The sequence below is a fragment of the Equus asinus genome, chromosome 25 (genome assembly GCF_041296235.1).
Source record: "Equus asinus isolate D_3611 breed Donkey chromosome 25, EquAss-T2T_v2, whole genome shotgun sequence".
NCBI lineage: Eukaryota > Metazoa > Chordata > Mammalia > Perissodactyla > Equidae > Equus > Equus asinus.
The window spans coordinates 31,839,948-32,060,150 of record NC_091814.1 but is presented as its reverse complement, the minus strand read 5'-3'; the positions used below and the strand labels follow the sequence as shown (position 1 = coordinate 32,060,150).

Here is a 220,203-nt window from a genome sequence, read left to right as displayed (position 1 = left end):
ATCCGCCCAGTCGCTTCCAGGTCCCAAGACCACTAGCCCCAGGCTTAATAAGGTCTAGGCCAGAGTCTGGGAATTTTCTGAGCCCGGTTTAGAAGCGAGCGAGGGCGGTGGGGAACAGGATGGGCGGGGCTGGGCCGCTCGGGAACACAGAGTATCAGATTTCCCGCAACTTGCCAATCCGGAGCACGGGAGGGCGTGTCCACACCTGGGAGGCGTGGCCGGGCGGCGGAGGGGGCTGCGGCGTCCTGGGGCGAGGCGCTGACGTGAGCTCGGCACACCTGGGCCCGGCAGGTAAGGGCCGACGCGGGGCTGGGAGCGAAGCCCGCAGTCCCGACCTGCGCAGAGCCAGGTGTTGCTTGCCCAGCCGGTCGAGGAGCGCGGTGGCGACGGGTGATCTTAACTGGGGACTTGGTTCGGAGGGAAGTCCGCTTCTGGTAGCCGGATTGAGGAAAGGTGGGGACGCCAACTTCTGGAACCTCACTTGAGGGAGGCGGGACACGCCCGCTGGTGGAGAAGGGTCCGCTCCAGAGTTTGTGGGGTTAGGAAAGCTTGCTTGGGGACATCTGTTTGCTTGGGGATACACTCTGGGGCTGGGTGCCTGTCGCCCTGCTGCAGGTAGCTTTTGGGCGGTCCTGGTCCTGGAGCGTGGGGCCCCTCCCGACCCCGCACTTCTGTCGACTCCCTTTCCTTCCCTGCCCAAAGGGAATGTGCTGCTCTCGGCCCCTACCCACCCACCGTGGGATAGAGCTAAGGCGCCCCCACTCCTTCGGTCTTACCAGCTCGCTGGGCCGCGGACCCCTGTGTCCCAAAAAGGGGACTTCCCAGGCCCGCCGGGCCTTGGTCCCGGTGGGTGTTTTGGGACACTGAGGGTGGGGGCGGCCAGGAACTTTAGCCAGTTTGTTTGTTTTCTCTCCTTGAATGTGTTTAGCACAGTCAGGCCCCTCGCCCTGGGCCTGGGAGACACCCATGGACTTCCAGGTAGTCAAGCTAGGTGCTGGGGAGGGTGGCGCCGGGCGTGGTTGCTCTGGGGGTGAGGCTCTTTTCGCCTGAAGGGGCTGGAGGGCGGGTGTGGAGAAAAGAGGAAAGTGTCTCAGGACTTGACTGGAAGGGAGGTCCTGGGTGCCCTCTTTACAGGGAGCCTGCCTTGTGGTGAGGGAGCCATCCCTGCCCCCACCCTGCTCCTTGTGGATGTCAAAAGTGGAAGCCAGGGAAGGGAGAGGGAAAAGGCGCTTGAGTTAGGGGTTGGTGAAGGCTAGTGCTGACCCAGGAGAGCAGTTTAGGGTTAGATGTATGTATAATGCATGACAGCAGCACTCAATACCCTGCAGCTCCCTCTCACCAGCCCCCAACTTCGATCCAGCGGGGAGGAAGGGGGTGAGAATTATGGCTAGAGGCCCAGAATTTACCCCTAAGCAGGGTTAACCTACATGGAGGACAGACTGGAAACTTGGAGGATGGCATTTCAGTTCCCTCCAAGGAGGAAGGGAAAAAGCAGGACCACCACAAAGGCCTGTCTGCCAGAAATGGAGGATGTGCTTTACTCTGAGCAAAACCATTGACAACTGAATCTCGGCTTTAGGGTAGCAGTGCCCCTGGAAACTAGTCTAGGCAGGAGCTGCAGAGGTGGCAGTGGGAGTGTTGTAGAGGACCTGCTCGCTGGAATAGGGGTGTGAGAGAGGACAGTTAGTGCCTTGGGGAGGTTGAAAGTGTCCTTGCTCAATGCCCAGTGTAAGGGGAGTGGATGGGATAGCATCTTTGTTCTTTGGCTGCTTAAATACCTGTTGGAGACACAGGCCTTGATTTCGCTGATAACCAGAGCTGAGTTCGACCAGGCTAAGGTTGTTCTGTGGGCATTGGGATTTGGGTGGTAAGAAGGTTTTGAAAGAGAACTCTGATTTAGGTGTGCTTGAGGGTGGGTGTCGTGCAGTTTCTTCCCTAACCACTTCATTTGTCCTCCATGCTGCTGGGATCTTTGCGGATGTTTTGGTTTACTCTCTTAGTGTCTAGAAGAAAGGAGGGACTTGGAAGGCAGAGGGCAGTGGCAGGAAGCAGTTCGGCACTCTGACTCTGGAGTGTTGGTCTAGGCCTCAGATAAAGCACTTAACTTTTCTGTGCCTCAGTTAACCCAGCTGTAAAATAGAGATGATGATAATAACATTGCCAGATTATGAGGATGAAATCAGATACGTTTAGCAAAACTGCATGTAAAAACTATAAAGCCTATGTAGATACAAAGGGTTGTTGTTATCATGGTCTCATCAGCTGAAGGCCATCATCTTTTATCACCAAGAAATGTCATAGCTCCCTGTGGCTAAAAAAATACTCGTAGGGTTTTTTTTTTTTTTTACATTATAAATTGAAACATATCATTGTATGAAAATGTGAACCATATATAAAAGTATATAGGCAAGTATAAAATTCACCCATAATCCTATCACCAGGTAACCATTACGAATATCTTGTTGCAGCATTGGTATATTATTTCTTTCCCTTTTTAAATTCTGTGTATGTGCCTATGTACTCAAGTGCAGGTTACGTTACGAGATGGAGGTGCTGCTATACAGTCAATACTGTACGCTGCATTTCCCCCCTTTATATTGTAAATGTTTCCCAAAGTCCAATAAAAATTCTTCAGACGCCCCGTTGTTAATGGCCGCCTAATACTGCGGCCTGTGAATGTGTAATTAGCCATTTTCCTCTGTTATTTCGGTTGCTTCCCATTTTTCCCTCTCTGCCTGTTTTTGGAGTCTTCGTTACTGAGTGGCGGGGGCGAGGGGGAGATCTTGGCTTACTTTCAGAAGTTGGAGAGGGTTAGCAGTGATGGAGGTGGGGAGTGGAGGAGGTCAGGCTGGGGCGGGGTTGCTCTTGGGTAGTGCCATCTTGGGAGAACGCCAAGAGCCCAGGTCTCTAGATCCTAATCATCCATCTCTATGGGTGGCTGCTTCTCCTTCCCCATCACTATGTGCAGTTCCTTATATTGACCTGGTTGCTTTAATTTTTTTTTGTTGGGCTATGGATCAACTAGAATAAGCCGTTTTCTTCAAAGTCCACGATCCGTCAAAAGGTGAATTTCACGTGTCTGACAGGCCCAGACACAGGACTTAGCAGTAGAAATTCACGAAAGCCCCTCGCTAGGTTGATGGGTTTGCTGCTTATTTCCCTATTCTCTTCGTCCTCCCCTTGGCCCATCCCCCTTCCAGTATGCTAGGACTGAGGAGGAGAAGGTAGAACTCGCCCTTGGGACAATATGCATTCCCTCCTCCATATAAGGTAAACGTTCTCTGTGGTTTGGTGGTTTGACGTGCTGCCCTACAAAACAACCTAAACCAAGGCCAAGAGCGTGGGGGTGGGGGGTGCGCTTGAATGCTGCATGCCAACCTCACCTGCCCACTGTGAGCTGTGCTCCCAGGGGGAAGGTTTCAGTTGCAGGACTTGGTAATTGGGTCAGAAGGCTCAGGTGAGAGCAGGTCCTGCCTTGCTCTTAAAGTGCCAGAGGCTGAAGTGGGTTTGGGTTTTCCCATCTTTTGGGAATCCGGCTGGGGAAAGAAGAGGTGTTGGGGCCCACCCACTCAGTGAAGCTCCTCCGAGTGGGAGCCTTTGGCTGACTCAACTGGTTTGGTTTCTGAACCACCATCCAGGTGGGGATCTTTCTGGGTGTGAAAGTGACTTTATCATTCTTTCCTCCTAAGGCCATTGTGGGGCTTGAGCAGTTCCAATGTGGATTTCTTCAGGGAGTCTGATGAAAACATTGAGCTTTCGCGTTTAGTAACTAACATAGTGCTTGACACACAGTAGCGATGAACAAATATTTGTTGAAAGAATGCTATTTTGCTGGTGTCCCTTCTCACCTTAAGTAAAAACAAGAGATAAGAACACCAAAAAATCTAAACACAACATCTCAGGCAGACAATTCTCCAGTGACTAGTTTTTCCTTCAGGCACCCAATCTGGGCAGGCCTTTGTCTCCTGCTGTGAGTGCTGGCTGCTGCCTAATGTTACCTGCTATGCCCGTGTATTTTTATGAGGATCAATTGCAGACTTTACCCAGGCTGGCTCCTGCAACCAATCAGTTCACTCCAGCCTCTGTGGGGAGATAAACAGACCTAGGTGAGGAGGCTGTCCTAGCAGTAGAGGACATGTCTTATGGCTCTTTTTAGGACTCTAGGGCTAGGAACTGTGGTATTTAATTATTCTAGGGCTTCTGAGCTTTACTAGACTCAGTTGCAGCCAAGGGTTCTCAGAGCCTTTGTCTCCAGTGTTACCAGCCTTCTCCGAGACCCTGGATTGTCCTGTGGATAACCAGCTCAGACCCACTTTTCTTGGTACAGAATCTTTGGGTGGCCCAGAGAGAGGAAAGCTGACTGAAGGCCCAGCTGTTCAGATCCCTGTGGATATACTGCCTGCTCATCTATGTAAGTGAACACTTTGGAACCAAACTCACCCTTGGCCTACTTCTCTCACCAGGGTGGTGTCATTTCTTGCTAACATATTCCCATTTGCCTTTAGTTGTCTATATAAAGAAAGCGTGCTTCAAGTTCTTACCTGTATCCTTGCTGTTTCCGTAACTTTTTTTTCTTCTCTCTGCTGAGATGAGATTGAAAAGAGCAATTTCCCTTCTCTTCCAAAGCCCTTGGTACTTCAGGAAGGACTGTGTTCCAGCAGGGATGACATCATCTTTTTACTTTTCTGCTTCAGGATTTAAATAGAAGAAATGTGATCTACTTACATGATAACTCTGATTTGGCTAGAGCATGAAGTATAAATGGCTTTGGACTAGGAATCAAAAGAACCTTTTAACCTCTTCTTTTTTTTCCCCACCTGGCACAGTTTATTCCCATATTTAGTTTCTTTGCTGTAATCTAATGAAACTGTAGCTCTATCATACGGGAACAGTGGCTGGGAAAAGTTCCCAGCGGCTGGCCTAATTCTCCTGTTCTCCTCACTTCTCCTCCCTCCCCCCAACCCAGATCATGGCCCTCCACCCCCGCAGAGTTCGGCTGAAGCCCTGGCTGGTGGCCCAGGTGGATAGTGGCCTGTATCCTGGGCTCATCTGGCTACACAGGGACTCCAAACGCTTCCAGATTCCCTGGAAGCATGCCACCCGGCACAGCCCCCAACAAGAGGAGGAAAATACCATTTTCAAGGTAAAGGAATTCTTCACCATCTGACTTGAAATGTTTTCCAATTCTCTCAGACCTTTTTGGTTTTTTGTTCTGTTTTCTGTTTTGGCATGAGAAGTATACTCGATCCAAAATGCTGATGCAACTGAGAGAATGTTTATGATGGGGGTGCCCAAACTTAGCAGGCATAGTAATCTCTCTTGTGCTGGCATGTTTCTATAATGGTTGAGGCCATTTATTCTTCCCCATTGGTTGAAGGTACTCAACTCACATCCCAAAGGATCCCAGGTGTGGTTTGCTGAACTCTTGTAAGTGATTGTCTTGATGTGGTTCCAAAAGCTCCCAAGGGTCAGTGTCAACTCTTTCTCTTCATTCACTCCAGGCTCTTGCTGTGAAGAGAGGTGCTTGGGCCTGGGAATGGCTATCTAGACCAGGACGAAACCATGGAGTGTTAGCAGGCTCCTAAAATAGCCTGTTGGTTGGGTATAAAGGGCACTCCACAAGTGTTTCTTTTTATATTAAAATTGTTTTCCCTATTCATAACCACTGCTTAGAAATTAAAGGAGATTTAATTACCAGTTTTTATTCTATAAATACGTTTTCTTAAATAAAAAATAGCTTTCAGTTATTTTACTTAACTGAAAACAAGATTTAATCACATGGCATTGTGCAAAATGTAAGTGAAACCAAAACTTGACTTAAGACAGAAGTAGGTGGGAAGCTGGTTGCGGGAAGGGGTGTTGTGTGGTTTGTAACTCCGGAGCCTGGGCCTCTGCGCCAGACCAACTTCTCTGTGCTGCTCAGTCCTCCATCTCATGAAGAGCTTTAGTTCCTGCGCCCCCAAGACACAGAAGTGAGTTTATCCTTTTCTTCCCTGACTATAAGCTGGAAGTCAGAAGTGAAATCCAGTCCCTACCCTGGGCATCTCAAGATTGATGCCCCACGTTCTTGCTGAGTTTGGATCAGGAAAGGTGGGCTCACTCCTCAAAGGAGAGCCACCCTCGAGATGTTTCCCACTCAGCTCAGTTAAGTCAGGTGTAGAGACAAGAGGTGGAGAGAAAATTGGCCTCAGAGTACATAGAAAGAAAGTAAATGTACTTTTAATTTAAAAACTAAGTAATGATATAAAAGTGATAAGAGAAACATCTGAAAACCACCAATTATGGGAGTTGGCATTCAGTGGGGGATGAGCCTGTCTTGGGCCAGCTGGCCTCTTGTGTGGCCTTGGTCTGAAACAGGACTTGATGTTGAAGTGTTGGTGGTGGCTGGCCATGGGGAAGAGGCTGGTTCCTGAAAGCCCCACTCACCAGAGCGATCTGTTTGCTTAGGGCTTGAGGAAAAGCTGGCTGTGAGAAGCTGCTTTGTCGTATTTATATCTGTATATCCATTTGCAGAATGCTAAGGGAGGGCCTTGGAAGTCAGGAGAAGAGTGACGGTGCTCTCACAGATCCCAAGCTCTGACAGGCCTTTGGCAGGATATGCGGGGTGGGGGAAACAGCACTAGCCTTAAATGGGTGCCTGCTCCATAGCCTAAGTCCATTATCTCATTTAATTCTCAACAGCTCTGTAAGGGAGGTGTTACCTTATGATGTAGATGCAGAAACAGTCTTAGAGGAGCTAAGTAACTTGCCAAAAATCACATAGCCTATAAGTGGTGGGACCAGGATTCAAACCCAGGCCTATCTGCTCCCTTATTATCATGCTGCCCCTTCTGACAGGGAATTGGAAGACCTGGCTTCAAATCCTACTACCATCAATTGCATGTGTGGTTTTGGGCAAGTCACATAATCTCTTTGGGCTTTAGCTTCCCCTAGTAAAATGAGGATGAAAGCAGTCTTGCCTGCCTCATAGGACTGTTGTGAGAATTGAGCGAAATAATGAATGAAAAGGGACTTGTACCACAAAAATGCAGAAGTTATTTCCATTTAGGAAGACAAATAAGGACCTGCACAATGACCAGAATCTTTCAGAAGCAAGACTCAGAATGGCTTTGAACAAGTAATGTTTATAAATTACAATGATTGCCATGTCGTGGGTACTGTCCTCTGTGCCGCCTGACTCGGTCCTGGGTAAGGGCTGTGTGATAAGCAGAAAGGTGGGGCTGTGGTTCTGGGTTAGTCTGGTTGCTTTCCTTTGAAGGGCAGGGATTTAGGGAGCCACAGAAATTTGCAGACCTCTGCCAAAGTCAGCATAGCCGAAGCCGGCTGGGTGGGGCCAGAGTGGAGTGGGTGCAGAGGATCAAACAAAAGAAGGGAAAATGTGGCGAGGCAGCAGCCAGGTACTACTAAGTAACTGGAGATGTGCCTCTCAGATGCTAGGGACCAGTGAAGTTGACATCCCCTATAGGGGGTTAGATGGAATGAAGCCTGCTAAGCCACCTAGGGCAGCACAGCTTTGTCTAAGCTCTTCATTCCACACTGAAACAAATAGAGGAACCAAGTCTGAGAAGATGGTAAGAAGTGAATCTGAATTGGATGAGAAGGATTTAGATTAGCTATGGAAGAAACTTCCTCATGATTGTGAGGCTTTGCAGGGAGTGACTGAGGGAGATCAGAAATCTCAAAGAAGGGGCAGAAAAATTCCATTTCAGCTTGAGGAAGAAGTCTATGGTCAGGAGCAGAGGCAGGAGCAGAGGCACGTGATATGCCCTCTTGGCTTGAACAAGTTGGTGTCTGCTTCCTGATCTTGAGTACTCCATTAATGATATGCCCCCTTTTTGCATCAGAACATACATCACACTCTTGAAGAAAGCATAGAGGTCTGAGAATTTGTTAGCACTGAGGGAGAATGGATATCTGGTGAGCAGAGACAGAAGTGCCTGTTAGACCTGGAAGTCGGGCTGGGTTTCTACTCCCTCCTCTATTGCTGAGGACCTTGTCTACCATTGGAGCAGCCTGGGTTGTCCTTTTCCTCATTGGGGAAGCTACGTTGTTCCCCTTGTCTGGGAAAGCACCGTGAGTTTCCATAAGTGAAAACCAGAGAGGAGCATACAAAGTGGTTTTAGCCCATCCATCAGCCACTGATGTTTCCAGCAGAATGTTTCTAATCAAGTGGGAGTTTGACGAAATAGGGAAAGGAAGGGGGTCTGGGTTTATAAGGAGGTTTATATGAGGCCCTCAGCCAGTGGGGCAAGCTGAACCCTCAGAGTGTGCTTCCTATCGTCCTACAGGCTGTTACTCTTTTTTTATGCATCAGATTAAAGACTGAAGCGGGTAGGGAACAGCAAGGCCAAAATCTTTATATCATATGTCATTTCCCTTTCTCTTATTATTATATAAGTAACTCATGTCAAAAACAAGTAAGCCAAAAAAAAAAAATTTTTTTTACCCAAAATCATGCTATCCAGAGTTACCATTAGCATTTTGGTGTGTATTTTTTCCAGACTTTTCTTTATTTTCACCCCTTCATTATAGCCTTTGTAGTCTTGACAGGTGGTGCTGGTACCTCTTGAGATAAAGCTCCTCTTTTCAAAAGATTGTGTTTGCATATGGCTTAATTTCCCTCAGGCTCTGCCTTGCCTGGTCCTACAGGCAGTGTTTCCTGCTACAGTCTCTGTAAATTGGAGTTGGGATGATGGGGCCGTCAGACAAGGGTGTGTGTATATGTCCATCCATATGAGAGAGGGTGAGCACACTTTGCAGTTTCTGGGCAACAGCAGGCACTCACTGTAATTTCCTATTCCTCAGGCCTGGGCTGTGGAGACAGGGAAGTACCAGGAAGGGGTGGATGACCCTGACCCAGCTAAATGGAAGGCCCAGCTCCGTTGTGCTCTCAACAAGAGCAGGGAATTCAACCTGATGTACGATGGCACCAAGGAGGTGCCCATGAACCCAGTGAAGATATATCAAGTGTGTGATATCCCCCAGCCTCAGGGGTCGATCATTAACCCAGGTGAGGCCCCAGCTGCTCGGGAGAAGGTGGATGGTCTGTCAGGTTGTAGGCTGGACTCTTAAAGATAAGATAGTCGACTTGAAAATCGTTTGGCTTACAAAGACTGGTGAAACAAGTAAGCCTTCGCTAAGAAGGACCCAGAGAACAGAAGCTGTAGACTTGGCAAAATCATCTTGCTTACTTAGGGGAATAGTTACTAGCTTGATCGCTTAAAGCATTAGAAAGTGTAGAATTCTACTGTAAAAATTGCTTCGCTCAAGACTCAACACTGAGAGGAGAGGCCGGGTGGTTTAGAAGAAGGAGGAATTAAAACTTAGAGTGTTTGAGTTCTAAACCTGGCTCTTATCACTTCACTACTTGTGGAACATTGAATCAAGTTATTTGACCTCTTGAGCCTCAGTGTCTTCAACTGTAAAATCTGGGCTCTCATCTTTCCTATTTCAAAGGCTATTGTAAGATCAATTGACATGATATGTAAAAGCTATTAAGTTCTCTTTATAAAACGTTGGGTGGGTGATCATTTAGTTTGAAGGATACCTGTGCTAAGAGAATACCACCTGATCCTCCTAGTTACCCAGGGCTTAACAAGTACCAACTAAGAGCCGGATAATTTAGACTTGTCCTCCAGTGAATCCAGTGAGGCCTTGCCATGAGGGAAGCATCTCCTCACATTAAGCTTACAAGGAGAAAAGTTGGTGTCCTTGAGTCCTTGAAAGGGACGCTAATGTGTAGGAAGAGCTTTAGAGTGGGAATTAAGAGATTTCTAGGAGAAGAAAGTCAGGTCTGCAGCTCCTGGATAGGGGAGGTGAAGACAGCTTACATTAGGGCTCTGTAAGAGGAATTAGAACCAGAAGTTAATACACCCTGGGTTCCCACTCTGATTGGCTAGGGTGTTGAGGGTGCAAACTGCATCTGAGAGGCCTCTGTGCTAACAGTCCCCAGTTTGTATACTGGGACACCTAGAGGGATGACAGAGCAACCTGAGCAGCTCATGTGCAGGCTTGTGTGTTGGTTTCTCGGGTAGGATCCACTGGGTCTGCTCCTTGGGATGAAAAGGATAATGATGTGGATGAAGAAGATGAGGAAGATGAGCTTGATCAGTCACAGCACCATGTTCCCATCCAGGACACCTTCCCCTTCTTGAACATCAATGGTGAGTGGGAGCAGTGGGTATAGAAGGATGAGGAGTATGTAAGGGGCTTTGATCTTGCAACTGCTGACCCCTCAGCCACGACTGCACTGGGAGTAGTGACCAGGCCATGTGGCCAGGCTGCTGGTCTATTAGCAAGTAGGGGTCATAGGCAAGGGAATTCTGCTGGCCCAGTTATCCCAGTGGGGTGGCTTTTAGGCATAGAGAGCATCTTCTAAATCTTATGTGATAATTTAGAGAAATTAAAATTTAAATTCATTCTCAGTCCCACATACAGATACATTGGCTGTTATAAATTTTGCTGATTTCCTTCAGGCCACATGCAGACATCATTTTCATGAATTGTAGGCCAACTCTTCTGCTATTTCCCTTGGTATAAATTTATTGTGTCATTTTCTTAACAGAGCCTACTCTGCTAAGGCTGTATCATGGGAAACTTGTGGTTTCTATAGCTCTAAATACTCTGCTAGAATTTATCTGCAAGAGACTATTCTTTAATAACTTTTTGAAGTCAGTTTCCCAGGAAAAATGAGTTTAGAGGTTAGAAGGTCACTGTGGGCCAGAGCATGTCCTGAATCTCCCATTGTACATTCTGAGGATGCCCAAACCCAAGGTGAATGCTCTTCTGCAGCATCTTCACTTGACCTGCCACTGAAATGCTCCTAGTCAAATGACATGCATTCAGTTGAGCAACTTTTCACTTGCCCTTCTAGTTCTATCTGGTTGCTATTGGCCAAATGAGATACTTGTGCCACATAGAAAATTTTAGTATATCAAGATGATTCTTTAGGATTTTGGAGTACTCTACTCTAGTTGGTGCGCTCACCTTCGAGAATCAGGAAATGACATTTATCATCTGTCCAGTTGCCCTCCTTCACTTACCCTGCCATTTATGTCTTTGCAACTAAGTGATGAGTAAAGAAAAATACAGAGTTCTTTCAGGTCAATATTGCCACATGTTACATTCCCACTGAGTGAAATTTTAAGAATTAGACATCTGGAAATGTGGGATCCTTTCCCAAATCCTTGGCTGAATCATTCTGTTATTCTCACCTCTTGAAAGGATGCAGCCTATTTGCAGATCCTGATTTCCTGTTTCTGTTCATATTATTAAACCTAGTGTTGTGTGGCCTTATGTTATGGGCCACCATGGATCCTTTTTGGAAAGATGTGGGACATATATTAAAAACAAAAATGTGAAATAGGGTACATAGACTTAACCAGACTTATACACAGGGGTCAAAGAAACAACCTCTGTGATTTCAGAGCTGTTGCGGCAGAGAAAGAATTGTTGAAAAATAGATGCTTAAGATGTGAGGCCAGGAGGAGAGATCTGTAGACTTTGGAGCAAGTCAACTTTGACAATAGCAAGGAAATAGGATGGGTTTTTCACTCTTTTATTTTTATTTATTTATTTATTTACTTTTGGTGAGGAAGATTGGCCCTGAGCTAACATCTGTGCCAATCTCCCTCCACTCTGTATGTGGGACACTGCTACAGCATGGCTTGCCAATCAGTGTGTAGGTCTGTGTCTGAGATCCAAGCATGTGAACCCAACCACTGTGCCACTGGGTGGCCCCATTCACTCTCTTTTTTCAAAGCTTTAATTGGATACTTTTGAAGAAACAATACTCGAATGTGGTTTAAAATTCATAATGGTACAAAACAGTAATCAGTTGAAAAGTTTTCCTTCCATCCTGTCTCTGAACCTCCCAGTTGCTTCCCTGGAGGAAACAGATCGTTCCAGGTTCTTGAGTATCCTTCTAGATGTTTTATGCATGTAAAAGTATTTGTTTTTAATGAAATTTCTATACATTAACACTTACTTGAAGCTAATTAAGTAATTCACTTGAGTTCATTTTATGGAAGACAACTAGCTTCCATTTAATTGCTTGGCTCAAATTTTGCAACTGGGAACCTTTTATTCGTGCTCATTCTAATTTAACCCCAGAGAAAACTCACTCGTCTATCTGTTAATCTTCTGCAAATGCAGGTTTTTCAGAACTGGGAGTTTATGGGAAAACTAATATGATTAGGAAGCAGAAGCAGGGGAACCTTATTTCTTATTGTGTTAGTTGTGGGAATCTTGGATGGGTTGCCATGCTGAGTCATGGTCCAGTGTTTGACTAACATCTATTGACTCTGTTAGGTTTTAGAGCCTCAGACCAAGAGCTGTGCATATGTGGTGCCCCCACCTGCTCACCCACATCCTTCTGTTCTAGGTTCTCCCATGGCACCAGCCAGTGTGGGCAACTGCAGTGTGGGCAACTGCAGCCCTGAAGCAGTGTGGCCCAAAACTGAACCCCTGGAGATGGAAGTACCCCAGACACCTATACAGCCCTTCTATAGCTCTCCAGAGCTGTGGATCAGCTCTCTCCCAAGTAAGTGAGACTTGAACTTTCCAGCTGGGTCTTCAGCTCCTATTATAGTCACTTTCCTGCTCCACCTCCTGCTTCCATTTCTTTGTCACATATAGAAATGACCTGTCCTACAGGCGGCTTCCGTGTCTGGTTCCTGGCTGGCTGATGAGTCACCAGGCAAAAATAAAGAAACATTAGCCTATACCTACTTGCCCATGGGGATACTCTGATTGGTTGCAGCTCTAGGTTACTCATCTCTTGGGTGGGTGGAAGGCCTGGGTTTATCAGTTTGAGTAGGGGATTTGGGGACAAGGTCAGGTGTCAGAAAGGGAGGTTAATGGCTATGGATTTGGTCATGGAGGCTCTTGGATTTCGAGGGGCTTGAGGACCGAGAGAAAATCTCTTTCTGAATTGGGGACAAATTGATGTCAATGAAGAATCAATGTCATTGCCCCATCTCCCTTTCTTCCCATCTTCCCATACTACACATGGTGGGGGGTATGAGTGCTAGAATTTTGTCCAAGAGGCTAAAAGCTTTGATAAGACCTATAGGATTCAATGGAGACTTGCTGAGTGAAAATTTACTTTGCTATGAACTATGTTCTTTAATGATATATTATTAGAACAGGTCCACAGTATGTGCTCATGTGTGTAATTTTCAGAAAGATGATTTGATATTTCTTGTTCCTCTGGTTTCTTCAAACAGTGCTCCAAAAATGAGACATAAACGATATACCTTAGTTTTTAGCTTCTTTCAATGAATATTGATGTGAAGACTCAGCCAGTACGAAATGAGGAGAGCGGGACCCAGAAGTTTGCTTGGAGAAATTCTAGCCTTAGGGTGTGGTGATTGAGTAGAGATAGTATAGATAGACCTTGAACTGTTTGCTTCATGGCAGCCTTTTGAGTGAATGTTCCAGGGCTATGTTGATGTCTCCCTTTATTACAGGAAGGATAACTATGGCAGTAGCCTTCCTGAATGCTGGTTGAAAGGTGGCTTGATCTTGATGGAATTGCGTGAGTCTTAGGGATGGACAGGCAGAGGAACAGAGAAGGACTCTCACTATCTTCTCTCACTTGCAGTGACTGACCTGGACATCAAGTTTCAGTATCGTGGGAAGGAGTATGGGCAGACCATGACTGTGAGCAACCCTCAGGGCTGCCGGCTCTTCTATGGGGACCTAGGTCCCATGCCTGACCAGGAGGAGCTCTTTGGTCCCGTCAGCCTGGAGCAGGTCAAGTTCCCAGGTCCAGAGCATATCACCAATGAGAAGCAGAAGCTGTTCACCAGCAAGCTGCTAGATGTCATGGACAGAGGACTGATCCTGGAGGTCAGCGGTCACGCCATTTATGCCATCAGGCTGTGCCAGTGCAAGGTGTATTGGTCTGGGCCATGTGCCCCATCGCTTGTTGCCCCCAACCTGATTGAGAGACAAAAGAAGGTCAAACTATTCTGTCTGGAAACATTCCTTAGTGGTGAGTCTTTTTTCAGAAGGTTGATGGTGGGAACTGCTCCTTCGAAGTACGTCTTCCTCCTTTTCTGTCTTTGCAAAGATCTTAACCAAAAAACTTCTTGAAGTCAAGATGGAAGAGAACCTTGGTTCTGAAAAATGAAAGTGACCTGGGTAACAAAAAAAGTTGTTCTGCTCCGAAGCCATGTACTTGGAAGCCATTTTTAAGTTGGCTTTGACTCCTTTAGTGGCAGAAGAGGGAGACAGTCTTGTCATTACCCTTCACATGCTACCAGCTTATCCTTAACTTTGGAAAGTGACCTTGTTCATCATAATCAGCAACATATATACTTTTCCCATCTGGGAAATATCTGAGTGGTGAATTCAAGCAGACAGATTTAGGGAGAGCACTGAGATGTGAATTTTACAATGTGGTTTGAACCCCAAGTCTTGTTCAATGATGTCCAATAGAATCCTCTGAAAAGATGAAAATTTTCTATATTTGCGTTGTCTAGTATGGTAGCCACTAGCCACAGGTGGCTATTGAGCATGTAAATGTGACTAAGGAACTATTTAATTTTAATTAATTTAAATTTAATGGCCACGTGTTGTGGTTAGTGGCTACCATATTGGACAGCATAGACGATGATATTTACTGAGTGGATATGGAATAATTCAGTACACCAAACTTACTCTTCCACCTTCTGCAGATCTCATTGCCCACCAGAAAGGACAGATAGAGAAGCAGCCACCATTTGAGATCTACTTATGCTTTGGAGAAGAATGGCCAGATGGGAAACCCCTGGAAAGGAAACTCATCTTGGTTCAGGTGAGGAGATAAGGATGTGTCAGCGACTCTTTGCCTTTTTACCAGTGCTTTAGCCACTAGTTCTGGGGTTGAGCCATGAGTGAGGACCCATCAGCCTGTGTGGATTTTAATCCCATTAGATGGAGTAACAGACTCAAGCTTTGTGCACTCTTTACAGCAAGACCATGATGGAGAATATAAGCTCTTCAAGTGGGTGACTGATGTAATGGGGACCTTATCTTTCATTTTCATTTTCTTACTGACATTAGAATCTTCCTGAAACCTAACAGGATATGATCCTTTCTAGCTCTTTTAGAAAAACCCTTTGAGTTTCTTTTAAGAACCTAACCTTATGCTAGGAAATGGCAGCAAGACCACTGGGTTTGGCCCCTGGATTTGTGCAACGACAGGCAATAGATGAAATTTGGGTAAAAGTCTTGTAGAGTGAACCTTGGTAGAATTGTCCAGAAAGATGAAGGCATATCCTATATCTAGACATTAGAGTAGGGGGCTTCCCCAGGGCCTCAATCTTAATCTTGTGTCCTTCCCGCTGTTTAAAAATACCTTTTCTTCAGTGCATACCTGTGTGCTCTGTGTCCTGAACAGGTCATTCCAGTGGTGGCTCGGATGATCTACGAGATGTTTTCTGGCGATTTCACACGATCCTTTGACAGTGGCAGTGTCCGCCTGCAGATCTCAACTCCAGACATCAAAGATAACATTGTTGCCCAGCTGAAGCAACTGTACCGCATCCTCCAAACCCAGGAAAGCTGGCAGCCCATGCAGCCCACCCCCAGCATGCAGCTGCCCCCTGCCCTGCCGGCCCAGTAGTTGTCAATGCCGTCTTCCTTCTCTTTTTTTTTTTTTTACAGTATTGTACATATGGTTATTTTTTATTACTCAGATTTAACCAGCTTTAGGACCTCTCTTCCTTCTAACAATGTTAGTAGTCTGACTCTCCAAATATGCCTAGCTTTTAAAGTTGATTTAATTTATGGAGAAATCGCCCTTTGTACTTTCCCTTTTTTAAACCTCCCAACACTAGTCTAATGTAGTAGAAGGAGATTTGGCCTGGGAGTTTGGACACCAGGGTTCTAGCAGCAGCTTGGCTTCCAATAGTGTGACCTTGAGCCAAGTCATTTAACCTCTGGGCTTCAGATTCATCACTGTGAAGTGAAGGGGTTGGAATGATGCCCGAAATTGCATCCAGCTTTAAAACTCTGATTTGATGACTACATTCTACTTGTATAAGGCAAAACTGCCTGGAACAGAACCCTTCTGCATTGTTCTTGTACCACATTTTTTTCTTGGCTTTCATTAAAGTTCCCTCAAGCACTGATTTGTCCAGGATTGATCTCCGTTTGACCTGTTTTGCTAGTATAGTAAGTTGGCTCCCTGATGGGGGAAGTGAGAGGGAGGAGAGCTGGCTGGTTGCTTAGGAACCAAGCCAGATATCTAAATAGAAATAGGTGCCAAAGTCTGAAAGTCACCTGGCCTGTGGAGTAAAAGCTCATAAATTGAGCTTCTAATGGGAAGCTGTTGACATAGAAGGCCTAGGGATTCTGTAGAAGAATTGGCTGTCAGGTGTTTACCTTGCCACCACTCAGATAACCACTGTGTGTGTGTGGTAGATGAGGGTATATGACTCCGTAGTAGCCTTCAGAGAGGATAGAGCTCTCTTCTTATTTTCTTCTCTGAGGAAGACCTGAGAGTCAGCTGGGCATCTAAGATAAACACCTCTAAAAGGGACAGTTCTTCCTGGTTTGGAGACTTTTACAGTCTTCCTGTCATTTAGATTTTTTGCAGTTGGGACAAATGGGATATTGAGTGTGTTAAGGCCAAGGTAAGGAAGGGCTGGGCAGTGCTTTTCTGGAAAAGGCTCACCTAGTACAAACCTGCTTGTCTCCCTTCCTAGTGGAGGGTATGAACAATTAAGGTGAAGAGTGGTGTAGAACATTGCAGCTATAGCTGCTATGAACTGGTCTTCTCTATTAACTTTTGCTTGGTGCCTGACTCTTTTGCCCCCCCCCCCCCTTATTTTTTAAAGACGAAATTATACATAATTTAAACTCCAAGACCTAAATGGAAAACAAGATGCTGATCTCTGGTTGCAGGCCCCAATCCTCTTGAGAACTGATGCCTATTTGTGCCAGGCCATATTACGGAAGTGCATATCTAGTCTGATACCCTTAAACCAAACCACCTTCTACTTGCTACTGAGTTGGTCTAGTTTTTATTTCAAAAACTATAGCTCAGCTCAGTCACAGGCAGCAGTGGGACTTATTTATTTAGAATGCTTAAGCCATGGTTTTAGGGTCTTTAAGGGACCTGGTGGAATCTGCTGTTACTAAAGTATGACCAAGAGAAATCTGAGTAAAGGTCAGGTGCTCAGCTCTGAGCAGAAGTTGGGCTTTATAAACCAGAAAACATGCAAGGTATAGAAACTTGACGTTTTTTGGTCATTTTGTTGAGTGGGTGAAGTGAGGGATTTGGTTTTGATGTTTGGCTGTCTCTGTCTGTATCTGCATAGCTCAAAGTTAAAAAGAACCCACTGTAGATAAATTGGGAGGGCAACTGTTGGATCTGGGCTGGTCCCTCTCCCTTATTCTGTAAGATGCTAACAACCAGGCTGTCCATCTGGATGGGGGCCTAGATAATGGGAGCTGGCAAAGCGTGTTGAAAATAGCATTCTGAATGCCAAGAAGGATCAAACTTTTAGTATATGACTTTTAGTGAAAAGTTTATGAACACATTGCAGGAAGGGATGAGTGATTTTACGCGGTCTTAACTAGATAACAGTTTCTTGTTTTTTTAATCTTTCAGAACTCTGGGAGAGTGCATGCAGGGCTCTCCACTGATAGCCATCAGTGCTCCTTCTCTGGTTTTGATGGGTAGACACCAGGTGTCCTTTCTTGGAGACTCAGCCTGCTATCTCCTTTGGTGGCTACAACACTCACTCTCTTGGTGTCTTCTACTTCCTTGCCTTCACCTTGCTTAACTCTGGGAAGGGAGTTAGTTGGTGTCACTGGCTCTTCTTTTTCTTCTCTGTCCACCCCACCAAACTAGATTAGCTCAAAATTAAAAAGAAGCTACTGTAGGTAAATTGGGAGGGCAAGTGTTGGATATGGGCTGGTCCCTTCCCCACATAATTAAGTCCCTGGTTATATGTTCCCATAACACCCTATACTTCTTTCAGAATAATCAATTCTCTTGTAATTACTCAGCATCTGTGTCCTGTTTGACTACAAATTTGCTGAAGGTAGGGACTGTTTGTCTAGACTTTGCTTCCAGCTTTTAGTACAGTGTCTCTGGTACATAGTATGTTCTCAAATATTTTTTAGAATGAATGAGCTAAATAAGTCTTTCATTTTAGGGATTTATTGCTAACCACCCTGGGAAAATCAAATAAATAAATATGGGCAAGTATAAAATTAGTTTCTAGTCTCTGTTTCTCTCTCTGAGCTAAGAACCAACGTTAGACTGGAAGTCCCTACAAGCTGGTCCTCCTTCCAGGCTGGCCCCATCTTTACTCCACAGTTGTCTCCTTTCACAGTCTGAAGATATCACCAACATAGAGCCAGGAGTGAAACCTCCGGGGTAGCTGCCCACAGTTCCCTAAGCCTCTGCCCTGCCCATGTATCAGGAAATTTGGGCCATTTCCTTAGATATGAGTTTTCTCAAATTCTTTCCCTTCGTAGTCATATGGCTGGTAGTTAAAGACGTGTTAACCTTTCAGTGAAATAACGCTTGTTTGTCTCAGTGACCTGATTGAAAAGCCTTTGCATTTCTGCTTCTCATTTCTCATCTGAAGTCAGCACACTGAATTCCCAGAACTTGAGCTCCACGAAGATGGGGTTTTTGTTTTGCACGCTGCAATACTTCCAGCGCCTAGAAGCATGTCTAGCACACATTTGTTCAGAGTGCACACTCATGCCCTTCGCACTCTGCTTAGAGGTGACAAACCGCGGCCAGGACAGCACTTGTCCACCCACTTCCCTTCTGAGAATTCAGCCCCTCAAATTTAGGATTCAGGGAGGTCAAAGTCTACAAAAAAAGAAAACTTTGTAGCACCACCCGGAAGTGAGGACATTCTGCAAAACACATCGCTTGTCTTGAGATAAGTTTTGTCTGGAGGGGAAAGGGCACTCCTCTAGACACAAACGGTGTTTTTGCGCTGTGTACTCTGTCCTGACTTCCTGGTCAACTAGGACACCAGACTTAGTAACATACAGGCGCGGCAGGGTGACGACAGCGGCAGGCGCCGCCTTTCGTCCACTTCCGCCCCTCCGCGCTCCTACGCAAGCGGAGAGTGCCGGCGTCTGTCTGGCCGGAAGGGGCCGGGCCGCCGGCATCCACACTTCCGGCACGCGGCGGGGCGGCCTTGCCGGGGGTTCTAACGCGAGGCGCGCGAGCGGACTGTCTGACGTCACGGAGGGCGGCGGGGAGGGGGTTGTGTTGGGCATGCGCAATAGGCTGACTTCTCCGACCCGGAGCCGAGCGTGCGGGGTTTCCAGCGCTGCGGTGGAATGCTGGGGGTTCGCCGCTTTGCCGGCGGTGGGCAGGAATCTGGAAGGGGTTCCTGCGTCTGCCAACCTGCAGCGGAAGAAGAACGTACGTGTGTGAGAGAGGGACCTCAGCCTTATTTAACAAGTCACGATAATATGCTCAGGAGAGGGTGTGGGGACTGGGGTGACCCCATCTGCCGAGGGCCCGTGGGTGTCGGCCAGAAGCGGGAGGCGCTGTCAGCAGAAGTTAAGATACAGCCCTCCTGCAATTGTAACATTTCCTTTATTTACTTTTATGTCCCAGGGTAAGATGGTTATTAGTCCACATTCTAGTGTATATTAGTTTAATCAGATTGCTAGTCTTGCAACTGTGCTTGGCGGGGAGAGAAGAGGAAGTTGGCCGTGGAAAGAGTGTATTTGGAACCTGGAAGTCTGTCTCAGAAGGGCGGTTTTAGGTGGCGTGCTCTGAATTTTGCCAGAGACTGCCCTGCCTCTTTTCTGCTCCAAACTCCTTAAGTTTTGAATCAGAGAAAGTAAATTACAGCAGGTAAAATTAGAATAGAAGCCAGAGGATGTAAATCTAGCCGTAAGGCCGGAAAGACCATGAATTTGGGACTAAGGGAGACTAAGTCAACCACAGAAATCTGGTAGTGTTGGTGACCCTGTCTTGTCTGGGCTAGGTTAGCATTCCAAAGCAGGGGGAGGGTTGGAATGACGTTTGGAAGATGTAAGACTTAGGGGAAAGCTATTGGCAGCTTTCTTGGTTTGTCACTGGCTGGTGTTAGTAATTCCCTGCTACTGCTTTGTTTTTAGGCCCTTCCTCAATTCTCTGGAGCTCAGAGATGTGGCCCAGGGGAGTGGACTGTGGCTAGTTAAGGAGGCCATGCTTGATGTTGCTTCCAGGTCCCATGTCAACACCAAGTCCTCAGCTGCTGGTGGCAGCTGCTCAGCAGACCTTGGGCATGGGAAAGAAACGGAGTCCGCCGCGAGCTGCCTGCCTTCACCTAGCAGGAGAGGTGCTGGCTGTGGCCCGGGGATTGAAGCCAGCTCTGCTCTATGATTGCAACTGTGCAGGGGCATCAGAGCTCCAGAGCTATCTGGAGGAGCTGCTGGGCCTGGGCTTCCTGTCTCAGAGACTTCACATCCTTGAGATTGGAGAAAACAGCCTGATTGTCAGTCTTGAGCACGTATGTCAACACTTGGAGCAGGTGTTGCTTGGTACTATAGCCTTTGTGGATGTTTCCAGCTCCCAACCTCATCCTACTATCTGCTTCCTGGACCAGCTTCAAGACTTGAAGGCCCGCGTGGCTGAGATTATCATGCATTTGCAGGGGCTACAGAGGGAACCATCCCTGGCCGTCTCCTCCAGCAGGCTCTGTTCCTCAGATTGGAATCTCTGTACTGTGTTTGGGATCCTCCTGGGCTATCCCGTCTCCTATACCTTTCACCTGAACCAGGGAGATGACAACTGCTTAGCCCTGACCCCATTACGAGTGTTCACTGCCCGGATCTCATGGATGCTCGGTCAACCCCCAGTCTTGCTCTATTCCTTTAGTGTCCCAGAGAGCTTGTTCCCAGCCCTCAGGGACATTCTAAATACTTGGGAGAAGGACCTTAGAACTCGATGTAGGACTCAGAGTGACATTGCTGACCTCAGCATTTCCTCTGAGATAGTCACACTGCCGGCCGTGGCCCTCTGACTTTAACTCTTTTCCCATGTAGAAGTTACTGAAGAAATGATTAGCTTTAGGTCAGGGATGGTAAATAGGAGTCATCTCAAGTGGTAATTCTGAGCATCTTGAGAACATGAGGGAAGAATGCTGTAATTAGTTGGCCACATCTGCACTGGGCATGGGAATACATGGCAGTGGTGGTAGCATTGGTAGGACATATTTGCCGTTTCTATACTATGGAGTCCTCTTAGCTGAGTTGTCTGTTTTTCACTGGATAGGAGATAGAAGGAAAGAGGTTGTGGAGAAGAAGAAGGGTGGTGGAGGACAAGTAGCTCACCCTTGTGCTTAAATATACCTGCTGGATGTGGGTAGTGTCTGCTAGAAAGTAGAAGGACTGGGCTTCACTGAATTGGACTAGGGAGAGTAGACCAGGATGTTGAAGTGTCTTTTTTGTGATGTGATGTCATTCGGAAATAAACTGAGAGTTCTAAGGAAAAGAGACTGTCAGGTGAAGTTTGTTTATTTATTTTGCAGTAGGTTAAAAAAAAATAAAGTCAGAAATGTCAGTCGATTTGGGAAGATCCACACTTTAAAGTACCCAAACCTTATGAGTTTTTTATTGAGTTTCTTGCTTCCGTTTTCACCCATGGCAGCTGTCACAATTATTTAGATCATGATGCTGTCCTTGTTGGCCAGGAACACTGCCAGTGCTATAGCAATCATCATCATCAGCATGGGGAGCCATTGGCTGCATTGCCTCTGTGAGGAGGGAGAGGGAGAAAAGAGAAGGAGGCCGTGGTTGGTTGGAGAAGATATAGGCAGAAACAATCTTCCTTCTTCCCATTCTAGCCCAATGGAAAACCTTGGGTTGGTGGAGGAGAAAAAGCTTTTTACATCACCGTCTCTGACTTTGTCACCTCCCTTGGGGTAAAACCACTTTACCGGTGGTCACGGGCCCATAAGCCAGGATCACTGGCCCAGGGAAGCAGGGGGCCAGATACCTAAATACTGATTTGAATAATCAAGGCTGGAAAGTAACTCAGCAAAATTATATTATCCTCTGTTCATATTCCTCAGTACTTTGCTCTCCTCTCTCTGTCCTTGCCACCATGCTCACAGTAGGCTAAAAGAACACCATTTCCTACTTTAACTGATAGTAAGTCTTTCCCTTCAGGCTCAAGAGTTCCATGAAAATTAGGCTTGGATGCATGAGCCAGTGTTTCTTTCCATGGTTGCTATACTGTCAGTATAGTATAAACCAAGCTGAATGGGACAGGCTGGCCGCATGTCGGCAAGGGCTGATAATGTTTATCTGCAAGATTTGGCTAAAGGAGGAATTGCCCCATCATCACCCAGGGCTGTACAGGAGGAGAGACCCTCTTACTCTGCGAGGCTGCTGCTGGCTCTGGTTCAGTTCTTCTCGACAGTGCTGCAGCTTACGCAGGCAGGAGAGGTACTCGTCACTGAGGTTGTCTAACTCCGAATGCAGTTCTCTGCACTGCGGGGGAGAATACCACCAGGGTCATCACCACCAGTTCTGTCTGGGACAGAGCCCAGGGAGGGGAGAAGGCCCTGTGTCAGCTACCCCTTCATTCGTTTGGAATATTTCCCACCATCCTCCCCTCCCAGCCTTTCTTGGAGATTTCACTTTGCTTTTTGTATGTCTCACCTAGTTTGTCTGGAGTGTATTCATTTAAATGATTGCTTATAATGCACATTATAATGTATGTTATACATGTACGTGCTTTGATGTGACAGTGTATGTGCAAGAGCTTTGTAAATGAGGACACAAAAAATGAAGCTCTTATAGCACAAAAGACCTGGAAGTGATCTTAGTCCAAGTCTTTCCCAGGAGCTAGTTGCATGCAGATACTTCTGGGCATAGGTATGTTTGTGAATATGTCGGTAGGAAGAGTCTTGTTATTTAAAAGGCACTATATAAAGTTTTAAGATACTCAGTGTAGGACAAAGTTTGGGGAGTTAATATGTTTATTGAATGTGTTTGAGTTTAGATTGACTTTCCAAAAGGTAGCTATTTAAAACCTTGAAATAGGGGTCTGTATAAATAAGGAAGGGAAAAGATTGACAAGTTAACCCGAAAGCAGAGACATTTATGTGGGCAAATGAATAAGTGCGGGCGTCCAGTCGCAATTTAAATGTTGAAATCCCTGCTTTCTGGCTGCCTCCTGGCAGTTCCCCTGCCACTGTGGGATGAGCCCCTCACTATCTGAGGTCACCGTCTCACCTCCTTTTCCTTGGCCTGGAGCTGCAAAGTCTTCTTTTGCAGCTCGTCTCTGGAATCCCAGTCTTTCTCCTTCCCTGTACCCTCAGGCTCCGCTTCGTTACTGGAGGGCTTTGGACTCCACACAGGCAGAGCCTGATCTAAAAAAGCAGCCAGATTCTCAGTGATAGTGAGGCCCACACCTCTGAGGAAGGGCCCTGCCACTGAGAGAACCCCTAGGAATGAGGAAAAGGGAGGGGAGGGAACAAGAGAGGGCCTGTCCCTGGCTGGACTGCATGGAGAGGAATTCTCTGATCTTTAAAGAACTCCCCTGGGGACCCTGCTCAACCTGGACAGAGAGCTGGCATTTGAGCCCCTTTAGGGCAAGGTGGGCATCTTTTCTTTGTATCCCTAGTCCTCTCTAATGCCGGATACTTCTAGAGAACATTTATTAATCCAGTTTCTTTGGCTGTATGTCGTATCCTTTCTAGTTAGTTTGGTAGGTTTGCTAAATGCTTTGTTATAACCCTTTTTCCCTTCTGTCCTCATTTCAAAGTCTTGAGAATGGCAGTCATATCCTAGAATTCTTCTTTATATGGTTAAAGATGGTTTCTCAGCCACCTGGTAGTCTTAGCCTTGGTAAAGAGAGCACTGGACCAGGAGTCGGAAATTCTGAATTGTTGTCGTAGCTGTGTCCTTAGTTTGTATGACCACAGACCTTCATTTTCTTATCCATACTATGTGGGCATAATGATTTCTGCTTTATATTTTACCCAGTGATTGTGCTAAGAAAACAAAAGGCCATGTGTAGTGGATCAGTGAGGAGCGTTTGCCCCCTTCAGATGCATGATAGATTCTTCTTAGGACCCTAAGGCAGCAGATACTTAAGGGTTAAGAGTGAGGTGAGTGTTGCATGCAACATGGTTTAGACTTGGGGAGTTGGATGTGATTTGGAAAGCCAAGTGTAAAAATTGACATGAAATACTGAGTTCAAAATCAATTTATTGAAATGTTCAACACAAACATGTTTTCAGAGGGAGTAGAAATCCTTTTCACAGTTTATATACCTCTCAGGATAGGAAGCTAACTAGTTCAAGTGTTCTCAGAGCCACTGATCAGTCCTTTAAAAGCTCCCCCAGGTCCCTAACCTAACACAGTTCCAGAACTGGATGGGACTCCGAGAGGTCATGTAGTGCATCCCCCTGCCTCTAGCCAGCAAGGAAAGAGCACTATCTTAGAATTTGTGGAAGTAAATTTGCTGACCTTTCTTTGTTAAGAGTTTCTCCTGTTCTTGAAGCTGTAAGGATTGATTCTGAAGCAGACCTGTAGGGAAACACAAGGACCTTGTCTGTGCTGGCGTATTTATTGCAAAGAGTGTCTTTTCAGAACTTTGCTTAGAACCTTAATTATTAAAGATGTTCCCATCTGTTATAGGTTGAATTGTGGCCCCCCAAATTCATGTTAAAGTCCTAACTCCCAGCACTTCAGATTGTGACCTTTTTTGGAGAGAGGTTCTTTACAGAGATAATCAAGGTAAAATAGGACATTAGGGTGGACCCTAGTCTAATATGACTGGCGTCCTTTTAAGAAGGGGAAATTTGGACACAGACATGCATAGATGGAAGATGTGAAGAGGCATCGGGAGAAGATGGCCATCTCGAGGCCCAGGAGAGAGGCCAGGAACAGATCCTTCTCACAGATCCTCAGAAGGAAGCAACCCTGCCAACACTTTGATTTTTGGACATCTAGCCCTCAGAACTGTGAGAAAATAAATTTCTGTTTTTTAAGTCACCCAGTCTGTTGTACTTTGTTACGAATATACCATCCTTATGTCTCTTCCTACCATGTCTTTACCTTTGTCTCTTCTTAAATGTTGCCTTAGAAGAAACACTTTCCCAGATGACCTTGTATAAAATAGCAACTCTTTTCCCTTTAACCTGCTCTGTTTTTCTCCATAGCAGTTATTACTACCTAACACATATTTATTTGTTCATAGAAACTCCGTACTCCACTCTAGAGCTTACTTAGAATGTCAGCTTCATTAGGGAAGGAACCGTGTCAGTTCTGTTCATTATTGTATCCTCAGTGCCGGGTCTACAATGCCGGGCAGTTGGTAGGATCTCAATAAACATGTGTTGAGTAAATGAAGGCACGGTTGTGAAATGACTTCTCGCCCATTCAGCTTCTGCTCTGTAGGTTAAGGTGGTGGGCAACCAGCAGAGCCATTAATTGAATTGGCTTCTCTAGCTTTTCAGAAATTGCCTACTCTTCTGAAAAGCCCCTTTTCCTCTTGGCCCTTATATGTAGTTTTCAAGTGAACTGAGGCATATGTAGTGTGGGCTTATTTTCTGAACCATTCCCAGTGACAAAGGTTTATGTGACATATTTATGTACATAATAAGTTAGAATATATAGAATAAGAACAGCCTTAGAAAACCCAGCACTTGGAAATCTGCAATTCTGGGGGACATGCAGGTGGTTGTCATTGGCATGGAAGGAGAAAAGTAGAAAAGAAAAAAAAGAACAGAGGCTAATCTGTAACTTGTGAAGAGCTATGTAAATGACCTCACTTCCAAGAGGGTCTGAAAGTGCTCAGAGGAAATGCCGAAGACTGGGCCCCCGATCTCTACTCTGGATGCCTTTTGTGAGGCAGGAACTCCAGGAACCCCAAAAAGCCACCTGTGCTCCTTTCCGAATCTCGAAAAGAAACTTACTCTGCAACTGCTGTACTTTGGTCACCAGGGCGAGTTTCTCCTCCTCTGACCTCTTTAGTTGATCTGAAAATGAAATAATGCAAACCAAAATGGAAGAACCGACCTCAGACTTAATGAACTGGACACCTGAGATGGAAATCAGTCATAGGGGCTGTTTTGTGCATGCCCTCTGATAGGTGTCAGTGGAAGTTGCTCTTCCTTCTACTTGTCCCCAGTGCCTTGGATTTCATCTGCCTCAACCATGTCGGGTTGAATTAAGGGTTGTATTTGCACACATTTTGGTCCTGACAGAGGCTGTGACTGGGAAACCTTCACTCTGCTTTGTGTTTCAACTGACCTTGCCTTTTTCAAGTTAGAAATGTGGCCTTGACACCTGTGACTGATGAGGGAGCAGCTGTGATCTGGCCCAAAGGGATGGGCTGGAAAAGAGAGCTGATCCTACAAGATCCTTGCATGCATTGAAATTAATTAATTTTCAGCCTTGGATGATTAAAACAGCCCTGCCTTTCCCTCAAGGTAAAATGAAACCACAAAGCCAACCAAGCAAACAATGAAAGACTGAAGCCTTTCTCTCCACCCGGGTTTTTTCCTCTGGGCTCGCTCAGCCAGAGGCCTCCAGGGAGAGGGGTACCTTGTAGGTGTTGGGTGTCTGAGCTGCACAGGTCTCTGTCCCCCTGCAGGCATTCAATCTTGGCCTGCAGTTCCTGGTGCTCATTCTCCAAAAGTCGCAGAGCCTGGTTCATCTGTAAGTCTCTACTGTCTGCTCCCTGTGAGGAGGAGGAGCCGACACAAGCAGGTCAGTGCTGGGGTGGACGTTGGGGCACTTCCCATGGAAGAGGAAAATTGTAGAAAATTGTAGAGCTTTAGAAATAGAAGGAGTATTAGAGAAATAGAAAAATAGGGAAACTTTTTTTTTTTTTAATTCTTGCTCTACTTCTCACACTTATAACAAGGCTTTAGATTTTTGGTCGTCACAAGGACTCATTTGGGTAAATGCCCAGATTAAGGAACACCAAATCATCACTTGTCTAGATGTCTTCACTTTGTTTTTACTTTTCATTCTAATACTATCAGTTTTTTTTTTTTTTGGGTAAGGTCATTTTTCACAAAGAATTAAGATTAAAAAGAAAAAGACCATAACAGTTGCCTTGTAGGTGATGTGAGGAAGAGAACAGCAGAGGTTGAGATGTGGATGCGATGCAGTGGGCAGCTGGCTTCGTCCTTTGATAAGACTCACATACCCTGTCTCTTATCAAATGGGCTGTTCGGATCCCTGCTTCAGTAAAATTACAGACTTTTGAGGTGGGTTCTCAAAATTCCAAACCAAGTAAGTAAGCATTGTGCTAAGTGCTCTGCCCAGATTACCTCACTCATTCTTATAACAGTCCTATGATGTCGGCATTGTTATCCTCACTTTAGAAATGGGGAAACTGAGGCTTAGGAGGTTAGTTAACTTCTCCGAGGTAACACAGATGGGAAATGATGGAACCCTTGAGAACGCCAGGGTCTACTGTCATTGCTTTAAAAATACGTCAGCAGGATGTGTTAGTTAATACTCAACCTATAAGTAAATTAGTGACATTTTTTATGTGCCAGTAGTGGGCACTTCTGAACTGGATGCTCTACTGGGCTGGGGTGCAGAGAGTGGGTTGGGGTAAGACAGGAGGCTGATGAATGTTCCAGCCTGGCCTTTTGCGTTTGGAGGGTGACCTTCAAGTGAACACTTAGTTCATTTGCATGAGCAGTGCAGATATCCTTGCTAAACTCAAAATTAGATTTCAGAGCCAAAACAGAGTCTGGTACAAAGTGGGCAGTGAGTGAGGAACTGAAAGTCAGATGCTCTCAGCTGCCTTTGGGGCCCCAACTCAACAGTAGCTTCTCTTATCACTGCTGTCATTGCCCCCCTCCCATGACCCTGCCTCCTCTCCCTACTCTCTACCCCCAGGGCCTGGTACCTGCAGTTTGGACTGAAGGACATGGAGTTGGCTCTCCAGCTCTCTGTACTGGGTCCCCAGTGTCTTCCAGTCCTCCTTCAGAGCTTCGTATTGGCTCCTCCACTCTTCACACTTCTGCTCCGCCAGAGCCAGAGACCGCTGAGAGAGATCAGAGGAGAGGGTGGTGTCTTGGAGGTTCCATAAGAGTTGTGCAGCTGGCTCCTTTGTTGCCTAGAGCTGCCCAGGGGTTGCCAGCCCCAAGGATTCTGCAGCATCCCCCTACCTGCGTGCTCTGCAGTTGCTGCTCTGCACTCATTTTCTCCTCCAGCACTTTCTGCAGTGACTCCTTGGCCTTCTGCTCATAGCTGTTTTTCTGGTCTTCCATCTCCAGTAGCACCTTTTTCATTCCCCAAGGGGAGTATTTCTGTAAATGTGATGCAATTCAACAAATATACATTGAGCGTCTGTGTGTCAAAACCTGAGCTGGGATACAGAAATGAAAAGAATTTGGTCCTTGCCTCCAGGGCAGAGATAACAAGTAATCTGGTGGACCTTCTTCCAGGCTAGGGGTGGGCAGAGAGAGTCCTTCAGGTGATGTGAGAGGTGAGTGGGGATACTAAGCTGCCCTAGGAATGCTGGGCCTTCCGCAGGTACTTGAAATTCAGTATTTCCAATGGGAAATCGTCTTTCTAAGCCTGCTTCTTTCTCCTGGGCTTCCTCACTCTGACCAGCATCGTCACTCACCCAGTCTCCCAAGCCCTCAACCAGGCAGTCATCCTTGGCTTCTCTCTCACTTTCTCCCAGTAATCAGTTGGTCCTCAAGCTTTTCAAGTCAACCTCCTTAATAGCTTGTACCTGTCTCCTCTCTGTCCCTACTGCCACTTCCTAGTTCAGACTAATAATACCATTATATGGATCAATGTGACAGTTTCCCTGTCTTCAAGCCTTGCAGCTAGGGAGTTCTTTCTAAAGTGTAAATCTGATCACATCACTCCCTGCTTAAATCTCTCAGTGGAGTGGCTGGCCCTGTGGCTGAGAGGTTGAGTTCGAGTTCGTTCACTCCACTTTGGTGGCCCAAGGTTTTGCTGGTTCAAATCCTGGGTACGGACCTAGCACCACTCATCAGGCCATGCTGAGGTGGCATCCCACATAGCACAACCAGAAGGCTCTACAACTAGAATATACAACTATGTACTGGGGGGCTTTGGGGAGAAGAAGAAGAAGAAAAAGACTGACAACAGATGTTAGTTCAGGGCCAATCTTAAAACAATAAATGAATAAGATTAAAAATAAATAAAATAAAAAAAATAAATCTGTCAATGGATGCTCAGTGTCCTAAGGATCAGGTCCAAACTTGTTGGCATGGCTCCTACTTATAAGCCCAGACTTTCATTCCATGCTATCTCTACCCATGCTGAACTGCTTGCATGTTCCCTAAGCACTGTGCTTCTTGGCCTCTGCTGCTTCTGCCTAGAGCATCTTTACTCACCCTTTTCACCTGGTTAAATTCTACTCATGCTCAAGATTCAGCTCAAGAACCATGTAAATTCTGATAAATCTTGACTAACCATCCCATCCCTCAACTCTTTATGGATTAAGTAGCTTTTCTTAGTGTTCACTTAGTATCTCCTGCATGTTTCCCTCTCTCCAATCTCTTGACTCATCTGTCTCTCTATGGGCTTGTAAACTCCTTCAGGACAGAGAGTATTAAAAAAAAAAAATCTTTGTAGCCTCAGGGATCTGAGCAATCCCCCAGTAAACTAAATTAATGTTTTTAAATTAACACATTTTCATTTTTAGAATCCCTTCTGGCTTCAGGATCAAGAGAAACACACAAGAGCAGCTTTGCAAATTCACTAGGGGTCTTACCCTCCCCATGCCTTTCATCTTTATACCCTGTGATTTTGGAGAAGGCAGGAAGCTTTTACTGTCAATTCTAGATTACCCACTGGGTAAGCAGTAGTCTAGACAACACAAATTTAAGGATCAATATGGAATAATTTCCATTTAGCTTTGGAATCATCTGAAAATTTGCATTTAAATGTGAGTGGTCCTGTGTTCTTAGAACAGTCATTAGAAACCAGATACAGGAGTTATTGGTTGAGGTCATACATTAGTATGTCCCAGTTATTGGACTTAACCATGCTGGTCACTGGCCAGCTTTATCCCTCATTAAAAATAAATAGACTGACATACTGGATTATATGTTGGTCTCTTATGAGCTTAGTTGGCGTTATTTAGTTCATAAGAGTCTGACAAAGCAGCTCATACTGAAAATATGAAAATAAAAGCCGTGGATCAGTAAACCAATAGGCTATGTAAATTCTGTTCCCCTGAAAGACCCCACCCTTGCCAGGTCCACTTTATCTCCCTAACTTCAAATGCCTCACCTCAGTCTCTTATTTGACAACTCACCGCCTGTCAGAAATCCATCCTCAAATGTGAAAGCTGATTTCTTTCTATCTCTTGCAGAGATCGTTACTAGATAAAAGTTACCCATGGAATGAAAATCATTTTGCAAGGCTTCATTATAATATCCAACTCATCTGTTCAAAGATTGGACCTGTGAAGTTCTGTCTGGGTGGTATGATTTTTTACCAACCTCCAGGTATCCTCAAGGTTCCCCTGGAGCTGGCAAAGTGCTTGGTGCCAGGGTTCCTTCCCAGGGTGCAAAGGGAAGGACACCAGGAAAAAGGGAGAGGAGGATGGAAATAGTGTTGTGGTGAATTGGGGACCAAAGTGAAAATGGCAAAACCAGAACTTGGTGAGTAGGAATGGGTGCATCAATCTGTCAGGTGGCATTTCTAGGGAGTAGGATTGAGGTTCAAGCATCCTTTAATCAATGATTCTGGGTTATTTTAATTATAAATTACTTTAATTCTAGATTTCTTGGCTGGAAGTGTCCTCCAGAATGCTTACCTGGGTACAGGTATACAGCTGGTTTTCTAAGGATCTCAGTTTGCCTTTCAATTTGTCTTCATTAAGCTGGCCCTGGAGCAAATGGGATGAGTTAATGAGTTTGGGTCAAAATATAGCATGCAAAGAGTTTTGTTCTGAATTCCCAGCCTATTGCCTGGAACATCGTCTGTGCTCAAACAATGTTTGTGGAACTGAACTCTTTCAGGAGGTAGGGAGGAGAAAGGTGACAAAAGATGTTTGGGTAGGAGAGGATCTTTTCCTCTTTCTCTGGAATAGGAGAAGGAAGAATCAGTCTGGCCCTCTATGTCCTCTCTGTACCTTGAGGCTCTCTATCAAATGGCTCAGGGTATCACAGCAGGAGTCCATTTGAAGGAAAGCTTCTCAGCTCTCCTTTTCCTCCCTCATTACCTCTCTCCCCTGTCTGTCTAGGCACTTCTGTACTCCTCATCTCCTCTCAGTCTTGTGCATGGACCTTTACCTCTAAAGTATAGGCCAAGAAGACTAAAGGGGTCTCTTCTCCTAGGGGGCATATACATTCCCTCTCTTACCCCTGTTATAGGCTGAATTGTGTTCTCCCAACCCCCCCATTCATATATTGACATCCTAACCCCCAGTACCTCAGATAGGGTATTTAAAGAGGTAATTAAGTTAAAATGAGGTCATTAGTGTGGGCCCTAAGCCAGTATGACTGGTTTCCTTATAAGAAGAGGAGATTAGGACATCAGGATACACAGAGAAAAGACCACGTAAAGACACACAGAGAAGATGGCCACCAAGGAGAGGCCTCAGAAGAAACCAACCCTGTCAACACCTTGATCTCAGACTTCTAGCCTCCAGAATTGCGAGAAAATAAACTTCTGTTGGTTAAGCCACCTGGTCTGTGGTATTTTCTTACAGCAGCCTTAGCAAGCTAATACACTCCCCTTCTCGCCAAACATACACACACACACACACACACACACACACACACACACACACACAGGACTCAAGATGAGAAATTCTTTAGAAAAGAAAGAGATGGAGGAGAGATATTAAGGTAGTGTGTGGGTGGGGTAGGGGTGGGGGTAAGAGGACTTCGCAGAAAGCCATATTCTATTTATTCATAAATTGGGTCTGTCTAAAGGCATTTTGGACATTCCAAGAGGAATGCTAATGTCAAGGGTGAGGGTGGAGAAAGGCAGACAGGAAGGGTCATTATCTCTTTCTCAGTTTTTCAGTATTTCAGCTGAATAGGTAGCTAACCACTTCCTTGCTGCTTTGTTCATCCCTCCACCTGTAGACTTCCCCCTTTTTCTCAGGTAGGGGTTTTGATCTTCCAGCCCTGAGTTTGATCTAGGGATGTGTATCTGAGGGGGTAGGGGAGAGGGGAGGGTACCATGGATGGGAGCTGATTTCTCAGGAAAAGGCTGTAGATCTCTTTACTGGTAACTGGTATTCATATCCTTTTTCTGGCACCTTCTAACCAGGCCCTTTGGGACACTTATAAGGTCTGGAAATTACATTTCTGCTCAGGCCTGAGACGCCATGGCCCCGCTCAGTCAGGAGGCTTGGACGTTTCCAACCCTCATGAGGTTTCCGGTCTATAACGGCCTGGGGGCAGAGGAGGGGACTCAGTTTTGAGGTCTGTCTCTCTCCCTGAGTTTCAGGGCACCTGGGGGAGGCAGGAAGTGGTATCTCAAGGCTCCTGTTTTGATCTTGTTTGGCTGATTCTTCTCATCATGAGAGCCAGGGGGTGCCTCCACCCTTTCTGCTTCCTGTATTACTCAGCCAAGCCTTGCAAAAGCAAAAGGCTTTGCCAAAAATAATTTTTCCGAGTGCCTCCTGCTACTAATGTTTTCCATAATGTCTCGTGTGAGAGCTGAGACTCAGGGATTTGGCATTTACAGTAACCACAGGCTTTGGGTCAGATAAAAGAGATGGACAAAGACTTCCACTGTTCTGGGCTTTACAGTAACCGGTCAAAGGGCTGCATTCCCCTGAGTGGGCTGTTTATTGTCAATCCACAGGTCCTGAAATCAACTCCCTCCGCACCCCCACCTCCTGGTTCAGATTTCTTTCCAACTCTGCGCATTGTTTCCTCTGCCTAAACTCTTACTATGCAGAGTGCAATCAAACCCACTGAGTTTAAGGTTTATCTTGCTGTAGTTTGGAAAGAAAACAGACAAGCCCAAGGCAGTATTCTTACATTTCCCCAGTCTCCTACCCTTTTTGGGTAGCTCCTGTCTCCTTCCTTAGTATGGTTTTAATCCAATATTTTGCGTCTTCCAACTGTTTTTGTATTTTAGCTGCACCCCAGATTACTTTTCCATTCATCTTGCAATCGAAGACAATTCAGGATGGCCCCTTCAGTGGGGTTGAAGGACCACCCAAGTCTGGGACTGGAAAATATCTCGTCCCTAGTTCTGCCTTCCCAGACTACCCAAGGCAGGCAGGAAAATTTCAGCCAAGTTGTTGCAAATGGGGCATGTAGTTTCCTGGTCTGAGCCCCAGCTCTCCCCACATGAGGCCAGTGTACAGTATGGGGGAAGAAGCAGTTTTTACAGTCCTATTGTGGACTTTTTCGGGCAATCACACCCCAGGATCCCAGAGTTCAGAGAGCACAGTACCCTCCGTTGGAAAAGAGAGCAAAGGGGAGGCCATACACACCTGGTGCTGGTCTGAGGGCTTCGGCTCCTGCTTCTGCTTGGCTTTGCCCTGCCTCTGATCTGTTCTCCAGAAACACTACCACCTCACCACAAAAGCACCAGCCCACAGCTCCTCTCTGCTCTAGCAGAGGCTGCTTAGGGCTTGCAGCCAATCCCCCGCTGTGCTGTCATCTCAAGATCTCATTTCCACTTTGCAGAGCTTAAAACCCAAGTGTGCCCTGCTCCTGTCTTTGTATTACTTGATATCGAGAGCTCGAGTTCTCCGCTGCCTGAGTTGTTTCTGCTCTGAAGGTTGGATCCAGCTCAGGAGTCTCAGCAGCCCCAGGGCCTGCTGTATCCAGAAGGCCTAGAGTCAGTTTGGAGCTGGAGGCAATGGAGGGAGCTGATCCTTGGGGTTCTAGCAGAGTTTGCGGTGAGCTTCTCTGCATACGAAGTTAAAGATTCCAATCACAGAGGCGAAATGGAAAAAATAAAGGCCTGAACTGGGCTGAATGTCAGAGACCCAGTTCTGGCCACGTTCTTCCAATTACTTTTCCCAAACAACACAGACTGGGGCTGTGCTTCCATTGAAGTTGACGCATCCACGGGAGGGATAGAGGGTTGAATTGTCTTGTTTTGGGGGAAGCAAGATCTCTTAACTGAGAAATCTGAAACTATTTTTCTTAAAAACAGGAAGCTGGGGGTTGGTGGGGAGGAGGAAGAAAAGAAGGGTGAGTATTGGGAGGGGTGGGAAGAAGGGGGACAGAACCATGGCCAGAGGAACTTGTGCCGGAGTACAGAGGGAAACTGCCCCTCAGAGTCCACCGTGGCAATGGCTCTTAATACATCCTCCCCGTTCCCACCAAGCTTGCTCTGATTCAAACTCTGATAGTGTCTTACCTGGGATATTAGGAGTTTTCATCACCCCACCCCCACCCCTAGCAGGGGTGCTCATTCTTGTCAGAGAACCTTTTAAAACACAGATCTCATCACTCACTTTCAATTCAATTCCAGGCTATTGATTGAGCTTCTTCTGAGGATGCGCCAGACTGTAGGATTTTAACCCCAAATAAAGCATAGCTCTGTTGTTAGCCTGCTTACTGCCTGTAGCAGTGTTTCTCAAACTGGGGACAGCATGCGTTCTCATGGATCTGAGATACATACGTTTTTCATTTAAAAGAGAGTCCATACATTATTTAAGTTTGAGATACCCCGTTCAACAGAAAAAGTTTAAGCACCATAATTCAGAGACTTGTCTGAGGCCCTCCCTGATCTTATCTTTGGTACTTCTCTGACATGATCCCTTCATTTCAGCCACGCTCTGCTACACCCAATGCTTTGTTACACCTTGGCCTGTAATCATTTTGATTCCTTTACCTTAAACATTCTTTTCCTTTCTGCCTTTTTTCCCCCACCATCATTCCTATTTCTGTACTAGTAAACTCTTATTCATCCTTCAGGACCCAGTTAAAGCGGTCCCTGTCCTTTGGAGCCTACCCTACTCCAGCTCAGGCAGAATAATTGCTCCCTTCTCTTTTCCTTGCATCACTTTGTAGACACTGCTATTATACTTTCTCACACTGTATTGGAGTTAGTTATTACATGTCTCCCTCTTTCTGGCTGACATGTGGGCTCCTCAAGAGCAAGGGCCCTACTTCTTTTTGTCCCCATAGCACAGGGCCCAGCACACAGTTGGAACTGATCAAATGTCTGTGGAATAACCAAGTGAGATGATCTCAGTTTAGTTCAGCACCGGAAAACACCTGGCATGCACAGCTCTCTGTCCTAGGCTCCTTGGCCAATGGAAATGACTTCCTTAACAATTAGGAGCCCGGAACATAGACACTTGAATCCAGGGCCAATGACTGACGTGAGGAGGGAGGGAAGTCTCTTTCACATCACTGCAAACTTCTCAGTTTTGCTCCACGCCCTTCTGTTCTCTCCCTCTGTCTAGTACAAGCCATCTACGTGGCAGGGTTAGATGCTCATGGAGGCCTGTGAAGTTGTGCGTTCTCTCTTGCACCTGGCGCTTTATGCTCTGGTGGCACCAAACTGCTTGTCGCTCCCTGGAGTTACTAGTCTAGGGGTTTCATTGAGGAGTCCAAGAACCCCTGGGCAACCCTGAGACACCCTTTCAAGGGATCTGCAAGTTCTTCCTTTTTCCAACTACATATCTGTATGAGGCTACATTTCCCTCATATGCTTCAACCAAAACAATGTATTGGAGCATACTGAATGCAGAAGCAAATATAAGAATCTAGCCGTCAGGGCTGGCCTGGTGGCCGAGTGGTTAAGTTGGCGCGCTTCGCTTTGGCGGCCCGGGGTTTCGCTGGTTTGGATCCTGAGCGCAGACATGGCGCTGCTCATGAGGTGTCCCACATAGCACAGCCAGAAGGACCTACAACTAGAATATACAGCTATGTACTGGGGGGATTTGGGGAGAAAAAAGCAGGAAAAAAAAAAAAGAATCTAGCTGTCTTCTGTTTAGCCAGACATTAAAAAGATTTTCAAAAGTGTAAAACAATGCTACTCCCTCACTATTTTTTGAAAAATATACTTATTTTTCATAAAAATATGTAATTTAGGCTCACATGGAATGGACTGACTATGGTTATTTTAAAATGAACACGTATTTTAAGACGTTTAAATTTCTAATATGTAAATTATGATATGGTAAATATAAAAAGTTCTTTGGGGTTTTCAATAACTTTTTTTGAGAGTATAAAGGGATCCCGAGATGAAAAAGTTGGAGACCCATTGCACCAGACTGTATCATGCCTCTGGGTCTTTGTGCTTGTCCCCTGCCCAGAACACAGTTACTGCTTCCACATTTGCCAGGCAAATACTTACATAACTATAAACATTTCCCTGGCTCCCTCCTTCCCTGGAGTCATTCATTCTTTCTGGTGTTCTACTATATCCTGAAAACATTTCTTTTATTTCTCATATCTTGGCATTGTTTAGGCATCTGTCTCTGTTACAATACCATAAACCCCCAAAAACCTGTCTAATTAATCTCATTATTTCCAGTGCTCAGTACAGAAATCATGATCTATGAATATTTGTTGAAGGAATGGACCAAAATCAGAAGGTCTGAATTTCAGTTCCAGTTCTGCCTCTAACTAGCAGTGTGACTTTGGGCAACTCACTGGACCTCTCTGACACTCAGTTTCCTCATTGGCAAAATGAAAGAATGAGACTAGGTGACCTCTAAGGACCCGAACCATTCAGACATTCACATCTGGGCTGAGTAGTGGGTGCATGCTGGCTTGGAGTTAATATTGGTGTGAATCCCATACAAAAATAGTTGACGTTTACCACAGTCAGTAATATTAGCTGTATTGGGGTGTTCTTTGTTTCCTTCTAACAAATTAAAAATAGGAATTCTTCCCCCTTTTGGTTCTGGGTCTTCCCTGGGTATGTAGCACATTGGCCCTCAGTTGATGACCCTAGATTTAGCAGAACCCTGCCATATATTTACTGTGTTTTACTGTTTGATTTCTAGGACTTAGCACCATTCCCCATCACCTGCCTCTTCCCACCTCACTCTTCAGTAGTGAGAAAACCTCTTCTTTTGCTAGGATATGGAAAGAAGAATGAGATTGGCACACATAGAAGCCCATGAGCTTTGTTCAAAGATTGCATCCCCTTACCTTCCAAGAGCTATCAGAAGCCCGAATCAGGGTGGACAGTAGGTCTTGAAGAATCACCATTTTCTGTTTTAGAACCAGCTCCCTTTGTAGGGCCTCCTGGGGGGAAAAATGCAAGAGGGTAAGATTAACGTAGAAGAGGAGGGAGAAGATGGATGGAGGAGCCTAGGGGAGAGTTCACATGTTACTTACTTTGAGGTACTCGGAAAGCTGGATGATCTCCTAGAAAGAAAAAGGGCATTCAAGAAGACTCTAGGAGCAGGGGCCAGAGCCAGGGCTGGCTTGTGTTGAGTAAACCTTCTGCCTTGGCTCAGACAGAGTCCCTCCAGCCCCCCATGTCTGTGGTCAGTGCCCCCTTGCCATCTAGGAGAAAAGTGTTCCTCCATCCCAGCCTGAGTTTACCATGGAATTCCAGATGTCGGAGGAGGACATCTGGAGGAGCTTAGATACCATCTGATTCAACCTCTTCAAGGTGAGGGTTTTCTTACCTTATCTAAAACTGCAACTCCATAACTGGGAAGAGAAGAAACAAACACAGAAAGCAATGGTTCAGAGAAACAAGCACGTCAGGAGGCAGTGGGTTGATTCCTTCTCTGATCTCTTCTGAAGAGCCAGAAGGGTGGGAAAGGTCTTTCTCTTTCTTAATTAAGGTAGACATTGAAATTCATTGTGTTCCCTCTCCAGATACTTGGTGAGGGTACTCAAGTAAAAGCTTAGAAGAGAGGAATGGATGGGATGTGAGGGAGTCGGGGTGAGGAACATGAAAGGTACTCACTTGGTTTGTTGACTGGCATCATTCTTGATTGTTGGCTGTGTTTCTTCTGCCTTTGTCTGAGTGCCTGAGATGGAGGATGAGGTGACTCAGAACCCACGGGGAGGAGTGGCGGAAGTGGGGAGGGACAGGGACTCTCCCCTGCCAGGTAGCTGGGACTGCTGTGGCAGATTCTCTGTAGGCCCCAGTGAGGGAGGGGGGCTCTGCTCTTACCACGGTGGTATTTGGCTGGCTTCTTGACAGAAGAGTCCTGTGGTGGAAGGCCCCCAGCCTGAGAGGGGAGGTTGTCAGCCAGATCCCTCTGGACACCTGAGGGAGGATGATGCTGGGTTGGAAAGACCTCAGACCTGGTCCCTGCCACCTGGAAAGAAGTGGGAGATCTTGAAAGCCTAGAGCCTCTTAGAAAAAGATTCTCCAGCTGATTGCAGAAAGATGAACCAATGATCAAGTTTTAGGTCCAGAAAATCAAAGCAACCCATTCAAGCCTTCAAAGCTACAAGGTTATCCCTGCTCCTGCCCTCCCTTGTCCTGGCAGGTGGGAATGGCCCTCTTCAGGCCAGGCAAAGGGGGAGCTGGGCTTACCCCCAATTACTCGCTCCAGAACCCCTGTTCTGCCTTGTTTGGTCTCGGCCACTTGCACAGCCAGCGTGGTGATATGGACAGAGCTGAGTCAGGAGTGAGGGGTCTGCCTTTTCTAGGTCTCAGTCTCCTGTCTGTGTAATGAGTTGGAGAAGACGATCACCAAGGTCCCTTCCATCTTCTAGAGAGGCCTTCCTTCCCATTATTAACAGCTGGACTATCGCTGAGCTTTGTGTGAAGAGAAGGTAAAGTAGGGAGTTGTAGGGAGGCGTGCGGTAGTAGTTGTCACAATTTAACCTGCTCTTTTTTATATTTTCTTCTTACTGACTCAAAAATCCCATGCTTGTAACATAACACTTAAAGGCTAGGAAATATCCAATCATGTGGACTAACTCAGTCTCAATAGATAACTGATAGGCTCAGTTATCTATTCTTTAGTTAATTGTGTTTTCTGTTCTTTTTCTCCTTAAATTTTTCTTTCAACAAAAAGCATTCAGAAACCTTGCCTTAGAAAGCGCACAGTTGGTTTTATTTTACCAGTGGGCTCAAGGGTCATTTTTCTGAACAGCACCTCCTATTGTGGACAAAAATACACTAGTTAAGAAGCCCTGGCCGAGCAGCAACTCTGGGTAGGGTTCAATGCCAGGCACTTCCAGGGAATACAGCAGACCCATCCCTGCGGTCAACATGTGCACAACGTGGAACGGAAGACACAGATGGTTTGGCGGCTGAGGTCATTTCGACATGCCCTGATTTTTGCCAAGACTGCTCCTTCCCAGGCCAGACTAATGGGCCCTCTAAGAGTTACACAATCTTAGAGGATTTATAACCTCATAAGGACCACACAGGACAGAGGTGGCCTGAGAAGCCAGGGAAGGCTTCCTGGACCAGATGAGGGCCTTCGCTGAGTGAATTTAATAGCATTGGAACAGCCCAAGAGAAAAAGAGAAGGTGGCTTGGTGCAATAGCCTCACAGAAGAATAAAGGAGAGAAATGTGTGTGGGCACGTGTTTTGAGAGAGGGCATCAAGGGAATTGGCCTGCGTACCTGGCATCCAGTAAGCACTCAGTAAATATTTGTTAAATGATGGATAAATGAATGCTGTGGAAGATATGTATGGATTGCCTAAATTTGAACTGATACTAGGAATTAACTATGGAATTGTTTTTAACATTATTTTTTTCTCCTAAAAGGCAAGTACAAAACAAAAAATAGCTAAACAAACAAACAACACAACAACAGAAATCTCTGAATGAGTAAGTGGCTAAGAAAGACTTTAATATGGCTGAGGAAGAAGGGACTTCATTTAAGCCACTTTTTAGTGACTTTGAGCCCCCCATCCCCCTAGTATCCCTCCACCACATATGCAGAGCAGTGTCCCTCGACATGGCCCACCTGCTGTCTGGAGGAAGAGATCCTCTTGGCCCAAGACAAAGGTTCCTTGAGGTCAGTTGCCTGGCCTGTCCTCCTGGAGGGACCGTGCTCCCTGGCCTGGGAGCTCCGTGCCTTGCCTTCCTCCTCCACCTCCAGGTTCCTTCTTCTGAAGAACTGCTGTTGTCGAGCTCTCTGGAGCTGTTCTCTTTGCTGGGTCCTCAGCGCCTTCTCCACCTGGCGGCAAGTGGTCACGTTGGGGCGGCGGCGGCGGCCTTCACGGGTCTCCTGCCGGCGCTCACACTTGGCCTCGTAGCTCTCAGCCCGGCGGGCCAAGCCCGGGGAAGGCCTGGGGTCTGGGCTGATCATGATGACCTCTTGAACACCTGTTGTGCTTGGCGTCCAGTTCCTGGAATAGCTGCCTGGGTCTGCCAAATGCCAAGAGGGAGGAGAAGGGGAGGGGTCAGGAGACGGGCAGAAAAATGATGATCTCCATGGACAAAGGGGCAGAAATAGCACGGAGTCCCATACGTGTGGGTTGAAAACTGAGGAGGTGACAGTGTCAAACTGGGAGTCAGGACTCCTGGGTCCAGTCTCTATGCTAATTTCTGCTTTTCTCTAGCCTGTGTCTCCCCCTCTTTAAAGTAGAAAGGTCTTCCTGGCTGCCACTTCTTCCTTGACCAAACATCTTACTCTGCCTCTAAGTCAGAGGCAGAAGAGAAATAATTGATACAAATCATCATGAGCTTGTAACCTTTTGGATGGCAGAGATGTGTTCATTTTCCAGGGACTTCTAGAGAACAAGTTACTTGGCTTGCTGTTCCCCAATCTAAAAGAAAAGCCAGCATCTTTACTGCTTTCTTGGCCCGGGTTGTTACTAAAATAGGTAAACAACTCTTCCTAAGGCCTGGAGGGATAACCAGACCACCCAAGGTGTGGCCAGCACTGTGACTAGATCTCACTCCTTTCTTCTTAGCCCCTAGCAAGTGGCTTGTGAGCCTGGTCCGGGGCATGGTTCAGGAGAGAAATCCCATCCTAATTCCTCCCATCATAAAGTCCTGATGTTGGCCCATTGGCACCCCACTTCTGGCCTAGGACCGGGTTCTGACTCTTAGGTACAGATCGTCTCAAATCAGTATTGGCCAAGCACCTGCTGCATGCCCAGTGCTGGCCAAAATCCATTTCAGAGCTTCCAGTTCAATAACTCTCCTAGCTGAGGGTTCCATTTTTTGGAATCATCTCCCTGTCAGGACTAAGTATGGTGCCAAGTCTGCTTTCCTTAGCCCAGACACAAAATGTGCATTGAAACCAGCAACCACGTGGATCATACCTCAATGAGGTTATTACAAACAAAAGTGAAACAAACAAACAAAAACCAAACAAAAACAGTAATGGAAAGTCCTCAGGGAACCAGGCTTGGTGTCAAGGCCACACTTGCTGCCCCTTTACATGGCCTTACCTGCTACACACATAACCCCCAAACCCTAATCCCTTCTTCCTTCTCGGTGCCCTTCTTTCACTTTCCTACTCTCCCTTACCTACCTTCTGCAGATTTGTTTATTCTCCTACAACCCTCTGGTAGCTTGGCTGAGTTGGGGCTGGACTTGGCTGAGCTGGATCCTGAGCACCAGAAATTCTGTGCCCTGCTTCCACTGACCACTGGAGTCAGCCCAGTGACTCATGAAGGAAAAGGGACTCCCCATAACAGCTGCCACTTGTCCTCTCTGTCCCGCAACCTCACTACCCACCACCCTGGAAACCTAGTTCCTGGGGAGGTCAGAGAAGGGTATCTCAGCTTCACCAGCCAGCAGGCATTTGCCAGCTCTAGCCCCTTGGGTTTATTTAAGGCCAAACACACTCAACAGGTACCAACCTATCTGCACCTTCATTGGAACTTCACTGCCCATCCTGGCTCAGTCTGGAATTCTCTGCAGGATTCTTACTCTCTCTCTGATGGTACCACCCATTCCCTGGGCTCATGGGTGGGGCAGTCTCACTCCCTGAGAGGGGTCTTACATGGTCAAGCCCTGCATGCTCTCAATTGCCTGACTCTTGAGGTTTCCAGGGGCGTACTTTGGTTTCGGGCAGTGCTGATCCCAAGCAGAACGGTGAGGTTGTCAATGCTTGTCCTCTCATCCCATCCCTGGGTGGTTCTCCCCTTTCTTTAGGCCTTTCTCCTCACTCCTACTCTGTAGGGGTCCCCTAACTTCCCACCTGTTACTTTCTTTTTTCTTTTTTTCTTACAAACTGGGAAACATTAAGTTTGCGAAAAGTAGTATCAGCCATATAAAGCATATGCAAATCATTAAGAACAACACTTTGAACTGACATTTAACAAAAGATGCAAGGCAAACCATCAGCAAGTTCAACTATTTTAGAGTTCAACCTAAGGAGCCAGACCCGTGGTCAAATGGTTAAGTTCGAGTCTTCTGCTTTGGCGGCTCTGGGTTCACTGGTTTGGATCCTGGGCGTGGACCAAGAACTGCTCATCAAGTCATGCCATGGTGGCATCCCACACAGAAGAACTAGAATGACCAACAGCTAGGAAATACAACTATGTACTGGGGCTTTGGGGAGAAAAAAAAGAAAGAGGAAGATTGGCAATAGATGTCGGCTCAGGGCCGATCTTCTTCACCAAAAAAAAAAGGTGGGGGGAACTTCTTTCAAAAAGAAGAAAGTTCAACCTAACATGAAATCAATCCAATTTAAATTTACAACAGCAAAGGCATATTAATTACTCTCTCCAAAATTGACAAAGATAATTAAAATTATCATGTTCTATACTGATTAGGTTAGGATTAGTTAGATACTCAAAATTGTTGAAGTTGAGGTTTCATTTTGGTGTATCTTTTCTGGTAATAATTTGGCAGTTATTGCCAATTGTACATAAATCTCTGTACCTAAAAATCTCAGCAGACTCCTGGCATCCCTGGCGTTAAGATCTCTCAGCACCATAGTTAGGACTCCAGTGACTTCTAGCTCCACCGATGACATGTCCATGTTACGAGTCTGAGAAGTATTCTCTTAATCTGTCTGACTTACCTTACTTATCACAATACCACTGCTTTCTTTACTTAAAAACTTAGAAAAGGATCTGAGAGGCCCACCCACATTAAATTATAAATACTGGGTGGAGGGGACTCAGTATCACGTGCAGGTGAGCTCCATGTCCAGAATCTACCCTTGGGGTATCCAAGCCATAGCTCCTGGCTCTTCTGCCATAGATGGGGGAGGAGAGGGAGCCCTGGCTCTGGACTCAGAGTGTGCGGATACATGTCCTGGCTCTGTTACCTACTACCTATGTGCTTTCAAACAAGCTATTAAACATCTCTAAGCCTCAGTCTCCTCATCTCTAAAATGGGAAACTACCTCCCAAGGTTATGAGGATTAAAGAGAAAGTGCACATCCAGCATCTCGCACATGGCATACAATAAATGTTAGCTTTCTGTAATAACATATGTAAGCCATGATTATTATTACCCCTGTCCTGCTGATCCTGGATATTGAAGACTCGGTGCTGTAAGACGAAGGCCCCAGGCTAACCTAGCACTTCCAGGACTGAGAACGCTGCATCCTCCAATTCCCCCACCCCCTTTCTCTTTGAAGGGGTACTGTTTACCACATGGAGGGGATGCTGGCCCTGGGTTGAAATCATATTTACTGTTCTGGTTCATCTGACCTCTGGGTGTGGGCTACAAGGAGAAAGAACTTCTCTGTGGTCTGGACACAACCACCGTCTCCATTAGTCCCAGCAGAAAGGCAAAGAGACGGGAGTGAAGAATTGGTGTCCAGCCTGCCAGAATCCCACCATGGAAATGTGGGGCGTTAGGTCCCCACCCTGTTTGGCTCCAGGTAATCCTCAGGCTTTCTAGAGGAGGCAGATGCTCTGATTACGGAGAATCTTCCTGCCTTCCTGCCATGAAGAAGAAAGGCTTGTGGCGGAGGAGATGGACCCTGATAGAAGTTCTCTCGGGGCTCTCTACCAGGCTGTCTATACCAGTCCACTGAAACACGGCTGCCCTGCTTTGCTTCCTGAGAGGCAGACTTTGGGACTTATTACCCAAGTAGGGAGTTGGAGTAGAAATGGCTCCTTAGGAAAGGGAGCCGTCTCAGACCCCCAGACCCTCACACCTGGTAGGATTTGATGCGGCACAGCTGAGCGGAATCACACCCAGCACTCCGGGATGTCTTGACTTTCTGATTTGCTTAAACACAAGAAGCCACGTGGGATGGCTGACTGATGGGGATGGGCTATAGAAGAAAAAGGAACTGGTCCCTGTGTGGTTCAAAGAAAGGTCACTGGGCCGCTGCCCAGGCTTTCTGGCATCTGTGGGGTGCCCCTTGGCAGCACGAGAGAGCCCAACTGGAGCTCCGGGGTGAGGTAGGACTGGCTGGGGGAAGCTCTCCTCACTGCCTCAGGGAGAGATCGGAACACTACCCTTCACCTGACAGTGGTTTTTGTCACCTCTCCAAGACTCTGTTCCTACTTTCTGGCTGTGTTTGCAATGAATGGCTTCCTGCACAGGTCTGGGCTTTGGGATCTCGAGCTCTCAGTGTGAGCTGAGGAGAGAAAGACTTGTACAGTTGCTGGAAAGGCAGCTTCATGTTATGGCGTCCCTGCTTTGAAGCGAACTATGAAAGGTCATTTAATTTATGACTTGGTCATCGGGTAGCCTGAACTCTAAGTCATTTGACTCACCTCTAATCTGATCTAAGGGATGGAGGAGAGAGCAATGGAGGCTGAGCCCCGCGCCTTGGCTAGTGTCCCTGGAAACCAAAGCAGAACGCTGTCTTGGTTACCGAACCCCAAACACTCTTAAACTACACCATTCACTCCTGTGTCTCCCTGTTCAGCCCAGGGAAGCTTGGATGACAGAGTCTTATGCCCCACCCCAGAGTCAGAGATTCCAAACCTGGACATAAAAGCAATCCTCCTCAGTTACCTCGGGTCCCAGGCTCCAACCCAAGCAGCTCAGGAAAGCATTCCAGCTCCTGGGCAGATCTTGGCTCTGGTCTCAGATGGGGCAAGACGGCAGCTGAGTAAAGTTCAAGCTCTCAATTCATGGCTCTGGGCCCCCCTAGCATTTCCCTTCTTGGTACCGTCTTTTTTTTCCGCAGCAGCCTTGCTGAAACAGGAAACAGACAAAGCCACAATGCTTGCTCACCCTAGTTCCTCTCTCTTGCTCTCTGACATGGTCTGAGTGGGCCCCTGCACCCTTGAGGCCTCCAGGGCTGGGCTCAGGAGCTCCTCCCATCAGTGGGCACCCCAGCCACCCTTCCTCTTGTTATTGGATTGGTCTGAGCTTGTGAACAGTTTCAAGTCAAGATTCCTTTCCAGGAGTGGACAAGGATGGGCCTTGCAGTTTCTATGAGGGGAAAAATGCCTTTTTGACCTTGAAGAGTTGTGCCCTGTATAGATTTTCATCTGTGTCAGGTAGCTCTCTTTGTAAGAATTTTCTTTCCTTTAGTTACTTCTTCCCAATTCTGGTACTGTGAAGACTTTCTACTCTTCTAAGGTACCTGGTGTCTTTTTCAGAATTCTGGAGTGAGGCCAGCTCTGAATTTGCTCCTTTCTGAAGCAATGAGGGTGTGTGGTGGTGGTGGTGGTGTGAAAAGGTGGCCGGGGAACGAAGGGAGCAACAGCAGGCAGAATGTTATAAGAAAAAGTTTCCTAGTCAATTGGACTAGGAAATTTGGGGAAAAACTAAAAGGAACTGATCTGTGTGCATTAAAAGGAAACCATTACAAATGATGTTGTCAGGAAATTCCCAAGAAGTTCGGAATAAGATAGTGCAGAGAGAATTGGACTGGGGCAAGTTAACTGGGTAGCTTTGTAACCTTGTATCATTCATCTTGTCTGCATGGTGCACCGAATGTGGGGGTTAGATGATTTATATGGCTCCCATGAATTCTAAGACTTGACATATGTGAGGCTCGTAACGAGACTTTTAAATAGCTGTGGTAGGATAACATTTACTAACATGTGGGAGTATGTCACAATCTTCTTCATTGCTTGCTACTTCCCCCATTCTCTGAGGAGAAGAGGAAAAGCAGCAGGCAGGGAAAAGCACAGAGGACGGATTCTCAAGCCCTAGAGAGCACCGCGTCTGCACGGTGCACTGAATATGGTGGTTAGATGATTTATATGGCAAATGACATTCGCTCAGGAGGAAAGACAGTAGCCCGAGGTCCTGTCTCTGAAACTTGACATGTGGAGATGGGAATGAGTAGAAGACAGAGGGGTTGGGGAGCCCAAGACGGAGAATAAGAGCATTTTATTGGCTTTAGAAGACTAGGGAGAGGGTCCTGGAGTTTAGGGCACCAGAGCATAGGAGAGGACAGGAGATTATAACAGGAGTAACTATGGACCAACTATTTGGACTCGATTAAAAATTAAAAAAAAAATGTGTATGAAGATCAAAATCCCTTTTGGGGCTATTCATTCAGTGGGATACCACAACCACTTTAACTGGGGTTTGGAGAGGTTAACAATGTGCTGAAGACAACACAGCAAGTGGGGCTGGCCCAGTGGTGTGGTAGTTAAGTTCATGCACTCTGCTTCAGTGGCCTGGGGTTCACTGGTTCACATCCCGGGTGCTTGTCAAGCCATACTGTGGCAGGCATCCCACATATAAAGTGGAGGAAGGTGGGCACAGATTTTAGCTCAGGGCCAATCTTCCTCAGCAAAAAGAGGAGGATTGGCAGCAGATGTTAGCTCAGGGCTAATCTTCCTCAAAAAAAGAAAAAAAGATAACAGCAAGTGTTGGACCCAAGTTTGCTTGACATCAGAACCTGAGCTCTTAACACTATGTTCTGAGAACAATACAATTAATAAGGTTGTCATACTCATCTCTCTCTATATGAGAAAAAGACACACACACACACACACACACACAGAAAACTAAAAATAGAGACTATACCTTATTTTCAAATGCCCATGAAACATCAAAAAAATTGACTGTATTGATCACAAAGCAAACTCCAGCACATAAAAAAAAAGTTGATCTGTTGCAGTAGAATTCTCTAACCATAGTACAATAAAGTTATAAATAAATAACAAAAGTGGGAAGGAAACACTTAGACCTCTTGGAAAAAACATCCTCCTAGTTTACTCTTGAAATACAGAGGAAACCAAATCTACAATTAAGAACGCCTTGAAAACAATGCTAATGAGAATATTATGAACAAAATCTATGAGGTATGGCCAAGGCATGACCCAAGGAAAATTCATAGTCTTAAATATTTTCATTACTTAAATAAGGAAAATTAAAAATAAATTAGCTATTTATTTATTTTCAAATAAATTTCTAAAACATGGTCAGAAAAATCAAGGAAAGAGAGAGCAAAAAGAGAGTAAAAAGAAACAACAATATAATAAGTTAGAATTCAGAGCAGAATTGATAGATAAATTCAATTATCTATTGAATAACCAGAAGCTGGTTCTTGTGTCCATATGTGGGGAAAGATAGAAATATCAAGAGAAAACAAAATCAGTAAAATAAACTGCCAGCTAGCCAAATCAATTTAAAACAGAGAAAGCACATCTGTAAACATTTATGAATGGTACGTGGAAGTAGCCACCACACAGTGGACATGAAAATAATTTTACAGTCATTTGTGTAACTATGCTAACATTTTGAAAATCTGAATAAAGTGGATTTAAGAAAACTTCGATTTACCAAATTAGACTCAAGTAGAGATACACAGTCTAATCATCAGCCTGCCTCTATCTGAGGGTCCCATTCCTTTAGTATAGGCTAGTACAGAGGATTTAGATTAGCCCCTCTTGAGCTGGTCACGTGGCATTTACTGGCCAGCACTCTGTGGTTCTCACCACTTCCAGGTCCGCTGGGACCTCGACTCACTTTGTTGATGGTCACCTCGTGGAACATCAGGACATGGTCTCCTTGACAGATTCTGGGTCCTCTATGGGCTCCCGTGAGAAGTAAACACAGGATAAGCATCACTTTACTTTATAGCCCTGTTGCTTTACTCTTCACAAAATCACACAACTGTGTATGGGATTATCAGATTTTATTGTAGGGTTGGGTTAACTGAAGGGAATTCCAAATACAAAAGGAAAATATTTAAACTGTATGCTACTATCACTTAATATTCCATACTTCAAGAGAGAGCACTAAGAAGTTAAACCCTTTATGGGGCTCCCCACATGGGTGCTACTAGTTCTAATCGTGTTCCCCCTCCCACCCTCTTGGATGACTCCCCTATTCATCTTTTGGGAAATGGCAACATTGTCCATAAGAGTGGTTCTTGCCTTTGGGGTTGGCCCCATGGTATAGTGGTTAAGTTTGGCCTGCTCTGCTTCTGTGGCCTGGGGTTCACGGGTTCAGATCCTGGGCACGGACCTACACTGCTCATCAGCCATTCTGTAGTGGTGACCTACATATAAGGTGGAGGAGGATTGGCACAGATGTTAGCTCTGGGCTAATCTTCCCCAGAAAAAAACGAAAAAGAGTTGTTCTTCTCTTAGAATCCCCCACTACACTCCCTCCAACATTTTCTCAGCACTGCATTCCTTGAGTCTAAGTTACTCATTTTAGAACAACGCCACAGACACTGTCAACAGGATAGTCCGTGGTGGCCTTGTCACCCCAAGTTTTGCAGAAAGTGGCAGGAGCAGGTGGTGAGGGGAACATGGAACTCCAAGTCCTGCAGAGTGGCTCAGGGGAGCACACTGAAGCCTGCTCTTGTGCAAGTTCTCCCCAACCAGTGACTTGCAGACTCTTCTTTTTAGTCTTCCGAGTGTCTCCCTGGCAACTGTTTGATAAGATGTCCACACAAACATCCCAAGGACAAATATTCCTTCTTAGAGGTGACACAGTCTAAAGTCATCAGGAAGAAGATAACTATTTCCCTAACTCCTACATTTGCAAGGTTGCCTCGCTACAGTGGAGTTACGACTGTACATTTGGGGCAGGACAGAGTTCTGAGACCTTTTCTTCTCTTTGGTCACTTTGTGTCATCATTGTTGATAGAGGGCTTTTTACTGTAATGAAACCTCAAAGTTACGCTGTAAGAGATGATCAGTATTAGCAAGAGATTTGTCTGTTGTGTAGATGCTAAGAATCTGAAAGGCCTAACCCTAAGGCACAGCTAACAGTGGATCCATTCTTGAGGGTCCCAGCATTGAGAAAGACAAATTACTTTTCATCTTAGTCTCCTGAGAAGGATGGTCTTACCAGTTTTGACCTTGAAGGGTCTTGACAGCATGAAACTTCAGGCCTGAGGAGGGGCGGGGGAGGGGTGTGTGTGTGTGTATGTGTTATAGAACTGACAGACGGGAAAGAGTAAGGTAGACCAGAAAAAGGAGGGCTTCCCAGGCACCTGTCTCCATTTGGACCAAAAGGAAAAATCCTCAGAGTGACTTGGTTCTTCTCCTTTCATCTTCATTTCAGATTGTGTCCCCTTGGGCCTGCAAGAATATGAAATAAGACTTACTTCTCAGTCAAATATCATACTGACGTGTCCCCTAGGTATGCAATACCGCTGTCTAAACTTTAAAAATTCCTGGTTTTTAAGGATCAATTAAAGCACCATCCTCCTCTCTCCAGTGTGTGTGTGAGTTGTCCAATAAGAGAACTCTGAGAACTCTCAGTTATCACTAAAAACCACGTTATTTATTTAAAAAAGCATACTTCTGTAAATTACCCAGCTACCAAAAATCATTTCAAAAAAAATTAAAAATATGAAGCTTCCATTCACTAAAATATGCTTTCACTTACTTGATTTCTTTATTGTTTTTCCCTGACAGCCTAGGCAGTCAGAACCATTACCTTTGTCTTAAGCCCGGAATTCTGATAGCCCCAAGGATAGCGACTGTACTTGCTGACGCTCTAATCCCGCAACGCTTGCTCTCTAGAAAAATTAGCTTATTTGGTAGTGTTATCCTCTTTCTGAAACTGCCAATTTTCCTTCTTGGTTAAACTGTCATTTTTGCTACAGCCTCTGTTAAACTATCCTAACTATTTAACAGGTGGCCTCACATTGCAAACTGAAATATCCTCCAGAGCCTTTTCAATACATTTTACACATTTCTACGCTTACCCTTCCGCTCTGTTCTATGCTCAGCACAATCTGTGATCCGTAACAGAGGATATTTAACTCGATGCAGTAAAATTGAACCCGAACTGATCTCACCAACGTGCTGACACATTAGCTCACTGTCAGCCTGCTCTGCAGAGATCTTCAGGGGCTTGCTTTGAAGATTCAGAATGAAGGCAGATTGGTGGAGAAATGGGTCAGAAAGCATTCAGATTTTCTTTTATTTCTTTTGTTCATTTTTATAAAAATTATATGATACCATAAAAGAATTTTTAAAATAAAAAAAAATCTTAATCCTATCACCAAACACAAATTAGTTTCACATTGTTCACATTCCCTTCTAGTTTTTGTCCATATACACGTATCTTTTTCTCTGTCACATATTTTAAGTGTAGAGAATCTACAATTATGTGTTTGTTTTTCCACTTGGGACTATATTATACATATTTTTCATATTTTTATCTCTTTACCTTTTAGTGTTGTCATGATACTTCATAATGTTAATGTACCACAATCTGTTTAATAATTTCCTTATTATTGAACAGTAGCCATGTCTACCTAGCATTCCTCAGGATAATTATTAACACCGGTAAATACAATTTAATAGACAAATTAATAAGAAAAATGAATATGGTTTACAATAATTTCCTGTAATTGCAGTGATTAATTCAGAGTTGAGAGAACTTTCAATTTTGTAACAAGATTACTTTATATATCACATGTGACACTGCTTTCCATGGCTGTTGCTCACTCTGAAGCCTACAGCCTGAGTTGGAAGCCTGACTTCATTATTTACTACCTGTTTGAGTGTAGTAAATTATTGAACCTCTTTATATCTCAGTTTCCTCCTCCATAAAAAGGCTATAATGATAATCCCTACACTACAGGATTACTTTAGGATTACAAGACTTAACATTCACAAAGCACTCAATAAATGTTATCTGTCACTATTGTTTTAGCAACACCTGCAATTTGGAGCATCTGCCCTTGTGACTTATTAATGGTTGATGAGACAGATCTTCACTCAGACCTACAGTTGTAGGAATATGAATGAGTAGCTGCAGTGAATTTTTGTCTGATATAATTTTGTCTGATATAATTTCATAACTACATCCATAGGATAAAAAACATATAAAATCATCACTTCGAAAGATTAATAAATGTGGAACCTCTTCATCTGTAAGCATGGGCCCTCCAGGACCAGTTCAACTGACTCCCTCTTATCAACAGAGTAATTAAGAGTGGTTTTTCAGGAACTGAGACCCCTTGTCCAGTTCAGGCTGGTTGAGGCCACCAACCCCACAACTGGGCCTGCCCAAATTCTCGATAAGTGACCTTTTTGACATCAAGGAGCTAAAAACTCTAACCTCAGATCATGGTAACGCCACCATTTTCTGAACAGACGTCCTATGAAGAAGCGTGAAGCTTGACTACACTTGCACAGATCATAAATTGCCTCACCTCTAAGCATCTATTTCCACTCTTCACGCCACCTTGCCCCCTACCCTATAAATATCCCTGAGTCCCCATTTTCGGGGAGGCAGACCTGAGAGTGATGCTCCCACCTCCTCTCTTGGCTGCCTTTCTCTGCTGCAATCTCGTTATCTTGGTGGTTGGCTTTCTGGGCAATGGGGAAAAACGATCCTGCTTTGGTAACACATCCATGGAATGATGGCAAAAGTTAATATATGTAAGCTTGCAAACTCACTCAACTCAAGTCAACTGACCAAGTTCTTTTAAGAATATGTGTTACACTACCCTACATGAAGCAAAAATATTTAAGGGGCTTCACAGTGTCCACCCAAATAAGTGTCTTGTAGGCCATTTAACTTCTATTTTATATCAGATCAAACCAAACATATTCTGGAATAAATAATGGGAATCATAACAGCTTCTCCCTCCTGGGGCTGTTTTGAGGATTAAATGAATTAATATTCACACAGTAGAAGAGTGCCTCAGCATAGTAAGTACTATGGAAGTGTTTACTAATAAAATGAAGTAAAAAAATCATCCAAATGTGTTGATACCTTTTTAGTTTTTGCATGATGTGATCAATAATTTTATCCATATGGAGATTATACGGAGGAGTTAATTTTATTTACATGGAGATTTTTGTCATTTCTAATTTTTAGCTTTTACAGGCAGTGCTGCAAATGAGCAATTTCATGAATGCAGTGACGTGTTTTTCTTCTTTTAAAATATTTCCTTTAGGCTAAAATCCCAGGAGTGGATATGCTGGAGCAGTTTCGTGTAGAAGCAGTTTAGTTCTGATGAGACAGTTTTGCAGGAAGCGGGCAGGAAGGAATAGAGCTGGGGTTTAGGGCATAGCTGAAGATGGCGAGGTCAGGAGAGTTGCTGAGGGGTGGGGGGCTCTCCCGACAGCTTGAGGGCCCTGTGTTGCTGGGTGGTAGCAGAGGGGCAAAAATAGGGTGGTGTGGTGGAAAGAGGAATGGTTTGGAATCCTGCAAAATGAATTTTAAATCCATCTACACCTCTCTTTTGAAATGCAAAACTGTTTTGTCCCCATGAGTCTCCATTTTCTCTAAAGCCTTTCTCAGTATTGGGATCTATGAGTCCTTTATTTCTCAAACATTTATCATGTGCCACATACACTCATGCATCACTTAACAACCAGGATATGTTCCGAGAAATGCGTCGTTAGGTGATTTCTTCATCGCATGAACATCATAGAGCGTTTTTACACAAACCTAGATCGTATAGCCTTCTACACACCTAGGCTATATCATACTAATCTTATGGGACCAGTGTGGTACATGTCGTCCGTCGTTGACCAAAACGCCATTATGTGGCACATGACTATATAGGCAAAGATCTGTATTCAGTAGTAGGGATGCAACAATGAGTAAGATAACAGTAAGTACTTTCACATAGTTACATAACACAATTTTAAAGATTTTATTTTTTCCTTTTTCTCCCCAAAGCTCCCCAGTACATAGTTGTATATTCTTCGTCGTGGGTCCTTCTAACTGTGGCATGTGGGACGCTGCCCCAGAGCGGCTTGATGAGCAGTGCCATGTCCAGGCCCAGGATTCGAACCAAGGTAACACTGGGCCGCCTGCAGCGGAGCGCACAAACGTAACCACTCAGCCACGGGGCCAGCCCCACATAACACAATTTTAAATGTAAATTTAGGCTGTAGTGAACTCAAGTGATAGATAAATACAGAAAATTATAGAGGCACTGGATAGGGGTGAGAGAGCACCCATCCCAGCCTTGAGGGGTGGGCCCTGGTGGAAGGGAATAAACTTTTCCTAAAGTAGGTAATGGTTGAGCTGAGTCTTAAAGGATGCGCAGGAGTTAAGCAGACGATGAGGGGAGTGGAGTGCCTTCTGGGCAGAAGAGATGGCATGGGCAAAGACATGGTGGGAATAGGGTGACTTCACAGGACCAGCAGTTCTGTGTCCTTGAGGAATCAAAGACAGGACAGGTGGCGTGAGATGTGGCTGGGGAGGTAGCCAGAGTCCTTTAAAGAATTTGGGTTTTCTGGGTATCATTTTATGCCAGCCTCCACTGGAAGCCAAGAATCTTTTTTTTTTTTTTAAAGCTTGGCCCTGAGCTAACATCTGTTGCCAATCTTCCTGTTTTTTTTTCCTTCTCCCCAAAGCCCCCCACTACATAGTTTTATATTCTAGTTGTAGGTCCTTCTAGTTCTGCCATGTGTGACGCCGCCTCAGCATGGCTTGAGCAGTGCTAGGTCTGTGCCCAGGATCCGAACCAGTGAAACCCTGGGCCACCGAAGCAGAGCACACGAACTTAACCCTTGGCTACGGGGCCAGCCCCACAAGAATCTCTCTTGATCTCTTCATGCCTTATGCTGTCTTTGAGGCTCAGAGCACCTCGCTTTTGAGGTTGACCACTAGCTGTCGCTATTGAACAAATCTACCTCCCCACAGCTGAAAGCCAATGGTTTCTTAGCTGCTAGGGCCAGGCGGCCCTACCAGATGCCTGAGTCCTGCCCCACCTCCTCTAGGTCTGTTCATCCGCCCTAAGCAGTGACTCACAAGTAGGCACACTGGTGAGGAGGTGATGGTAGCCTTGGGGTAGAATTTGGGTTCACTGGGGGAAGAAATTGTGGTGTAGTGCAGTACACCACTACAGTCAGCCACTGGGTGGCGCTGCCTCCCACGCAGGTAAAGAGGGAGGCTGGTGAAACGGAAAAGGCTTTGGTTAGGACAGCCTTGCTCTTTGGTCTTGGCATGAGGTAGCTCTTTGTCCACTCAGGATGCCACAGGACTGTTCAAGGACAGTGTGAGGGAGGTCCTGAAGCCCACCAACCCGACAGTCCTGGACAGCCGGTCATGGCACAGAGAAACAGGCCGACACTGCTAGTTCTTGAATCCTTCAGGCCTCAGCCCTCACTGGTGTGGGTCTTTTAATCTGTCCCCAGTTTCCACCCTGGTTCCAGGTCATGCAACTTGCCAATGTGCCCTCCCCTGTGGCTTCCGTTTCCTTATCCTCCTTCCCAGACACTCCCATCTCCAAAGCCTCCCTAACTCAGCGGGTGTTCACCTGGCACTTTTCTATTTTTTAAGAATCCATTTTCCCCTTTCCTTTCTTCTATGGCATTACCTTTTTTTCTCGGTGTGTGTCTTCACCCTGTGTGTTCTGGATCTGTGCAGACTTAATTCTGCTTCTCCTGGCTTTTTTGCCTGTGGGCATTGAGGTTCTAAGTTCTGTTTTACCTTTTTTGAAAATTCTCTCTTTTCTCATCTGGCTTTTCTTTTCACATTTACCCTGTCCCCATCCATGTCCCCCCTTCTCCCGCCCTTTAAAAGTGAGAGAATTTAGACACGTTCCAAGTGTAACTAGCGGACTTCTAGGTCTAACACCTGGAGAACTCAGGTTAAGAATTGCTAACAGGGGGAGGATTTAGCATGAAAGGGATATCCTCACTTTCCTTGGCATTCTCCATGAACTGGTCACCCTCTGAGGTGGGAGGGAGATCCAGGGGTGCTGAGATGTTGACACTGGAGGCAGAGTTGCTGAAGACATTGTGAGACATCATGAGCACTGTATTGGGGTGGCCAATGTATTTTTCTTTTCCCTTAATATGGCAAATTAGTTTGGTTTGCATTCCTCCCTTGAGAAATTAAAGGATGCTTGTGGGACTTGATTAGCATATGTGTCCCAGTGCTCTGGGCTGGGCACTGATGAAGAAGGATGTGGGTTCTTGGCAGATTCCCCGGACAGCAGGCAATGCCAGAAGGGGTGATGAGTTCTACCCTACATGTAGCACCCTGAGTGGGAAATGGGAGCTCACCCTGAACCAAAGCAAGATTTGGCCTGTCACTCAGATCCCAAAGGATTGGTTTGGAGGACAAGATATACTGCCTTCTTTCTCTAACACAACTTTGAGCCAGGTCTCCAAAGGGGACATGTTGGAGGAACTACTGGGGTGTGAGGAAAAAATATTAGAATTTCTCTTTATTTTTTATCTTGTCTTTTTAAGATTTCTAATTTGCATATGTTTTATGCTAGTAAATATTGCATGCATATATTATATAAATAGTAACTATATAGCTATTAAAAATATACACGCCTAATGATTTTTTAATAATGAGTAAACTTTCGGAGACCGCTGTTCTGGAGAGTCTTTGAAGCTTGGCATGGACTCTAGGGGTGGATCTGAGATCCTGGCCCAGAGCTGTCTAGCCAAGCAGAAAGGCCCAGGCTGTGTGAATAGCCTCTGGTGAGGTGGAACTTAACTGTCCTTGGAAAGAGCTCTCCAGGAACAGCAGTTGGGATCACTGTCCCCTGTGCCAATGTGAGTCACTGTCTCCGAGGTCAACTCAGGCTCCCCGCTAATTGATATCTAGGGCCTTTCATTACATTCTTTACTAAGGGAAAGGAATCATAGTTTCTCACAGGGAAATTGGAAGAAGTGGGAGGCCTAGAATGTTCTTCAGCATGGGGGAAGCTGTGACCAATTAGGATCATGCAGATGGTCAGTGGGAGTGGATCCTGTCACCATGGTTAGGAGGCTGACATCTTAGGAATTGTGCTCTTCTGTTCTGGTTGTGTATCTCCTTATTTCTGTCGTGATTTATGTTTGTGACAAACACTTCTCGTGGCCTGAAAGAATCCCAGTTTTGTTTGGGGTGGGTGTGTGCTCAGCTGAAAACTTCATTTCTCAATCTCTCTTGAAGGGAGGGGTGGTCACAGGACATGACTCTAACCCATGGGATGTGAGCTGAAGTCCTGGATGGGGCTTTCTGGTTTGCCCTTTATCAGGGGTCAGATTCAGCTACTGTGCATCTTTGCCCTTCACATTTTTCTTTCTCTTGCCTGAAACACAGCTCGATGCTGAAAGTGGAGCAGCTATCTTGTGAACCCACAGAGACAAGGAGGAGGATGAATAGTTGGAAGACGGTAGGAACCTGGCTCCCTGAAGGCCCTGGTCTGCCCCTCCCAGAATTTTTATCATGAGAGGAAAGGAGATCTCTACTTGATTCAGCTGCTGTCTGTGGGTTATTCACTTACTCCTAGGGGAATGAGTGCTAGCAAACATGAATGTCATGACTGCAGAATTCGCTGACACTTTGGTCAAGGCTGTTGACTTCATGAGAGATGCTGATGCCCTCAGAGATGAACAGTGTAAGCATCCCCTGGCTTTGGGAGCCCTTGCTCCCCCTCCTTCCCCACCAATCGTAGAAACAAGCTTTCCTGTCATGTTCAAGTCCTTGGAGGAGGAGCGAGGCATTGAGCTGGGCCTTTAAGAATAGTTAATTCTATCAGGAATGTGGAAAGGGAAAGTCAGGGTGGTGTGCTGGAGCTGGCTATACAGATTTGAGAGAGCTGATGGGGCATCTCTCTTCTAATACACATTCAGTGATGTCAACCTGTGGTTTGAAATTGGCCATGGCGAGAGTATTTACCAGCAGGCATGGAAGCAGGCAAATTTTACAAATCAGGACTTTTTTCTTTTTCTAGAGAGCCAATTGTAAAACATTTACCAACACACCCTTGGAAAGACCAAAGGTTTAGTTTATTAACTACATAAATACTGTTCCATAGCTTCTCTTGCTTTCCCCATGCCATCCAATAAGTGACAAGTGAGCAGCATCAGGGAGCAGCTGATTTATACTGAACACAGGCTGAAGTCTTAATATGTCTTTGGGCCTAAGGAGAACTAAAAGTTAAAGGTGAAGGCAAAACTAATTTTAATCTGACTTTGGCTGTAAATTTGTCATCTAATCATGCTCGTGTCTCGGCATTCATCTCCTTTCCTCCTACTCAGCCTCCTGCCCCTGTCTGGTTGACAACCTGCAGGGCCTCTGTTCTTACAAACCTGGCTTCTTGCCCCGTTTGTGTCATCCACAGAAGCCCTTGAATCTGGGACTGGAACAACAGTTTATCACTTGCATTCAGACATCTCATGGTCTTCTCTGATTCAGCACCGAAGTGCCAGGCACATAGGGATACAGTGAATTAAGCAGACAAAACTCCTGCCTCATGGACCTGACATTCTAGTAGGGACGGTATTTTCCAAAGGTGGATACGCCAATATATATCCTATTCCACATGCTCCTCTTACGATGTGACGTGACACTTCTCTATCAAGAGGTGGGATCTCTATTCCTTCTCCTTGAAGTGGGGTGGTCTTCATAACTGCTTAGACCAACAGCATGTGGTTGGTCATAAAACACAACACAGTCTCCATCTGGCTCTGTCTCTTGTGGTGCAGTTAGGTCTCTCCTGCTCCTTTGCACTGAGCATAGCCTGGGAAGGCTGTCCTTCTAGGAAAAGTCCAACCATAGTCACAGTCTTCGACCCAGCTCCTTGTCCACGTGGCTGGCAGGCTCCATGGACTCCAATCTGTTCTGCTGCTCAGCCATTTAGGTTAAGAGGCAGGAAAAGGAAATTTCCTCTACGCTTCCAAGTCCATGTCTTGTGTTCCAGCATCACTTACCATGGAAACCCTACATTTGGGACTGTTGCTTCATGCTGGATATATTCCAGCTGTTCCTCCAGAACACTCTCCATTTTTTTCCATCTGCTCTGTGCATGAGGAAGCTGACCTGTATGGTTTATATCAACCTGCTCCCTTGCCCCTCTGTTCAGCTAGTAGGAAATACCAGCAAGAAATCAGAGGGAGGGAAGAGAGCGAGGCTGGGGTATTTATTCTCCCACATCCCTCCTTCACGATCCTTGGTGGGCTGGTTGCATCCCTTAACTGAATGTCAAAACTCCTGTCCTGTGGCATTCTCCAGTTCTTTCTGTCTCTGGGTTCTCATAACAGTTCTCTCTTGTCCCTCTGGTGGGTCTCGGGTTGGAAACAGCTGCAACTAGCAATGAGATACTACATTATCTCTTGTGATTGCCCTATAACCCTGCCCACACTTTTGTAAATAAACCCCTTTTTATTAAACTTTACTAAAATCATTCAATTTGCCATCTGTTACCTTTTGTGGACCTGACCAATATAGCGATTTGGTGGGTTGTTAATATAGCTGATGATTTATTTCCTATTTGGTTGTAGTCAGGTGATGCCCAGCGTGTGTTTGATAAATATTGTTGAATGAATGAATGACAAAATGTGTGAGTGGCAGGATTTGGACTCCAACCCCTTCTGTCTGAACTTCTAATGTACAGTGGAGCATTCACATGTAAAGTGTTGATGTTTGATCCACTCTGAGTGTAATCACTGGGCATAGGTTCTGTGGCTCAAGTTTCCAGGGACTGCCATTTCCGTGGGTTAGCCCTAGTGAGTTATACCCTGGTGTTCTCCTTCCCAAAGGAGCATAATAAATTAATATAAAGAGTATCTGAAATATACAAAATGGTAAAGACATCATGTCCACTAAGTGAAGAGCAGGGTGATTTCCTCAACTCAAGAAGAGACAAAAAGTTCGGACCACAAAATAAGAAATGAACATTGAAAAATTTCACTTGTGTAGGTTATGGTTTTAAAGGAACCATACTGAATGATCTGAAGTTATAGCTACCAGTTATGAATGTATAAAGTTTAGATGACCTTTATTATAATTAATATTGTATTAAGCATCGTAACACTATTATATATGAGGTAAATTTGATATAACTATCTTGTAATTATACCTATGGTCACTATCAATTTTACAACTGCAGATTCATGACATTCATTATAATTACATTTCCACTGTACAAGTGTTAGAGGAACTCCTTCAAATTGTGAGATGTGACACATGACTTGCAACTCTCTGGGGACACTCATTTATCTCTCTGGCGAGATGCCTTCATGGATGGAGCTCAGATAAATATCAGGCAGAACAGTCCCAAGCTCCCTCATCATGCCCAGCCCTAAGGAAGTGCCTGGTTGTTTATAAATTTATCCATATTGTAACTTCTTAAGGAGAGAAATTCCAGGATCCTCCTCCCTGGGTTTCGCAGCAGGAGAAAGGTCCAGACTGAGCTGCCATAATATACTTCCTCTTGGCGCAGAGCTCCCCCTTTGATGATCGCCAGGGCACATTCTTCCTTTGGAGATGCATTTGTGTCAAGTATCCCAGAAACTGCCTTCATGGCTGTCTCTGTAGAATGACAAGAGAAGAGTAGAGTTATTCAAGACTAGTAGAGTCTACGTGTTGGAAGGCCTACAGACACCAATAGCTTAGCGGTTAGGGGCTATTTGCTAGTGCTTGCTCTACAAAGCCCACAGGCCCAATCAGGAATATGTGGAGAGGACTGGTTATGTTTAGGGACTGTTGGGCAAAGAGAGGCTTCATGTTAGTACAGGCCTTGTACTCCTGGGTGATGGTTTTTTGGGGACAGCTAGAGGTGATTAGCTGAGAGATTTGAATCATGCTCTTCTCTTGGATGTTTTGGTTGGAGTAAGGGAATAATGTGGGGGAACAGAATGAGGATAGAAGTTATATGATGACCCCATAGCTAATGGGAGGTGTCACTGGGCAAAAACAGAGTGCTGTATGATAATGACTTACTGACTTGTAAAAGGAAGTGATGGACAAGTGCTCCCTTGTTAACACTAACCACTTTCATTTAGAAGGAAACTCTGTCGTTGCCTTTTCCTTCCAAATTTTCGTGTCCTTACACAGCTTTTCTCTCTCTCCTTCTTGTTTCACTGTGTGTCTCTGTCTTTTTCTCTCTCTCTCTTGTTCTGTAACTACTACTCAATTTGCTCCACTACTCTTTGAATAAAGTTTTCTTATCCTATCTGCCACATGTTTTAGATAATCTTGCATTTGGACTTACAGAAAAGTTGTAAAAATTGTGCAGCGTATTCCCTTATATCCTTCACCCTGCTTTCCCTAATCGTAACATCATACATAACCACTGGTACAATTATCAAGAACAGGTATGACAGAATTGGAACAATGCTACTAACTAAACTATAGACCTTATTTTTTCACTAATATCCTTTTATGTTCCAGGCTATTATCCAGGATTGCACTTAGTAGTAATTTCTTATTTTCCCTCCAATCTGTGACAGTTCTTCCATCTTTCCTTGGCTCTCATGGCCTTGACACTTTTGAAGAGTACTATCAATTGTTTTGTAGAATGTACCTCAGTTTGGGTTTGTCCATTGTTCTCTTATACTTGGAGTGAGGTTCTGCATTTTTGGCAAGAATACCATAAGAATGATGCTGTGTCCTCTCAGTGCATCCTATCAAAGGGTTCGTGATATAGGTATGTCTTATTACTGGTGATGTTATTGAGAAAAACAAACTTGTATTTGATCAGTCTCATATGTAATGGCCATTGAGTGTCCATGAGGACATAAGCTGTTCAGAATAGGGTTAGGTGATGAATGTGGTGTCACTCAGCATACTCGGTGATCAGAATGGAAGGAAAGGTCAGAGAGCAGTCAGAGTCTCCACCAGTGAGAGAAGTGCTTCATTAAATGAGGACTAGTGCTCTCACTGGTTTTTAGTGTTTTATATATGAGTCAGAGAATTCAGCACCTTCTTTACTCAAAATAATAAGGCAGACAGTCCATCTGCAGGCTGCTTATTCCAGTCTCTTGATCTTACCTGTGTTTATGAGGCCGAGGATGCAGAGAGTGATCGACACATTGACCTTGGTCACTGAATATTCTTCCCTGATGGAGGAGAAGAACCCATCCAGAGCAAACTTGCTTCCAGAATAGGGAGCAACAAGTGGATTAGCCATTTTCCCTAAATGATAAAGAAATGGATTAACAAGGTGACCATTTTCGGCTTTTGACACAGCTGATCTTTGCTTTATCTATAACAGGATTTTTAACCCCTGTGAGGTCCTTTTACCCTTTGAGTCAGTTTCTCTCTACTCCCTATAGAGATTATCATGCTGTGTTGAACTTCTGAAAGAAAAAAAATCATTAAGGTATCAAAGAAACTCCCGTTGAAGAGAGTTGGGTAGGGTGTGGGATGGGCTGCCGGAAAACCTTCATTGAAGAATTGGTTTGATTTTAGTAAGGGTGGTAAATAAGTGGGACTGCAAAATAGCCATGTAATCCCACATCTGCTATCTCTTCTACTTCTGACCCAAGAGAGCTGGGCATCCAAGGGTTTGGCAAGAGCTCTCTGCCAACACAGTGACCTATCATTGATTTACTTTCTACACAAGGGGAATGAAAACTCCTGTCTTTGCTTTTCTACCTAAAACTACCTTTCTTACTTTCGTCAGCCTGGTTAATTTTCAGCCCAGTTTTTGGGAGGACATGTAGACATATGCCTGATAGGATAACCTATTCTTTATACCATTTCCAAGAAGAGGGAGTAGAATTGGCCTGAGACCTTAGACTCTTGGCTGAGCATTGTGATAATAGCTACTTTAAAATCCTTATCTGCTAATTCCAAAATATGGGTCATTTTAGGATTGATCTCCATTGATTGCCTTTCTTCCTGAGTGTCAGTCACATTGTCTATCCTTGTATGTGCAGTAATTTTGCATTCTATTCTTGATATTGTGAATAAGACATTGTACAGTCTCTAGATTCTGTCAAATTCCTCCCAAGAGTATTGATTTTTATTTTTTTTAGGTGGGCAGTTAACTTGGCTGGAACTCTGTTTCTGTCTCTTGCAGTAGGCAATAGCTAAAATCTCTGTTTAATTATTTAACCTTAACTGGGCTTCTTGGTATCCACACTGCCGCTGAGTAGTTCAGGGAACAAATAGAGATTTGAAAAGAATCATATAGAATTTGGAGCTCCTCCACTGTGGCTCTTTCCTTTCCGGGATGTCCCTCTTCACTTTCTGGCTGCTGCAGAAACCCCACCCTCTTCCTTCTGGTTCTTCCGGGTAGAAAAGGTGGCAGGTTTCTACTGCCGATATGGCACTGATTGAGGTCTGCACTTAGGCATGAGCTATAAAATTGGGAAAGTCACCTAGTGTCATTTCATCCTTCCAACGGTCAACAATTCTTGAGTTTCTGTCTGCTTTTGCTTTTTCTCTCCAGTGCTTTCAATGGTTGTTTTCTATATTTTGTCCAAATTTTATCGTAACATTCTGCCATTATTGGAATTGGAACCTCAATAAGTTTTTAAATATAATGAAGTTGCATGCCAGATCAGTGGAGAAGGGATGGCTTATTCAATAAAGATGCTGGGAAAGTTAGCTAACTAATTGGAAAAAATTGTTAGTTCCTTATTTTATATCCTATGCCAAAAAAAAAAAAAAATTCTAGAAGGGAAACTATGGCCGGTGATGTTGTCTACCCAATACCAATTCCCCCTTTTTAATAATAGAATCTGATTTTGCTCAGGACAGCAACGTGTTCAGATAAAAATATTTACCCCCTCAAGATTCTTTTGCTCTTTTGGGTGGCCATGTGATCTACTTCTGGCCAATGAGAAATCTAACAAATGGGATCTCCAGGAAAGATATGGATTTCCTGATAAAATTGATGGATTCAGGTGACACACAGCTCTGACATTTTGCCCTTCCCCATTTCTCCTAAATGGACTTCAGGTGTGATGCCCAGAATGGCAGCAGTCATTCGTGAACTTGAGGAAAAGCTACATATGAAGGATTATCGAACAGAAATGTGGAATGAGCTTGGATCCTTGAAGATATAATAAGTCCACCAAACCAGCCGTGAACGTTTCATTACCTGAGAAAAAGGAACTCCTATTAGGTGTGAAGTGATTGCAAGCGGAATTTTTGTTACGTGTGCAGCAGAATGCGTCTTCTGACTAATAAAAAAATAATTCAATCAGAGAAAGAGGATAATATAGGTGAATATTTATCAGATCCTTGGTTAGGAAAGATTATTCTACCAGAAAAGTTAAAAAAATATGTAAAGGCAAATAATACTTGATATATAAAGTGTAAAACTTCCATACATCAAAACAATAACTATAATAACATCACTATAAAGGGAAAGGGTAAATGATAAACTAGAAAATCATTTGTAATGTATTAGACAAAAGTTTAATATCCTCAATCCCTGATGTATAAAGAACTCTTAAGAATAAAAAACCCATACAAATCTCTTCAGGGAACCACTCTTACTCCATCCTCATCATGAGTTTTGGCTTGGGATGACTCTACAGTCAAGTTCCAGGAATGGGTGTGCGACACAGAATGTCCAGCCAGAGTTCTGATACCACTGGACTATTGTCTAGTACAGGGCTGGACCAAAGACCCAGGAGGGACCGCAGGACACGTTTTTGGTGGCCTAACCAGAATTTAGTTCCCTTTTCTTCCTCTGTAACAGAACCATAGTTGAATTCATGTTTCCACCTGTTGCAGAGACTGCTAGTATTCTCTCAGTATATCTTCTGCCCTTCCTTAGTATACGACCCCTGATGTGTGGCTCGGTTTATAGCTATCCAGAATAAAGTCCACATTTCTTGGCTTCTTTGAGCCTGATGTTGCCAAATGACTAAGTGCCGTCCAGTGGATTATAAACACTGAAGTGTATCATGTGTTTTCTGGGATATGCCCTTAAAAGCAGAAGTCAGCCTCTCTTTTCCCACTCCTTCCTCCTTCTTGGTGCCTGAAGGTGGATAAAACGGCTATGGCTCCAGAACTATCTTGGACCATGAAGCAGAAGCCACATGTTGAGAATGACAGAGCATTGAGAAAGAAAGAGGGAACTTGGGTGACCATGGAACTACCATCCTTACCCTATACTGCCTGCTTCTAGACTTGATTTAACTTTTAACTTATTTAATCCACTGTTATTTTAGGTTTTCTGTGTTAGAGAGCTGAACCTCATCCTTACTGATAGTCTTCCTCACTTTTATGTAGTCCGTGGGCCAAAGGAAAGCTGATACCATCTCAAGCTCTAGGGGTGGGTTTGTGTAATTTATTTAATCCCATCCTCCTTGCCCATGATTGAGACAGGATTGAGCATGTGGCCCATTTTGGACCAATGGACTTGAGGAGAATTTCATTGGAGTCTCTGGGAAAGTTCTTTGTTCTTCTGGGAGAGTTGCTTAAAGTAGCAATCCTGTTTCTCTTCTACTGGACATTTTTGTGCTGCAGCTATCTCACTGTGAGCCTGCGGATGAAGCCACACATGGAAGAGAGCAGAGCCAAGAGAATCATGAGGACACTGAGCTTAAGCCTAGTCAACTGTGAAGTTCTTCTGGACTTCCACTTATGTCAATAATTTTCCTTATTATTTAAGCCAAGAATAGATCCCAAGCCAAATTATTTATAAGACTAGCATAGTGCTTAAGAGTATGAGCTCCAGAGTCAGATGATGTGAATCCCAACTATGCCATTTCTTAGCGGTGATATATGGATAACAATACTTCTAAGCTGAATAATGCATGTAATATACTTAGTACAACTTCTGGCACATAGAAAGCATTTAGTAAATACTATTATTCTTAGTATTTAAAATTGGTGATAAAAGTATGAGCTATTCGAAAAATCATGATGCTAGCTACTTGGAGAAAAGAAAAATGCCATTCTAACTAAATTCAAATTACATTAGAGAGTATATGTGGAAATTGAAATAATAAAATATGGTAAATATATAATCTCAAGGCAAGAGAAACTTTTTAAAGCATGAAATCAAAGGCTTATGCTATGAAGGAAGATAGAAATAAGCTTGAATATATAAGACTTAAAAAGCTTCAGTGTGGGGGCTGGTTCCGTGGCCAAGTAATTAAGTTTGTGTGCTCTGCTTTGGCAGCCCAGGGTTTGCTAGTTTGGATCCTGGGCATGGACCTACACACTGCTCATTAAGCCATGCTGTGTGGCGTCCCATATAGAAGAGCTAGAATGACATGCCACTAGGATATACAACTATGTGCTGGGGCTTTGGGGAGAAAAAAAACAAACAAGAGGAAGATTGGCAACGGCTGTTAGCTCAGGGCTGATCTTCCTCACACATGCACAAAAAAGCTTCAGTGTACTAGAGATGCTTGCCATTGCCTTCCCACACATATCCCCTTCAAAAAGATTTTGCCATCCCAGCCATAGAAGGTCAGGCCAGTGATAGTTAATATGCAGAATGGCTTGAATACACATCATGGTCTCTCTCAAGAAACTGAAATAGTGGGGCCAGCCAGGTGATGTAGTGGTTAAGTTTGGGCACTGTGCTTTGGTAGCCCGGGGTTCTGGGTTTGCAGGTTTGGATCCCGGGCACGGACCTACACACTGCTTATCAAGCCATGCTGTGGCAGCATCCCACATACAAAATAGAGGAAGATTGACATGGATGTTAGCTCAGTGACAATCTTCTTCAAGCAAAAAGGGGAAGATTGGCAACAGATGTTAGTTCAGGGCCAATCATCCTCACCAAAAAAAAAAAAAGAAGAAAAGAAAAGAAAAGAAAGAAACTGAAATAAGCAACATAAGGATTCTAATTAGCTGCTGTTGGATATTGAATTAAAAGGTCACATAAGGTTGAGACAGGGGTAGCCATTTCCAGCTATGGAAAAGCATAAGTAAGCAAAGACAAGCAGCCACACAGAACAGAGAAAACAAAATAATCTAAAAGTTGTAACTAAATAGGCGCTAACACTTATTTGGCTCTTATGTGCTAAAGTCTCAAGGCTAAATAATTGCCTAAAGTTGTATGGTTAATGAGTAGAAGAACCAGGACTCAAATCAGGATTCAAATTTGGCTCTAGAGGCCCAGACTTTTAAGTATTAGGTGGGATTTCCTCTAAGAAGCGGTATTTCCGCTGTTCTTTATATGAGTGTTTTTCAGGAGCCATGTGTCAAATTCAGCCATTCCTGAGTTGGAGAAGATTATCTCTGCTTGACAAGCCCCCAAATAGGCAAAGTTTATGAATAGCAATATTATTTTCACTTCTGAGCTGACAGATGAGGGTACCCACAAATAGATAGGGGCAGTCATTCCTAGTCTGTATTAGTTTCCTAGGGTCGCCATAACAAATTACCACAAACGAGGCAGCTTGAGACGACAGAAATTTACCCTCTCATAGCTCTAGAGGCTGGAAGTCCAAAACCAAGGTATCAGCAGGGCCATGTTCCCTCCAAAGGCTCTAGGGGAGAATTCTTCCTCATCTCTTCAAGCTTTTAAAGTCTGTTGCCAATTGTCATTCCTTGCCTTGTAGCTCCAATCTCTGCCTCCATCTTCATATCATCTTCTCCTCAGATTTTGTGCATGAGGTTTATATATAATAACCTATGTATATAGCAATCTATATTGAGTTGATGGTTTCTTTAGTTTGACCTCTTTATAAAAGCTCTGCTCTCTAACTCCCCTCCTCCACGTTTTATGTTTTTGATATCATATCTAGCTTCTTTTTCTATGTGTGTATATCCTTTACCCTCTTATCATTGAAATAGGTAATTTTAGTACTTTTGTCTTTTGACCTTCATAGTCTCTTCGTAGGTGGTTGATCTGCTACCTTTACTGTTTATTTGCCTTTACCAGTGACTTTATTGCCTTTTTTTAAAAAAAATAATTTTCTTATCCTTGTTTGTGATTTTCTCTTTCCCACTTAAATAAGTGCCTTTGGTATTTCTTATAAAACTGATTTCTTGGTGATAAACTACTTTAATTTTTGCTTGTCTGTGAAAGTCTTTATCTCTCCTTCCACTCTGAATGATAACCTTGCCAGATAGAGTATTCTTGGCTGTAGATTTTTTCCTTTTAGCACTTTAAATATATTGTGCCACTCCCTTCTTGCCTGTAAGGTTTCTGCTGAGAAGTCAGCTGATAGCCTTATGGGGTTTCCTTTGTATGTCACTTGTTGCCTTTCTCTTGTGGCTTTTGGGATTCTTTCCTTATCTTTAATTTTGGACATTTTAATTATAATGTGTCTTGGTTGGGCTTCTTTGAGTTTAGCTTGTTTGGTGCTCTCTATGCTTCCTGTACCTGGATGTCTGTTTCCTTCCTTAGGTTAGGAAAGTTTTCAGCTATTATTTCTTCAAATAGATTCTCTGCCCCTTTGTCTCTCTCCTCTCCATCTGGGACACCTATAATATGAATGTTAGTGTGCTTCATGTTGTCCCAGATTTCCTTTAGATTGTTATCATTTTTTTTAATTCTTTTTTTCTTTTATTTGTTCAGCTTGGGTGATTTCCTCTAGTCTTTCATCCAGCTCACTGATCCATTCTTCTGTGTCATCTACTCTGCTATTGAGTCCCTCTAGTGAATTTTTCTTTTCTTTTTCTTTTTTAAGGATTGGCACCTGGACTAACAACTGATGCCAATCTTTTTTTTTTTTTTCTGCTTTATCTCCCCAACCCCCCACCCCATACACAGTTGTATATCCTAGTTTCAGGTCCTTCTAGTTGTGGGACGTGGGATGCTGCCTCAACGTGGCCTGACAAGCAATGCCATGTCCGTGCCCAGGATCCGAATCCTGGGCCGACGAAGTGGGGCGTGCGAACTTAACCACTTGGCCACGGAGCCGGCCCCCTCTAGTGAATTTTTCATTTCCAGTATTGTATTCTTCATTTCTGATTGGTTCTTTTTTATATTTTCCAGTTATTTGTTGATGTTCTCATTGTATTCATCCATTCTTCTCCCAAGATCAGTGAGCATCCTTATGACTTTTTGTTTGAACTCTTTGTCAGGTAGATTGTTTGTTTCTGTTTCATTTAGTTCTTTTTCTGGGGTTTTGTCCTGTTCCCTTGCTTGGAATGTATTCCTTTGCCTCCTCATTTTGCCTCTTTCTCTATGCTTATATCTATGTATTAGTTGGGTCAGCTATGTCTCCTGATCTTGGAGAAGTGGCCTTATGTAAGAGATGCCTTATGAGGCCCACCAGTGTGCTTCCCTCTCATCACCAGTTCCAAATGTTCCAGGAGTGACCTCTGTGTGGGCTATGTGTGTACTTCTGTTGTGGCAGGGTTTCTCTTGTTGCAGGTGCTCAAGGAGGCAAAGCTGTCTTCCTATCTGGCTGGTTGTAATACTTAGCTGCATGTGGCTACTATGGACCCTTCAGTCACTTTATCAGGTTTGGGGAGCCCAAGCACAATTGGCTGCAAGGTCTAATAGCACATTCCTGTTGCAGTTTTTCTGTTAAGTGAGTATGACCCCAGCGTGGCTGTTTGCTAGGCTCAGGGGCTTACAATTGCTGTTGGCCTCTGGCCTGCAAGGCTGTTGTCAGCTCTTTCAGGATTGCAGCTGAGTGGGGCTGGCTCCATGCACAGGAGCACCCAACTGCTTTGGGCTTTGGAAAGTAGAGCTGATTCCCTATGTGGCTGTTTGAGAAGCACAAGTCTTTTGCTGCGGATAAGCCCCACAGCCCACAGGTCCACACACACTGTCAACACAGTCCTGAACTGTGTGCATGTCCTGACCCCCTGAAGCAAACCCAGTAAACCCATTTGCCCCACTGCAGAGGCCCCCCAACTCCACCAACACTCCACACACTCTACCCATTCCTCATGCATACCCTACCCCACAGAGGTGGACACATCTTCCTGCCTGCAGAGGATCCAGGCACCCTACCTATATAAGCCCACAAGTTGCCTGAGTGCTTGCTGTTGAGTGGGACCAGTTGCTAGGGCAGGCTGCCTGGCCTGGCTGAGCTAGATTAAATTGGTCCTCTAGTGGGTGGGGCAGACCCTGGGCTAACAGGCCAGGGGAAGAAGTCCAGCGGTGTCCACCAGTGTCTGTGTCAGCACACCTGTACTAGGTCACAATAATGGCTGCTGCCAAAGTCTCAGTCCCTGAAGAGGTCTCACCTCTCACTGAGATGTGCCCAGAGCCTATCAGGTGAGTCTCTTTTCAAGAAAGGACTGTGCACCTTTCTTTCTGATAATTTTAGATTACTTTCCAAAATGGGTGAATTTGTGCATGGACCCTTTAACAGCAGGCCTTTTTCAGCTTATGTCTGATAGCTTTTCTAGGGATATTCCCCATTGTAGTTAATAGCCAGCAAAGCCAGATATTATGAGACTCATCTCAGTTGTGCTGAGTCTGAAGGATGCTTACAGTGGTAATGCTCCCCTGCTCAGGTCCCCTCCTCTTCCAGGGATGGCTGTGTACCTTAGGATTAAGATAGCTTTTTTTCTCTCCAGAAAGGAATTTCTGCCTCTTCCAACTCAATCAGGAGTGTCCCTTGTTGCAGGGGTTCTTTTTATCCAGTTTTCAATTCTCTCTCATGGGTAATTGTTCCAAGAATAGTTGTAAATTAGCTCTGTCTGTGGGAGAGGTGAGTTCAGAGTCTGCCTATGCTGCCATCTTGACACCAACCCCTTTTTTTTCTTCATTTTTCTTTTCCTCCGTAGCTTTTTGGAGTTTGGAATTGTAGATAAAGGACTGTGAACCAGTCTAGGCTCACTAAAGCCAAGCTGGAACATATCAAAAAGTAGAAAAAAGAGAAAAGAAGAGAGAAAATTCTCCTAGGTTCTCATTATTCTGAAACAACCTTGGTGCATCTCATTAAAGTCTGTTTTCCACTCATAGGACTATTCTTAAACATTTTCCCACATAGCACTAATTAGTTTGTGTGAGGGAACCTCTGCATTCTGCTCTATGTAACATATATTTAGAAGTTTTAGAAAGCCAAAAAAAAAAAAAGGGCAAAGCCTGTCTAAAAACCCAGATTTTTATTTTTTTAAAAGATTCTGAGTTAAGTAGCCCTAGTCAAAATGGAATAAATAATATGTAGCAGGATGTTAAAATTTGACTTGTTTTGCTTTAGTTTCAGCTGAGGTTCAAAAGCTGAGAACATAGTAATTGGCAAATGCCTCCATATCCTGAAGGGAGGCTCCAGACTGCCTGTGCACCTATGTAGGATGTGGTAACACAAACAAACAAAAACTTCGCAAAAACAAAAATGAGTTTCCAACACGTAGATCCTCAACTATCCCAAGCTGAAGGTGAAGAGACCAGAGGATGGTAGTTAGGGCAAGGAAATGAGCAGTGTCCCAGTGGTCTTCCAAGAAGAAGGGGTGGGGGCTTCTCCTCAAGTCAATCCTTGTGTGAGGAACTTCAAGGGCACCTCATGGAGAGATTGTTCCAGGAGTTTGAGGGGCATCAAGGACTGGAGTTTGACCCAAACTGAGAGGTTCTGGTTATGGGCAAGGCCACTGCAGTGTTAGTGCAAATGGTGTCATCCAAAAGGGAACTCTGTCTCTGGGGGGCCTGAAATCCAGCCCGCACTATGTTCAACACTCTATAGGCCTTGTCCTAGGGCTTGTCTCTTCCTTCTCCCCCAAAGTCATTTCCAATCCTGCCCCAAAGGACAGCCTGAAGTGATGAATATAATTGCCTGTATTCCCAGGGCCTGAGGGACGTAACATAAGCAACTGTTGCCCAAGTCACAGGAAGAACTACCAATATTTCAGCAGGGGCCTCCAGAGAATCCATGGAAGCACCTAATGCAAGAGTCAAATGTGGGCATCCACCCATCCCAGAGAGCATGAGCTTTGAACATGCACCATGGCCAGAGGAGACCAATGCTGTGTTAGCTGGGTGCCAGCCAGGTAAGAATTTCCTATCCTGATCTACCATATGATCCAGCTATCCCACTGCTGGGTATTCATCCAAAGAACTTGAAAACACAAAGGCATAAAGATACTTGCACCCCTATGTTCATTGCAGCATTATACACAATAGCTAAGACTTGGAAGCAACCTAGGTGCCCATCAAGGGACGAATGGATAACGAAGATGTGGTATTTATACACAATGGACTACTACTCAGCCATAAGAAATGATGAAATCCGGCCATTTGTGACAACATGGATGGACCTTGAGGGTATTATGCTGAGTGAAATAAGTCAGAGGGAGAAAGTCAGATACCATACGATTTCACTCATAAGTAGAAGATAAAAACAAACACATAGCATTGGAGATTGGATTGGTGGTTACCATAGGGGAAGCGGGGAGGGGGGAGGGCAAAAGGGGTGATTAGGCTCACATGTGAGGGGATGGACTATAATTAGTTTTCGGCTGGTGAACATGATGTAATCTCCACAGAATTCGAAGTATATTATGATGTACATCTGAAAATAAACAAATGAATGGAAAAAACAAAACAAAACACAAAAAGACTTTCCTATCCTGAACTTCTCTTCTTCCCTGCGTTTTCCTCTTTCTTTTACACAAGAGAGGCTACAGAGAGCCAGGTGAGTGAGGAGGAGATGAAGAAGGGGAGGAAAGGCTGAACACATCCCTCTTTCTTATGCCTGGTTTCCTACCACAGCAGGTTTGAGCTTGATGCGGAGAGGAAGCTTTAGTTAGTTAGATTACATGTGACTAGACATCTTAATTACTGAAGTGAGCCCTTTCTTGAGACTGGAAGCAGCCAGAGAATCTTTTATTATCCTAGAGTGTTGCCATCTGCTCTAGATGGCATCCAAGTGCAGGGAAGAGCTCACCCATAGAATAGGTCTGAAGGAAGAAATAAAGTTGTTTTCTGGTTGCACCCTGCAAGATCCGCTTGTTCAACTACCAGTTAACAAATATGCCATAGTATGAGCTTAATTAAACCAAATGAATAAATAAAGAAATGGGCTGTTTTCATATGCATGAAACAGTCATGAAAGTGAAGGGATTAGGAGCCTGAGTGCTTGTGCTCAAGGTCAAGTTTTGGTTTATGTGGGGGGAATGGAAGTATCACGGCAGAATACATATATAGCAGCTAGAATTCTCTACTGGGAAGTTTTAGACCACAAAGAAACAGAGCTATGGTACCCATATTATCTGAAGCAAAATATGAGACATGGAGTCTGACAAATAAGAGCGCAGACTTGGTGATAAATGGGACAGACGGTTTGTAATTAGCTCTGTTCCAGAAACGCTGAGACTTAACCATTGCAGAAACAGCAAGAGGCAGAGGGCTGGCAGGTTAGCTGTGTGCCAGAGCTTGTTAGCTGAGCAGAAGAGGTCAAAAGCAGGCCTCAGTGCTTTTGTTCATCCATTCCACGCCCTCTAGCCCCAACTGCCTTGCTGAGATTTTAAAATTGTTTCCATTTCAAAGGAAGATTTTAAACTGCTTTAATTGAGAGCTCAGAAAGAAAGTACAGGATTGAAAAGCTTCATTCCTGCCTGCATGCCTTCAGACTTTCAGAGTGACCCCAGGCAAATGCGCCATAACTTCCATTAAGCGTGCCCCAACTTGAGCTTCACCAGGCCACCACGGCCTCGAGGCTGGGAACTCATCCTGGATCCTGCCCCCCTTTTTCAGCTCTTCCTAAAAATCTTTTTTCAGTCAGGACCCTCATGGTCTAAACTCTTTAGTTGTTTGACTGGAGTCAAGTTCTAAAGATAAACCCATCTTCTACTCTAGGCTTTGGAGAACCTGAGGTGTTGTCATAAGTATTGAGACAACTCACATCCGACGATAATTGAAGCAAGGGGAATGGATGGGATTGCCCAGGGAAAGTATGTTGAGTGAAAAGAGAAGAGGGTTTAGGATGGAAAGAATCCCAAGGAATCCAACAAAAAGATTGGGAAGATGAAAAATCCTGAGAAGGGGCAGTCAGAGCAGCTGGAGGAAACCCAGGGGAGTGTTTTGGCCGAAGACAAGGGAGGAGAGTATGGTGTTGAAATAGCACAAAATGCTGCAGAGATAAGTCAGATAAAACTGCTTACTAAATTTCAGAAGCTGATTTTGGCAAGAGTGTTTCTGTGCACGTATGGGGTCTATGACACGTGATTCCTCCTGTTGTCTCAGAGCGTCAGCACAGCTCCCAAGGCAAGAATAGATTCTAAGAACCCCCACAGTTAAAGGGTGGGCCCAAACCAGTTCTGCCAGCATTACCTAATCATTCACATCCATCCAGCCTAAATAGTGCTTGCAGAAGGGAGAGTTGTCTGTCTGTTGATCCACCAAAGGGCAGGGGCAGCATTTGCACTCCCTTCACCTTAGCCACAGGAGAGCAACTTCAAGAGGATTATTTGGAGACCTTTGCAACTGTCCCCTGGAATTTAGGGGTTGGTATTTGATTCACATTTGAAAGTCTAAAGGCAAAAGGCAGGGCTGGAACTGCCCTAGCTTGAGAGCGAAGCTGAGTGAATGGTGGGATCAAATATATCCACGAGCGGCAGGCTTCCCAGAGACCAAATGTGGATCCTGTGGAGGGGGACTGGCCTGGGGTCATCTGCCCAGGGATGGTGGGTGGACTGGGTCAAGAGGGCTGGGCTGATGGAAGCCCTGGAGCTGAGGAGGCAGCTGCAAGGAGTGAGCTAGAGGAAGCACTGTTCATGCCAAGGGTGTCTCCTTCAGGGGATCTCCAGGGAACCCGTGAAAAGTCCCAGAAAATCCACCCTCACCTCCTCCAAGTCACTAGACACCTAGGATGGGGATTTTTTTTCTTTGAAATAATTTCAAAGTACTGAAAGAATAGTACAAGTGACCTCCTCCCACCCCCGCCTTCCTGAATTATTTGAGAGGAATTCCTATAATTGAGATAATTGCTGACCTGCTGTCACATTGCTCCTGAATACGTTAGCATGCATTTCCTACACATAGGGACATTCTCCCACATAACTGTCAAAATGAAGAAGGTGCTTTATTCATTTCCTAGACCTGCCATAATAAATTACTACCAGCTGGGTGACTTAAGACAAGAGAAATTTATTTTCTCACAGTTCTGAAGACCAGAAGTCTGAAAGGAAGGTGTTGGCAGGGCTGCACTCCCTGAAAAGGCTCTAGGACAGAGAGAATCCTCCATTGCCGTTTCCAGCTTCTAGTGGCTGTCAGCATTCCTCATGGCTACACCACTGCAAACTCCTCTTATCTTCACATGGCCTTCTCCTCGTCTCCTCTGTCTCTGTCTTCTTTTCTGTCTCTTATAACGACACTTGTCATTGGATTTAGGGCCCACCCAGATAGTCCTGGAGGATCTCATTGCAAGATCCTTAACCCAACTATACCTGCAAAGACCCTGTTTCCTAATAAAGTCACATACACGGGTTCAGGGAGTTAGGATGTAGACATATCTTTTTGAGGGCCACCATTCAACCTACTACATTAACAGTGCTATATCCTTGCCATCTAATTCACAGACCCCATTCAAGTTTTGCCATTTGTCTCAATAATATCATATATAGCAAAAGATCTAATCAAGGATTTCATGTTGCATTTAGTTGTCATGACTTTTCAGCTTCCTTCAAGCTGGAACATTCCCCAGTGTTTCCTCAACTTTCATGACCTTGACACTGTTGAAGAGTACTAGCAATAATTTTGTACACGGTGATATGCTGGAGTTGGCTCATACTGAAGCGTGACAACAGACTGTTCGATTTTCATGAATTTTGCAAGCAAATTGATGTCATGTTGATATGGCCATCATGAGATTATTTATGCCACAGAAATGTTACAAATCAGATTTTCTATTTTCCCCTTCTGGAGGACTAGTTGTTAAAGATTTACCAGCACACTGCGGATGAATGTCCCTTAGTTTGGAGTTTTCTGATGTTTCCTCATGATTTGATTCAGGCAATGCATTTTTGGCAGGATCACAGAAGTAATTGTCTTCTCTTCACTGTGCATCCCATCAGTGATACATGATTTCAATTTATTCCATTCGCAGTGATGTTAATTAGCTTTGATCATTTGATTCTGTCAGGTCTCTCCACTGTAAAATTATTCTTTTTTCCCTTGTAATAATTAAGTATTTTATAGAATGGTACTTTTTTTTTGACTGTCTTAACCATTTCTAAGTGTACAGTTCAACGACATTAAGGACATTCTGATTGTCGTGCAACCATCACCACCATGCATCTCCAGAGCCCTTTTCATCTTGCAAAACTGAAACTCTATACCCATTAGCAATAACTCCCCATTCTCCTCTCTCTCCAGCTTCTGGCAACCACCATTCTACTTTCTATCTCTGTGATTTGATATACTAAGTGTCTCCTATAAGTGTAATCATACAGTATTTGTCTTTTTGTGACTGGTTTATTTTACTTAGAACAATGTCCTCAAGGTTTATCCATATCGTAGCATGTGTCAGAATTTCCTTTCTTTTTAAGGCTGAATTGTCTGTGTGTGTGTGTGTGTATGTGTGTGTGTGTGTATGTGTGTATATATATATGTACACCACATTTTACTTATCCATTTATCTGTTGATGGACACTTGGGTTGCTTCCACATTTTAGCTATTGTGAATAATGCTGCTATGAACATGGGGGTGCAAATATCTCTTTGAGATTCTGCTTTCAATTCTTTTGAGTATATACCCTGGAATGGAATTTCTGGATTACATGGTAATTCTATTTTTAATTCTTTGAGGAACCTCCATACTACTTTCCACAGCAGCTGCATCATTTTACATTCCCACCAACAGTGTGCAAGGGTTCCAATTTCTCCACATCCTTGCCAACACTTGTTATTTTCTGGGTTTTTTTGATAAAGGCCATCCAAACAGTTGTGAGGTGATATCTCCTTGTGATTTTGGTTTGCATTTCTCTGATAATTAGTGGTGTTGAGCATCTTTTCATGTATTTGTTGGCCATTTGTGTGTCTTCTTTGGAGAAATATCTATTCAAGTCCTTGGCTCATTTTTGAATTGGGTTGTTTGTCTTTTGCTGTTGAGTGCAGTGGTACTTCGAGACTATGTAAATATTGTGTTTCTTATTAAACTTTTACCCACTAAGTTTAGCATCCATTGATGCTCTCTGGGTGAATTATTACTATGATGGTTGCCAAATGGTGATTTTTCTAATTTCATCATTCCTTCCATATTTATCATTTGGCGTTCCACTTCATGGAAAAACCTCCTCTTCTCATTTATTCATTCGTGTACTTATTTATGTCATTATGGAATCTCATTGTACAAAATGGTTTACAATCTGTCATTATCATTATTTATTTGAATGTCCCAGTGATCCCAGATTTGGCTAGTGAAAGCCCCTTAGGGTTTCTGTGTCCTAGTAACATGTCCCTATTATTCTTTGAGCAATTCTTTACTTAATGGCACAACAAGATTTTCAGCTTCATCTTCTATCTTTCCTGCCACCGCTCTGGACTCAATAATTTCTCCAAGAAGTCTTGGTTCCTTTTAGTGGAGAATGATATTTAGAAACCAAGCCCCGGGTGCTAAGTGTGCTCCCAGATCCTCTCAGTGGGCAGTTAGGGAATATATGCACACATACATAGATACAGACATCTGTATTTCTATATCTATCCATGTACATTAAAAACTGTTGATTTGTACCGACACCTCTGATTCCAATTCAACATCACAAGGGTTCATTTGAATTTTCTTCCTTTTCGTATTTGTAACATTGACAGTGAGAACCTAGCTTCCATTATCCTCAACATACATTACTTATTTGATTAATGCCCCCTGAATGTGATTATTCTTCAGTTGCTTCTGTGCCCTCTGTGTGGATGCCCTTCTCCTCTCACCTGGGCTCTGATTCCCTGTGCCAGGCCACACGGATGCCCTCTTCACTCCACATCGGGCTGCCCCATTGTAGCCCTATTTGCAGATGCCCTCTTCACCTTTCTTAGTTCTGACACTTCATGCCAGGTGCCACATAGACACCCCCCAGGCCCATTTGAGCTCTGACACTTCACACCAGGCTACCATTACTGCCCTTGTGTGGACCTCCTTCTCATCTCAGTCTTGATATCCTAATTCAAGCTGCCACTCCTGCTCCCTGACACAAACCTGTCCCATCAAGTTTGAGAACTCGCGCTGACAGAAGCAACATTTAAGGAAGATTATCCAAGTGACTCAGACACGTCTACCATTGCCTACCCTGCTTCTAACCTAATTCTGCCCTCCCTGTGGCCTTTCTGATTAGACATGGGTCAATGATTGTACCTCTCTAGGCTGGTGATCATGAATGGCTTGGGGGATTGACTTGTAAAATTCAGCTGAGCCAGTAAGATACCTCTTCTTGGGGGGAGCTTGGAATTGGGAGATTGAAAGACTAAGAGAGTTGGCAATGGGGCAGAAGTCAAAACTGTATTGAGAGTTGTTATGCTGAGAGACGGACTGTGGCAGCCAGGTCGAACTGTGTACCAAATGAAGCAGAGGCTAATAGAGAAGAAAGAGGAGCAGATGTACTGAGGGAAGCAGGTATGGCATGACCATGCTATCTCCGGGAGATCCTGGGGTGGTCTTATTTCCTGGTGGCTTCTCAGCTGCAATTCCCATAAGGCCAGCTGTCTCCCCAGGGATGGACTGAGACAGATGTGAGCCAGTGATTTGGCACTCCTTCAAAATGATGTTCTTCAAATATTGTTCAACATTTATTTAGAGAGCACAAGAAAGAATAATTTTCTAATGCTAGGAATAAAGGATTTACTATATGCACTTATTACATGGGAGTTCCTGAACCAGATAACTTCTTGGAAAAACATTAAATAATTTAAAGCCCATATAATAAAATCGACTATGCTGGTAGATTAATTGGATTCTGACTTTCAGTTGACTGTGATGGCTGACTTCAGGCGTATGTTAGTTGACTATTTTTAGCATTAGTAGCTTTGCTTGTAGGTTCATAGACACGTTGAAAAAAATCCTAGATAAACATTCTTGTACATATATCTGTGATTGGACTGATGATTACTCCTTGATAGATTCTTAGCATTATATTTTCTGGGTGAAATGATGGGAACACTTTTAAGGCTATATGTATCATATTGCCAGATTGCTTTAGATAAAAAGAAAAATGAAGGACTAGACTTGTGAAAACCAGTTAATGAATTAAAAAACCACACTCTTTCCCACCAGGAGTATATGAAGGTGCCCATCTCACACCTACTTTGTGGAGTTAAAGAAGTTTTCAATAATTGACATTTTTGTAGGCAAACAAAAAAAAACAAACCCCCCACCCCAAAACAACAGAAAACTCACCCTCATCTCCACTATGGTATTTAGTAATTTGTATTGGGTATTTTATTAGTTTTCATCATTTGAAATTTTTTGTTTACTTGTGAGATTGAGTCCAATCTCTGTCCTCCTGAAGTAAGCAATCCAGAGAGGAGAAATATTTCATTTTTGGTTACCATATAGAACTCTATCCCTTACTTTTCTTTTAAAAAATTATTCTAATAAAATTCATACCATGGTCGTTGTACAATAAGCAGTTCTGCAATGTGTAAAATGAAGGGTAAAAGCCTTTTTCTTTAAACACTGTTGAGTTCATACTATATATACTGTTCTTTAAATTACTTTTCCTTTAAACATATGATTTTTATAGTCAGTATGTATAAAAATATATACAGTTCAACATCCACAAATCAATCAATGTGATACACCATATTAACAAAATGAGGAACAAAAACCACATGACCATCTTAATAGATGCTGAGAAAGCATTTGACAAGATCCAACAATCATTTGTGATAAAAGCTCTCAATAAAATGGGTATAGAAGGAAAGTACTTCAACATAATAAAGACCATATATGACAAACCCACAGCCGACATCATACTCAATGGGGAAAAAACAAAAGCCATCCCTCTGAGAACAGGAACAAGACAAGGGTGCCCACTCTTGCCACTCCTATTCAACACAGCACTGGAGCTTTTGGCCAGAGTAATTAGGAAAGAAAAAGAAATAAAAGGAATCCAAAAAGGCAATGAAGAAGTGAAACTCTTCTGTTTGCAGATGACATGATTTTATATATAGAAAACCCTAAAAAATCCATTGGAAAGCTATTAGAAATAATCAACAATTACAGCAAAGTTGCAGGGTACAAAATCAACTTACAAAAATTGGTTGCATTTCTATACTGTAATAATGAACTAACAGAAAGAGAACTCAAGAACACAATCTCATTCACAATTGCAACAAAAAGAATAAAATATCTTTAAATAAATTTAACCAAGGAAGTGAAAGACCTATACAATGAAAACTACAAGACTTTACTGAAAGAAATAGATGACGACATAAAGAAATGGAAAGACATTCCATGCACATGGACTGGAAGAATAAACATAGTTCAAATGTCCATACTACCTAAAGCAATCTACAGATTCAATAGAATCCCAATGACATTCTTCACGGAAATAGAACAAAGAACTCTAAAATTCATATGGGGCAACAAAAGACCCTGAATTGATAAACCAATCCTGAGAAGAAAGAACAAAGCTGGAGGCATCATAATCTGTGACTTCAAAATATACTACAAAGCTATAGTCACCAAAACAGCATGCTACTGGTACAAAAACAGGCACACAGATCAATGGAACAGAATTGAAAGCCCAGAAATAAAACTACACATCTATGGACAGCTAATCTTTGACAAAGGAGCTAAGAACATACAATGGAGAAAGGAAAGTCTCTTCAATAAACGGTCTTGGGAAAACTTGACAACTGCATGTAAAAGAATGAAAGTAGACCATTCTCTTATGCCATTGACAAAAATAAACGCAAAATGGATCAAAGACTTGAAGGTAAGATCTGAAACCATAAAACTTCTAGAAGAAAATATAGGTGGTACACTGTTTGACATCAGTCTTAAAAGGATCTTTTTGAACACCATCTCTTCTTGGACAAAGGAAACAAAAGAATATATAAATATATAAATATAAATATATAAAATATATAAACAAAAGAATATATAAAAAGAATATAAACAAGTGGGACTTCATCAGACTAAAGAGATTCTACAAGGCAAGGGAAACCAGAGTTGAAACGAAAAGGCAACCCACTAACTGGGAAAAAACATTTTCAAATCATATATCTGACATGGGGTTAATATCCATAATATATGAAGAACTCACACAAATCAACAACAAAAAAATCAAACAACACAATCAAGAAATGGGAAAAGGATATGAACAGACATTTCTCCAAAGAAGATATACAGATGGCCAATAGGCACATGAAAAGATGGTCAACATCACTGATCATCAGGGAAATGCAAATCAAAGCGACACTAAGATATCACCTTACACCCAATAGAATGGCTATAATAACTAAGACAAAAAATAACAAATGTTGGAGAAGTTGTGGAGAAAAAAGAACCCTCATGCACTGTTGGTAGGAATGCAAACTGGTGCAGCCACTATGGAAAACAGTATGGAGATTTCTCAAAAAACTAAAAATAGAAATACCATATGACCCAGCTATCCCACTACTGGGTATCTATCCAAAGAACTTGAAATCAACAATTCAAAAAGGCTTATGCATCCCTATGTTCATTGCAGCATTATTCACAATAGCCAAGATGTGGAAGCAACCCAAGTGTCCATCAACTGATGATTGGATAAAGAAGATATGGTATATATACACAATGGAATACTACTCAGCCATAAAAAATGACAAAATCGTTCCATTTGCAACAACATGGATGGACCTTGAGGGTATTATGTTAAGTGAAATAAGCCACACAGAGAAAGACAAACACTGAATGATTTCACTCATATGTGGAAGATAAACAAACACATGGACAAAGAGAACTATTTAGTGGTTACCAGGGAGAAGGGGGCTGGGTGGGTGGGCACAAAGGGTGAAGGGGCACATCTATTTGGTGACTGACAAATAACGTACAACTGAAATTTCACGATGTTGTAAACTATCATAACCTCAATAAAAAAATGCACATAGTATTTCACTACAATTTAGGAACCTGTCACTAGTGGTGGATATTCAGTTACCCTCAGGTCTTTTATGACCATAAACAGCGTGGTACCGATTGGCTTCCACTAGAATGTCAGCTCCATGTTGTCTTTCTTCCTCACTGCAATAGTCCCAGCACCTGGCACAGTGCCTGGCTCAGAGGGGATCCTCAATTCAAATTTTTTGATTAAATGAATGAATACATTTGGGGAGCACTTGCGCAAGTTTATCTGTAGAATACGTCTCTCAGATGTAAAGTTATACTCTCTCCCCAGCCATTCCTCCTCTTGAAGTACCGTTAGTGGACTTCTCCTCAGTGAGATCAATACTTCTTTCAACAGGACTCCTCCTTGGGCCAAGGTCAACCATCTAAAGCTATATGTTCACACCATGTCAAATTCACCTTTCACTTTATTGACTTTATATTTAGCTGTGTTTCAGCGATATGTCTTTGTCAAAGTCTACAACAAGAAGCTGTATATGAGCTCAATTTGCTGCATTTATTGTTAGAGAAGTTTTGCTAACATCTCAAGGAGCAAGGACATGGAAAAACAATTCACAGAACAAAAAACATAAATAGCCTATAAATACGTGAAAATGGAATTCATTCACTAATTACCATTATTAATTAATGAAATATGCCAGGTGCTGTTGTAGGAATTAAGGATATAATGGTAATCAAAAACAGAGTAGCATTACTCTCAAGGGGACAGGGCCCTCATGTTCCATCTCACAAGTAAACAGATTCAAATGATGACTACTAAACACCTCTTTCTTTTACCGACAAAATTGTCAATCACTGAAAGCTTTGTTAACTCTGTCAAATGGGTGTGAGATGAGCACTCATATATTTACTCAGGGTGGGAAGAATCTCATATTCATTTAAATTGATTTTTATTTTTGTTTATTTCAAAGTCTAATATTTTATTTTTCATTTTGTCTAAAGCAATTTTGAAATATGTACCAAAAGCCTTAAAAATGTTCCCATCATTTCACCCAGTGAATATAGTGCTAAGAATTTATCAAGGAAATAATCATCAAATTAGCCACAGATTTATGTACAAGAACATTTATTGTAGGATTTTTAAAATAGTAAAATATAAAGATCTGGCAGTAGGAAAATAAACTGTACTATATTTATATCTATACCCATTTCCATATCTATAGCTATCTGGAAGGAAATTCTCCAAAATATTGGCATGACTATGGATGATTTTTATTTCAGCTTTATATTTTCTTCATTTTCCAAATTTTCACAGTATGTACGTATGTGTAACTTTTATAATCACAGAAACATTTAAAAAAGTTGTTGCGGGTATTGCTCTTTCCATTACTTTGTGCCTTCAATTTACCATCTTTTATGAGGAATTTATTTCTGAAATTATTTGTTTCCTGCAGTACTTCCTTTTTTTGAGTATAATCTTATCTATATACCAATCTTATTCTTTTTCTTTTTGTTAAGAAAATTCAAGAGCCAAATTTGAAACTTAAGCACAGCATCTATGTTGAGTCTAATTTTGGCATTTTAATATTTTTCTGGTCTTAAGACCGTGTTTTCTATTTGTATATTCCCAAATACAGTGTATTTGTCATAAGCCTTCTCAAACCCCTTGGCCAGTAATAAAGACATGAATCGTGGTGGAACACTGCTGTTTGCATCAGGAAGGGTCTTGAATGAAATCGATCGTCTAGCAGGCTTAAGTAGCCTTGACTACTTAGGCTCCACCCAGCTTTTCAAGGGGGAAATGTGGGGCGAGGGTTGTCACAGATAGCATTGCATTGTTCTCAGCCTGCACTAAACTGTCACTGTCTCCATCAAGGAGTCTTTTCTTCCCTGTTCAAATCTCCTCTTGCCCCTCTTGGGGGTAGATACAACATTGAACTCAAAGGTGAGTCCAGCAGGTTCTGTCTCAATCCTTCAGGTTCTGCCTAAACACAATCTCTTGAATTTAGGTGACAATGACTCCTGGAATTTTTAGGTTGTTGATTCTTACTCTGATCTCCTTTGTGGCCTTCTTCCAGGCCCCATAGATGACATATCTATACACACACACCTCCCCTCCCCATGTTTCTCCCCATTCCTCTCCAAATAATCCAAACTTGCAGCAGCCTTTCCCCCTACCTACCCCCTGCAAATACCTATACTCACATTCATAGGCATTTCCACTCATCTTGGAAATTGTGGTTTCCAAAAATTGTTTCTGAGGTGATTAGTTTTAAGGGTAAAGATTCATCTTTTCTGAGAAAAATTAGAACAATTGGGTGAGGGATAAATCACCCCTTTCTACTCTAGTTCCTAGGCCCCTTTGAATCCTAGACCTTGACTTTGCCCCCCTTCCGCATCCCCACTGGACCCCAAGTCATATCCACACATTGAGGCATTGGTCTACCTTTCAGGAAAAAGTGAGTATGCCAGAACTGAAGGCCAGGATGAGATTAGCATCTGTGTATCCTTGTGTTTATGCAAAACACCATTATGGATATTCCAAATCCTGTTAGTTGACAGTGTAGTTGAGAAACCTGTTTTTGTTTTTCCTCTTTGTAATGTTGAATTTTTGAAAGAGGTTTAGACCACACAGGAAACCCTCAACTGACAATTAGATTAAGGTCCAACGAGTGACTTCATACATTGGTTTGAGTTTTCCCACAAAAGCATTGTCTTATGAGATATTTGCCCCTGGCTAGTCAGCTCATATTGTGCCTGCAATAGTACACATTTACATAAAAAAATAGTATGAAACCATGCTGGCAATGAATAAACCAGAAAAGGAATGTATTTGAATAAGACTTAAAAAAAAATGTGTGTCTATACATATACTGAAAGTTGATCTTTTTAAACAATTTACTTGGAGAAAAATGAATAGGTAACTGGAGATACTGAGGGAGCTTCCAAAGAGAGGCCTGAGAATTCAGAGGTTATTGGCAAGATTCTTTTATTCCTTTTGATGTGTTTTTCATTTTGAACATTTAAAAAAACCCAGTCTTTTATTATGTCTAGTTTCACTTCAAAATACGCCTTACACTTTTCTTGATACAGAAGAATCGATATCCCCACACTTATCCTGGCCCGGTGTGGTTAGCATTTGTATCACAACTGTTGTTAGTAGTATTTGTATCATTGATGAAGCCAAAGAAGAGAAATAGAGAGGAAGTAGGATTCCTAAAGGTAATTTACCAAAATGTAGTAGATAAGAGGAAGAGGAAACGTTTAAAGGACTCTGGTGAGGATTGAAAAAGACTTCATATGAGGTGAGGATAAATGGGTCCTGAGAAGAGAAAGGGGCAGAGGAATCACAGACTTTGTCCATGACTGCCCTGAGAGGGAGTGAAGGAGGGGCAGAGAAGCAGTGTTAGATGCTGGGTTCTAGCTGCATGTATGCCACTGATGTGACGTGGCACAGTTATTGGGTTCACAGAGCCAAGGGGCGTGAAAATGAAATTACCTTACTTGTCTAAAATTGAACTGAAATCAAGAAGATCCATTTTAACTAATGGTAGATAAACTTGGTCCAGATGTTTTCAAATTTTCTCTGCCCAATTGAGTAATTTTTTTCAAATTGTGTTATTAACATCTCTGCTCAGTTTGTTTCACAAATACCGTCTAGGCATTCTCTGTCCATCCTTTCACCTACCCCACCGTCCCCTGCACCACTGCCTAATGGGAGGGGTTTTGTTTTAGTGATGGACCTTGAATGTGAGAGAGATTGGGTCTAGGGTGGGTGTTCATGGTATGGGCTACACCTGTGGGGCGGCCTGGAGGGAATATTGCCTTCTATTCTTAGGTGCATCTTGGCATGGGTGATGTCGGGGAGACTGTTAGTTGTTTATCAACATCAGTGTCTTTTATAGAAACAGAACCCATGATTTTCAGGTGGACATAAGTCTACTTTGCATAAAGACCACAATTGCAGCCAGTTGTGGCAGAAGAAAAGGGTACAACTTTCAGGTTATATCTTTCTTCTTTCTCAGTTTTCTCTAGCTAGAATTCTGACAAGATAATGAGCCATCTTGGATGCACAGGTGAGGATAACACCCCAGGGATAGTGGTTCCGAGATAGAAAGTTTCCTAGACAACTTCGTGGGGCAGAACTGCCATATCAGCTCTGGACTGCTTACCCCAGGCTGTTTCATGAGTGAAAAATAGATTTTGACTTGTTTAAGCCATTGTAAATTTGAGTTTTTGTTATAGTAGCTCAACTAATGTTCAAACTAGCACATGGTGGAAGGAGGGGAGACTAATCTATGTAACTAGATGTTACGTATACATAGAAACTTGATCAGTAAGAGTCAAAAATGGTGTTGAATGTGGATGGATGTGGACTGTAAAGAAGTTCCCAGAGTAGCAATACTGTCTCTATTGACGCAAAAGAAGTAGCTAAGCCTTCAAAGAACATACTAAAAGTATAGGATTTCCATGTAATGCAATACCTGGAAATGCGCTGGGGGTAAAAACAATTGCTTATCACTATAATTCAAAAAACGCCTTAGTGCATTCCCTGAAAGGAATGATTAAAAATCTACCCCAATACTCTTTGGCTGACCTTAGGATCAATTTGAGGTTTGGCATCCCATGTTTGTGAAATTCCGATTTTAAGCAGGAAGGATTAATGAACACGTTTGCTGACTGTTTAAGCGAATATAGCATAGAACAGAGAAATTCTTCAGTTAGGGAGAGAAAGAGAAGTGTCTGTACTTTGCAGATTCACAGACACACTTCAAAGCAAACAGGCTGAACTCTTTTGGCTATTCAAAAACAGCCACTAAGGGTAGTAGTTCAACTAGATTCCCAACTCTCAGAGTCCATGAAAATTATCAAGTGACATTTGGTAGGTTTAGAAGATGTGTAGAGATAGAGGTTATCAGAATTTCATCCTGCGCCTGGACTTTTACAGTAATTCTTGCTCCTTGCGAGGATATTTAGACTGTGTGTACATCATAGAAAGTTAAATTCTGTAGCCAAAGATGAAGCACACCCTTTGCCTAGAGTGGATGTACTATTTAATCAACTGAAATCATTAAAGCTACCTACTCCATGATTGATGTGAAGGGTTTTGCTAATGCCCTAGGATGGAATGGGGATGTGCCCAGCACCCTCCCACTCAGTATGCATCTAGAAGCTCTCCCTTCCTTTCAGCCCAGAGAGAGGCTGTGTCTGGAGAGGGGTGGGGCGTCTGTGTTGTCTGGGAAGCACAGGGATGCATATCAATCACCCTGTTTGGCGGGTAGCACAGACACACTGCCCTTTTATCCCATGGCTATGCAGAGCTTTCCCGTCCAGGAAGTAGAACCCTTTACAACATAGATGGTGTTCTTATTACAGTAATAGCTAACATTTGTGAAATACTTAAGAATTTACAGAGCCCTCTAGGTTATTTGTTTTTATGTTGGGAGGAACCACATTGAGATGTGGTTTTGATCCTGGTGTTTGCATCTTCTAGCCACATCCTCCTAACTGACTCATCAACAAATGAGTGTAGAATTTCTCTCCTGGACCCAAGATGAAATGGGCCTATGACTCCCCCAAGCTAGAAACTCTCTGGCTTTTTACTGGTGATAACTTCTGATGTTGCCACCCTCCAAAGCATCAGGGATCTCTCTTGGTCGCACAGGGTTCTCTTCAGGAATATTTCTCTGTACACGCTCTCTCTCTCTCTACCCTATGGGTTGTTTAAATTGGACTTTTAATGTAGCAAGTTCAGGCTTTGGTGAACACCTCCAACTTAGGCAGGTCTGTTAATATGGCGTGTTTTTTTTTGTTGTTCATTTCATTTTGCCTTAGCTTAACCCACTTATCAGGCAACTGTATGTTGTTAAAATATTTCACTTCTCATTTTCACCTTTGCATCAACTAACTTCACCAATCTACAAGTGTTGATCTTGGAGGAAGCAAAGTCCTTTTTATCCATCGTGACCAGGTCTCTCCCTTAGTATCAGGACAGGCTGTACCTCCAGCATTCTCCCCAGTGTCCTTTTGGATTTCCATTTGTAGATCACAAACCACCAGGCTTCTGGTGGGCACCCTGCCCTGCTGCTCTTTCTCTGTAACTTCCAAAGATCTTGTAGCCCATTTACTTTGAACAATCCCTCATTTTTTATGGTCCCACTTGTTCTTAGCAGTGTTTTATACTTGGCATGCATGCTCCTCATTGAGTTTACATACCAAATCTCTTATTCATATATCTACCTGTCCACAAGTAGGTAGCTGTTAATCAGCTTTTGCTTAATATCACCGTGAGCATTTCAACTTCCAGTTTTTATTGTGTTACTTCTCTGCATGGAAACTGCAAAAATTCATCTTCACTGCAGAGCCCCCAACACCATCCCTGGCACTTCTCCTGCTCCTACCTTCCACACTGGTTCCCGCCCTACTCACCAGCTGTTGAAGAGACGATAACAATGCTTCCGTTGCTCTGCTTCAGCATGGGCAAAGCAGCAACACTCAGGACCACATAACTGAGGAAGTTGACCTCCATGTTTTTGCGCACGAGGTGGATGTCATCACTAAATAGATTCATAGAATTGTTGGTGATGTGGTTCAGAATGAGCATATCTAGTCCCCCTGCAAGAGATGGCTGTGTTGAGAGAAATCATCTGGGGTTGATACTTCCCCCTCACTCTCCCCTTCCCCCTTCCAAAAGCCCCCTGGTGATCCATAGAGCAAAATCCGGAAGAGGACGGAGGAGAAGCAGCCTTACCCATGAGCTTTCCAGCTTTGGCAACAAATTGCTCTGCAAAACTCATGTCCTCCATGGTGCCAGCAATGTAGTATGCTGAGGCTGCTCCAAGCTCCAGGCAGCGGGATACCACCTTCAGGGACACAGCGGCAATGGTGTCACTTTTGGCTGCAGACTTTTGGGGGCAGTCTCTGAAGTAATGGGAGTTTAAATGGGAGGTTGCTGACAGCCTTGTTTTGATAAGAAACGGTGGTAAGGGGGTGTGTGTGTGTGTGAGTGTGAGTTCAGTGAGTGTGTGTGTGTTTGTGTGTTGCTAAATGCAACTTGACACAATCTTTGTCCTCTGTCTGAAATACTTTCTGGAAGTATTTCGGGTAGGGTGTAAATGGACAAATGATCACTGTGCTCAATTTTAAGTCCGCAATTTGTGCTCATGCGTTTCTGTGAATGGATGTTTCTGAATGCATTATTGGCATGGAAGCTAGTTTCTACATGGGTAGCTCTAGATTTGTGAATGTATGTATATCCTTAGGTTTGTGAGTCTGAGTATATCAGAGGGGCTGTGTCTGAGAGTCCGCATGGGTACAACAAGATGAATTCATGGGTAGGTATTGGAATTTGGTATCTGAGCACACATCTATATATCTGTGACTCCATGTGTAAATGTGTGTGAATAGGTATGTCTGTGAGATATATAGCTCAAGAACTTTGTGTCTATATATGTGTGCCTGGGAAAGAATACTTAAATGTGTATTTTTATATTCCTGTGGGTGTTTGAGCCTGTATGTATGTGTGTGTGTGTATGCATCTGTATATGGATGTGCCAGCTTCTGTGTGTTGGTATATATATGTGAATATATACAAGAATACATCTGGGCATGTGAGGGTACATGTGTCTGTGGGCACAGAACCCTTACCTTCTTTAGAGTTTCTTCTGACCTCGCTGTCACCACCACATGGGCTCCCATCTTCGCCAGATGATAAGCTATCTCTTCCCCGATCCCCTTGCTGGCCCCTGTGACAATCACTTTCTTTCCTTTGAGCATCTCTGGGAAACCCCAAAAGGAAGTGAGAAACATATGCGACTTGGCAGCAACATCCCTCCTCCCTCTCTGGATATGGGCAGCTTTATGTCAAAGTCTAAAGATTATGAGCCCAGATCAACTTATCTCAAAGTGCATAAATCAATGAATAAATAATTCAAGTCTTACATAAACATGCTCTGAAATGGGAATTTGGCTTAGTTGCTCAAAATTAAGACTTCCTCCTGTCCTTCCTAAAATCCTCCATGGACAGAGGTCTCAGCTAAAACACTGGATTTCCACACATTTCTGGACTCATCCAATTTTACTCAATTGGAATAAAATTCAAAAAGTCATCAAAACACATGAGCTCATAGAGATTCCAGGGATTTTCCTTCACTTCTAATTAGTTATCAGCTCCAGAGTCCTTTCTTGCCTCCCACTTATCAGTCTCTCCATGGAGCCCAATTATCTGGCTGAGTTGTAAATATTGGAATTACCCTCATGTCACAGAGGATCTGAAATTGCTTTACATTAAGAGTGCCAAGTAAAGCATGGACTACTTGGCAATCTTTTGGCTCCATGATTATCCCTCCCCACATCCCTATTATCTGTAGCCTGTGGTTGGAGGACACAGAAAGACAGTCATACCTCAGGGTCCCCTCTTGTTCAGCAATTTTGAGGATCAGGAAAGGTCCTCAGAAACACTCCAGCCACCCCTGTGTTTTTTTAAATCAATTCCTCCAAAATTAGACACAGTGGTCCTTACCTGGTCTGAATTCCTCATTCGCAGAATAGTAGTAGTAGGCCAAGAAGATCCCCAGAATGGGGAGGAGATATTTTTTCATAAAAGCCATCAGACAGGAACCTGGCCCGAGGAGCCCTGTAGGATACACAGAGAGAACCTACGGAGCTTTCTACAACTTCCTAGGCAGGCGGCAAGCTCTGAACCGTGACATCAGGGACGGGGGAGGCTGGAGTAGTCTCAGGCAGCACTAGCCAATTTCCCTGTCAGAGCAGCGATTGGCTTTGGGTAGGATCCCATTTGTCCCTGGCAGCCTGTGTGGTGGATTTCATAATGGACAATGTTTACTCCATTTCATTGAGCAAGAAGAGACTTCCAGATGGCCAAGCTCATGACGACAGGGCTGAATTCCTGAGCATCCCTACCCAGAGCCCATCTTCCTCTTAACACCATTTATACCAGGAATCAACGGCCTTTCAAAAGTGGTATGGCAAAGGCAGAGAGAAAGCATGTGTGGGGCTTCTGGGGAAATGTGAGTAATAGCAAAGAGAGCTAAATTCAAGCCAAATCTTGCTCTCAGCCCCACCTCCCAGTTGAAAGCAATTAAAAATAACAGCACAAAACAGAAAAATAAGCTTAAGAAAAAATGCGCACATCTTGGGGGAAAAAAAGCAAACAGGCCCTATAAGCCCCACACTCAAGTTCAATGAACAAGTATTAAGACATCAAAGGGGGATGCAAGCCAGCCAGAACCCAGATGGCGGGAAATCCAAGACCGGTTCAAGACTCTCAGGCAAGTGCAACGGAACGTACAGTTATTACTTTAACAGCAAAGAAAGAAGAAATAACGAGTGCCAAGAAAGAAAGAAAGAAAGAAAAAGGCACTAAGCTATTAAACTGGGTCTTGTAAATGCTATAGAGAAACAAGAAACATGGGGAGGATGCTGGGAAGAGAAGACCAGCAGCAGCAGAAGAAAGAACTTAGCCCCGCTGAAGCAAAACTAACCTGAAAGGCCACATTCAGCTAGAAATTGATCTAGTAACAATAAAAGGGCTGGGGTGGTGGTGGGGAACACCCAATAATTTAGAATTTATCATAGAAATAACCACCTTGGTATGTCTGTAGCAAGAATTCATTAAGGAACAATCCTTAATGAAAGAATTTAAGATATATTATTGTTAAGTTTGTCAACTGACAATCATCTAATCAAACAATAAAAATTATCCCATCACAGAGCAAATCTAGAATTCTGCAAGTTACCCATAGAGCCAAGAAAACCATTTAACTGTAATGATAGCAATGGGTACCAGTGCTTTGGAGGAGTAACATGGGTTGACGGTGGGGTTAGGGTATTCATACAAGATTAAGAGAAATCAAGTTATGACCCCAAGTACAGTATCTGGAAACACTCACTGAATTTTCACTTCAGAAGAAGGGAAAATAATTTAAGGCCCAGAGGAGATGAAATAATGTCAACAAAGGCCCACAGCTGTGAAGTTCACTTCCAGAAAACAATGGAGATTTGAGAACAGTTGAGGGCTAGATAAAGTTCAAGGCTCGTGGAGGATAAAATAGGAAAAAGATAAATAAAATTCAAGAGGAAAATTACATACTGTCAGAACTTCAAAATATGTATGCACAATTTTATAAAGGACTTTATGCTACCAAGATATGTTACAGACTAGATTCAATTTTCATCTCTAGAGGGGAGGGAATTTAAGTTTTATTTTTTTAACACTATCCTATTAGCAGTAGAATTATAGGAAACAATGAAAAATTGCTTTCAAATATGACAATGCTGAAATGACAGAAAGATGGGCAGACTAGGGAAGTTTATTGTCTGACAAAAAAGAAAGAATTTTAAAGTGCACTACAGAAAACGTAAATTTAAAGAAAGCAAAAATAACAATGAGTAAGATAAACTTTAGGGTGAGAGAACATAAAACAAATGAATCAACTATTGCTGATTGTTGGCTGTTTTAAAAAACAAAGTCCAACCTTGTGCTGTCTCAAAAGGCACATTTAAACACAGACACACAAAACACAAACAGATTAATAATTAGATGACCTAACAGCTATCACGCTAGAAAATAAGGACAGAGAGAAAGTATCCAACAAAGTAATTTTCATGGAATTAGATGAAATAATTTTTAATCAATAAAATGCATTAATGAGAAATGAGGGCACTACGTAATGGTAGATGATACATTGTCTTAGCAGTTCTCAAAATTTCTGATCTCAGGATCCCTTTACAATCTTAAAACTTATTGAGGATCTCAAAGAATTTTTTCCTGTATGGGTTTTACCTATTGATATTGATGTACTAGAAATTAAGACTGAGAATTTTTTAAAACTCAAGAATACGTAAGCATACACGTATCATGCTCTGGATTACCACACATCCTGTAGCCTCTAGAAAACTCTTGAGAAAATGAGGGAGAAAAAAGGCAAATAATGTCTTAGTATGACTGTGAAAATTGACCTTTCAAACCCCCAAGAGGGTCTCAGGAACCCATGGGGACCACTCTTTCGCCACATTATGTAATCAACGCCCATCCACTGTTTGTCCATATTTGCATGCCTGGTTCTCTCATTAGCTTGTAAACGCCTGGAGGACATAGACTATATCTTTTTCATCTTTGCCTCTCCGCTTCTCCCTCCAGCTTTGCTTCAAAAAAGGCATTCAATGAACTTTTGCTGTTTTAGTGTTTCTGAGGTTCTGTGGCAATGAGAAAACTGCTGTCTTTCTGGAGCCTGATTTAACCCAGGGCGATCACTGGGATTCAGCATTCTGTCAGAACCTAACAACCCCACTCCCTAATCCTCTTCTACTGGGTCTCAACAAATTAAAAAAAAAAAAAAAGACAAAAGGAAATATGACTGTTTCACCTAGCATTTGTTTTGCATCAAATTTTTATCAATCAAGTCAAGTTCCTTTGACTGCCATTGCAACGAAGCTAGCTGTTAACCTCACTCCTTCATTGTAAGGCGTTGACCGCCTACATCTTAGAGCAGGCTTTCAGTGAAATACCTAAACATGACCTGGCAGTTTTCAAAAAAATCCACAAAGAGTGTGTTCCTCTCAACTGGAGGGGCACGTCAGAGTCTAGCCAGGAACTCTCTCTGATTTGATCATTCCCACCTGAATGAATGGGGTCCAGAAAAAAACGACAAGGTGAGAAGAGCACAGGGCTTGAATGAGAAAGGGACTATGAGGGATGGGCCAGATCTGGGAGGACAAATAGGAGATGGCAAGAATGTGTGGAGGAGCAGCCAAAGGGAATTTCCATGCATTTGGCTTGGAACGTGGGCTGTGAAAGGAGCACCTGTCATTTCTGAGGCGGCAGCAGCTGTAGAGCTTTTCAGGACTGTTTAGGAGCTCTGCTAAGAAAGTGGCCTCTTACTTTTGAAAACTAATCCTGCCAGTGGAACAGCGGGCAGACCTCAGAGTAGAGGGTGGGTGAACGCTCTCTGTTAGGAGGTTCTGCCTTTCCCAGGAAAATAACACCAACATTTGAGACAGGAAAGGATCTGAGCTTAATATTAGAATATTAGAATTCTAGAATATTAGAATGCATAACATTCTCCCTTTCCCTTCACCCCTCCCATCCTGTCCCCACCCCAGGCCAGTTCCTTAGGTCTGACTTTTTTGGAATTCGGAAGTCTGTGCCTTGGCTGCCAAAATCTGTTCTCAGCTATGGAAACAACTATCATTTTAGATAATAACATGGACTCCTTCTCCCTTGCCCACTCCTCCTTTTCTTCTCCCTCCCCTGGGGAAGAAGTTCTCATTTGTCAATCCTTCTGCACCACCCTGCTCCTAAGGGACAGAAGTACTCATATTTTCCAACTAATGGAACCTCAGATGTGGGAAAAGGAACTAGAGGTGGGATAAACTGCACTGTGTGTGTTGTCCGGTCCCGACCTGTCATGTGCAGTCTGTGGCAGGGGACTGGTGGAGCAGTCCACCTGGAATCTATTTGCCTGAGAGCCAAGTGCCTCTTGGGAAAGAGTGAGTGAGTGTCCTAGTGAGGCCCAGAGCTTGGCCTGATGGCCTGTCAGTAGGGAGAGGGGTGGAGACTGTTCTAAACGTGTCGTATTTGCGGTTTTTCAAGTTTTTCCTCTGGTCTGGCTCCCGTGGACTTGCATCTGAGCATGGAGGAGCTGCGGGCCACACAATGACTGAAAAAGATACTCCCTGGAAAGTTTGGTGAAACCTTGGTGGCACAAGGGAGCAATGGGATTCATTGTTTCTCTGAACTGCAACAATTCACTGTTTATCTGAAATTCAGATTTAACTGGGTGTCCTCTGTTTTATCTGCAATCCGAGAAGTGGCACGAGCTTTGGGAACACTGGGAAACTGTGCCTTAGTTGTGGACTAAACATTCTTGACCGTGGCTGCTGATAGGAGAGGCAAGACCACCTCATCTATCTTCACCACAATGGTACTCACCCTGATTTTGATTTATAGATTGGTTATGGATTATTTACGTCGACATGCCTTATGAATGAAAAAACAAAGTGCTTTCCAAGCCCTAGAAGACGACAGAAGTGGAAATAAATGAAATGTATGAAGTGTTACCAGTACTTCGATGGAAGTCTCTGGTAGGGGTGTAAAGAAGGAAAGTAGAAAATTAAAAAAAGGCTTCAGAGGCAGGTTAACCTTGATCCATATTGAAATGAGAGCAGGAATGCGCCAGGTAAATGAGGAAGTTTAAGAGAGAGCACTGAGTTGGGTTCCAGGAGCCTGATGGGGAGAGAAGAGGGTTGGTTTGTGGAACACTCCATGCGGAGGAAGCCATGTGAGAAAACAGAAGGAAGTCTGAAAGAGAATGGCACATTTGGGAAACTGCAAACAATTCCATGTGGCAGGATCACTGAACTTTAAGGGGTGGGCTTATACGGTGAGAAATCAGCTTGGAGAAGTAAGCAGGAACCACGTCTTTGAGGGCCTTAAATATCTACTACTGGAATCTGTAGTTCTGAGCATTTACTTCCGGTCATGAAGCCTCTGCACCCTGTGGTCTCTTCATCGCTGTCTCAGAACTCTGCCTGTTCACTGGCCTTTTGTATTCCCCCATGGCCTTATGCTGCAAATTCTGGATCCCCTGCACTCCTCAGGCTCGTCAATCCAGCCCTTCTCCCTCCATCAGCACTTCACTCTCCCTGGATGCCATGCTGGGTGTCGCCTGGTCCTCTGGAGGCTGCTGCCTATTGGAGCTATGCCCAGTGATATTACTGGGCTCTCCTATACTCAGCCAGATTTTTCTATCTTGCTTTCTACTTTTTGACTCTGTTTACACTTACCGGATTTCGCAGGACCCCTTGACACTCTTGCCTCTCTTCGCTGCCCTAGAAACTCTTCTTCCCTTGGATTCTGTCCATTTATAATCTCTGGGCTTTCTTCCTACTTCTTTGATTGCTTCTTCACAGTGTTCTTTATAGACTTCTCTTCCCTTTCAGGTTCCTTGGATGTTGGAGTTGGCCTTGATTCTGTCCTCATTCTTTCCTTCTCTCTCTACCTTCTCTGGGTGATTTCTCTCACTCTTATGGCTTCAGTTACTATCTTTATGTCGATGAGTCTTAAAAATCTCTATCTCCCGTGCAGCACTGTCTCCTAAGCTTCAGGTAGTATAACCACCTGTTTACTCAACCTCTCCTTTTGATTGCCTCCTAAAGGCCTCAAACTTGACATGTAGAAATTTACCTGATTTTTCTTTTTAACAGCTTATTTGAAATATAGTTTATATACTGGAAAATTATCTCACGGTAAGTATACAATTCAGTGATTGTTAATACATTTGCTGCATTGGGAAGCCATCAGCACAATCCAATTTTAGAACATCTCCATCAGCCCAAAAAGATCCCTCCTACTCATGTATAATTACTCTCTATTCCCATCCCAGCCCCACATAACCAATAATCTACTTTATGTCTTTTATTTTAGTGGAATCACATAATATGTGATCTTTCGTATCTGGTTTCTTTGACGTTAGCATGTTTTTGAGGTTCATCCATATTGTAGCATATATCAGTTCTTTGTTCCTTTTTATTGCCAAATCATATTCCATTATATAGCTATGCCACATTTTGTTTATCCATTCACAAATTCACAGACGTGTGGAATTTTCCACTTTTTGGCTATCATGAGTAGTGCTGTTATGAACATTGATGTGAAAGTCTTTGTGTAGACATATTTTTATTTCTCTTGGGTATATACCCAGAGTGGCATTGCTGGGTTGCATGGTAAATTCATATTTAGCTTTTTAAGAAACTGCTAAACTGTTCTCCAAAGACTTTGTTATTTTTATTCACCATCTCCTCGATCTCTCTTTCAGTCAATGGCTTCATCATCCATCCAATTTATACTCTAGAACCTTGGAAGTCCTTCTTCACTCCACTCTCCATATCCCCATATTCCATTACTCACTAAGTCCGGTCAATTCTACTTCCTACATATCTCTAGAACCATCTCTCAGTCTTTACTCTCACTAGATTATCCTAACTCAGGCCACTGCTATTTTCTGTTTTAGTAACCTCCTCACTCTTCTCTCTGAATATCTCACCTTCTCCAATCTATTTATTCTTTTAAAAAAGGGTTGTGAAACATTTGATATGCACAAAAGAATATATGAAGCCATAAATAACTTATAAGGCATAATAATAAAGTGAAAGCCTTATGGGCCTGCCATCCACCTTAAGACTTGACCATTGCCCACACTGTGGAAGAGCCCTGTGGGCTCTAATCCATCCAATTCTTCTTCAGTGGCTCCCTATTATTCTTAGGATAAAGTCCAAACTCACTATTTTAGCTTTACAGGTTCTTCGTAAGTTTTGAGATCCTTTCCCAGGAACCTCTCACCACCCCCACCCCCGCTCCTTCTTATCCTTCAGGTTCCACCCTTCAAAGTCACCCTCCTTTGGCCCATGTAAGGTGGCCCCTAACACTGGGCATTTCTCTTATCATAGCTCCTACCACTTTTTATTCAAAGTTGCTAATTTGTCTGTTTTTCCCATTTCACCCAGCTCTGGGAGGGCAGAGGCCTGGTCTCTCTTGCCAGTGTATCTCCAGTTCTTAGCATGGTGCTTGGCACACGTAGGTGCTCAGAAAGCATTTTTTTGAGTGTTTAATTGAAATTGATTCCTATACATCCAGATAAAGATGTCAGTAGGTATTTGGAGCCCAGGAGAAAGGTCTAGGCTAGAGATATGGATTCGGGAGAATTACATCATGCAAGTTAAGATTGAAACCGTAGGAGTAGGTGAGACCACCTATGAAACCACAGGAATAGATGAGAGGGTGAAGGCTATGAGGGGAATATTACACTAACATTTATGGTTCAGGGAGAAGAGGAGAGCCAGTGAAGAAGAACAAAGAGAAGCAGGGAGCAGGAGGACCTGAGAGAGCAGGGAACTGGAGTGTGTGTGGGGGTCTCAATGAGATGCGAGAGGTCACAGCTTTGAAGCTTCTGAGAGGTCAAGGAGGATGAGAAGTGAAAGAATACATTGGGCCTGGAGTATAGGACTCCTTGGAGACGTATGTCAAAGAGTTCTGCAGGAGCTACAGGTGGAATGCTCTGGGTTGAAGAGTGAAGGTCAACGAGGAAATACCATGTTAGTGTGAGCACAGGCGGGTGCTTGTGAGGAGCATGAGACGTACGCAGATCCAAAGGAAGGTTTTGATTTTTAGGATGGCAATGAGTTAAGCTTTCATTCAAATATTTTTGAGCATTTTCTCCATGCCAGACACTGTGCTAGGCTGAGCGTGTTTTCAGCTTTTGGAAAGACCCGATAGAGTCCATAGACAGGATCATTGGAGGGGCATGATTTTTGGGGTCTATGATACAGCACATGGCTCTGGAAAAGGAAAATCGAGAAAGTAAAGGGAGAGTGGATATTGAACCCTTGTTTTCTGCTTCCAAATTCAGTGAGCTTTTTAGCCTAATGTGTTTCCTTCCTTTGATTTTTGGGAGGCAGATGGATGTGGCTTCGCCATCCATCCCCCTCTCTTGGGGGAGGATGAGGAAGAAGAAGGCAGGGAGTAGAACCCCTTAAGGTCTCCTTTTCCTCAGGCTTGACCTTCATATGTACGTCTCATCCTCATTTCTGCCTCTTCCTGCTCCCTCCTGATCTTTATATATTCACACCTGTAAGGCAAGGAAGTCTTTCCCAGGTTGGCTGAATTTTCCATTTTCTGTCTGATGGGAGGGCTCATAAAGTGTGAGGGCTTTGAAAAAGCCGGGGAAAATGTCCTAATAGGGAAGGGGAGGAGGATTTCCTGGCTTAGGATGCTGAGTTTTAACAGGGTTCTGCCAGCAGAGGGAGCCCCAGGGCCGGGAGAGAAAGCTCAGACTGCAGGGGTTTAAAATCACAGGGAGGAGATCATCTCTGACAATGTTGTCAGCAGTCTAGAGGGATTTATGGGTTAAGTCAAGACAAAGGAGGTCAAAAGAAGGAGGAAGACAAACTCAGAATACATTGTCATATACACAGAATTCGTTACACACCCACAAAACACAAACACACACCCCCCCCACCCCACCCCTCTCTACCCACACACACAATTTCTGCTCTTAGTTCAGTGGTTCCTAAAGCTTGCTGTGCCACTGAATCATCTGGGGAAACTAAGGGCAGATTCCTAGGTCCCATGAAGGCCTGTTGAAGCAGAACCATTAAGGGTGGGACCCAGGAATCTGTATTTTCACAAAACTCTCCAGGAGATTCTGAAGTAATGGACAGGCTGGCAAACTGCTCTGGGTAATTAGGTAAAGACCTTAACTATAGCTTGTTTGACACTTAAGTTAGTGGCTGCAGGCATCAACATGTTGACTGGTAAATAGAATGCAATCTCTGGGAGATTGTTGTGACTGAGCCATATTTTCCTTTTTTTAAGATAATTTTTATATTTATGAATATAATAGATGAGGAAGGTTTACAAAGTCACATGGCATCAAAAGGCTTATTAAGAATAATAGCAATCCTTGTTCCTCCCTTCCCCACACCCTAGTCCCACTCAGAGGCAATGACTTTTTTAAATCTCATTTTTTCCTTTGCGAATCAACTCCATATTTTTAAACAATATGCTTTTACTGCTATTTCTTGAGTTTGCAATTTTAGAAATTATTTATTGATTTCCTCCTAAGGAATGCTAGGGCTTCACTTTTTTTTAAAACGCACTCAGATACTCATTCCTGTCCTTCTATATTCTTTTTTTTAAAGATTTAATTTTTTTCCTTTTTCTCCCCAAAGCCCCCCAGTACATAGTTCTATATTCTTCGTTGTGGGTCCTTCTAGTTGTGGCTTGTGGGACGCCGCCTCAGTGTGGTTCGATGAGCAGTGCCATGTCCGCCCCCAGGATTCGAACCGACGAAACACTCGGCCGCCTGCAGCGGAGCGTGCGAACTTAACCACTCAGCCACAGGGCCAGCCCCTCCTTCTAGATTCTTAATACTATTCTGTCACAATTTTTAATTAACTCAACAGTCAGTGTTCATATTATTATGACTAATTGTTTTCAGCTCAGCAACGTAATGTACTATGATTGCATTTCTTTTCCTCTATTCTTCCTTTCCCTCTGGGAGTTAATAATCACCTCATTTTTGTTTGTGTGCTTACTCAGCCATCCGTGTTCTCCAAATCCTCTGACAAGAGCTATAAAACTCAAATAAATCAGTCAAATTAATTGGATAATCCATCTATTTTCTTCCTTGGAGACATCCCCCCTCCTCCGGGAGCTGCTACTCCTCCTGTTCCAGTCTGGACTAGGTCCTTGATAGGCTGTCTTCTGGCGCATCTCTTTGCCATCCACCTGGGAACGCAACTTTTCTCTTTCTTGGTTGACTTCCTCCTGAATGGCGGGGAACTTTTTTTGAGACCTCAGATGCACAAGTGCTATTTCATATTTAACGTCTTTCCATTGGCTCTAATCCTTCAGGCCCTGGCCCCATAAACCCCGTTGTGGCAGCTCTGCCTGCTTGTTCTCACTTACCCTGAATCCTGGGTAAGGATTTCTAGAATGGAGATTATTTTCTCTCGAAATTGGAAGGCTTTGCTGTATTGCCTTTCAGTTTCTAGCTTCCAGTGCTGATTCCGAGAAGTCCAGTTGCTGATCAGGAATCTTGATACCCGATCCTTGGTTTGTGAATGGTTTTTCCTCTCTCCAGAACTTTTGGGATCCTTTTATTCCTGGGGATCTAACATTTCCAATGGTGTACTTTCGGGAGAGTGTTTTTTTCATTCATTGTGTTGGGGTACCCACTGGGTCTTTTCAATATGGAAATTCAAATCTTTCATTACAGGAAATTTTGGGAGAAATTATCTTTTTGGTTGATGTATTCCCCTCCATTTTCTCTGTGTTCTCTTTTTGGAATACTTATTAGAAGATGCCGGAGCTCGTAGACGGATGCTGTAAGTTTCTTATCTTTTTTGTCCTATTTTTCATCTCTTTCCCTTTTTGTCCTACTTTCTGGGAGATTCTGTCAATTTTATTTTCCAGTGTTTCACTTTAATTTTTAAATTTATAGCTGTATTTCTATTTCAAAAAGCTCTTTTTCTTTTCTATTACTGCTTAAAAACGTTGGTTTCCTAAACTTCATTTGTGGATGAACTGTCTTTCCTTTGCTCTGGGGGGATATTGATGTTGCTGTGGCTGTTGTTTATGGTTTCTTCTGCTCTCTGGATTACCTCTGTTGGGGTGTCCTTCTTTAATATCAGAGGCTTTCTTCCCATGCCTGGTGGTCCTCAGAGTCCATTCCTTGGCTATTGGAAGCTTTGAGTGTGAGAGCAGGGCTTGTCAATTGTTGGACTCTACTATAAGATAATCCAGAGGGCGCTTGGCAGTTTCATTGCGGGGTGGGGGGGGGGGTTCCCAAATACCAGAGTCTGTAGTAGTTTTTTCTTTGGTTGAGTACCTTCTACAAGAAATTCTTCTGCCTGGTGTGAGCTGGAGGAGGGTGAATGGAGAGGGGTATATGCCAGGCTGTTTGTGTCCTGGGAGCCTAGCCAGTATAAGGGGCTGGGGAATCTCATCTTTCAGTATGGAGTCTTTCCCTAATCACTCTGTTTCTAGCTCCATGCCTAATTCCACCTTCTGCTGTGCCTGGTGTCCCTGAGCCTGGTGCCTCTTTGGCCAGTTTCTTCAGAAAGTAAACTTTCCTTCTGCAGTTGGAGGGTAAGAGAGGGGCTCTGGAGGGTCTCATCCTATTTTTGCCCCATTTTTTGCTCTGTGTTCGGAGATCCCTGAGATTCTCTGGGCTCTGTGGCTTCTTGTCAGCTTCCCATCACAGGCACTTGGGCTTCTGCATTCTCCAGTTTGCTAAGTGACTTATCACTCATCCATCCACTTATCATCTTCCAAAAGGGTGTTGGCATCTCTCATCTGCTGTTTCTCTGTTCTGGTTCCTTTTGTCCTTGTGGTTTATTGCATGTAAATTCTTCTGTGGTAATCAGTGCATTTTGTAAGGAAGCAGAAATTCATATGTTTGTTCAACTGCATGTTTAACCCTAGATAGCTCTTTTAAATAGGCTGCCTGGCTTGAAACGAGGGGAAGCTTACAATAAGGACATATTCTATTTCCCGCCAAGTTACCCAAGAGTCAAGAGCATGGGAACGAGATTTTTTATTAAATCATTTTAATGGAAGGAAAGTAGGGGGCATATTTTATTTGTTCACATATCCATTTTTCAAACACTTATTGAGCACTAAAATATGCTCATATAAAAGATGAACAATACAGTCATGCACCACATAGTGATGTTTCAGTATGTGATGGTGGCCCCATAAGATTGGTACCATATAGCTTAGGTGTGTAGCAGGCTATACCATCTAGGTTTGTGTGAGTACACTCTGTGTTGTTTGCACAACAATGAAACTGCCTAGGACGCATTTTTCAGAATGCATTCCCGTTGTTAAGCTACACATGATTGTATTTGGTGTCTTCCTTCAAGGACATTGTAGTTAAGGTGGGCAAGTAAATCCAAGCTCATAATATACTCTGATAGGGGTGTGGATAGGGTGCTACAGGAGTACAGAGTAGGGCATCCAAATCAGACCAGGGCAGTGAGAAAGGCTTCCGGAAGGAGGTGGCCTTGGAGCCTAGTTTTGAAGGATAAGTATGAATTATGGAGGTGAAGAAGCTGAGGGAAGGGCATTCCAAGCAGAGGGAACTGCCTGTGTTCAGGCAGGAAGTCTAGAAATAGCATGGTATGTCAGAGAAACCCCAAGTAGATTGAAATGGCTGGAGCAAGGGTCCATGTTGGGGAGTGGCCTGAGTAGAAGTGTAGTGGTCACTGAACTATAAATATCCATATTAGTCCAGAGTGTGATCCTGGGCCTCCTAATGAGAGATGCAGAAATAATAATATCTTATTCCCTCTGTGAATTTGAGCAAATTAGAAAAAAATGTTATTTGTAAAATGAGGATACTAGGAGATTATATAAAGAGATGAGATATGTAAAATGCTGGATCAACGGTAGGAATGTAAAATATTCTAATTCTTTTGTGATAAACCTGCCTTAAATCCTTCTACTCTCTCTAGTCCCCTAACAGTTATAAAACAGATTTTAGAAAAGCTTAACTATTAGGAAAATCTTTTCCCTCTTTCCATTTCTTCCAGGCAAGGATTACTTGAGCATCTTTAACTGGATATTTTATTTAATCAGCAGATACAGTGTTTATGATTTCTTGGACGTCTGGGCTACCTTTCTGTAAAGTTGGGGTAGTTTCTTGAAAGGCCCTTGGGTGGGACCAGGAGAAGTGAGTTTGTCTCCCCTCCACCATTGACACATATGTGACCCTGGGCAAGGCCCTTCCCCTGTCTTGGCTTCAATTCCCTCACCTGGCAAACAAGAGGAATTAAATTAGATTACTTTTAAGATTTGTTCCAGCTCAGAAATTGGATGCGGGGAGCTTTTAGCTGTACTGAAATCAGTATAAAGAGCAAGCTAGGATTTTTGGATTTTATTTTCATTTCATGCTAAAGAGGGAAAGGCAATTCCTTTCAAATCTTGGCAAGCAAGCAGATGCGAGATTCTTCCATCTCTCCTTTACCTCTCCCGCCCTCCTTTCAGATTCTGACTATGATTTACTCACACAAACCCCAAAGAGAAATACTGGTACTAAAAACAACCACCGCAAGTGTGTCCCTCTGAATTGTTAAGCTCTGTTGGAAAAGTTGGGGGAGCAGAACTCTTAAAAGCCAACTGTTATGAAAACTCATCATCATCATCCATGGACGCTGTCCCAAGCATGAGTCTAGCTATTTTAATCCCTCCAAGAGGGTCAGTAAACTGCAAGCTTCTGGATGATACTGTCTACTGATGGCAAGTGGGGGTTTGGGTAAATGGTGGGGGGTGGGGAATGGCATTTCCTGTTCCTGTCAGAGTTTCTCTAACGGACCTGAAACAAGCACCTTTGAATTCTCCCTGAACAGACCGTTTTAAGTCTCAGAAGGTCAGTATCCTAAGCAGCCAGGCTGGTCTGGGATTAAGGACTAGATGAACAGCACTTGAAGAATTTTCATTGACAAATTTAGGCCTCCCTTGGTCCATTGAACAAGACATCTTGAGATAAAATAAACCTTCCTTAAAGCTCCAGATCTCAAGATTAATAATATTAAACTAGCTGATGGTTGGATGCAAAATGCAGATCAGCACTCTTAGCAATTCCCAAGATACAGCGTAGCATTTGTACAATGTCATCACTTTAAAGCCCATTTTTAAAAATGCTCACGACCTGCAACCTTTGTATGATTTCAAAAGAGCAAGCAGACATTTTTCAAACAATTTTTGAAACTCTTTTGTTCCAACTTAACTTTCTGTCCCAAAATGATCAGAATGCTCTCAGTGCCAGTAACAGACGTCTGGTTCCATCTGTGTCTTATCCTATCTTCCCTCCTACACATTTCAAAGCTCATCAGGCAGTTCTTTTTGTTTTTTTGACCAGCATTTGACATTGAAAGCTCTCTTCTGCCCAGCCCTCCAGTATATTCCAATAGGTGCATTATTTCAATAGCGGTTTTTTGAGGACCTACTATGTTCTAGGCCCTGGCACAAATGGTGATGCTATTATATATAATATGATTTTAAAAAGTCTTACCTTGGGGTTTCAACCAAATTTGACTCCTTTTTATTGATCTCGTTTTCCCTTTTGCTTCTTTTCTCCCTCTCCTTCCTCTTCTGCCTTCCCTTCTGTTTCATTTCACTCTTCCTCTGCGGTTTCCCACTCTTTGGGGAGGGGCAGGATTTCCTGCTCAGAAGTTAGTTGGTTTCTGGGAGGAGTCAGAAGACCTGATTGGAGCCTGGAACCAGCTGGTCTGCCACCTGATACAAGAAGGTGAAACCCAGGCCAAGGAAGAGGGCCCTTATGCTAGGCCGGAGCTTGCAGCCAGGAGGTGCCGGGAGAGGAGCACCAAAGGGAAGCCAGAGTGGGCCAGTCGTGGGAGGCAGGCATCAGGGCTCCCCGAAGGACAGAGGACCCTTGAAACAGTTGGAATGCTTTGGAAGTGGTCCTGGTTGCCCTGGAGACTTATCCATTACTATTGTTAGCTCTAAACTTGCCAGAGGCACACCAGGCAGAGCCCCTGTCCCACCCTTAGCAGGCGCTCACTCTCAGATTCCTGGCTTTGCCTCAAAGGAACGTACTGAAACAAAACCTGGGGTTGGGCAGATTTTTCTTCCCCACCAGGAGAGACTCTAGCAGCTGAATGTACTCTGTGAGGCCTGAGTGTCTACACATTTCTCAGTTGTAAACTCCTTAGAGAATCACCTATGTGACTTATAAACCATTATGGTGATCATATCAGCAGGAGCATGGAGTGGATGGTAGAGGGGAGACAGGAGCCTGCAATAGGATCCAGATGGGGTAGGGACTCCATAAGTAGGGACAGTAATTCCAGCCGGATTCATACCAATTAATGGAGGGTCACACCCCAATTCAGAGGTTTTCATTCTTTTGGACTAAGACGTAGACAACAGTGTGTCAACAAAAGTTCACTATCTTCATCCATTTATGTATTCATTCTTTAACAAGTATTGAATGAGCATCTATTCCATGTCAGGCCCTGGGCTAAGAGCTGGGGATAGAGTTGTGAGTCAAACTAGACATGGCCCTGCCCTGATGGAGAGAATAATTGACATGGTTGCACACTGGTCTCTCTGAGATCTGGGAAGGAAATTTAGAGGAAGGACTAGAATTGTTGGGTGTTAATGTCTCCCTTGGAGCAGCCTCAGGGGACAGATTTTGCATAGTCATCTTTTGGTTTCTTAGGAAAAGTGAGACATTGGTTCTTTCAACAGCCCTTCTGATTGCAATATCTACAAGTATTCTTGTCTATAGGCTCCCAATTCCTAGAGGATGGAAGACTTTTGAGGCTTATTTTTTCTTTCAGGAGCCAGTTGTTTTATCTAGAGAACCATAAGTTCTGTTGATTTCTAGCTCATTTACTTTCTAAGGCTCTCTGAAAATGTCTAGCCACATATTGGATATTTTTAATATCCAGTTTGGGATTTCAATTAATTTTTTTTTCTCATTAAATCCCCTAATTCATATTTGAGCCCACTGAAAGAAAAAAAAAGAAACAACAAAACAGACAAGTCTCCCTTGCTTCAACTGTTGGGTCTACTCCAGTATCCTCTTTGAAAGTTTCCTGAAATGTTTTCATCTTTATTTAGTTTATAATTTTGAATCTTTGTCCAATGTACCTTTAAAAGAAAGGCTTCTGGAATTGTCTTTTTATACTGTATTTCCTATTTTTTCTTGCCTTAAGAAGGCACTTAAAAATTTTTTTATACAGCTGAGTTATTTAAATTTTTCCTTTCTTACCCTGCTGCTTTCAAATATTTTTCTCCAGTTAAAGGACTAATAATTAACCGAACTAGTTGGTACAGATCTGTAGTCTAGACCAAGTGCCTAATAAAATCCTGAATTATGTAACAAATTTCTACCTGGCTTCCTGGGGTTTAGGAAAATCTTTAATTATGACCCTTAATATGGATCCAGACCAGAGTTGAAATTTAACTTCTTTAGGGCTGCCTTCTGGTTTAGTAATTTTACAATGTGATTGCTTTTTTTCCAGGGAAAACTTGGGAGAAAGGGTGGCTCATATAGAAGGTCAGGCAAACATGAGTGGAAAGAGAGAGAAACAAAATGAGAGTGGGTTTCAGAAAGGTTATATTGGAGTTAGAATTTTCTCTTTTAGGTCTCAGTATACTAATTAAAGAAGCTAACTATTGACTCGTTAGATTTCTGGGGTTTCTCTTAAAAATATTAATTTATTCTGGGGTTCCTCTTAAATGAACTAGTTTATTAAGTTTGACATGTCAAAAGTTCTCCATGATGGCCATTGTTATTCCAACTCAAAATTTTTGCTCTTTGCCAGAGTAAGTGCAAGGGATAAGATTATGGTACAACTTAATATGGGAAGCAAGAGTTCTTCCAAGAGGAGGCTGCACTTTAGACATAGAAGAATCCAAGAGAGACAAGGGAGACCACTTAGAAAGAGTGTGTGCCTGTGAATGGTATCTTGGGATTTCTTTCTAAGCAAAGGTTAGGAACGGGCCATGCAATCAATGACCTGACAATCTTTGACACCAGAATACAGACTAAAAGTGACCTTCATTCACACGTTAACAAGACAGAGAGTGCTCTAATGAGAGTTTTGTAGGGGACTCAAAGCTAACTTTGACCAATTGCCTTTGCCTGAATTGGTCACCAGTCTAAGGAACCTCCAACTGATATCCCTTAGGACCAGTTTGGATTGGATTTGCCACTATTTGGACCATTCCATATGGAACACCCCCCTTAATCATATATCAGAAATAAGGCATTCCAGAACAAAACAAAAACACATAAGATAAGACTTTATAATATAGACAAACAAAAGCAAAAGCAAAGTAAGCAGCAGGGGAATAAGCAGTTTAATGGCAAAAATAGTTATCAGACGGTATACTTCCAAAACAAAGGGTCTAATGAACTATATAAGACCTATGTCTAATTACTCAATGGTACACCTCCCAACCAAAATGCCTAATGACCTTATGCAAAGACCTAGTTACAACTACTTACCAGAATATACCTCAGTAAACTAAAATTTCTACAAGAACTGAGGTCTAATGGTTTTTATACAAAGGCCTGTTTGGTTACAAATCATAGAAGCAGTAAGAAGTCAATGAATCTAGTCAAATTCAGGTTATTTTTGAGACTGACTTACCTGGCAGCAGATATGAAGGACAAATGGAATTTGGGCACAAGGAGCCCAGTAGGAGCACTTGTTGGTTTTGGGAAGCAGGCAGTTCACGTAAGCGTACTTTCCCAGACGTAAGTGGGCTGACATCATCTATAGAAGCATGTTTGTTTGTTGATTGGCTGGCACTCTGAAATATGTTTATGGAGTGAGTCAGTTCCTGGTTGACTGACCATCAGAAGTGAGAGGCTATCACTGATTGGTTGGCTTACAAAAGTGTGTTAATGGAGGCAAGTTGTCATTGATTGAGCCAATGGGTTTAAAATTGGTTCTGGATACCAAGATTAGAAAACAGTCAAACTTGTCCTAAGCATATGGAAAGTTTTTAATATTCTCACAGGTGGCACCTACTGTTTGTTTTCACTAGAACGTAGCACGAGTTGGTATCTGATGTAGTGCAAAATTATATATTTATTTATGTTAATAGGTCAGACTCTTGTGGTGTTTTGTAAAGAGCAGGGTAAGTAATAAGTGTTTTACTATGAAAAAATTTGAGAATCATTAGGTTCAACCTCTAGGTTAAGGCATTTTCTAAAAGGCAAAAGCATTAGTTAGATACAGTTAATCAGGAAAGGATTTATTTTTGGAATTAAATTCATTACTTGTAATAGTCATCCAGCAAGAAGGAAAATATTTGTCAATGTGCTGAGAAAAAGAACAAAGAAGCATTGGAAACATAGAGAAGGGGAGGTGGGTTCCAGAGAAGTAGGCTGGAATGGGAAATATCTCTCCTATTTGGTGGTTGTACTAAACAGAATCCTAGCATCTTATAATTGGATGGGACCTCAGAAATGATAAGATTAGCCTCTCTCCAAGTTCAGAAATCTCCTCTCCAGTTTATACCATCCTTGGCTGGTGATTTCCAACCTCTGCTTACAGGCTTTTAGTAATGGGGAGCTTACTATACATCACAAGGCAACCCATTATGCTTTGAATTACTCTGATTTCTTAATCACTAAGATCTGCTTCCTGTACTCCTACTTGCTAGTCCTCATTTTGCATTTTCAAGCCACATAAAATGACTATTTTATTGGACTTTATTGGACCAGTACAGCAGCCCTTCAAATATTTGGAGACAATAGTTACGTGACGCTATTGTATCTTCTGTTCTCTAGTGATCCATTTGATTGTTCTGTATGTGACAGGGTTTCTGGACTTTTATCTGCCCCAGTCCCTCTGATCTAGGCAAGTTTTTGTTTGTCAAGATCTCTCTTGAAATATAACAAGAGCTATCATTGGCTGAAAGCTTACTATCTGCCAGGTACTGCTCTAAGCACTTAACATGGATTATCTCCTTTCATCTGCAAAATCATCCCATGAGGAAGGAACTATTTTGTAGATGAAGAATGAACTTAAGTAACTTGAGGCAGAGAGTTTATAAGTAACCTGTCCAAGGTCTTCGAGCTAGCGGCAGAATGCAAACCCAAGCAAATCCAGGCGGTCTGACTTAACTTCTTTGGTTTTCCACCTGCCAGACTGCAAAGGAAAACAAAACTACCTCCTCTTCCCTTTTTCTGTACATTCCATGTCTACTAATGAGGGGTTAGTTTGTTTTAGCAGGCCTGTCACAAGCTCTTGTTGACTTATATTGAGCCTGTAATCCGTGAAAATACCTAGGTCTTTTTCACACTATCTTCTTCTAGAATAGGCCTTTGTAATTCTGTGGTCATGCAACTGGTGTTTTGGACCTCAGTTCTTTACTGTATCTTCTTCCCTATTCAGTTTCAATCGGTCAGCTTCAGTCATGGTTCCAGCCTGTTGAGTGGTTTTGAATCCTGACTCGACAATCTCAGCTCTGCATCACCAACAGAACTGGTAAGTACACCTTCTGTCGCTTCTCCTAGGTTGCTGATAAAATTGCCAAACAGGATAGGGCCAAGGACCACTTCTGTCCCAGTGTTGGGAGAGGGACTCAGCATGTTTGATCACAACTAGGCATAGTCTTGCGAGACTACCTCAAAATCTTGATTCTGAAACTATTAAGCAAACCCCTTTCCCTTACTTTCCTTTATCCTGGGGTTTCTCAACCTCAGTTCTACTGACATTTTAGACTGGAGAATTCTTTGTTGTGGACAGCTGTCCTGCATGCTATGAGATGTTTAATAGCATCCCTGGCTTCTACTCACTAGATGCAAGCAGTGGTACCTCTCCTCCCTCCTAGATAACCAGAAATGTCTCCAGACATTTTCAAATGTCTCCTGGGGAGACAAAATTTCTCCCTCTCTCATTGAGAACCACTGCTCTAACTTCATAAATGGATGAATTGAGCAATCAAGCACTCATTAAAAACCTACTGTTTGTCTAGGGCTTGATAATTTCTGTGAACACTCAAGGGGAAGACATGGTCCTTGAGAAGATTATACTCTGTCCCTGGAGGAAGTGGACTCAGTTCTGTGACAACCAGTCTTTTCTCCTTCTAAGCTAAAGCTTCTTACTATAATTCAGGTTCATGAGGAGGAAACTGGGTAGAGCTAGATATCCATTTAGGGGTTCTTGGGAGCTTGCATCCCTCTTTTCCTACCAGATTCCTAGCTTTTTTGCTTTCTTTCTCTCCTTCCTTCCTTCCTTTCTCTCTCTCTACCCCCCCCCATCTCTCTCTTCCTCTCGCTCTCTCTCTCCCTCTCCCTAGAATACTGCTCTGTAAAACAACTGGAGAAAAGGTCCATTACTGAGTGATCCAGTATGAGACTCAGACTGGAGGACCTGTAAGAATTCAGAGAAATGAGAAGATCAGAGAAGATTTCAATAGCTTGGACTTGACTGAGTTGGGTAGTTTGAACATATATAGGTATGAGACATAACTTTGAAAATAAAAGTATATAGGCATTACCTACATATTTAGGCAAATATGTAAAAAAGACATTTTTTTGTAGATAGGCAAACCGAAAAATAGACATTACCTTCTAAACCAAAAATTGGAGTATATGATTTGATATATAGCTTGACAATAAGCAGACTATTTGAAATCATATCTCTCTTGGAGAATTTGAGGTATATGTTTTCAGAAGGCGTGGAGAATGTGGGTGGGAGGACATTCAGGTGGCAAAAGTAATGTGAACAAAGATGCAAAAGACCAAAAGGGAATAGGAGGTACCAGGGCCCAAGCTGGGCAGCCTGAGAAATCAGGTGAGAAGCTGGAATAGGAGCTGATCACGAACATACTGAAAAATCTGGCACGGGAGTTCGGTCTCTGACGTTTCTCGAGTGGAGGAGCAGAAGGGTGAAACGTATTGAAGGAAGAACAGTCTAGCAGAGGAACCATTTGGGGAGAAAGTGCTAAAAGGTGCAGGAGGAGGTTTGAGCTGTCGGGAGCTGGACAAGGTCATGGCCGAATGGGTGGAGGAATATGACTAGAATAGGAGAGGCATTTTGGAAGAGTAAGATTGGATGAATTCTTAAGAAGGTTTTTGGACATTTAAGTTGAGGCTATGTCTTAATAAAGGGCCGAATTTCCCATTTTTGGAAACTGGGAGAACAATGGTGCCACTGACATCCTTTTCCTCCTTTTACGATGTCGCTTTTCTCTTAATCTCACCCCATTCGGACGCTCTTCTGTTTGGAGTGAGGATAGATATCAGGGAGAGATGGCATTTGATCAGGGCCAGGAATGCCGGATAGGATTTGAGCCGACAGAAATAAAATGAAGGAGGGTGTGTGTGCGGGAAGGGAGTGGTGGTGGACACAGTCTGATCAGAGGCAATGGCACCGACCATTGGTATGTTTGGCAAAAATGCACAGCCATTAATGACAAGAGTGAAATGTCTGTATCTGGTTAGGGCAGGAGACATATAAAATCACAAGGAGAGTGGCATTGGGTCCGTGACCCTAACTACCTCTCTAGGAGCCATTGTTTAAAATTTCCTTTGCTGAGCCCTGTAGAGCCACTGAATTAGTTATTACCACAGAGCAAGCTCTGCCTCTGGAGGAAGAGGTCTGTGACAACCAGTCTTTTCTCCCTCTAACCTAGAGCTTCTTACTATGATTTGAGTTCATGGGGGAAGAAGCTGCGTAGAGTTAGACATCAATTAGGTGTTCCTGGGAGCTTGCCTTCCCTCTTCCTACCGGCTAGCTAGTTTTCCCTTTTGCTTTCTTCCTTTTCTTTTTCTTTCTTTCTCCTTCTTTCGCTAAAATACAGTTAGGAAGAAAGGGGTCCCAGCCATAGGGGCCTCTGCTACACAGGTGTGAGATGGCAAATGGGTGTTCTGCCCTAGAATTACTCATTATCTCCCACTCACATACTGTAGCTCAGAAGTTGATATATCTTCTGATCTTAAAAATGCTAAGTCTGGTGGGACTTAAAAAAAAAATTTATCTCTTCCTACCCCTAACATGAAACAAAAATAAATCCTGAAGAGACTTATAAGCATGTCATATGAATATCTGAGTCCCCAGCAGTGAAGTAAGTGTTGCCTGACCTTCAGAAAGCTGCTCTCTCCACAGTGCTCCAGTAAGACCCCCTTCACCAGCATGCCCACCCTCCCTGCTGCCCACTCCAGGGCACCATGCCTGAATCAGATACTGAGATACAGTATAAAACGTTTTTTATTTCAAAATGCAAAATGGTGGTCATTGTAATAATAATAATAATAACAATAATAATATTAATATAAAAAGCATTCCCCTCCCTCTGCCCCAGTGCAAAATGGTAGATGCACTTAGATAGCTTAAAGATACATAGTTTTGGACATATCTTTCTGTAGTGTCTCACAGCAGCAAAACTCAACCCCAAACTCCTTTCGTGGATCTGTGTGGTAGTTCAGTTCTAGAAGTCAGTGGCTTCTCAGAAGGAAGTCCAAACAGCACAGGACTCCTGCTGTCTCCCACTTGAGCCTGACCTGCGCTCGCTTGCCCTCTCTCTCTGTCTCTGTCCCTAGCTCAGTCTCTCTCTCCACCTCCCTCTGCTGGTCTCCCCGGGTTCTTAGGAGCCATGCTGCCGGTTGCGGAGGATGGCCTCCTGCTGCTTGCCTTTCTCCAGCAGGGCTTGTGTCTGGAGGGCCTTTCGCTCACGGGCGGCCTGCAGCTCGGCCACAGCTGCCTCCTCCTCCCGCAGGCGGCTGGAGGCCGTGAAGGGGCTGCACACAGTCTCCACCAGGCCTAGCACCACACCGAAGAAAGCCAGGACGCTGCCCAGCACGTACAGCTTTAACAGCTTCCGGTTGGGCTTCTGGGCCATCATCTCCTTGGCCAGAGGAATCAGCTCCTGGACCGTTTCCATCTCGGTTCTGGGCTCTCTAGGCTGTCCGGGGCGGGAGTGACCTGCAGGAGGAGCGGAGCAGGAAAGGGGGACGTTTAGCCACTGAAGGACAGCTCCAGCTTTCCCGAACACCCCTCATTCAGCTGTCTTGGGGGTGCCCCCGCGCGCCCCCGTGCCCGCGCCGCCCGGCTCACCTTCGTGCTTCGGCGCGAGCAGGAGGCAGCGCGAGCTGGGGGCGGCGGCGCAGCGGCGGTCGGCGCGTCAGTCGGTGGGGCCAGGCTCTGCGTTCTCCTCCTCGGCAGCCGCGGCTCTTCCAGATGGAGACTCCGCAGCTGGCAGCTTGTCAGCGTCCCGGGGCCGCTTATATCTTTTCTACGAGACCCGCCTCCTGGGTTCCCTTGGCTGGGGCCAGGGCAGCCCCGGCCAAAGAAAGGAGGAAGAGCAAGGGGGAGGAGGGGGAGGAGGGGGAGGCGGCCACGAGCTGTGCACGCCCGGGCTGTGTGAGCTCAGGGTCCCGGGACGGGGAGATCGCTGCGGGGGCGGGGCGGCAGAGAGCAGGCCTGGACGGCGAGGTCCCACTCCGGGTGCTCGCAAGGGTCAGGACCCGGAGCCCGGAGAAGTATCCGTCTACATTTCCGACATGACTCTGAGTGGTGTGGGTGGGCACACAGCTCCCCTCGTCCAGGACACCCGAGAAGGACCCCTGATGAGGACATCTGGGGGTTCTACCTAACTGAAAAATCTTTAGCTTTTATTCAGATGGGTTGTCATCTTCCCACATGTATGAGGTTCGGAGGGGAGAAGGCGAGGGGGAGGGATCTGGGTAAGCAACAGAACAGGTCTCCAGGCTCTGCATAATACTGTGCTTACTGTTTCTTTCCGGCCTGACTGGTTTTATTCACTGGTGCTTGCATTGCTAGGGTCACTTGATAGATAACGATTCTTTGAAGGTGCCCTTCTGTGCACAGAGATGTGGGTATGTGTGTGTGTGTGTGATGTCAGTCTCTGTGCCTGCAGGTGTATGTATATGCACTTCTGCATACCAGGGAACTGCCATTAAATCCAAATTGTCTCCGCTGGCATCTGAGAAGTGAAGTTGGGGGCTGGGGGAAGGGGAGGATGGAAGGGGGGCTGTTAGTAAAACTTGCTGGTTTGGAATGCAAATATTTCATGCTCTCCTCCATAATTGTTTGCCACTTCCCTGGATCTGTGGGTGCCAGCTCAGCTTTATCATAGAAACAGTTGAGAGTTTAAGGCAGAAGGGTGAGAGTTGACAGTTTGTGTAAGAAGCTAAAGAGTGGAGGGTGCTCTTGGAAGCGTGAGGAGAGTAGGATTGATTGTGACTGGGATTAAACATCATCCCTTTGGGGAGGTGGAATAGTTTTGGTTATCCATAGACCAGAGTTGGCAAGTAAGGGAAGAGGAGAGACAGATAGGCCAAAGGGCTTAAAGCAGGGAGAAGAAGAGGGCAGGGGGAGGAGCGGGAAATCAGACTAGCCAGAAGACTGCAAAGGTCAGTGATGCAATCTTGCAACAGCCTGCCATGGTCAGCTGGGCTGAGCCCTGCAGGGAGGGACGGGGAGGGGGCTGCTTCAAGGATCAAATTTTGAGTCATTGGAAATTTTAACAGTAATCTGTCTTTGGCGTCTGAGGCAATTTCCAAGACAACTCAGTTAAAAGAGGCAGCAATAACAAGCACCCTTTGCTCTGACTGTTAGTAGGGATCTGTGTGTGCAGACTGGGCAAAGTTACCTGAATAGCTGATTTAAAATTCTGTGTTTTAGTTTGTATAAAAGCAGTCAAGATGACAAGGGGCCAAATAGAGATTATTCCTGGAGGATTGTGTTTCCTGCCTATTATTCTTTTAACCTTGTCAGGCAGGAAAATTCTGTAATAAGGGAGCAAGCTGATATTAATATCAGTCTTGGCATTTTCTGTGAACCTTGTTTATAATTTTGGAGAGGTCTCTAATAAGTGGCAGAGATGGTTTGTGAGTTTTCTCAAGATCTGTGAATGTTCCAAACATTGTGGCTGCTGGAAGAGCATATGATGTGCGCCCTAAGGTCAGAGCTTTCTCCTGGTTTCTGCTTTGAAGGTGAGCCAGTCCAGACTGGGACCCAAAACTCCGAAATTGACTTGTTGGTAATCATTTCCGGTGTTTCTGTAACTCAAAGACGCAAACCACACGTCTTCCACGGTCAGTAGGCTGTAATTTACCTGGGGTTCCCCTTTCTTGTGATTTGCTGTGGTACAGCACATCACCACCTCAGATGAGTTCCCCTCATTCAGTCTTTGATAATCTGACCTTGACCCTCCCCCGGCCACACTAGCTTGCTGTCCAGGGTTGGACAGAAAGGTCAGCAACTGGCCTGGATTGGAGTCGCTGGTGGATTTGATATTCCTGGTTCAGGTGATAGCTGGAGCTGAGTGGGAGATGGTGGGAATAGAAGGCTGAGGAACCCAGGGTCACCCCGTGCTGAGGAATTTCTGGCACAGCTCCTCTGTCTGGATGGGGAAGAGAACCCAGCTTCCAGGGTAGGGGGTTAGGTAGGGCTTGGGAAACTAAGCACGTGCTTTAAGCACACTGACGTCACTTTAGAGATGTAAAGCCTTGTGTTGCATCACGCAGGTCAGACACAGGTTATAGCTATGAAGGTCAGATCAGTCATAGGGTGACCAACTGTCCCAGTTTGCCTAGGGCTAAGGGGTTTCCCAGAAACGCAGGACTTATGGTGCTGAAACTGGGCAAACTGGAACAGTTGGTCACCCGACCCTTGAGTCTATCCCAACATTTATTTCTTGCCATTCCTAGGAAGGCAGGGAAGGCTAGTTAAAATTTGTTTATTTTGCTTTCCAAATCTTTTTCTGCTAAACCTTAAAACACCCAGAGCCATCTGCAGAGGAAGCAATCACGGAGGGGCAACAGGTAGTCCAAGGGGTTAGTGCTGAGGAGGGATGGAGCTGTGGCGACCACTGTGTCTTGGGGTTTGAAGGAACAGGGGACAGAGCTCTTTGGATGGTTGGTTGTGTATGAGCCTCAGTTATTAGTACTATTATTTCGTCACCAGCTACTTGCTGCCAAGCAAAGTCACTGCCCACCCCTGGAATTCTGGGAGTCTGGAGGGAGGGCATCATCATAGGAGATATGATAAAACTTTTCGAATATCTTACACTCCCTTTTTTTCCAGTCCTTTAGTTACTTTCATTTCATGTAAATTAGTTTCGGAAAGAAGGTTTCTTATTCCTCAAATATCAATGGAAGAGTTTAAAATTTACGTGTCTAAACTTTATCTTCCTCTGATCTTGTGGATTAGCATTCTAGAGTCTAGACCTTTCTGTGCAGATATCCTTCTTTCATCACAAGCTTGACACACTTCTTACAACAAGACTCCCCACTTTCTCTGTACAAACTAGGTCACCTTCTCAATATCCTTATTGCTAGCAGTGGCATCTCCATTTCACCTGTTCTCTGGGTTTGAAATATTGTGGCGTTTTCTTGGAGAGGGCTTCCTTGAAGAGTCTCATCATTCTCTACCTAATGCCCTGCTTTATTTTTCTTCATGGCACTCAGTACCTGACTTTATATTGATATGATTATTCGTTTGCTTTTGTATTATCTTCCATACTCATTGGAGGATGAGCCATGAGGGCTGAGACTTTGTTTTGTTTTTCCCTGTGTCCCCAGGGCCCAGTAAGATCCTTGGCATATAGTAGGTTCTTAATATATAACTATGGGATTAATGGACTTCCCCGTTGGACTATGACACCTGGCTGGGGAGGGAGCATGACTATTGTTTGCATGTAGTCAGACTTTTAGTGGATGCTCAAAGAAGCATTCAGGGTTTTTTTTTTTTTGGACGGTTCTTTTGCCTTTTGCCTTCTCCTCTCTAATCCATCTCAAATGCTACCACAAATAAATCTTTCTAAAATTAAATTTTTATTCTTTATTGCCTGTTTAAAGCCCAAATTTCTGGTTGCCCACATGATGAACTCCTGGATCCTGCGTTTTGAATTTACTTGACCAATGTTCTTGGAATCCAGGACCTCTCTGATCTGATCTTTCCTACTCATCTAACTTTCTATCCCGTTCTTCTCCAGCAAGAACCCTGCGCTCACAGATGGGTTTCTCATAGCCCAAGAAACAACTTATTTGGATTGTTTCTGCCTCACTTTTGCTTATACTCTTCTTCCTCCCTGAAATGCTGTTCTCTTTCTACTCTGTCTTTCTCCCTTCAGTTCATTTGCTCCAAGAAGCCACCACTGCCCGTGCCAGTACACCCTAATCTCTCCTTTCTGTGAATTTCAGCTGCCTTTGTGGCTCATACTGCACAGGTTGGCCCTGCATTGTCTGCTGTTTTCTACAGCTCTCTCATTGTTTCCTGTGGACTCGCCCTGTCTCTGTGGAAGACCAGATTTTTGTACCTTTCATGGTGCTAACATTTAATAGGGGCCCATTAATACTAGTTGCATTGGCCCAAAAGTCAGTACTGGGATAGAGATTGCAAAATGATGAGTTATGGCTCTCGTGGGAGATTATTTTAGGCACAGTGGCTTGTCCTTGGCTGAGAGCCTTAGGACTGAAATTGCCCAAGACCTGGCAACTTGGCCTAGTTCCCTGCACTCTGGCTTCCTCACCTTTCACTTCCACTCCCAACTTAGTGTCTGACATTGCAGCGATTGGTTCACTCTTGGGCACCCCTCCAACCGGCTGCTAGGACCCAGGGCCTTGACAAATCCACACTATGAGGAACAGACCCTTCATAGGCATTTTGCTTTTGTCCCTCATGGCTTCTGGCCAAGCAGAGCCACTAGCTGCTGGGGCATGCAGGATGTGCTGGGGGGCTGGGGTAACCATGCACACTCTGCTGCCCTCATACCCCTTCTGTATTGTAGTACTGTACTTTACGAGTTTGAATGAGCACAAAGAACTTCCCCAGGCTCAAATGTGAACTAGACTTAAGAATATAGGGCTCCGGAGTTGAACAAGCTTGGGTTTATTCAGGGTCAGGGTCTGACTTTGGACAAGCGACTTAAGTTCTCTAGCCTCCATTTCCCCATCTGTATAGTGAGGTTGATGAGCACCTATCAAACGGGGTGTGGGGAAGTCTGCATGACCTAGAGCACAATCAAGGGCTGAACAGTCTGGCTCAAATGATGCAATCAATAAATGTTATTGATTCAGTTATTGCTCAGTTGTCTTTGCTCCTTGCTCCATCTCAGCAATTCCCATGGTCCTTTAGCCCAGTCCAGGACATTCGCATTCCCTAGGTGACATGTAGGCAGCAATAAGGTGCAAAAACATTCACTGAAGCCAGCCATGTAAACTATACTGTGTTAAGTATAGTTACAGAAAGCAGAATACAAAATTATCCTTACCCTCAAAAACTTACAGTCAGGTAGAGGACATAGATATGTAAATAAGTTATTACAGTGTACTAGGATAAGCACACTAATAGGAATATATATCAGGTAAACAGAATAGAATGAGAAATATATTGATTCAATTTGGGAAGGAGGTGGTCAAAGAAGACCTAAGAGTGGATGATCCCTGAGCAGCTTAGCATATTAAAGGATGGATAGCGTTCACCAGGTGACTCTGGGAGGGAGTAGGGCTTCAGGGTTGGGGAAGCCTGGAATGAAAGAGGACAGCGTATAAAAAGGGGAGGATGCATGAGAAAGCATAGCATGGTATAAGAGAAGTTAGGCAAGATTGGTGGTAGAGCATAAAGGATGGCAGGAGATAGGAAGTAGTAGGGAAGAACCAGATATTGAACAATTATGTAAACGATCAACTGCACATGCCATGCCTAGGAGCTGTTGACTACTTCCTTCTTCTAGGAACACTTTCCCTTTGACTTCCAAGATATCTTATTCTCCTAGTTTTCCTCCTACTCTATTGTGGACACTCCATTTTTTTTCTCACTTTTGCTTTTTATCCAACCTCTAAATGTCAGCATTTCTCTGGACTTAGTCCTGGACCGTCTTTTCTTATTCTGTACGCTCTCTTTCAGTGATTTAGTTTACTCCCAAGGTTTCCATTACTGCCTCTATGCAGATGACATACAAATTGAACTCTAGACCTGTATTTCCCCTGGCCTATTCTACATCCTCATTTGGATATCTTGCAGGTATCAAACTTACCATGTTTATAGCCAAATTCAATATTTCTACCCCATAAACTTGCACCACCATCTTTTTTAGTCTAGGCTTCACCGTCTACCTAGTAGCTCGGGTCCTAAGCCTGGGAGCCATCCTTGACTCCTCTTTCTCTGACACCTCTCATATGTAAACAATCACCAAGACTTGTCATTCTGCGTCTTAAATATCTCTTGATTTTATTTGCTTTTTACAACAATAAGGAACTGAATTATTCTACAACTGCATCAGCTGGAAAGAAGACTCCAAGCTCCAGAGGAGAACTCAGCCCACCGGATGCTTTGATGTTAGCCTTATGAGCCCAGAGCTGCTGTGCCCAGACGTCTGACCTACAGAAGTGTGAGCTAATAAATGGATGTTCTTTTAAGCTATTAATGTTGTTGTAATTTGCTATGTAGTAATTAAAAATTAATACTAGCAGCATGCTAGGAGCTCCTGCTGGGATGACAAGAGAAGACCCATTCAAAACTTGCTGAGGACTGGAAAGACTAACCAGGGTGGGGAGAATCTGCCTTAGATTCTATGGTCCATTATCATAAGCACTTCCTTGCAGACGCCTTGTGCTCCCTTGCCCTTCTCTGTTTCTTCATATTTACCCAGGAAGACTTACCCATGGCTGGAGTCAGCTACCTGCTCTGTATCAATCTACACCCAAGCAGTTTATCATTGTTGGAGAAAATTACCCAACCAGGTTGACTGTAAATTTACAATCACAAATCTCAAATGGGCAGTTGGCTATAGTTTGTTATGTTTTCCAACTCAGTTATTTTTATTACCTTCTCAAAAGATTTTCCACACTTTCTCTGTCTTCCCAAACAGGCTATATCTTCCTCTTTTCTGACAGTTCATGCTCTTGTAAAATAGAAGGAATCAGACAGGAACTGCTTCATTTTCCAACCACCAACCCTATCTGCTCAGTACCCATGTGCTCCACCTTCTGTCACACTCCCAGGGAGGAAGCATCCCTGATTCTTTCTACATAGAGCTCACCCTCCATCTCACCCTGATTCATCTATTTAAGGTCTTGGGAGTCCATGAATAACTTAAGTTGCTTTAGGCTACAAGTAAGAAAATCGAATTTCAAAGAGTTTAACAATAAGGAAAATATATTATTTCACAAGACAGAGATTTCAGGATTGATTAATTCTGTAGCATAATATCAAGAACCCAGGCTCTTTCCATCTTTCTCCTCTGGTATCTTCAGCATGGAGACGTTACAGTCTAGCTCACATTATGGTTCCAATATCTGGTTCCACAGTCCCAGGGGTTGTATTCAATATGGCGACATCCAGTGGAAGGAGAGAGGCTATTCTTTTTCTTTTATCCACAAAAAAAATCTTTCCTAGAATCCCCCCAGAGACTTGCTTTCATTGGCCACAACTGGGTTGAATGCTTATCTCTAAGACTACTTATGAAGGAAAGGAGTATCATCATGAGCTTAGACCAGTGGTCTCAAAGTTTCTCCCTGGGACCAGCAGCAGCAACATCACCTGAGCACTTGTGAGAAATGCAATTTCCTGAGCCCCAGGCCAAACCTACTGAATCAGAAATTCTGCATGCAGGACTCACTGTCTACGTTTTTAAAAGTCCTCTAGATAATTCTGTTGCATGCTAAAGTTTGAGAACCACTGGCTTAGGCTAATCTGTGAGCTGAGGAAAGGACAACTGCCCTGAGAACCTGAAAAACACTGAAGACCTTTAAGCAAGGAGGATGGAGGGTATGGATTTTGGCTAGGAAGTCAACTTCCTGCCAGATCCTCCTCTTTCCTGAGTAATCATTTTCTCCTTCTTTATTACAGTATTCCATCAGCATACAAACATACTCTGATATCTGTATCTTCAAAAAATCTATTCCTTGACCTCAAATCACTATGTAGCAGCTGCCAGAATTCTTTGATCCTTTTTATAACTAAAACTGTTTGCTATCAATTGTCTACAATCACTGTATCTATTTTTTCATCAGCCATTCACTCTTTTACCCACTCCCATCTGGTTTCCATTCTCACTACTCCACCAAAATTTAATGGGATGTTTATTGAATGAACTGAATTTTAGTATTCAACAGACGTAGCCATTTCTTCTTTCTGGAAACACTTTTTCTCTTTGCTTCAACAGTGCACTCTCCCACTTTTCATCCTACCATATTAGTTTCTTCTAGAGACTCCTTTGTTACATCTTTCTCCTCTATCAATCAGTGGTTCTTGACCTTGAATGCACATTAGAATCACTGCGGAGCTTTCAAAACTTCTGAAGACTAGGCTGCACTCTACACCAATTAAATCAGAAATCTTTCCAAGTAGGACCCAGACATCAGTAATATTTAAAGCTCTAAAGGTGATTCCAGTGTACAGCCAAGCTTGAAAATCACTGCCCTTAATTTGGGGGTACCCCAGGGCCCTACCATGATCCCTCCTTATACCTACATTATTTCCCTAGATCAGTGGTTCTCAGCCCTGGCTCCACTTTACAATCATTCTGGAAGTTTTAAAAACTACCGTTGCCTAGGAGTTCCCCAAGATGAACTGACTCTGAATTCCTGGGGTGATTCTTTTTTTTTGAGGAAGACTAGCCCTGAGCTGACTACTGTCAATCCTCCTCTTTTTGCTGAGGAAGACTGGCCCTGAGCTAACATCCATTCCCATCTTCCTCTACTTTATATGTGGGACGCCTACCACAGCGTGACTTTTGCCAAGCCGTGCTATGTCCACACCCGGTATCCGAACCGGTGAACCCTGGGCTGCCAAGAAGCGGAACGTGTGAACTTAACTGTTGTGCCACAGGGCCGACCCCTCTTGGGTGATTCTAATGTGTAGCCAGAATTGTGAACCACTTCTTAGATGATTTCCTACAGTTCCATGCGTTGAGACTCAGTGCTGTCCTGTAGAACTTTCTGCAATGATGGAAACGTTCTGTATCTGCGCTGTCCAGTATGGTAGTCATGAGATACTTGTGTCTGTTGAGTTCTTGAAATTTAGCTAAAGTGACTGATGAACTGAATTTTTAATTATATTTAATTTTAACTTATCTAAATGTAAATTAACCCCATAGGTGTAGCAGTGGCTACCATATTGGACAGCACAGCTCTTGTATGCTAATGACTCTGAAATTTGCTTGTCTGTCTTCAGCTCTAGGCTTCCATGTTAAGCTGTCTAATAGGTATCTCTTCTTGGATATCCAACAGGGTAGCTTTAACTTAATACATGCAAGATGAAATTCTTGATTTTTTTTCTTCAAAACTTGTTCCTCTCCTGGTCTTCCCCATCTTGGTGAACGGTATTACTTTCTATCCAATTGCTAAAGTTCCAAACATGGAAACCATCTTTTATTCCCTTCTTTTCCTTATGTCTCTCAACCAGTTTTTCAGCAAGTCCTCTTTGTTCTATTTCCAAGTATATAATTTGACCCCATCTACTTCTCTCCATCTCCACTGCCTCCAACCTAGTCCAAGCTGACATTATTGCTCACAGAGTGTGGTCAAAGCTAAAAGTCATGGCATCCTTAACATGTGCTTTCCAGGACCTTTATATGTATTCACTTGTTAATCCCTCAAACGACCCTCTGAGGTGGGTAAACTATTACCTCCGTCTTCCACATGGGGGAACTGAGGAACAGAATGCTTAAGTAACATGCCTCAGATCACACAGCTAGTCAGTGGCAGAGATGGGATTCAAAACCAAATAGTCTGGTTTCAGGGTCCATATTCTTTACCATTCACTTCTCTGTCTCTCTGACCAAAGACCCATGACAGTGGTTCTTCATCTTGGCTGCACATTGGAATCACCTGAGGAACTTTCAAAAATACCAGTTCTCACAATCCCACCCCAGATGAGTTCAGTCTCTTGGGGTAAGGCCTAGGCATCAGAAATTTAAAGAAAAAATTTCCAGGGAATTCTCCTACATAACCAGCTTTGAGAACCACTCCCTCTACAAGACCAGGCCTCTGTCTGCCCCTGTCAGCCCACCTCAATCACAAGGCTCTCACCCCCTTCCTTCCCTAGAAGAGGCCAAGCTCTTTCTGCCTCAGGACCTCTGCACCTGCTCTTCCTCTGCCTGGAACTTCGCTTTCTGATATCTCCTGGGCCTTGAGTAAGACTTTAGAGGTCCTAATTCATGAAAAGATCGAGCCTCCACCTTGCCCATGTAAATCAAAATAAAAACAATATTAAACTTTGAAATATGTGTAGGAGGGATGTACAGCATTCTAATTTTGCCCAAGGTGTCTACTTCTATGTCTTTAAAAAATATTAGATATAAAAATTTTCAAAAGAAAGTGTGGTTCCTCTACTTTGCTGGCACCTTAAATGCATGTTGAGCCTGCCTTGGGAAGTCCAGCTCTAAATCTTTCAGGTTCATCTCAAGGATCATCTCCTCGGAGAGACTCCTCTTATCCATTTTTTTTAAAGTGGCACTTCCAACATCCCGAGACCCCCATCTATCATAGCATCTGTTTTTAATATTTCACAGATAGCATTGAAATCTGTAATTGTCAGATTTAGATTCTAGTTTACTTGTCTATTGTTTGTCTCTTCCATGAAGGCAGGTTCTTGTCTGTCTTATTTGCTGCTGTCTTGTTTGTTCTCACCTAGCACATTGCCTGGTGCAAAATAACTGCTCAGTAAATATTTCCAGAATGAATAAATGAATGAATGCCTGATGGCTGATGTATGGCAAGTAGCAGTGAGTAAATGAATCCCAAGGCGGATAGGCCAGCGTGGGTTGCTACCCTGGGAAAGGCTATCTTCATGGGGTAGGGTGAGAGAAGTGAGTTCACAAGAGGGAGGACTCCTGACTGGTTACAAGGAGGATCCAGCAACCTGGTGAAAGCTTAGAGCTAAGGAGGGAAACGGCCGCAGGAAGATGCTATGATGTTGGATGGATTCTGAGGGCAGTCAAAGCTATTATTTATTTTTAGGTTGTAATTTTCCCGTGTCAGTAAAATTTCTTAAACTCAACAGTTATGTGTTTTGTTCTTTGGAGAACAGAAGGAGGACTGTTTGTTTCTGTTTGGGGCCAAAATAGGCTGGAGAGATGGGTGCAGCATGGAGAAATGGTTAACAAAAAGCTAGGCTTGTTTGAGGACGAGCAGCAACGAGAACGAATTTGTATTATGTGTTAGCATCTCCCTAGAATTCTCAGAATTACGTGACCCTTTCTTTGGGTAGTAGAGGAAAGAGTGACTCGGATGGCTAAAGAAGTTGAGGTCACTTTTGTTGCATAATTAATAAGTTATTTGGCAATTTTGTCTAATGTCTGTGTTCCCTGAGACGGTAGTCTCCCTCTGGACAGTGATTGTGTCTGACTTGTTTACTACTGGATGCCTGGCATTAGGTGGGTGCTCAATAAATATTTGTTTTGTGAATGAATGGTTCTGAATGTTTTTGTGTTTCTGGGTCAAAAGTCAGAAGGGTCTGCTGGGCTGTGATGAGGAGAACTGGAAGAGAAGCCCAGACTCTGAGGACGAGGACCAGGCAGATGCTGGGGGTGGAGTGGTTACAATATGCAGACTGATTTGTGGGAGGATTCAGACTTGAGGTCAGGCCCCTGGGACAACTGAGTGGGGTGACAGGATACTGTTGATCCCCAGTCAATGGACTTAGAGAAACAAATATTCCTGGGCCCCATTTGGTTGTAGGAAGGGGTTTCTTAGTGTACCAGGCTTGGTGCTAACTGACCAAGGGTTAGGATGGGCCTGAAACTACCGTGGGAGACATTGTCTTTGGTAGCACAAGGACAGGCAGGAATTCACAGACGTTTTGCTACACATGTTCCCTGATTCCCTGTGAGTGACAAGGAATCCTTAAAACATGTTCAGGAAATCTTGCTTCCTAAGACCCTCCTTCCATTTGTGCCTTCCTCTCCCTGGACCCACATTTATTCCTTTCATTACCTCTCAAGTTTCTAAAAGCTGGGTCTTGAATGCTTTGAGGACCTGATACATAGTCTGACCGCAGAAGTATTCAAGTTACAAATACCAAAAGTACTGCCAGTTTGATTCCTGGCCTTTGCTTCCCCAAGTCCCAGCCATGGTGGATGGAACAGGAAGGGCGGCTTCAGAAGCCTGCTGATCAGTTAATCAGCTCATCGTGAATTTTCTCAGGTTCCAGTTCTTAGAGGAAAAAATATTTCTTTTTCTGAATGATTTTCTCTCTGTGTTGTCTCAAGAGGGAGTTCCTGGGTAATATTCATGGCATGATATTCTTCAAACACTTTTTGTTAGATTTTCCCTTGCCCCAAGGATCCACACTAATAAATCAGCATCTGTTTATTGAGCACTCACTGTGTGCAAACACTGGACTATGCACTTGTTAGGGGATAAAAAGAGTGGCCAAAGGTTGTCTCTGTCCTCAAGGAGTTTGCAGTCCAGCTTTGGGGGCAAATCACAAAATAACTAAAAGTTGAATAACCATAATTGTGTAAATTTGAGATAGAAGGGATTTACAAAACAGAACAGAACTGATTACTAATTGAATTCTGTAAGTAGGGTCTGCTGCTGGAGTTCGGGAAGAGTTTACACAGACCAGCAGAGAAGCCATCACTGATCCAGGAATCTGATCTGAGTCTTGGTTTTGGGATTTAGCCAAGTACACAAGAGGTGGAGAGGGCAGTGTAGACAGTCAGAGCTGGATGAACGAAGCCTAAGTGTGGTGAAGGGAATAGAATGGTTGGATCAGAGCCCCTGTGTGAAGGGGCGCTGCGTGAGCTAGGGCCAGAAAGGCAGCCTTTTTGGCAGGACCCTGAGAGCCTGGCTGTGGACTCTGGACTTTAATTGGGAGATGATGGCAAGTGTACAGGTCAAAGTGCGTACCAAATCCGACTCAGCAAAGGGAGGACTAGGCCAAAGCTCACCAGATGAAATGCAGTAGGAAAAAGTGCAAAGGCATGTGTATTCATGTGTGTGTGCATGTGCATGCACGTCTTAAGAACAGCACAGATTCAAGATGAGGCCACCCTATTTTAACGGTATTTGACTTGAAAAACATGGAGGTGTTAATGTGTCTAGAAGCTCAACATGGGTCCGTGGTATGATTTGGCTGCAAAAAGCCTCCTGTACATCAGGCTGCAGCAGCAGGAGAGTCTCCGGAATAGAAGTGGTATTGGCATCCGTTTCTTCCCCCACGTCCACGAAGAGGGCTGCCTTGCTAAGATGGGCCAAAATTCATACAGGAGCGTCCCGAGCTCTTTCCTGTGGGAGAGTTTTATTTTCATGTGCTGTATATATCCAGGTTTTTCTTAGATTTGGCGCCAACTTAATTTTCTCAGATCATTGCACATCTTCACATAGAGTTTACTGAGCCACTTGAGGTGACATTTGCAAAAGTTGTCTAGGAGAAAAAGTATCAGTGTACACCCAAGTGACCAAGCATTTGACTGAGACCGAGGGTGTCCTGGGATGTGGAACTTTCAGACCTAAGATGAGAAGAGTCCTAGCAAACTGGAATGGTTGTTCACCCTACAACATATGACCACCTCCTCTTTCAAGATTTGCCCCCACCCGCAGTGGTTTTTTTTCTTAGAGACTGGAGTGGCATACCTATCTTATAGATATTTACCCTCTTGGTACAACTTGCAGAGATCTCATAGTCTATGTTTCCAATGTTTTCCAGGGGGACAATCTTGTGATGTTTTAGATTTTGCAAACCTAAACATTCACCATGGCTGTTTTTCCTACCAGTTTCCTTGAGGTGTCATAGTCTACAAATTATCCTGTATGACTTTTCTTTTTCATGAAAAACAAATTCCCCTCAAGCTTGGGAAGGTCAAATCTTGTAAGGGTACGAGCATGGACTTTAGAAGCTTAAAGATCTGCCATTGGATTCTGGGTTCACCATATACTAGTTGTAGTAGACAATGCTATGGGTTCATCACATCCTACTTCATTTTCGTCTTCTGGGACCTAGGAAGATCACTTAGGAGCCCTATGAGCTGTGCTGGCCAGTAGGTTGTAAGCAGAATGACTGTGTCCCTTCAGAGCTGAAGCGCGGAGTAACAGGGGAGAGTTCCTCCATGCTCCTCTAACCTTGCTGTCATGACCGTTAAGCCTATGTGTCCTGGTTGGTGCAGCTACAAGATGGGGAAGTCCCTGAGTGACTGTAGAACAGAGGACCTCTCCCCTCACCACTGTCTTGTATCTTACTTTGTATAAACAACAAGTAAATGTTTGTTGTGCTAAGCTGCTGAGATTTTGTGGTTGATTTATTACTGCAGCGTAGCCCAGCCCAACTTGATTAAACACTAGCTCTGTATCTTGGTCACTTCAGGCTGCTATAACAAAATACCATAGATAGGGTGGCTTAAGCAACAGACATTTATTTCTCACACTTTTGGAGGCTAAAAGTCCAAGATCACGGTGCTAGTAGACTGAGTTTCTGGTGAGAGCTCGCTTCCTGGCTTGCAGACAACTGTTTTCTTGCTGGCTTCTCACCTGGTGGAGACAGGGCTCTGGTGTCCCTTCTTCTTATAAGGGTACTAATCCCATCATCGGGACTTTACCCTCATGATCTCATCCAAACGTCATTATCTCCCAAGGCCCTCACCTCCCAGTACCGTCATATTGGGAGTTAGGCCTTCAAGATATGAATTTGGGGGGGGACACATTCAGTCCATAACACTCTGTAACCTCGTACGTGCTACTTAATAATACTGAGGCTGTGAAAAAGGGAATAGTAATATCTCCTTCAAAGAGCCATCTGAAAGGGCTGCTGTGATGCTTAAATGAGATATTGTGCTCCACTCATAGCAAGAGCTGGAACTGCTTTCTTCCCTTCTGTTCTCTTAGGGAAATACCTAGCTATTTCTTTCTGGAATAGCACTTTAACAAAGGAGTAAATTCGACCTATAGTGCCCAGAAAGCAGACATATAGTCTCCAGACGATGGAGGGATTAAGCCCATCTTTGCACTATTGTTTCAGCTCTTGGTCCTTCACTTGGAGCGGTCTTTGATAAAGGGGCATATGCCCAGAGGATACCACCATGATGTCAGGCATCTGGACACCAGGACCCCTGTGTTCACTTCTAAGCATCATGTTTTAGAAAGATTATTGACAGATAAGGGAACTTCTAGAGGAAGATGACAAGGTTAAGAAAAGTCTGGAAGCCATGGGAATGGGAGAACATACTACAAGTCAGGTTGCCAGATTTAGCAAATCAAAATACAAGAATCCCAGTAAAATTAGAGTTTCAGATAAACAATGGATAATATTTTAGTATAATTGTGCCCCATGCAGTGTATGGGTATTTGGGGCCTACTTACGCTAATAAGATATTCCTTGTTTATCTGAGATTCAAATTTAACTGAGATCCCTGTATTTTATCTGGCAATCCTAGCTACACGGAGCTTTTGGTCTCTGATTGGAGACATGCACACACATGAGGAAGGGATGTAACTTCACAGTCATAAACACATATGTGTATTATACTTGAACACAACGAGCTGCTGGTTCTACGCATTTCTGAGTAAGCAATGGTAAAGTTAGAATTAGGTGACGTTATCCTGGGAGAGTTGCGTAGGAGAGGCAAATTTGGGTGAGAGTAGGAATTTTAGTTATCCTCATTTCTTCTTTCCCCTCAAAATATAGATAAATGAGAACCGACTCTATTTCTTTCCTTTTGGTTTGTCCTAAGACACACAAGCAAGAAGATTAGATGCTGGTAGTTACTTATTACACTGAGTGCCCTCCCTTCTTTCTCGTCTTTCTTTTCTTCCTCACGCATTCGTTAGCGTCTACATTTGAGGAAATGTGCTAAGTACTTTCTTGACATAACAAATCTAACAGCCGGAAGAAGCAATACTTCTCAAGAAGGGGAAACCATGTCTTAGGAAATCTATAATGACTTAGACAACTTGTAGCAAACTCTCCAGCGGTCTGCGGATTTAGTGGAAGGAGTCCCAGACGAAGCCGGGGGCGAAGAGAGGAAAGACTGTAGGCGGAAAAAAATCACTTTCCACACTCTTAAACTTTTTACTTTCTTTTGACTGATTATTCTAGTGTAATCCCCTCATTGTAGAAGATGAGAGCATATAGAGAAATATAAAAAGATGGGAAATGTTAACATTTTGGATATTTTCTCCCTGTCTTCTAGTTTTTTTTCTTTAAAGTTAAGTAGATTTTATGTACTTTTGTTTTTAGTTTTTTTTCCCCAGTTAACTATGTCTCCGAAACATTTCCCCAGGTTATTAAAACCTCTTTCTCAATATTTTAGATCATAAGGGGGCCAGTTTTGAATGATATTTTAAGGAGAAGGAGTAAGGTTGGATAAGGGCTCATCACCCTCGTGTGATAGGATGTTGACCAGACTTTGATCTGTGTAAGCAGAGGCCCCAGGAGAAGAAAGTGCCTTTTCTCTCTAGCCCTCAGACTGCTGGGCAGTTGCCCTGAGTTAAGTATTAAACTTGCCATCCAGCCCAGCTTTGATTCCTATCTTTCTCAGGTGTCGGACTCTGGTTTTACTAACTCTCAAGGTCATAAAACAATGTCATGCTTACGTTTGTTCCTCTGTCCTCTGTGTTTGTAAACACCATCTCCCCACCCCCATCCCCACTTTGTCCTTCTTTGTTTAGGAAGGCTGGAAGCATCACCTTGCTCTTGGAGACCTTAGCTCTGTTGACCCTGAGTGACCCCTCTTCCTTTCTGGTCCAGGTCATGGCTTCTTGGGAGTCTGCAGCCCTCAAGGAATAGAGCAGAATGCACCAAGCGCAGATTCTCAGGTTGGGACCTGGGCCCCTCCTGGTGGAGGAGGAAGGTAGCAGGCCAGGTTAGCTCACTGCCTGGTAGGTGAGCTATGAAACATCTGGATGGGAGTGATATTTGCTTTTTGTTAAGCACAACTGCAAAGACAGCTGATCGTAGCCCCCAATTCCTGCATATGACGCACACAGGGGAACAGACACCCTTTATAGAGCGTGTACCTAGCCCTTTGCTGAGACTTATATACTCATTGTTTCCTTTTGTCTTCCAAAGACCCACGAGGTAGATTGTCATCATTCCCACTGCAGGCAAGTAGCTTGGGAGGTTTACTAAGTTACCCAAAGTCACACAGCTGATGAGTGCAGAACAAAGACTGGCACCTTCATCTCTCTCATTCTAGAGTCTAGGCTTTTAACTGCTATCCTAAACCACCACCCTTGAGAGCAGAGCATCCTACAGCTAAGGGGGCTTCAGAGGCGCTTTGAAAGCATATTGCCTCTCTGCCTCTCTGCAAGCCGATTAAGTCTCTGGGTGGGGCCAGGGCTAAGTCTATGAGTTTATAAGTTCTGCAAGTCATTCTGAGGGGCAGCCTGGGCTAAGAACCAATGAAATCTAACACTTTTATTTATAGATGATGAAACTGAGGCCTAGAGATGGACTTGCCCAAATTCATGCTTCTACTGAGTAGCAGGGCTGGGGCTAGGTCTAGGAGTTAAGAGCCGTTCAAGTCCACACATAGACCCTATGTGGCCACAGGCTCTACAGGGAGGTGCTGATTAAAAGCCTTTAGGTGAGGTTGTTTCCAGACATGAAGCCAGACACACCCATACTCCCTCCCTCAAACCACAAGGTGCTCATTTCTCCATACTCAGTCCTCAAATGCCAATTTGAGCATTAGGAGATTTAGTTTGTTTCTCTGGTGGCCCTTTCAAGAGTCATATTTAGAACTTTAAAGTCTGTGGGGCTGCCCTCTGCTACCGTGGGGGGCAGATCTGATGCAGGTGCCTCACGTCCCTCTCAGCCCTTCTTTTGTGTCCCTCTTCCCCAGATGCTCTTGACCTGCCATGTGGCTGCATGTTGCTCCCTTCAGGTGTCTGTCTCTCTTCTTTCAGGTGAGGCTGGGCCACGGCCACATGGCCAGCTCCACATGGCAAATCTGTGGCCAAAGGTCACAGAAGTTGGACTTAGGTCCCGAGAACCTAATTCTCAAAGGGCAATGGTTGGATAATAGAGGTAGGGGTAGTTGGGGGTGGAGGAAGGGGCGTAGTCATGGGCTGGCCTGTCTGCCAGAGGAAGATCAGGAATTTGGGACAGCAGTGAAGGTGGCAGAAATGCCAAGATATTTCCCCTTCATCTCTGGGGAATCAGCTAGCTATGAGCCAGCCATGACCCAGCATTGATTTCACGAAGCTGCAGGCTGCACCGGGCTATACTCCTCAGGAGGGAGGGGGTGCGACATTTGGGAGGTGCACCCTGGGAGTTAGAACAGAAAGAGCTGAGGCTCCTGAGGAGGCCCAGGAGCCAGACCTCAGGCGAGGGGAATCCCTCTTCCTGTGGTGAGGGGGAAGTTGTGTCATTCTCTCATCGTGACCTTTATTCAATCCTGTCAGCTGACTACGAAGTTTGTCTGGTACTTTTCTGTCTTCCCACTCCTTATAGGGTGCTCGGGCCCTCACTCAGAGCAGCTCCCTGTTGGTATGATGGGGAAACCCCGCTGGAATGTGCTGGAGCCTCTGAGATGGGGGATCTGGAGGCCAGCAAGCACCTTCTCCATCTGTGCTCACACAAGAAAGCCTATCAATATGGAAAACACACAAGAAGGCATCTAATGCTGTCTGTTCTGGATGTTTCTACAGCATCTGTGTCTCCCCAGGAGCCCCCAGCCAACATCAGTGTTCCAGGAGTTGGAGCAGGAGCTCAGACAGTCATTTTTAGATAGTGGGTCTCGATTAGGTTTGGGAAACATTAAGTTCAGAGTCTGCTTGACTTTGGTCAAGGATTGCCAAGGGTGGAGACAGGAAGTTTAGGTGACCTTGGGCTCTAAGTAATGGCTAAGAAAATGAGTGCTGGAGCAAACTGATCTGGGCTCAAATGACCACTTACTAGCTGGGACCAAGTTCTCGAAAATGTGCCTCATTTTCTTCATCTGCACGGTAAAGATAATTAAGGGTCTACCCCCACGGAGATGTAGTGGGTATTACATGACTTCATAACAATAAAGGGCTTAGGACAGTGCCTGGCACACTGTGAGTGCTTGGTAAAGGGTTAGCTGTAGTTAGTTTAGGCAGACTGCCTGATTTCTCCCAGACCTCACGCCCAGGCGAATGCGCACTGTTGTCCTTTGGGCAGACATTCAGGTTGGGGAGGTGAGAGTGGGAGAGGGAAGGGAAGGCATAGAGTTACCCCATGATGGGCAGCCCAGGCTCCTGTTCTGCTTACTGCTGGCCTCTGCGTGAGGCTGGGCTCGTGTCTGTAATATAACAGACTCACCTTCTCTCTCTGGTTCTTGGAGAGGCACACAGAAGAGTGACCAATTGTCTGCATGGCTGAGCCGTTGTGCTGGAGGGGAGGGCCACGCCAGCTTGAGTCACATGGCAAATCCCCAGGGCTGTACTTGGAGCCTACCCTGTTCCACAGACGAGGACTCAGCCATGACTCAGTGTATTCAGGTGGTGCCTGAGCCTTAGTCACCTGGAGCCCCTTCCTCCAACACCTGAGGCTGAGCATCCACAGCCTGGATCAGGCTCTCTTGTCCTTCTTAACCTCTTCTCTCCTTTCTCCCTCCTTCCCTCCTTCACTTGCCCCCTACCCCTTGATCTCTCATTCATCAGATTTTGGCTGATTTCCCTGGCCACTTGGATGGTTTGAGGCTGACAGATGGATACTGGGGACAGTAGCTTCTAATGCCACCCCCACACCCTGTCGGAGACGTTGCCAGGAACGACTGATAAGCAGGCTGAGAGGGATGCTGCCTGTATCGACAGGGTGACGTGTCTGTAATCTGGGGGTAGGTGCCTCCAAAGAGACTCCCCTCCCCCTTGCTGCTGACTGATGCATGAATTTCCACTATTAACCATCCATTCTGGTGACCAAAAGCCCAGACTGTCCCTTCTGAGCATGCAACTGCACCTACCGGACATGGGGGACTCATTAAACCCTATCATTTACTCTTCAATGTGAATCGGTTCATTTCATAAATATTAAGCACTTACTGTGTGTCGGGCACTTTTTCTAGGCACTTGGAAAACAGTAGTGAACAAAATAGACAAAAATCTCTGCCTTCTTGGACATTACATTCTGGTGAGGGGGAATAGAAAATAAAAATGATAAAAAGGTAAGTTGTATAGTTAGTTAGAAGGTAGTAAGTGTTGCCAAAAAATAAAACAACAAATGAATGCAGCAATAATGCAGGGTAGTGGGGTTGGGAGGGCTGGGGGTGGGGGACAGGGATGGGGCAGGGAAGTTTGTCGCCATTTTAAATGGGGTGGTTAGAATAGGCCTCATGGAGAAGGCAGCATTTGAAAAGACTTAGAAGAGGGGCCTGCCTGGTGGCGCAGCGGTTAAGTGCACACGTTCCGCTTCTTGGTGGCCTGGGATTCGCTGGTTCGGATCCCGGGTGTGGACATGGCACCGCTTGGCACACCATGCTGTGGTAGGCATCCCACACATAAAGTAGAGGAAGATGGCCTTGGATGTTAGCTCATGGCCAGGCTTCCTCAGCAAAAAGAGGAGGACTGGCAGTAGTTAGCTCAGGGCTAATCTTCCTCCAAAAAAAAAATAAAAATACTTAGAAGAGGTAAGAGAGTTAGCCCTGCAGCCATCTGGGAAACAGTGTCCCAGGCAGAGAGGACACCTGGGGCAAAAGCCCTAGGACAGAAGCAGCCCGGTGATTTGGAGGCACAGAAGGAGGCCCCGTGGCTGGAGTAAAAGGAGTGAGGGGGATGGTGGCAGTAGAGACAGAGAAGTAATGGGGGCTGTTGGGATCATGCTGGGCCTCATAGACTCTCTGTGAGGGCTCTGGCTTTGGCCCTGACCACAATGGGGAGCTGATGCAGGGTTCTAGGCGGGGAGTGACATGACCTCTTGTGCTGGGACTAGACTGCAGACTGAGAGGCTATTGCACCAGTCTGGGGAGGAGAGGCTCAGGCCAGGAGGGAGGAAGTGATTCCAGTTGCCTTTGGAAGGGGAGCTAACAGAATTTCCTCATAAACTGATGTGGGTGCAAGTGAAACAGGAGTCAAGGATGACTTGAGTAGCCACTTTTCTGAGCGTGAGCTCTAATGAGCCAGGGCTCGAGGTGCTGAGGGCCGAGGGCTTGGGAGCAGGTTGGTGGGAGGCAGGGAGAGAAGGAAGGGTACACAGAGAGGAGGCTGCGGTGTTGGAGCGAAGCCCCTCCTCCCCTTTAGCCCTGGCCAGGTCCTAACCCAGCCTCTGGCTCTATTTTAGACTTCTTGTCTCTGAACAAGTTGGGCTCTGCAGTTCAAAGCCTGTGCCTGGGTCCTGCAGTCCTGGGGAGACTAAATACCCACAAGGGCGCTCTCAGCGTCTCTGAGGAGAGAAGCTGACTGGGGTACACTTGGGGTCTGCAGAAACAGTGTCCTGGCCTCGGTCAGGAGTGCGTGGGGGGCCCAAACAGAGCAATTCCCATTTCCCTCTGTGAAGCCAAACTTCTCCTGGGACCTGCCCCAGCCTGTGAAGTCTGAGACAGCAAAGGCTTATTTACCTGGGCTCCTGGCCTCAGAAGGGAGAAGTAGAAGGGGGATTTGAAGGGCCGCAGCCACTCACCATGAGGCCCACCCACGCCTGCCCCGCCTCGTCTGAGGATCTGGGATTGCAACACTTGCTCCTCCTGAGTTAACTATTAATGAATTCTTTGTCACATCCTCTTTCCTGGCCGTGGCCAGAGGATGGCCATTTCCAGGAGGGTGAAAGCTTCCTGGAAGCCTCGAGTTCAGAGAGTTGGAGAAGTGGAGAGAAACACACCAGGTGGATGGGCTCAAAACCCAGGGGTGTCAGCAGTGACAAGCCTCTGGAGGACTTGATGGGGTCTCTCAGTGTTTCTGTGGCAGAGGCGGGGCCCAGGAAAGGAAGCTGCTTGTACTGACTCTGTTAAGTCAGATTTCACTGGAATGTTTCCAGGGGTCAAGACACTAACATTGACTGAAATATTTGCTATTCATCTACACGACTTACTGCTTATTTCCCCTGCACGTCTAAACTTATTTGGCTAAATTAGCACCCCAAGGTTAGAAATGCCTAGTTTAGTCCACAAAATCCTACATTTTCCCCTTAAGGGTTCTCAAACCAATTTCTTGGACTTAATGCTCCAATTGTAGAAAACTTCCTGCTTAATAGAGGAGACAGTGATGGGCTGGACTGGTTAAGAGTCCCCTTCAAATAGAAACTTTGCGGCAATAGTGTTCCAGAACAATGCCAGTGCAGGCTTCCCAGGGCCAAGATAGGGACCAGGTGACCCTCCAGATCTCTCTAAAAGCCCTCTGACCCTAACCTAGGGGAAGAGTGTCCTCTGAGACCAGCCTCTTCATTTAGGCCTGTGACTGTCATTTACAATGGCTCTCAGCCCAGTAGCCTGAAGCTAGGAGCCGACCCAGAGTCGCACAAAGGCGGCTGTGTTCTCAGGCCTGGCGGAGGGCCAGGGGAAGTCGGTTCAGTTATGCTTCAGCCTTTCCTTCCACCACTTGTGGTCAGGTCTGTTTTCTGGCCCTTCAGGGTGGCATTCCTGCCCAGGGCGGGAGAGGCTGGACATCAGCCTTCCCTGAGCTGAGCCATGACTCACAGGTGGTTACCTGTGCGCGGGCTCCCTGCCAACCCTGCAGAGGGAGCCGGAGGGGAGGCATGTAGTTTATTCCTGTTTACTCCTCTTAAGCTTTCCTTGGGTGACTTGAGCTTTGACCCCTTCCTGATGAACTGTAGCTTTTTAAGTCTCCTCCAAATTCCCCAAGAAGCAGGGATTTTCCACTGTTTTGTTTTTGCTTTGGAGGGACCTGGTGCTTTCCAGGGTCCTGGATGTTTGGGTCTTCTCGCCTTCCAGCTCGGGGACAGGTCTGGGGCTATAATGCCCTATAACAAGCCCTGATCTTGGCGTCCTCTGCTTGTTCTTCTGTCTGGGGTGGTCCAGGACACAAGAGGAAGCTGAACCCTCCTTACTGGCCTTGGGAAAGCGCCAGGTACAGTAACTGTCGGAATGCAGGTGCCCTTTCCCGCCCCGGGAATCCTGGTGTCGAATGATCACAAACATTTGCCTGCTGCTTTCTGCTTGCAGTGGCCCCCTTCCACCCCACAAGGCGCCCACAGACGGCCAGGCACTGCCGAGCTTGCTGTGAGGCCTCTGGGACCAACCCACTTGCCCAGTCCTGTCCTGGGGGGGCGGGGGTACGGCGACGGCAGATGGGCGTGCCGGCTGCCAGATTCCTGAGACCCGCCCTGCAGTGGGCTACGCCCAGCCAGGGAGTCTCCAGAGGTGAGGCCATTGTTTTAAACCTGGGAGCCAGGAGAGGAGACCCCCACATTCAAGGGGAGCTCTCGGAGAGACAGTCTGGAGAAAGAACAGCGGCAGCACAGAGCAAGGTATGTTACCTGCCTTCACTTGCCAGGTGGTAAGCGGGACGGGGGAGAAGGGCTGAATCTCCGGGTGTCTGGGGCCTGGTGGCAGGGCCTGATTCATTCCTCTTCCTGGGAGCTCACCCGAGTGAGCTCACCTCCAAAGGCCAGGGTAAATGTCTACTGCTGTTTATATTGCTTTCTCATATCTGATATGTTTCCACGATTTAGAAGAAAGCAGGTTCAGACCTGGAACTGGGCATAAAGAGAAGTGGAAAGGATGGGCCTGCCTAAAGTTTTTCTAAGGGTTGCTCAGAATGCCTAGTTTCAGGGGTTTCCAGCATGGGAGTGAGAGAGCAGAGATAGCACTGACAGAAACCAGTCTGCCTCTTGGGCCATGATTAGCTGTGCAACCTCAGGTCACCTGTCTCCACCCTGGGCCCGGGACTCTTCTGGGAGGGGATTGGATGGAGTGATTTCAAAGCGTTAGGATGTATGATTTTTAGATGCAGGAGAGCCCCCAGTTCCCTCTCTGCTCCTGCTTTGCCAACCTCCCATCCCTCCACCCCAGCCAAAGGAATATGTAGCCGTCATTGGAGCAGAGTGAGCGCGCGTTCAGTCCAAGGCAGAGGTGGGTGCTGCATGAGCAGGGGTGAGGCATTGCTCAGCAGGGCAGGCCTGCCTGCCTCTCAGACCCTTTGGGTACCCAGCCCCAGCCTCCTTCAGAATCCCTGCTCTGTGGCCTCCCAGTCCCACCTCTCCCTTACAGCCCCAGCCCATAATTGGAGACATTTTGGGTTGCTTCCAGTTCAGATGAAATCCTCACTTGCTTTTTAAAGACTGCCAGGCCCGCCTCTCTCCCCGTCGCTTCCCAGCTACCTGCTTAGCCTACAGTTGTGGCTGCCACAGCCTCACTCTTGGGTGGTCCTGGGTGGTAGTGGAGACCATGCCAATGGCAGGAGAGGGCTCACCGCCAGGCCCTCGCTTCTTTGATCCACCCATCTTTGGGCCTGGAGGCCAGGCCAGGCTCTGAGAAAGGGCAGTCCTCTTTCTTGGTGCAGCAGCAAGGCCTTGAATCTCCTCACAGGCCCTGTCTTGCAAAGGGCCCAGCCCTTTCCTGCTCCCCACTTTGTCCTTATGACTCTGTGGAGCAGGGCAGGGTCGATCCGCCTCCCTTCCATTTCAGAGGAGGAAGCTGAAACCTGGAGGGGGCGGCATTTTTCCAGGCCACCCTGCAAGGCACATGCTAGCTGGGACAAGGGTCCAGGGCTCTGGCATTTTCCAAGCTTTGGCCTACAAATCTACCTGCCTCTCAGAAGTGTCCTGGGTCAAGACCCTAGGTAAAGTTGTCTGAGAAAACATGAGTCCAGACACAGAAAAGGGGCCAGTGGGCCCTGTAGGTTTGTGCTGTTTTTCCCAGGCTGCTTTGCTCTGTCCCAGGTGAGGTCCTCTCTGGGGATCACCCCACTGGCTGAAGATGAGGCTACTCCTTCTCCTGTGTTTTGGTGAGTATCCTTTCTCATCCTTCCAGGCCCTATCATATAGCAGGGAGGTGACAGCCATGGGTAGGAGGACAGTTTACCAAAGTGTGAGTATTACTTGTCACCCTGTAGTCCTTTAGTTTGGACCACTTGTCTGTGAGACACCCATGAGGTTTCCAGCTCCTTTGGACCTTGGGGAAGATGATTGTCTGCCTCTCTTCAGACGCTCCCAAGCATCTTCTTATTTCTACTTGAGAGTGGTTTGTGGTTCCCTGAGTGCCCTGCACGATTTGTTTCCCATCCTCTCACACTCAAGCTGGTTCCAGAGCCATCCTGGCTTGAGTTCTCGATTTTCCAGTGAATTGTAGCTGGGTGCTCACAAAGCGTAGCTGGGTCAACTTGGCAGATAAGGGAGCAGAAGGAACACAGGTATCTCGCAATGTTCCGCAAATGGCCAGCAGCCATCCCTCTCCAGCTGTTGACAGAGGCCATGCTGTGAGTTGTGGATCGTGTTCTGGTGACCGAGCGTGGGCCTGTGGCTCGATCTAAAAGCCACAGATGGATGCCACGTTTTAAGATCATCCATGGTTTTTGGTTGCCTGTGTTACTCCTCCTTTCCTTTTTAAGCTGGGGTTACGGAATATGAAATCAGCCTTTTTACCTGAGAGCATCAGGATTGTAGTCATTACCACTACCAGCAAGTGGGAGCATGAGTGAAGGAGAGGCTCTAGTCTTGCTGATGTCTGCTTTCCTGGGGGATACTGGGGTGGCCAGCGAGACCCTCCTCTCTCTAGGCTGCACCCCAGCACCTCTGTGATTTCAGTCTTGCCCAGCCTCGTGTGTGCCCAGCAAGCCTGCTCCCGTGGGGCCTGCTATCCACCTGTTGGGGACCTACTCATTGGGAGGACCCGGTTTCTCCGAGCTTCATCCACCTGTGGACTGACCAAGCCTGAGACCTACTGCACCCAGTATGGCGAGGTAGGCCCTACCTCCATGGCCTCCAGACCTGGAGGAAGGTGAGGTGGGGTGGGGTGGGTGAGCCTGCCATTCATTTACTGAATCTTAGAGTGTATTTGATATAGGCCCAGCCCCAAGGATTGTGTGTGTAGAGGGGGGAGGTGAGAGAAAAGTATAAGTCTGGATCTCTGCCTGTGGGGAATTTTCACCTTTATTGGGCAAGAGAACATGTACTCTGAATTAGCTGAATAGCTCTTTTTTCTTCTGCTCCACAAAGCTGGAGTCTTTTCTCAACCCGTGGGCATGGGCAAGACAGGTTTTCAAGACTTGGGAAGAAGCAATCTTGAATATTGATCCTTTTGGTATGTAGAAACTAATGTGCCGTCTTTGGTAGACAAAGACCAGACCGGTGGAGCACAGCTGCTGGGAGGTGTGCCCTGGGTTATGTTCGTGTCAGGGGGTGAACTGAGTTGTGTCACAGTCATTGTATTGCTGCCATCTCTTTGGTCAGTGTTGGGGTAATGGTGTGGACAGAGCTAGTGGGAGAATATATGATTGTAGGCTGAGATGGCTGTCCGTGTTTTGCAATTGTCATATAGGAAGAGCCGGCTTACTTACCTCTCAGCCTCGTTGATCCATGTTTCACCATCTCAGGCAAAGTTGGACGTATTTAAACTGTTGTTAAAGGACACAGATCAATAAGATATATGAGGAAGTGACTCAAGGTTAGCAAGGAGCTTCAGCAACTCAGCTGATAAGAACGAGCTAAGCAAATCCAGGAACTGGAACGCTCAAGCCGTGTCAGTGAACACTGCCTATTTAGGCAATTGATTTTTTCGAAGAGCTGCTGTAATTTTTCTTCTAAATTACCTCTGGACCTTTTTTGTAGGAACTTTGGTTTTCTTTTCTTTTCCCTTCAACAAAGTTGGAGTCTTTCTTTGCTCGTTGTGTTTACCAAGGTTGAAATCACTCAGTGTTTTCTTGCTTCCCAGCTGCCTGTCTCATTTACCCGTTTTTCTGTCCTTCAAACACATGTTTCCACCAAGGAATAGGTAAGGGAGTGGTTTTCCGTGGGTCTCTGCAGCCTATGGGGGAAAAAAGAGACAGAGAGGGAGGGAGGGAGATAGATTGCCCTGAAGGAGACTCGGGTTATCTGTGGTTTCCTCTTTCCAGGCTGTCCTTGTCCTCAGGACCCTGGGGCTGGTAGCTGGCACCCTCTGGGCCTCATTGCCCTTCTAGTCTCCATTGTTCTCTTGGCTACTTTTAATCACAGATGGTAGCAGGTAGTGGCTTTGACGGGCTGAGCCGAGATGACTGTGGTTTCTGCATCTCACCCACTTGGATGTGAGAGAGCCCGTTTGACAGTGTTGGGTAACAAGGCCGGCATCATGCGAGTGCTCCCTGTGGGCCCTGATTACTCCACAAGCATCAGGGGACCTGGATTATTGAGCTTTCTAGGCAACAGAATGATTTCAGCTGTCGCCTTCCCACACACCCTCAAAGTCTTGTGCCACTGAGCCATGTCTAAAAATTTAAGAGAGACCTCTGCTAATTCCCTTCCTTGGGGTGACCTGCCTTCTGGGAAGGGAAGCAAGGCAAGATCAGAAGCCTCTGTGCTGGGTTGTCCGATTGGCCCCAGCCCTGTCTGGACAACCTCTCTCCCTCTAGGACTGGGGCCTTTGGCTTCAGCCTGGCCTGCCCTCTGCCTCTCTCAGATGTCCCAGGGAGCCAACTGCCTTCTCTGCTCTTAAGCAGCCCCCTGAGAGCAAAATGGGGTGATAGCAAAAGAGAAGTCTAGACTTTTCCAACCTTGGGGATGGATAAATCTCAACTATTTTGCTGCTGTGAAAGTTGAGAAGCCTTGGCTCTTTTTTCTTTTTCTATAAAGGGGAATAAATCCATGTAACCTCTTAGAAAAAGTAGACGATAGGGCATCTTGAGTTCAGTGTAGCCACAGGTCTGCTACTAACTTGTAGTGTGATCTTTGGCAAGATATTACCTCTCTGTAAGTCTCGCTTTCCTCTTTCATGAGTGAATATTGGATGAAATGGTCTTTAGGGTCGCTCCTTGCTCCAACTTTCTTTGGGAATGAGCTGACTACTGAGAACCGGCTTCTCTACCCCTACCTTCCACCTCTTTGTCTTGTTTGATTTCTCTTTCCCTCTCCCTCACCTGCCCAACCTCCTAGAGGCCATTGGTTGCCAGCAATGTAGACTAAAGGCACAGATATTCCCTCTAAACAGGTGTCCCCTGAACCCTTACCGGGTGCTGTGTGATGAAAATCAGGAATCCAGATTTAACTCTGCTGAGTTCCAATTTCAGTTTTTAAGTTAATTTTCTTATTAAATGATACAGCAACTATACTTTGTTAAGCACATATTATGTGTCCCAGGCATCCTACTAAGAGTTTTATATAAATTATCTCAATTAATTTTCACAATATTCTATGAGGTGGCTCTTGTTATCCCTGTGAACTATTGGGAGGGTTTGGGTGTGTGTGGGGACCCTAAACTTCTGATGGAAACACACATGTGCTGAGTTTTTTGAGTAGTTAGAGATGAGGGGTGTCCTGGTCAGTCCCAGTGGGAAATGAGGCATGATGCAGAGTTGCATTCCTAGTGCCTCCCCACTCGCCCCCTCCCCTTCACCCCTCTTTACCAACCCCACCCCCATATACACAACTTCCTTAAGTCGAAGCTTGTGCTTAGGACCTCTGTTCTATTTCCATGCAGGGTGACATGGTGAGCTCTGAGCTCAGTACAAAATCACCCGGCACCAGCTGCCTGCCTACTGATGTGGCATGAATACAAGTGCAATGGGGATTTATGACTCTCCGACATGTCTGCATTGCTCACTACCACCCCCCCCCACCCCCACCCAGCCTCATGGCGAGTCAGTGGAATGGTAGTTTCAGGAGCAATGGGGACTACCTCCAGTTCCAAAATTGTCTCTCCCAGCTCCTGATCTGACAGTGTAGCTCCTTTTATGTGGGCTAATCTTAGCCTGTTGATGTGTTACCTCCTCTGCCTAATTTTGTCTCAGTGGCTAAATCCTAATGGCCTCGAGGGCTTGCCTCTGTGGGTTTGGGTCCATATTGCAATCCATACAATGGACATAGGACTTGGCCAGCTTTGTCTTGTGGCACCCCATCCTCTAACCTGCCCAGCTTTGCCCTTCTGGGCCTGCCTGCCTGCCTTGACTACCCATCAACCGTCTGGGCTTGGAGTCAGGCTATTCTGTACTGAAATGGCCTGAGGCTGCAGTTCCACCCTGTCCTCTTGTTCTTTCTTCCAGCTCCTAGATAATCTCTGGGTAAACTCACTGCGCTGTTGTTCCCTAAAGCTCAAGGCATGGATGAAAATGTCTGTGACATCTCCCTACCCTCGTTCTCTTCTGTGCTTTCCCTGAGCCTCAGTTCCTCATTTGAAAAATGAGAGTAGTGCTAGCACCCACTTCAATGAGTTGTTGTGAGGACTATATAAAGGAATGAGCCAAGTGACCACTGGCAAAGTGTGTGGCAGATGCTAAATGGCCCATCCTCCCTCCGCTACCTGCCTCCCGGGGCCTGTGTCTGGGTGCAAAGACTGCCCCAGCTGTGAATCACACTCCTGAGCATTTCTCCCCTGATCAGGACACATCCTTGCATACCTATTGACATCAGCCTGTCCTTGAGCCAGACCACTCTCTGCCTCTAAGGTGACCAGCACCAATCTGACTTGCAGCGGGCAGCTGGAGAATCCAGAGGCAGTCATGGTTAGTGAATTTGCCCTAGACTGGGGATGAAGACTTTCTAGTTCTGGTCGTCACTCTGACCCTTAGAATAGGAATATGACCCTGTGAAGATCATGGCTCCTCTCTGGACCACCATTTCCCCATTTATGAAATGAACGAGTTGGGGTAGTCTACCTTCACATTTGTTCACGGCTGTGTGAGACCCTGAGCATCCACCATGGTCTCTCTCAGGTGAGCGCTGGCAGGGGCTGAGCCACGCCCTTGGGTCATCCCTGGGCTGGTGCACCCTCCTCAGGAACCAGCAGGTTTCACCCGGAAGCTTTCCAGCCCTGATTTCTGCTCCCAACAATGTCTCCTCCAATGTCATGTCTGCTGCCTTAAATGCTTTATTTATCCCCCACTCTCTCCTTTTCTGGGGGAAACGTAATTACCCAGCTGCCTTAATAACAGTCTTCCACAGTGCATTCCTCAGGTTAATTAGCTGTGTAAACCAAACAGCTGTCATTTTTATCTCTTGGAAACAAGCTGAGGAACAGTAGCCAGTTGACATCCCCTCCTCCCCAACAGACGCGCGCGCGGGCACACACACACACACACACATGCACGAATGCCCATAAGTGCACCCACGCCCACATGCACACACCCCAACACCCACTGCCTTTCTTTGTTTGACAGTTGTCTGTTTTCTTGCCCTTTGGCATGGCTAATGTGTAGGCAGAAAATGTGTTTATAAACATCCTGAGATGCTCATCCTCCACTCACAGAGGCCTTTGAGCCCGTCTCTGACCAAGATACTGCCCTCTTGTTTCCCAGAAGCTCTCAGCAGGTCTGAATTCCGAAGCTCTTACCACGGCGGGTTCACTCTCTTGGAGGAAGCGTTGTGGAGTTCCTTGTTTAAAGTGCAAATACCCGTGGGGAAGGCACCGTATCAATTTGTTATCAACCATTTATATCTCAGCAAGGGTTTGAGAAAGGGTTTCAGAAAATGAACTGTGGCTTTTGCAAAGGGTTTCAAGAGAGCAAGACCCAGGATGAGTAAGTTTTGAGGGGATAGAAGAAAAGGGGAAAGGCATTGGGGGGAGGAGTTGCTATCAGAGGGAAGCAAAACCTAGGTTAATGGAATATGAGGCTCTTGGGTCCTGGTTGTTGTGGGCTGGGGAGTACGGCTTGTGGAGCTAAAAGGAGAGAAGAGAGGGGAAAGGTGCATGGGAAGGGGTGGACGCAAATCTGGGTGGCCTCACAGCTTTGCTGGCCTGGGCTCTCACCCCATTGCTCCTGGGGTTCAGGTCCCTAGAAGTCTCTGGGCAATGTCTTGCAGGCCTACCTTGCTTCTTTGCCCTTGGGGGCTGTAGGAACCATTGTCATTGGTAGAGCCTGCAGAGGTCCAGGCATACAAACCAACTCTCTGCACTCAGGTCTAGGGGGACACCTCTGTTTCCAGAGAGGTCCGGAGTTGAGGCTGCCCTTCCCAGGGGAGAAGAGATGGAGCATCCTGACAACCAATTCTAGTCACTGCTAGTTCCCATGGTTGCCAAGTGACAGCTGTGTCCCTTGAATCAGAACAGGATGAGAAGATTTGGAGGCAGATAGCCTGGGACAGAAATCCCTGCTTCCTCTCTTCCTAGCTCTATGGACTTGGGCACACTTTTTTTTTTTTCAGCTAAGGAAGATTGGCCCTGAGCTAACATCTGTGCCAATCTTCCTCTATTTTGTATGTGGGATGCTGCCACAGCATGGCTTGATAAGCGGTGTATAGATCTGTACCCGGGATTTGAACCCACAAACCCTGGGCTGCTAAGCAGAGCGTGTAAACTTAACCGCTATACCACTGGCCCACTCCCTGGACACATTCTTAACTTCTGTAAGATTTACTTTTCCAAACTTGTCGCATGAGAATACCCACTGTTTTGTGTAATATACCTACGTCAGAGATTTTGGAAGGATGAAATGAGATAACACACGTCCAATGCTCAGGAGAGATCCTGGTGCAGTGTAATTTCTGGTTGAGTGGGAGAGAGAGACATCACCTCTGCAATCAGCTTCAGAAAGTGAGTTTTCTGAACTTAGTTTGGATAGAGATAAGGGCAGTGTTGAGTTAAGGCTTTGGTTAAGCTATTACTTCATGACAGGAAGAAGGTGAAGTTGAAAGTGCTTTGTAGCACTGGGGCTCTGCTCCCACCCAGTGCCACAGCAGGTCCGACTTGTGACCTTTACCAGTAATATCCATTGACATAGAAATGATGAGGCTTGTGGATCCCAGTGGGGTCTAGTGGAGGCCTTGCTGACCAAAGGCCTTGAGGGCCCCCGCTTCCCTTGCTCACTTTGCTGGGAAGAGTGTTTCCAGTGCAGCGTCTGGCCAATGTCTTATTTTCCTCTTGCTTCCTTCGCATTCTTGTGTGGAGTGTCTTTCACTTCTGAGCTGATAAGCTGGAGTAGGGGAGAATTCTAATAGCATGTTGGAGCAAGAAGGAACTTCATTATCTCATCCCACCCCTGCATTTTACCAATGAGAAAGCTCAAGTGGAAGGAATGTCTTTTCTTGCAGGCAGCTGGAATTTTTTGTCCTGACTTCCTTTCTTTTGGCCCTGGCTGGCAGCCACGACCCTGACTGTAGCTCCTTAGATAGACACAGGCAGCCTCTGGCTTGTTCGTGGGAGGGAGCCAGGCCATGTATACCCAGAGCCTGTTTTCCTATTTTCCCCAGAATTAGCTCTGTGTTTGCAAAGGCACAGAGCTTTGATTTGCATGGCCTTCCTTTTTCCGCTCCTCTCTACCGTGATTCAGGCTCCTGCTGGCTCTTGCTCTCTCCTTTGCTCTCCCTTAGCTCTGTGGGAGGGTTTGTCTTCCGGCCAGACTGCTGAGCTTCTAGAAAGCTCCAGGACAAGGGAAGAGGCCTAGCCTTTCCAGATGGAGAGCGAGCAGAAGCCAAACTGGCTAGAGGCCTGACAGGCTGAATTGATGATAATGCTGTCTCTGAAGTAGCGCAGCCAGGGGAAGGCTGGCCAATGACCCCAGAGAGCGAGGCAGCTGCAGCCGAGAGCTTCCATCTCTGGCAGAGATGGAGGCACGTAACACTCACCAGGGGAAGAGACCCGCATTGAAAATCCCCCACACGCATACACACACGTCTGTACACATCCTGCATATAGGCATGCAAGAATAAAATAGAAAGGGAGACTGAGGCCCAGAGGAAAGAAGAAATTAGCAGTTTGTCTTCACATGGGCTCCTGCCATCAGCCGCTCTATTTTGGGCCTCCATCCTGCTAGCTAGTTGGCAAGCAGAGCTACTTAAAATACCTGCCCCAAGCCTGTGGGCTTAGCCTGTCTCTAAGGATTGAGATAAGTCCCTCCTTTGGCTGTGTTACTATGATGAGTAGCATGCAGGTTTCAAGCCCACGAGGCCATCTGATAGCTCCATCAGGCCTGCACACGTGGAAGGAAGGTGGAGAAGCCATGGCCGACTCTCAAGACAGAGGGAGGAGGCAGGGGAGTCAGCCCATACTGAGCACCCTGGGCATTTTTAGTTTGTGGTATTTTATAATAATGTCAGGCTGGCCCTGTGGCTGAGAGGTTAAGTTCATGGCTCTGCTTTGGTGGCCCAGGCTTCAGCTGGTTCCTGGATCCTGGGTGCAGACAGGGCATCGCTCATCAAGCCACGCTGAGGCGGTGTCCCCATAGTGCAACAGATGTTAGCTCAGGTGCCATTCTTTAAAAAAAAAAAAAGCATAGCCTTTTTAAAAAAATAATGTCTACTTCACTGAGTATAAAATTTAATATATATGCAAGCTATTAAAGTTTAAAATCATTAAAAAATAATAAAGAAGGAAAAGAGTTACCTATAATCTCATTACCCAGAGATATTAGGTTAAACCGCATGCGGTTGCCATCTTTGTAGGTCAAAATGGCTGAATATCAGCAATTTCATGTGGCTTAACCTAATTTTATTGCATTTCCTTCCAAACACTTTCTATTCCTTTAAAAAAAGATAAGTGAGCTCATGATGTATATACAAGTTTATGCCCAACTTCTTTTTTCATAAAACATTATAATGTAAGCATTTTCCCCTTGCAAGTAAAAGCTTTCTCTAAACAGTATTTTTGATCGTTGCATAATATTTCATCATTCGGGAATATCAAGGGCATTTCCCAGGTTGAGCTGTTCAAGCTTCTGTGTCCTATGGCCCCAGGAAAGAAAGAGCCTTGTTTCTGGCACTCTCTTGGTCGTGCAATGGGCTGGATCAGCTCCCAGCAGAGCTGGGGAGAAAGCTCTGGTGACAGGCCGCTGGAAGGCAGCCGACCCTTGTCTCTCTGTGGGGTGTGTGCTGAGTGCAGAGGATGGGGAGTGGAAAAGTTTGCCCCTGAGAGGCTGGGCAGAGCGGGGAGAAGGGCATGCTCGCTGCCAGGGACCAAAATAGGATTCTGGAGGAGCGTTGGATTCCAGCAGGAGGCTTCTCATGCCCAGAAATATTATTTTAAGTGCTCAGGTGTTTCTTTCAGCCGCTGACACATCTGCAGTCTCTGTGTTAACTGAGCCGGGCAGCCTGAGAAGCCAGCTTTCTTCCCAAAGGGCTTTCTCTGCCTTAGGTTCCCCCATGGTCAGCTGCAGGGTCAGACCAAGTCCTTTGGGTGAGAAAGAGATTGTCCCCTTTACCAGGCTTCCATGATGTCTGTGTACCCAGCTGGTTTTCTAGTGGAAATGAGAGGATGACAGGGAGGGAGGGAAAGGTGGGAGAGAGAGAGAGAAGAGAAGAGAGAGGAGAGGGAGGTGGGAAGGACTCTCTCTGGTGCTGGTGCTCACACTGGCTCTTCGTCATAGGAAAGTCACATAGCCTCTTTGAGCTTCCGCTTTCTCATACGTAAAATGGGAACAATACCACTTACCACTTAGGGTTGTCACAAGGCTTAAATAGGTTATTGTATTGAAACTCCCAATACAGATCTGGCACATGGTGGGCATTCCAGCACTTGATATCGATGTTTTCTTATCTCCTCACTCCACACCCCTCCTTTTAAACTCCCTGAGTGCAGGAAGAGAGTGTCTAGTAATAATGGTAATGGAAGTGTTAGCACATGTTGAGCACTGGCTATTCAGTCAGTAAGTACTTACTGAGGGCCTACTGTGTGCTGGACACTTTTCTAAGCACTGGGAGTACAGTGGTAAAGGAAGACAGTTCTGCCCTCATGGAGTATACATTCTAGCAGGGGGAGGCAGGCAAGAAACAAATACTGTAAGCAAAGAAGTACACTATAAATGCGCATATGTCAAGTGGAGATATGTACTATGAAGAAGAATGTGGCAGGACGAGGGATGGACAGGGCTGGTGATGGCGGAGGGAGTAGGGACGTGGGCCAGCCATTATTGGAGCATGAAACTTCTGAAAAATTCTTGTTTAATAGAGCACTTTTGGACATGATGAGGACATCTCCAAGCACCAGGAAGGGGGACAATTCTCTCACTTTGCACATTGGAAGTAAAGCTGGAAAATGAGATGGGAAGCAGAGGCCCAGAGAATCAGGACTCCTGGTTCCCCCTCTGCATTCTCCCTGGTTCCAAGCCTTGTCGGCTGTGGAGAGGGAAGCCGGGTGGTGGGCAAGGAGTTTCTAGAACTCAAGGCACAGCCTTGGCATATTAACTCAGTCCCTTTGGAACCGAGCTGTTGGGTTAATCAGTTCAGCAGATTAATGAGTTTTAAGACATCGGTCTCAGCTTATCGCCTTCCCTGGACAGGGCAGAGGTTCAGGAACTGGGAGGCCTCCGAGGAGGCCACCAGAGCTGTCCCCTGGTTCTGGCGAGTGGAGGCTTAGGGGAAAGCGGAGGCTTAGGGGAAAGCAGAGGCATGAGGTGTGTGGAGGTACCATCTTCCCCACCCTGAAGGACCACCACGTCAGGGAGGTTCTTGCCCAAGCTGTGTTCCCACTGGTGGGTGAGCTTTTGGAGTCCCCTGAACAGTGTTCTTTAGGCTGGGCACAGGTTTGCGACCATGCTTACTCAGAAAACAGATTTTATGTGTGTTGCATGGGGGAGCTGGGACAGGGTCACGCTTTCTCTAAGGGGGATGTGTGCATGTACCCGTGCATGCAAAGGCACAAACACATTTCGCCATGTTCTTTTTCTTGGTGATCTCTGTCCTGTCACAGAGCCCCTGGGGTTCAATTCTGTTTCTCGTCTCACTCCTGGACATGGGCAGGCCATGGGAGGTGTAGTTTTTCGGGAGACCTCCCCAGGGAGGCTGGTTTCCTCCTGGCTGCCCACTTTGGCCCAGATCTTCACAGGAAGAGCTTCTGCCCTCAGCCCTACGCATGCAGACTTTCTCTGCCCTATGCCTTCCTGGCCTTGGAACCACCCACCTACAGAGCCCTATTTGGTTGGGGACCTTAGGATTCTCTCTTGTGGGTAGAGAATGCCAAACCTGGGAAAGATCCTGCAGTCCCGGATGTCAGTGCTGGAAAGCCTTAGTGATGATCTGAATGTTGCTAGAATGTTGGCTCCCTGAGGTCAGGGTCTTTGTTTTGTTTGCTCTTCTAACTCCAGAGCCCAGAGCAGGGTCTACCACATAGAACATGCACAATAAATATTTGTTGAATGAATGAATGACTCTAGTCCCACCTCTCCTCAATTTACGATGGAGAAAACTGAGCCTAGAAGGTGGGGTAACAGAGCTAGGACTCGAACCCCAAGTTCCCTTGTCGTACTTTGCTGTCCCTTCTGCCAGATCCTTAGAAACCCAGTTTTCCCCAGGCTGCCAGGATTAAGTGAGATGAGATATAAAACTCTCCAGCCTGTACCTAGCACATGGTAGATGCTAAGTTAATGGGAGTTTCTCTTCCTTTATTCTTTTTGCTCCTAGCACTCTTCTCAAGTTTCTCTTCGAGGCAGCGTCATCTACCAAAATTACTTTTTTCTACTACCTCATACCTCTTTCCCAATCACAACATCTATTTACTATTCACTTAGCTATGAGTTAGGAGGGACACAAGTGAATTAAATGAAAAGATGACCAATAACCTTGTTTTAAGTGGTTAATCCTCTGAAGTGTATTAATGAAATCAGTGGATCTCTAAGGGTAGGGTTTCCACAGAGGGAATGTTCTGGGCTCTCAGGATGCAAGGGGAGAATTCTATCTGGATCACACCTCTGAGTCTCTGGTGTCTCCCTGTCCCACAGTGGCAGATGAAATGCTGCAAGTGTGACTCCAGGTTGCCTCACAATTACAACAGTCACAGTGTGGAGAATGTGGCTTCGTCCTCAGGCCCCATGCGCTGGTGGCAGTCAAAGAATGGTAAGGGCTTGTTCCTTTGGGCCCCAAATGTGTGAGGGCTCCCACAGGATGGGTTGGCTGGAGAGTGCCCAGGATCCCTTTGCGTTTCCCAGGCATTTCTCATGGTGGTGGGACCTGGGTGGCTGAGAAGCAGAACCTTCTGCCTCTATATTTGAGCTCTTTCTGATGTTGTAGGCAGAATACTCTCCTGGAGGTTAATGACAGGGTAAGAGGAGAGAGGAAAGCCTTTACTTCACTCTGCGTAGTCCCAATGGGCTTGTGAAGGAATCGAACTCTGGCAAGAGCTCTGTGTCAAACAGACAAGTTGAAACCCTTTAAGATATTAGGGGCATCAGCTGATGGTGAGAAGGAAATTTGGCCAAGAACAGATAGGATCTTGAATTGGTAATGTAAGTCGGAACTTACTGGTACCGCTCCTCTCCAAGAGGGAAATCAGAGAGTTAAGGTTACAGAATTTCTGACTTCCTGGAGCTGGTAAAGTCCAGAGCCTTCTTCAGGCCTGGGAGGGTGGAAGTTCTCCAGTCTGAAGTTCCTACTTTTTGTCCTTTCAGATGTGAGCCCTGTCTCTCTGCAGCTGGACCTGGACAAGAGATTCCAGCTTCAAGACATCGTGATGGATTTTAAGGTGTGCTTCCTGGGCATGGCAGTGGAGAGGAGAGGGGGACCCCGGGCCGTGTGGGCTTGGACTCATGGGGAGCACAGTGTCCTTGTCTCCCCAGGCCAGGGATGATGGCACCACATGCTGGGTGGGCCTTCCTTCCCTAGGCTGGGTAAAGCTTACCCTGAGCCTATATCATGGTGATAGCAGAGGCCTGCTCCTGGGAGAACCATGGCGCCTCCAGGCTCCCTGTCTTGGCCATGCAGTGGTTACAGATCTGCTTGCTCTCTGCATCCTCCACCCTCAACTCGTCTAATTAATTTGGCTCTGACAAGTACCAATTCCACTGGGCTTGGTCACTTGCTATACAGTTGTGTATTTTGGTGTACTCGGTTTTAATAACTTTGCTGATGACTCTGAGTTTAACAGAGTCGAGAACCGGCCTATTCCCAGGAAAAGTGTGCTATTGGAGCAGCCCTCTTGGCGGGCAATCTATTTATTCAGTGCTGCCTCTCAGAGAAGTCTCGGATCCTGTGTTTAGACTAGCCTCTGAGATCCTCCTTTTGGAGGGAACATTTTCATTCATTTATGATATCATTTTTTTCTTTTCAGAGAAGATTTGATTTTATTCTGTCTACAGAAATAGTCAAATATTTAAGGCTCAAGTTTGGTTAATAAGATTAGATGATCAGGAAGGACCATATCATTTTCAGAAGGTGAGCTGTGAGTAAAAAGCAATAGGACCTAATTTCTTAAGTGACCGAGGAAGTTAGCTCTAAGAGGCTCGCCCAAGAAAAGGTGAAAAGTATTTTGAGAAATGCCAGTGTTGTTTGAATACATGCCCAGTCTCTAAAGATGACAGCTTTGAAAGGCAACATTTGTTTGGATGGATGCTGTTAGTTTCATTCTTTTATTATCACTCACCCATTCACGTGTTTGTCCATTCTTGCTACAGACATATTGAACACTGGTTATGTGTTAGATTTGGTGCCAGATGTCAGGGATAAAAAGATAAATAAAGCTAAATCATAATCCCCAAGTTGCTTCAGTCTATGTAGGGGGCACAGAGAACCAGTAGTGAGAGAGTGTTATGTGTGCTCTGATGTTGGTAAGAAGAGGTGCTGGGGCGCACAGAACGGGGGCATCCAGCTTGGTCTGTCCTTGAGGGGTGGGTCGTAAAATACACCCAGGGGAAGATGAACCTTCCTAGCCAGAAGTAGCCAGGTGAAGGGCAAAGTTCATTCCAGACAACGAGAACAGCAAAGCACAAAGGCCAGGAGGAGAGAGGCAAGAAGGTATGTAACTGGGGAGGGGGCAAGGGAATGCACATAGGGTCTGGAGGGGAAAACGTGTGGATGGTGGAGAGAGGTAGGGACGTGGAGGGCTGCCGCCTGGTGAGAGATGAGTTCATAGGGTAAATGGGTAAATGGAGGGGGAGAAGCAGACTAAGGATTCACTCATTCATTCAACAAGCGTGTACTAGGAGCCTATGTGCTAGATGCTGGGGTTACAGCTGTGGACAAGACAAATAGGGGCCTATGGTTTGTATGGTGCTTCTCAACCAGGGGACATTTGGCAATTTCTGGAGACATTTTTAGTTGTCACAACTGTGGGAATGCTATTGACATCTAGTGAGTAGAGGTCAGGGAGGCTGTTAACCATCCTACAATGAGCAGGACAACTCTAACAACAGGAATTATCCAATGCCATGAGTTAACAGTGCCGAGGTTTGGAAGCCCTGTTCTAGTGGGAGAAGAATAAAAAACAGGAAACCAACAATTAAATAACCAGAAATTGTGGTGACATTTCTGAAGGAAAAAGCAAGGTGCTGGAATAGGAAATAATGAGGGTGGGTGGGCAGAGTGTGGGAGAAGAATACATATTAGATGGCTATAGAGAGATGTCCAGGAGGAGTGACATTGAAGCTGAGAACAAAATGTGAGAAGGGGGCCGGCCCGGTGGCGCAGTGGTTAAGTGCGTATGTTCTGCTTCGGTGGCCCAGGGTTCGCTGTTTCAGATCCTGGGTGCAGACATGGCACCGCTTGGCAAGCCATGCTGTGTGGTAGGCGTCCCACATATAAAGTGGAGGAAGATGGGCATGGATGTTAGCTCAGGGCCAGTCTTCCTCAGCAAAAAGAGAAGGATTGGCAGCAGATGTTAGCTCAGGGCTAATCTTCCTCAAAAAAAAAAAAGAAAAAAAAGATGAGAAGGAACCCCTCCCCCCAGGGGGAGGAGCATTCCAGGCAGAAGGAACAATGCTACAGCTACCCTGCAAAGGCTCTGAGGAGGGAGTGAGCGTGGTGTGATTGAGGGATTGACGAGATGGAGGCGCACAGTGCATGAGATGAGGCGAGGAGGTGGGCCCAGGCAGCACAGCCTCTTCACCCACAGCCAGGGGTCTGGATTTATTCAAGATTGGTGGGCAGAGGACCTGAATGGACATTTCTCCAGGAAGACATACAAATGGCCAAAAGGTACATGAAAAAATGCTCACCATCATTAATCATCAGGGAAATGAAAGCAAAATCACAATGAGATATCACCCATCTTGTAAGAAGGACTGTTATGGGCAAAAGAAGAAATGACAAGTGCTGGCCAGGATGTGGAGAAAAGAGAACCCTTGGCACTCTTGGTGGGAATGTAAATTGGTGCAGCCACTATGGAAAACAGTATGGAGGCTGCCCCCAAAATTAAAAATAGAACTACCATACGATCCAGCAATCCCACTTCTGAGTACACATTGGAAGGAGATGAAGTCACTATCTCAAAGAGACATCGGCTCGCCATGTTCATTGCAGCATTATTCACAATAGCCAAGACATGGAAACAATGTTAAGTGTCCCACAATAGATGATTGGATAAAGAAAATGGAATATTCAGCCATAAAAAAAGAAAATCCTGCCTTTTGTGACAATGTGGATGGACTTTGAGGGCATTTTGCTAAGTGAAATAAGTCAGACAGAGAAAGACAAACACTATATATTCTCACTTCTACGTGGAATCTAAAAAAGCCAAACTCGCAGAAATAGAGAATAGAATGGTGGTTACCAGGGGCTGGGGCAGTGGGGAAAACGGCGAGATGCTGGTCCAAAGGTATAAACTTCCAGCTATAAGATGGATCAGCTCTGCAGGTCTAATGGACAGCATGGTGACTATACTTACTAGTACTGTATTATTATACACCTGAAAGTTGTCAAGAAAGTAGAACTTAAATGTTATCACTACAAAAAAATAGTAATTATGTAAGGGGATGGAGGTGTTAACTAACCTTATTGCAGTGCTCATTTCACAATATATATGTGTATCAAATCATCGCATTTGATACACCTTAAACTTACTATGTTGTGTATCAACAATATCTCAATAAAGCTGGAAAAAAAAGAATAGTGGAAAGCCATTGGAGGGTTTTTGGCAGAGTGTCACAGCTCATTTTATGTTTTAAAGGAAAGTTCTCTCTATATGGAGGGTGAGTTTATGAACCTATAGTTCAAGGAAGTGGTCCAAGCTGGGAGCTGTCAGCATGAAGACAACACTTAAAGCCATGAGAAATGGATGAAATCACCGATGCGGGGAGTAGGGACATGACAATATGTTATGCTGAAGGGCTTGCATTTTACCTTCAGGCCAATAAAGATCCACTGAAGGGTCTCACGCAGAGAGTGAGGTGACCAGATAACCATTTAGGTAAAGTGGGGCGAGTGCTTTGGAGCATCTGGACAGAGGCTAAACATGAATTCTAGGCTGTTGCAATAATTCAGGCTCAGCAAGACCGTGGCCTGAGCCATGGCCATGGCAATGTGAGCAAGAGAGAGGAGAGATGGAACCAAGAGCTAGTGGGGATAAAATGGTTGGCTGTGGGAAGTGCAGTGGGAGAATTTTCTGGTCTGGAAGCCTGTGTGGTGGGCTGAGTCAGGATCATACCTTCTGGAATGCAGATCTCCTTTCTATTACTTTCCATAATTTAATCCCTGGGGAAAACCAGCCGGGACCTCTGGTTTGCCAGGAGAATTGGATGGGTATGCCCGTGAGCCCACTTGCCCCACTCAGTGTCCTTTCTCCCTCCTTCACTGTGGTTCTCAAGGGCCACCAGCTTGTCTTTGGGAGCCTGTTTCTGTGATTGTGTCCCCACAGTGCCTTCCTCCCTCAGTCACTGAGGCCCCCACCCTGACTGTGTTTCCGCAGGCGCCCATGCCCGCTGGGATGCTGATCGAACGCTCCTCGGACTTCGGCAAGACCTGGCGGGTGTACCAGTACCTGGCTGCCGACTGCACCTCTGCCTTCCCCCGAGTCCGCCAGGGCCAGCCTCAGAGCTGGCAGGATGTTCGGTGCCAGTCCCTGCCCCAGAGGCCTAACGGGCACCTAGAAGGGGGGAAGGTAGGTAGAGGGGGCCCTGAAAACCTAGGCAGAGGAGAGGTCTCCAACACTGCGTTGCTCCCACGGTCACCCAGACTCTTGAGAAGAGATGAGCACCTCCTCGGTCAGAGCACCTTGCCGTCTTTCCTGAACTCTCCAACTACGACCCCTCTGGCCACTCAGAACGTCTGCTGCTCCTCCTCTTTGCTCCCCAGGAGCCATATTTCAGAAACATACTGAGTGCAGTGCGTGATCCAACCCTGCTCTCTTCCATAGCCCCCGCCACGGCTCATTGACACTGCCCCCTAGTGGAGAGGGTAAAATCCACGTTGCCCCAGTGTGAAGACTTTGAGATGGCGAGTTACATTCACGTGAACAAGTCACACCAATTTAATTTAGTCTCTGATTTCGCCGTGGTAGAGTTTAACACAAGAATGAGCTTTTTCAGTTTAATCTACCCATCTAGCCCGGTGCTCGTCCTTGGGGAAGTTCAGGTATAAGTCACGGCTCCAGGTCACCTGAACTTAAACCCTGAGGTGGAAGTGAGAACCTGGCCCTAGAAACAGCTCAGAATGTCTCTCCCGGAATCCTTCCAAACTCTTCTCATTTGTTTTGTAACTGCTTCTCCCCACCGCTGGACTGGAGCTGTGTGTTCTCGCCTCCTTTCTCTGGCCCAGGCGCAGACGAGCCCTCAGAGCTGCTCTCATGCACCACATGCTCAGAGCCCTGCCCTGGCTGTGGGCTGTGCATCTCTCTCCGCCGCTCTAATAGCTCCTCCTTGGTTACAGCTATATCCAGATCCACACCTACCACATTCCCTAGACCCCAGATCAGAATATAGGACTTCTTCCTAATTTGTGGGGTGTTGATGTGAAAACTCTTCCTGGGAGATGCAGATGAAGTCACATCTAATGAGTGGTTTTTATTAAAAAGGAAAAGCACAGTTGAAATTGGAGTTGTCTGGAGGTTGGTGGTCACCGCATCCGTGCATCCTTGGGCCCCAGGCTTTCTTACTCATCCTGGGTGCTTGGAAAATTCGTATCCCCTGATCCTCATATGTACATCCTGTATCTTACTATAATTTTTGACCCAAGGAAATCAGGAAAGTCTTGGGATAGCTATATTTTCAGTTGGAGAGGAGAGCTTGTACACACACACGCATACTCATTTAGGGCCCAGTGACCATCTCACGCCCCCAGGGTGGTTGGCAGGCCTCACATCCATGGTCGTCTCAGGTTCAAGGTAAGAAGGACCTCAGCGTAGTGTGAGGAGGGCGGGGCATTGAATGGAAAGAAGACCTTCTGAGCTGGGGCACACTGCTGACCCCTCCTCAGTTCTTCCCTTTCCCCTCTCTCTGTAGGTCCAGCTTCACCTCATGGATTTAGCCTCTGGGATTCCAGCCACTCAAAGTCAAAAAATTCAAGGTCAGTGTGGCTACTCTTCTAGCCTGTGGGACGATGGGTAGGGAGCAAAACAGGGTTGGAACCCGGGTCACTGAAATTTCCTGGTCTTTCATATTCCGGTCAACGTGGCTGGATTTAATACTCCTCCTGCTTCCCCTGGTCATAGGGCTATTGTGGTAGCCCCCGAGACTCAAAAGGCCTGAGTTGGAGTGGAAGGGGTCTCTTCTGCTGGGGGAGGGTTGAGGGCTGGGGAGGATGGGCCCTGGAATAACCTTAGCAAGGCAGGAAGAAGCCATGGTGAGACCAGAATTCCTTTCGTCATCCGAGACTATTTGCCTCTAATTCCTTTCTTTATTTTCCTTCCCCACCTCCGCCCTCCTTGTTTGTCCCCTCTCAGAGCTGGGGGAGATCACAAACTTGAGAGTCAACTTCACCAGGCTGGCCCCTTTGCCCCAGAGGGGCTACCATCCCCCAAGCGCCTACTACGCAGTGTCCCAGCTGCGTCTGCAGGGGAGCTGCCTCTGTCACGGCCACGCTGACCGCTGCGCCCCCAGGCCCGGAGCGCCTGCCGGCCCCTCCACCACTGTGCAGGTGACAGCCCAGGGTGGGAAGGGCAGAGGGGCGGTGGGAAGATGAGAGCAGATTAAGCACATCCTTGAGGCTCCGGTAAAGCAGGGTGGGCACTAAATTTAAGATTTGGGTATTGAATATTTTGGCAACGGGGAGTCTAAGTGGTTATCATTTCAAAGATCAGAACTTTGTAGCACTTTCTGAGACCTGCTCTATGGTTTGGGGTGGTTTTTATTTTCAGTTACATTTAAGTATATGTGTGCGCGTTAGGGGGAGCTTAAGACAATGCTTCTCAGCCCTGGCTACACATTACAATTTCCTGGGTGCTAAAAAAATTGCTCCGACCTCCACGCCCAGATTCTCTGATTTTATTGTTGGTTTTTAAAGCTTCCAGAGGATTCTAACATACTGCCAGGGTTGAGAGCCCCTGGTGTGGGGACTCTAAAGTCCCATCTAATGGTGAGCTGTGGGGCAGGACGAGAGAACAGTCTGACCCAGAGGCGAAGTCGACCGCAGACCAGTTGAGTCAGATGCGTCAGGGTTGGGGTCAGAAGCTGCAGTGTACCAACAACCCAGGGGCTCCTGCTGTGAAACCAGACCTGAGAACTGCCAGCAGAGGAGGGAGAGCCTTGGGCCAAGAAGCAGAGGGAGCTGTCATTTCACTTTCCTGGGGCATCAGTTCTTGTGTCAACATCTGGGAGCATGATATTTACCCTAGTGGCAGACAGGCATGAGGAAATCATGTAAAATACGAGGGAGCTACAGGTGTAAAGAGCATCCGTCAGCTTTATCATTGCCACTTCTGGGCCAGGTGCTGCCTGGGCTGCAGAGGAGGCCAGAGGGAGACCCGCTCTGGGAATGTGTGATCTGTTAGGGCCCATAGACAAGTGACCAGAGCACAGGCCGAGTGGGATTGCTGACATGAGGACTACAATATGCTGTGGGCGTTAGGGGAGGAGAGGGCACGCCCAGCCCCACGGTTCTCAATCTGGCTGCCCAGTGGAACCAACACTTTAAAAAGTACCGACGTCTGAGCCTTGTCCCTGAGATTCAGATTGAACTGGGTCTGGGCATTGGTATTTTTTTAAAAAGCTCCCCTGACAATTCTGAAGTGCATCCAGGATCGAAATCTATGCAATTAGAGGGACCAGGGAGGCTTGGTGAAGGAGGTGCCATTCTAGCTGGCAGGATTTTGCCGGTGAATAGAGAGAGAAGAGAATTCAGGCAAGAAGAAACACATCAGTAAAGACCAAAAGGTGGGAAAGCGGGGCTCTTCCAGGCAGCAGCCGGAAGTTCCGCTTGCTGTGCTGTTAGGAGGAAGTGGGAGAGAAGAATGGAGCATATGTGATGCGGGTCCTTGAATGCCAGGCTGGGGGCGGTGGGCCTAATTTGGAAGACAATTAGCACACAATAGCTCTTCTATTTTTATACCTTAATGAGTCTGGTAACGATTCATCATAGCAGTCCAATTAGCCAAACAACTGCAGGCAGAGATTGTTGGAATATAAATTTCCAGAGGGCCCACGAGCTTCTATAATCACACAGTTTGCCAACAAGGGTGTCTGAGCACCTTCCAGGTGTTGCTTTGGAATGGGCACCATGGGGATGTCCAAGCGCAAGGAATGAAGCTTTTAAAAACCTAGCCAGAGGAGGCACACACACACACACACACACGCACACCAATGGCACACAAGCAGGCAGCTGGGAGTGTCGAAGGTGCTGAGTGAAGGCTGGAGGACCCTGAGTGGTGGGCTGGAGGGTCAGAGGGGAGAGGGCAGGTCCATCCCTTGGACGTCCTTTGATAGTTGTTCCTGATGACTGATGGCCCCCTCTCCTAGGTCCATGAGGTCTGCGTCTGCCAGCACAACACCGCCGGCCCCAATTGTGAACGCTGTGCGCCCTTCTACAACAATCGGCCCTGGAGACCTGCGGATGACCAGGACCCCCATGAATGCCAAAGTATGAACCTGGGATCACCCCCCTCCCCTGTAGTGACTGAGTGGGGTGATGGGCCTTAACGACCTGACCTGGGACACAGGGAGAATCTATTCTTTATTATTTAAGTCTAAACGTAAGTGCATCCCTGTGATTTAAGCTCTCCTTGCTCTGTGGGGATGGAGAGAGAATTTGGGTGGCATCCTCCCACCACCTCCCCCTTCGTCCTCAGCCAGGCCCCGAGGGACCAAGGCTTGGTCTATGCTTCTGATGCCACATGCCTTTTGTGGTATCCCCAGAGCCTCCTTCTTCTGGTCTCTCCAGTTGCCTTACTTCCTGTAGGACATATGTGGTTTCCTGTTGTCACTTCTCCTCCTTCAGATGGCCCCCTGGAGTCAGGGCCTTTGTCTGTATAAATGAGGGAAACAAGGGTCCCCAGCCCAGAGAGAGGCAGTGACCCAATGGGAGATCCATGGTAGTCCTGGGGGTGGGTTGGGATGGACCATTCAAAGGGGTCTTTCTTTGGCCCAACACGGACATTATTTTGGGGTTGGTCCCCACGCTGGGAGTCAGGAGGCATGAGTTCTTACTCTACTCTGCTTTCTTACTGCCCATATAATCTTAAATAAATTACACAAGCCTTCCTGGGCTTCAGTTTCCCCATTTCCCAGACCTGAGCATCTCGCGGAGTTGCTGGCCATGCCGATGAGTTAGCGTGGAGTGTGCTCTGTAGACGGCAGTGGTGCTGGTCAAACGTCAGCCCTGGGAATCTCCTTTTTCAGGGTGCGACTGCAATGGGCACTCGGAGACGTGTCACTTCGACCCAGCTGTGTTTGCCGCCAGCCAGGGGGCACACGGAGGGGTATGTGACAACTGCCGCGACCACACTGAGGGCAAGAACTGTGAGCGATGTCAGCTTCACTATTTCCGAAACCGGCGTCCTGGTGCTCCCATTCAGGAGACCTGCATCCGTGAGTAGGGGCTCGGGGGACGCAGGGTGTCATCTGTCCAGGACTCTGGGCACAACAGAGCACATGTCCTGGGGATACACAAGCCCTCGGGAAGCATGAAGTCTTGGTTGTGTGTCAGGACTTGTGGGCAATTGTTTTAACTTAGCCGTGCACTTCTAAGCAAATCACCTAACCTCTCTGGACCGTCAATCAATCAGTTCAAACAATCATTGTGTAACCCTTATTTTGGGCATAGGAGAGAAAAAGTAAATACAAGATAAAGTGCCTTCTATCAATAAGCATGCACACTGTTTGCTAATATAAACCACACACACATGAAGAGGAGGGGCGAAGCGCTGTGTCCACGTATATGTTATTGCCTTTACCATGTTGTAATGTGGGTAGCTCTTTATTTTTCTGTTTCCCCTAACATGGAGAACTCCTCCGTAGCAGGGATTATGTCTTAAATCCTCAGGCCTCGCGCAACGACAGGCAAATAATTGATGCTACAGAATGTTTATTGAATGAACCTATGGTTGTAATGTGATGGAACACCCAGGAGGGACTTAGCTCGTCCACAAGGGCCAATGAGTTCATCTAGGAGACAGCAAACTGGTGGAAGCCACCTGATTCGGGCGGGGTTAATCGCCAAAGTCTTTCTAGATGAGGGAAGAGTCTTCCTTTGAGACCGTGAAAGCGTTTTGGGTGTGGGGGTGGGAGAAAGCTGCTTCACTCCCTGTTCGTATTATTTGTTTGTGGAAAGAGTGCGAAAGACCTGAATTTGACTTCTGTTTCTAGCGCTTACTTGCTGTGTGACCTTGAGTGTGTTCCTTGACGTCTCTGAGTCTCAGTTTCCTCGTCTGTACAATAGGGACAATCATCCTACCTTTCAGGGTTATGGTGAGGATTACATAAGGCACCATGTAGGAGTGCCCGGCATATTGTAGTCCTTCAGTAAATAATGACAGCAAAAACTTCTATAGTACTTAACATGGGCCAAGCGCTGTCCACCTGCTCTACATTTACTCATTTATTCCTCATAAGAAGCCTATGAGGGTTGTATAATTATGCCCATTTCATAGATGAGGAAACTGAGGCACAGAGGGGTTAAATAGCTTGACTAAGGTTGTAAACCAGTAAGTGGTGGAACGAAGATTTGAACCCGGAATCTGGCTCCTGGAATACATTCCTAACTCCCTCCTTTTCTTCTTTGTTCCTGCTGTGGTGGCTGCTTTTGTCCCTCAGCCTGCGAGTGTGATCCTGATGGGGCAGTGCCGGGGGCTCCCTGTGACCCACTGACCGGGCAGTGCGTGTGCAAGGAGCATGTGCAGGGGGAGCGCTGTGACCTGTGCAAGCCAGGATTTACAGGACTCACCTACGCCAACCCGCAGGGCTGCCACCGTGAGTAGGGGCCCCAGCCTGCCATGGTGTGGGGCAGGCTGCATGGGACACGAGACCTGTGACCTGCCCTGCTCGCTGTGCTGTGTGCCAGCTGCTGTGCTACAGGCCTCCAGCAGATGGCAGCACAGGTCCAGGTTGGAAGGTGGGACTGAGTCAGCCAGTGGGTGGGAGGGCAGGTGGCCAAGCTGCCAGGTACTGGAACTGGTGGGAAGACACAGAGGCCTTGTGAGTCAGCCAGGTTACCTGGAGAGAACGGCCCTGCTTGCTTCTTTTCCCAAGATGGGCCCCCTCCTTGATGCATGTCCTTTGGGGGCCATCCCTGGAGCTCAGCAGCTCTCCCTCCTGCAGGCTGTGACTGCAGTGTCCTGGGGTCCCGGCGAGACATGCCATGTGACGAGGAGAGTGGGCGCTGCCTGTGTCTGCCCCACGTGGTGGGCCCCAAATGTGACCAGTGTGCTCCCCACCACTGGAAGCTGGCCAGTGGTCGGGGCTGTGAACCGTGTGCCTGCGACCCCCGCAACTCCCTCAGCCCCCAGTGCAACCAGGTATGCAGTGGGGGTGGCCCTGGGGGACCCTCAGCAGGAAAGGGGTCCTGTCCACCCGCTTCTGTCTCCTCTCTACGCAGCCTCTCAGGCCTTTCCCAAGTCAGACTGGCTGCTTCTGTCCACATTCCCCTTTGAGGAGGCCACCAAATGTCCCTCCCTCTGTGGCCCTCAGCTTTCGGCAATGCCGTATTTGCCACACCTTCTGCAGGGCCATTCTGAGCTTCGACTTCAGAGCTTGTCTTTGGGTGGGACCCCTTGTTCTGGGGGCACACCAGGGAGGTTGGGCAAGGCCCAGCCTGTGAGGGAGGCTCCCTGACGGTGCTCTCCCCCCACAGTTAACAGGGCAGTGCCCCTGTCGGGAAGGGTTTGGTGGCCTGACCTGCAGTGCTGCAGCCATCCGCCAGTGTCCTGACAGGACCTATGGAGATGCAGCCGCGGGATGCCGAGGTGCGCGCTCACTGAGCGGGGGACGCTGAGGCTGTGGCGGGATGAGTGCTTGGGCGGGCTTGTGGTGGGGGGTCTGTGGTCTGGGAGGACTTTTGGTATTGGTACATGTGATGTGGGCCCTGGCAACCCCCTGAGAGGGTCTGCTCCCCATAACACCAGTCGGCATAGACTCCCAGCCCCAGGGCCAGCTGACGTCAGGCCGTCCCCATGTCCCTAGGTCAGGAGGGTTGCTTTGCTCCCCGCTGCCTTGAGGAAGCATTTCCCAGAGTCACGTCCAGGACAGTGGCAGGGAGGGGCGGACGTGCCTTCCCTGTTCACAGATGGAGAAAGTGAGTCCTGAGGCAGAAAGGTGTCGTCTCCCCAGAGTCAGCTTGACAAGCAGTGACAAGAGCAGGGGACTTGGAGCATGCAGACCGGGTCTGCTCTCAGCTCTGCCCTGCTTACAGATGACTTGGGGCCAGTCGCTCCCCCTCTTTGCGCCTCAGTTTCCTCATCTGGGGAAGGGGCCCACTGTACTTAACCTCTCTGTGCCTCACCTGCCCCATCTATGAAAATGGGAAAATAGGGGTGGCTACCTCTGTCACAGAGTGGTTGTGAAGGTCACATGCATGGGATGTGTGTGGGAGACTTAGCACAGTGCCTGGCACACAGTAGGTGCCAAGTAAGTGCTTGCTTTTCTTGCTGTTGTTACCATGATTTTGTTCTGTCCTCGATGGTCTGTTATTCCGTCCTGTAGAAGGATCCTGAGGTCAGACCTCCTCTTCAGGGCTCTCCCACCAGACACCCTAGTCTCCCTGCCCCCCACCTCTGACCACCCTTTCTCCCTCCCTAGCCTGTGACTGTGACTTCCGGGGAACTGAAGGCCCAGGCTGTGACAAGGCCTCAGGCCGCTGCCTCTGCCGCCCTGGCTTGACTGGGCCCCGCTGCGACCAGTGCCAGCGAGGCTACTGTGACCGCTACCCGGTGTGCGTGGCCTGCCACCCTTGCTTCCAGAGCTATGACGCGGACCTCCGGGAACAGGCCTGGCGCCTCAGTGGCCTCCGAAACACCACCGCCAGCCTGTGGGCTGGGCCCGGCTTGGAGGACCGCGGTCTGGCCTCTCGGATCCAGGATGCGAAGAGCAAGATTGAGCAGATCCAAGCAATTCTTGGCAGCACCGTGTTCCCAGAGCAGGAGGTGGCCTGGGTGGCCAATGCCATCCTCTCCCTCAGGTAATTCCCTCTCTGTGCTAAGCACTTAGAAGAATTATACGACCTGGATTCACATAAGGGGCGCACTGGGCCTTCCTGACATCGGCACAGCCCTTTGCAGTGTACAAGGCAATTTCATGGAGCTCTCTCTCTGAACCATCACAGCAGTCCTGGCAGGATGGTGTGGTGGGTGTTATTACTTCCGTTTTGCAGGTGAGGAGACAGGCACAGATAGGTGATGTGACAGAGCCACTCAGCCACTGAGGGGCAGAGCAGAGGCAAGAGGAGCACAGGCAGGAGCCAAGCCCGCGTTCTCTCAAGTGCCCGGCGCTGCCTGTGGGAGAGTCAGCTCTGAATTAGTCACCCTGGTGGAGGGCACCGAGAGGCAGGGCCCTAAAAATAACTAGTATTTGTCTTTGGAATGGGAGCAGTCCCACCCACAACCCCCTCCTACCATGGAGGCGCCTTCTTAGTGAGATTTGGTTCTGGAAGTTTCTATAATTAGTTTGCGTTCCCTGAGCACTCACTCACTGACTGTTGGTGCCCAGAGCCATCCAGGGATGTGACTGACCCAAGTCTCGAAACTGTGTCATGAGCTCATAGGCACTTGGTAGGCTGTGAACGCAGGCAGGGGAGGGCTTCCATGCCAGGACAGGTCCATGCCCAGCAGAGCCTGGAGGTGGAGGATGCGAGGCTGGCAGGAGGGAGCTGTGGTTGGTGGCGCTGCAAAGCGCGTGGGGAAGAGAGGAGCCTCTGAAAGCTCCAGGCGTGTGGGCCTGAGCAGGTGGATCCTGACCCCCTTTCAGGTGGAGACAACCAGCAGGCAGCAGTTATGGGGGCTCAGGGGGGAGGTGTGACTGCAGAAGACACTTGGGAGCCTCGCTGTGCAAGTCGTGGCTGAAGTCAGCCTGTGGAGACGAGGCGGTGACACTCCTCATGGAAGCCCCTGGGGGAGGTGGAGGAGAATCCGGAGGGTTAGGGTCACACAAGTCAAGGAAGGAGAGACTTTTATGGATCTGTCTGCAGAGGGTTGGAGGAAGGCGGCGTGGCCTTCCCAGCCTTTGCTCAGCAGGATCCTCTTCAGCCTGCGAAGTCCCCTGTTCTGTGGCCTTTGCTGAAGGCCTCGGTTTTTCCTGACTCAGTAGCGGTTTCTCCCAGGGGATGGCTGGTTCTGGGAGGGCAATCCACCTCCTATATTTTAGTGAAAGCTCCTCTCCTATCTCAGGCGGAGTCTCCAGGGCCTGCAGCTGGATCTGCCCCTAGAGGAGGGGACCTTGTCCCTTTCGGGAGACCTGGAGGGTCTGGACAAAAGCTTCAATCGCCTCCTCATTATGTATCAGCACAAGAGGGAGCAGTTTGAAGAACTACATGGTGCCGATCCTTCAGGTGAGGAGAGGGACCTCAGACAGCCACACTCATCACCGTGCACCCCACACCGCGGCTCCGCTCCTGCTCCTCCTGCATCTTCAGGCCTCCATGTCCAGGGGCAGCTCAGTTCCCCTCTCTTCTTCCCACAGGAGCCTTCCGGATGCTGACTGCAGCCTACCAGCGGTCATCCCAGGCCGCTCAGCAGGTCTCCGAAAGCTCCCGCCTGCTGCAACAGCTCAGGGACAGCTGGAGAGAGGCAGAGGGGCTGGAGCAGCAGATCGGAGCAGGAGGAGGGGCCAGTGGCCCCCAGCTCTCGGCTCTGAGGCTGGAGATGGCTTCCTTGCCTGATCTGACACCCACTATCAACAAGGTGACTCATGTCACGGAGCCCCGCTTCCTGGAGACCCCTATCCCAGCTTGTCACACCCAACTGCTAGTACACGTTTCCCCTTGGGGCAATGTGAACTTACCCCACTCCTCGACCCATCCCAACCTTTGGCCCCTCACCGAGTGCTCAACGGTTGCCAAGGAAACAATCTCTGGGGCCTGGTTGCCGTGGAGATGTCTGGCTGTTTGTTTCCCTGGGGTATGGGATGGGAGTGGTTGTTGGGGAGCTTTGGGAACCCTCTTGACACTCCCTTCTCTCCACAGCTCTGTGGGGGCTCCAGGCAGACGGCCTGCACTCCAGGAGAATGCCCTGGAGAACTGTGTCCCCGAGATAATGGCACAACCTGTGGCTCCCACTGCAGAGGCACTCTCCCCAGGGCGGGTGGGGCCTTCTGGACGGCGGGGCAGGTGGCCAAGCAGCTGCAGGGCTTCAATGCCCAGCTCCAGCAGACCAGGCAGATGGTAGGTGTGGCCGAGGTGGGTTGGGCACCTGTAACAGGAGGCAGTGGGGACAGAACCCCTGGGCAAGTCACAGCTCCTGTTTTACAGTTAGGAGACGAAAGCCCAGAGATGTCAGGTGACTTGCCCAAAGCCCCACAGCAAGTGAGAGAGAGAGTTTGGGGCAAGTGTTTTGGGGTTTTTTTTTAGCCGACTCCACATCATTTCTTCTGGGGCCAAACCGGGTTAGTTACAAATGTTTCCCAGGTAGGTCTCAGGTAGCAGGTGTCCACAGAATCCTTGGGGGCTGCTGAGAGGCTCTCTTGGGGCTTTGAGCACTGCTGACCTACACCGTGTGTTGGCAGATCAGGGCAGCCGAGGAAGCTGCGTCGCAGGTGCAATCAGATGCTCAGCGCCTGGAGACCCAGGTGAGCACCAGCCGCTCCCAGATGGAGGAAGACGTCCAACGCACGCGGCTCCTCATCCAGCAGGTCCGGGACTTCCTCTCAGGTGAGCCTGGCCTTTGCCCTCCCTTGGCTGATGTTTCAACTCCTGCCTGTCCCTAGTCCCCCTATGCCCCGTCCCTGATCTAGTTCATCAGCCAGCTGCCTCCTTCCCTCATCTCCACGCCACCCGGGCCAGGCCCCCATCACTTGCCTGGATGGCCACCCCGGCCCTCTAGTGGTTTGCCCACCTCCCCCCCCCCCCGCTCCCTTATGGTCTGTTCTCAACAGAACAGCCTGAAACATCTTTGAAAAATGTGTAAGTGGGATCACATCCCACTTGTGCCTAAAATCCTTCACTGGCTTCCCTTTGATCTTGGGATAAACTCCCAACTTCTTATCATGGCCTCTGTTCACCTCCCGGAGGTGGCCTTGTGTCCTCCCCACTTTGCTCACCAACTGTCCCTGAACAGGCCAGCCTCTTGGCGCCTCGGAGACTTTGACTTGCTCTTTCTCTGCCTGGAATGCTCTTTCCAAGGCTGCTGATTCCTGCCCTCAAGGTCTCAGCTTAAATATCATCTCCCTCAAGAGGCCTTTCCCGACTACCTCATCTGGTGTTCCCCTCCCCTCCTGGTCCCCTCGGCTGTCTGGCCTTCATTGCACTGCTCTGAGCCTGTGGGTGTTGAATTCATTTTGCTGCAAGTTTGCTGTTTGTCTCCCTGCTAGACTGTAAACTCTGAGAGGGCAGGAAGGGCTGTCTGTCTTGTTCACCGTGTCACTGGCCCCTAGCATAAGGCCAGACACAGAAAAGCACCCGACGTTGGTTGAATGAATAAATGAACTGAATCCCCTCCCTTGCCGCCCTGGGGACTAGAAGGGTTCCTGGACAGGACTCAGGAAACCTGTGTGACTTTGGGCAGGTTGCTTTTCTCTTTACCTCATCTTTCGCTTCTGCAAACCGGGATGGTAGTATTTCACAGGTTTATTCTGGGGATCGAGTAACTGACACAAAATGTGTTTTGAAAAAATTAAAGGTGCCTCAGGAATATGAGTTGATATTATTAGATTTCTGATCCCTGCCAGGGAATTTGCTTGGCTGGGAGCCCAGTGAATATGAGCTGAGGGCTTGGTGTAACGACACTGGCTCTTCTCGCTACTATTGTGGTGTCTTTGCTCCTGGATGTGATGGCAGAATGAGAGAGGCCGGGAGGATACACTGGGGTCCCATGGCTGGCCTGACGCTGTGCTGGGGTCAGCCTCCCAGAGAGCCCCAGAATGGGGGAGAGTGTTACCTGGGGATGCAGGGAGATGGGGCCCGACAAATGATGATGTGGACAGAGGGGCAGGCCAAAGTTTGGGGTGGACTCACAGATGAGGAAGTCTTCCCCTGAGTCGAGCAGAGGGAAGCTGAATGTCCACCCCCGGCATCCGCCCCAGCCAGGGGGTGGGAGGCAGGTAGGAAGTCTCTCTGGGGTGCAGCCCGGACTCATGGACAGGCAGGGGTTGCAGGGCTGTGAGCCCCCTTTTGTCCTCTCAGTTCTACTTGTGTCTCAGGTCCTTTGATGGGACCAGGGGGAGAGAGGGAGCAGGGCCTGAGAGAGGCCGGGCCCCTGGGAGGGACCCGGGACAATTCAGTCTCCATGGCAGTGGGTTCTAGTCTCCATGGTCCTGGTGTGGGAGACGCATGCACTAGCTACTGTTGGCTCGCAGGCTCACAGCGTGGGGGGGAGAGTGGAAGGCCTTGGAGGAACGGGGAGACGTCATCTTTCCCAGGTCTTCAACTGGAACTGATGAAAATAATAATTCAGGTTTGTTGAGTTCTTACTAAGTGCCAGGCACTGTCTACATGCTTCATGTGTATTACATTATCTAATCCTGACTGCCTACCACTTTGCAGGGGAGGACTCTAGGCACAGAGAGGTTAAGTAACCTGCCTAAGGGCGTCCAGCTTTGAGGGAGTGCAGGGAGGATTCATCTCACTCCCTAGTCCACACTCTAATTATTGCCCCATGAGACAGACACACACGGGCGTGCACGCACGCACACACACACACACACACGCATGCTTCCGGGCCTTTGCTGATATTTTTCCTCTCCCTGGATTGTCTCTCCTGCCCCACCTCTCCCAACCTGGCTAGTTCCTACTCATCCTCTAAGAATCCTCTAAGGACCCCGTCTCCAGGGAGCCTCCCTGGACCTGTCAGACTGGGTTAGGCGCCCTCCACCATCCGTTCTAGCACCCTGTGTTACCCCTGTCACTCAGGGTTGGTGATGTGTCTGTCTGTCCCACTTGATTTCGAGCTCCATGGGGGCAGGGATCCAGTCTCATTTGATTTTCAGTCTCAGTTGCCTGCATGCTGCTGTTCAGAGCAGTGAAAGTTTACTGAGCCCACCCAGAGACTCGGGAGCCCATGAAACTGAGTTCAAGGCAGACCGAGCCCATGGGCACCGCTGACGTGATGCGGGGCAAAGGCAGGGCCAGAGCTGCACACGGCAGTGTGCTCGTGGTGGGAGGCTCTCTGGGGAAGGTGCATATAAAGCCTTGTTTTGTGAGTCGGACACTGAGTTAGATGAGAGGGTGGCAGTCTCTGTGGGGAGGTCCTCATGGAAGCTTGTAGTTGGGGGTATGTCCATTTGGTTAAACTCAACCACAATTAGGCCTTGGGCTCCTGCAGGGTGCTGGTCTGGCTCTGAAGGGACACAACAGTGGACGAGGCATGGCTGCCGTCTTCCAGGAATGTCCCTCCTCCTGACAGGGGGAGGGGACTGGGGCTGGGACCTGTGTAGGAAGCTGGAGAGAAAACCTTCTGATTGCAGAGAACCCCAGGGCAAACTGTCTGGGTGGGTGGGCGCCCCCTTCCTACCACAGCAGTACCAGTGGAAGCCACAGAAGTGAATGAGGAGAGGTGGGCAGGAGATGCGGTCTCTGCACTTCTGACCTTACTCTCTCACCCGGAGGTAGTTTGTAGAATTCTTGCTAATTAATTGTTTCAATTCATCCCTTCGGGTTGGGGATCGTTATTCTCATTTCACAGATCAGGAAACTGAGCTCAGAGCAACCCTTTGACTTGCCCCAGGTTGCTTGAATAGTAAAGGGGAAGCCTGGATCTGGAGCCCTTTCAATCGTTTATTCACTCTACAAACACGGAGTGCCTCCATGTGCCAGGCACAGTGCTGGTGGCTGGGGAGGTAGCTGTGAACAAAACCCAGTCCCTGCCTTCATGGAGTTTGTAACAGACACTAAACCAGATAAACGAGCTAAGCATCGGCATGTGGGGGGCGATGGGATGCTAGGGAGAAAGAGAAAGCAGAGCAGGAAGATGAGGAGTGTTGGTATAGGGTGGAGGTTGTGATTCTAGGTTGGATGGCCAGGGCTGGCCTCCCTGAGAAGGGGACACTTGAGCCAAGACCTGATAATCTTCATCTGCCTTTGCAAAAATGAGCATTCTGGCCTGAGGAGGGGCACACGGAAGGGGTCTTGTTGCCAAGGAAGTGGTTCCAGTTCCTGGACTCTTCCCAGTTTAGGGCTGATGATGCTTGTGCTCCAGGCATTGTTCGGTACCAGCTGTCTGGCACCACCTCCTTCTCCCCAGCCTGCAGCTTCCTGTGGCGCCACTTAGTTGCCACAGCTGTGCCGACAATCATCCTCCCACAGCATTCCCAGAAATTCTCAGAGAATGGGCGCCTGAATGTGCCCAAGAGGGAACGGCAGCTCCTTGGGCAGCCGGGGTGGAGATGCCACAGTGGGTGCTTCTCATGGGTGCTGCTCTGATCTTGGGTAGGGGTAGCTGGGCTCCCTCGATCTGATGGACAGCTGTCTTCCAGACCCTGACACTGACGCAGCCACCATCCAGGAGGTCAGCGAGGCCGTGCTGGCCCTGTGGCTGCCCACAGACTCTGTCACAGTCCTGCAGAAGATGAATGAGATCCAGGCCATTGCAGCCAGGCTCCCCAACGTGGACCTGGTGCTGTCCCAGACCAAGCAGGACATTGCTCGGGCGCGCAGGCTCCAGGCTGAGGCCGAGCAGGCCAGGTATGGCTCGAGGCCTTGAACTTCTGCCCCGATTGGATTGGGCTGGTGTATGGCTCCCCAGTTCTGTTGCTGGAAGCGAGAGAAGAACTTCTGCAAGTCAGAAGGGTACAGGGGGGCTGGGAGACAGGACGGGTGCTTACTATGGTGAGGGATGGAAAGTGATACACAGCATCCAGGGTGAACTTAACTTGGCATGGCCTGGTCTTCCACATTGGAAACTGTGCCCAAAGCGTGTCTCAGACATAACACATTCATCACGTCTGCTCAGTGGGGTCCTGGGGTGGAAGAGCTACTGAGTAAATGCTCCCCTTTTTGTCTTGGCTGGGAAGGATGTTCTCTGGGACTGGCGAGGGAGGGATCCACACTATTCCTTCACTGTTCGCTCATTCTCTCCCCTCTCCCTTCTGCTCCCCTGGCCCCAGGAGCCGCGCCCATGCAGTGGAGGGCCAGGTGGAGGACGTGGTAGGGAACCTGCGGCATGGCACGGTGGCTCTGCAGGAAGCTCAGGACACCATGCAAGGCACCAGCCGCTCCCTCCGGCTTATCCAGGACAGGGTTACAGAGGTGAGGTGTTATGGCTTCCTTCCCCCCATATTTGGGAATGAACAGACGGATTCAGGCATAAGACATAGAAGATGCCAGAAAGTGACCTGGAAGGAAACTGAGCTGGGGACCTAATGAAAGAGGGTTACAAGCCCTGGGCCTGACTTTGAGCCTTTGGTTTTCTGGTCTTGTGGCCAGTGCAGCCGGCAGGAGCGGGCTCTGAGCTGCAGTGGGGGTGGGGTCAGCTGAGCTGGAAAAGGAGGAGGAGTGGATGCCAGAGGACAGATAGGGGATTGGGAGGGGCAATGGTGATGTCCTGCTTGTTGAGAATTTTAGCTGCCTGAAGAGATGGAGAAAAGAACAACGAAGGCCACTGCCTATGAGACCCACCACAGACCCCAGGTGTCTCTCTCTCCACAAAGGTTCAGCAGGTACTGGGGCCAGCGGAAAGACTGGTGACTGGCATGATGGAGCAGCTGGGTGACTTCGGAGCACGAATGGAGACGCTCCGCCGCCTGGCCAGGCAGCAGCGGGCGCAGGCAGCCCAGGCCCAGCAGCTCGCGGAGGACGCCAGTGAGCGGGCACTGAGTGCCCAGGAGGTACAGGGAGGGCAGAGTCAGCCTGAGGAAGTGCAGTCATGAGGGGTTCCTGAGTGGGAGAGGACTTTGTACACTTCATAAGATTGCTCAAAAGCAATGAGAATAGCAGATCTTCTAGGATAACCAGAAGGGGCTTCAGGATTAACCCAAACCTGGCTAGACATCTGAATTCTACCTCAATATGCCTTTAGCGTAGCTGGTTCAGGGGTGTTGGAAATGATCTGGTCCAATATCCCTCCTTTTACAGATGAGGTGATAACTTTGTCCAGGCCCAAAGCTCATCTTCAAAGCAGGTCTCTTGACGCCCGATCCAGAGCTTGTGCCCTGTTGTGGCTACCCAGCCCAGACAGACACTCTTGACTTAGCCTAACCTGAGCCCCATCACTGTCAGAATTAGATCAGAGAGAAGCTCAAAGAGCCACTCTCAATGTCTCTAGTGTGCCAGGAACTTTAGCACTTGCAGTCGCTATACAATGGCCATGCTGCCAAGTGTACATGTTAAGTGACAAGTATGTGCCTGGCACCGTGCTGGAAGTGAGGTGGGAGATGACAGGACCTGCAGATGGAGGGAAGGAAATACAGAGGAAGTTTAAGATATAGTTTGTGGCACATGGGTTTTTTTAGGTAAAACCAACCCGTTGGGAATATTAGGAGGCACCTTATCTCCTTGTGTTGGTTCAAGTGATGTCAAGTTCTTTAGCCAAAGGTCTTTAGGACTTTCAATGGTGATGATGGTGAGACTGAGACTGTTCTACCTTTTTCAGGGATTTGACAGAATAAAGCAAAAGTATGCTGAGCTGAAGGACCGGTTGGGTCGGAGCCCCATGCTGGGAGAGCAGGGCAGCCGGATCCTGAGCATCAAGATGGAGGCAGAGGAACTGTTCGGGGAGACCATGGAGATGATGGACAGGATGAAAGGTGAGAGAATGGTCCTGAGGACTGCAGGGCATCCTTAAAGGCTGGGACCAACCAGGGCTTCTGAGGCCCACTCTTATTGGAGCTAGCAGTGCTAAGGGAGTGAGATCAGTCAGGATTTCCTGAGCACCTAGTAAGTACGAGACACAATGATGGGGCTGTGGGGAGTGCAGAGATGTTCCCAAGACTTGGCCTGCCCTCAAGAAGCATGCAATCCAGATGGGGCCATATTTCCTATTGCCCATAAGATTCTTGAAGCTGTATTTAACAGCACAAGGAGGGCTGTGATAGGAACCCAAATAATAAGAGCTCTAGGTGTTCAGAGGATAAATTGACAGAGGGAAATGTTCAGTGAAGGTAATGTTCAGACAAGATAAAATTTGAGGTGGACTTGGAAGGATGTGTCGGCCTGGGAGAGGCTGTGAGGAAGAGGAGGGACATCAAGACAGGGTAGGTGGGAAGGAAGAAGGCATGTTCTGAGGATGGGAGCAGGACCACCCAGCAGGAGAGGAGGGTTGATGAGGACCAGAACAGGTCAGAGAGGAGTAGCATGGGGTCAGTGTGTCTGGGTCTAGGTGTTTGGCCTTGATGCCAGGATGGGGAGGGTAGACCCAGCCCCAGAGGCAGTAAGAAACCACCCAAGTGTTTTGAATACGGCAGAGACATAATGAGAGGAGATTTTGAAAGAGTGCTGAGGTTCCCCTGAAAGGAGAACAGAGATTTCCAGGAACAAGGCTCAATCTCTAGGATGTGATGATGGGGTCATTGCATTTGTGTGCCTAGTGAATGCCACAACCAGAGTTTCTCTGAATTTTAGAGAAAGCTTTTGACAAAAATATGTTTGGTAAGCCAGGTGGACACTATGGAGAAGACAGTGAGTAAATATGAGACTATGGGCAGTCACAGCTGAAGGGTAAGGCAAGAGGAGCTGACCTAGATGGAAGTATCCAGAGGCTGGGTCAGTGTATGCCCTGGATTTGCCCATCAATGTTTTATATGAAGATAAAGAATTTGCTTATCAAATCTATGGACGACAAATAGTTAATACGCTAGATAACAGAACCAGTATTGTAAGGCAATCTCAGAAATCTAAAAGGATGGGCTGAAACTAGCAGGATGAAATTAAATAAGGAGAAAAATTATCTCCCGCTCTGGCGTTGTCTGGACCTAAACTCACAAGTACAGCTCAGGTGAGGCCTGGCTTCTTAGTGGCTGATATAACTGAAAACGCTTTGCAACTGGTAAGTGATAAGCACATATGAGTTGTCACTCACCTGAAAAAGACCCAAGAGTTTTGAGTAACTGTTAGCTTGATATAAGTCATCAGTGTCTTGCCACTGCCAAAAGAGCCAATAAATCCAAAGCAGACAAAATAAGGCTCAGTAATGGCTCAGGGATGATATGAAAAATATTTAGTAACTGGTGTGTCATGCATCTACCAACCAGAAAAGGCCCAGGTTGTAGCACTGGAACAAGTATTTACTTGCTTGCAGGAATTAACCTTTATTTGCAGGATTATAGGGAATATCATGCACAGGGGGCTTCTGGGGGTTGGGACCAGGGAACAGAATAGCAGTTGTTAAAATTTCAGTGTTTTATCAGCCCATAGGTCCATGTGAGTGCCCATTGGCTGAATGCAGCCCGGTAATAACCCTGTTACACGCTGCTGATAGGATACCACCTGGGCAGTGGTGTTCAGTGGTGGCTACTATATCTGCAGAAGGAATATTGACAGACCTGCACACATTCGGAGGGAGGTTGACCAGGGTTGGGAGGTAGGGAAGGGCTTGATAATTATGTCAGATGAGGAATGGATGAAGGAACTAGGGAGGCTTAATCTGGAGAAGATGAGTCTCAGACGTTTGAAGGACTGCCATGTGGGAGGGCAAATATATTCCTACACCCCCAGGAGAGCCGGTGCTGGTGGTCCAGTGGTTAAGATTCGGTGCGCTCACCACCGTGGCTGGGTTCGTTTCCACTTAGAGAATCACACCACCCATCTGTTGGTTGTCATTTGGCAGCTGTGGGCAGCTGTGATGCTGAAAGCTATGCTACTGGTATGTCAAATTCCAGCAGGGTCACCCATGGTGGACAGGTTTTAGTGGAGCTTCCAGACTAGACATACTGGGAAGAAGAACATGGCCACCCACTTGCAAAAAAATTGGCCATGAAAATCCTGTGAATGGCAGTGGAGCATTGTCTGATACAGCACTAGAAGGTGGGAGGATGGCGCAAAAAGACCAGGCAGGAGTCCCCTCTGCTGTACATGGGATCACTAGGAGTCACAGTTGATTCGACTGCACTAACAACAGAAACAGAAACCCCCAGGAGACAGATCTGGGACACTCCAGTGGAAGCAAGAAGGGGTCAAATTCTGGTTTAATGAGAAGACATTTCTAACAACTAGAGCTGCCTCAAGTTGGAGCCTTGGGGCGCAGTGCTCTCCTCCCTATTGCTGGAAAAGTTCAGGCTGAGGCTGGGTGCCAGCTCTCATGAATGCGGTGGAGGGGCCTCCTGTCTAGGGTGACAGGAGGCACAGGCTGGACTTGATCACTTCGGAGTCTTTCCAAACCTCCACACACATCTAGTGGTGGTTTGCAGAGTGGACTGGAGGGGGAGGACTAGATGTATCTGGAGTAGCATTTTGGGAGGGAGAGTGGGGAGGAATTCTGGTCACCCACCAGCTCTTTTGCCGTGGTGCCCACTTAAGGATCGTTGGTGGGATGGCAGCTCTCTGGGTCCAACAGCAGTGGGTTGCTAATCTTGGTGCTAGTGTCCTCCCTTCTCAGTCTGGGATAACTGAGAGCCTAGAGCAGAGGACAAGGGTGGGGTCAGGTGGCTAATTGGGGTGAGGGTTCCCTGGGTCTGGCCACATTTTTCTAAGAGTGGGCTGGGGCTGGGGAGGCATGAGGCTGGAGAGAGCTGCCTTGCAGGCCAGCCTCCCCTAGAGGTGATTGCTCCTGCAGGTGCTGCCTCCAGGTGGGTGGGAGGAGAAGGAAGGGTTGGGAGTCTCTGGGTGTCTCACCAGCTCCTCCTCCTCCCTCTGCTGTTCCATCTGCCCGCAGACATGGAGTCAGAGCTGCAGCGGGGGAGCCAGGCCATCATGCTTCGCTCGGCGGACCTGACAGGGCTGGAGAAGCGCGTGGAGCAGATCCGTGACTACATTAACGGGCGTGTGCTCTACTATGCCACTTGCAAGTGATGCTCCAGCTTCCAGCTGCTGCCCTCTTTGCTTCTGGGGGGGGGGGGGGGAGGGCAGATGGGGTTTGAATACTTTCCAGCTCGAGGAGACTTTTATGCAACCTCCAGGACCACCTGGACCACCCCTGGTGTGCAGCTATTAAGATTACTCTGGGCTGCAGCTGAGCCTGAGCAGATGGGACCACTACATCCAAGGGACAGAGATCGTAGAGGTGGGCCATGTCACTGTGACTAGCAGCTCTCAAGTGGAGGGAGCTTGGCTGGGCAGTGTCCTCACCCTTCATCCTCCAGTGAGGCTGAATCCTGGACCAACACAAAAACTTCACAGAAAGTGATGTACAAATGAAAAGTGCAATAAAATCTTTGGAAAGAAACCTGGAGGTTCAAAGAGGGAAAATGGTCTCTCTCCCCATTAAGGAAAGCTTTGCCCCTCTTTTCTATCTCTCATTTGGGGTTCCTGGGTTCTCCTCTGCTCAAGCGTAAGGCCTGGTGGTGTATGATGCATAGGCTGCCCCACTCTGCTCAGTCCAGCTTGCTCGTCACCCAGACTCGGGCACACTGGACCCTTTTGCCCCCGGGACCCAATGCATTCCATCCTTGATAGACCAGAGGAGCCATTTTCATCTTTGAACAGTGATCCAGTTTCTATTTACGGATGAGGAAATAGACATCCAGAGAAGGAAAGTAAGGTGTCCAAATTCACACAGCTCCTAGAGGCAGCAGCGAGACTAGAGTCTGTGCCTCTTGGGATCTCAAAGAGAAGTTGTAAACAGATATATATGTGTGTGTGGATGTGTATGGGGGGCAAATATGGGAATGGCATGAACACCTGTGTGCTAACCATGGCCCAGGTACTGCTAGGCATTTTGTCTCCATTAACTTCTTGATCATTATTAATCATATTAATTATTTATTGAGTGGTGTGCTAGACACATCATCTGCATCACCTTGTGAAATAGGGGGTGCTGTTGTTCCCATTTGACAGGTAAGGCAACCAAGGCACAAAAGGCTCAGTAACTTCCCCGTGGTCACAGACGTGGCAGGGCAGAGCTGGGCCTCAGATTCTTGTTCATCTAATACAGTCATTAGGAGAATGGATGCTGGAGCCAGACTGTCTGGGCTCCCACGGAGCCGACCCCAAGGGGTTGTTCTGAGGAGTAAATGAATCAGTACAAGGAACTCATGTCACTAGGTGCTTGGCACACCGTGCTCCCCATCCATGTCAGCTATGACCACACCTTGATTCCCCCTGACCTCAGCTCTCCACACACTTTCTACTCCACACAGGCTCAGGAGTCCCTGAGCTGCTTCTGAGGTTGAGAAGAACCAAACGAAGCCTCATAGAGAAAAATATGTCCATTTATTGAGCACAACACTGAGCATGAAGCTGGAGGGGGTGGGGGGCGAGAAAACTCGGGAGGGACAGGAATATTGTGCCTGATTTTCATGGAGAAAAAGGCAGAGCAGAAGCAGGATTAGAATTATTGGTTGAAATTAAAATAGTCAACTTCCAATTTAATTGGGTGTGTGTGTGGAGGGCATCTGGCCCGGATCATAATTCCTCATAGTACTTAGTCACGGATTTCATTCTTTTTCATCTTGGAGGCCTTTGAACTGGGGAGGGAGGGAGGTGGTCCAGAAGTATGTTGCGAGTAGGCTGGCGGGGTCTCGGCGTGGTTGGGAGCTAATGCTGGAGTTAAGGATTTGGACTTTGAGGGCTCACAGGTAGACCATGGAGCTGCCTGTCATTCGTGCAGGTGGGCGGGCAACTGCATTAATGAGCCCATTCTGGCCATGAGGACAAAGGCTTGAGAGGCAGGAGCGAGAGTGTGCTGAGCAGGGAGTCTGGGTAGATGCTCCATATGGCTTTGCTCGGAGAATGTGAGGCAGCCTGGCCAGCCCGTAAGCTTTTCACGACAAACAACACAGACCCAGGCAAGAGCTATCTACGTACACTGCACAGAGCCACGGCACGTAGGGTGTGGGGGCACAGAGCAGGCAGGTCAGGGAGACCTGGAAGCCAGCGGACGCTGCTCCTCCTGCCCGTGGCTTCAATGACGCCTGTGCATCTTGGGGCTCACTCCTGGGCCTTCTCTGAGGGTCTGCCCCAGGCGGCAGCAGTGTGCTGCTTCCGATCTGAAACCGCTCCTGCCAGGCCCTGCTCTGCTTGCCCCCCTTCCTCCCACTGCAGGGTAGACTCCAGGTTTGGAAGGACAGAGAAGAGTTGAACATCTCTCCTGCAGAGGAAAGAGGTTCAGGGTAGGGGTGAGGCTGCCGCCTCTGGCACCCCTCAGACCCTGTCATTCAGACTCTGGATGGGGCTTTCCTTCTGGGACAGAAGCTCTCCTTCCCCCCCACCCCTGTGCCGCCCACCCTGGCCCCCCTGCCTCTGGTCCCCTCACCTGAAAATTGTAGTGACACAGGGCCGGGCTCCAGGGATCACATAATGAGACAGACTCCAGTCTGCCCCGCCCGGCAGTGGGAGCTGCCACTGGCTTTGACTGGCACCATGACCTCTGATTTGAAGTTCCTGGGAAGGAAATGAAGCAACAGGCTATGAAGTCTTTGAGGAAGGAAGAGGAGCTGGGAGGGTTCTCTGTGCCTGTGGCATCCACTCAGCCCTCCCTCTGTGAGGTTCAGAAAGAACAAGCCCTTGCAGAAAAGTCTAATAAGACAACTAAGTCCTGTTCCTGCCCCCAGAACACAGCGGCCCTGGAAACTCAAGGTCAGTGCTCACCATTCACATGCACCCAGTTTCCTGTGGGCATTTATAATCTCTGTTGTTTCACTCAACTTTTACAGTACCTTTATGAGGCAGCCGGAGCAGGTAAATATAATTCAATCAACCCATTTTACAGATGAGCAAACTAGAAACAGAAACAGTGATGGACTTTATGGCCACACAGCTAGGGAGTGGTAGGGACAGTACTGGAAGCATTTCCCTTGATGTCCCATCCAGAGCTCTTCCCACCCTACAGAACATCTGAGCAGGAGAGGCCCTTTGGTCAATTTCTTTCAGCCCCGTTGCCCGAGTTCTTTCAGACCCAGGCTGAGCATGGCTAGACCTCTGACTTTGGCTGAAAATACGTACTGTTTTTTGTTGGCCTTTTTAAGGAGTGTGGGCTCGGAGCAGTAGGAGGACTTCCCTTTGCTCCCAATGCTCAGGCAGCTGGAGCAGCAGCCGCAGGGCCCGATGGCCAGGGGCCCCTGCCGCATGGGCACCAGGCTGCTGCTGATGCGGAGGGAGCCATTGACTAGGCAGTTGAGGGACCTGCCCCCGGGGGCAGTAGGCCTGGGGCTGTGCTTGCAGGGCAGCCGGGTCAGGGCAGGGAGTGCCACATTCTGGTCCAGGGCGGGTGCCTCGGTGATGGTGATCTCAGGGGAGCTGGGTCTCAAAGCCTCTGAGGCTTGAGGGACGGGCGGCCTGTTCTCCACCTCTGGCCGGACACCCGGGCTGTGCAGGTTCATGTGCAGCTTCCTCATGTGGTGCACCACGGCTGCTGCGTTGAAGGCTTGCTAAGGAGACACAAGACCAGCCTCTGGCTCTCTCCACCCTCAGAGGCCCATGAGGCTCAAGCTTTCTCTTTGCCCTCTGGCCTCTTGAAACCCATGTGCCACTTCTCATTTCAGAGAGGGTCCATGGAGCTCCAGTGTCTGCTGGGAGGCTCCAAGGGAAGTCCCTACACCAGCCCCTGCCCCAGCCCCAGCCCACCCACCTCCCCAAGAGGACAACTTACCCTCCACTTGCTCTTGGCAAAGTTCTTCTGGATCTGGAGGCTGACTGACGGGTAGATGTCCCGATGGAGAGCTGTATTTCCGTCAATCCTGTGGACGCAGAGGGGACGACTAGCTAGTGGGTGGCTATGGGAACTCAGCCAGGGAGTGGGCAGGGGTTCTGCACGCAGGTCCAGGTTAAGCCTAGTGGAGAGCCCCAGGAGATGGGCAGCCCACTATAGGAAAGGGCTGGAACCAAGGCTTCTCTGTCCCCTGGGCAGGTCACAGGGGGCCTATGCTTTGGCAAAATGAACAACTTGCTTTAGGGCAGGGTCAACAAACTGCTGCCAGTCAGCCCAATCTACCCGTTGCCTGTTTTTGTAAATAAGGTCTTATGGGGACACAGACACGCCCATTCATCTGGGTACCAGCTATGGCTGCTTCCGTGCTACAATGGCAGAGTTGAGTAGTTGCCACAGAGACGGTATGTCCAGCAAAGCCTAAAATATTTACTATCTGGCTTTCTACACAAACGTTTACTGACCTCTGCATCAGAGGGCGCTTGGGTTGTCACCATCCTTTAGCTCAAAACTTTGCTGAGTATCCACCTCCTCCCAGAAGCCTTCTTCAGTGAGGCCACCGATACAGGCTGCCATCTTCCTGTCCTCCTAGGCTCTCATTTACACATCTCTGTATTCCTCACACGCTTGCCATGTGCGCAGTCCTTGCTAGGCACTTAGGGACCCAGAAGAGTAACAGAGGTACGCCCCCTCTAGGGGCTTTCAGTGTGGATGTGGAGCCTTGTTTCATGTCCTGAGCTAGAGTAATTCACAGTAAGCTGGGTAATTGATAGAGATGGGATGGTCTGTCTGGACTGCAGGAGCCAGGGCTGCAGTGAAGCACGGAGGCTGCTCTGGATCCTAAAGGATGCTACATGCAAGGCAAGAGGCAGGGCATTCTAGGTGATGAAAATGGTGTGACCCAAGTTGTGTTTGGAAAGAGCTTGGAATATGGGGTGGGGGTGGGCATGGAGACAAGTATAGTTATAGGCCTTTCTGCACTAGAGAAGGTGTGTTGGGAATCCTTGGAAATGAAGTTGGAGATAAAGGATCAGGCCAGATTAGGGAAAACCTGGAAAGACAAAGGAATCGAGGCTTGCTATGGTAGGGAGTGGGGAGCTATTGTAAATTCTTGAGCAGGGGTGTAGCATGAAAAAGAGAAGAATTTGAAGATTTTTATTTAACTACTTTACCAATTGGTTGCTTTATGATTATTCTCAAATCACTTCATACAGAGCAAGTTTTGACTACAGACGCTCTGAAGAACAGAACAGAGTTGCCTATTCCTGGGTGTCCCTTGAGTATTGCACCCTAGTGCTGGGTGACAGTGCCTGGCTGTGTCTGCCCCCTGCACTTCACTGGACTACCACGCTGCCACCCAAACTTGCTCGATTAAATGCTGTTTGCATCTCCAGCTGGACCCGATGAACACTGCTCTGCTCCTTGGATGTCGCAACAGAAAACAGCTCAGGGCAAGCAGATTCCAGGGACATGCAATGTGAACGAGTCAGCATGGGTTTTTGGGAGCCACAAGGCTAGGGTCTAGAGCCCACCCCATTCCTCACTCACCAGGGGTGCCTCAAGGCCTTCTCACAGGTGTACCGCACGTTTGGGTCCTTCTCCAGCAAGTGGCAAATAAAATCCTTGGCTAAGGGAAGCAATCAAAGACACAACAACTAAGGACCAGATTTCACGACTGATGGAAATTCACTTCCGGGCTGGTGGGTGGCAGAGAATGCATCTTTAGCTAATCTTCCAAAGAGGCAATTTTAAGAGTCTTAAAAGAGGAAAAAAATTCAAACCACCTAACAACAACCCACCATAAACCACCAAAGACAGGGTCTGTGCAGCCTCACCCACACAGCACTGCAGATACGTCTCTTGTCACGAGGCACCAGCATGCGTGCACGCCACGTGGGTGTACATTTGCACCGATTCAGGGGCCAGAACCCGCACTGGGGCTCACATGTAATTGCTAGCTTTTTCCAGCTCTGATCTCCGCTTAATGGACCCAACAACATTTAATGACTGTCCTCTCACACACAGACACTGCATGCCCTCGGTCTTTTAAAAGGCAAAATGTGGCCTTGGTTTTGCCACTCCTGCCTGGAACACTTCCCTGTGCCTGGCTCTGCCCTTCTGGGTCCTGGTCTAAACTCCCTCCCTCCCTCCCTTTCACCAGGCATGCTGTGGCTCTGCCTCCAGGAAAACAAAAGCATGAAACTTAGATGCAAAGAATTTATTTGTTCTTTGAACCAGATGAAGATTTCTCCACTTTCCTTGGCAGCCTGTTCTGTAAGATTCCCCAGGGACTTTCAAGAGCCAGGACTGTCATCCTTTGTTAAGCTCTTTTCTCTTGGCAATCTCTGCCTTGAGGCTGTTATCTTGTCCTTCAACGGCACTGGCCTTACCTGATTCCGAAATGTCATCCCAGAATGGAGACTCAAACTCATAGTAGCCCTCCTTGATCTTCTCAAAAAGCTTAGACTCAGTTTCTTCATAGAAAGGAGGATACCCACACAACCTGCAGTGGAACAGGAAGGAGGTACGCTACCGAACAACCCCATCAACTCTGGGCCAGCCTCTCCCGTCCGCCCAGCCTTCTACCACATACACAGGCAGGCAGCAGGGTCCCTGACCAGCAGTGTGACCAGGACATGGATCTGCCTCTGATTCAGAAATGATGCAGGTCCCATTGAGTGTCTATGCAAAAGCCAAAGCTTGGGACAGGCAGTCCTGCAAGGCTCCTTTGTATATTATTCCCCCAAAACCCTCACCACGTCTCCTTGTACTTCCCCTGACTCTTAGATGTTGTATAAAATATCTTTAAGAAGGATGATAGGTTGTCCACTTGAATGTAAGTTTCATGAGGGATATTTTAGGCTCTTTTGCTCTTTATTCTTTAGTACCTAAACCAGTGATTAGCACAGAGTAGAAAGTCAATGAATATTTGTTGAGTAAATGAATGAATGAGAGTAATTATTCAATATAAGCTGAGGAAATAGAAAACTGAATCCACGCTGAGGGGTAAATGACTAATAGCAGGTTATTTTCCTCAGAGCAAAGTTTGCTATAGGTAAGGAGGGATGGTGGGAAAGGGTGATGAGTGGGTTTGGAGAAGAGAGCCTGAGGATGTGTGGAGAGGAGCAATGGCCAGGTCCACCCAGGCCATCGAGGTGCCTCGAGCTGACATCACCACAGGCTGAGATGCGAACATCGTGCACACTTGGCTTCAAGCTTGGCATGGCCTCTTGCTTTTTCCTTGCTCATTTAGAGCAGGGCTTAACACATTTATATATAGTAAATGGGGGTGGGGGTGCAGGAAGAGGGTGCTGAACAGGGGGTTCGCACTGAACTCTGGTTTTATAACCTGATGGAGATCAGGACAGGAACCTTTGGAGCTGTGGGCATGAGTCAGCGTGTGTATGTGTATGCACGTGTACCTGCACATGCTTTGGGGGTGGCTGCTGCTTGAGGAGCTGAGACAGGCGAGGGGAGAAAAACGGGTGAACAGGCTCTGAGACTCTTAGGAACTGAACCAAGGCCAGCTTTTACTCACAATATGTAAGTGATGACGCCAATGGACCAGCAATCCACGGCCTTGCTGTAGGGTTTCTGGGCTAATACTTCCGGAGCTGCAGCAAACCAAAGGCAGAGTCAGGGCTGGGGCAAGAGGAGAGGGTTGAGGGGTGAGGGCCAAAGGCCAGGAAGAGGCTTAGAGAAGAGGACTAGGGCAGCCCCTGGGATGGTGTTTCTTCTATAAGACTGAAAACTCCCCTAGTGCAGGGACTGTGTCTCTCCCATCAGACTAAATCTTCCTCCATCAGACTGGAAGGTCCATGACAGGGCCTATGACTCCCCCATCAGACTGGGGATCTCTGGGGCTATGTTTCCCCCATCCCATCAGACCGAGTACTCTCTGAAGGCAGGGGCTGTGTCTCCCCACTCAGTTGGGGGATCCCCAGGGCAGGAACTGTGTGTCTCCCTTCAGACGGTGAAGTCTGCAAAGTAAGGACTGTCTCTCTCCCACTAGACTGGGATCTCCCTTAAGGCAGGCACTGCGTCTCCTCGGTAAGGGAGGAACCCCCAGAGGGCAGGCAGGACCTGTCCCATCAGTCTCTGGTACCTTCTGATGACAGGGCTTAGTCTGCCCTATCAGATGGGGAACTCCATGAGGGAATGAGTCATGTCTTCCTCTCACTGGGGGCTTTGGGGCAGTAGAGAGCTACCTTCTGTATTTACCCCAGATACCAGTGCTTTGGACCCAGTGGGACTCAATCCCTGATGGTAAGTGACTCACCTCTGTTTGGGGAGAGAACAGATTCCCTCTATTCAGTCAGGGTTCTGCTTCCCACTTCCCATCCCCAACCAGGTGATGACTGGCTAAGAAGGAAGGCGCAGGAGTGGGTGCTCTGAGTTTTGGCTTTCCCCCCATGGATCTCAGGAATGCTCTCACCTGGTAACTTGCCTGCTCTTACTTTTTGGGAGGCCCATTTCTGCCAGTGTCCTAGGATGTTTCCTTGGATATATATTTGAGGGCCCATATCTGGGTTCCTCAGATTCAAACTCAACACTATACCTCCAGGATACCAATAAGTGGGAGTCTGAGGTCTCCTCTAGAGGGGGAGAAAGGAAAGGGGGGCTAGTGGTCAACCTGCCAACAATATAATGATCGCTGGGTTTGTGATTTTGTCTCTGCCCCTGGTCTAGCTGGAAGACAAAGGCAGGAAGTCTGTCTGTAAAAGTGAGAGACAAAGTAAAGGCAGGGGCTGTGGGAAGGGCTCATTTGCAGGCTGTCTCAAAGATGTAGGGTTTGGGAGCAGTAGGGGTAGTTCCAGAGAGAGATGGATTGGCTGGCCCTAAACCTCATAAGTGAATGCTTTACCTGGATGGCCCCTGAAGTTGAACCCTGTCTCCCCACAACCCCTCTTCTCTGTGAATAATATCCATGTGGTTGAACATAGCCAACTGGTCAACCTCCTTCCTGCTCCCAGACTCACCCACATAGCCTGGGGTCCCGCAGGCGGTGGACATGACACCACTCTGCTCCATCTTAGACAGACCAAAGTCTGTGATCATGATCTTAGAATTCTCTTCAGGAGTGAGGTACAGCAGGTTTTCAGGCTGTGGGAGAAGAGAAATATCACGTAGTATAGGACATAATCACCTGAAACACACGTTTCTTTCCATCCCCCCAGTGTGTAATTTTTTAGGAAGCTGCAGCCTGGGCTCCTGACTTCAAGGCCAAGCTCATCTCCCCCTATTCCTCCCTCCTTCTTCCTACCTGCACCCTCATGCCCTGCACTTCAGCATTCTGTATTCTGCTTATGGTCTCGACTTTGCTCAGCTTTGTAGCCATCAATGTCCTAATCCCTTCCTTTCCTCATCCCCAACTACTCCAAGACTCTTTGTTTGTTTGAAGATTGGCACCTGCGCTAACATCTGTTGCCAATCTTTTTTTTTTCTTCTCCCCAAAGCCGCCCAGCACATAGTTGTATATTCCAGTTGTGAGTGCCTCTGGTTGTGCTATGTGGGACACCGCCTCAGCGTGGCCTGATGAGCGGTGCCATGTCTGCACTCAGGACCCGAAGCAGTGAAATCCTAGGCCACCAAAGCGGAGTGTGCGAACTTAACTGCTTGGTCCCAGGGCCGGCTCTGAGATTGTTTGTTTTTTGAGGAATTAACCCTTAGTTCATTGTCTCTGATCTCTCTAAAGTCTGGCACATGCCTGAGGCAATGTTGATCCTCAGTAAGTATTTATTACACTTGATTTTGACTATGGCTGGGTTCAAGAAACATATGGTTGATTTTGGTATCCTAATAGAGTGAGGCCTAGCGAAAAGTTCATGAAAAGGCTTGGGTACAAATTAACAATGATTCTTCAGTCAACCAAGATTTGTTTAAGGAATCTGAGGGCAGAAGGGGCCTTATTCTATTCATCCAACCCTCTCATTTTACAGAGCTTAGACTGCCCAAGACCCATGCAGCTTCCTAAAGGGTCATTCTTTGTTTCCCACCAAGGACTCCCGCCTGGGCACCTTTAAGTCTCTGTGGACGATGCCATTCTCGTGGAGGTATTTCACTGCTGACAAGACCTGCTGGATCACCAGGCTGGCATCCTTCTCTGTGTAGACACCCCGCTCCAGGATCCGGTCAAAGAGCTCCCCACCAGAAACACTGGGCACAGGGCAAAGACAGGCATCCAGTTGTTAGTTCATGTCAAAGGGACATGAATGTGTTTGTTCTGTAGCCAGGGGCTCACAGCTGCGGTGGAACAGGCAGGTGCCCACAGACCATTATTCGAGGGATGCAAGGAGGACCACCCCAATTTTAGAACCCCTCCTTTGGGTGTTTGAATGATGTCATTAGTGAGTCATTTCTTTGGGCCACAATTAACCTCTCCCTGGAAACTTCCTTTAAAATGCAAAATGCTCCTGGATAGGGTCTAGCAAGGAGCCGATAATCCCTTATTGTGGACATATTTCTTAGCTGCTTTCTTTCCTGGCCTAGGACACAGGAAGCCATGATGAAAAGGAGAGGTGAAACTGGAGTCAGGCAAAGTAGGCAAGAGAGGGTGTGCAAAGAGAGTAACTGCTTAAGCCATGATTTCTTTCCTCATTTTGGAAAATTGGGCTACCTCAAGCTGGAATTATGGGGTGGAGCTCTGGTGGTGTTTTGAGGCTCAAATGACATGGTATCTTAGGACTCAGGGGAGCTTTAAGATCAAGTCCAGCCCTCAACTCTTGAATGCCACCTACACAATTTTTTTGCCAAGAAGTTTCTGGTCAGTACTGGAACATCTCAGTGGTGGGGAACGCCCTACCTCCTAAGACAGACTATTCTATCTTTTGTCACTTTCTCAATATTTTTATATATTTTGATGGCACTCAACTGTTTATATCAGCAGATATCAATTCCGCCCATTAGCGCCACACAGAACAAGAATACCATCCTTCCACATGAATCTTTTCAAGTATGTGAAGACAGTGAAATGCTTTCCTGAGGCCTCCTCTGGGATAAACATCCCAGACTACTTCAACCATGAGCCAGAGTTTCCAACCCTCTCACCGTCCATCCTCCCTTCCCACTGTTCCATCGGATGTGGATAGGCACACATGACAGGATCATAGTTATGAGGGCATAGACTTCTCCCAACAGAATGCACACATCTTACTCCTTTCGTTTCTGTCTTGCATCTCTGTCTTGGGCTCTGCTATAGGGGCTGCAGGCCCATGAGAAAGATACTCTTTGTACACAACTACAAATTCCTGACTAGGAGTGGCCTGGGCCCTGGAGCTGGCCCTCTAGTAGGCTTGGTGGCTCTTCAATGACATCTAAATCCGCCCAGTTCCCTGTTTCCCCTTAGCTGTCTGAATGACTATGTGCTAATTCTGTTGACTTGGCCTCATTAAGGTGCCACATGGTCCCTGCTCATTTGTTAGTGCAGCTCTGGGCACCCCCAACCTCACTCCCATGATTGCTACCTCTAGTCACTGGGCCTCAGGCAAGCCTAGGAGTTAATAGGCTGCTTAGGTCTGAGTTAGCTCATTAAAATTTCTGAGGAATCAGCCTGTCAGTCAAAGCACTGCATCCAGCTACACTGAAATTGCAGAATGATGAGTGTGTGTGTGTGTGTGTGTGTGTGTGTGTGTACTTTATAAATAGAAGTGTCTCTGAGCCCAAGACTGAGTCCTCAGGAGCACTGACCAACCCCTACAGCAGTCACTCTCAGGCAGAACTCTCCTCTATATATGACAATGATGCAGAAATCTTCATAATGAGGTACCATTTCTGTCCCACAGATGGACATACACAATCACAGCCTGTTTTAACTTTGGGTGGCTCCCTTTTGAGAAAGTCATTCTCTATATTGAATTGAAACTTATCTATCTATGGCTTCTATTCCCACAGTAATTTTACCCTGGAGTGAGGTTAAAACTTTTAATATCCAGTTTGATGGACATGGACAGAGTGGTCAAAATGGGCTCAAGTCATTGTGCCAGAGAAGGATTCTGGAGGCCCCTGCTATGCCAGGCATTACCCCTTCAGCTACAGGTTTGTGGGGAGGTCCAAAAAGTCTGCGAGGAGGGGCTGGGGCAGCAGGGGAGGATAGATGGGTTGGAGTTCCAGCTAATTGCTGGCTGGTGGGAAATATTTTAACAACTGGTGAGGCTAAACTGGAATGTACCGACTCAATAATCAGCCCTAGTTTTACCTGTTGGCCCACACAGAACATGTCTACGACCAGAGGCACACTGAGCCTCAAAGAACTCTTGGCATTTCAGAGCCTCTTGAACTAATTCTGGATTTTGTCTTTTAATCACCATCCTTCCTTCACCACCGACCAGCCTCCTCTAGGCCTCCCAGGCCCCACGAGACGTCTGTGGAGGAAGCGGGTCACCTTCACTTACAGCTGCATGACCAGGTAGTAGTGGGTGGTGCTCTCGTAGATGTCCTCCAGGGTCACGATGTTTTCATGCTTGATCCTGGGGAAAAGTAAAAGTCATGGTGAAAGGTATGTGGCTTAGGTTGTCCAGACAAAGCTTGCAGACCCAGCCCAGCTGGACTTTTATTTCTGTTAGAGACTTTTGGTGACAATGTTTAGGAAGATCACGTCCTTGTGAAGCCTTCCTAATAAGTAGGCAGTCACGAAGAAATCCCAGAGGAAAGATTTCCAGAGTGGCATTCCATCCCTATTTTTGAATGGATAACTGATTATCCTCCCTTTAGGGAACAAACATTTCATTGTTACTTTAGGAATCTCTTTAAACTTTACCCAAGAAGAGAGCTAAAAGAACCAAGGAAGACTAAGGGAACGCCCAAAACTAGGTTATTCTATAAAATGGGTACCCAGATCTCCTTCAGAAGCATCACATGAAGAAAGTTGACTGCAGCACGAGGGATTCAAGTTAACTAAGCCTCCTCCTGAGTAATCATGGAGGAAGTGTTGCAAAACTATTGTTCCAGGATACTGTGAGAAGCAGGGCAGATGCCCGTTCTGGGGGTCAGTTCTGTGGGATGCCTTAGACCAGTGATTCTCAACCAGGGGCTATTTTGTCCCTCAGGGGACATTTGACAATATCTAGAGACATTTTTGTCACGACTGAGGAGGGGGGAAGTGATATTGGCATCTAGTGGGTAGAGGCAGGAATGTTGCTAAACATCCTGCAAGGCACAGGATAGCCACAACCCAACAAAGAACTCTCTGGTCTAAAATGTCAATAGCGATGCAGTTGGGAAACCTGGCTCTTGATTTTCTCTGCCTGGGATTCCTCAGAGGGTGAGGCAAGCAGAACGATCATATTAACTGGGGCCTTGGTTTCCCAGGCAGCAATTCTGCACATCCTGTGCCGGAAGACAATTTCTAAGAAGTTTTACTCATGGCTGTGCAGCACAGGGGTTAAGACCTTAGACTTGACTTCAGTTGGGTCTGAGTTCAGATCCGTCTTAGGCACTTACTAAACTTCGGCTGGCTTACCCAAATCTTCTAAGCTTTACTTTCCTTGTCTACAAGGTACATCTCTCTTCTAGGATTATATCAGGACTAAAAAGGTATTGCATGTCAAATGCTTAGTACAGTGCCTGGGGAATAACAAACACATAATCAATAGCAGCTATCATCTTTAAGATATTTCTAAAATATAGACCTCTTGTGGTGGTTACACAATGGATTCAATTACGCTTAGAAGTTGACAATGCTAACACTAATTTATCATTGATTCACTCAGTGAACAAATATTTATTGAGCACCTATGCTGTTAGGGATTGATGATACAAAGCAATGATAAGAAAGACCAGCATAGTCTTTGTTCTCTCTGAGTCTACAGTCTCTCTCTGCTCTGATCTCTCTGGAGCCCAGACCTGTATCTCCAACATCCTCCCAGACACCTCCATGTAGAGATAGGTGGATATTTATATTCAATATGTCTAATCAATTTTTTTTTCTATTTCCTCCTTCCAAGCCTACATATCCTTTTTGTTCTCTATCCCAAGCAATGATATTACTGTGCACTTAATCATTCAATCTCAGGGCCATTTTTAATGCTTTTCTCTTTTACATTCTTATCAGCCAACCCCAAACCCAATCACTTCTCTCTTTGAAATGTCTCTTGAATGCAGTCTCCTTGCCACCACATGATCCCACCACTACCTTTGCTTGTATCCTCATCCCTTGCCTAGATTATTGAGAAAGTCTTGTGACTGGTCTCCCATCCTGTAGGCTGGCATCCTCCAGTCCATACTCACCATGCGTAAGAGGGATGACTCTAAAATATAAACCTGATCATGTGATTCCTTCTGTAAGACCCTTTGATGACTTTTCTCTGTCCATGGATAAAGTCAACACTCTTGATCATGACATCCAAGACCCTTTATAATGAGGTCCCGCCGATCGTTGTTTCATCTCCTGTCCCTTGGTGGTACTCACTCTAGGTTAAGGGGTTTCCAGTACTAACTCTTCCCCAACATCCCTTGCACTTCCATGAGTCTATGTCAAAGTTTATGCTACTCTCAGCCTGAATTCCTTTTCTGCACTGCTCCTCCCGCCTCCACAAAATTCAAGGACCCTCTTCTTTGAAAATGTACTTAATAATCGATACTCATGAAAACACACATGTAGGCAGAATAAACGTCTGCTCCAAACCCTGCCTTCTGTTAGTGTGGCTCACATTCAACTGGATTAGAATTTGTTACGAGCAGCTTTGTTTCTGCCCAGAAAATGTGAGCCTGAGGGTAAGGAATTTTGTCAGCCTCATTCTTGTGGCGCTGATGCCTAACACAGTTTTGGCACATGTAAGAGGTCTACAAGGGTTTGTTATATGAGACCTGCTGTAACCGTCCGATGATTTGTTAGTGTAGCCTCTATCATGATGGTTGGGGTGCTGAACCTACATTTGCCCTGGTATAAACTGAGGCTAATTTCCAAATCTTCCTTCATTATTGATTCTTCCTCGTATTGGCCCTCAACTGACTTTTGTTCCTTTAAGCTAATTACTCTCTGGTCAACACGTGCAAAGCTGTTCTGCTACCAGTTCGTTCACTAGTCAATTTGCTGGGGGCAAAAAATCAGCCAAGACAGCTGTCTGGCTAAACTTAGCTGATTGATCAAACTAACCCATCAGCGCAATCAAAGGGAGCAACGCTTTTGGGTGTGGAAATCCAGCCCTAGTCCTTCTCGAAGGTCATTTGTGAAGGAAATGTTGTGATCCCACAGTTGTACCTGACCAACCCTAAGACGCACTCACTTTTTCAACACGGCGATCTCATTCTCCAGGCTGCTGTCCCGGAAGGCAGGGGACTTCTTGATGCACTTCAGGGCAAAGAGCTTCCCAGTCACCCTTTGCTTCACCAGGAAAACTTCGGAAAAAGCTCCTCTGAGTAGAAGACACCAGGAGACAAAAATTAGTCCTGGCTGGCTAGAGAACATTGCCGGAGGCAAAACCAAAGGGCAGGTGAAGGAAGGTGGTTGGTAATTAGTTTCCATTGTCCTTCCAGTACCTGATGAGCTGCAGTGACGGCAGAGCCTACCTGATTTGCCATTGTGTCCTTTCTTTCATATCATGTGGGAAGGAAAAGATTCTACTACAGACACAGGGACTAGGTAGTTGCTATTTCCTGGTTCTATAATTTGAGAATGACTCCCAGAGACTGCTTCAGCTATGGAGAGATTTCTCCACTTGGCAAACCCATTAAAGAGAGGCCACTGCAGAGTCTATGTGCTTTGTGGCACACTGGAATGGCAGTTGGAGGTAGCACTGGGGGACAGGGCTCAGACACAGTGAGCAAGAAAAGACTCCTGGATCAGTTTTAGATGGTGATAATCACCTTGAACCAATGATCAGAGGCAAGGGGCTGAGCATCCTCTATTCAGCAGGATCTATGAGAACAAAAGACAGAACCCAGCAGCTCTGGGGCAGGCTTTCTGAAGATGAAGAAGATGGAATCCAACGGAAACACATGGTAGGATTCCAACTTAGGGGCTTCTTGGTTTGAAGGAGGTCCTCTGGAGACCAGGCCATCAGAATAGCAGTTAACTAGAGGTGGATGCTGGAGCCTGATTGCTGATGTTAGAATCTCAGCTTTTTGGGTGACAAGCCACTTAACTTCTATATACCCAGTTTCTTTGTCTGGAAAGTGGGAATGTCAATAGTTTCTGATTCACAGGGTTGTTTAGAAGATTAAATGAGTTAATATATGTAAAGTGCTTAAAAGCCTTCCTGACATCTATTAAACCAGATGTGTTAGATACTATTATTGTTATTACTATTATCATTTGAGTATCATTAGGGAGAACACCTGGTAGTGATGAGAGAAGAGAGGGTTTAAGTGAGGAAACAGCTGAGGCCTGCTCGCCCCTGCCATCTGGATATTCTAGAATGCAGGCCAATAGCACTCAAGCTGTGTAAGGACTTTCAGAATCTGCATTAGAAAGTACTCGGTGCTTCCTGTGTCTGAGCTTTCCGTTTCCCCAGCTGCCCTTGGAAGTGAGTTAATCAGAGCCTTCAGAGCTTGCTCCCTTCATTCATTTATTCACTCCTCTCTTCAATCAGGGTTTATTGAGCATCTACTGAGTCCTAGACACTGGAGAGAAAGAGGTAAGTATTTCTGCTCTTAAGGAGCCTGTAGCCAACTGAAGAAACAGACAAATAAGCAATTCACATTTGATTTGAAAAATGTTATCCGGTATTCAATGAAAGCTTGTGGAGCTGACAGAACCTCTCTGTGTTTGGCACTGGGATCAGTGCTGGTCTGGCTTAGAATCTAGTGTAAGATATAGACACGTACAGATAAGCAGGGTGTATTATGAGACCACAGGAAATGGACGCTGCTCTGGTTGGGCAGGTTGTACACTGCACACCTCCAGCAGATGCCATTCACCTTGGAGCCTCTGTACATTTTCATACAATAATTATTACAACATTTTTTTCCTCCGGTAGACAGCAGCCCAGAGAAAAGGGCACTCTTTCCTAGTTTGTACAATGTGACCACTTGGGATAGCTGAGGAGCACATAATTCATGACCCTCTGACTTAAGAACACCCTGAGCTCAGTTTTAAGGGATGAGTGAGAGTTAGCCCAATTGAAAAACAAATTGGAAGTGATGTTTCGGGTGGGAGTGAGGAAGCATGAGAAAAAGCATGAAGGTGCAGAACAGCAGGTAGGGGTGGGGCTGCCAGAGGGTCGTCCAGCACCGTTTGTGAAGTATAAGGCAGGGAGTAACGGGAGATGAAAGGGGATGGACACCAGGTCCTACGCCTGGATGCTTATGGAAAATGCTCCACAAATGTCTGTGTAATGAATGGATGGATGAATGGATGATGGATGGATGTGTGAGAAATTTGGCCTGGGATTAGATATGTGTTGTGCTCATCTTTAGACCCTACTTTCCTTATCTGTAAAATGAGAGAATTGAATCACCTGGCCTTAAAGATTCCTTGCACCTGTGACACTCTAGGCTCCACTTTCATAATTCTCCCTTCCATCTGCGCCTTTAGAACCACTCATGGATGGTCCCATGCTTTCAAAGCTGACACCCGCTCTGGCTACTCTTTTGGAATGAGATCAGATTAAGGCTTTCAGGGGTGCCATTTGCATTGCAGTGTATATAAATGGCACCTCCTAGAATTGTGCAATTTGAAATGGTGTTACTACTCTTTTGCCTGAGGCTGTTTTATACAGTGTGTGTGAGTGCGTGTGTGTGTGTGTGTGTGTGTGTGTGTGTTTGGAGTGTGTCTGGCAGGGCAGGGAGAGGATTAGAAGACTAAATTGTGCCATCTGTCAGATTGGGGAGCAGAGAGCTAGCTTTGAGAGGGCAAGGTTGCTCGGGTCAGAAGGCAAGACAGGCAGAGCCTTCAGAACCAGGAATGCTTGCTGCGATAGAACGTGGTTTGTGTTTCCTACTCTGAAGAGCTCTCTACTCTTGCTGGAAGCCTGGGTGCTGGCAGAGGTGGTGGACGAAATCAAGGAGAAAAATCTCTTCCTGGGAAGTGAGAAGAGGAGGTCTGGGACTTGGGTGACATACCCCCTGCTATGGACTAGCTCTGCCCGTTGTCCCTACGGCTGCCCCAGGCCACTGGAATTGTGGATGGTTTCTGAGCAGATTTAGCAAAAGCCTATTCTCCCTGGTGGGTTGTTCCAGAGGAGCTGAGGACCAGAGAGAAGAGATCTTTGTCATGGGATTCTGGTGCACCCTGATCAAGGGAAGCTGCTTTGCCCAATGGCTCCCCACTCCACAGCACCTCAGCTTGGCGTCTGCATCCTCGGGCTGCCTGTCCCCCTCCTGAGCACCGCAGAGTTGCCTTCTCTTTTTACCCTTTGCCCAGCGCTAACCACTGCATCAGCTGTGACTTGCCTCCTGTCTTGTCCTCCCATTGCCCTCAAATCAGTGCAGGGCTGGGTGTGTTAGAGCCACCAGAGGCACTGAAAATAAAGATTTCTGGCCACTGGGTCCTATCTCCCCAAATCCTGGTGTAGCAGGTCTAGGACCAGGAATCAGTATTTTTAAAAAGTTACCTAGGTTAAAATATTAGGGAATTATTAATTTTTTTGAGCGTGACAATGATATTGTGGATTTGGAAGACAAGGCCTTTATTCTTAGGGGATGCAGATGGGAGGATTCAGAGGTGATGCGTCATGATGTATGCAACCTGTTTACAAATTGTTCAGTGAAGTGTGTGTGTACGTAGAGCAAGCACAGTGAAATGTTAATGATTTTTGAATTTAGGTGGTGGGTATGTTGGTGTTCACTGTACTATTACTTTACCTTTTATTGACTTAAACATTTTCACAGTTAAAAGTCCCTGGGTGACTCTGTTGTAGCCCTAGGTTTAGCGGCTGCTGTGGCAGACTTCCTTGAGCTCCATGAGGACAGTGCATGTCTGTCCCCTGACAGTCCTACAGCACAGTGAATAAGCTCTTGTCAACTTGGGCATCCTTCTCCCCCTTCTCTTGACTTTTGGGATGCTTAGAAAATCATTTCTGATTCACTCATCAGTCTTGTCTCTCCCTCTTGCCAAAAACCCCTTCTCTAGCCACCCCCGTCTTGGCAAAGGGCCTTGATGGAGGACCAATGCTCTGATGACCAGCGCCTCCACTGAGATCCTTGTGTGTGCAGAGCCCAACACTTGTCTGGGCAGGGAGGGCTCAGAGGCCACCTCTCAGGGCTGAGCCTGGCTCCTCTCTGTCTACAGCTGAGAGCGTGGGCAGCCGTCATTGCCTGAGGTCATTGCCTCCCAGCCAAGGCAGAGGGAGCTAAACTTAGCCAGAGTTGGCTAAAGTGAAAGCTCGCTTGAATGGACAGCCCACTAACTGCCCCTCACTTCCCCAGGCCCAATTAGCCCAGACTAATTAGCTGAGCAGCTGGGGTTCTGGGGCAATGGGAGCTGGTGGCCCAGAGCTGCTGCCAGCCTGCGTCAGAGACTGCGACCTCCCGGAGGAAAGGCAGGACTAAGTGGAGAGTCAGCTCCAGACAAGCTGTCTCTGCTCCTCGAGCCGTGTAATCGTTGTCAAGGGGCAGGCGCAGACACCATGGAGGCTGGTAGGAGTTTGGGCTACAGCGTGACTTTATTTTTCCAACATGGCACTTAAATATGGAGCAGAGAGGATGGTGGTGGTGGGGAACTGATTCGGGTGTGTGTAGCCCTTCAGCTCCCTGAGCCTCAGAAGCCCCTTCTCTTCCATCTACAGCAGACCTGTTGGCGTTGAGCTGCTTACTGCCAGGAGAAATGGAGAAGCTGGGTGAGGAGGCCCAGGGAAGTTCTAGGTCACTGAATCTCTGGAAATGCTCCAGAACTCTTCTTTCTTGCCACCAGGGCAAGAACTCACAGGTTGTCACAGATCTGGAAGTAGAGTGAGGGTCACTGGGGAAGGAGGGGGCTCAGGTGGTAGAACCTGAGGGAAAGGCCTGGTATTCCCTGAGGGCTCCGGAGTATTAAATCATCTTCTGTATTACCCCAGGGACCTTCCCTACTCTAACCCCAAGGCCCCTTCTCGACCTCCCAGGTCCCTCAGAGCTATTGATATGATGTCACAGCAGCACAGCCCCCGTTTATCAGTTGCTGCTTGCCCAGAACAAGTCTTTTCTAGCTCCCCACAGCCAGCAGCCCAGCCTCCCCATCTCAGCCCCAGGACTCACGAGCCCAGCACTTCCATGAAGATGAAGGTTTTCCGGATGTTGGTGGTCTGTTTCTTCCAGGAGCTGCAGTCATCTTCTTCCTTTCGACCCATTGCCTCCAGAGTTGAAGCTTCTGGGGATGCTTTGTTTGAGGAAGGGAGGGAGGGAGGAAAGAGAGGGTCTGATCAGCTAATTTTTCAAATAAGATGAGAACTAGTAGTACAAAGAATCTAAAATTCTCAATTCTACGTGGAATAACTAGAAGGAAGAATTAGGAGTGAAACCTGGATAACTGGCGAAAATAAGACTATTCTCTTCACTTGCTGTCTAAATTACTGGACATCTACAAATGTATGGAACGTCTACTCCCTGCCCTTGTGCTGGCCAGGTGCTCGAGCTGTTTAGAGTCTGGTAGTGGAAGTTCCATTTCGTACCTATGTGCTGAAGGGCAATAACATGTACATGGATAGATCAACATGGGAATATCCAGCTTGAGGGGAGTTGAGCTGAGCTGAGGTGTTTCCTGTGTTACAGGGGATCACCAAGGTGTTTATTCAGACCATGGAGTCGGCCTGTCTTCCTTTCTATTATCACAGCTCTATGATCTCCTCCTCCTGCCTCTCTCCTACCTGTTATGGGTTAGACGAATGAATGGCAGATGAATGAGCATTGTGTTCCCTCTGTAACTCCCACAACATTGAGCACAGTGCTGGGAAATAGTTATTCATTAAAATCTGAATTGAATCTTGTCCTAACTTTATGTCAGAGTTCTGGAGTTACCAGATGCATTCAATCACACCTATAAGGTTCTGGATATGTACTGATGGGCAACAAGGATGATGGCCCTGCCCTCCTGGGCTGGCAGGCTGGAGGAGACAGGCAACAAGCAAGTAAACTAACATGCATATGGTGACAAAGTGTGGGGTTTTATCATGAAAGATAAAATCTGGGCTTGTGAGAGGGATTGGCAGGGAGGGTCTTCTTTCAATGAAAGTCAGGGGAGGCCTCTCTGAGCAGGTCATCTTTAAGCTGAGACTGCAAGTTTGTTAAGGAGCCAGCCAAACATAGAGTGTACAAAGGAGCATTTTGGCAGAAGGAATAAAATGCAAAATTTTGCCCAAGGGAGGAAAAGAGCATGAAGGGACAGTGTGACTGGAGCAGAGTGAACTCTGCATGGCATGGGGTGGTGAGACGGCAGGGAGAGGCAGGCAGAGGACAGACCATACAAGGCCTTAGAGACTCCGTTAAAGATCCTGGATTTTCTTCTAAGCGAGGCTGGAAGACATTGAAGGATTTTTAGCAAGGGGGTTAAATTACACGACTGATGTTTTAAAGAGCTCACTCTAGTTGCTCTGAGGAGAAGGGAGTGGAGGGGGCAAGAGCTGATCCATGGAAACCAGGTAGGAGGTGGAAGTCTAGGAGAGAGCTGATGGTGGCTTGGACAACGGTGATAGTGAAGGAGAGAAGTAAGTGGACCCGGGATATGTTCTGGGGGTCCAATTATCTATGATACCAGGTGATGTACCTACATTGGGGTGAGAGAAGTCTAAGCTGACTGTCACATTTCTGGTAGGAGCATCGGGAGGTGATGGTGCCTTTACTGAGGTCATGAATACTAGAGACAAGCATGTACTTGGGGTGTGGTTGGGGGGGTTGGAGAAAAATCTCTGTTCCCTAGGGTACTCCACCCTAGCTATCTCTACTACAGCTGGATGGCAGGGGTACTGAGCGTCTGGGAGTGATGGGTGAGACACCATTTCTGCCAACACCCTCTCCCCCATACTCCTTGGACCTGACAGAGAAGTAAAGAATATATCTAATAGCTGCCCCTCTTAGGCAATGACCCTCCTTCTCCATTTGAAAAAGTGCCTGCAGAATCTACGAGATCTTCTAACAGCCTCAGAACAAAGAGAAAATTTGTGCCTCCACAATTTATCATCAGGTAAAGAGCGTAGGTTTGGAGGTCAACCTGAGTTCAAATCCTACCTCTGCTCGTTAAACGGCCTTAGGCAAGTTATTAACCTCTTTGAGTCTATTAACGCATTTGTAATATTGAAACAAATCGCCTTATGATTATGGTGATGGTTAAATAAAATAGTGTGCCTAGAGAATTAGCACATTGTCTCACACATGTTAAACAGTTGTAACAGATAATATTTGGGGGATGTTAAATTGATGTATTTTCATCCCTGGTAATCCCCATCTGCAGGACTCATGTCATGAAACAGTTTCCATAGGATAGAGGAAAACCTCCTCTACCATTAAGACACAACTATGAGACTTAAGACCCTGGAAATAAGAAGAACGTGACACAAAGTGAGGTCCTTGCTAGAGGAAGAGATGTGGGAAGACCGATACTTTTGGCCTAAGTGGATCCTGGGAAGGAGATGGGGGAGACAGACGGTGTAGTTGTCAGAAGCACACATCTTTCCTTTCACTCTCTTGGAGTAAAACATCCCTCCAGGAATGGGGGTGACTCTCCATCACCATGGGATGGGTGGGCTTCCGGGGACCCTGCTGGTGGGAGACTACAAACCTAGGAGGAACTCTGACTGCAGCCACATCTAACGGGGTATAAGTAATCATGAGGTGGGCCTGGAGGAAGGAGATGAGCAAGACAGTGCCTCGTGACCTGCAGGGACTCCAGAAAGTCCCCTGGGCCTGTGGGAGCTGAAGCCAGCTTGTACTAGCTCATGACAGTCAACTGTGCATGTCTCTTCCCAGCTCCACGCTTCATGGCCTCATGTTGTTAGCTTGAAATCCACCACAGTGGGAGTATTTACACCATGGAAACAGGCAAGTGCTACAATTATGGCTTCTCCTTCACTCCTCCACCACCCCCCGAGAACCAGTCGTTAAACATTTACCAGCTCACCTCTGCCCACGGCCCTGGTGACGGGAGGGAGAGCTGCTCGTGGGCCTGTCACCTGGGGTCCAGAAGAAGAGGTGGCTGCAATCAGGCTTATCAAGTGGAAACAAAGGGCTTGGATCAGGGCCTTTTGTGGAGGGTGTCAGCATGACAACTTATGGGCCAGATGGGCCAGTACACCTAGAGGTCACTAGTCAGCCTCTGGTGAGATCCCAGAGGACTGTGGGCTCCATGGTCCCTGATAAGTCTGAGACCCCTTCTCCATACCACAGGCAGGTGAAGCAAGCACCTTATAACATAAAATACCACCTTGAAATAGAGCAGGAGGAGGAAAGGCCATCTCAAGCCCGTGTATCTTCTTGGAAGACTCTGGGTCAGTAAAACGAGACTCTTTGTTAAACCTGAAGACATTGAGATGCCATAACAGACAAGTTCAAACGTAAAGTTTCCCACTCCCCTCTTACTGCTTGGGGTAGAGGGCAGTAGGAGTTCATGAGAAAGATTTTATAGGAAATGAAGCTACATTTTCTTTGCACATTTTAGTATAGTGTGTAAATTAGCAACCCAGGTACATAATAATTGGTGGTGTTATTATTAACAATGCGTATGAGAAATGTTAAGAATTTCTCAGCAGGGGGTACAGCTGAATGGAGATCTGGTGGCCCATTTGTTGATTTGCTCTGTTGGCAGGGTGGCAGCCCAGAGGGACCACAGCAGTTCAGGGCTCAGGTGCTGGCCAGAGGTGGACTTCCCAGCAAAGCAATGGTGGGCTGACCCTTGACTTGGAGGGCACAGTCTATAAGGTGGAAACAAATGGACCCTGACTGGTACAGACTGCTTTAGGGAAGATGAACTCTTTGAAAAGAGGGCTATCTTGAGCCAGATACCATTCTGCAGATTCTTAGCCCCAGATCCAGCAGCTTCTAGTTATCAGAGTGGTTAGCATCTGGGTTTGAACTAAACACTTCTTACTGTGTAGACACACTGTAGCTGGAAGTCATGAAGAATGTAGGGGATGATGGCAAAGGGGTGGACATTAAAAAGAGCAAAATCCACAGGGTCAGTTTGTGTGTCTCCCTCTCTGTCTCATTCCTCCTCCATAGAACAACAGGGCTGCAGAAGATGCTTTCCCAGGTGAGGAGCCAATCAAGAGCCTTCTTTCCAGCTCAGGCTGGGTGTGCATTACTCCCCCTTCTGGAGGCCCCCTGGAATGACTGCCTGCTCTCCAGGAGGCATCACCAACTCATCAGCAGATCTGTACTCACTGTTCCTTTATTCCCATCTCTCTTAAATAGCTGAAAAACATAGTATTCTTAGCCTAAGCGAGGCTCTAAGAAAACATCTTTCCCGCCCACCCCTCCTCCCATACACTCAATCCTAACAGTTTAGTTCCATCTTCAGAGCAACGTGAAAAACTCAGGGGCCCAGATCTGAAACCCCACGTCCTTCCCAGCCCGCCCTGACCTCAGAGCAATCTCAAGGCCCCTGTGCCCTGTGTGGTGGAGGGCCAGGAGTGGGCTCCAAGACAGGGGCCGAGGTTCTGCTGCTGTATCCTGCTTCTTTCGGTTAAAGTCCTCCCTTTCCTCTCTTGACTTCTTTAAACTAGCCCCTTTCAGAGGAAAAGAAAACAAATTCTGAGAATGGTGAAGCTCCAATATTGCTCTCCTTTGTTTCCAAAGTACTCCCTGCCCCTCCCTCTATTTCTGGCAACAAATACCACTGGATTTCAAAGCTCCGGAACAGCCCCTATAGAATTCTCTGAGATTTAGAGCTGATTTCACATGTTGACCTCAGGAGACGCTGTAGATGCTGGCATTCCTGGCTGGTTCAGAACCCTCGCTCCTCAACAGGGTAAGACCCTGAAGAATATTCTGCAAAAATGGCTTCTGGCTAAAGGAAATGACCTTATTCATGGGACCATCTTTGAGTTGTGGAGGTAACACTCCTTCGTTCAACAGGCATTTATTGAGTACCTTCTGTGTACCTCCTGGACTAACACAGACATTTCTGTAATATGAAGCTCCCCTTGAAAGTGCTTGCAATCCAGTTGGAAAGATCAAACATAGGTATATAAATAAACAACTAGAAAGACAGGCTAGTTGATGGGAGCTGGCAAATGAATAGGCACATTGGATCAGGGCCAGAGTGGTTCAGAGGCTGATTGTAGGTTGATTGCTTACGTGTGGGTTTGCCTCACCCGACTGTGAGTGCGTCAAGGGCAGGGGCCATGTGTTACTCATCTTGGAATCCCTAGGGCCTGCTGCTGAGCCCGGCATTTACTAAGGGTCCAGTCCATATTTGTTAAATGAGTGAATGAGGAAGCAAGCCCTGGGTGGCGTGGCGGGGGGCTGATCAGGTAAGGCTTTGGGGAGGAGTTGGACTTATGATGGGCAGTGACATATTCTTTATATTGCTCTAGAGATGCAAGAAGCCCTGTGCCCTGGGAAGGGAAGGCGGTAGGGGTCTCCGCTCTATAGTTCTCACTGCGAGGCTCTGCCTACAGCATAACAGCACGAGGGGGCAGAATAGCCACAGAGCGCAGAATTGTCTTGGCTTCTTCTGTCATCATCGCTTCAGTGACAGACAATGCAGGGCCTGGGTTGGATTCTGGGTCCAGTTCTTGGTCAGCAGAACTTCCCTGGGACACTTGAAGAGGCACTCCCCACCCCCCACCCCAACCATTCTATCTAGAGTCAGCCCCTCAGCCCCAGGTTATGCTCTATCATATGAGCCTGATCATTTCTTCTGCAACACATATGACAATCTGAAATTCTCCTGTTTATTTGTTTGGGGTCAATATCCTCACCGAGAAGTAGCTCCATGTGGACAGAGACCTGGTCCATCTCCTGTCTCCCTTGGGCCTAGTACAGCATCTGGCTCCTGGTTAGTGCTCAGTTATATTTTTTGGGTGGTCTTCCTGGTCTCTTGGAAAATTTCACAGCAGAGGAGACTACAGAGGGAAAAATTCTTCCTAAAGGGCAGGCCGCAGTCTTCGGGAGGACATTGTCCCTGAGTGCAGCCCTTTCTGAGCTTCTGGGGATAAGCTGTGTGATCCTTGGTGGCATTCAGCCTGGCTATTTATGAGGTGCTGGTGAGGGATGCTTGGACAGGAGCCCAGGAGGCAGGCGCCCTCACATGTTTCTTCCATAGAACATCACCTCCCTTTTCTCCTTCCCAGGCCCCAGTGGGTCACAGCAGCAGCACGAGCACCAGACAGAACTCTAAGGCAGACGAGGTTTATCTTCAGAGGCCTCCTCATTGCCATCACCATACCCTGAAGGTGCCAGGTCACCTCATGACCCCACACTGCCCTGGACCTTCTCTCTGGACCCTCACTCCTGCCTACCCTGTTCCACACAGCCTCCTTATGAAAAATTTCCTATTTTGAGTCACAGCCACTTAGGACTCTCCTTTGAGGTGCTTATTAAATGAATCAGCTGGTCTAATTGCTTAAGAGTGTTACCCTTCCTGATAAGATGTCCCAGAGTCTTGGGAATATCATGTTTCAATTCAATTCAATTCAATGCAATCCAATCCAATCCGATCCGATCCAATCCAGTCCAAGTGTGTTTCCCAAACCCACAGCAGAGTTCCTAAACTGGACATGAACAAACCAGAGGAGATGGGGACTGGGAAGGAGAGAATCTTTGAGTAGCACCTCTGCCTCCTTCAACTCCCAGATAATGGCTCTCAACTCTACCTATAGGAAGAGCCACCGTGCCTTCACTGGTGCTCTCACTTGAAGCTTCTGAGCAAGGAGGTGTGAATCGCTCTAGGGTGTGGTGAGCAGGCTTCAGAGCCTTCCCGAGGGACCATGTATGGCTCTGTTACTGCCCTCAAAGGAACCAGCCTGCCCCAAGACTGCTTTATGGTCTGCTTCCAGGGTTTCCCGTTTCTCGGGAGCATGACTCAGAAAGGCCTCTGGGTCTTGGGAAGGAGGTTATCGGTTGGACCATCTTTAATAAGAATGTGCTCTCTGCCTCCAGGCTGGGGACATGGAATCAGGCAGTACGTAAATCACTCAGTTACAAAGGAGCAAAAAGGCTAAAGCTGGGACATTTTCTTGCCCGGGTCCCACAGTTTCCTGGACTCTGGCCCATATTGGACTTTCCACCATCCTCTGGATTGAGAGGCATGCTAGAAAGAACTCAAGTTCTGGCTCCAGTCTTGGCTTGGCACTGAGGAACTGGGCAGCCCCGGGCAGAACACTTCATTTTCTCTGGGTTTCGCTCTTTCTCCTTAGTGAAAAGAGGAGACTGGACTAGATTAAGGTTCCCTCAAGTTTGTTCTTTAGAACATTAGTCCCAAGAGACTCTCTGTGAGCAAAGTGGATTTGCTGCCCCTTCTTGGAGAATTGCGATCTGCATTAGCTTATTAAAGGCTCTGAGGACCATTAAAGACACCTATTTAATCTATTTAACCTAACATCCCCCAAATTGACCAGACCGTGAAACTCCTTCCTTTTCTAACAACTACTAGCATCCAGGGGATCTAGAGATGCTCAGAGCTTACTTTGGAAAACAGCAAGTAGGTCAACTCTGATGCTTTGGGATTCTCCATTTGTTTGAGCAATATATGAAATTTCCAGCAACCTGCTGCCATCCGTCACAGTCCTGCTCTCCTCACAGTGTCATATGCATGTCGGCTGGGTCTGTGTGTGCTGTCAGAACACATTTCCAGTTCCTAGGCTGCAGCTCAAGTGGCTGGTCAGCTTACCAGAGCCCAGGCCCTGGACCCTAGAGGCTGCTGGAGACTTCTGGGTGGATGGAATCTCCAAGGAACATCAACTCCATCCCCAGCCCTCCCTCTAGTCCTGCATCTCAAAGGCCAACTCTGCACACCAGTTTCTGTTCACAAAATCATGGAGAAAGGAGGTTTTTTCCGGTTGCCTCCTACAGTTTATTTCAGGCTCAAGCCCCCATTTAAGCTTAACCAAATGCCTCCTGCTGCAGTGACAAGCCAGAATTCGTGTGGGGCTTGAGGTTTATTGTGCTCCTCTTATAGAGGAAGTGAAGAGCATTCTCTAGGGCTCTGTTTGGTAGCTGAGACGTTAACACATGGGAGTCACTGGAGAGAGCAGGGTGTGCTACTTATTCTTAATGTGCCCCTAACCACAGCGGGCCTCAGTTTGCTCATCTGTGGAATGGGAATCGTGATCCCTGCTCTGTTTATTTCTCAGCATGCCTGTGGAGGCCCAACACATCAAGTGGCATGAAAGCATTCTGCAATCTCTAAGGTGCTATGCAGTGGGCCCACCTTATAGGTACATAAGTTAAATACCAGGCACTGGGAGAGAGAGACAGGGAAACAAATCATTTAGAGGTGAGCACACAACAGGAGACATGAATCTGCTCTTCCCTCAGCTGGTCTCAGCTCCCACATGCCTCTCACAGTGTGCGCATCTCATCTCACCGTGATTCTGAAGTGTTGAAAAATATACATATTTTCATACATCATGGCCCTGAAATGCAAACCAACGACTTCATCTGGTACTCAACCAAGAAAACAGAGATCTGTTGCCACACTGTAGGGAATGCTGCGTGTGTTGGGTTTCTTCAGGGGAGTATGCTGGTCTCTCCTGGGGCACCTGTCTAAGGAGTTTTCAAGGGTAATAATGTTGACTGTGTGCCTGCCACAGGCTGCCTTTAAGCCTAAGACCCATGCAAGAGATGCCTGTATTATACAGATATGGGGCTCATTACTACAAAACTACCACGCCTCCCGGAAGCGGAGGGGAGGGATCTCCACCTGGGGAGGGGTGCACAAAAGACAGGCTGAGCCCAGGACGGCTGTGGCCAGAAGCTCCGCGTTACCAGCCTTCCCTCCGAGGGCACGGGTCTGAAGATCACAGAAAGCCCGTGCATCCCCGGGCTTGCTTGCACGCTGGCAGCCGCCCAGCCGCAGCCCCTCGCCCTTGACGGTGGCGGCGCGCCTGCAGTTGTAGCGCGGGCGCCGCCGCTCCCCCGCTCATTCATGCTGCGGCTCATTCACTCGGCGGGCTCCGGCAGGCTGCGGCTGCGCCCCATCACTCGCACGCACGCACGCGCTCCGGGCGGCAATTTATTTCTGGCCGCGTGTGCGTGTGTGAAGGGGGGACAGGGAGCGAGGGAGGCGCTCTCCTGTTAGAGGGGGCTTCTTTGCAGTCCCGGCCAGAATTGCTCCAGGCCTTATAATACCAGCTGCCTGCCCTGCCGGGGATGATCACCTGGGTGGGACACGGTGCTAGGCGCTTCACCTGCATCGTCTCCTTTAATGCCTCACTGCCGCCTTTCAAGGGAGGCATCATTAACCTCATTTCATAGCTGAGGTACTGAGGGGTCAGAATGTTAAGAAAAATGCCCCAAACCAAACAGATAGTAAATGACAGAGCTGGGTTGGGAGCCCCCGTCCATCAGACGCCGACAGCGCGGTCTCCTTGCCTCCCTTCCACGGAACCTGTTGCCTCTTTCCTAGAGGTGCTTGTCGGGCTTTCACTTACCTCCGCCCTCCTCCTTCGGCTGCTTTCATGCAATGCCCACACCTGACTGATTCCCCCTGGAACACGGGGCTCCCATGACCTGGGAAAGGCTGGACCCTGGGAACGCTCAGATTTCTCAGCATTGAGGCTGGGACCGGCATCGAGTGCCCCAGCCCCTCAAGCCTTTTCTCAGTCTGACCTCAGGCTTCTTTCCCAAAGTTTCGCCCCATCTTTCTAAAGAGTGCTCTTAATACACACACACCCATAGCTATCTGTAATATCATGGAGAGGTCACTGACTATGTCAGAAGATCTGAGTTCAAATGCTACTATGACCAAATGGACACCGCCAGCATGCAGCTTTGCAACCCCAGGCAAGACTGTTTGAGTCTCAGTGGTCTCAGCTCTACTAAGAGAGAAATACTATTGGCCCCATCAGCCTGATGGTCTTGTCCTAAAGATGATTAATTAAAAGCACATTATAAACTATAAAGTGCGGTCCCCATATCAGTATTACTAAGCACTTTGTGATATGGCCTATCGGGTCTCATCTTTGGCCCTGCTTATTAAGCTTGGGGCTGTAGGGCTGCCAGGGGCCGGGCTCTGTCTCCCGCCCCTGATCTAGGAAAGATCATTTCCTTACCCAAGACGGAACCTGCTTGACTCTCTTGAGCCTTCTCAGAGGTTTTCCTCATGATCAATTTATCTGGCTTCAGAGCAAGCAGCTGGCCAGCCACGCACTGCAGCCAGACCAGCGGGAGCCCTGGCAGCCGCCTCCGGGAGCCTCGGGGTTAATGTTTGTGCGTCAAAGTTACGTGGAGAGAAGGGGCCACGGTGCGGATGGGGGTGGTGGTGAATCCAGACCTCCTTTTAATATCTTTACCTGAGAACTAAACTAGGGAAGTTTAAAGACAGAAGGGAGACAGATGCACCTCTGGGAAAGGTGAAGGAGTGGTCTTGTGACTGACAACGCCCGCCGTGGCTGAGTCCTGCATCCTGACACAGCCAGGGACCTGGAGCCGGAGCCCGTCCATGGACCCTGCCAGGAGGGACTGAGGCTGGTCGGCCTTCCTTGGGTTTGCAGAGCCACAGGCTGTTTACCAACCTCCTTTTGCCCACTGCCTCTCTTAATCCTCATAAAAACCCAGCCAGGTAGGCAGAATGGACATTGCCCCATTTGACAGATGGGGTCAGAGAGGTTAAGAGATGAAGGTGGAGCAGGAGGCAGAAGTGTAACCATGCGGGAGGTCCTGACACCCTGCAGATGGACAGCCCCTCCCTGGGACCTGGAGGACTGTCCCCAGAATGCATCCTGAAAGCAGGCATTGCAGGAGGGGCGTATACAGATATTTTACTCCCCTTTCCCCGCCCAGAAGTGCAAAAGGTTCCCACTCAAGCCAATCCTGAAGTGATCGCCAGATGGCTCCCCACGGAGGTTCCCCCTGGACCCCCATTCAGATTTATTTTCCAAGGCACCTACAACTTACCCTTGATCCCACAAGAATCGGGCAAGACTGGAACAGGGGCTGAAATAAATACCCAAGTTACTTGCAAAAGTGTCTCTTCAAACCCACTCTCTAAGGGCCACATGCCTCCGCTAAGCAAAGAGACCTCCTAAAACCAAGAAGAGAAGCAGGTTCATCTTACCCAGGGACTCAGAGGGAATCGGCTCGAGGTGCTCCCACTCCAGCTCCTACAGGTCTGTGAGGATTAGCTGCTCCAGTGCTTTAACAATAAACCGACTTAAAGGGGAGGAATGCAGAGGTTTTCTTTCCCAGGACTGTAACCAGGCAGCCTTAAAGGGGAGGAAAAGTAGCTAGGGTGGCTTGCCTCTCTCCTTCCTTTCCTCTGCTCTGCTTTCCCTCCCTCCCAGCAGCACCGAGTCTGATCGAGAAGAATGCTTTTGCAAAGGGGCCCTTTCGTGCCTCGTATGTGTGCGTGCGTGTGTGTGTGTATCATGTGCATAATTGTGTTTGCATTGATGTGTGTGATAGAGAGAGAGGAAGAATAACAAGCAAAAATAAAACATGAAATTATAGGTTTTCATTGGCCCAAATGGAGTGATAACAGAAAATCAGAGAAGCTTTCTGGGACTGCCTGCCTCAGTTTCCCCTTTAAGCACTCAGTTGCTGGAGTAGTTGTCTAACAACACCTTCCTGAGCAGTCGGATATCTACCTTGGCTGAAAGTAGAGACTGAAGAGCCCTCAGTGTCCACCTGGCTTGTCATCTCTTGCAGAATCGGAAGAGAAGCCCTTGGATATCCCACAGGGGGTCCCTAGGTTGGGTGGTTCCACCCACAGTCTCTCATATGGCTCCTCTCCTCTGTTTCTAGAAGCATAGCGTTCTGATCCCATCCTAGCATCCTTTTCTCAGTCCTAACCCACTAGACCCTAGGAGACCACTCTCCTCCTGGAAATTCTCTGCTCCCTCTCTCCCTCCTACTCCCCTCTGCATCCTACCCTTGCCCAGACTTTCACAGTCTCCATCTGAGCTTCTCTGTGGCTGCTCCTTCCGTGCAGCTTCCTCGAACCTCTGTCTTCTGCCCTCTTGCTTTCTTCTTCTCTACTCACCCCTGAATCTTAACATCCACTCACAGGGTCTGTTACCATCATCATGTGAATGTCCCAAATCAACACCCCCATCTGGGCTGTGGACCTTAATCTCAACATCCACATGTCTACTTTCAGCCACAAACAGACCTGAACGTCTTACAGCTTCGTTCAAACCCACTCTCCTCCTGTTTCTCCCAGCTACGCTAAAGGGCTGCCATCTTCCCACTCAAGTTAGAAACCCAGGTGCTTCCTTTGCCTGTATTGTCTCCTTCATTGCCTTCCAAATCCAGCTGGCTGTTATGCCCTTTCAATTGTTCCTTTAAATTAGCTTTTAAATTGTGCCTTTTTATTTTGTAACATTTATGCATTTTTTTGGAATAAAGAACACATTTAAATAGGTCAGAGATCAGATTTGTATTAAAAGACATACTTTTGAGGTGTATCACCCCACTCAACTCGTCGTCCAGCCCTCCAGAAAAAGAGGCCATCCCCTCTATCACTGGCCACTTGTATTAGTTTCTTGTGTCTCCCTCCAGTATTTCTTTATGTGGATACAAGCAAATGATATATATATTTCCCCCTTTCTTACACAAAAGGCAGTAAGTAAATGCTGCCTCTTTTCTATTGTCATCTCTACAATCTTAATTCAAGCAGTCCTTTCTCTGGGGTGCTGTTATGATATGCTACGCTCTAACCGGTCCTGGGTTAGGTAATCAACAGGGATAGTTAAAAGTGGCTCTGGAGAAGCCTTCTAGGTTGGATGCCATGGTCCTCTATTGACTGGATGTGTGGCCTTGGACAAGAGGCTTAACCTCTCTGTGCCTCAGTTTCTCCCTCTGTAAAATGGGATAATTACTGAACTTGTTTCATACACTAGTAGGGTGGAGTGAGGCAGAATGCTAGTTGCTTAGTACAGTGACTGGCACATGGTAAGCTGTTAATAAATGTGAGCTATTATTATTGTGTCTCCAATCCATTTCATTCTTGCTAGAATTATCTCAATAAAACATATTGCTTCCACCTCAATAGTATCTATTACCTACAAAATAAACTCCAAACACCTTAGCCCATCACTGAAGGCGTTTCAAGATCTGGCACAAAACTATCCCTCCTCCCCTGAGTTCCTCCATCCCCCCAGCTGACACCCCAGCAGTACCATACGAGATACTGATTTCTAACACGCCACTCATTTCCAAAGCTCCTGACCTTTGGTTATGCTGATCTATTAGTAGAGAATGCCCTTTCCTCATTCCCTGCCTGTGGAAATGCTAAAGATTTTAAAAATCCACATCAAATGCCATCTCATCCATGAAGCCTTCTACGATTTCCCCACCCTCTTAGAACTAACCATTCCTTCTTCCATGCTGTTCCCCAAACTCCCTGTCTATAGGTCTCCTTGGTTCTTAATGTTTTTCTGCGTTTCCACTGCTTAGATCCTCTGGGTATAGTGTCTCTGACTAGCAGCTGTCCTCCTCCTGTTGGGACACTGGGATTGGGGAGTTTATCACAGCCTGAGACGATCGAGCAATGCCCATGGGCATCAACCAATGTTAGAAGGTTTATCTCCGTAGGGAGCTGAATCCCGCCTCTCTGGAGTCTTCCCTAGCATACACATATGTACACTCATTCCTTAAATATTTATCAAGCGCTGACTATGTACTAGATATTGGGGACATGAAACCAGACTCAGACTCTATCCGCACAGAACTTCTACTGTCCAAGCCCACAGATCAGTCAGTTCCGTGCTTTGTAATGTGCTCTGATACGAGTTTGAACAGGGCAAGGGACTGCCTGTCAGCTCCAGCCCCCCAGAATCTCCTTCCTCCTTCCCCTCCCCTCCAGTCCCCCTGCACACTGCTGGCCTTGGCTAGCCACAGAGCCAGGAATGCATTCTCAGCCGTGCAAAGAGTAATAGGTTCAGCAGATGTTGCGTGCCATGGGAGAACTGATGCCTCTTTATGCTGAGGTCAGGAGGCCCATGTCCTCGCAGGTGCCAATCAGCCCATACGCCAGACATCAGAGGCCCGGAGTGGAGGCAGAGCCTCCGCTGCTTGAGTATTGGCACAGGTGACTAGAAACCGAAGAGTATTCGGGAATGTTTCTCAAGGAGGTGGAAGAGAGCTTTTGGAGTGATAACATATGCACTCATGCACATACACACACACAGGCTTGCTATATTGCCTCGTTCAGACTCTAATAACTTTATCTCTATGTTTTCCCCAATCAACAATTCAACCAAATATTGATGAAACATGAACTATGTGTCCAGTAGAGGAAACAAGACTAAAACACTGAAAACAATAGGAAACCAATCAATAGCTAAATAGGATACTATTAACTCATACTAACACCTGGGATGGGGCCATGAGGAGTCTGCTGTGGGCTGGAGACATCAGGAAAGAATTCATGGAAATCAGCCTGGGCCTTAAGGATGACTAGGACCAGATTTGGGAGGTTTGCTGGGTGGGGTGGGATTAGGAGAAACAGAGGTTGAAATTCATGAGATGCGTGCTGGAAATGACAAGGTGGCGCTGCAGTGTGGTGGGAGACAAGGCTGGACCAGTGGGGTGTTTGAGCAGCCCGGCTGAAGGCTTTGAACCCGGCCACAAAGGCGGTACAGAGTTACCGTAGGTTCCTAAGTAAGCATGTTTGCTGCAAACCAATGGTAGGGCCTGAAGTTGGGAGAAACTGTAGACCGGACAGTCACAGAGGGGCTTTGCAGTCACCAAGACCTGAGGGGATGAGGGCCTGAACTAAGGGGGTGGCAGGAGTGGAAAGGAGAAGGGAATGACTTGAAGGAGGTGCCAGTGCCTATCAGGGAGCATCCTTCTCTCATCCCAAATGACGGATGGGTCTGAGCTTATCCAGCTGTTTGCTTCACCTGTGGTGTTGGCAAAGGGAGAAGTGGCCAAGTGTACTCACTAGGTCTCACATCCCCTGCTCCCACGTGCCCTGCTTACCCCTCAAATAAGCAAGATAAGGGGTCCTCCTATGGTTTAGTATAAGGAGGAGAAAAGGGAGGTGTGCTCATGAGGACAGAGTGATCCTTTCTCTGTCAAAGAGCAGATTCCTGCCTCACCTGGTCTGGATGGTCTTTTATATTTACTTAGATCTCTGGATTGAGCCCTTGGGATATCCAAATGACAGCAAGATGTCAGGGTGAAAAGGGAAGGGAAAATGATCTCCACTCATTCACTCATTCATTCATTCATGCAACAAACATTTATTAAGCGCCTACTCTATCCTAGGCAACATGCTGGGCTCTGAACATGAAGTCATAAACAAGGTAGGTGCATCTCTGCACTAATGAAGCTTACATTCTAGCAGTAAAGTCAGATTGTAAACAAACACAGATAGTTACAATTGTGACCAGTCCTATGAACAGTTTAGGGCATTATGAAAGTATATGTTAGGGGGACCTTACCCAGCCCTGAGGAAGTGACTTTCAAAGTGGAATCAGAAGGAAGAAGAATTAGCTATGTGAAGAGTCAGAGAAAAGAAAAAGCAGCATGTGTAAAGGCCCTGGGGTGGAAAGAAGCCATACCTATTGGAGAGACAGAGAGAAGTATTTTGTGGCTGGGCAGTGAGAACAAGAGGGAGAGAAGCCCCCAAAACAGCTGATGAGGCAGGAAAAGGAAGAAACTGTGCAAGGTCTTGAAAATATGATAGGAAGGAATCTGAGAGGGGAGAGGGCCACCAAAAACCAAATACTACTTATTTCATAACACATTTTCAATGTGAAGTTGGATAACCAAGAATGGAATGGGCGCAGGGAGTGGGGGCGGGAGGAAGGGAAGAGAAATTATAGGACAGCAGAGACAGGCTGGCACCCAGGCATGAATCAATGTAAGACTTGCTACTTTAGTATTTATTTGTTTTAAAAATAAGACACCAGATTTCTAGTACTTCCAAGAATAGACAATGCTATATCTTGGTCTACATTGTTCCTGCAGCCTGCGATGTGCTCATCTTTTTATTTGAGCTGGACCTTTAAAAATTCTCCTCTCCTGAGCACCCTCCCCTGGTCCACGGGCAAAATGGACGGCCCCCTCTGTTCTCCCAAAGCCCATCTCCGCAATGGCATCTGCACTGCTCCACTGGGGTGGAAATTGCTCTGATATATGTCAAGGTTGCCCATTAGTGACAAGCTCTCTAGGGGTAGAAACCATGCTTCAATTACCTCAATCCTACCATATCGCCTGGCAGAGAGCTTGTTCCACAAAAGTCTGCAAAATCAAAGGGCTGAATCAAACCTAAAAGGAGTATTTTTCTGGTGTATACTGAATTTGACACCATTAATAGCAGAAAGAGGAGGAGTTCAGTGCATCAGTAATGGGCTCACCATGGGCTGCCCCTACACAGAGGCAGAATGCAGAAGAATATATAAAATAGCCCATTTCTTCTGGTTTACGTTGCATCTTCCAGTTTCTTTAGAGTCTGCAGAGAGTTGGGTGTCAGGGGTGGGCCATGCAGTCAGGGTCTCTGGCTGCTTCCCCCGGCCCCCTCACCTAGGGAGGACTTCTTCTTCTCCTCTTTCCCATGACTCCTTCATCGTATAAGCCCTTCTCTAAGATCTCTCTATCTTTCTCCTCAGCCTCTGCCAAGGTTCAGCAAACATTCAGCTCCATCCAGCTCTACCCTGGGTGGGGCGGGGGTGGCGCTGGATCTTGCGCATGGAATGTCTACAAGGTGAGTAGACATTCATGTGATCCCCTCCTCACGTGTTGGCTGTGTGTCTCTGTGCTAAAAGAGCACACCTCCGTTGCCTTGAGTCATATTCCTAAACGAGCCCATCCTTTGTAGATGCCGTGTTCCAGGAAGAAGTCAGGAAGGGGGTGGGGCACAGGGTAAAGCCCATCACCCTGGGCTTCGGATTTTTGGCTGATGACCCAGTCAGTTCCTATGTGGGCATCTGCTTCTGGTCCTCAGCAGAGACTGCAGTACATTTTCCTCTGTGTCCATCATATCTGCATGTGTTTCTGTATCCACAGCTGGAAGAACGAGCGTGTGACCTTGAAAGGCAGCAGGAGGGAGGAGTCAAGGGCTGGGGTGGGCAGTCATGAGTATGACTTGCCTCATCCAAAGTTTTATCAAGGCTACTTACAAAGTATGTGATTGTTCAGTTTGATTTTAATCTCCTTTTCCTGTTTCTTCCTAACCCTCAAGGGAACAAATAAGAAAAGGAATGGCCTATAAAGGAAGAATTGTTATAGTGGGAATTTCACTAAAGCATTTAGCCCACATCTCCAAGTTTACAAACAGGCCCTGGATTCGGCCCCGAACTGGGGTTTAGGGGACCTGGCATTTGTCCCCATAGCATCTTTATTAGCCAAGCGACCTGGGATGAGTTTAAACCTCAAGGATTTTCCTGTTGTCCTCTGTCAAATTGCACTAATGCTGTTAGTGCACCCGACACGTCTACTGTCGGGGTCAAATAAAATGAAAGGCCATGTGTGAAACATGAAAAGTAATGTTGCCTTTATTCTCTGTTGAAATCACGTGTCCCCCTCCGGGTCTGGCCCCCGCATCGGGCAGAGTTATAATGCAGCAGGATTGCTCTTGGCTTCTCCAGAGAGAAGGTGGCATGGCAGGGCTCCCTCACTCCCAAGAGTGAGCTGCCACTGCCCTCTAGTGACAGTGTTCTCCCCGGACCTGGTGCCTGGGTCCCCACTGGCTGATGGGGAGAGCACATCTTTTCCTTGGCAGGACTGTTTCTGATCAACCCTTCCTCAAAAAACCCTTGCCTCAAAATTCTCCATATTCCTCATATGGGAGGTGATTGCTGTTCTTTTCTATAATATTCCAAGAGCCAACAAATGTTTGTCTGGTGTCTACTATGAGAGGGGCACTCCTCTCCCTCCCCCCACCTCTAGCTGCTGCCCCCTTCCCCTTAGGAGGGGAAGTCTCAGACCAGTCATCCCCAGGATGTCAGCCCCAGGATGATTACTGAGACTTCTCCCCCTTCCCTTGTGGAAAGGACCCAAGGGGACTACAGAGACTGTCTGCTAATCTTCTCTGTCCCCCTGGTGCCCAGTGCAGGGCAGACATGCTGAAAGGATTCATCTATTGAGGAATTTGTCCACTGAGTGACTAGTCGACCTTCAGGAGTGCCTCCTCAGATAGACCTTGAAATTCTGTAATATGCATCACCTCTTTGAGTCATAGCGAAGAGGTTATCAGTCAGACTGGAATGCAGACTTGGGATTGAATTTTGGGTTCTCTATTACTAGCGGTATGACCCTAGACAAGTTTCTTAACATTTCTGATCCTGTTTCTCATGCATAACACGGTCATAAGGGAATGCTTTCCTCAACAAGAGAGTCATAAGAGTTAAATGAGATAACGTATGTGAAGTGCTTAGAAAATGACAAGCACTCAGGAAGAGGATCCTTTGGAGGCATGACTCAGTTTGAGACACTGCAGAGACCAATGGAGGTGATGGGGCCGGGAAAGGGGCAGTGTCTGTCTTTGGGTGCGTGCGTGTGCACGCCTGTAAGCCAGATGTCTGGGATAGAGGATTTTCATGCACAGTGAAGTCTTGGCTTAAGATCCTAAGGTGCAGAGGCAACAGGTCCTCTCCCCTCTTGGGGTAACTGTCTTTTCCAGAAAGAGGAGTGGTCCTGAGCTCCTGAGCACTCCAGTACCCAGGGAGATCCAGAGTATGCCCTAGTTATGGACTTAGTCATAAGTGGGGAGGGAGACAATGAAAGAAAAAATCTTTCCTTAATAGTGGTTTTGAGAGGGTGACAGCCGGGACTCTTGAACAGCTAGAATGATAGGACCTGCGAGATAGACAGCATTCTGGGGACACATCCACCCCCGGGTGCCCCTGGGGAAAGTAGCAACAAGAAAACCCTCCTTCCAGTGGTCCTCAGCCTCACCACCTCTTCAGGGCAGGTGAACCCCTTCTCCTCTCCTCCCTCGTTCTCCCTTCCCCCGTTCCAGGCTTTTCAGAGGAGGAGGACTCCTGAGGCTGCTAGCAGCAACAACACCTAAATGTTCTCATCTGCTATTGTCCCTGAGATGGAACACTTAAATAATAGAACTGACTATAACTAGAAATCAGCAGAAATAATTTAGTCCTGAGAAAGGAAACAATTGCTTGATTTAAACACCAGATCTCTTGTCTGGCTATTCCCAGTGTTACAGTCCAAATTCGACCTTCGGAGATGGATTGAAAGAAGCTCGTGGAGGGAGAGAAGGCAGGCAGGATGGCTACGGGGCAAGGTCTGTGGGCTGAGAACAATGGCTGAGCTCCACTCTGCAGTGTGTTGGGAACAGACACAATACACTCTGAATCCAAGGCTAGTCTTGCACTTCATATTGGAGGCAAGTCGGCAGCAGGGGGCGGGGAGCAGCCTGGCTTGACACTCCGTGTTATGCATTGCTTTGATCTCAACTTTTAGCATTTCTCCCTCTCTGCAACCGGAGGAGGCAGAGGGAAAATGGTCTTTCCAAAACCTTGGGGAAAGTGACCTGACTGAAGATCACAAAGAAGACAAGGGATTATCTTCTTGCAGTGGTGGCAAGACCAGTGTACTTGGTAGCGTTAGAAAATTATTGATTGATCCTGGGGTTTAGAGGACCTAAATTAGCCTATTGAGAGGGTCACGTTTGGGGCCAGGCCTGCAAGATGGGGTGTGGGAGAGAAAGGAGGAAGGAGGATTTCTTCTACTCTTCTCCTGGAGTAGGGCACAGCAGATTCCAGGGACAGAAGGAAAGAGCAGCACCAAAGGCAGACCCCGTTCCCTTTACAACCCTAGGAAGCTTTGGAAGTTATCAGCCTTTGAAACAAGGCTGGGCCTGTCATTGTGGACATTTCTCTGTAAGGTAGAGTTGACCTTATCATAACCTGTAACCCAGTTGAGAATGGAAAGATTAGGGGCCAGGCAGAGCTCAGTAGCTGGAGAGGGTGGGGATGGGCAGTGGCTGGTATGTCCAGCAAATTGTCACATCCCAAAGTTCCCACAAGAGGTAATGGGGGCATCACAGCAAGTGTGTGGTGAACAGCAGGGGGCAGTCTGAGAGAAGGCTGTATTCGAGACCATCATGCCACATGCCTGTTTCCTCCATCTGGAGTGTCCTCTCCCTTTCTGAGTAGAAGATTACCAACTGTGCTTCAAGACCAGCTCACATCTTTCCTCCTCTCTGAAATTCCCCTTGACGAAATAATTCACTCTCTCCACAGTGTTTGGCAAAACCTTATTCATTCTTCCATTCTATTCAAAATTTTAAATTATTAATTTATTTCAATAAATTTTGAGCCCTTAGAATAGATACTGTGTCTTTAAATGTGGAGCATATAGCAGCTAGTGATTTATTAATTCATTCAACAGATGTAAATTAGGACTCAGGAAGGTGGCATGGAGGTGGGATTTGGTAGGAGGTATAAGAGCGAGACTCCAAACCGGGGATGGGGCTGGAAACAAAAGCAAGGAAGTGCCCTCATCCCAGAGGAATTGGGCACTGGGTGGTGTTTTAATGCAGGGATCCCAGCACAGGAATCCAGGTTGGAAATGGAGTTCAGGGGGCAGAATTGGTCGCTGGGACAAGGTAGGAACTCAAGTCACAGAGTTGAGCATTGGCCCTAAGAAAGGCTGGAAGCTGACTGAGTCTCTCAAACATTGAACTAATGGACCTTCCAGGCTCCTTAATGGAAGACAGTCTTGGTGTCAAAGCCCAGGATGGTGCTGAGTCTGCAGCTGGGGGCACAGACTTGAAGGGGGCTCAGCTGCAACTGGAGGACTGAGGGTGCCATGAGCCAACAAATCGACAACCAGACTCCTGGACCATTGCTTTGTCCTCTTTTCTCCAAAAATGGAACACAGCCATAGATAACCAGCCGTCTAAACCAGAGCAGTCAGCACTAGCTCACCAGATGGAATCTCAGGAGAACTGGCCTTGTGCCACCATTAGATATTAGACATTTTGTGCACCAAATTTGGCGGCAGAACTTGCAAAGACACCAATACACCATCCATTCGCGTGCTACCTGTCCACATGTTCCACAAAGCCCACTTCTAGTTTTTAAACTCGAGGATTGTTCTGTAGCTTTTCTCTTCCCATGGAGAGCATCACAGTCTCTTGCTCCAGGGCAAAGCTCTTGGGAGAGATTCTGATCCTAACCCATGGGTTGGAGGAGGGTGGGTTAGGGCTGGGGTATGAAAGACACCTCTGTGGGTGGTGTTTAGTCAACAAGAAAATGGCCAGAAAGTGAAGTGGCAAAGTCAATTAATCCTAGGTCTTAGAATAAAAACTGTTTAGGCCTAGCACCCCTTTGCAAATTCTCATCTCATAGAAGAGGTTTCATTCTAGATTTGAGTCCTTGTTTTGGGTAACTTCTTACAAATCTGAGCCTCAGTTTCTTCATCTGCAGAATGGGAAGAATAATGTAATCTTGACAGCATAGGGGTTCTTATAAGCATAGCAGATAGTTCCTGTGGGTCTACACAGTACTCTTTCCTCTTTCTGGGCACACACTTCCACCTGTTTTCTGCCGGGAAATACCCATTTTCTCGTCACATGGCTCTAATGGGGGCCATCGTGTCTGTGTAGAACAGGCCCCTGGCCACAGTTGATGGGTCAAGTGGTGAGTTCAAGTCAATTCAGTTTACGTTTGCTGTCAAATGAACTTACTTCCAATTCATTAAAAAATTTATTTAAAAATTTATTTAAAAATTCCTTTCAAATTTTCTAGGCTTTTTGGATTTGGGAACTGTAGATAACAGTTTGCGGAATTGTAGGTAGTTGAGTCTAGGCCTATTTGGATCATACATGTCTATTTTCTCTACTAGGATTTGAAGTCTTTGAGGGCAGAAATGAACACCTCCCGGAGGGGTCCTATAGCCCCCTCAAGTTCGGCATGTCTAAAACTGTACGTAAGTGGGAAGTGAGAAATGCGATGTAGGGTGTGCAAAGGGTCAGGGGTGAAGTCGAACTAAAAAGTTGAGTCTGCCGTCTTCTCCCCACTCCTGTTCCTCTGTCTGTATTCTTTGTTATCCTCTTAGTCATCCAATCTGGGAGTCTGAGTCACTCGTGCCCCTTCCCTCCCCCTTCCACATCCAGTAAATCTCCAAGTCTTGCTCATTAACTTCCTAAATATTTCCTCAGTTTTCCCCTTCTTCTCCATTCCTTCATGGTTTGACTTCATCCTCTGTTGCCTGGATTTCAGTAGGAGCTATGAATTGATCTTGTTTCATCCAGTTTTGTCCCTCTCTCATCCCCATTCTTCACTAGCCCTGCTAGAATGATTGATCTGTAATGCAAATTGGAACATGTCACTCTTATTCAAAATCTGCCCACGGCTCCCCATTGCTTGCAGGATCAAATCCAAGTTCAACGGCACAGCAGAGATCTGGCTCAACTCCCGGCACACACCTTGCCATTTCATGCTTCATGGACTTTATCATGCTGGTACTCTCCTTTTCTTAAGATACCTATCCTGTATTTCGTCACTTTGAAACCCATCTCAAACTTTAGCTCTTTGAGAAGCCTTCTTTGGACCGAGCAAGGAGGGTCCCATGACACCCTCTCACTCTATTTATGTGCCTCTATCACTCAACGTATGATTTTGTGTTGAAAGTATCTCCTTAATGAGTGTCTCCCCAGCTAGACTACAAATTCTTTGAGAACAGGGACCATGTCATATTCATCTTGTAGCCCTAGTTCTTAGTCGGTGATTAGAACTGAGTAGATGCTTAAGAAATGCTGAATGTGAGAAAGACACATCTGGGCTCATCTGGGAAACTGGAGAGGTGGACCTGCCAAAAGTCTGTTTGCATGGAGGTTGAGTAGACCCTGGGAAAGAACCTCAAAGTATGTCCACTGATGGAGTTCAGATACAACAGGCCAAGTCTTAGTAAACCGGAAAGGTTGTTCTACAGAAGCCAACATGAAGGGGAGCCAAGGAGCCTTCTGGGAAAAGTCATTCTGAAGCTTGATGATCTTGATCCTGGAGAAGACACTACTTGTTAGATGAGAGGAGGATAGCCTGGTGGCGGTACTTGAAGTCACCTTTGGCTCAGTGCTGATATGTGCCCTGCAGAAGAAAAAGTGATTCTAACTCAAACCAGGAAGGTTTGCTTCATCAAACCCTGTAAAGCATTAGGGCATGAACAGCCTCTTAACAGCTTTCCCTGAAAGAGAAAGAGCCATTCCTGACTTACTCCACCTCATTTTCAAATTGGCCATGCCCAATGGCATTCACACCAAGATGGTCAGCACATGGGTGGTGGTGTGTGATGGATCAGTGATGGTCTCCAGGGAAGAACTGCACGGCTCCAGAGAAAAGCAGGTGAGACCAGAGTGGCAGGTGGAGAATCTGCAAGCATCTCTGAGGAGCAGCCCTCACATGGCTCGCCAGCCCAGCAGAGCTGTGACAGCTCCAGCAGACTGGACTCGCTAAAGGGCCAACATGAAACAGCCCCCGAGGAGTTACAGAAACACGTGGGACAACTTCAGAGAAGGCTTTGGGCTTGGTGTGAATTGGAGGTGTGGGGTGAACTGGAGAGATGGGGACATTTGGGTGATTACTCAGTGAGATTTCCAATCTATAGGATAGAAAGCTGAAGAAATTAGTTTTAAGACATAATTAACGAAGGATTTCTTTTTCTCTCTAAACCCTGGACATTGGCATCCCCATCTGGCCCGACAGATGGGTTGGTGGCTGGGGGAGGCCATGTTGTCCCGTTATGGGTTGAATTGTGTCCCCTCAAGTTCATATGCTGAAGTCCTAACCCCCTAGTACCTCGGAATGTGACCTCATTTAGAAATAGGGTCATTGCATATGTAATCAAGATAAAGTCATTAGGATGCACTCTAATGCAATAAGGCTGATGCCCTTATAAAAAGAGGAAATTTGGATACAGATGTGCACACAGGGAATATACCACGTGAAGATGGAGGTAGAGATCGGGATGGTGTTTCCACAAGCCAAGGGATGTCAAAGATTGCCAGCAAACCAGCAGAAACTAGGACAGAGGCCTGGAACAGGTTCTCCCTCAGAGCTCCCGGAAGGAACCAACTCTACCCATGCCTTGACTTTGAACATCTAGCCTCCAGAATCATGAGACAGTCAATTTCTGTTGTTTAACCGCCCAGTTTATAGCACTTTGTTATGGGAGCCCTAGAAACTAACACTCTAATACAAGCTAATACACCTCCACACGGCTGGTTAGGACTGAACTCTGGGGGTAGGAACCTTGCGCAGCTGGGCAGGGCTGTGGTAAATAAGTATCAGGGTCAGCCTGCCTCCCCCACACATGAGCTGGAATGAGAGCTACAGAAGATCTCAAGTCTGCCTTTGTTCTTAAGACATGGATTTGCTGACAGTGTGAAATCCTCAATCCCCAATTTTCATTCTTAATCTGGAGTCCGAGCCCAGGGGGTGCCCTCCAGGAGCTGTGCGTGCAACGTGCTTTACATGTCACAATTAGCTGAGAAGTGAGCCGTTACTGCTTATTTTTCAAAGCACAATTCCCGCTGCTGGTCCCTCTGACAGATACACCTGCAAGAAAGGAAAGAGATGTTTCCGTGCCTTTAACTCCCTGGAGACTCGGTCAGAAGGTATTGCCTTGAGTGGAATTGCCTTAGTCACTACTCGAGGGAACTGTGCCTTGGCAATGCTAAGCACACCCCTGAACAGATAGGAGCCCCATCACAGTGCAGACTTTCAGTGCAGTATAACTGATTTGAGCATTCAGTTAATTCCAAATCATCTGTTTTCTCAGCTGGATTCCAGGCTGCAGACCGAGGTTTGAACTGTCAGCAGAAATTGTGAATGTTGAGTGAATGTGTGTGTGTGTGTGAGAGAGAGATGGATGGAATAACTCACCACGTATCTTTGATAGCTGTCTAAACAAAATAACAAGTATTTTCAGACTGCCTTGAAAACTGGAGTGTTTCAAAATCATTGCCAAGGAGATTTTGAACTTGTATTAAGAAAAACAGGAAATGAGAGGATTGTAAACCCCAGGGAAGAAATCTGACATTTTGAGGCCAAAGACTGACTCCCTTTGATGCACTAACAAAGACCATTGAGTTTCCTGTATTTTGGGGTGAGCAGATCCCTCTTGATGATATAACATTTCCCCGGGATGTCATGGAGTGACACAAGAGGGCCAAGCTGAAGCTCCTGATTTGAAGCTCTTAAGACGCTAAACCAGCGCCCTCTGCTGGCCATTCTTGGGTCAACCAGAGGCTCTTTGTAACTTAAGTTCCACGCAGTCCACTGATGAGGGGGAAAAAAATCTCATTGAATCCAATGTGTCCAGATACGATTTTCTCTTTCCTCTCCCAATGATATTTTTTTCCCCTAGCTTCTTCTTACCCAATTTCTTGTGGAATGGGGTGTCTTTGGAGCCGTTTTTATTAGCATAACTCATGGAAGTTTTAAGAGCCTGTCACTGTCAGGGGGAGAAAGGCTTCTTTTTCATGTAGATGCTCTAACCGGAGTAACTGTTTTAGTCGCTACTCATCGGGACTGTGCCTCGGTAACACTAAGACTTAACGCCTCTTCCCTTGATCTTGTCGAGTCAGAGCCTGCCACTGGCCCACCAGGGTAGAGTGAGAGAGATCCTTGGATCTCAGGGTGGGGACCCTGCAGCCTGGATGGAGTAGGGCCAAGTGGAGGGGTTGGGGGGAAGTGGGAAGAAGTGAGGGTAAGGAGATTCCTGGGTCTCTCTTTAAGGGGGACCTGTATGATCTGGGAGGCACGCCCATGAGAAAAGTCAAGAAATGTCTTGTCCCATCCCCCTGATCTCTGATCAATTCCTAGGAAGGCTGTATTCTTTATGGGGAGCAGAAACTACCTGCATGGCCTTCTAGCCATTGTGGGGCAGCAGTGAGGGCCCTTAAAGACCCTCTGTTGGAACTGGATCCCATTTAACACATTTAGCCACAGCCAACTCTTTTGCATATCAGTAGAGCTACCTGGGGATGCTCTCTCTGTAGAACTGTTTACATTTAGAACATTTAGGTCTGGAGTGTCAGCTTATCCAGAAACCAGGTCTTCCCACTGTGGTCTCCCCTACCCTCTCTTCAAAAATGAAATTAGCTGCACAGTGATGGAACAGAACAGTGGTTTGAAACGTGGACTCTGGTGTCAGACTGCCTGGGTTACCATCCCAGCTGTGTCTCTTAGTACCTTTGTGACCTGGGAAAATGACATAACCACCTTTTTCTTTAGGTTCCTCATTTGTAAAATGGGAATGGAAATGGTACAACCGTATACGGCTGTTGTGAGCGGTAAATGACTTAACACATGAGAAGTACTTAGAACAGTTCCTGGCGCATGGTAAGCACTCAGTAGTTATTACTGAGCATCATCATCATCATCACTATCATCATTCAACATGTAAGAGGCTGAAAATGTGTCCCCAATAACCACCATTCCATTTTGAGTTGATCGCACATGTTTTTGTGAATGAAAAGCAACGTGCTTGGGTGGCATGGTTGACAGTACAAACGTTCACCAACATCCAGTTCACCTCTCCTTCTAGGGACGTGGAAGACGTCTACCCGGAACATGGGCAGGGCCATGTGAGTAGTTCTGGTCAGTGAAAAGTGAATGAATATGATTTGTGTCATCACTTCTGGGCTGAGACGATTATGATGCTTCATTTTCTTTTCTAAGCAACTAAGAAGGTCAGATGTTCCAGAAGATGCAGGTACAAGATGGTGGGGTATCTATTGGCATGGGTCTTCTGGTGGCTGTGTGGAGCAGAGCCACACTGA

The 220,203-nt window shown here is 46.4% G+C and overlaps 7 protein-coding genes and 1 long non-coding RNA gene across 19 annotated transcripts; 4 read left to right on the top strand and 4 right to left on the bottom strand.

The window, feature by feature from the left end:
• The first annotated feature begins 202 nt into the window (after positions 1-202).
• IRF6 (interferon regulatory factor 6) lies at positions 203-24,969 on the top strand. Of its 2 annotated transcripts, none has more exons than XM_014834882.3 (10): positions 203-291; positions 4,328-4,411; positions 4,967-5,143; positions 8,806-9,010; positions 10,035-10,163; positions 12,383-12,541; positions 13,604-13,996; positions 14,682-14,800; positions 15,386-19,390; positions 20,098-24,969. In XM_014834882.3, exons 3-9 carry the CDS (start codon positions 4,970-4,972, stop codon positions 15,608-15,610), a joined length of 1,404 nt encoding a protein of 467 aa, XP_014690368.1. In that variant the 5' UTR covers positions 203-291; positions 4,328-4,411; positions 4,967-4,969; the 3' UTR covers positions 15,611-19,390; positions 20,098-24,969. The 2 variants fall into 2 exon arrangements, with proteins under 2 accessions (XP_014690368.1, XP_014690367.1); XM_014834881.3 differs by having other exon boundaries at positions 238-453.
• On the top strand, positions 20,175-21,456 carry C25H1orf74 (chromosome 25 C1orf74 homolog). The gene has a single exon (XM_070497135.1). The coding sequence runs from the start codon at positions 20,175-20,177 to the stop codon at positions 20,982-20,984; it is 810 nt and encodes a 269-aa protein (XP_070353236.1). The 3' UTR covers positions 20,985-21,456.
• On the bottom strand, positions 21,467-44,943 carry TRAF3IP3 (TRAF3 interacting protein 3). Of its 5 annotated transcripts, none has more exons than XM_014834871.3 (16): positions 44,685-44,943; positions 39,766-40,169; positions 38,005-38,152; positions 37,795-37,858; positions 37,508-37,532; positions 37,212-37,241; positions 37,023-37,118; positions 30,746-30,817; positions 28,110-28,250; positions 27,848-27,985; positions 26,524-26,659; positions 25,893-25,955; positions 24,442-24,501; positions 23,203-23,339; positions 22,342-22,455; positions 21,467-21,716 (listed from the first exon to the last, which is right to left on the bottom strand). In XM_014834871.3, the coding sequence occupies exons 2-16, from the start codon at positions 40,108-40,110 to the stop codon at positions 21,624-21,626; spliced, it is 1,662 nt and encodes a 553-aa protein (XP_014690357.1). In that variant the 5' UTR covers positions 40,111-40,169; positions 44,685-44,943; the 3' UTR covers positions 21,467-21,623. The 5 variants fall into 5 exon arrangements, 4 of the variants coding, with proteins under 4 accessions (XP_014690357.1, XP_070353231.1, XP_044614509.1 ...); XM_070497130.1 differs by having other exon boundaries at positions 44,655-44,928; XR_011498081.1 differs by lacking the exon at positions 23,203-23,339 and having other exon boundaries at positions 44,685-44,935.
• LOC139041968 (uncharacterized) lies at positions 40,201-67,393 on the top strand. Its single transcript, XR_011498083.1, has 3 exons — positions 40,201-44,122; positions 52,746-52,864; positions 62,712-67,393. It is a non-coding gene; the product is annotated as an uncharacterized lncRNA (long non-coding RNA).
• On the bottom strand, positions 58,784-103,367 carry HSD11B1 (hydroxysteroid 11-beta dehydrogenase 1). Of its 2 annotated transcripts, none has more exons than XM_014834912.3 (7): positions 103,201-103,367; positions 89,127-89,262; positions 88,253-88,383; positions 87,357-87,468; positions 87,035-87,220; positions 60,795-60,938; positions 58,784-59,333 (listed from the first exon to the last, which is right to left on the bottom strand). In XM_014834912.3, exons 2-7 carry the CDS (start codon positions 89,212-89,214, stop codon positions 59,104-59,106), a joined length of 891 nt encoding a protein of 296 aa, XP_014690398.1. In that variant the 5' UTR covers positions 89,215-89,262; positions 103,201-103,367; the 3' UTR covers positions 58,784-59,103. The 2 variants fall into 2 exon arrangements, with proteins under 2 accessions (XP_014690398.1, XP_014690397.1); XM_014834911.3 differs by having other exon boundaries at positions 89,127-89,240; positions 103,201-103,345.
• Positions 70,415-174,083, top strand: LAMB3 (laminin subunit beta 3). 4 transcript variants are annotated; one of them, XM_070497127.1, is made up of 27 exons: positions 70,415-70,616; positions 108,068-108,160; positions 117,899-131,387; positions 134,520-134,568; positions 134,664-134,968; positions 136,382-136,446; positions 137,217-137,400; positions 148,276-148,390; positions 148,942-149,015; positions 153,171-153,362; positions 154,702-154,765; positions 155,142-155,335; positions 157,153-157,273; positions 158,032-158,220; positions 159,445-159,600; positions 159,949-160,145; positions 160,481-160,592; positions 161,425-161,803; positions 163,008-163,168; positions 163,300-163,520; positions 163,802-163,999; positions 164,341-164,485; positions 168,244-168,451; positions 168,874-169,015; positions 169,417-169,593; positions 170,358-170,511; positions 173,574-174,083. In XM_070497127.1, exons 5-27 carry the CDS (start codon positions 134,789-134,791, stop codon positions 173,708-173,710), a joined length of 3,765 nt encoding a protein of 1,254 aa, XP_070353228.1. In that variant the 5' UTR covers positions 70,415-70,616; positions 108,068-108,160; positions 117,899-131,387; positions 134,520-134,568; positions 134,664-134,788; the 3' UTR covers positions 173,711-174,083. The 4 variants fall into 4 exon arrangements, with proteins under 4 accessions (XP_070353228.1, XP_070353229.1, XP_014690386.3 ...); XM_070497128.1 differs by lacking the exons at positions 70,415-70,616; positions 108,068-108,160; positions 117,899-131,387 and having other exon boundaries at positions 131,861-134,568; XM_014834900.3 differs by lacking the exons at positions 70,415-70,616; positions 108,068-108,160; positions 117,899-131,387; positions 134,520-134,568 and having other exon boundaries at positions 134,815-134,968; positions 137,246-137,400.
• G0S2 (G0/G1 switch 2) lies at positions 110,870-112,036 on the bottom strand. Its single transcript, XM_014834940.3, has 2 exons — positions 111,734-112,036; positions 110,870-111,601 (listed from the first exon to the last, which is right to left on the bottom strand). The coding sequence occupies exon 2, from the start codon at positions 111,558-111,560 to the stop codon at positions 111,264-111,266; it is 297 nt and encodes a 98-aa protein (XP_014690426.1). The 5' UTR covers positions 111,561-111,601; positions 111,734-112,036; the 3' UTR covers positions 110,870-111,263.
• Positions 174,084-175,080: 997 nt separating the features above from the next.
• On the bottom strand, positions 175,081-204,675 carry CAMK1G (calcium/calmodulin dependent protein kinase IG). Of its 3 annotated transcripts, none has more exons than XM_014834943.3 (13): positions 204,565-204,675; positions 193,614-193,734; positions 188,726-188,854; positions 185,894-185,968; positions 183,521-183,659; positions 182,483-182,606; positions 181,042-181,117; positions 179,894-180,006; positions 179,052-179,130; positions 177,447-177,534; positions 176,801-177,225; positions 176,112-176,239; positions 175,081-175,946 (listed from the first exon to the last, which is right to left on the bottom strand). In XM_014834943.3, the coding sequence occupies exons 2-12, from the start codon at positions 193,703-193,705 to the stop codon at positions 176,149-176,151; spliced, it is 1,431 nt and encodes a 476-aa protein (XP_014690429.1). In that variant the 5' UTR covers positions 193,706-193,734; positions 204,565-204,675; the 3' UTR covers positions 175,081-175,946; positions 176,112-176,148. The 3 variants fall into 3 exon arrangements, with proteins under 3 accessions (XP_014690429.1, XP_070353234.1, XP_070353235.1); XM_070497133.1 differs by lacking the exon at positions 204,565-204,675 and adding an exon at positions 203,561-203,697; XM_070497134.1 differs by lacking the exon at positions 204,565-204,675 and adding an exon at positions 203,561-203,690 and having other exon boundaries at positions 177,145-177,225.
• Between the last annotated feature and the right edge of the window lie 15,528 nt (positions 204,676-220,203).

Coding starts and splice junctions, on each gene's coding strand:
- HSD11B1 (XM_014834912.3), bottom strand. CDS start 89,214: ATGGCTTTTATGAAAAAATATCTCCTCCCCATTCTGGGGATCTTCTTG. Junction 88,384..89,126: donor GAATGAGGAATTCAGACCAG/GTAAGGACCACT, acceptor GGGGTTTCCCAG/AGATGCTCAAAGGAAAGAAA. Junction 60,939..87,034: donor TATCGTCTCTTCAACAGCTG/GTGAGTAGGGCG, acceptor TTTATCATTTAG/GGAAAATGGCTAATCCACTT.
- LAMB3 (XM_070497127.1), top strand. CDS start 134,789: ATGGGCGTGCCGGCTGCCAGATTCCTGAGACCCGCCCTGCAGTGGGCT. Junction 137,401..148,275: donor ACTGCACCCAGTATGGCGAG/GTAGGCCCTACC, acceptor CCTGTCCCACAG/TGGCAGATGAAATGCTGCAA. Junction 168,452..168,873: donor GCTGAGGCCGAGCAGGCCAG/GTATGGCTCGAG, acceptor CCCTGGCCCCAG/GAGCCGCGCCCATGCAGTGG.
- G0S2 (XM_014834940.3), bottom strand. CDS start 111,560: ATGGAAACGGTCCAGGAGCTGATTCCTCTGGCCAAGGAGATGATGGCC.
- CAMK1G (XM_070497133.1), bottom strand. CDS start 203,612: ATGAGGAAAACCTCTGAGAAGGCTCAAGAGAGTCAAGCAGGTTCCGTC. Junction 193,735..203,560: donor TCAAGCAGGTTCCGTCTTGG/GTAAGGAAATGA, acceptor CCTCAAACAAAG/CATCCCCAGAAGCTTCAACT. Junction 177,535..179,051: donor AAGGCCTTGAGGCACCCCTG/GTGAGTGAGGAA, acceptor CTGCGTCCACAG/GATTGACGGAAATACAGCTC.
- C25H1orf74 (XM_070497135.1), top strand. CDS start 20,175: ATGTTGCTTCCAGGTCCCATGTCAACACCAAGTCCTCAGCTGCTGGTG.
- IRF6 (XM_014834882.3), top strand. CDS start 4,970: ATGGCCCTCCACCCCCGCAGAGTTCGGCTGAAGCCCTGGCTGGTGGCC. Junction 9,011..10,034: donor GGGGTCGATCATTAACCCAG/GTGAGGCCCCAG, acceptor TTTCTCGGGTAG/GATCCACTGGGTCTGCTCCT. Junction 14,801..15,385: donor GGAAACTCATCTTGGTTCAG/GTGAGGAGATAA, acceptor TGTCCTGAACAG/GTCATTCCAGTGGTGGCTCG.
- TRAF3IP3 (XM_014834871.3), bottom strand. CDS start 40,110: ATGATCAGCCCAGACCCCAGGCCTTCCCCGGGCTTGGCCCGCCGGGCT. Junction 37,859..38,004: donor GCCAGCCAAATACCACCGTG/GTAAGAGCAGAG, acceptor CCTCCATCTCAG/GCACTCAGACAAAGGCAGAA. Junction 21,717..22,341: donor GCCAGCAGCAGCCTCGCAGA/GTAAGAGGGTCT, acceptor CCCTCCTCACAG/AGGCAATGCAGCCAATGGCT.